The sequence below is a fragment of the Rhinolophus sinicus genome, linkage group LG16, assembly GCF_036562045.2.
Source record: "Rhinolophus sinicus isolate RSC01 linkage group LG16, ASM3656204v1, whole genome shotgun sequence".
In the NCBI taxonomy this organism is placed as follows: Eukaryota; Metazoa; Chordata; class Mammalia; order Chiroptera; family Rhinolophidae; genus Rhinolophus; species Rhinolophus sinicus.
Window position 1 is genome coordinate 24,138,224 of NC_133765.1, and position 213,817 is coordinate 24,352,040.

The 213,817-nt window shown below is 49.7% G+C and overlaps 3 protein-coding genes across 11 annotated transcripts; 1 reads left to right on the top strand and 2 right to left on the bottom strand.

Moving 5' to 3' along the window:
• Positions 1 to 530: 530 nt before the first annotated feature.
• On the bottom strand, positions 531 to 6,116 carry CRYBB3 (crystallin beta B3). 2 transcript variants are annotated; one of them, XM_019755567.2, is made up of 5 exons: positions 5,281 to 6,116; positions 3,719 to 3,837; positions 2,442 to 2,574; positions 1,424 to 1,566; positions 531 to 805 (listed from the first exon to the last, which is right to left on the bottom strand). In XM_019755567.2, the coding sequence occupies exons 1-5, from the start codon at positions 5,353 to 5,355 to the stop codon at positions 640 to 642; spliced, it is 636 nt and encodes a 211-aa protein (XP_019611126.2). In that variant the 5' UTR covers positions 5,356 to 6,116; the 3' UTR covers positions 531 to 639. The 2 variants fall into 2 exon arrangements, with proteins under 2 accessions (XP_019611126.2, XP_074177412.1); XM_074321311.1 differs by lacking the exon at positions 5,281 to 6,116 and having other exon boundaries at positions 3,719 to 4,734.
• A 2,532-nt stretch (positions 6,117 to 8,648) lies between these two features.
• On the bottom strand, positions 8,649 to 194,264 carry KIAA1671 (KIAA1671 ortholog). Of its 8 annotated transcripts, XM_074321516.1 has the most exons (14): positions 194,159 to 194,264; positions 170,135 to 170,220; positions 156,130 to 156,225; positions 139,824 to 141,422; positions 137,775 to 137,856; positions 131,665 to 134,508; positions 123,896 to 124,030; positions 24,161 to 24,279; positions 22,303 to 22,558; positions 20,709 to 20,883; positions 18,756 to 18,880; positions 16,517 to 16,650; positions 15,055 to 15,137; positions 8,649 to 13,781 (listed from the first exon to the last, which is right to left on the bottom strand). In XM_074321516.1, exons 4-13 carry the CDS (start codon positions 141,368 to 141,370, stop codon positions 15,059 to 15,061), a joined length of 5,496 nt encoding a protein of 1,831 aa, XP_074177617.1. In that variant the 5' UTR covers positions 141,371 to 141,422; positions 156,130 to 156,225; positions 170,135 to 170,220; positions 194,159 to 194,264; the 3' UTR covers positions 8,649 to 13,781; positions 15,055 to 15,058. The 8 variants fall into 8 exon arrangements, with proteins under 8 accessions (XP_074177617.1, XP_074177616.1, XP_019611137.2 ...); XM_074321515.1 differs by lacking the exon at positions 156,130 to 156,225; XM_019755578.2 differs by lacking the exons at positions 156,130 to 156,225; positions 170,135 to 170,220; positions 194,159 to 194,264 and adding an exon at positions 143,198 to 143,470.
• Positions 194,265 to 207,380: 13,116 nt separating this feature from the next.
• LHFPL7 (LHFPL tetraspan subfamily member 7) lies at positions 207,381 to 211,050 on the top strand. The gene is made up of 3 exons (XM_074321894.1): positions 207,381 to 207,633; positions 208,415 to 208,553; positions 210,721 to 211,050. The coding sequence occupies exons 1-3, from the start codon at positions 207,430 to 207,432 to the stop codon at positions 210,981 to 210,983; spliced, it is 606 nt and encodes a 201-aa protein (XP_074177995.1). The 5' UTR covers positions 207,381 to 207,429; the 3' UTR covers positions 210,984 to 211,050.
• The last annotated feature ends 2,767 nt before the right edge of the window (positions 211,051 to 213,817 follow it).

Consider the following 213,817-nt stretch of genomic DNA (forward strand, 5'->3'; position numbering starts at 1 on the left):
GAATAAATGAATGAAAACAGAGACTGACAGAGAGCTAGAAGGGGAAATGATGGCTAGACGGATGGATGGGAGAAAGAAAGGATACATAGATGGATGGATGATAGAAGAGAGAGGATGGATGGATCAGTGAAAGAGTGGATGGAAGGAAGAACTGATGGATGAATGGATGGAAGGATGGATAGAAATTTGGGTGGATAAAAGGAAGGATAGATAAATTAATGGAAAGAAGAAAACAGATGGAAGGAGGGAGGGAGGGAGGGATAGAGGGAGGGAAGGAAGGGAGGAAGGGAGGATGATGGACTAACAGACAGGCAGACAGACACAAGATCATGGCAGGGTGTACACGAGGTTCCACCTGGGAGGACTGGAGCCTGGGGTATGAGCACAGCCCACAGCCCTCCCCTGGGGGTCTCAGAACCCTCAAGCCCCAGCCTCCTTCAGCCTGCCTCTCCCAGGCTGGGCCCACTCAGGAAGTGACTGCAGAGGAACATGGCAGGTGGGGGACCGGCCCCAGGCTTTATTGAGCAGGTTCTGGGGAAGGGTGGACAGACAGGCCCTCCCCCCAGTCCTGGAGCCTCTCCTTCTTGCCTCTTGCTGTCTCCCCAGGGCAGGCCTGGGCCACAGGGACCTGGGCGCCCTTCAGCTGCTGAGGAAGCAGCCCCGCTTATGCCACTTCCGGTCGCGGATACGGCGCACTGACTGCAGCTGCGGCTGGTTGGCGTCCCACTCGTTCCAGTGGCGGTACTCGCCCCGCTCGAACACGTACTGGCGCCCTCGGTAGCCAGGAAACTCATAGCCAACCCACCTGCCGGGATACCAAGGTTGGGGTGAGGACGGTCAGCCTCCGGTCTTCCACCTCCAGCCAGACCGAGGCTTTCAAAGCCAGCATCTGACTGTGTGAGCTGTAGTCACCGACAAAGGAAAAGTGATCCTAAGGTTGCATTCACAGAGATCTTAAACCTAGAAGAAGGGAGGTGATGAGCCTGTTCACCCATGTACTATTCAGGCCACACCTAGAGAATCACATACATCCTGGGCTCCCGGGTAAGAAGGATAAGGATTGTGAAAAGGAAAAACAAAAACAAAATCAGTTCAAGGGCCTGGGGTTGTTCAGAAAAGAAATGAAGACTTTCATGGGAACAGGTGAGAGGAACAGATTTCGCTTGAATAAAAAAATGATCAAACTTTCTATAAGTCAAGGCTAGTTGGAAATCCAGTGGTACAAGAGTGCAAGCAATTGGACATTCAACTCCTCGGGACTCTCAAGTGGGGCTCTGAGCAAGGATGGTACAGGAGCAAACTCCTCGTATGAAGGGCCTCCAGATAGGAGAGCAGAAAACACAGCAAACAGATTCTGTGTGGAGCCAGGAGAGTGACCCACCAGAGGATGGGGTGGGGGAAGAGTGGGGCTTGGGTCCCTTACGTCCCATTGATGGCCTGGACGCTTGCCACACGGTCCTGGAAGCCATGAGCCCAGAGGCTGGGCACGTCGTCGTCCACTATCTCCATCTTACGGCCACCAAACGCCGGATTCTCAAACAGATGAAGCTTGTGATCTGGACCGTCCTGGGGGCAAGATTGTGGCATGAACCAGCTGCTCCCGTGCCCAGAACTGGGGTCGGGGAAGCTCCAGGTACAGGAACGAATCAAGACCCTGCAAAATAATGCACCCCGAGACCTCTGCCTGCGGGGAGGGATTCATGAGGCTCTTCTGCCCCCAAACCCACTCCAGGAAGGATGGGGACTCGGGTGGTTCCGCCAGAGCTGGCCTCCTTGGAATCCTTAGAGCCAGAGAGCCATGAAACCAAGGGGGGCCTTTCAGGTCTCATTCAACCTCATCAGTTATCAGACAGAGAAACTGAGGCATGGAGAGGGTGGAAAGAGATCAAAATGATTAATGTAGGAACATTCCCTCTTTACTAAACCAGGCTCTGATTTGGTCTTCCCACTGCCCTCAAAGGGGCATCCATGATTGTGACAAGGAGAAGGGGATGGAGCAGCCACTGAGTATAAGTAAAGTAGGTGGGAGAGTAGAGTGACATTTTAAAGTGTCATGTGGACCAAGTCCCTTTCCGGTGTTTGTCAAATGCAAGCTGTTCCGCGGTTACTTTCTGAAGTATTTTCCAGACTGTATTTCTTTGACCACAGTGCTGATCTGAGACTGGACCCTACGGTCCCAAATTTTAATAGGAATACAGAGGCAAGTGCCAGTACTGTGCAGGCTAATTCAAACCGTGAATCCTGATGTCCCCATCCCCAGCCCAGTGACCATTCGATAGCCAGCTTCTTGTCCCACACAATCAGAAATGATGAGGGCCCTTTCCAGGCCAGGCCCATGCAGGCCAAGCCCTAGGCTGAGCTTGTAAAATGAGCTGGCCTGACCAGCTCCCAGCATGTCCAGCTTCTAGAAGCTTCCTCAAGGGGGCAGGAGCTGTACTTACAACGTGCAGAGGCCGGAGGGACAGGAGGCTGTCACTGTGGTGGCTGTTGGACCAGGCAGCCCAGCGAGGGTAATCCCCCTTCTCCAGGACAAACTGCTCCCCACGGAAGGCCCTGCATTCGAACGCCAGCCACCTGTAGGACAAAAGAGGCCCAGGTCACCTCAGCTGCAGGGGAGGGAGGACCCAAGTCTAGTGACAGAAGGGCCCATAACTGCTGACCTCTGACCTTGCACCCTCCTGCTAACCCTACTACTGGTCTCTGGTCCTGTTATTGAAGGAGTTACTGGGACATACTGGGAGCTGAGGAAAACCTTCCTGGGGAATCGTATTGAGAATCTATTTTTTTTAACTTTTTTTTTTTTTAACTTTTATTTATTTTAAATGTGTTTTTCCAGGACCCATCAGCTCCAAGTCAAGTAGTTGTTTCAATCTGGCTGTGGAGGGCGCAGCTCACGGTGGTCCACGTGGGGATCGAACTGGCAACCTTGTGTAAGAGCACCGGGCTCTAACCAACTGAGCCAACCGGCGCCCTCTGAGAATCTATTTTATGTGCAGCCTCTGTGTAGGGGACTTGGAAAACCCCTTAGCACAATGTCTGGCACACAGTAAGTATTCCATAGATGGCTTATTATTATTATATTATTATTTATTTGAATGATTCCATTCATTTCACAGAAACTCTCTCTGAAGTATGTCCCTTTGTTATCCCCATTTGACAGATGAGAAAACAGAGGCCTGGAGGGTGAGCACCTTGCCCAGAATCACTCAGGTGGTTAGTGCTAGAGACTGGATTTTCCATCCAAAGAACAGAATGCAGAGCCCACCTGGAACATCTGCTTGCCGTGTGTACATGGACCAGACACTTAACCACGTTAGCCTCAGTTTCCTCATCTGTCAAATGGGGATAAGAAGGCACATCTTTCCTAGGGCACTTGTGAGGATTTCGTGATCTAATGCATGTTAAGTTTTAGATGTGATGAATATTATTGAAATTATAATGATTAAATCCCACTTGTCAGACACTGAGCTAGATGCTGGGCTGTCTTCTCTGTTCTCTTTCCACTGCAGTCTGCTATTTGCCACAGAGATCAAGCGCTAGAAGGATTCTAAGAGAATCACACAGTTCAGCTCCCTCATTTTACAGTTGGGAAAACTGAGGTCAGAGAGGGGACAGGAGTTGCCTAAGGCCCCGCAGGACACTTAGAGCTGGAACCTGAACCTCCCAACTCCCAGAAATCTAAGGGCTGTGAGGCGGGGCTGGGGGTCCAGGTACTCACGGCCCGGACTCCACTTGGATGGAGCCCACCTTCTCCAGCAGGCTGTCCGTCAGGTTGGGGCACTCTGCTGAGAGCTCACACCGCTTGCCCTGGAAGTTCTCCATTTCGTACAGGATCACCTGGAAGGGCACTGTCTGAGCGTGTCCCCGGGGAGGGGGCTCCCAGCTCCAGTCCCTATCCTGCGAGGTCCTCCTTGGGGCAATGGAGGGAGGTACCATCCACCCACTCCATCAGCTCGGCCTTGTGCCAGCCTGGGGCCAGCATCGCCGCAGTCTTGCACTGCCCTCTGGTGGCCATCGAAGGGAACTTCTCCAGGAACCTCAAACCAGGCATTTCCACTTGCGTATCTAGAGAGCCAGTCTGGAACCTAATTAGATTGATGACAGGAGGGACGACCGCAGGGAAATGAAGTCGTTTACGGCAGCCAGGAGGGAATGTGGGCTCTGTTCTAAACTTTCCAAGCAAGGCTAGAAATTGATGTTTACCTTAATGTGAAATTTCCCCATTAAAAAAAAACACAAAACCCTGTGCAGGGCAGACGAAACACCATTCTGCAACCTCTGGTGGACATTCATCTGCCTCAGGCCCGGAGAAAAAAAGGGACGCAAAGGCAGAAAAAGGTGTTACCTCTCCCACAGCTAGAAACACACACTGTGTTTTTAGAAGGTCCTCGGGGAAGATCTACTCTGGCCATTTTACAGAAGTCTCAGAAAGGGTGAGTCACTTGTCCCAGGCTGCACAGTAAGTGAAGTGGAGGCACCAGGATTTGTTGTCAGCTGGCTCTTTTCTCCCACTCACTGGTGCGCACAGGGCAAGGCCCATAGATGCCAAAAGGAGACAGGCAGGCCCAGTAGTGGCACCCACCTCTCCGGTGGGCAGCTGCTTCTGGGGATTTGCCAAGGCTCTTAGAGTTCACGAGATAATGCTGCACTCTTTCCAGGAGAAACCTGAGGGTCTGCAGGGCAAGGCTGGCCCGATGGCACCCACGGGTCAGGCCCAGAGCCAGGCAGATCTCTTTGTTGCTCTTCCCTTCCCTGTCTCTCCCACTCTGGTTAAACCACCAGCACATCCTCAGAAATGCCCCGTCCAGTTATCTCCTTAGTGAACTTCTTCTTGGGCTGTCTTGAATTAAAGCCCTCCGGAATACCTTAGAGAGGGCAGAGCCAACAAATTCCAACTGTGTTAGCTGGCCTTGGCAGTGGCATTCAGCTCTCACACCAGCTCTGGGGGTTAAGGAGTGTGGGCATCATTCCCATTTTAAAGATGGGGCTATTGAGGCCCAGAGAGCGAACTGGACTGAGGTCAGCAGGAGAGTCAGAGCCAGTCTCCTGAAACCCCTGGGCCCCCTGGGCCCCACTGAGACAGGCAGGACATATGTGAACAGTTCCATCTCGCAGACAAGGGCGCAGAAGAGGGAAGGTGAATGAAGTGACAAAGCGAGTTTACAGCAGAGGGTGAGGTGTCCTCCCAGCCCAGCCTGGCTCCTTTCTGGAGAGAAGTTGACCCTGAGGCCCAATAGGAGCCCTGAGCCCAGAGCCCCTGGTCCCCTCCCGGCTCAGTACCTTGTAGTTGCCTCCAGGGCCTCCATGGCTCTTGCCAGCCACAGCCTGCTCTGGCGCGCCGTGCCGTTCTGCCATCTTCCCAAGAACACCTCTGGCTTCAACCAAAGGAAACTAGGTCATCAGGTGCACCAGGGCGAAACCAGGTGTTGATGTGATTGGAGCTGTGCTACAGAACTTTGCTGCCTATGGACGTGGTCCTTACTCACAGCCTACATTCAGTCTTTCAGTCATTCAACAAACACCCACTGAGCACCTACTGTGAGCCATAGGGAGTGGGACAGTCAGGAGATCAGAATCCCCATTTTGCAGAGGGAAACCCTGAAGCACAGCAAGGTGAGGCCACTTCTCCGAGGCTGGGATTGGGCCTGGCTCCAAAGCCTGTGCCCTTCCCCCAGACCCAACTGCTTCCCAAAGACAGGGTCCTCGGAGCTCTGTGCACACATAACCTCTGGACCCTGGCCAGAGGGCAGGCTTCCGAGGGGTTCCTCTGCAGGGATCTCTCTCACCTCCACACCCCAGGCTGCAGGCTTTGTTCACATTACTCTGTTCTCCAAAGATTCCACGAGCACCTACTCGGTGCCTGGCCTGTGCTGGGTGACTGGGATGAACAGAAGACCACAGACTGGTGGGAGATGGACAGACAGACAGACATTTAGAGGAAGCATAGTACTGACCAGACCTTGGGACACCTGCTTTAGCCCAGTTTCCATACATTTGGATATTCATTCCATATGCATTTATGGAGCACTTACTGTGTACCAGCCACTTAAAGAGACTCAGACACAGACAGGTACAAACAGCTCCCCTTCATCCCTACGGGGACCGTGACGCACAGTACAGGCCCCGCAGTAGTCATGGGGCAGGGTTCTCCTAATTGTCACACACACACACACACACACACACACACACACACACACACACGGGACTGTTCTCCGTTTATCAGCACACACACGTCTGCACACGCAAACTAACATAAGCTCCCGTGGTCACTGTACATCGTCACGTCCCACCCACTGCACAGAGCCTCTTTCTCACACACACACCCTTAGACTTCCACAGTGGGCCACAGGCACCCACATTTACACCCCACACTCGGCTGCCACCCACCCACAGCTCCCGTCCTCCCACTCCCGCCACACACAGTTGCATGACCCATACACTCAGGACACAGGCCCTGAGGCAGAGCTTGCTGCGAGGGCTGCCCAGACCCCTCCCTCAGTTGTGCTCTGTCTTTGCAGGTTCCCTGCCCTAAGCACACGCCCTGGGGCTCAACCCCGGCCACCGCCCTCTGACACCAGCTGGGCGTGGTGGCTGTCGTGGGTCCTCCCTCTTGGCTCCAACCCTCAAGTGGACCCCCAGCCCGTACAGGGGTCAGCTCTGGACGTCCCATGGAGACCACCAAAGGTCTGGGCCTACTAGGGCAGCTCTCGTCTCCCCGCCCTGCCTAGCCTATTTCAGAATGAACCTGTTGCTGTCGCCTTGGGAAGGACAGAGGGTCCAGCACTGTCTGCAGACAGTCTGCCTTTGCAAGGAGCAGCCTATTTATGCGTGCTTTCTGACAGCCCAGCACATCCCAGCTTGCCGAGCCAGCGGTCTGTCCACGCGATTCTGTTCGGGCTGTTTCACTCCAATAGCAGGCCCGGGGAGCCCCAGGGCCTCGGCGGCCTCAGCCAGGGCCTCCGATGACTTCTCGGGGACAGATGGACCTCATTGGCCTTGTGGGAAGCCTGATAGCACAGGGGGGAGGGGCATGGGAGTTCTCCAGTGACCACCCCCACGCCCTTTGACTTCTTGGTGCCACCATCGTCCTATGGGGGTGCAGGACAGCCTTGGAAAGGCTGCAGTTCTTAAAGTGAGGGACCCCAGAATCTCAAATTTTCTAGGGGCTATGTGGCCTAAATTTTGTCACATCACCTTAAACACACCCTCCAAATTCGGTGTGAATCCATTCATTTCCATGGGATGATGTAACAGACCCATCGAAGACTGATTTTCTTCATGTAAAAGGCATCTGTGTACAACGGCTACCATTTATTGAAGACCTACCATGTGCAGGGCACTGTGTCAGCTTCATGAGCATTACGTTTACTCCTCACCTAGCTGTCTTTTGGGGAGGAATTATGATCCCTATTTTACAGATGGTTTGGAAACTGAGTTCAGAGAAGGTAAGTCACTTACCCAGGTCACACAGCAGAAGGGGTGGTGGGGGCTGACCTGCTCCGGGGCCCAGCTTGTAGCCTTGACAGAAATAAAGAGTCACTGTATTTATGACCAAAAAAACTAGATCCTTGCAGTTTTAAGTATCTAACAAAGTATAATTTTGCCTGTGGTAGGTGTTTAATGATTATCGAATGAATAAAAAGAGAGACAAACGAGTGAAATGTTAAGCAACAGGGTTTTCTTTTGTTGTTTGTTTTTGGCAAAAATCCTCAAGTCATCATAAAACCCAGTTACCTCGCATCGCTGAGGTGCTGGTAGGACAGTGTGGGTGACAGCTGGACTTGGGAAACAAGTGGACCTGTTTGACCGTGTGGGATTTACTGAAGGTCTCAGAGCTAGTCTCCTCATCTGTAAATGGAGAACCCTCTCTCTACGGGAGCCACTGAGAGCTCGTGAAAGCAAAGCACTCCAGTCTATCACTTTCTTACTTTTATTCACCGAGGACCCTGCCTATTAAGGACAGTTCAGACCAAGGGGGTACTTCTGGGGGGTGATTGTGAAGAGTTGGTTTCGACCCTTTAACTTGGGATGCAGCCACTGCCTGCTAGGAATATGAGGGAAAGAGAGAGAAGTGGGGACAGCCTGCAGGCGTGACTCCCTCCCATCAGGACCGTTAGGAGCCCGAGGACCTACTATGCACCCAGCATTTCAGGTGCCACATTTCCTTAACCTGGATTTCTCAACCGCGGCACTACTGCCATGTGGGGCCGGATCATTCTTTGTGGTGGGATCAGACTTCCTGTGCATTGTGGGATGCTGAGCAGCGACCCTGGCCTCTACTTACTAGATGCCAGGAACATCTCCCTCCCCTCCTTATGATAACCAAAAATGTCTCCCGTCATTGTCAGATGTCCTCCTGGGAGCACGATCCACCCATGAGAACCACTGCCTTCAACTCTTGCCCAGTCAGGTTGCTATCACCATCCCCAAGTTGAAGAACCGACGCTAAGAGACATCCCACAGCTAGGAGGGGGCAGAATGAGGATTTCAACTCCACGTTGAATGGAAATGCTGCTTTGTGTCCACAGGGCCCCCCTCTCCCAGGACCCCAGCTACCCGCTCCTGCCGCCGGGCCCCCAGCTCCGCACAGACAAGAGACTGACTCAGCTGCGTGGGAAGGGTCCATTCATTCACACTGACACGCCAACTTCCCCAATGCAACTTGCATCAAAGCTTTATTTGCTATTTTCATAGTCTGAATGCAACACCTTTGTACATGCGAAGGTCATCTTGTTCGAAGGCAGTTGACTCGGTGCCCAACTGCTCTGCATGTGCATATGAAACCTCTTTACAGTTACAAAATAGAAAAGCACTTGTCAACATCCAATACTCTGTGAGGTCCGGGGAGCCCCATGATTTTAACATTAAAAATAGAGGTTTTTCTCGATGAATTCTCAGTCACACGATTAGAGGTTCTTTCTGGGATTGGACAAAGGGCTTCTTGTCCGCCTTCTGTTCAGAACTCCTAGGGCTTGTGAATTCATAAGGCAACGGCAAGAACACCAGTAGGCAGGAGCCCCAACTTTCCTACACGCAGGACTCGAGTTCCTTCCCTACAGTGACTCATAGATCTGATGACGGGACCCAGCAGACAGGTTAGGAAAATATATAGTATATTTATATATATTTCCACTCCCCCCCCCATCTTATGAGGCGTTTTGAGGGTCAAGGTCATCTTGGAAGTGTATGACTTCTAGGATATTAGAACGATTTAGGAAACGCAGTACAAAAAAAACCTTCAATTTGACATAATATATGACTTTCGTAAGCCCCTTATTTACAGGATCGATAAGGCTGTGTGGAATGAGATCATTAAAAAGCTCACATTCTTCTTTAGACAATGGCATGGTTTGTTTGAGCAGGTGGAACGTCACCGGAGATTGTCAGAAAAGCGAGAGAGGCTGAGAGGTTCACTTGCCAGAAACTTCAGGCTGACTTCCCAGAACCTGGCTTGCTGCCCCGCTCCCTGCAGGGACCGACCAAGACAAAAGAAAGAAATCTCTAGAAGGGTGGGGAGCGGGGGCAAAAGGAGACACAGACTGGCCGAGACTTGTTCCTCCTGGCTTTCAACGTGGCTCTACATTCCCAGAACCTCGGCTTGCCCAGAATTCCCACCAGCAGAGCTCGGACGCACCGCTCCCTAAGGGGATGGAGACCAAGGTGGGTCCCCTTCAGGATGTCCAGTGGGTCCTGCCTCCTTCCAGTGCCTCCCTCCACCTGCATACTGTACCTCTGACCCAATGGCGTCACAAGGCCATGGGACTTTTGCTTTTCCGTTTTAACACACGGTGTTAAAGGAGGAAAGGCACCATCTGAAACTATAGCCAGTTTCTCCGTTACTGAAGTGACTTGCCGTGGCCTTCAACTGGGGGAAGGGTATTTCCCACTGCAGAGAGCTTTGCTCCTGCCTCCCCACCTCCCCTCAGGCTCACACTGAAATGCTAGTTTACACAAAGGCAACAGTCATCTGGCTCCTAGATGGAGAGGGCTGCGTGGGTGGGCACCGCAGGGACTGAGGAGAGAAGCTGAAACCCGTGAGGGAGAGGCGGGCTCGAGAGCCCTCTCCTTGGGGGGTCTTCCATGCAGGCCCCAGTCACTTTTCAGAAAGCACTTAGTTTTGCAGGTGATTTGACCGCACACCTGTGGATTTTTAGCTTTGCAATTTTCCCTAGCTCCTGGGGTGATCTGGGGCGTCGTGATGGAAAATGTACAACCGTAAATGGACAAAGCACTCTCAGCACCAGCTGGGAGCAGCTGAGGTTGCCTTCAGGCCATCACACCGAGGGGTTTTCTAAATCCCTTGCGCAGCCTCGAAGGTTCGGGGCCTCAGGCTTCTGTCTGTTTCTCTTCTCGCTCCTTAGAAACCTTGTGGGCCCCACTTCCCGGGATGCACAAAAGAAAACACATGTGTCCAAACATAGGACTTGGCTTGTCCCCCTAGAAAAGATCCCCCCCATCTGATTGTCCTGCCCCCCAATCCTACACAACCTGAGGCTGTCAGGCCAGCGCCACTCAAAACACCCAACACCCCAAACCCCGTGAGGTTCCTCCTGCACCAGAATTTCTCTGGTGGCACTGAGGAGTTCTCCACAACATGGATTCTTGAGGCTTCACCATGAATTTCACAGGCCAAAGGCTTCTGTTTCCTTAGGCGAGAGACCATAAGAAGGGGATCTACTAGAGGAGAAAAATATACAGACTTATCAAAAGACCATCTGTCAAAATGCTGATGTGCAAAGGGTGTGTGTGGAGAGAGAGGGTGGGAGGGAAAGAGGTGGGAGGGAGAGAGAGAGAGATGGAGAGATGGGGGAGAGATTGCACATCCATAGGAATTTGCTTTCTGTGTAAGACTCTCATTTAAGCAGAGGCCAAAGGCCCAGAGGAGGAAGCTAAGTTAGAGAAGGGCAGGTGACCTGACTGCATACAGATATTTAAGGCATATTAAGTTAGTTTAAAAGGAGACAGATTTCCAAAGACGACTCCAGGCTACCTTGAGAAATTAACACACAACCCCTTGCTTAGCCCCCAAGAGCTCACTCACTTTAGAAAGAAGAGAAACACGCCATGGGCTCCGCTGTCTGCAAAGGCTCTGAGCATCGGTCACTTCTAACCTCACTGCTCTGATCTCAGTGGATCCAGAGGTCGTGGGGAGCCTGCATTGAGGGTTGTCCCTGACCCACAGTGACTGTCTGCTCTGCGGTGGAGATGAAGCTGCAAACCACAAAAGGAACCGAGGAGGATGTTCCCAACTTGCTCAAGGCAGTTTAAAGGGGCAGGTTCTGTGTCCTAATCACCAAGGAATTAACTGAATGTTTATTTCCAATCCAGGTGTGGGGAGTCAGGCAAAAGATCTGTAGGTCAGTCTCATTTTCAAGTGGTTTTCTTTCCTTGTGGGCGTACTTGGGCTAAAAGATGACTAATTGAGAACCGAGAGATGTGCATGAACAGGACAGGTCATGTCCTACTGCCTAAGATGGTACCAAAGGGCCCTTCCCACCTCCAGAAAGACAAAGACGAAAGCAGCCCAGACAGGAAGTCAGGGTCAAGAACACAGGAGGAGCGTCTGTCCCTAAAGGGGACTGATTGATCGGGACAGCACTACATTGACATTGTCATAAAATACGAACTGGGCCTTAACAAAAGAACCGATCAACTGAAGGATTTCCTGGAGAACTGAATCCCCAAACGGGCTACAGAGAACTGACAGGCCACTTCCTCCTCAGGGAAGGAAGAGAATGCAGATTATTGTTAAGCAATGCCAACCCTCCAGACATAGATGCATGAGACTTTCAGAGGCGCAAGACTGGGTGGGTGACAGGGCCCAGCAACTGCCCATTAGGAGCCAAAGCCCAGCCAACAGGACTCAGGGAGGGATGGGGACGGGACCCTCCAGCCGTGTCCATGGTGCTGACCCACGACCCCTCTCCAGAGCACAGCCATTTGTCTAAACCTGGAGAAACAGGATTGCTCTCCACCTGCTCCCCGACCCCCAAGAGAGGGAAGAGGTGGTAAAAGGAGATAACGGAGGAAGAATGATGGGCAGACAAATAGAGACTCTTGAAGGGGGAGCTGGGAAGATGAGACACCATTTGCAAATGGATTTATCAAGAAAGATGTTCACCTCTTTTGGGGTGAAGTTGGGGGAGGGGGAGTGCATGTATCCACCACTTCCATATAGAGCCAGTGCTGTGTATGGCTCCATTAGGAAACTCAGCCCCAGGACCCCTCAGCAACCACAGGCTGCCCCATGAACTGCCCAAGCATCTTCTCACCAATGGGCATCTCCCAGGCAAGGTTGGCACAAAGTTTATGGCAACTCCAGGCATGGAAGGTGGCCAGCCAAGCATTTCTGGGATGTTTGCTGGGGCGCTGGGGCTTCATAGGTGGAGGAGGCTGGTATATTGAGGATTTCCAAAGAGAAGAACAGAGTACAGAGTGTCCGGAGCCCCCAGAGGTCTTGGAGATTCCTGGGAATGAACTTAAGAGCTTGCAAGAAAAAAAGAGAAAAAAAGAGGCCAGGCGAACCTTACCCTTTGTCACCTAGCATCCAGCACTTCTGTCCAGACTCCCTGGCCTGGCTCCCCTCCAGAGAAGGGCTTTCCGCAAGCCCCTCCCTTCCTGCATTTGGACCTAAAAAGAGCACTTGGTCAGGTGGAGTTGGTGGGGGAGGGTTGGTAGAAGGAAGAGATGAGAAGAAACACAAGACTCCCTCATTCGTGCATTTGTTCTGAGGCCTGGTTCTTCCATGCCAGCAGCTCAGGTGGTGTTCAAAACAGACTCTGGAGGAAAAGGTTCTCAGGGTGGGTCTGATGTTTGAGTGGGAAAGGCACTGCCCTTTGGGCTGCAGTTCATGGACCCTTGAGGTCAAGGGACAAAGACCACTCCACAGAAATCAGAGCTCAGATGGAAAGGAACCTGGAAACTATACACAAGGGTGACACTTAGAGTTTTTTTTTAAAGCATAGACAGGGATAAGATAACCTGAGATGATCAGATACTTCCAGCAAAGCAGTCACACCTCTTTCCTCCTGTCGCTTAACGTAAAAACATATGTACATATCAAATTTCAAGGAAAATTGGCTGAATTATTGCTTTATCACCTTCTAAAGCAAACGAAAATGACACACAATAAAAGAGGTCCAGTATGTACACAGCCCCATTGGAAGGACCAATACACCAGAAAGGACGAGGGTGGTGATGTTTAAAAACCGAAACTGCTGATCTTCCGAGCGGGCGATGATGGAACGCGCCAGAAAAGCCATCAAAACCCCCAGCCCAGTCGTATTGTCTTCGACCACAGTTACAGCAGGACATGAATGGTTTCTTCTTCCTTGGAAATGTCCTTTGAAAAAGACCTGCCCTGGGGTTGGGGGAAGAGGTGCTTTCACAATTCAGGTGTTTTCCAGAACCTAAGGAGATGGTCCAGTCTCAAACACGCGTATGTGTCTCTGGAGCTGCTGCAGGCATCTGCAGTGGGCAGAAATGCACATTTTTACATAAAAAACGAAACCGCCAGCATGGACATTTTGGGGCAGCCTGACATCTTTCCCAGCCTAAAGTGCTATCTGGGGAGATATGCAAGTGCTTGAGGAGGGTAAGCCTTTCCGCCTTGATCCAGGAAGAGCCTGCAGGGGGACGAGGGGCCCTGGACAGCGTTCTCCACCCGACCAGAAGGGCTCAGGCGGGTAACGATTGCGCAGGAAGGAATGGCAGCAGCGTGGCCTTGTCTTAGGATTCTGACAGTTAAGGCTTCTTCTGTTCATTAGATGTGGCAGTGTCCCCTGTGTGGAGAGGAAGGGACAGTCCTGGTGTCAGTAGCAGGGACAGGTGACCCAATTTCTCTCTACCATCAAGCCTTAAAACCTTTTCTGGTATTCCCCAAGATAGCTATCCCCACAAGCCACAGGCCAGGAAAGATGACGTGGGTATTTTGTTGTTGTTTTGAGGGGTAGGATGAGGAAGGTGGCGGGCAGCCAGATACACTGGAATGAACATGAAATTTAGAGTCAGGTCAGGGTTCCAGCCTCAGCGTCCTCAAATGGATTACTAGAGGCTTAACAGAAATATCACATGTACAGCACTAACCACAAAATAAACACAGGCTCCAACCCCTTATCCGAAACCCTTGAGCATAGATGTGCTGCAGAATTTAGATTCTTTCTTGGAGTTCATGATATACAAATATTCACACACACACACACACACACATATGCATACATACATGTTTATAAATGTTATGTAACATATATGCATATATATTATGCAACACCCTCATAATCAAACATAATATGCCTGCAGTGTAACGTATGGATATTCATATAAAGTGGGGGAAACTGAGTTTAAATGGCATTAAGCATACCCAAGTAGCTCAGGTTTGGTCACTAAGCAATGATGAAAATGCTTTGCTGTCAGAATGTTCTGGATTTCAGGTTTGTGGACAAGGGGCAGTGGATCTCCTGCGCTACTCACCTCAGAGCCACTTTTAGGGAGCATCGCGTGTTCCCATCCCTAGGACTTAGGGGAAGCACTTGAGGTGCATTCTCAGTGAGCCTGGGACCAGTCGGGGGCATGGGCTCTGTTATCCCATTTTACAGATGGGGAAACTGAAGTCTAAGATGTTAAGTCGTCTGGGACCTCCACCAGGGCATATCTAGTCATTTGATTTTTTAATCTTTTTTCTCCCAAATTAATTTTTAATGATACAGGTCGTATATGAATGGAGAGGTGAGGAAACTTTCAGATTAAGCTGATCTCTGATGTCCCGCCCTCTCATTTTTTAAAAAGGGAATGGAGATGCAGTGAGGGCTGGCCAGAACCCCAGCTGTCTAACTCTTTGCCCATGACCTTCTCACCCATCCCAGGCGGTCCAGCTGTGTTTTTCTCCCTAAGAGGAAACCCTCTTTACAGGAATCCAGAACACCCACATCTATGTTTTCCCTTCTCTTTCCCAAGGTACAACATCCCAAATCTCTGAACCTTTGCCTCCCCGCCCAGGTTCCTGACTTCTGGGATTGCAGGCTCTGGCCAGGTCTCCCCACCCGAGCCCATTCATACCTGGTCAAGCTTGATTCTCATACAGGCTTTGCCTCTTCTTAGATTTCAGTTCCTTTAGCCACTGGGGTGAGGGCTCTTCTGATCTGAAAGCACAAAGCCAGGGAGAGTCAGGTGTGAGCCAGACCGAGGGTGCCTTGCAGGCAGGGCTGTGAGGTACCCAACTTTTCACCCACCGTGCCAAGGCAAAATGCCCATGCTAACATGATTAACAAGCAAGAAACAGGAATTAACCAAAGCACCCCACAATGCGAATGTGAAATAAATCACAGTACATCTGTTCGATGAAATCACTTGCAACTATAAAGTCATGCTTACATAAAATTATGTCTATTAATCCATCCATTTTTCACCCAAACATCCATTCATCTTTCTATCTCTCTACCCATGTAAATGCCTGTGATGGTTAATTTTATGTGTCAACTTGGCCAGGCCATGGTACTCACAGATATGGTCAAACATTATTCTAGATGTTTCTGTGAAGGTATTTTTAAGATGAGATTAATGTTGAAATCAGTAGGCTTTGAGTCAAGCAGATTACGCTCCATGGATAAGGGTGGGCCTTATCCAATCAGTTGAAGGCCTTAAAAGAAAAAAAATTCCCTCCACTGAAGAGGGAATTCTGCCAACAGATGGCCTTTGGGGCTCAACTCCATCATCAGTTCGCTGGGTCTCCAGCCTGCCCTCCTACTTTGCAGGTTTTATGACTTGCGAACCTTCACAATCTTGTGAGCCAGTCCTTAAAATAAACATCTCTCTCTCTCTCTCTCTCTCTCTCTCTCTCTCTCTGTCTCTCTCTCATCCTACACACACACACACACACACACACACACACACACACACACACACTTACTCACTCACACCCCACTGGTCCTGTTTCTTTGGAGAACCCTGACTAGTACTTCTTAATTACTTCTTAAGCTCTTACTTCTGCTCTTAACTTCCACCCCCAGCTGCGGCAGTGCCTGGGTCTGGAGGCCCTGCGGGCGGGAGCTGCGCTGCGCTCATGTCTGCGGGGAGCAGACCTAGTCTAGGAATGGGACAGCTGCTCCACCAAGGGTGGCAGAATGGAGTTAAGTTTCTCTTGATTAACATGGCTGTGCCCTTCGGTCTGTCTTCCCAGGTCTCCCCTATTCTGAGACAAAGCACCTCCCTGGAAGGTAAATGCTTGTTTCTCCATCAGTCTGGAGAGGGCTGGACTAGATCAGTTTTCCACCAACGGAGCCCTGGATTTCCGCATAGGAAGTAAAGGGAGGAGGGAAGTGAGACCAGTTGCCTGATTCCTGGCCCTCTTTCCACCTCTGTTTTGCAGCTATCAGAGTGCCGAGTGCATGGAAACAAAAGTGCTGCTGCTGGAGAAAGGACAGCTGGAGAGTTCCCTCCATTCAGCTCTAAAACCCAGGCAAGCACCTCCCCAGAAGTGCATCCTGAATCTAGGGGGGGCCCTCACCCCAAGACCACTCACCTCTCGTCCTTCTCCACACTTGAGGGCAGCACGCGACTCCCCAGCTGGAAGGGGGACTTGGGGCTCTTGGGCTGGGGGGCCCAGCCGGGGGTCTCGCTGGGACTGTCCGCCTCTGGCCTCTTGTGCAGCTGAGCCTGGGGACAGAAGAGAGCTGAGTCTGTAACTGCTTGTGGTCTGGGGAAGGGTCCCATCCAATGGCACTGTCACTGCATGGTGACAACAGGGGCAGGGCGCGATGCTGACTGACTTTGGAGGCTAAGAAAAATCAGACGTCAGGCTTGTAGCCCAGGCAGCCAGCCTTGACCGCTGGGATCAAAGAACCACCGCCAAAAAGCCACACAAAGGATCTTTGGCTGCCGAGCCACCATTTGTAGCGTCCTCAGCACAGAACATTCCTTTAAGTTCCTGAGAATCCTGAGGTGGAGACAACAGTCCATGTTGCAGGTGAGGCTCAGCCCTATTACACTCCTTGCTCCTGTACCCATTTGAGTTTCTGACTATCAGATCCCCACAGGAAAACGGCAGGGTGGATTTTCACCCGTTTTTGGAGGGCACGTCAGGAATAGAATAACTTAGACGCACAGAATTCCTTTGGGGGACCCGGTGTGTGTGATGGTGGCAGGTGACCTTTGTCCCTGACACAATGCTGGGAGGGCCTCCGATAACGGTGGTCATCATCCTCGTCCTCCTGACAGCTCTGTGCCCTGAGCAGCCATCGTTTGGGCTTACCGGGTGTAAGTCACATGACCTAGGTTTCCCCATTGTACGGTGGAGAAGCCTGAAGGTCAAAGGTCAAGCAATTTGCCCAAAGTTGCACAGTTTTCAAGAACTGGTCTGCCCGACTCCGACTTCAGGGCTCTTTCCAGAAGGAGCCTGGCAGCCTCCTCCAATTGTTAACGAATGCTGCCCGTGGCTGAGTGGCCAGAGCAGATGTGGCTGCCACCAGGCCCAGGGAGCTTGCATGAACACTCATCTTCCCAGAATGCAGTGGGTCTGAGCTGTGGTCAGGGCGCGAGTCCACATGGGAGCCCCCTCCTGTAAGCAGGGCCTTCCGCTGCCACCTGTTAGGCTGCCTTATAAATAGCGTTTGTTCTGATGCCCCCCCCCACCCCAAAAAAAAGGCTAGAACACCTCTGGCCGACTGCAGTAGCTACCAGACATTCACATTTTGACGGGCCGTAAAATCAATTATAGGGACAAGCATGTGTATCTGCTGTGTATTGACTTTCCCTTCTTGCAAGACAGGACATGAAAAGTGAAACTGCCGTCCAGTGACGGAGGGGCAACTCACGGCCCTCCCATAGGAGGCTTCGTGGCCGCATGGGGTACCCAGTGGAGAAATTCCATAAACAACTCAGCCTTCTTCACTCTCATTCCTTTTTCAACACAATGGGAGCAACGAGCCACGTTGTGCAGTGTTGCTGGGGGCATGGAGAGAGTTTGCAAGTGCCTGGCCCAGAACGGGGGGGGGGGGCAAGAGGGTCCCCTCCCTCAACTGAATTCAGTCCAGTTGCTCCCAGGATTGTGAGAGATGCATGAGGGGGTTGGGGAAGGGAGGAAGGACACGGCCCAGCCCTGCCCTGGGGATTCCACAATCTAGCCGGGATTGGGGTGTCATTCAAGAGAGCCTAATGTGGGTCTAGGGCTGGCTTCCCATGTCCTTTCATATCGAAATGATCACGGCATATGCCTACCATCCCTCGCACACTGGATTTCTCAAGGGCAGCAGGCTGGGTTTGTTCATTCCTATTTTCTGGAAATCCAGCACTGGGCCTGATGCCTATGGGGGACTGTCAGCCCACTTTACAGATGAGTACATCGAGGCTTAGCTATGAGAGCAAACTGAGCAACGTGTTTGGGGGATGAAGAAACACAGGGTCACTGGTGAGATCCACGTAAGTTAGTAGTATTGTTCATAGCATGGGGTGGCAGCCACGGTCCTGGTTTTGATCACATACTATGGTCATGGGAGGTATTATCATTGTGAGAAGCTGGCTGAGGGGTACATGCGAACAATCTGTACTATTTTACACCTTCTTGTGAGTCTTACACTATTTCAAAAATGAGAGAAAAGAAAGGAAGAAAGGGAGGGAGGGAGGGAAAAGGAATGAGGGAGAGAGAGAGGGAGAGAGGGAGGGAGGAAGGAAGGGCTGCAGGGAGGGAGGGTAAGAAACACGGGGCCTGGTTTTTTTTTTTTGCTGCTGTGGTTGAGAGTAGCTCTGGGCATGAGCTTTGGTACCTTCAGCACTGCCGGGTCCACACCGGGAAACACGGGCATCCTCTGGGGGTGGCTGACGGGGGTCCTCTCGGTCCTGGAGGGCTTCTCCTCCTCATCTGACTCTTCCCTCCTGGGGGATTTCTCTTCTGTTGCAAAGAAAAGGGCACAGACATCACTGGCACCACCACTCATTGAGGTCGACGTGCCAGGTCCTTTGTACATACTCCCTCATGTCACCCTCACAATAGCCCTGCACAGAAGGTATTACTGGCCCATTTTACAGATGGGGACAAACTCAGAGGCTTGCTTTCCTGATCTCACTTTTTCACAGCTTCACCTCTTGCTGGAAGCTGTTGATAATAAGGCAGCATGGGTTTTCTCCTGGGACTAGGCACAGACAGACCCACCTCCTGGGCTCCTGGCTCATTCCAATTTAGGGAAATAGAATTTCTTCTATTTCTCTTTGTCAGCTGCAGGAAAGGAGAAAGAAGTGCTTTCAGCCAACAACGCACTGAGGTCATGCTCTCAGAAGAGAGCGGGGAGGGCTCCCTGTACCCTGTGGAAGAGCTGCCCAGATTCGGACCAGGAAGCCCCCTTCCTTCATCCCAAGCCCCCCTTTCTGGGACTTAATCCCATTGTTATGCTCCAGCCTCATAGGTGAGCCTATTGGGTGATGGACTGTCTGTCTCCACTCTTCCAGGAATGAGGGTGAGGAGCTCCAACCTCCTGGAGGTTCAGATACAGGCTTGGGCACAGTGAGGTGTCGGGGCCTGGGGACCAGGATGACGGAGGCAAGGCCTGATGCTCTGGGGTCCCCAGCCAAGCAGGGGACTGGGGTGTGTTCAGGAAAGGTATCCCCAGGCATTCCACAGCTCCTGGCTGGTTTCTCAAGGCTGCTGGGAACCAGGAGGCTGCTGCCGTGTTCCAGCTGAGGGGTATTTGTGTTCTTTTGTCCCAACTTTGGTCATTACTTGCTCTAGGCAGCTCCATGGAATTTGGCTCAGAAAACCAAGAGAGTGTGCAGAGAGAAGTCTTCTCAAGGCATTTAAACATTTCCTCTAATAACAGACATGAGATGGGAGAGAGAGAGATAACCCTCCAAGCATTTGTTTAAGGCATCTGGTCAGAAGCTATGCCCCTCACCCAGTTCTGAGCCTGGTCCGACATCCTACTATTCACCACGAACAAATCCCAAATGAACAAAAGCCCCTATAGTAGCTTTTGGGGGACCAAAGGCCGTATATGTATAAAGGCGGGAGGTCACCTGCTATGGTTTCTTTTACAAGAAAAGATTTTGCTTCTTAAAACTCTTCCGTGGCTCTTTATCTACAGATAAAGTCTAACTCCTTGGCAAGAAATCATGACTTTCCATGAGCTGGCCCCTGCTTACTTTTCCAGCATGACTCCTGCTGTTTCTGGCTTGAGTAGCACTGAACTACTTAGAGAGGCCCCTGCCACACATCTCTGCCCCCTTAATCCTGTTGATATTCTGTCTTGAATACCCATCTCTAGCTAATTCCTGTCTGCTCTTTAAGATTCAGCTCAGGTTTTAATACGAAATGCAGCCAAAGAAGTCCTCAGAGGAAAATGTGTAGCCTTAAATAATTCATTAGAAACCAAACAAGACTAATAACAAATTGACCTTTCCACCTGAGAATCTAGAAAAAAGACAACAAACCTAAAGAGAGTATAGGGTGAATTTAATAAGGATAAAAGCAGAAATAGTGAAACCCTATTAAGTGGTGGCTCTGTCCCTCACAACCTGTGGAGCCCCAATTAACATACCATCCCTCCAAATTTTTTTTTTTTTTTACTTAGTTTCTAATAAGCTGTGTAGAATGAGAAATCACAGTTTCCTGTGTAGGATATTACTGTGTTCTAATATCCTACAGCCTTAAAGTCAGGAAGTATTTCCCAGTGTTTAACTTCAGTCCTTCCTATTGTCCCTTGTGGTATCTATGGAGGAGAGTATACCTGTTGAGTCCTTGAACATCCACGTGCTGTCGCCCTCCTCCTCCAGAGGAGACCTGCTGTCCGACTCACTGACTCGGCTCCGCCGGAGGGAGTGGGAGATGGGAGCCCGGCGTCGGCTTCTCTTGCTAAGCTGCACCCGGGTCTTGAGGGCACTTGAGTCGAGGACTGAGGTTTGCTTTGGTAGCAACAGGGAGGAAGAGGAAAAAAAGCAAGGGAACCATTAATTGAGGGTACCACCCAAGAGAGGTGTATGCAGCTTCACTGATGTACGAGATGCTATTTAGGTGGCACATGGGCCAGCAGTTCTGCATTTCAACAGTAACCTAATACTGGAAGCCTGGCACACGGTGGGCATGCAATGGACACACCTTACCCCTCCTGGTGACACTGTATACCATGGAAGCTAGAGCAATGTTCAGTACTGTGCCTGGCACACAGTGGGCATGCAATGGACATTTATGTAGCAGGAGCTCCATAAATGTTTGTTGAATGAAGAACTGAATACATCACTTAACTAAATCCTTACAATCCACACCATGTCCATATTTATACATAGTGGGTTGTCTCTATGGAGACTGAACTTGTATCTTTCCCCATCTCTGCCTTTATCCAGAGGTGCCAATGAGATACCCTGAACATACTTACATAAGAAGCGGAATCCCCTTTGAGGCCCTAGAGGAAGCCCCACCTCCCAAAGCAGTGATATTCCTTCTCTGGGGAGAATCTGGATAGCGGTCCCTAAGAGTGTGGGTATGAGGCATTACTGCCAGGGGAGTGGGTCCTTTTTAGATGTTGCATCATTTAGATGTTGCATCTTCAGGAGGGTGGGAGGGCAGCCCCCTTGTCAGGGAAGAACAATGAGACCTCCTCCATGTCTCAAGGATAGAAAAGGAAAATCCACCTGACACCTGTAGGTGGGGTTCGTGGGGCAGGGGAGGAAGAAGACCGAGCTGGTCTGGAAGAGCTGGAGCAGGAGGCAGCTGGCGTCTCAGAGGGCGCGTCTCCTTGGGACCTGAAGAGCTGAGTTCTAACGGCTGCCCCTGGGGACTCCCACGAGGGCTGCCCCTGCCTGAAGGGTCTCCCCTTCCTAGAACCACTACTAACTATTTACAGAGATTTGGATCCCCTGGCACCAGGGACATGTTCCCCCAGGCAAGAACTTGGTAAGAACACCCGGCAGAATCGGTCTGAGCAAACTCCACTCTGCACACCTGGAATTGAAACCTCAGGCAGAATCCCAGGGGTGAGATCAGACGTCCTGCTTACCGAACAGGTGCAGGCTAGGGTCAGTTTTAATTGGAACACAGGTGACTGTTTTTGAGGCTGTGGAACCCACTGTGCTGGTTACGAGTGGATGAGGAAGCTGAGGCTCAGAAAAGTGAGGACATTTGCCCCAAGACACACAGCTGGTGGATGGCAGGTCCAAGCCACATGCAGACATCAGTTCCAGTTCAGACTGTGTATTATGCACCCACTACAGGGGTGCCTGGCATGCAGATTCTACTCCCCGAAAGGGACAGTTCACTGGGAGATGCAAGAGCATCCCTTTCAAAAGCAATGACTCTTTCCAATGGGCTCCCGGTGACCAACTTACATCGATGAAGGAGAAGTCGTCCACTCTCTTTGCAGAACACGTGTCCGGCGGGGGCGGCCCTTCCGTCCCGTCGGTAGACTCGAGATCAGTGCTGGAGCGGTCCACGCTCGTGCTCCGCTGCTCCCTGGAGAAGTCGTGCTGGTCCCCGGCCGAGGTGGCCTCCGTTTGGGAGGACAGCGAGGACAGGCGGCTGCTGGAGGGCTGTTTCCGCGCCGATGTGGCACTGCTGTCCGGGGACGGTGACTCAGGAGCCAAGCTGAGAGAAAGGAAGGGAGGGAGAGCTGGATGGCCAGTAGAGGAGGTGACAGAAAGTAGGGTACGGGTGTGCTGTGCACACCAGGAAACAGGAGCAAACCATCCCAGTAGGAGAACCATTTTGGACACAGCCAGGTACAGCTCCTGGTGCCGCTAGAACACCTGGGCAGGTGCGGAATGGGAGGAGTCGGTCCCGTCCCACTCGAGACGCTCTAACCCTGCACTGTCCCATATGGGAGCTGCTGGTCACACGTGGCTATCGGGTCCTTGCAGTGTGGTGAGTGAGAGCTGAGACGGGCCGTGAGCATAAAGTACACATTGGATTTCCAACATGTTGAGTAAAAAAAGGAATGTAAAATATCTTGTTAATAACTTTTTATATCGATGACATGGTGAAGTGATTGTATTCCGGGTCTGTTGGGTTCAATAAAGCACATTGTTAAAATTAACTTGTTTCTTTTTACTCTTGATGTGGCTACTAGAACATAAAAAGTACATCTACGTCTCGCATTTGCAGCTTGCGCTGTATTTCTGTTGGACGTCACTGATTCAGACCAAATGATTGCATTATTTCATTCATTCATCCATTCACTCATTCCATCAAGATTTATTGAGCACTTATTAGTGCCAGGCACTGTGCTAAAAACTGCCTTTTAATCCTCTCCATAATCCTATGAGGATTATTTTATAATCCTGTAACCTCCATAGTTTTACAAGGTAGGATTAACTTCACGAAATTAAGTATTAACCTCGCCAGATATGGGGAAACTGGGGCACAGAGGTGTGAAGTAGCTTGCCCAAAGCGGCAGAACTGACTCCAGAATCTGTCCTCAACCCTCTCCTACTTCTGGAATTTTTTCCCCAGGATAATGTATTCAAGTACCACTGGATAATGGGCACCACATAAGATAGAAAATCTATAAATGAATCAAGTCGTTAAATTAAAAAGGCTCTCCCTGCCCATTAAAGAGACACCGAAGTCATGAGCACAGGAAAGCCCAACCCTGAGGAAGGGGAAGCAGGCACACCAGATACCACGTCCCAGAGAGGAAGGTGTATCCTGAAAGACACGCCAAGCTACATCCCCGAGCAAAATCTTCAACCCAGGTGGACTGGTGTTTTACTTCAGGAGCACAGCCATGCTTTTAGTCAACTCTGGGATGGTTTTATTACTTGAAATAGGAAGGATTTGGGGGTAGGGGGTGGGATTGAGCCAAATCCACAAGAAAATGAGGGAAATACCACTAAAAAGGCAGCAGATGGCGCCACTACCCAGGACAGGGAGCACGGCGGCTCCAGGGACGGTCAGAGAGGGGGCGCTGCAGTGCCTCTGGAAGACAGGAGGGGGCGCCCGGCAACCACTAATCTGCTGTCTGCCTCTGGATTTGCCTATTCTGAATATTTCATAGATCACTGTAAAATATTTTTCTGTACTTTCTAAATTTCTTTTTTAGAAGACTGGTTTACTCACATAATTACAGACAAAAGAGGTTCTAGTAGAAATCAGGAGGCAGATGGGCCACACTGAATCCCCGCCCCACAGCCAGAAGCCCCGCCCCAGACGCCCTGCCATGCAGCCAAGAGCCCCGCACACGCTACCTACCTCTCCCCACTCTGGCGCTGGTCCGACCACGTCCCATACTGGCTGTCGGCTTCCTGCACAAGGGTATCGGTGTCCTTGGCCTCAGGGGGCCGCCTGGTGAAACACTGTTTCAGCTGGTCCTGCAAGAACAAGCCAGACAAGAGGTTAGTATCAGGGGAAAAGGCTCAGAACCTCGTCCCAGCTGACGCAAATCGCATCGCATCACCCCAAGCTCCCTCCTGCTCTCAGAGGTGGGTCCAGACGTCTTGGCTGGGCACTGGCGTGACCAATCATCTGGGTTTGCCCGATATCACAGGAGGCAGGGCTGTCAGTGCTACAGCTGGGCAAACTGGGATGAAGAGGTCGCCCTCCCCAGCACGCAAGGTGCCACTGGGCGCCCTCCCCCCCCCCCACCATCCTCAGTGCGCCTCTCTCCACCTCACCCTGTAGCCAGGCTGAACTTCACTCCACCTTCAGAGCTCCCAGAACTTATCAGTCTGGTTAGGGCACGCCCCCACGCGCACCCCGCCCTGGGTTCCCACTGCCACCGTGCTTCCCCCATCAGCGCCATCCCGCACAGCATCCATGGAGCACTGAACTTGGGCCAGGCAGCCACCAAGCTAAAATTTACCAATCACCTCGCTGAACTGCAGTCCCCCGGCAATCCATAGAGGTGGAGCTTATTACATTCTCCATTTTACAGATGAGAACATCGAGGCTTAGAGAGGTGAAGTGACATGCGCTAAATCAAGTAGCCAATAAGTGGCAAAGTGGAACTCAAACCCCGGCAGGGGGCTTGGGCCCCAAGTCCGAATTTGTAACCACTGGGCCCCACACAGCCTGGGTCCCTTCGTTCTGTCACTGCCTGCTCAGTTACATGTCTCTGCCCTCGGCCTGGACTCTTGGAGAGGGTGCCGGTTACCACAGAACTGGCCACAGGGCGAGCCAGTGCCTGGCAGACAGTGAGGAGCCCATAGATCTCCATTAAGTAAATGAACTGCTGGCTTCTCAACTTGTTCACTTGGGAGAAGACGGAGCACTCAAGATGAAACCAAACTCCAACCCTTTGGATGGCCACTGGCACCGGAACGATCCAGATGGCCTTGGCTTCTGAGCTTTGAAGCATGTTCCCAGACACCACCTTTTGATAACTTGAGGTCAGTGGATGAGGAATATGGAAGGAGACAGAGGCGAGGGGGTGACAGCAAACTTGCCCCCTATTCCAGAAACACCAGCAGGGAATGTGTCACTCATTATGACCCATTTGTGGTCAGGAGGAATGTGCCTCAGAGAACTCCCCTCCGGCTCAAAATCGTTGATGGCTCCCTATTGGCCTCCTACTGAAATCCAACACTCCTTGTACTTGAGCCCCAAGTGTCCTGTCTAGTCCCATCTCCCACCCCTACCCCCAAACAACCCTCTATCCTACCGTCCCTGACCTACTCACCATGTCCCACCCACACCTCACACATTCCTGGCCTCTGGCTTTGCCTGTGCTGTTCCCTCTTCCTAGCCATTCTTCCCACCCAAAGCCATTGCAACCCACAGTTCTCTCTTCCTCCTGAACTCTTCCTGCCTACCCTGGATTCATCTTGGTACCAGGAAAAGTTATTTACTCAATAAACATTTCCTGAGCACCTACTGTGTGCCAGGCGTTGGAGTGGGATCACAACACAGACGCAAGTCTCTGAGATTCCATAACCCAGATGACGCACCCTTCAAGGTCAGGGTGCTCCATCATCTGTTCCCCACGCAGAGTCTGCCTGGCACCCAGTAGGCACTTAGTGGAGGTGGGCGACTGTCCCTCCGCAGCTAATGGGGAGCATTCCTCTTCACAGCTATGAAACCATCCTTAGCAGAGCAAGCACCCGTAGTCAAGTAGAACAAGCAAGTGGGTGGGGAAAAGCTTTGCTGTGTGACCTCAGGGCCTTCACCTCCCTCTCTGAGACACAGAGAAGTTATAAGGATTCCGTGAAGAAACGGCACTCACTCTAAGGGCATGCATGCCAATCAGAGGACCCATGTGGCAACTCCTAGCTCAGGGCCTTGCCCAATAAATGTCCACCTCCTTTCCACTGTCTCTGTCACCTTTTGGGGACACTTGTGTACCCCATGATGTTCAAGGGAAGCAAGGATGGGCATTCAGAATAGACCCCTCAGTCACCTCTGGTAAACGGCCTCACTTGCAGACCCTAATAACAGCCACTTTCTGAACCACCCTCATTTCACTGCCTGTAGAAGCCTTGTCTTGTACTAGTTACCAAAATAATACACCTGCGTTGTGAAACGGAAAGATTCTAGGCAAGTGCAGGAAGACCATTTTGAGATAATCTGTGACGCGATGACATCGTCCCATCCACTATCTTCCCTGGGTCCATTGATCTAGGTTATCATCTTTCGTGGCTGAAGACTGTTCCACGGGATGGATGCAGCCGCGTTCATTTACCCAATCTCTAAGTGTCAGGACGTTTAGGTTCCTGATTATTTGTCACCGTGGTAATCGACAATAGGACGAACATCGCTGAGGTTAAAGCGACACATGTCTGTGATCATGCCCACAGGAGAAATCCTTGGGTATACAACCACCAGGTCAAGGGCAAGTTTATTTTGGCACCTGATGAGCCAGCCAGCCTTGGGACAGTCTGCCCGATCTCCAAACCCACGGGTGGCATGAGGGTGGCTGTTAGCACACTTGAGGGATAAAGTCAGTCCCACTTGGGGAAACTTGGATATTTTTGCTTTGAAAGGTCACCTGACCTTCTCAGATGCCCGCCACCCTCGACAGAATTCTCCCTGGGACCGGGAATGGAAGTGGTTATCGGAGCGCGCTCCCAGCTGCTTATACTATTTTCGAAGCTGTGATAGAATCAGCCTAACTTAATCCCCTGCATGAGTCAGATTCAGAGGCCAGCGGTTGAAGACTTAGGGATTGCTGCCGGTATAACTGACATCATTGTCTCGGAGGGTTTGCACATGGTTGCAAGCTGCATGCTAGGCCTGTGCCCTGTATTGCTAAACTCAGCGGAAGGCAGAGGGGTGACCACTCGAGGGACAGCTTACAGCGGGGGGAGCTTACAGCTGTGTGTCCTGGTCAAGTGACTCCACCCATCCAAGCCTCAATTTCCATCCAAAACACAAGAGTTGTTTTGAGGCTTCAAGAAATAACCTCTGCAAAGTGTTAAGTTCCGTGGCCGGCACGTAACAGGTGCTCAGGACAGCAGATGCGGGGATCGGAACTATTTTCATGACTCTCCCCAGAGTCAGGCAGGAGGATGGACCCTTGGTGAAATGTGATTCTTCTCAGGTCCTCAAAACCCTGAGAGACGGGGATCTCTCAGCACCGGGCGACTTGCAGGTGGGGCTTCTGGAAATCAGAATGGCCAGTTCCTCAGGATGCTGAGGGTGGAATCGGGGCAGGGGCAGGGGCCTTGCTTCCTGACCTCCTTTGGGAGGCCCAGGGGATGGCTGGGTCGATGGTGTCCAGCAAACGCACTGGCTTCCATCCATTCCCGTCTGTGGGCGGTCCCACCATCAAGGATGGACGTCTTCTCCCTCCACCGCCTAACGCCAGACTCAGGATTAGAGGGCAGTATCCCGGGATCCTCTGTCACTCTCACTCACGTCCATATCAGTGCTCAAGTCCCTCAAAGTCTCCTTCCAGAACATTCCGTCCAGCCTCGGCCAGATCCAGGGTCTCCCTGCCTCCCTCACCTCTGGCCCCATCCCCTATATTTTCTTTCCCACAGAATACTTTCCCACAGAAATCTGCGCCTGCAGGGGCCCTCGGGGTAAAGCTACAAATACCTTATAAGGATGGCCTATGGGACCTGCATCAGTGGACCCCCATCCGGGGTTCCTCCTAGGCCCTCCCACCAGCTGTGCCAGCCTTTTCTCCCCTCACAACCCTCAGTCCTGGCTCCCTCACCTCCAGAGCTGCTGGAGCAGCCCACCTCCTGACTGTGGTTCAGATTTCAACTTTGATGGTGCTTCTTCCAGGAAGCCTCCCCTGACCTCTGCCCCAACCAAGTCTGGCTCAGGACCTACTCCGTCCTCAGGGTGTCTCCTAGGCCGCAAGTCTATATCTGTGCTAATACAGTACCCTAGCCACATGTGGCTATTTACATTTAATTTAAATTAATTAACATTTTAAAATACTAAGAATTCAGTTCTTCAGTGGCACTAGCCACATTTCAAGGGCTCCGCAGCCACAGGTGGCCACCATATTGAACAACACAGATACAGGACATGACCACAGTTGCAGAAAGTTCTAGTGGACAGCTCTGCGGTAGAACTTTCCACAACATACTCATTACAATGGAACTGTGTTTTTGTTTGTTTGTTTGTTTTTTCACTTTCCCCTGGGACAAGTACTGTTTTTGGAGCTATAATGCCTACATTTGAATCCAGGCTCCATCCCATAGTAGCTGTGTGACCTTGGGCAAGTGACTTGATTTCTCCGTGCCTCAATGTCTAGTCAAAGCAGATGTTAAGTAGTTAGTTGATTGAAGGCCACTGCAGTCACTACTCTTTCTCATAGACCCCCCCAAATTTGGAGTAATGCAGTGGTTAGGATTATTTAAGGGAATTCATCTTATGAATAAGGCTTAAGAAAGCACGCTGTTTATCAGCACTTTTTCCGGTTAATACCCTGGTAACCTTGTGTGGATGGCAAATGATTCACGTCACATCACATTGGCAGACCCTGGCAGCACTTCACGTCAGCAAGGCGTGAACTTGGCTCCCAAGGCTACAATGCTGGGAGATCAACCACAAAAACATGAGCCCCAAACTCTTCTAACCACTTCCTAAAAGTTAGAATTTCTTATTAGCTTTAAGGCAGGATGTCCTCCCAGTTCAGTTTTGCCTCACAGGCTGGTATAAAAACCCTCCTACCTGCAGGCAAATAGGTATCTACCAGGTAGTCTGCAGACACACGATGAGCTAAGGAGCCGTTTGTTGGGGGAACACACGTGTCCAAATAAGTCCACCCCTTGGGTCATGTACTGGTCTTCTGACATGAACCTCTGATGGATACCAGCCACCCCCCCCACCGTCCGTATTTCAGCTGTCACTTGTCAAATGAGGGTCATCAAATCTTATCATCTGGATCTATAAGGAGTCCCTCCTTTTCAGATGAGAAACTGAGGCAGAGACAGGCATTGCTGTATGGTTCTTAGTTCTCGCGATGAGTGAGAAGCAGTACTGGTGGAACTGGAACCCAGTTTTCTGGACTCCTCGCCCACCGTGGCTTCCAGCCTCCCAACCCCCACCTGTCCCCACCTTTTTCAGGGAGCTTCAAGAGGCTCTGATGAGGAAATGAGCACTAAAAGGCCCTAAAAAGCCTCCAGAACTTGGCAGGTTTAAAAACCACTTGCTCGGACTAGCAGCAATTGCAGCCCCAAAGCGCTGGTGGGGGAAGAGCTCTGGGTCCTTGTTTCACGGACCCCAGGACTGCCTCAGCTCACGACCTAGAATGGACAGCTTTGGAACCCCCAGGCTTGGAGACCAGGATAACAGACATGGCTGTGTTTCAACAAGCCGTAACATGTCCCGAAACGTAAAACATGCATATCCTCAACTCAGCAATTTTACTTCCAGAAATTTATCTCAAGAAAATCATCAGACATGCTTGCCAACATCTCCGCACACGGACGCTGCCTGCAGGATTGGTGATCAATGCCAAGATGCTGGAAATGACTTGAAAGTCCAATAAGGTGGGAACTGGTGAAATACAATATGGTATATCCACACAATGGAATAAACACAGCCCTGGGAAATGATGTTCAGAAAGAACATTTACTGTCACAGAAAGATGTCTGCCTTATACTAGCAAATGTTAAAAAAAAAAAAAAAAAAAGGTAACAAAACAGCATGTGTGTTATGACACCAGTTTTGTAACAACAAACACAAATAAAACTATGGGAGGATAAGCAAAGGAAAACTTCTGGAAGGTTCCACAGCGTACTGTTACCAGTGGCGCTGTCTGTGGTCACAGGCTGTCTTTTGATTATTGATGATTTTATGTAGTATCCACACTTGTAATTTTATATCTCAGTATGATCAGATGGTAAAATTAAATAAAATGAACTAAATCTTACCTCCGATGCTATCATATGGACACATCACGAATTAAGAACAAATCAGAAAGGGGTTCTTTATTTGCTAATCTACATCAGAGTCTAGCAAACATTTTCTGTAAAAGTCCAGACAGGAAATATTTTGGGCTCTGGGGGCCTTACAGTCTCTATCCCAATTACTCCCTTCTGCCATTGTTACCAAGAAAGCAGCACAAACAATTTGTCGGTGAGTGGGCATGGCTGTGTTCCAATAAAACTTTATTTACAAACAGGTAGCTGGCTGGATTTGGCCCCCAGGCAGTTTGCTGATTCCTGATCTACAGCCTTTAGACTGTTGGCGGTTTCACTCAATGTTCTAAGTACCCCAGCACTTAGAACAATGCCTGGCCTATAGTAGTTGTGGAATAAATATTTGTTGGAGGAATATGTTTCTGAAAATAACTTTTTTTGCAGTGAGTACATGTGAGCTTCTTAACCAGATAAGGGCATGTAGTCAGCGAGCGGGCAGGGAAAAGGGAAACTATTATGCCTGCATGTATTTTGGGGTGTTTGACACACCTGCCTAAGAAAGAACCCTGAGTCAGGGCAGTGCTGGGTGGCCCACAGCTAACAGAGCAATTCCGAGCAATTCAAGAGGTGTGTCCCATCCCCCTTCCATAACTCTACACTCCCAGCTGTGCAGGGACCAATCCGGTCATGGGCCCAGGCTGGCGTGGGCCTTGCTCGGTCTCCATGCCCCCAGGGCCTGTTGCACCTCCCTGCCCTGTGCCAGGGTCAGACCTACACAACTGAGCGATAATAGTAATGACATCAGAGGCTAAAACTGAGGGCTGACGATGCACCATCCACTTTGCTGTCTAAGGTTCCCCAAAGCCCCGTGCAGTAGGAACCATCATAGACCCATCTTACAAGGGGAGGCGATGGAGGCCCCATGTCCAAAGGCACATAGTTAGAGAGAGGTGAAGCTGGTATTTGAACCTGGTTTTGCCTGATGTGTAGGCCTGACTTCTCCAAAGCCACTGAATCCTCCTGGCTCCACCTTGACAACAGAGAGCTTTCTTGGGTCCTCAATGACCATTTCACAGATGGGAAAACTTAGGGCCAGGGAGGGGGAGGGATGCCTGACCAGGCCTAGAATCCAAGTGTCCTGACACCCTGGCCTGTGCCTGGTCACCGCAATTCATCCGTAGGCACAGCCATTGGTGGGGTCTCAGGTCTAGGAAGGGGACAAGGGGAGGGGGACAGGCCAAGGATAGGCTGAGTCCCCCAGCCTGTCTTACAACCACCCTCTACCCTCCAACCCAGGCTCTTATCTGAAGAGCATTGTGGGTCCTGCTGCAGCCTGCAGGGCCCTGCGCTCCAGCACTCGCTCTCCTTGCCACCTCGTGTCATCTGTTCCCTCTGCCCAGGAGGCCCCTCCACCTGGCTACGTGTTGTATCCTTCAGAGGCCACAGTGAGCGTCGGCTCCTGCTCTGAGTCTGGGTCAAGGTCCTCTCCCTTGGAACCTGACCTCAGGTGCTGGTTCGAAATCACTTGTACGATTCATTGGGTACCTGTCCCTTCCAGTACACATCATTTCCAAGGGGGGAGAGCGGCGTCTGTCACCACTGGATTCCTGGTGCTTAGTTATAGTACCTGCACTTAGTAAGTGCTCAGTAAGGAGGAAGAGAGGGAGGGAGGGAGGGAGGGAAGGAGGGAGGGAGGGAAAAGGAAAATGAGAGGAGAAGAGCGGAACAGGGGAGGGGAGGGGAGGTAAAAGGAGGGGAGGGGAGGAGAGGGGTAAGGAGGGGAGAGGAGAGGAGGGGAGGGGGGGGACAAGGAGGGGAGGGAAGGGAGAGAAAGGGAGGGGAGAGGAAGGGAGGGGAGGGGAGTCAGTCAGGCCAGAAGGAAATGGACATGGACAGGGAATGGAGCTAGGCAGAGCCCTCAGAACCTTCTCCCAAAGCTGCCAGCAAAAACTCGCACAGTATCTCTTCCATGTGGACCTGGTTCCCAACTGGTGGGGGTCGGGGCAGTTGATGGGCGTCTGGGCACCACACTGCCACCTCAAGCTGTAGCACAAGCCAGGCCTTGCCTCTGCCCTAGCCCAACGGGGGTGGTGGTGCTTCCCAGGGAAAGTTGATGGGACACCAGTCACTGACCCCTCTCAAAAGGATCTAAGAACAACAGTGCAGGTATGGCCAGGTGTGGCTGGATGCGGCTGTGTGTGGTGGCTTGGATAGGGGCATGGCTCAGGGTCTAGGCTGGCCCTCGGGCTGGAGTGGTCGCCCATGGACTCAGGACATGCCATGGGCATCCGTGAGTGGAAGATGGGGCAGGGGCCTCCTGAGGTCATCTCTGCGGTTGGTGGCAAGCCTGAGGTGGAGGGGGAAGGGTAGAGAGGGTCAAGGAGAGCCAGAGAGACAGACAGGCAAACAGAGGCAGAGAGAAGCAGCAAGAACAAAGAGCAATTCAGAAACAGAGAATATGACCATGACCGAGAAACACACAGAGCCAGGCAGGGAGGGGCCTCACACTGAGGGGCCACAGGAACACACCTGTTCCTGGACTCCACCCCCTACCCCATCGCGGAAAATCCAGCTCTGCCTTTTTTTTTGCTAACTGGGACCCGACCTCACTAAACATCGATTTTCCCGTTTGTGAAATGGGGGTGAGGAGGCTGCTTGGGGGTGGTGGGAGGACTCTGTAAAATGTCTGGCGAGAGCTGCACATGCCCGGCCTGTGGTTAAGGGCCCCGTAGAGGCCGGCTGACCTGACGATGATGCTGCTGTCTACTGTCTAGTTCCCGAAACACATCGTGTTAACACTAGAACAATGTGCTAACAGGCCCGAATGAGACCCGACAGTCGCAGCACTCTCCTGAGAGAAGGGCCTAAACCCGATCCCCAAGTATCTTCTCCAACCTGTCAGCTGCTCCCCTCCCTCCACAGGGCGCCCAGGGGAAGGTCATGTCACAAAATGAACCGGACCCCAGCTCTGCCCGGTACACCCGTCTCCCTCCAAGTCCGAACCATCCTGATGGCTCTGGCAGAGACATGCTGTCTCCATGGGGACAAGTGCGTCACCCAAAGTGACAGGGACACACGTCTGCAGCTGGTCCTCAGGAGGCGTGTCTGGTTTTGGCAGGGAGTGCCCACAGGCTCCGGAGAAGGGGCTTCCTCACTCTCCCGAGGGCCTCAGAGGCTATAAACGGAAATGACAGCTGGGCTGGGAGCCCAGGCTCCAGTCAGCCTCAGAGGCGGGGTCCCCCAGACTCCAGAAGCCCAGGAGGTGCTCTGTGACCTGTGCTCGGGGTGTCAGAGGTGAGGGAGGAGGCAATAAAAATAGTAATAGCCGTAAACACTTAAGCAACGACTGTGTACGTGCCACCACCTCAATTCCCTCACATGGACCGTCTAGTTTAATTCCCATAGTAGATACTGTTGGTATCAGCTTTTCGCAGATGGGAAAGCTGAGGCTCTGAGGAATTAAACAGCAACAACAACAACAAAAGGCACTTATGTGGCACTCACTGTGCAAAGTTGCCACAGTGGGTCTTCCCAACAACCCTAAGTAGCAGCTACTGTCACTCCCCCCACTTTCCAGATGAGAAGACTGAGGCACAGAAAGGTGAAGGGACTTGCTGAGGGTCTCACAAGTGAGTGAAAAGAGCCTGAGTCGAACCCCAGTAGTTGGGCTCTGAGTCTATGGCCTGTCACCCACCGCCTCCAACTCTAACAACTCCTGTTCGCAATTTCATCCAGAAAACGGCCCATCCGGGACACTTCTTGGTATAGTTTGTCGCGTCAGCCACTGACCAGTGCTGGTCCCAGGTCGGCTTGGACTGTGTCCTTAACCCACAGCTCGGGAAGCACAATTCTTCCAGGAAGCCTCTCCCGACAGCCTCCATGCACAGCAGTGCTAGGTCTCTGCTGGGGAGGCCCCAGAGCCCACTGTGGTCAGAACTTACTTACTGTGCTGGGCTGTGCTCACTGACTGTCTCTTCCAAACTGGGAGCTCTCTGAGGGCAGGCACTAGGGGCTGTTCACCCTCAAACCCCAGCGCCAAGTCAAGGGACAGCCTGTGGTCAGGGAGCAACTGAGACTGGACAGATGGAGCAAGGAAGGAGGAATGAATGACTAACCCAGAAATGGTCCCCTTGCTAATGTCTGTGAATGATACTGCTATGTACTCAAACTCTCTTGATAGATCACAGGACCATCTGTTTTTCTATATACCCTTAAAATTTAATTTTTGTGATTTTTATAACAAACCTTTTTTTCTAAAGGACCCCACGTTCTGTGTGCTGACAATGAAAGTGGAAAGTTACAGTTATTGGTTTTTTTTTTAAGGTGCAAATAAAAGAGATTGATACAAGGACAACCCCTCAAATCATCAGGAACCCTCATGCAGGGGGAGGGGAGGGGCATAGAACATTCTAGAAGTACTGAGCTCCTCTTGTGTGGAAACAAATCCGATTTTCCTTTGAAGTCTAAATCCCTACTAGTAAAAGGTCTACAGTCCTGAGGTTAAGATGAGCCAAGGGAAAAGAGAATTTGGGGTTTTTCAAGAGTATGTTTAACCTAAATTATAGAAAAACATAATGCGGAATACTATTTAATTGTTACAAAGAATTGTTCAAAGGGATGAGGCAGATGTGTATATACTGATATGGAATGGCCTGCAAGGTACACTGTCAAGTGAATAAAGCAAGACATGAAGAAACAGGTAGCATGTGCTGCCATTTGTCTGTGAGGAAACAATATATATGTAAATACTTGAAAAAGCACAATCAGAGAAGGACACAGGAAAACTGTGATAACACTTATCTCTGGGAGAGCAACTGAGGCACTGGGGGAAGAGGAGAGAGGCAGACATATTTTTTATTCTCCCTCTTTTTGTATTTTGTAACATTTGCAGTTAATAATTAAAAAAGTAAACACGTACAATTCTATATTAGTATATAATTCTTTGATGTTTCCCAGCATCTCTTCATGGAATCTGCTCCCACCCAGCCTGACTTGGCTCCTCTTGGAGAGATTCTTAAAACAGTCTAAGCCAAATTTAGCTTCTTTTTTTCAAATCATCACACATCAAAACATCTCTTATGTTTATTTCAGGCAAGGGCCCCACTTGTCAGGAGACAGAAATTGCAGCCTTGACACTTAAGTGTGAAGCTGGGTATGTCTCTCCACTGACCCCAAATCCTCTAGCATCTCCCCCTGGCAGAACACAGCTGCCATCTCCGCCACGATCTGTGGCAACGAGCACATTCCAGTGTCACACACACAAATACGAGTATACAAACATGCAAATATATACAGAAATACATCTGCACAAAACACACACACAAACACAAATATATATACAAATACAAATATACAAAAAACACAGACATACATATAAATACAAATACACAAAACTCATACACACAAATATACACACATACCTACGAGGTCGGACCATTAAGTTTGTGAACTAATCCTAGAAAAAGTGCTACATACCTCATTGCTGAATATCACTACGGTCACCTTCTAAGTCCTCCCCTTGGGAAGCTATGCACCAACGCCAGCGCCTAGTCCACCCTTCAAAGCAATTCTGGAACTCTTTTTCTGGAATGGCCATCAGAGCTGTCTTCGTATTACCCTTGATGTCCCGAATGTCATCAAAATGTCTTCCTTTCAATATTTCCTTTATCTTTGGGTAAAGAAAGAAGTCACTGGGGGCCAGATCAGGTGAGTAAAGAGAGTGTTCCAATACAGTTATTTGTTTACTGGCTAAAAACTCCCTCACAGACAGTGCCCTGTGAGCTGGTGCATTGTCATGATGCAAGAGCCATGAATTGTTGGTGAAAAGTTCAGGTTGTCTAACTTTTTCACACAGCCTTTTCAGCACTTCCAAATAGTAAACTTGGTTAACTGTCCAGTTGGTACAAATTTATAATGAATAAACCCTCTGATAATAAAAAAAGGTTAGCAACATTGTTGCAACAAGTTCATGAACTTAATTGTCAGACCTCGTACATATATACACAAACACACAAATACTCCTATACACAAAACACATACAGACAATAAAGGACATATACAGCTACACACATACGGACAATACACACACACACACACACACACACACACACACACAAACTCACACACCCAGGGATGTTCACAGCAACACAGTTTTGGATAACAGCAAACACACCCAGGTGCCTTTTCAAAGGGCATCTGATGTGTAAACCCTGGTTTATCCCTGCAAATGAATATGGATGCTGCTATTGACAAGAATGAAGGAGGCGGGCCGGCCCGGTGGCTCAGGTGGTAGGAGTGCCAGGCTCCTAACACCAAGGTTGCGGGTTCGATTCCCACATGGGCCAGTGAGCTACGCCCTCTACAGCTAAGATTGTGAACAACAGCTCCTCCTGGAGCTGGGCTGCTGTGAGCAGCCAGAGGTTGGCGGTTGGCGTGAGCTGCCGCGGGCTGCTGTGTGCTGCCCTGGGCTACCGTGTGCTGCCATGAGTGAGCGTGAGTGGCCGGCAGCTGGCGAGAGCTGCCGGGAGCTGCTGTGCGTGGTCGACCGACAACTGTGACCGACTGCCTCAGCCGGGGGGAGCGCAAGACTCATCACACCAGCATGGGCCAGGGAGCTGTGTCCTACACAACTAGACTGAGAAGCAACGGCTTGAATCGGAGTTGTGGGGGGGGGGGGAAGCGGAAGAAGGGGGGGAGAAAAGAATGAAGGAGAATGTTAAGTGCTAATGTGGAAAGATGTCGAAGCCGTTATAGATAAGTTTACAAACAGCAAGGGGCAGAAAGACCCTTGGTTAATAGGTTTCCAATCCCAGGCAACCAAGGTCCTTCTCAGCCTCAGAGCGGGAGGGGAGCGGGCACAGAGGGTGCAGAGGGGTGGGTGACAGAGGGCTTCACGTAGGGCATGTAACATGGCCTTGAAAAGTGGGTCAGACTGGGACAGGTGGGGGAGAACAGAGAAGGCAATGCAGGTGAGGGAACAACCGGGGGAAAGGTGCGAGGAAGTGACACACTAACTTTATTGAGACCCTGCTATGTTGTGGATGGGAGCTCCTGTCCCATCCCCCCTGCAGAGCAGCCTGCAGGGGAGCAGATAAGGCTGGTGCGCAGAGCTGGGGCCTCTAGGCTGCCCTGGCAGGGGCATGAGGAAAGGAGAGCTGAGCGTGAACAGGGTGCCTCTTCCCCTGGAGTGGGGGCCAGGCAGGGGTAGGGGCTGAGCCTGGAAGCTCACTGCCCTCAACGGGCATGGCGGCTCCCTGGTTAAGGAGGAGAACCAGTTGGGCTGACATTCCATTACCTGCGACAGAGCCAAGGGCTCCGTTTCCTCCTGGTGCCCAGCCCAGCCTATGGCTTTGTTCAAAGACTTTGCCCAGGGCCCAGAGCGCCGCTTGTTCTAACTCACAACCCAGCCCTCGGTAAGCCAGAGGCCCTGGAAAAACGCCCACGTGGATGGTATCTTTCTGGCCAACTCTTCACAGCACCCAAATCGGGGCAGAACTGCCTCCTACAGTGTCCCTGCCGGCCCATCACATGGCTCAGTGGGTCACAAGTTGGTGAGGGCACTCTGGAAACCTCAGCCGTGAGCTCCAGGATGCAGGGGCCAGCCCCAGTACCACCTGAAACCAGCTTACCAGCTGGCTGCAGAGACTTGCGCCTGGGCAGAGCCCGGAGACCTGTTCAGGCAGACATCGCACCTTGGTCAAGCCCACCAGTGAAACAACGGAAAGAGCTGAGGACCACGCAGGTTTTCGGGCAGGCCGGAGAAGACCTGGGCATCCCTGAGGCCAGAATTCATTTGGCAGGACTTGGAAGTCAGACTAGTGATTGTGAAAGGCTTCCAAAGGCTGCTGCAATGTGCAGTGGGAGAGTCCGCTGCCAAAGGACCCTGTTCTCGATGTGGGGGCACCATCTAGGTGCTGGGGACTGAGGCACCCGGCACTCAGGCATTTTGGTTCATCCTGGGCCCTGGCCAGGTACCTAGCAATGCATTTGACTGCATCAGCCCCCAAAGGGTCCTCCCACCAGCCTTCTTCTGGTGTCACAGCTCTGGCAGCCTCGATCCCAAACCCAGGAGCCAGGTGCATTTCAAATTCATAACCTATCAGATTTTAGAAAGGCAACAGGTGGGCATATTGTATATGGGGAGATATCCCCCAATACACAATGGGTCTAGGGCAGGGTTTCCCAATCTCAGCATAATGACATGTTGTGGGCGGGGTGGGGGGGCTGTCCTCGCACTATAGGGTATTTAGCAGCATTCCTGCTCTGCACCCACCAATGCGGTAGCACACCTCTCCTCACAGTCGTGACAACCAAGAATATCTCTAGACATTGCCAATTGTCTCCTGAGGGGCAAAGGCAGCCCTGGCTGAGAACTACTGGCCTGGGTCACGCATTTTCCACAGGCGTGATGCTGTCTCCAAGGGAATGAAAATTGGTTCTTGGCGGGAGGGGGGCGGATGTGAAAAAAACCTTTTTTTTTAATGTATAAAATACAGATATGCATACAGTGCATATACAGATATACAATATAGCCATGACGCTAAAATGTTATGGACAGGCAATTAAGAAAAAATGTTTAAGAAGGCCCTTTGGGGAACACTAATGAAAGAAAAAAAACCCAAAAAAGTAAATAAACACTGGTGTAGGGCAACTACCCACAGACAAACGTGTTACTATTTCTGCAGCAACACGTATGAAAAATCACACTATTTGGGATAAACAAATACTATTAATAACCCCACATCAGCGCATTGCTACAGGGCAGTTTTTGCCTCAAGCTTTGGGGATTTCAGAACGGTGGATAATAGACTGCAAACCTGGTGCTCAATTTTATACAGGAGAAAATGGAGGCTCAGAGAAATTATACAACTTGCCTGTATGAGCACATGTTTCCATGTGCACGTGTGTGTGTGCACACACTCATGTTGAGGTCTAGCTGACACCAGACGGATTTAATAACCTCACATGCGGCCTCCAAGGCAACGTAAGTAACTCAGTGATGGAGTTGAACTTGCCTAGCAACAAGCAGCACAGCCTTAAAATTGCACAGGCTCTTTGCTGCTGTCCCAGTTACCCCACTTCTAAAAGTTATTCTGATTCTGTGGGTGTATGAAGATGAACGTCCAACGATATTTAGTGCAGCATTATTTATAAGGCAAAAAGATTGGAAACAACCTAAGTGTCCAAACTCAGTCGGGGCCTGACTATATAAAGGACGCATCACCTGAAAAATGGCATATGGTATAGCCATTGAAAATAAGGTGACAGGTCCCTGTCACTGACATGGGAAGTTAGTCACAGTAGAGAAAATGTAAGAAAACTAGGTACAAAAGAGTTCATGCAGTATAATTCTAGTTTATTGACCTATCTTTTTCACATATACAAAAATACGTATATATATTGCACATATATTTTGCATATATAAGGCATTATATTGTGTGCTATATTGCATTTATATGCAAAATATGCATATATTTATGTGTGTATATATTTATTATATATTCACATACGTGCATATGTATTTTGCATACATATGCAAAGAAATCTTAAAGGATATAGACATGTTACGAAGACTATTTCTAGGGGGTGGGACGCTGAGTACATTTTTTTCTTTTCTTCCTTCTCATCTATGATCGTATTTCTATACAGTGAGCATGTTTTGTCTGTGTAGTTCTTTTAAAAGAGGAAAAGGATCCAGAACACACCCAGGCAGTCCGGCCCAGGGTAAGGACGCAGAATATTGTTCAGCCCCTTGCTGTGTTCTCCCTGACACAGTGAGAGCTGGTGCTGAGTCTCCTGCAGGTGCAGACTGACTCCCATCCTGGTACTGAACTGCGTTAGGGGCTGTATTCTGTCTCCAGGCCTGGATGTTGTATGAGACCAAGAGGCCAGCAGACTAACATCCAGGGGAGGAGCAGGCAGATGAGCCTCAGAGAAGCTGCAGGGGCAACAGCCCAGCATAGAGTAGGCAGTGCCTCCCTAAGAATGTCCAACCCCCCCGTCCTGCTGAGCCTGCCCTGGACCCACATCCATTTCCCTGCCTCAGCACAGAGAAGGGGTCAGGGCTCAGACAGCCCTCAGGTCCCTGGTCATGCTTATTATAAGTGGTGTGACTCAATTGAGTCATTTTCTTGGAGCCTCAGTTTTCCCCTCTGTAAAATGGGGATCACCACTGGGGCTGCCTCACTGGATCAGGATGTTGTCCATGGTTCTGCTGCCAGGCAGAGAGCAGCCAGCCTCTTGGGCCAACTGGTATTACTCCCCATAGAATCCCCTGCTCTACAAGGCCAGTGGATCACGGAGCCCTGACCTAGGGCATGGCTAAGCGATGGAGAAACAGATGCACTTAAAGAAACAGAGGGAGCTAAAACTGGCAAGGTGAGGGAGGAGATCGTGATGAACCCAGACGTCTAGTTTCGGCAATAGGGTAGAAGCTGCCACCACCAACTCGGCTGGAGAACATGGGAAGGGTCCCCAGGGTCTGATCTCGGGAAGGGGTGAAGATGACGGGTGCTGGAGAGGAGCGAGGGGCAGGGCAGGAGGGGCATTTCGGGTCAGGGTTGGGGGAGAGGCAACAGGGTTCAAAGCAGGGATGGTGACCAGCATCCCAGGAAATCGAGGTGCAACGTGCCTCCTCCCTGATGCCTCTCTGAACCTCCAGAGAATTCTTGAAGGAATGAAGAAGTGGAGGGTTGGCGCCTCACCTCTAGGGGCTGGGATATTAGCTGCAGACCATGTAGGTCACACAGATTCAAGGAAGAGAGATGCCAGGTTGGCAGGTGCCTTGGAGCCAGACAGACCTGGGCTCCCATCCTGACTCTCTGGCGCTTAGAAGCTGTGTGGCCTTGGGTACGTCACTCTACCTCTCTGAGCCTCAGTGATAGCAGAGAACAGCTCCAATGTGCAGCGTTGATGCCAGCACTGCCTGGGCTAATGATCTATGTAAAGTGCTGAGTGCTGCGCGTGGCATATGGTAGGTACGTGGGGAATGACTGCCATCATTATAATGCTTGGACGTCAGAATCACCTCTGTGGCTCTGAAACCAGCAGGAGACAGAGCCAAAGAGGCAGCACGATACAAGAAGCTTTTAGAAATTAGGTGTTCTCCAAATTCTTGGTATAGTTCACCGCAAGCGCCACCACCCTTGTACATGCTCCCTTGGAGGAACGGGCAGAATTTATAGGAACTGGAAGAATTCTTGCAGCAATGACTACCCTTGGCTTCCGGAAAGTAAGACCTTAGCTATAAATGCTGTTCTCTGGAGGGTAAACCAGAGCAATTCAAGGAGTGAGACGCAACTGAGACACAGGACAGGTCAGAAAATCCTGGGTGGGGCAGAAACCTCAGCTATGCCCACCCCTCATTACAAGCCTTTGTAAGACTCCAAGGGGCAAACACCCCAGGCGAGCTGGGAAGTCCCGGGCTGACGTCTTTCCTGGGAGCTGGAGAAAGTCCGAGCTACTTGGCTGGGCACTGGCAGCCCCCAGGACACCTCTCAGCTGCGGCTCCTTGCGCATATCCTGCTTCAGCAAGACTTGACTGCATGTGGTTCCACCACAAGCAATGCCATTGCCTGCCGCTGCGACCTCCTGCTTGGAATGCCATCCCTGCCTCTTCTGCTGGGGAACTCCTACCCTACCTTCAAGACCCAGCTATCCGCAGCACAGGGGCGCACAGGGGAGCATGCAGTGCTCGTAACCCCCCTAGAGTTCTGACCACCCCCAGCCTAAGACTGAGTGCCTCTGAGGGCTGGGACCATATTGGGTTCACTTCCCTGTTCCCAGGACCAAACCTAGGGCCCAGAACAATGCAGAAGCCCAGTGAATGTTGGAGGCAGGAGGAAGTTAAGGATGAGGGATGGAGGGATAGAAAGAAGAGGAAGGGAGGAAAGGAGAGAAGGAAGAAGAAAGGGATGGAGGAAGAAAAGGAGGGAGAGGAAGGGAGGGAAGACCAAGCCCCAGGCTGTGGATGATATAAAGAAGGTGCCCAGGTACTAAATTACTAAGGTGCCAAGTTCCAGTGTCCCATCTATAGAAACGGCAACAAGAGAACCCACCTCTCCAGGATGTTACAAAGCACACACAGTTAAGTGCAAAGGCCCTAGCAGGCAGCAAGCCCTTCTTCCTTTCACTTGCTCATTTGAACACCTACTATGTGCAGACACTGTGAGCCACACAGGTTAAGTCCTTGCCCTGGGGGATCTGACGTTCTAGCAGGGAAACAAAATACAGAACAGAGTAGATTACAAACGACGCTGCAAGGTGATCCATGCCCATGCCAGGGAGAGAAATAAAGCAAGGCAGGGGCTGAGGAGTATGGGGGAGGGGCTGCAATTTTAAACAGGATCAAGGCCAGGGGAAGTCTTTCTTTTCGGACATTTGAGCAAAGATCTGAAGGAGGTAAGGGCGATAGCCAAGCAGATACCCAGGAGGAGGGCCTCCCAGGAGGGGGGACAGGCCAGGGCAAAAGGCTGGAGGCCGGCTATTGCTATAAATGCCACCATAGCTACAGACAGCGTATTTGGCCTTGGACGTGCCGATTTCGAAGTGTAGGCTGAATCAAACACCACCTTCCCTCTCCCATTTCCCCAAATCACATTCTAAGTCTAGCATTCCTTCTGCTCACTCTTAAACCTCGAGCTTCCCAAATAAAACACAAATTAAGCCCACAAAGTGGTAGATGATTCCTGCATCCGTGCAGAGGCAGAGGCAGAAGCCTAGGCGGCCTGCAGGTGAGAGGAAGGGGGTTGGAAGCCAGGGCTGAGGTCTGCCCAGTTCATCCAGTTCTTTGATTCCCAAACAACCCCTTGTTGCCTTTTGCTCTCTTTTGTTTTATTTTTAAACACTGATTGGGCAGTGACTGTCTACATGCAAGACCCTTTGCTGGGTGCATTCATAAATCGCATCTCCAAATATGAAAACCAAATTTGGGGACTTCAATATTCTGCTCTCCCTGGGGGAGGAGAGCACATTAAGCCACTGTCAGCACCCCATTTTCCAGGTGGGGAAACAGGTGTAAAGGGAAGTGACCTGCCCAGGGGGCAGACAGGAAGGAGTCAAACCCAGGCAGCCCAGACTCAACGCTGCTTCCTAGGACACCTTCCTCGCCTCCACTTATTCTACACAGTGTTAAAACAGTGGTAAACCCGGCCCTGGGCACTGTTGTTGTCCCTAGATGTTTTCATGATAAATTACATTTCAGTGATCGATTGGTGAGGCCTGGGGGAAAGGTTGGGAGAGAGAAGGTGAATCTTAAGTGCAGGCAAGGGATTTGTTTGAGCAACACATCTTGGAAGGGCTCTGTGATGGCGCTAGTCCAGTGTCCTGGTGAATGTGAGGTTGGACAGACCTGGGTTTGAGTGCTGGCTCTGCCTTGCCCCAGCTGTGTGACCTTGGGTAGCGTGCTTCACCTCTCTGAGCCCATGCCTGGTTGTGGCTACTAGAACTGTTTGCATTATTGTTTATACTATTATTAGATTCTACCAAACACTACTGAGCTAGTCCTACCCACAAAGGATGTTCCTGCCAGTGAGAAGCAGACTTTCTGCAGAGGTAACCTTCTGAGTGTGTCACCGGGTTTGTAAATACACGATTTGTAAAGAGAATAGCACACACACATGCGTACCCTCACGTACACCACCGGCAAAAGATGCCTTCATTCTCCAGCCTGAGTTTTCCACTGAGTGCACTGGACTTGGCTGGGACCTCATTTTAGGGAACCTGAGGCCTGGAGAGGGGGGAGGGGCTGGACAGGAGATACAGCCAGTGGTCAGTGTTCAAAGAGGACACTGGAGGCTGCTTCCACCGCCTCCACCTGGAGGAAGCACAGGTCAGGAGGTGCCAGGGCCAGTCCCTCCCAATCCCAAGAGGTCCTACACCATGTCCACGGGACATGTCAGCAGAGACGAGGTCAGGCTGGGGCCATAGTACTGTGGCCTTGGGGGGACCATGGGCACTGTCACTACCCATGGCGCGGGCCGTTGGAGGACTCATTTTCAAAACCCACTCTGTAGCCTGTGCCGCTGATGGGAATCAAAGCGAGGGACAGCGTGGCCTGCCAGGTCCAGGGCTGCCACTGTCCGGCACCCCGCACGCTTTCCAACACCGTGAGGCCGCTAGTCGAATGGGTTTTTAACTCAACCCACCCCCGCTACAGACAGAGCCAGAGGCATTGTTTTATTCCCTCTCCGGCTCCCTATTTATAGCATGTTGACCAGGGAGGAATGGTTTCCAGCAATAATTAGGGAATCCACACTGAGCCCCAAACCCCAGGTGGGCCCTGCGGCTGTCAGGTGGCTTTGGGGCCATCAGGATCCACTCACTGTCTCTAAAGAGGAGGGATTCCCAGCTGTACCTGGACAAGGTGTGCACAGCCAAGAGGGATTAAAAGCTGGTTAGTCAAGAACTGGGACAACACAAGGGCATTTCCCCCTGCATTTGGAGGTTACAGGCCTCCCATGGGGGACACACCTCTTGCTCCTTCTCTATTTTTGCTCCGAAATATGATCAGATACTAATATTAGCTACATGGGAACCCTGGCAAGGTCGGGGTTAACAGTGCATGAGGCTTGCATGGGGCTTCCCAGGGAAAGAAGGAGGTTCAGAGTGCGAACCCTGAGCGTAGACAGTCCCAGATTTCAAGCCTCACTCTGCTGCTGCCTGGCAGTGGGGCCCGGGGCAATCCCGTGGTCTCAGTGGGTCTCAGTTTCCTCATCTGTACAATGGGGGTAATAACTGTACTCACTTCCCTCAGCTGTGGGGAAGACCACACAAACACTGGTTTTAGGTTTGGCACGTTTGAGTCTCCACACATGGGAGACCACGTGACTCTGAACAGTGTCCCAGCCCAAAGTCCACACTGTTTGGCCAAACTCTAGAACTTGTTTTATGAATTTATCCAATGGCCTTGAGGGTAGGGCAGTGTCATTGCTGAACTGGACCCAATGGAGAGCTGGGGGCCAAGAGTCATATAACATTGACCAAGGAGGACACGAGCCCCTTCAAAGGAACATCAGTAGTTTGCTAGATGTCTGTGCAACTACTAGGGTCCAAGTTATATGTCATGAGGGCAGATTTGTTTGTCACGAGGAAGACAAAGCAGGGAAAGCTACCTGGAAGAGGTGCCATGTAACCTGGGGCTCAGAGAATGGGGACACTGCCAACAAGTAAAGGTGAGGGGGTGGAGGCAAGAGCAGTGCAGGGAGAAGAGTCACTCAGCAAAATGGTAAAGGTGGAAAGACTTGGGGCATTTAAAAAGCTAGTCAATAGCACTAAAAAAGGAAAAAAAAGAAAGAGAGCATGAGTTCTGTTTTTTATACACCAGGCAGACACTTTCACAATGAATCCCCTCAAAAACCCTATGATGTAGGTGCTATTATTATCATTCTCATTTCACAGATAAGGAAACTGCGGTTCAGAGAAGTTAATTCACTTGGCCAAGTTCACACAGTACGTAAGTGGTGGAACCAAGAAAAACTTGATTCAGTCTAATCCCAGATTCAAGTTTCTAGACCACCAGGCTGTCCTGTGTTTTCAGAGCTTTTCTGGGGTTGTGGTGGGGGGATAAGTGGGAGCCCCCATATCTGCCTCGGCTGAGGTGCAGAGAAAAATGGGGTTGGTGACTATCAGTGGTGTGAGATGGTGGCTATGGCTTGGCCCATTCTTGGGCTCAGGAATCACATCTGTCAGATGAGAAGTTGGAACCACATGAGCAGAGACCAGTGTTTCATGTTTCATAGCCCGTGATAATTTATCAAAAGGAAAGAAGGGAGCAAAGGAAGGGTAGATCGACACTGGGGTGCCAGCATTTTTAAATCAAGACCCCCCCCCAAAGAAAAACCACCCAACTTTTCCTTTTATATCAATTCATTTTAAAATGGATTGTTTAATATTTGAACACCCTAAAATAATGACAAAAGTCATTTCCAAATAAACGGCAGTCCTTTCTGAATGTAGTTTTTTCTCTCTTCTTTCTCATTGATTGCCAACACACAGGAGCTTGGCTGGCTTCCCACCGCCGAGGGGGAAACTCCACGAGGGAGGGGTTTATGTCAGTTACCACTATCTCCTCAGTGCCTGGCATAGGGGAGGAGCCTGAAAAATATGTGGTAGGAGGGCGCGAGACCAGTGAAAAGGCCGGCACAGACCTCACCAGCCTGCGGACTGGTGTTCGGAAACCATCTGCCCAGATGAATGGGAGGTGCCAGCCAGCTCTGTCTCTGAAGGGCGGGTCCCCACTCAGTTTCCAGGCAAAGCATGGGGGCACCTTGGGTTCCATCCACCTGGTTTAAAGGGAGCCCAGAAGGGCTGACGGCAACAATATCCCACTCGCCTCTGGCCAGAACACCGTGTCAAAGCCAGACCCACAGGCCAAGATGGCAGCGGGTTCAGTGGGACAGAGCTGAAAACCCATGGGGATCACGTGCTCCCCGAGGTGAAAGAACCAGCTGAGCAACTCTTTTGTGGCCTCTAAAATCTTGCTCGTGGTGTGAGAAGGCTCTGGGAAGGGATTGGATTCTGCAACTGTGGACAGGGTTGTGCACACTGCTGATTTCTTCCTTCTCGTGTAACTGGATATCGGCGCCATCTCAGCGGGTAAAACATTCTGACAAATTAGACTATCTACCTCTACGGGTTTCCGGTTGCTAGGCAACCAGAGGCTGCCGCTACAGTGCACATCCCACCCCCTGTCCCCCGGGACTTGAGTGTGGGATTACGGGGTACTGCAGATGTGAAAGGTCTGCCCACAGAAACGCTTGGTAGAGAATGTGCAGCTCGTTGATTCGCAATCTTGAATAACCGTATTTGTGGTGTTTCATAGATTTTGAGGTGTTCTTACGTGATTACCCCCACTCTGTTTTCCCCTCGTCCGTCCCCTATGAGGTTATCCCCATTTTAAACCGGGGTGGGGGGTGGTGGGGGGGCTGAGGCTTGCAGAGAGAAGGGGGCTTGCCCAAGGCCAGAGCTAGGCTATAATGGAGCCACGGTTCAAAGTCACGTCTACTCAACTCCAGACTTTGGAAGATGCCCAAGAGACCCATGAACACATGGTCTAAATCAGAACCACTAGAACTCAGCTTCAGGAAGTTGGAAAACGAAAATCCACTTTGATGGACCGTCTCTTTAAATAGAACAAATATGGGGAGATCACGCCCCCTCATCGGCTGTACCAAGCATAGTGGGGAGGGGAGTTAGAAAAGGGACATACCACCCAAAAAGCCCTGGCGGTCTGTTTTTTTTCTGATTACAGAAGTTACACATTTCACTACAAAATATAAATATAGATCTAAATACAAAGATAAATTAGCAATAAAACATTATAAGAAAATAAAAACCACCCACAGCCTCACCATTAAAGAGAATCACTGTTAAAATGTGGGTAAATTTATTCCCTGTCAGTTTTCTGATCAGTATTTTACAAAGCTGGGTTCAGACTTTTGGGGTGATTTGCCTGTGCAATGATTTGTTAATGTGTGATTCTCCCACGTAAGCTGAGGAGCTACTATATGCCAAGCCCCATATCTCGTCTATTTTATAGTCTCCTGAGGAATGGAGGCTCAGAGAGGTGAGGGTCTTGTAGAAAGTCACACAGCAACTCCCAGGAAAATCCTGAGAGACATACTTTTGCAACTCCCCCTCACTTTCTCCCTCCTTTGTATGTCTGACCAATGCCCTGGCCACGAGCTGGAGTGACTTAATAACAACAATGACTATTTGTGGAATGCTTACTTTGGAGCATGCACAATTTCTCACGCTGATGCCCTGCTCACAGCTGCCCATCACATGTAGAATAAATACCAAGATGCTCACTGTATCCTACCAGACCCTTACTCACTTTCCCTCACTCCCCACCCTTACAGCATGGAACGCCCCCCATCCCATTGCTCACTGCCTGTGGTAGACAGACTCTAAGGTGCCCCCCCATGATCCCCACCTTGTGTGACCCCCTCCCTTGAGTGTGAACCGAACTTGTGACTTGCTTCTAACCAACAAGTAAGGCAAAGGGGGTGGGATGGTCCCCCATGATTACATTACATTATATAAGACTCTGCTGACTTGCTCTAGAGACTCTCCCGGCTGGCTTGATAAAGTAAGGGGCCATATTGAGAGAGCCCACATGACAAGGAACTGTGGGCAGCCTCAAGCTGACAGTCCTTCACCCTCAAGGACCTGAATTCTGCCAACAACTGGAATGGGCCTGGAAGTGGACCGTTCCCCGGTCATGCTACCAGATGAGAACGCAGCCCAGTTGACACCCTGTTCACGGCCTGGTGACACCCTAAGGAGAGGGCTCAGATAAACTCTGCATGGATTCCTGATCTATAAAAACTGAGCTAATATACACGTAGTTAATAAATTTCAAGCCACTAGGTCTGTGGTAATTTGTTACGTGGCAGTGGTAACCAGTAGTAACTAACCCAGTTCCCTCACTGCACTTCTCAGTCTCCAGCTCTTTCTGCCACTCACTGCCCCCAGCCACAGAGACCTCCCTGTGGTTCCCCGAGCAAGTCAAGTACACCCCCGCCTTACGGCCTTTACACTTACTGCCCCTGCTTCTGGAGTGATCTTCCCCCGGATAACTGCATGGCTCCATCCTTTGTTTACATCTCTGCCTGTATATTTGAGCCCCCTCCTGGAAGAGGGCTCCCTAACTCCCTGTGTGAAGTACACATGTAACCCCCTGCCTCTCTAGCCTCCTGACTTTGTTTTATTTCTCTTCTCAGCATTTACAACCACCAGATATTAGGTACATTTTGCTGGTCTTGTTTATTGTCTGCCTTCCCCACCCCAACAAGCAAGTAAATCTCATGAGTACAGGGACCCTGTCTGGCTTGCTCTGATGTCCCCCGCAGCACATAGGAGGCCCATAATAAGCACTGGCTGAGTAGAGGAATGGTCTCATTAAGTCCATACAACACCTTTGACAACTGGATAGTGTTAATGCCATTTTTAAGGAGGAAAGGAAATTAAGGCTCAGAGAGGCAATGCGATTTACTCATGGTCACACAGCAAGGAGGTGGCAGAGTCAGGATGCAATGTCAAGTCTGTCAGGCCACTATCTATACACCATACAGCCCCCCATCTCCTAGGGTCTCCCCTATAACCAGGGAGGCCTGCTATGTAATTGCCTTTCTGAGCACCCCAGGCAATGAGTGTTTCTTTTATAAATATCTTTGGAGCAGCATCCCCAGAATTTCCAACGAGAAGAGATGAGTACAAATGCTCAGGAGACCACTTAAGACTATTCCTAGACCCCACATTAATTGTTTTTCCACTGCTTTCCAGCCAGGGGATGGTGGTGGGGGTGTGGCTGACTGGGGCTTCTCTCTGCCTAAGACTAAAGTTGGATTTTCCTTTCCCTTGGAGGAAAGAACAGGCAGGGGGTGAATTTCCCAAGCCCCTAGAGACAAAACATCCATCTCCCTGAGCACTCTGGCACCCTCCGGGAGCAGCCTATAACCACAGACCACTCTGATTCAGGCGTAAACGTATCTGGTTCATAGCAGGTGCTTGAGAAATGCTGCCCACCTGGAGTAACCCAGGCCCCAAGGTCTGTTCAGCAACACTTCAGTGGGTTGGAGAGACACTGGCCTGCATTTCTTTAAAGTACTCTGAATTCCTTTGAAGGACGCTGGTATATTAAAGGTTTTTTTCACCACCGCAGATTGGCAGTACATCTCTAGGATGAACCAACAGATGAACAAATGAATGGAAATGTCAGAATCAGAATTGTGCTGTAGTTGAGAATGGGTTGGACTCAAGACTTCTTGATAAATCCAAGAACCAAGGAAAGAGTTAATCCAAAAGGGTGGCTCATGCTATAGAGAAGGAAAAAACAGCCCTGCGCAAACTCATTTCTACAAATGAATCCATAAAGTTCACGCTGAGACTGTGGCAGGCAGACTGTATTATGAAGCTTACATATTTGCTGCCTCTCCCTGCAGAAGGATTATATTCCCTTCTTGAATGCAGGTATGGTCATATGACTTGCTTTAGCCAATGAAATCTGAACAGCAGTGATGTCATTTATTCCCAGGCAGAAATTTTAACAGAACATGGCTGCTCATGTTTACTTTTCCTCAGCCATGTGATTGGTCATGTCCCAGGCAAGCTGCTCCATTTGGATTGACAATGACATGAAACATAGACATAGCCAATATCAGTGGGCATGTAGAGCACTCAAGAAATAAACCTGTTTTCCTGTTTAAGCTGCTGAAGTTTTGGGGGCTGTTTGTTACTGCACATAACCTAGCCTATCCTGACAGATACAAAGACAAACAATTTTTGAGACAAGTACAAGAAAAATGATCCATTATGTATTGAATATCTACTTCAGGACAGCCATTCACTTGACGTATTTAAGAGTCGGAGCTTTTGAAGCAGACAGACTCAGCTCTGTTGCTTTTTGGCTGTGCAACCTTAGGCATCAATGGCTTAACCTTTCTGGGTCTCAGTCTCCCCCACTGTAAATTGTTTACTTGCTGGGAACTTCCCCAGCTATGCGCTGGTCCTGGCAGGAGGACAAATTCTCCCAGGAAGGGATGAGCAACTTATATTTTGCTTTGAAAGGAAATCATTTGATGAAGACATGATAGCTAATAACCATAATTGAGCAGAAAGAGAAAAGGAGACTTAAAGAAGTTGACAAACTGCATTCATCTTGCTTTCCCCAGCACATGTCCAATTCACCTATTAGTCAGTAATAAGCTTTGAAAATTCGGCAGAATATACTATGGTGCTCCAAAAGAAACAGAAGAGATTAATCGCAAATGTTCTTGTTTATTACCTGCTTCTGTTAACCTCATTTACTGGCTACTGTCAAATTCTCCCAGACTGAGGGCGACCAAGGTGACTGACGACCATTCCATGATTCCATGACACTTTCCTAAAGTCTCTGACCTTTACAGAGAGACAGAGAGACTGTGTGGGCCTGGTAATGTATGACAGAGACCTCTGGCTGTGGGAGTTGGTGGCTGCTGCTACCATGGTTGCTGACATCCATTCCCTCCCATCCCCAGATTTAAAAAAAAATACAGTAATAATTTCATGTTGGAAACACAAAGCGTTACTCTTTAGAAAATAGCAAAATACAGTAAGTCAGTAACAGCACCCCTTGCTTGCCCATGGCAGACATTAATAATCAATTACAGAACTGAGTCCAGACAACCCCAGGCAGCCACTGCTAATCATTTAGAGTTAGCAGGTAGCTGGAGACCTATTTGGTACCCTGTTGTAGGCTCACCAGCTGGTTATCTTTTATCAGAATCATGGGATTACAGAGCTGAGAGGTATCTCAGAGGTCATTCTAACTCCACCTCGCATTTAGACATCCAGCTTCTGCTTGCTTTCCTCCAGAGATGGGAGACTCATCATTTCACATTGTGTAAAGTCTGCTGTGGCTGTATAACCCTGAATATCTACAACCTCAAAAATGTACCCCAGTGATGGGACTGCTAGAGAAAACTTTCTCATTTGTTGTTAAGTAAAAATCCATTACTGGTCTAAGTTCTGTCTTGGGAGACACACAAAACAGAGGTGCTTCATTCCCCTACCCCGGGGGCACTCTTTCACAGGTCTGCAGGTCTGCCCTGAGCTTTTTCTCCTCTAGGACACACATTCAGGCATCTTTTGCTATAATCACAATACATGTGAAATGCTGGCATGCAAAAGAGGCTCAGAAATCAGGGCGACGAACTCCTGTGGTACAAATGGGATAATGGAGGCAAAGGCAGGGACAGGATTTTCTCTAGCCCCACAGCAGGGTCCTGTCAGAACCAGGCCTAAGTCCGGGCTTCCTGAGTCCTGGTCTTGGGCTGTCTCCATGATGCCAAGTTCCAGATTCACATGGTCTCTTCTCCTCTGTGGGGACAGGGCCAGAAATGCACCATCTGGGCTCAGTGTGGGAAGAAAGCATGCTCAGAATCACCCAGACCTGTTTTCCACTTCTGATGTTTACTGGCTGTGTGATTGCGGTAAGCCCCTTGATGTCTCTGAAGCTTGATTTCTTCATCCAAAAAGAAGGGATCATAATATTAATGGTGTGTGTGTGTGTGTGTGTGTGTGAGAGAGAGAGAGAGAGAGAGAGAGAGAGAATGAGAATGAGAATGAGAATGAATGAAATGGGAGATACATGTAAAGGACTCATACCATCTGGTACATACTGTCCAGAGTAGCTGCATAAAGACTGCCAGCTCCCTCCACCCCAATTGCTCCACTAAATAGTCAGGGCAGTTTCCAAGTCGGAGCTCCAGTTAGCTGCAGAGTTTGTAGCTCTGGGGTGGCATCACGCTATGCATATGGGCTCAAGTCCAGAGCCGACGTCAAACGTGCATTGTGTAGTCTCCTAGCCGTGTGACGGAGCACAGGTCATTTCACCTCAGTCGCAGTTTCCCAAACTGTAAAGGGGGCTAATAACACCTACCCCACAGGATGTATGTAAGGATTAAAAGCATCAAAGCAAGGAAGCCGTTGGAACAGCCTGGCACATAGTAAGCTCTCAGTAAATGTCAGCTACTATTACTGCTGTACGGCTGCTGTGCAGTTCTCCCCAGGGCCTGGAAAGATGTGTAGGACCCAAGAGGACAGCTGAGCAGGAAATGCTTTCATTGTCCACTCCTGGAGCTGACACCCACCAGACAGCCATGTGAGGGGCAGAATCTACTTCTTTTGGTGGCTGCCATTTTAACAGCATCTAAAAGGTCATATTTCCGTTCTTAAGAGGCGTTAATTAGTTACTCGTCTGGCTTTGATTCTTTAGACTTCAAGAGTGGGAAGGAAGCTGCAAAAGCGTGAGTGCAGAGGGAAAACAAGCAGCTACTACTACGAGAAGCAGCACACAGAACCCGTGCAATGACAGACTTTGGGAGGAACCCAAAGTGCCCAGGTCCCCCAAATCTTTGTATAAGTACAAAGGGAATGGTGAGGGCGGGACAACTGTTACAAACAACTGTCCAATGGGTCACTGCCATGCTCACCCTTTGGCAAGTTAATGAATGTGTCCAGGACTCACACCTATAAAATGGAACGTATATAATGACTATGAGCATTCCTAGCATTTACAGAGTGTTTGCTGGAGACATTCTGCTCACGCTCTACCTGTATTAGTCATTTAATCTTTACATTAAGTCTGTGGCTTGATATATGTATGTGTTATCCCCATCTCACCTAAGAAGAAACAGAGTGAGAGACCTAGTTATGAGTTTGCCCCAGGACAAAGAGCAGGTGAGGGGCTGGTGTGGGATTCGAACTCGGGTCTGTCTGACTTCCAAGGTGCTGCCTGGCAAAGCTGCTCAGGGGCAGTCAGTGCTCAGCATCCGCCTCTCTCTGAGCTCAGCACGCCAAGGTTACCTCAGCTTACGGTCCGCCACAGGCTCCCAACCAGCTTTAATGCACTGGATGACAGAACTCACGGAAAGCTCCTACCTAGCTCTGCATGTATCAGGGACACCTCTATTCTCAAGGTCTCTGAGGGGCGATTTCCTTTGAACACATAAATAAAGAATGCTACGAACAAAATGCTAGCACATGTAAAAATAACAAAATCTTAGTCACACGGCTGTAAAGGGGGTGGGGGAATCAAATTTCAGGTTCTCTCTCTCTCTCTCTCTCTCTCTCTCTCTCTCTCACACACACACACACACACACACACACACACACACACACACTCCACCAGAGGGGAGGCAGGCAGGGTAGGTGGGGAGATGGGCCCCACCTCCCCTGCAGTTCCTTAACTGCGTGCCAGCCAAGCCTGTGGTAAACACAGGAATCCAGCTGCCAAGCCCTCTGGCGCATTCATTAATTAAACTCTATGGATTTGCTTTGTTCCCGGAAACCTCCACTTATTTCAATAATAACTGAAGGCCAACCAGGCTCAGGCTGTAAAAACAGTATGCAAGTTTATTCACGCAAGGTGGACAACAGCAAAAGCCCCAGGGATGAGGTGAGGCTCTGGATTCCAGGCGTACCCCAAAGGTGCTGCAGGACCCTGGCCAAGTCATTTGTATTTCTGGGTTTCAGCCCCTTCCTCTGAACAAAGGTGGGGGGTGGTGCCTAGATCGGAGGGAGAGTCCCTCCTCTGGAATCTCAGGGCCCCGCGAGGCCTGTCCCATCCATGTCAGGATCCATGCCGTGATTTACACATCTGTACATGTATCTTCCTCTCCGCCCAATAAAAAGAGAGGAGGGACTACACTAATGTCGATTTTATAAAGGCACTTTGGAGAACAGTCTTTTAATGGCAGCTCATGTATATAATTCTAGAAGAAGAAAAAAAACAAGACTGGCCCACGTCCCAAAGTGTGTTATGCAAGATACCGATCCAAGCGAAACGCTTTGTGAATTCTGTAGTCAACACGTGCTGCTGAAGTCCTCCATTTAGAGGCACATTTATTTCCTCCCCAGATTGAACATTTCTGAAAGTGGACATCTTACGACTGGAGAGTGCACTCGCTTGCAGCGAGATGTCCCCATTCACGGTTTCATTCAGGTCAGCGAGCAAATCTATTAACACTCCTCCTGATGGAGGGCTCCACAGACAGCGCGCCAAAGACTGTCTCTGGAGGGTCCTAATGTATATTTGCCTAACAAGAGGCTCTGAGAAGTCCTGCATTAAAAACTGTTTAACCAAGTCATTCTTGAATGTACTGCCTCCGGTATTCTTTAGCTGCTGAAGCCCTATCCCCATGTCAGCTGAAGCCCTATCCCCATGTCAAGTATAGCAAAAAAGAATTCTGGGAAACTCCCAGAACAGAAAAGGAAGGAGGGGGGAAACCGGTAATCGGGGTCCTCAGTGGAGACAGGGTGGGAGGGCTGGCTGGACAAGTGTCTAAGGTCCCGGCCCCACCCTGATGCTCAGGGAACACATCTGTGAAATGCCCATGCTTTGACTCACCCACTCGTTTATATCCCTCAGGTCCCTCCCAGCAGCTGCTGGAAATATCTTACAAATGAGGAAACTGAGGCTCTAAGAGGTGTAGGAAGCTGCCCACGGTTGCCCAGGCGCTAAGTGGCAGGCAGATCTGGGCTCTGATCCTGGCTCTGTCTTATTCGGAAGCCATGATCATTCTGTTACGCCGCCTGACCCAGTGGTGCGCAGCCTGGCCGCACCTGTCAGTCACCTGGGCAGCTCTGAACACTCCAGCTTCTGGGACAGCAGCCGACACCAATGACGTCGGGCTCTTGAGAGGTGGGGCCCAGGCACCTGCATTTTTGGAGAACCTCCGTTCTCTAACGGTGGTTTGCAAATTGAAAGGCTGAGAGCTCGGCCAGAGTGAAGCTTTTGGAAATAACTCAAATCTTGCTTCCAGATTCTATGTGTCTGGTTAAATCGCATTGATTTCAAACAAGTGGGGATCCAAGAGGAAGCAAGTGCATCTATTGTTGTTTTCGTTTTTTCAAAGCTTGACTTGAGTCAATTCTGGGAATAATACAAAAAAAAACCACTCGTAACCATCTCTCATACAATAATAAGAACAGTCGTCAGCACCACCGTAAGCCTGACAGTGGCCACAGGTGCTCCCAGGGGCAGGCATTGAGCTCAGCAGCTTTACATGCATCACCTCAGTCATCCTTAGAAAACCTGAGGAGCTGATGCCCCCGTCACCCTTTTTTGAAGAGGAAGAACCTGAGGCACAGAGGGGTAAAGTAACCTGCTAACAGCCCCCCAGCAGGAAGGTGGCAAAGGCGGGATTTGAACCCGAAACCAGTCTGCCCCACAACCTGAGATGCCTCCATAAGGAACAGGATGGCGTCATGCTGTTCTCAGAGGGCAGAGAGAAGACCTTGTCTCCACGAACCTCAGCGCCCTCTCTGAGCCCGCCCCATATAACAAACAAAATAGGACACAGGCGACAGGCGGGCAGGCAGCCAGGGTGAAGGCAGCTCCCAGCACTGAATTGGTTTCCTGGGATGACATCAGCCTGAACCTGTGCAAACGGCCCCTTCACCTGACCAGCCACACAATCCAGGGGCCTGGAGGGTGACTTCATCGCCACCTCCCCAGAGGGAAAGAGCGGCCCCGAGGAGCCCTGTCAGGGCCTGGAGGGAGAAAAGCTGAACCAAAGACCCAAACCACAGCAGATCCCCTTAGAAGCAGCAGGGACCTGCCCAGGCCCAGGAAGCGGGCACCACCTGTGGGCTGACAAGGTACCAGGTGCATGCTGGGGATCCCGTGCATCTAAGATCCCGAAATGGGCATGACATGGGCTGGGCTGCAGGCAGGCCCCCTGGACTCGCTCCCCAGGGCTGGACAAACACCTGGCTGGGGCTGTGGGAAAAGATTCGGAACTCGGAGTGAGAAGTCCAAATTCGAAACAGCCCCTGCCACTGTGTCGCCATGTGTCACTGGCAAGGCACGCACCCAGTTTGAACATCTCCTTGTCTCTGATGGGGGACAATGGATGGCACCACCACACCCACTGTCCTTTTCCTTTGTTAGCTTCAGAAAACTCTCTTTAAGAAAAATCACAGTAGCCCAATATATTATAAAGATTGAGGAGCAAGCCTGGTTTGGGGTGTGGTGGGTAAGGTGCGACTGGGGCCCTGGAATCCATCTCTCTCCTCTTGGTTCCTCCATGACAACTCCATTGCCATGACAACTGCTAGCAGGATGACGCCTCCCCACCTCTCATATTCTACAAGTCTGAGACTCTAAGCTTCTGTTTCCCCAGGAGGGACAGGTTTGGAGGCCAGTGGGGAGAGGGGCTCCCCAGCTTGGAGGAAGGCGTCCCTTGTACTGCAGGTGCCAGGGAGGGCACAGGTGATACCTGAGCTCTGAGTGGAGGTCCAGGCCCAGAGTGTGGGAGTGGAAAGCCCATCTAGATGTCTGTGATTTCTCTCCCCACTCTTGCCCGGTCTCCTCCACTTTGTGTTAATAATTCACCTTTATGGAACCTTTTCAACGTGTTTAAGTTTTGATAGTATGACCACTCTCTTTTTGCACTCCTATTTCATACACTGACATAAAAGCTAGTCAAGTTATTTAACAGGGATTAGAAGCACACAACTAGCATAAAGAGGTTTGGGATTAAACACAAGGGATCTCACTCATCCATTCATTAGTTCAAGTGTTTATTCAACACCAGGTGAGAAGGGCTGATTGGAAAGGGCACGAAGGAATTTTCTGGGGTGATGACAATGTCCTAGATCTTTGGTTTACACGGGTCTGCGTTTGTCAAAACTCATCAAGCTGTTTACGAAAATGCACTTTGCTATGTGTAAATCTATCTCCAAAGTATTTATTCATACTATTTTATGTATGTATTTACATTATTATAACATAGCAGTGATTATAATAATATTAATATCCATATGAAGCATTTTTCAGAGCCAACTCCATGCCAGGCACCGCCCTAGGTGCCTCAGGTATGTCAACAGATGTATTCTTCACAACTCCTTCAAGTACTATTATTACCCTCATTTTAGAGATAAGGAAACCAAGGCACAGAGACGTGAAATAACTTGCCTACATCACACAGCTAGTAAGCTGCAAAGCTGGGATTCGAACAGACACCCTCTGGCTCCAGAGTCTGTGCTTTTAGCCATTAACCAGATTTTTCTGATTCTCCACAAAACAGAGACAGGTCCCTGTCCTCACAGCACTTATGTTCTTGGGGGAGAGACATAATAAAGCTCCTCACAACTCAGCAGAAGGGCAAAGGAGGTGCAGGGAGCCGCCCCCAGCCTCGGTGGGGGAGGGCCCTGGCCACTAAGTGTGCACCCGCCCTCCTCTCAACCACTCGGGGGACAATGAGGGTAAAGTAATGTCAGGTACCTGAATGCACCCAGTACTCTGCCTGGCACACAGCAGGCCCATCGCACAGGTCAGCTGAATAAAATGAGTGGAGGACGGACTCCTAATCGGCTACTGAGAAGCTTCGGGAACCTCCCTTTGGCAATGCCTTGTACTAGTTCAGAAAGGATTCCACATTAGCTCTTGGGAGGGCTGCCTGACTCTGGCCCCATGCAGCCACATAAACAGAGACCTACTAGCCCAGCAGAGCTGTGAGAGTCTTGGGATCCAGAAAAATATGGCTTTAGTCGGGGATAGAGACGCGGCGGGGGAACCCAGGGAAAACCCAAATGGCCTCGAGAATGATAAAAAAGCTGGTTTTTCTCTTGCTGGTCAAGACGAGGAGCGACTGTCAAGTTTTTGAGACTTGAGGACAGTGGCCTCTCGTCCTCTGCGGTCCTCAGAGAGGACAGCCATGCCCCCATGGGGACAGTTTGCTGTTGAACAGGGAACTCTGGATTTCCAGTCTAGAGCCTCTCCACACCAAGCTCCCAGCAGGCAAGCCCAGCTCCACGGAGCCCTGGTCATCCACCCAGGCGCTCAGAGTCCATTCATGCATTCATCTATACAGTCAATCACTCATTCATCCGTCAGGTATTTACTGAGTGTCACGGATGTGCCAGGCGTAGCGCTGGGCTCGGAGGACATGTAAGTGCGAACACTTCTCAACATTGCTTTGTGGTCTAGCAAGAATTGGTAGAAAGAATTTGGAAGAAGGTGCTGAGACATCTCTGTGAGCAGAAAAGGTGTGTTAATAATTCACGCAGCCATTCATTTGCTCATCCATCCATCCATCCATCCATCCATCCATCCATCCATCCATCCATCCATTCATTCAAACATAAGATGTTCGTTTGAGCAAACTTGCAGCAAGCCCTCTGTAAGGACATACTGTCCGCGAGGGCTGGGACCATCTCTGTCTTGTCCCCTGATGGATCCCCAGGTCCTTCAACTGTGCCTGGCACACAGTAGGTGCTCACTAAATGTTTCCAGACTGAGGGAACTGCTTTCAGGAACTGTTTCTCAAAGGGTGGTGCCCACATGATGGTTTCCACCTGGAGCCCATGTGGGGCTCTTGCTACACAGGCAGATTCTGGGGCCCACCCCAGACCCATCAGACCCCCACTTGGGACTCTGCTCCCCGAACCAGTATCCAAGATGCCCACCAAAGCTTGAGTTCAACCCTCATAATTTAGCCCCCTTTTGCACCTAAAGATACAACAGGTCGAAGTGGTCAAGATCTTTGGCCAAAGTTCCTGAAACAGGAAGCGGCAGAGCCAGGACTCAAACCCAGGACCCCCAAATCTACCACTCCTGCTGTTTCCTCCGCCCCCCCCCCACCTTAGCAGTCAGAGGACACTGAAGCAGTACAGACTCTCTCCCACAATTCAGCTCAGAAACTTGGAAGGATTACATTTTCCACCGGTGGCACTGAGTTGTTGAAAATCTACGGGGCTCCACATTATATGAGAGATTAGGAAACTCATTAAGCAGAGCTCTCACAGCCTCTGTTCTCTTTCTCATCCCTCCCCCAGAAGGGCTTGTATTTATACATGAGAAAAGAAAAAGCATCCAAGGTAGGCTACGAAAAATCTCCAGCTGTTCTGTCCAACAGTTCTGCCCTCGGTCATGTATCAGAATGGCTCTTGCTTAACTCTGCACTGGCGCTTCCTTCCTAATTAGATGTGGCTGTTAATGACCCCAATATGCTTTCATTATCAAGTAGCAACTCGGGGTGGGATGGGGGCGGGAGGGCTCAGAGTGGTGTCCTGCAGGGAGAACGGGGAACACCAGTGGGAGCAAGGAGGCTGGGAGGGGCCAGGGAGCCACTGGCTCTGTCACTGTAGGCCAGGCCCACCTACTGTTCTTCTTGTTTCCCTGACAACTGAAATACCAGCAGGGGGTGGGGGGCGGTAGTGGAGGTGGGGGGCACATTCTGGCTTCAGCAAAGTTTTAAGGGGAGGCTTAGCGTTCTTAAAACTCCAAGGGTGCCCTGGGCCACTGTTCCATCATCCCAGGTGGAGGGAAAAGCTTGTGCAAAGGCAGGGAGGACGGACTCTTATCCCAGGACTGTGAGCAGCCCCAGGTGGTTGGAAAGGGAGGCCAGGCAGAGCGAAGCAACTATGAGTGCTAACCACTAGCTACTGAGTGCTCCCCACATGCCAGGCACTCTAAGTGCTTTACTCGTTACCACAGGAAATTCTCAACACTGTGAGATAAGTCTTATGAGTCCATTTTTCCAGATGGGGAAACGGAGGCTGACTCAAAGTCTTGCTGAAAGTCATACAGCTGGTAGACAGAGAACCAGGGGTTAGAATCCAGGCCGATTCCAGCGGGAAGGCACTAAAAGGTCGCACCAGAGCCTCCACCTACAGATGGGGAAACTGGGGTGCACGCCAGAGCTATAGAGAAGAGGTTGGCTCAGAGCTGCACAACTAGCTGGGATGAGAATCCTAACCACTTTCTGAAAACTTCCCAAAGGCAGGAGTTGTATCTCACTATTTTAAATGCTTCACACAACTGACTGCAGAGTTGTGTAAACAGCAGGAGCTCAATAAATGTCTCCTGTTCAACACGGAAGGATATCAGGGTTGAGAATCGCATGGCCTCTGAATGTCCCAACTTAGAATTTAGAAACCCAACTTCCAGTCTTGGGTCTGTGACGCTGTGTGATGTTGTGTAGGTCTCTTTCCCTCTCTGGGCCTTGGCATCCCAAGCTGTAATAGGAAAGGGGTGGACTGGAATGATGTGCTGACAATCAAGGCTCAGGAGCAGCTTCCAGAAGAGTAACTCCATGCCAACGTCCTGCCCCTCACGACCTGTTTGTACTTGCACCTAGGGTTCATACAAAAACTTTCACGGGTAATGAAGCTCTGTTTACCCATCACCCATCAGGGCGGCTACCTTGGTCTGCTCTTCAAACCCAGCACCAGAGGTTCCAGAACCTTTGGGTACTTCCTGTCAAGATGTCTGCAGGGGGTGGGAGAGGCAGCTGCCACAACACAGCCACCACATCCATCCTTCACCCTCCTCAGAGCAGAAGGTAATTACCAAGAAGAAAAGAAAAGACTCCTAGCTACCTACTAACCAAGAAATTACAGATCTCAAATTGTAGGTGTGTCTGGGGAAGGGCCACTTCTAGAAATCAAGCTGGTGAGTGACAGGAAGAGAAATTCAACTGACCATGAAAAGTATCTTCAAATTCCAGGGAAGACGCCCCTGCCCCTCCCCTCTGACAGGTCCTAACTAGAATGACAATAAAGCACTGACTATGTGCTCAGTGCCGTGTCAGGGCACCTAAAAGTATCTCATGTCACTCCATCAGTAGACATTATTTGCTCCATTTTGAAGCCGGAAAAAAAAATGTTTTATCAGTGTGGAAAGACTTGCCTAAAATTACACCAGGAATCAAAGGATATTCTACCTAAATGTTAGGGAATTCCAAAACCCTATATACTAACATTTTGGCTTCACTCAGTGTGTCAGCTATGGCCACACGGTCACCCAGGCCGGGCAGGGACCTCAACCCACACCTCTTGGCTCCCACGTGAGACTCCTACCACCACATCACAGGTTTTCAACTGAGGAACATTTGGCAAAGTCTGGAAACGCTGAACAGAGGCTACGGATGCTGGTCAACATCCTACAATGAACAAAACAGGCCCCATAACAACAAATAATGGGCCCCAAGTGACAATGCTGCGTGGTGTGAAAACTTCATCCACACCAGGGTCCTCTCAGCAAAGGCATGCCAGGTCCTTCGGCCCATTGCCCCGATTGGAAGGGATAGAGATGAGGCACTAGCAGACTTGGGCTGGAGCACAGGCTGTGAAAGAGGAGACTTTGAGCAAATCACGTCTTCTCCCTGGGCCTCAGTTTTATCATTTGTAAAACAGGGATAACAAAGATAATAACTCATGGGGTTTCTGCAAGGAAGCAATTAAATAATGTGCTTTGCTCAGGGTCTAGCCCATGGTAAGTGCTCAAGACATTACTCTTTAAGCCTTAATTTCCCCACCTGTGAAATGGGACAATAGCCTCTGCTTTGGTGCAGCCTTCAAGGTCTTTTCCTCTGACACTGTCATGTAGAAATCACGTTTTCCCAGGCGGCCTCGCTACAAGTTGCAAACTGCCCAGAGGTGGTGGCTGTAAAGAGCCACTGGGTCAGCAGTGGACTTTGGGACTTTGTGTGAGCAAGACATAAACATTTTGGGGGATGGAGGGTGGGATAAATGGGTGAAAGTAGGGAAAAGGTACAAATTTCCAATTATAAGAGAAGTTAAGTCCTAGGCATATAATGTACAGCATGGTGACTATAGCTAAAAACACTATCTTGTATATGTGAAAGTTGCTAAGAGTAGATCTTAAAAGTTCTCATCACAAAAAAAAATGTGTAACTACATGAGGTGATGAATTGCAACTAAACTTTTTGCAGGGATCATTTCCCAACTTATACATAAGTCAAATCATATGGTGTATACTTTAAACTAATACAATATGTCAATTGTATCTCAATAAAAGGGGGGGGAATCCAGATTGGGAAGAAAAAAAAAAAAAGAAACATTTTGTGTTCAGCTACTGGACTTGCGGTTGGCTACTGCCCCATAACATACCCTAATCTGACTAATGTATCAAGGTTATACAGAGAACGACAGCAGCTAACATTTATTCTGTACCTTCTAGGCTCTAGGCACGACGCTAAGTACTTCACAGGGAAACTGAGGCTCACGGAAGTCAAGTCACTTGTCTGATGTCCCATAGCTAGTTAGTGACAAAGTTGGGATTCAACACTCAGATCTGTCAGAAGGGAACTCTTAACCGGAGCAACCTACTTCAGCCTTGTATCCTTTTGTTTCTCATTGTTTTGTTTCTCAGGCTAGGACAGGGAATGATACCAAATCTATGTTTAAAAAACAATGGTAAGAACTGTTCACCAACTTTGCAATGTTTCATTCTTGGTTCTAACTTATGTTTGAGGATCCTCCTTTGAATGGAGCGGGACAACCTGAAAAGGTTTCTCTGGCCTGGAAATTGACGTTGGGGGAAAGCCAGTCTTGCAGGCCATGCCCTCAGGTCCGCGCACGGACTTCACTGCTCTTTACGTCCCGACACGATGAATGTTTGATGAGGTAAATGAGGTGATCAGCTCTTAGGATTCAAGTAATGGATTCCAACCCATGCCGGGAGAGTCACGCCAACTCCTAAAAGGGTGAGTTGCTCAAAGGTCCCCTGAGACCTGGCTTGGCTGAGCAGCCTCCTTTACGAGCAAGAAGCCCTGACACGAGAAAAGCATCCGATGAGAACACCGAGGGTTACCGCAGTACAGACCTTGCACGGGTCACCTGAGTTCTTCCCATCTCAATTTACTCATCTGTGAGGTGAGGGATTGAAAATACACCCTGGTCATTCTCAGACTGTTGTGGTACGTATGATTGAGAAGAAACTTGCATCCTTTATCTAGTGCTGCATTAACAAACAGGCCCAAACCTCAGTGGCCCGCAACAACAAACATGTAGTATCTTTCTCGGTTTCTGGAAGTCAGGGATCCAGGAAGGGCTTAGCTGAGCGGTGCAAGCTCACTCACATGGTTGTTGGCAGGTTTTACTTCCTGGCTGGCAGCTGACTGGAGGCGTTCGTTCCTTGCCACATGGGGCTCTCTACCAAGCTGCTCGAGTGTCCTCAAGACATGGCAGTTGGTTTCTCCCAGACAGGATGCTCCAAGAAAGAGCCCAACCTGGAGGCCGCCTGTCACCGTGTGACGGTGCCTTGCCAACTATTAAACGCCAACCTAATAACGACGACGATGATGATGATAGAAACCATTTATTGAGATCCTACTCTACGCCAAGCATTTTGCCAATTGTTCCCTGTGCGTTAACCTCAATATGCGAGCGAGGTCTGACGACTGAGTTTGCAAACGTGTTGCAACGCTGTTGCTAACCTTTTTTGTTATGAGAAGGATTACTCATTATGAATTTGTACCAACTGGACAAACAGTTCACCAAGTTTACTATTTGGAAGTGCTGAAAAGGCTGCATGAAAAAGTTACACGACCTGAACTTTTCACCAACAATTCATGGCTCTTGCATCACGACAGTGCACCAGCTCACAGGACACTGTCTGTGAGGGAGTTTTTAGCCAGTAAACAAATAACTGTATTGGAACACCCTCCCTCCTCACCTGATCTGGCCCCCAGTGACTTCTTTCTTTACCTGAAGATAAAGGAAATATTGAAAGGAAGACATTTTGATGACATTCAAGACATCAAGGGTAATACGACGACAGCTCTGGTGGCCATTCCAGAGAAAGAGTTCCAAAATTGCTTTGAAGGGTGGACTAGGCGCTGGCATCGGTGCATAGCTTCCCCACGGGAGTCCTTCGAAGGTGACTGTAGTGATATTTAGCAATGAGGTACGTAGTACTTTTTCTAGGATAGGTTCGCAAACTTAATTGTTTGACCTTGTACATCTCTACCACAGCCGTGGAGGGATATAACATTACCGGCCCCATTTTACAGAAGAAATAGAAGCAGAAAGAGACCAAGTAGCAGACCCAAAGTCACATAGCAAGTGAGAGGCGGAAGCAGGATTCAAACCCACAGATCTTAGACTCCACACCTCACTCCCGTAACCAACAGTGTTGTGCTGCAGCTGGCTGGTCATCTACGTACATACTGCATCTGTCTGGTGCAAATACTATTTAATAATGACAAACTGCACATCTTTTCCCAGCTCGGTGTACAGTGATAGCTACTTGGTAGCTTGCAATTTGGCCCTGGTGGGAGTATTTTCACCAAAGAAATAGGCAAATGCGATAAATCATGGCTTTTCCTCCCAAAGACCCAGTTGCTAAACATTTATCTGCAGACCACTATAACTGACCCAATATATCATTTCTTCTAGTAAGGAATTATCTTGACTCCTCGCTAACGACCCCATTCTTTATGAAATCCCAAAATATAACATTCCCTGTGATATGTCTCAATCCAGATTTCCTTCCTGAAGTTTCTGACATCCTGATGGGGAAGCAAGAGGCATTTGTCTGAACAAAACATCTGAGACTTAAAAACGCTGAAAGAGGGAGAGAAAGTGAGAGTAACAGAGTCAGGTCACAAAGCCGGAAAGGAGCTTGTTTAAGCCTAATGGACCTCTCAGAAATCAGACAAGGACGTGCACACTCAGGTCCTCCCCTGGAGGCATTCCTGAAAGCCAAAAATGCCAAGAACCCAAATATCCAGCCAGGGGGGTTAATAAGTTATGGAGCACACACACAGCAGCATGTGGCATGGGCAATAAAAATGACCAAAGACCTATAAAACTTACTTTTTTTTAAAGGACGGAAAAAGAGGGCTGGTGATTTTGTTCAAAAGAGGGAGGGAAAAAAGACAGGAAGGAAACACATTTGAATGCCAAGAGTCATTGTCATCGCTGTTAGAATAATAGCTGGATGTTGTTTTCATTCAGTTTGTACGTTCCAAATAAGAAACAAGCCCACTCCACTTTCTTAGTTGAGAGGAGTGGAGACGAGATCACCATTGTGTCACACAAGCAGAGCCCCGCGGAGTGGCCAAGCTTTGTCCTGCCTTGTGTGTCACTCTAGGTCTCTCCCAGAGGACTGACTCTGGGCCCAGCCTTTGGCCCCAGGCTTTGGCCTCGGCTGGATTCATGAAAGGTCCATTGTTCTCCAGGTGACATCATTCTGATGCCTGGAAGGTGAAAAGGAGACCTGCAATTGGGTGCGGCCAGCCCCAAAAGAAAGCAGCCCATCCTGCCTGCCCATCCCAACTGCTGCAGAGGGTGCAGTTGCTTCACGCCAGCCTTTGGGGCTGCCTTGGAGTCCAACACCCCAGTTCCACACTCTGAGGGGCAGCCTGAGTCGACGGCACCTGGCAGGGCTCTGAACGAGCAGTGGCAGGCAGTATTTGGCACAGACAGCAAGAGATGGAGGAGAGGGCCGCTGAACCCTCCTGCTCTGAAGCCCAGGTCTCCAGGAGAAATGTGACAACCTGTGTCTGGCATACAGTAGGCGCTCAATAAGTGGTAGCTGCAGTTGTTAATTCCACTCTTGGTATATCACTCCCTTGCTCATAACCTTCCAGCACTAAAATCTAACATCCTTCCCAGAACCCCTAGGCCCTGCACAGCCCGGTCCCCACCCATGGCCCCACTCATCTTCTACCCTCTCCCACTTACTCACTTTGCTACAGACACCCTGGCCTCCCAGCTGTTCCTCACACACACCAGGCAAAGCCTGCCTCAGGGCCTTTGCACTTGCTTTTTCCACTGCCAGGATGTTCTTCCTCCAAACCATCTTCAAGTTCATTCCCTCACTTCATTCAGCTCTCTCCTGGGAAGACTTCCCTGACCCCTGACAACTCTTCCTAAAACACACTCCCACTTCGTGCCCTGTGACATTTTTCTTCAGCGCCCTAAGAATTACGAGAATATCTTGTGCGTTGATGAACTGACTTATCTGTTTCCTGTGTCCTTGTTTCATGTGAGCCCCATGAGGGCAGAGACCTTCTCCTCCACCTAGGACAGCATAGGTACTTGATTAAAAGAAAAGTCTCAGTAAATGGATGAATGGTTTCTCCTACCATCTCATGTCAGATTTTCCCATCTGGCCCCCTACGAGTAAAGAACCCCAGGTCACCCTGGGCTGGAATCTTGGTGTCAACTCTTAGTAGGTGTGTAGTAGGCCCAACTCACTGACCCTGTCCGAGCCTCAGTTTACCCATCTGTGGTATGGGGATGGTGCCACAGGTGGACACAAGAATAAAGGAGAGTGGTTTTCAGGAAGGAGGATGTCACATGAAGCCCTAGACGTGCCGAACACTATTCCAGGCACAGGTGATACGACAGTGCACCAGGCCGACCAAATCCCCAGCCCTCAGAGGCCTTTCATTCCAGTGGAGAAGACAGAAGAAACGAGTGAAGGGAAGTAAGTACAGCCTGAGCTAAGTGCCCAGAAGACATTAACAGGGGTGGGTGGTGGGAAACATGGCGGGGATTCACCCCAGTCTCAGCTGTCAGCAGCCTCTCAGCGGAAAGGGACAGAGAGGAGCATTTTGGGCAGAGGGAACTGGGGGAGCAAAGGGAACTGGGGGGGCAACGGCTCCTGGGCCAGAAGGAGCCTGCGTCGACTGACAAAGAGCAGGAGGTCAGAATGGCAGGAGTGCAGTGAGCGTGGAGGGCGGCAGTGAGAGCTGAGGTCAAGAGGGAGGCAGGGCCGGAGCCCACAGGACCTTGCAGGCCGCAGGAAGAAACTGGGGCTTTCTAAGTCTGGGGTGAGGCCGGGGAATGACTTGCCACCTTAGGTTGCTGTGCGGAGAATGGGCTGGAGGGGAGGGGGCCACAGTGGAAGCAGGGAGGAGGGAGCGGTGAGTTAAACAGTTGCCTCCTATAAGCGATGTCCACATCCTAACCCCTGGCCCTTGCGAATGTGACTTTACATGGAAAAGAGGGTCTTTGCAGCCGTAATTAAGTGAAGGATCTCAAGATGGGATCATGCTGCATGATTCGGTGGGCCCTCAATGACAAGTGTCCTCAAAAGAGACAGAGAGAAGCCAGGTGAAGACAGAGGCAGAGACTGGAGGGGTGCGGCCACAAGCCAAGGAGTGCACGGAGCTGGCAGAAGCTGGAAGGGGCAAACCGGACACTCCCCGAGAGTCCCAGGGTGGCAGCGCGGCCTGACAACACCTGGATTTTGGACTTCGGGCCTCCAAGACCTGCAGAGAGAAACTTCTATTGTTTCCAGCTCCCAAGTTTGTGGTCATTGATTGTGGCAGCCTTAAGAAATTAATACGGACGAGGTATTGACTGAAGAGGAGGCTTCTGAATATGAAGAGTGATAAACATCCGTTTCTTTTCCAATTCTCTCCCACTTGCTGAAATAAAGGGGGGGTGTTGTGCATGTGTCTGGGGGTAGGGGGAGGCGCTGAGCCCTGCTGAATATTTTAGGTATCTGTTTCACTTCATAATCAGCACAGAAGCAAATACTCCCACTCGACCTGCGGCTGGAAGGCTGAACACTCTGCATGGGCGCCATTGCTTACACAGTGCATGCCCCGTGCACGGAGGGTTGTGGGCCCAGCGAGGCTGACACACACTGGAGTATGGGAGCCCCAGCCTCACCAATCCCAGCTGTGTGACCCCCGGCCTGCGACTTCACCTCTCTGTGCTTTAGATTTCTCATCCACGAAATACGGAGCTATACCCCATCTTCCTCGGGGGCAGCAGAACCGATTTTGATGAGATCGGTTCCTGGCAAGTAGGTACTCCACGTGCAGAAACCCCCACACCCCCACCCCCAGTCCCTCTTCCCCCAACTCAGGTCACAGGGAGAATATTGTAGCTACAATTACAGTCTCCCAAGCCAAATTATATACAGCAGTGGTTCTCAACTGGGGGGAGGCAGGAGGTGATTTTGCCCCTAGGAGACACTTGCCAATGTCTGCAGACATTTTTTGTTGTCATGACTTGAGGGTACTACTGGCATCTATGAGGGAGCGTCCAGGGGTGCTCCTACAATACATGGGATTGTAGGATCCCCCACCTCCAAAGCATTATCTGCCCCAAGATATCAATAGTGTTGAGGTTAAGAAACTGACGTAGGGCGATGGTTTGATGTTATAGACAGGCCTTTGATATTTCATATTTATATTTTATATTTATATTACATCTTTATGTGCTGCCATGTTTTATTATCAGCCCCCCTTGAAGACAGCGTGATGAAGGCAGGGGTTGTGTCTGTTTTGTTCACAACCATTTCCCCAGTGCCAGCACCCTGGTAGGTGCTCAGTAAACACTGGTGGGATGAAATAGTGAGCGAATGAGTGACGCTATACAAGTAATACACGCAGCATGCTTAGTGCAGGGCCCAGCACAGAGAAGTGCCCACAAAAAGTCAGCCAGGTTCTTACCCTCTTTCCTAGGCAGGCGGGACTCACATCTACAGAGCCCGCACCCCATCCCACTCAACCCCTGAAAGTGACCGTGAAATGTACACTCGTTAAGCACTTTCCGTATGTCAGGTGTTTAACAGGTTCCAGGGCTGTGCTGGTTCTTCCTTACTCCACCCCATGGGACGACCCACCAGATAAGTCCCAGGTAAATCCCATTTTACAGATGAGGACACTGAGGCTGACATAGCTGATTTAACTTGTCCAAGGTCACTCGGCCAGCACATGGTGAAGCTGAGACTCGATCCCAAGTCCGTCCGATTCTAAAGCCCTCTTTGTAGAAGGATGTTCTACATTCCTGGAGACCCCCGTTCCCATTTTCATTCTGGCCTTGGTCTCTGTGGCATTGTTCCTGGGTTCTGGAACTTTCTGCCCTGCTTCTATGTGGAGTCCACCTAGTCTGCTGGGCTTGTTCACAGGCTCACCCTGGGCAGGCACAAATGTGCCTCTTCCTGCCTTTGTGGCTCAGAGACAATGCGTTTGTTTTCCTTCGTTCCCCCCTTTTTCTTTCTTGGAGGCAGGCCATTAGCAAATTACTTTAAGGCAGCTTTAGAAAACATTTCAGGGCAGGCCTTTGAGGGTTACTTTACGCCTGCCATAGATTTTTCTACACAGCTCTGAGTAAATATGAGCCTCAGGCAGGATTTGGAACTGAATGGATTATTTAGATAAATCCGGTACAAGTCCAAGTCGTAAAGACTGAAATCCTGCCCCCCTCCCAACCCCAGCTCCAGGTACTGCCATGGTCCCCCAACTCTTAAGTAATCCTCTGTGGATTTAAAACTTTCCTCCCATAAAACAAATATTTAAGTCAAGTCCCCAGGTAAAAGGGGCGTGTGTGGATGTTCCAGTTCACTGAGAAGCTTTGAAAAAAATAAGTTTGAGAGAAAAGGTTTGGTTGTTGCAATTGCTGACTTTTAAGGCACAGGTACCACACACTAAGCCACATGCATCACAGTTACAGGCACATTACTGCCCCAAAATGAGAATAATGGGAAATGGGAATGTGAAATGATAACAATCCCATTTCACAGATGAGGAAACCGAGGCACAGAGAGGGGCGGAGTCCACCCAAGATTGCACAGCTAGGAAGTGGAAGAGCCAGGATTTGAACCTGGACCCTCTACAGCAGAGCATGTGTTCCCATCCCAACTCTGCCCTCATCACGCCGAGTCAGAACATTGCAGCACCCAACAGAGAAGGCATTTACAAGTGCCCGGCAGGCACAGTGACGGGTACTCATTTGAACCTCATAACAACCCTGAGTTCTCCCCATTTAACAGAGGAGGAAACTGAGGCTTGAGAACGGGTCAAGTCCCCTCAGCATGGACATGGCAGAGTCTGATTCAAGATCTCAACCTAGTGCCAGCTGGTGCCCACCACTCAGTAGATGCCAAATGCTAAAAGGGCAGGAACCCAAAGCCCAGATGGATCTAGCATGCATTCCCTTTGCTGGAAGCAATGCAAGAACAGTGAACAGAGAAGGCAGTAGCCCTGCACGGCCTAACTTCATGCATTCAGGGAGCAACATCGACGGATCACATTGGGTGACGAGGCCTGGGGGGATCCCGGCCATTGCTCAGGGTTCCATGGCTCCCAGAGTGGGAGAGCTGAATGCTACCAACCCCCACACCCTTACCTGCACTGCCAGAGAGGGACCAAGAGTGAAAGAGAGACAGACAGAGAGGCAGAGAGACACTCACAGAGACAGAGAGACAGAAAGAATGAACAAGAGGCCTTCTTTTCCTGGGCCAAGGTCACATCTTCTAGTAGTTGGGTTGGAGGCTCTGTTGCATAAGTTCAGGCCTCACTGGTTTGTCCAGGGCCACAAAGCAGCACTGACCCATGAGAGAAGATGTCATATTCATGAGACACCTGTTGGCACCTAACTGTACTGGTTGCTGTGTGACCTCAGGAGAGTTACCACACCTCTCTGGGTCAGCTGACGGGACGCCAGGTCTCTGCACCTTGAAGGCCAGTGTGAGCGTTTGCGACCTCAATTGTGCAGAGGGCTGGCTCTGAGCCTGGTGCACCCCAGGGCTCCATCCCTAAATGCTGGGTCCTGTAATGACCACCGGAACTCATTACGAGGCTGAACCTAGGGAATGAGCTGGCTTAGCCCTTTGTCCGCCTTCAGCCTCTTGCGAACCAGGCCAACACAGTCAGGTGGCATAAGTCTCCGATGTGAGACTTATGCCTCTCTTTGAGTTTAGTTCTGATCACTGATATGGGCTGCCCTGAAGTTATCAGGGAGATCTGGAGAAATCCTTATGCCAGAACTTGGCTGGAAAGAGCCCTGAGTTGGGAGTCAGAACCTGGGGTTCTGGTCCTGGCTTTGCCACTCACTTGCTGTGCTACCTCAGGCAGGTGCCTTTCCCTCTCTGGGCCCGTTCCCTTCTCTCCAAATCATCAGTAAGCTCCTTGAGATTGATTCTGCATCATCCCCTAGTGGGACGCAGGCCAAGTTTTTAATCATTAGGTGTCATTCCACCCTGTCTCTCAAGCCCCATCAAGCATGCCTGAATGAGAGATGGGGGAGCCTCAGGACCCAGTCTGGGGCCCCCATCCTGGTCCACTCACACCAAGGCCCAGGTTCACAGGCCAGTGGGTAAACCACCCACCACGTCGGGTCTCCTTGGGTAATCAGAGGCAACCTCACAATTTTGCTTGACAACAAGATAATAAGAGCCATAATTCAACATACACATGACATGGATACTCGGCCACCTTCGGAGGGTGAGAGGAGATGAAGCAGGTGCCAGCTAATCCTTCCTAAAAATAGGATAGGATGAGCATTTGTGTCAGGGGCTGGAGTGTCGGCACTTACAAGATAAATCAACTGGCAGAGCTAGCCCGACTCACGTGCCAGCCCTGTCCACACAGACGTTGAATCCAGTATAAATTTCCCGACCACTTCGGGGCAGAGAATAACTGCACTGTCAGGGGCTCACCACCACATGCCTCTTTCCCAGGCGTGGGGAGCAGGAACTGGTGGGGGCCTGATGGACAAATGTTCCCAAGAGGAAGAGGCAACTTCCCTGGTGTGACTATGGGACACCCTTCCCCACCGAGGAGTGCAGGAGGGGAGGAGTTTTGACTGCTGCTTTAATATTTTAAAAAGACATAATAAACTTACAAAATCAGGTGGCTCCGAATCGGGCTGCCTCTTTCTTAGGGAAGAAAACCTCTGTTGGCTGCGAGCGGAGAAGCGGCGGAAAGATTCCCGACTCCGGGAGGCGAGGTGCCGGAAGGACGAGGTGCGCTTGAAGGGGGTCCGGCTGCTGGTCTCCCCGCTGGCCCGCTCGTGGCCCACCGTGGTGGTCACTAAGTTGAGGGCATCCTGGAAGGACCTCCTCACGGTCCCCATCCACTGGGTCATGTGGGTTTGGGCCACAGTGAGTTTGTCTCCCAGGTAATCCATGGGGCCGGGAGGCGAGGGGAAAGGAGGAGAGAGAGGGAGAAAAGCAATCGAAATGCCAGGGTTCTCTCCCCTCTTTCTACTCGTGGCTCAGGGAAGTTCTGGGCTTGCTTGGAGAGAAAAGCCAGCAGCCTTCTTCAGCCAAACCACGAGTGAATCAACATTGCTGAGCCAGCAGCCGGCTGCATCCACGGGGCTCACTCAGAATTGGGAGAGAGTTCAGGGTCAGGCTGGGAGTCCACCCACCGGCACGAGTCAACACGCTGGCAGGTCCAATATCCAGTCCCCAGCGATCACCCCCACGGAATCGGCCGTGACCAGGAGCTTGGAGAAACCAGCGGCACTTGCTTCAGGGTGTGACAGTCCCTCGAGGTGGGGGGAGGAAGAGGAGGTGGCTGGCCTTGGGCACCCTCGTTCTCACTTTCCCTCAGGTAGGCGGCCCCGGGCGGGCAGGCACACACTGGAAGGACCCGGTAGGCAGGCTGTTGCCTGCCGCTGCCCTCTGCCCAGCTGCCCACAGCTGGGCCCCGCTCACCTGACCCATGCAGGTTTTCTGTCCTCTGGCCAGAGATTCCAAACCTGTCGGCAGGCAGCTAGCTCATTTCCGGAGGCAGCCACCAGGGCCCCCGGGGCCCCTGGCTGAGCAGCCCCGGATGACATCAGTCCCTGTCTTAGCGAGGGGCTTCACTGCCCAGGAATGCAGGAGGGGCCTTGGGGAGGCAGCCGCCCAGGGAGCTGACGTCCGCCCCCATTTTTTTCCCCCAAGTCTCAACTCGCTCACCGCCGCGGGGCCGATGGTGTCTTCACGTGCCCGGCAGCCTACCCACCCTGTGCCCTCACCACTGGTGCAGGGGGAGAAGCGGCTGCACGTGTGTACACTCCGGCGCGTGTATGCATGTATGTCGGAGAGCTGGCAGCCCAGGAAGGTTGGAACAGTTGGGAAACTGCCTCGAGGGTGGCAGGCCAGCGTCTCGGGACCTCTGGAGAGCTATCAGTCTGTCTCCCTCTGGTGGTCTGTTTCTCTATCAGGTTCTCTCTTCTCCCAGTGTCTCAATTTCCACTTGTTTGTTTCTAAAAGTCTCTCTCTCTCTCTGTCTCGCTCTCATCTTTCCAGCCTTCTCTCCCTGCCTCCTTGGAAGCCAACACCGAGCCAGGTGAAACAGCCCCCGAGGTTTCCCAAGGAAGGAACTGGGCTGGGCTGTATTTCAGTACAGGCAGGGTTGTCATGGCAACCCTGGGGCACAGCATCTGCCCCATCCTGGGCGGGCAGACTCTCAGCACAGGGAGCAATGGGAATGATTCATGGTTTACACTGGGTCACATGAGCGCCTGGGTTTTAACCCTTGTGGAGCTGGAGTCAGAATGAGAGGTGGGGTGGGGGGGGGACAAGAGAGCAGCATTTGAGATCAGAGGGGGTGCTCATCGAGGGTTGTCAGGAAGGCTCAGCTGGATCCCAGAGGGGAGGCCCACTTGTTACTTTCTCCTTCATACCTTCATGTTGCAGATCAGGAAATGCAGACTCAGAGACATAGGTTCACTTGCCCAAGGTCACACAGCAAAAGTACCACCAGGGCACGTACCAACTGTTTTCCGGGTCTGACAGGGCACCTGGCCCAGAGCTGGAGCTCAGTAAATATTTTCCTTGATCGAACGCCGAGTCCAAGATAGAGCTGACTGAATCCCAAGTGGTTTCCCATCACCAGCGTCATCTCGGTTTTGAACAAATATTTGCTCCCTAGGCACTGATCAAAGGGCCTCACTTGAAAGAGTTTTTCACGAAGGCATCTCTGGCAATGCAGATGGCATGAATGTCTTTCTTCTCTAGCCTCCTAGTCCTTACGGCTGTTCCTTCACTCATTCATTCTTTCACACAGTCACTTAAACACTCAGAGAGTGCCTACTGTGGGCCAGACACGGGACACTGAGACTAAGAACGGTTCCTGCAGAACACTAAGTGGTGGCTAGTATTTACTGGAGTATAACTGAGTCCCCAATGCCATTCCAAGTGGTCCCAGGAATTAACTCATGAATCTTCGCATGAACCCATTTGACAGAGGAAGAGACTGAGGCCCAGAGAGGTGAAGTCATCTGCCAAGGCCATCCAATGTGGTAGGCAGCCTTCAAGATGGCCCCCGATAATCCTTGTCCCCTGTTATTCACACCCCAGTATGGTCCCCTCCGGTGATGAATCAAGGTTGGTTTGCGCGCCCAAAAGAAGAAGGTAGAAGTGACACTGTGTTACTTCCAACGCTAGGTCATAAAAGGCATCATAGCTTCCACCTTGCTCTCTGAGATCACACTGGGGGTGCCAGCCACCACGTTGTGAGGACGCTCGCAAAGCCCAATGTAGAGACTCACATGAAGAGAGTCAGAGGCCCCCAGCTAACAGACAGCATGAAGGTGCCAGCCACCTGAGAAAGCCACCTTCAAAGTAGACCCTGCATCCCAGGTCTATACCTCAGATGACAACTGCCCTGGCTGATATCTTGACTGCAGCCTCCTGAGAGACCCTGAGCCAAAGCCACCCAGCCAAACTGCTCCCAAATTCCTGACCCACAGAAATCACAAGAGATACAAATACCCAGAGGTAGGACAGTGTCTGCCCATCATGAAAGCAACGGTTGGAGCAGAATATGGAGGATAGGGGAACAGGGGGTGACGACAGGGGCTCTCATGGCAGCCTGTAGGTCCTGTGTGTTAGAAAGCATTAACCCATCACACAGATGAGGAAACAGGCATGGGGTCCCATGTCCCACCTGCATACATGTATCTGGCCCCACCCATCACTATACAACATGTCCTGGGTCCCAGGGTTTCTGGCCTCCAAGGTCACTCCTCACATGGAGTGTCCATGGTCAGCTTCCTGCAGCAGACAGGCCACTTCATAGCTTGGCTTATTCACCTGGCAGGCCAGGAACTTCCAGGTAGGAGCAGACATGAGAAAGAGCTGAGTCCTTCCCCCCTGGACTCAGGAAAGCCACATCAGAGATAACCAAAGAGCTGGAAAGGAACATAGCTTTTTAATAGACCATCTGGACACAGAAGTGAGAAATCTACTGGGAAGCTTCAAGAAGAAAAAACTTCAATCAAAGCGGTAATTAAAACACCTTTAAAATACTACTACCTAGTGTTGGGCAGGCTGTGGTGAAAGACACACATATCCACAGCAGATGGAAACGGAAATCGGTATATATTTCCTGAAGGGAATTTAATATCCCAGATCAAAAGTCATAAAAATAATGGCCTGCCAATTCATGGCATGCATGCTGAAGTGCAGGGATGAAGGGTACTGATAGCTGTAACGTACTTTGAAATGCAGTGAAAAAGAAAACAAAATGTACTAAGAAATGGATGGGTGGCTGGATTTTTATAAAGCAAATATAGCAAAACGTTGGCAATTATAGAACCTAGCTGGTGGGTATATGTGTGCTCCCTGTACAGTTTTTCTGTATTTTGAAATCTTTCATAATAAAGGGTGGGGGGTGGGAGGAGATGCCTGAAGTTCATGATCTGATTCCACATCCCGCAGTCTGCCTTTGGAAATGAGAATGATCTATATAAACATTTCGCTACAAGGATGTTTATCATATGCATGACATAGGATGTGAAAAATTAGTCAGAACCAATTGTCCAACAAAAAGAGAATTGCTCAGCACAGTGACCTCAGAGGCAAAATGAAACACATCAGGAATACCAATCCTGTCTTTATGATGATAGTTTGTTCATCGTGGATTTTTGCATTCATTTTCATTTTTTAAGATGCTGCACGACAATATTATTTATCTGATTACTGGTTGCTTTTTTTTGGTGCCCCCTTAAATTTTGCACCGTTAGGTGAGTGCCTCAGTCACCTCACCCTAATGCCAGCCCTGGATTTGCTAAATCAATATAGTATCGTGGTTCAGAGTTTGGAGACCTGCCTCTAGCTCGATTAGCTGTGTTACCCCAAGGAAGTTACTTAACCTCTCTGATTTTCAGAGATGAAATCATCAAACTCATCATTGTCACTGATGGTATCAGTAACATTGTCTGCCAGGCATTGTATTACATTAACATTACATCATCTGTTTCTCCCAACAATGAAATTAAGTATGTACTATGATTATTACCCCCATTTTACAGATGAAAAACTGAGGCAAAGGGAAGTTCAGTGACCAGCCCAAGGACACACAGCTATCACGTGGTGGAGTTTGCTACCTCCAGCCTCACACCCAGGACCAGAGGATGTCCTGGCCCTTGCCAAATCAGTCTTAATGGAAGAAGAGTGTCTGGAAAAGCAGAGGAGACTACGTGGCAGGCAGGATCACACAGTTCCAGCTCCTTCCACAAGCAGGGAGAAGGGTACAGAAGGGAGCTGAAAAGCCAGATTGCTTGCTTATTCCCTCATGGCTCTCTTTAGGTACAATGTGGTCTGACAGTGTGGCTATAAAAAGCGTTGCTCCCTGAAAACTGGGGCAGCGCAAGCACTTTCCCCCCCAGAGGACTTTTTCTGCAAACTCTTCTGTTCTCTCCAGGAAACTCTTGGGATGTTGCTGCGTATCGAAAGGAAGGAAAGCCATCTCCTTACATAATTAATCTAAAAAAATGCTGGAGGAGCTGCTGAGATCCAGGAAATAAATGGGAATTTTATATATAACGTGAGGCAGGGCCTAGAGGACACCATTTCCAGACAAGCGTGTGCAGCTACAAAAATCTGAATGTTGGTCATTCATTCATTCAACAAACATTACTTTGTGTGAGCTCTGTGCTGGCCCTGAGGGCATCTGTAAGTGACTGAGGAGCCCACAGTGGTTCTCTAATCCTTAGCTATTAGGAGGGGAGGGTGTCCCAACAAACCTCCTCAAACCTGAGGCTACCATTTTCTCCAAAAAATCTGATACAAATATGCACACTCTAGAGAATTCCTGGTCAGATGGAAGAAAAAGGCAGAAGGGGAAAAAAAGAACAATTGCAATATGTGTGCAAAGGGTTATGATGGACAAGTGAACTACATGCTATGGGAACATAACAGGGGGAGGTGAAACCCAACCCAGAAAGTGGCAAGCTGAGAAAGAAGAGCAAAGGGAGGATGGTCATTTATTGAGGATCTGCAATTGGAAGAGGAGTATCTGGCTGGGGTTTTGAAGGATGATTAGGAGTATTTCAAGACGGCTGAAAGAGAACAGCCTGTGCAAAGGCCAGGGGGCATGGCCATAATCAATCTTGCCTCTGAGCTTTTGCACATGCTGTATCCTGCCTAAGACTTCTTTTCCTATTTTCCCACTTCTACTGGCCCTCTGCCCACCCCAATACTACTTTTTAGCAATTTCAGCCTTTTATAAATCTTCCCATGAAGTATCACTTATATAACCCTTTCCACACCCTGCTTCCCAAAAGTTTTGACATTCTAGAAGTGTTCATCCTGGGCATAGAAATATACTAATATTATGCTGATGAAGAAGGTGGTGCAGTGGAAATAATAATAACCATTAATTGAGGATTGACCATGTGCCAAGAACTGGTTACCCATACATCTCACCTCATTTAATCCTCTCAATAATCTATTATACAGAGGAGGCCAGTGCGCTTTAAAGAGCTGAAGGGACTTGCTCAAGGTCACTGAGCTGGCAAGTGGGGCTCTGAGACTTGAACCCAGGCCTATCTGATTCCAAAGCCTTCTCCCTTCCAGGGCAGAAGCCAGACTCTACCCACACCTCTAAGATCCCTTAGAATTGTCAACGCTGCCCGAAACCCCATTCATGAGGACAGTGACTATTCTACACACTTCTCTGGGTTGTCCTCAGACCTCCTGGGGTCAGGAAATAACTGCAGAAGGGCTTGTCTGGTTGTAAATCAACCAGCTTCCTTTCTTGCCAGCTGGTCTGGAGACTAATTCCTGAGACCATGTGTGGGAAGGGCAGAGCTGTGGACCCAGCTAAAATCTGTTTTCTCTCCCCCCTCGGAGGGCCGGCTGAGGGCTCAGGGTCTCCCTCTAAGGCCTGCATCCTTTATTCCCAAGTCACCGTTTTCTTATTGTAAACAGATCAGAAAGCCTTCCAACCTCAAAAGGTGGTGGTAAAGAAACAACTGAGCTCCTTCTTACCCAGCACATAGTAAATACTCAATAAATGGTAGCCACAAGGGATGATAATTATTCTAATTTGTATAATCTTATTGTCCAAATCATAGGATCCTAGACAGTCAGAACTAGCACGGCCAACAGAGAGACCTAGGTCAAACTTCTCATTTCATCCAAGGAACTGGTCCAGGCTGTCCCAGGCCCCACAGTAAATCTGTGGCAAGAACCCTCTGATTTCCCATAGGAGTCATTCATGACCTAGACTTTGCAGGGTCTCTGGCCTCATGTCTCACCTATTTCCCCAGCTTCTCTCCACCCCAGAGAAACTGGACAAATTACCATCCTGGGATGCAGCACGCTACCTTTTGTTCAGCCCTTTGCACATGCTGTGCTCTCTGGCTAGGACACCCTTCCACCCCTTCCTCACTTGGTCGGCATCTATTGTCCTTCATAGCTCAGCTTAGGTATACCCTCCTCCAAGAAGCCTGCCCTGATTCTTCATGTGGGCCACCTCTGGGCTCCCACCCTGCCATGTTACCCCCACTGTATCATTAACACACTGGGCGGGGACTTGATTTACCCATCAATCTCCCCACTGGACTCGGAGCCCATGGGTGTCTGGAACGTGTCCCATTCACCCTTGAGTCTCACCGTGCAGGGCTCAGCAGGCCCTTGCCATGCCTACCGTGTGCAATGAAGGAACCACTGAGGCTTGAACCCGAGTCACACAACCCCCAACATTCCTCTCCCTAGGCTTGTTTCCAAGGCAACAGGGAAAAGAATTCTGATATGGAGGAAAAAAAACCCAAAAAACCAGAAATGACTCGCTCTCACAAGTCAATCCCAGATTATTTATAAACCAAGCCCAAGACTATTTCCTTGTGTTCATTTATCACATTTCTTATTCAAACAGTCAGTTTAATGACCTAAGATGCCCTTTATTAACCTTGGGAGGGGAGGGGAAAAAATCATCTGGAAAGGAAATCTTTCTAGAAATGGCCAGGAACTCATCTCCTGTCTTCATCAGGTCCCATCCTGAGCTCAAGTGGAAAGTGACATTTTCCATGCTGGGGAGAGTCCGCTGTGTGGCCCCACCTGGCATGGCCAGGCCAGTCTGTAATTTCAACCCCTGCTGGAAGAGCTGGGCATCTAATAAAGATGGGTGCCCAGGGCCTCCTCTAAAATGGAAACGGGGTGGGCCGAGGGCACTGTCTCACTCATCCCACTGGGCTGCCCAGTGGCTCTGGGGCCAGGGCCCCCCCGGGATGCTGCCACCCTCTCCTTGGGCATCCTGGGAAGGAGAGAGGGGGGCGCCCACTGGGTTCTCTGTCAGATTGCCCTGCCCGGGGCTGGTCAACACATTTCTTTCCACCATAGCAGCTGAATTTCCACATTTTTGGATCAATGAATGAAAGACCAAGATGTTTTTGGGGAACAACAATTAGAACTGGGACGAGGAACGCATGACATCGCCTAAAAAACGTGTTTCTGAGCTGTGAGCTTGCTATACTCGGCCGAACTGCTGCCTAAGCAACACCCCAAGATTTAACGATCTCCGTGAGGATAATAAGAGATCGGAAGAATGAGTAGAAGGCCTTCCTTTCCTGGCTTCCTTCCCTCCCTTCCTCCTGACAGCATTTGATTGAGCATCTACTATGTACTCAGCACCTACCAGAAATAAAAGAGCTAATCCCTGGCTGCCGGCACAGTTTCATGTGGCTTTGCACTAAGCACAATAACAAATCACAGTAGTTCTCGCTTGCTGAAGGCCTACTGTGCACCCGGCCACCTCCTGGACCTGTATCGCCTAGTAAAACTGTAATCGCCATCGTACAGATCAGGAAACGGAGACTCGGAATGACAAAGTCACTAGCCCATGTCACGCAGCTACTATGTGCAGAGCCATGGCTCGAACCCAGGTCTGGCTGAGCCCAAAGCCTGTGCTTTTTCTTACCCGCCAGGCTACTCTGCCCGTGAGCGCGTCTGTTCATGTCAAACGGAGGCTGGATTGTGGGGTACAGAAAATGCGGTTCCAAGAGCAAAGGCCTTGCGCCAGGCCCCCCTTTCCTCCTCTCCAATTTCACCTCCTCATACTTGAAGCAGCCGAGAATGCACGGAAAGCCTGACTGTGACACATGTAAGGTTCCCTGAGATAGCCTCAGCCTTGGGGACCCCCTCCTGCCCTCAGTTCCCACAAGGGCTCATTCGCATGGGCAGTGCCAGAGACGAGCAGGTCCGGGCAGCCTCAGAGGGGGAGTAGGTGGGTCTGAGGCCTTCAGGACTCTGCCCCCAAATACTGGGGGACCCCAGGCAATGCTTCCCTCCTCTTTGGGTGTTGATCCCCCAAGAGGACTGCACTAGAAGATCACAGGAAATTCCAGCTCAAAATCCCAGGCCCCCTAGGCCAGCTGACCCGGCCTGGAGAGAGTACAACAGACCTGGGTTCAAATACTATGAGTCCTTGCCCACTCACGTGACTGCCTCTTGCCTGAGTTGCCTCATCTCACAATTGGAAATCGTGACCCCTGCTTCCCAGGTAAAGTGCAAGTGGTGTGCACACAGTAGGCCCCCAGCAAAGGTAGGCAGGATGGTACCAGATTCCTTCAGGGGATGCCCAGGGCTGGGGTGCTCATATTTTGAAAACAAACTTATGAAGCAAACTGGCTTCCCAAAGGTCAAATCAACATCTATTCAAACGCTGCTAGGACCCCGTTGATATTTCCTAAGCACTGATCGTGTGCCAGGCTCTATGCTACCTCATGTCATCCACGCAGACATTTAAAAGCAGAGCTCCCAAAACTAACTCCTCGCTGTGTGACCCTGGGCAAGTGGCTTGCCTTCTCTGAGTCTCTCCTTCCTGGTCTTTAAAGCGGAACAAAAATGGGCCCCTCCTCCCAGGTGGTGCTGAAGTTTACATGATGTGTGCTCTGACCATCTCATGAGAGCAGAACCAGTATTCCCACTGTACAGATGAGGAAACAGAGGCAGAGAGTAAAGCCTGAAGTGTGCAGAGCAACTTAGTGGCCAACTCGGGCTTGGAGGCCTGTGCTACACACACACACACCCCTCTTAGCAGCTGTGGCTCGGTGGGCAAGGAGACAGTGGGCATTTGGGAGTCGGTGCCTCTGGCCTGTCATGCCTGCCACTGTCATTCCCACCACTCAGCTCGCCAGCCCTCAGCTGTCCTCTCATCTCGAAGCTGCGGTGAGTAATGGTCCTGTCGCCAACACCTCCCCACAGGAGCGGCTTTCTCTCGATCCACCTGGAGCTCTATTCTCTTGTGCCTTCATTCTCTGCACGCAGAGAGCCCTCCTCTGTGCCACACACGCTGTTCCAGGAGCCACACTGCTGGGCAAGGAGCGGGGTGGCCAGGCAGCCTTGGCACAAAGGTGTGTCGCCCCCTAGGTCCCCACCACAGCTCACCTCGTGGGCACAAGGCACATTCCAGCAGCCTCGGAGTCCGGGACCTTGCGCTGCCCTGGACTCAAAGCCCCCAGAGCCCTCCAGCACCAAGTGTGATCAAGGCAAGACCCCTGGCTCCCTCCGTGTGGCTGCTTCCTGATGCACAGGTTACTTCCCAGCACCTCAGCACCATGACGCTTCTTGTTTCTGAGTCTTGGCTCCTCAAGAATCTCTCTCTGACCGCCAACACGCAGGAGCAGCCCAGGTCCTCTCCACCCTCTCTCTTACACCTTCCCCCGGTACCTTCCTGGTCATTGCCTCACTATTCTCTCTCGAAGGAAGGCTCGTGAGAGCAGAAACCTTGGATGTCTCATTCCCTGCTCTGACTCCTGGGCCTGGCACACTGGAGGCTCTCAGGATTTGTTGAATGAACAGATAAATGAATGAAATGAAGAAGGGAAAGACAGAGGGGAGGAGAGGAAAGAGGAGGGAAGAAGCACTAGTCTATTTGTACGGCAATCCCATCCCCTATTCTCCCCTTTCCCTGGCCAAGTCCCACCCAGCTTTTAAAATTTCACGATGATGTCCCCACCACCAGGAAGCCTTCCCTGCTACCCTCCTCCCTCAGTTCAGTGTCTCCTCTGGGCTCCCCTACCCCTGGGCTTCACCGTCACAGTATTCTCTTCACCACACACTATAAGGACCAATTTCTCAGTCTGCTCACAGGCTGCAGATGCTGTCATGGTCAGTGCTGTGTCAATTTCTAGGGCCCATCCCGAGGTCTGACACACAGTAGGCAGATCAGCAATACAGTGGAGCGGGAAGGGGGCAACGTTTATTGAGTACCGACCATGTGCCACACATTAGGAACTTTACAAACGTTCTCATTCAGTCTTCACCATCCCTTAAAGGAGACAGCACTGTCCCCAAATCTCAGTGGAAAGAACTAAAGCCCAGGACGTACAGGGTGACTTAGTACCTAGTTCAAACTCACTCAAAACAATTGAGCACCGGGAAACTAAATCAAAGAACTGGCCTAGAAAAATACAGCCATGAGCAGCATTCTTCCTTCCTGGCCAAGCCCTGAAAATGGTGGCCCCCACGACCCACCGTCCCTTGTAGCAATGGCACGGCATGGGACCAAATCCTGGCCAATAGACCTGAGGGGAAGTCTGCCAGGTGGACTCTAGGGAGAAGCCTTCCTCCTAGTCCTCTCCCACCTTGGCTGGATGTTGTCAAGTCTACCTGGGATGGCCGAAACGGTGGCAGTCACTTTGGGACCATGAGGAGATAAGACGCTAAAGAGAAAGTAGGAAGATGGAAAGAACCTGGGTTGACCCAGGACTTGGCAAACTCTTTGTAAAGAGCCAGATAGTAAATATTTCAGGTTTTGTGGGCCACGTGTGGTCTCTGCCACATACATTTTGTTTGTTTTTTGGATTTTTTTTTTTTACCACCTTTACAAAATGTAACATTCTTAGCTCGTAGACCACCATTTGATAAACAGGTCCTTACTGCTCGACCCATCTTTAGGGGCTTTGTTGTTACTTTCAGCCTCATCACTGGTAAAATGACAGCAGCATACCGGGTGTTGATGAGAATGGAGAACAACTGGAACCCTCAGGAGATGAGACGCAAAGGGATACCACCACGTTGGGAAACAGTTCAGCGGTTTCTCACAAAACTTGAACAGGCTGACCCTACGATCCAGCCACTTCGTGCCTTGGTATTTTAACCAGCAGAAATTAAAGCCTGTGTCCATACAGAGACCTGCACAGAAATGTTCACAGCAGCTTCCTTCAGAAGAGCCCCAAACTGGAATCAACCCAAATGTCTATCCACAGGTGAATGGTATGCAAACTGGTCCACCCATGCAATGGGATGGTCCTCAGCCATAAAAATATATACCACATAACCTGCTGCATCTCAAAGACAAAATTCTGGGGAGTGAAAGAAACCAGATAAAGAAGAGCACGTGAGTATGATGCCATTAATATAAAAGTCTAGAACACGCCAACAACCCATAGTGACAGAGAGCAGACCCGCGGTTGCTTGAGGGCAGGGATGGAGGGAGAGACAGATTGCAGAGGGGCACATGGAAACTTCGGCGGGTGATGATATGTGCATTATTTTAACTGTGGTGATGGTTCCACGGGAATATACTGATGTCAAAACTTGTCAAATTATATACTTCAAATGTCTACAATGTATTGTAGGTCAATTATACCTCAATAAAGCTGTTAAAAAATTAACAGCGGTGGCTCTTATAATAAGCAGAAGGCTGAGGGTCAGGGGCATGGGGTGGGTAAGTCTTGGCCAAATGGGACCAGCACAAAAGCAGGGGAGTGGGGGAGGAAGGGGAAAGCCTGAGAAACCAGAGGCCCCACCAGACCTTGGGTGTCTTGGGTGACAGTTAAGACCAGCTCTGCCAGCTCCACAATGTAGCTGAGGGCAACTGAAGCGGAGCCTCTGAAACGTTCTTAACTTGGTAAACAGGGCCCCCAGTGGCAGCCCTTGGCGATGGCTCAGGGATCAAGGACAAGTGGCCTTAACTGCTACTCCAGGCTCAATGACCCATGTGGGCTGTGCCGAGTGCCCACGCAGCCGGAGTCAGGGAGTGGGGTGCCAGGTTCACAAGCAATCTACAGCTGGTCTCTTCGCATCTGATGAGACCTGGAGCACACAGCAGAAGTCCCCGGAAGCGCAAGCGGTTTTTTGTTTTTTTTTTCATTCATCCCAGAAAGAACAGGAAGAACTCCCAGCTCAGTTCTACCATCTGCAACAGGCAGGGAACACGTCTGGCTCTGCAGCTTTGAATCCTCTTTCTCCATCTGATCCCAGGGACAGTCTGGTTGCCAGCAGGCCCAGCAGAAACCTGGCCTTCCTCTGTCAGGTGCTGTACCTTTAAAGGAGATTTCTGTCCTGGCCGGAGAAAGACAGGCCTGGAGACAGGGGACAGGAAGCCAAGGGCTAACCAGAGAGTGTAGGTCCACTTACATCACAAAGGCCCAGGGAAGAACGGACCCCGAAAAGGAAACACGGTTTTACAGATTGGGTGTGCAGGGACGAGTCTGGGGCGATTTATGTCACCAATTTTACGGCGGCTTCCTATTGACCTGTTCTTTAATGTCCTTTGAGAGACACACATCAACATTCCAATGTTTTATTTTCAGTTTTCTGGATGCTGGAATGCGATTCAATGCAGAGACTGAACCAAAGGGAGCCCGACCTTTTGTAAGAACCACACATACCTTTTCTCACACAATCTCCAAAACCACACCGTGCGATGGACAGTATTACAGAGGCACAGAGGGGGAAACTGAGGCATGGCGGTGTTCAGTGTGGTGCCCAAGGTCGCTCAGCTAGGAAGTGGCAGAGCGAGGCCTGGAACCCGGGTCTGTCTGGTTTGCAGGCTGACGTCCTTTGTACACATATTCCGGAGTGAGCCTTGAGCAACCCCACACAATACCTGGCACGCTCATCCCAGTACCCCAGCCCCTGGGACCCACCATAAATAGCTGCTGAACGAATGAGTGGATCTAGCAGGGGGTGAGCTGTATGCTCGGTCAGCGTCTGAAGGAAGCGGGAGGGAGAGAAGGAAGGAAGGGCTGGATTCCCGGTACTTCCAGACCCACGCAGGACACGGACCGTGGTCATTAAAACACAGACTCAGAATGCAGGACACGTCACTCGTCAAGGCATCTTCTCAAGTGTCCATTTTCACAGTCATCTTTTTCAAGCCACGTGACATATTTCTAATAACACTGCCCTGAGCTTTAACCCTACCTGCCTGTCCTTCCAGAAAGAGGCTTGTGTTGCTAGAATGAGCTGTCACTGGGTCCTCCTTCTAACGGCTCCCTTGAGGTGTGTCCTGACCATTCTTACCTTTCACTGCCCACCTGTGCGCTAAAGGCAGGAGGGCTCCTCCACTAACCTGACATCTTGAGCGACTAACCTGACACGTGGCCTTGGGCAGGCCTGGGGGCAGCTGGCCTGTGTCCACCCAACCCAGGGGATGCTCCTGACAATCTATAAGCCTTCCGGTCAGTGAACCAGTCATTGACTCCACAAAACCACCCTAGGGGTCTGCATGTGCCAGCTGTGGGCCCCTCCGGAAAGCTTAGGGCTCTGGGCAGCTTGAGCCACGCCTGTGTTTCACCGGTGAACACGTCTGGTCCTGTTTAACCAACTCCATCCGCTGTCCCGCCAGGGCCACAGGAAACGTCCTATGGGCTTTGACAGAGCCATTCCTTTCTCAGGGAGGGCTGAGCTGATGGCTTGCTTTCCTCAAAAATAGAACTGAGATTATATAACAAGAAAACTGTTACCATGTTCAGATGTAAAGCCCACAATGGGGGTTCTTGGGGGTGACCCAATGTGGAAACTACTGGGGGGCGAGGCAGAGGTGCCTGCAAACCCATGTCCCTGTGCGAAGGAGAAAGGAGTGGGGACAGTGAGAGGGTGGGGGTGGGGGGCTAGAGAGTATCAGGGAGGATCCCCGTACCTCTCCGTTCTTACCCAAACAAGTCATTTTCAGAGCATAATAATAACTATGATAACTGCCTTCTCTTCCCTCGTCAAGTATTTTCATTTCAAATGGACTTAACGAGATCCCTTAGAGGAAGGACTTCTCGAAGCAAGTGAAAACAGTGTGTAGTAATGAGATGCCAGAAAGTGTCACTTAATGGAAACCAAGTAAGCAGAAGCAGATCAGAGGAGGGGATGGTCATCACTTATGAACCTTCTGTGGGCCGAGCACAGGGTTAGGCACACGACAGGTGCCACCTTCTCTTTTATGTCCCTGACACTCTGCCAATAGCCCCCCGAGGTCCCATCTCCCTTAAAAGATGAGAAACCTGGCCCCCAAATCTGCTTCCTCCACTCTCTTCGCTGTTCCAGCAAGAAGCTCCCCCACCCACCCCGCTGTGCTGGCCAGAAGCCCAGCACTTCCCTTAGTGCTTCTTCTCCCCTCTCCCCCACCCCAAAACGATAGCCTGAGCCAGATCACTTCTTCCCCCATTTAAAAAAAATGTGGGTCGAATTCTGAGAACAGGAACTAAGTAAGTCATCATCATAATACCTACTATTACAAGCAAACAGTTTAGTGTAATGGGAGCGACCAGTACTTTAACCTTCACTCGTCCACTTAGCCCCACCTCGGCACCAGAGCTAGGCGCCCATGGCCTCTGGCCGCTCCACATTACCTCCTGCCCCTCTAGTCCACCCCTCCTCCCCACAGCAGCCTAGACGAGCTCTATAATCCTCCATTCCATCATGTTAGCCTCCACCAAAAGTGTTCCCTCAGCCCTCCACTACAACCAGAACCAACCCCCAAATGCTCTGCCCTGGCCCTGCAGGCCCCCACGTGCTTCCCCCTGCCGTTGCTCACTGCTAGGCCAGCCATGTTGGCCTTAACCCCTCCCATGTGGTTCCTACCTCAGGGCCTTTGCACGTGCTGTTCCCATTGTCTGAAACACTCTTCCCCCAGATCCCCACCCACATGGTGGGCGCCTTTCCGATCTTCTCACATGCCACATCCTCTTAGGGCCTTTCCAACCATACCTCCTCCCAGGCACTCTCTGCCACATCACTCTATTTGATTGTCCCCATGCATTCATCAGTATTGATTGTCCGTATATATTATCTGTCTCTCCCACTGGTACACACGCTCTGCCAGGGCAGGGACAGTGCTTCTTATTCCACACGGATGCTCAGTGCCTAGACCAGCATCTGGCACAGAGAAGGGGCTCAATAAGTGCTTGCAGAGTGGGTACACAAAGGGATGAATGAATGAACTAATAAAGGAAAGAGGGGAATGAATACACAAGTGCACTATTCAAACTCTATGGGGCTCAGTTTGCTCATCTCTAAAATAGAGGTGGCAATTGCAACACCCACAGGATGGTGATGAAGACGAACCCTGATGGACATGGGCCCAGGAGATACTTAACAAATACTTGCTGATTAAAGCACTTCAGCCAGCAGAGACAGCAGAAGGAGTCTCTTCTCGACCCCTCACTGCATAAAACGCACTTATTATAGAAGCCAACGTTCTATAACTGAGACACGGCGGCTGAAGGTAGAGTGGAGACCATATGTAAGAAGACGATTCACTGTATTACCCGGTAGCCATGGCAACTGAAATCTTCAAGTACAGTTCAGTCTTGCTTTAACTTTTGAGGCAGACATTTCTACAGGAAATGTTCAGATTCCTTTCTCTGGTGACATTCTACAGAATAGACATCTTCATCTGGCTCCCAGAGGAGAACATGCAAAATGTCAGAGTCCTATGAGATAAACTGGTTTGCAAAGAAAGACGAGTTTCATTTTTTAAAATGTTGAGTCTAATTCTGAGGAGGAACCAAGTTATCCTAATAACAAGTACTATTATAAGCAAACAAAGGTTTTGTTGGTTATAGAAGGGACCAGTACTTTACCTTCTAGTTCACTTAGTCACTCAACAAACATTCATTCAATGCCTACTGTGTGCCAGGATCAGTGCTGGACTCTGGGGACATAGCAGCAGTTGAGAGAGATTAAGATCTCTGCCTTCGTGGAGCTTGTGGTCCAATGGGATAGACATGCAGTGGAAGAGCATCCTCAGCCAGGAACTCCCGGCAATGATTGGCAGGGAGCAACAGGGTAGAAGAAAAAGGACCCACCCATGGGATCAAGCAGATCCAATATTCATTGGCTGTGTGACCTTGAGAAAGTCACTGTACCTCTCTGAGCCTGTGATAAAATGGTGATAACAATACTGTTTGATGAAGGTGCTATGTGAACCCAATTAGATGACAGAAAATGTGACTTGCATGGTGTCTGATATACAGCAAGCACTCAGTAACTACTAGTAATTCCTTTTGCCTTACAGAGAAAGAGGGAGCCAGCCCCTGGCTCTCTCTCCCACAGGGATCTTGGCAAAGTTCTGTGCGTGTGAAATTTTCCCAAAGGAAGACTGTGTTCTAAAGGACCGAAGACGTTAGGGGGACATCCAAGATTTCAACTTTTAAAACAAACGTGGGGAAAAGAGTGGGGAAAGAGAAAACAGGGTTTAGCCAAGCCATTAGCTAACTAGCTTCACAGCTACCCAGGAACCCAACTGGGGCTGGAGTCCTGAGACTGTTTCAGAGGTAGGGAGCGAGGCTGAACTGGCCAAAAACTGAGAGCAAGAGCATGCTAAGAGAGCCCACCACTGTGGGCTTCTCGCCAAACTAGCCACGTGTGTGGTGAGGCCTGTGCCTTAGAGACTAAAGAGAAAAGTCATGATCTCTCGATTGGGACAGCATTGAAGTTGAAGGCTCCCAGAGCCCATCTAGCCCAGATGCAAACCCTGAGGCCTGAGAGTGGGAAGAGGTCACTGGGAGCTGCCTGCACCCCTAGAGGTCCCCTTAGGAGCTGCCTGCACCCCTAGATTCCCACAGCTGGTGTAGAACTCTGGCAGATGATGTGGCATTTGTGTATCAGGCCTATAGCCCAGGCATGAGGGGTCAGACTGCATTTGTGCTTGAGAGCAGGTGGCCCTGTTCTCAGTGTCCAGCTCCTGTGTATATCCAGGCTGTTCTTCATGCAGCAACATTTCCCCACCCGCTCTTTCCCACCCTGCCTGCCCCAACCCACCTGGAAAACCCTGTGCAACCTTCCGACGACCCGGCAAGTCCATGGTCATGGATAGATGTTTCTCCTGCAGGTGCAACACACAAAGGCACCAAGACGTTTGCACACAGATGTTCACTGCGGCGTTGTTTACGGTGCACAAAACTGTAAACAACCTAAGTGTCCATTGAGAGGGGACTGGTTCAATAAATTACAGTGCAAGGAAAAATACAAAGCCATCAGAAGGAGTGAGATAGACCTCTTCTGCTGATAAGGAAAGATCTCATCATTGTGAGAGAAAGAAAAATTGGGGCATCGAACACTACGAGAGCAAGGTCAGATTTGAGTTAAAACATATATGTGTGTATATGAAAGAATACAGATATAGAAGCACAGATGTAGTCTTACGTGTGCAGAGAATATGTCTGAAAGGAAACACATGAAACTGTCACCAGTTTCTGGGGACGGAATCGCAGGTTGGAGGTGGCAGGGAGACTAGTTTTTTTTTTAGAATACTGTTTTGTATTGTTGGAAATGTTTACCATGACTGTGCATTGCTTTTCCAATTAAAAAAAATAAATTACTTATTTTTAATGTTTGGACATCACCTGTGTTAAATTTCTTCCTCCTAAAAGGAGACCTAATCTCCCCTCCAGGGTTCGGAGACATTCCAGGTGTTGTACCATTGAACGTGTACCCATTTATGTGGGTGTCACCCCTCCATGGGGGCCAGGAATGTGGGGGCATATCTCTGCATCCACTCTGAGAGCCTGGCACCTCGTGGGCACTCAGTAAGTGCTAGAGGAACAGATGACATCATTAACACCCATATGGCTACTCCCGTCTTTAAGAACTTTCCATTTTTACCAAGTTACTAATTTTTAAAAACTTTTTTATTTTCAATGATAGTTGACATTCAATATTATTTTATACTAGTTTCAGGTGTATTGTGGTGGTTAGACATTTATATAATTTGTGAAGTAATCCTCCTCATAAGTCTAGTACCCACCTGGCACTATACACAGTTATTACAATATTATTGACTATATTCCCTATACTGTACTATACATCCTCGTGACTGTTTCGTAACTGCCAGCTCGGACTTCTTAATCCCACCTTTTTCACCCTGTCCTCCAACCCCCTCCCCTCTGGCAACCATCAGTTTTTTATGCTATGTATCTATGAGTCTGTTTCTGGTTTTGTTTGTTTGTTTTGTTCTCTGGATTTCACATATAAATGAGATCATATGGTAGTTGTCTTTCTTAGTCTGGCTTATTTCACTTAGCATAATACCCTCTTGGTCCATCCATGTTGCCGCAAATGGTAAGTTTCATTCCTTTTTATGGCTCAGTAATATTCCATTGTATATATGTACCCTCCTCTTCTTAATCCAATCACCTATCGATGGGCATTTCAGTTGCTTCCATATCTTTGCTACTGTAAACAGTGCTGCAGTGAACACAGGGCGCGTACCAAGGTCCTGTCTATTAAGCACCGACTGCTCCATGCTAGCCAATTTCCACCCGGCATCTCACTGGACTGTGCCAACAACCCTCCAGACTGACTGACCACAGTTGATGCTGTTGGTGCCCTGCCTAGGTCCCCTGTACTGGCTGGGGCACCCATCCCCTAGGTTTTGGGGTGCTGGTTGCTACAGCTCACAGCCTACTCATCTCCAACAACAGACCTTGGCCAGTGGAGGAAAAGCTGCCCGGTTGCTCCAAGGTGGGACTTATTTTGTGGTTTACCCTCTGAACTGCTCCAGGATCAGGTTGATTAAAGTTCTCTGTCACTGAATCATGTATACACGAACCCCCATCTGAGGCTCTGCTTCTAAGGGACCCAGCCTGAGACGCTGCCTCTCAAGTCAACTGCGGCGTACAGTTCTGTAAACACACTGGCTGAGAATCTACTGCAATCATACTTCTGGGAGGGGGCAGCCCCAGCAGAGGCGTTTGGAAAAACAACAGACATGTAGTCAAGATTGGGACACAGGATCCCGGGGGGGAAGGCTTATGAACACCCATTTTACAGATGAGAGAAACTGAGGCTCCACTTAAAGTCACAGAGGGAGATTTGAACCCTCCTCTCTCAGGCCCCAAAGCCTTGACTCTTTGCTCTGTGCCTGTTGCTTAGCTTTGAGGGTGTTAACAGGCCTGGCCAGCATCAAAACAAAGTGACTTTAGGGGCTAGCTCTGGGTAGAACACCTTCCCAAGCTTCACTTGCCTGGTGCAGGCTGCTCAGCCGGTTCTAAAATAGAGCTGCTAACATGATCAGGAAGAAGGGTCCCTGGGGGTTACTGTTCCACGGCCAGACAGCTCGGCGTGGCGCCTGGGTTCCACTCAAGGCCAGCCAGCATGAAAAAAATATGGGAAGCAGCTCTGCCCAGGCCTTCGGGGTTTTCCTGTCCACCTGTGCAGAGCGGAACAACAGGAAAAGTCTGCAGTGGGGCCCCGGCAGGCGAGGCGGGGGGCAAATCAAGATGGGCGAGGTCCTCCCAGCCTGGCTTCCCTTCCCAATCCATTCTCAGAGACGGACACTCTTACAAAGACTCCAAGGCAGTGCAGGAAGCACGTGTTAGGCACCTGCTGTATGCCTGGCCCTGTATTATGACCGGAGGAAAGAAATGAACACGATACAGGCCCTACCCTCCAGAAGTTTCATCTATTCACTCATTCATTCATGCATTCAGTTCAACATACATTTATTGAGCACCTACTGTGTGCCAATCGCTGTTTTAGGAAATGGAGACACAAGTAAACAAGAAATGACCCTACTCTCAAAAACTTTCACCTTCCATTCATGTATTCCTTCATTCACTCATTCATTCATTCGTTCATTCATCCATTCAGTTTAACATTTAATGAGTACTTACTGTGTGTAAGACCTTACGTTAGGAGATAGAGAGACCGAGATGAACAAGACAAGGTCCCTGATGGTAATAAGTTTTATTTATTTGGTTATTCTTTTCACTCACTCTTTCATTCAGTTCTATAAATAATTATTAAGTACTTGCTGTGTGCCTGGCCCTCGGCTAAGCACTGTGGATACAGTTGTGAAATAAGACACATAGGGTGAAGAGTTGCCTTTAGTGGCTCCTTCATTCACTCAGCTTAACATTCATGGACAGAATGAATGGGTGGCCAAGCACTGTTAAGTCACGGGGATACAAATGTATGGCACAGTTGCTCTCAGTCTCACCCATTCATTCATTCGTTACAATGAACATTTATTGTAATGTTCAAAGACACAGATGTGCATAAGAGAGAATCTCTGCCCTTGAACAGACATCCTTCCTTCATCATTTATGGGCTCATTTCACCAGACATATAAGAGGCACCTCTTGTATGTCAGCCCCTAGGGAAGTAGATGAATGAACCCCAGACCTGGCTCTAGCGGAACAGAAAACCCAGCCCACCCAAGGGTGTACAATGGCTTGGTTCTCTGTTAGGATCATGAGGCCCTACCTGATGGTTCCTCAAAAGCTTGGAGAGAGGCAGGTAATTGGGAAGTTTGCAACACGCCCTTCCCAGAGAAATGCACAGCGGAGAAGGGGTTATGAGGGCGGGAGGACTCTCAGCACACAGGGAGAGAAACTGCTCACAATAGCACCAAAGGCAAGAACTGGTGAGTGAGGAGGAGATGAATCAGACATCTAAGTGAGAATTTTCAAGAACTCAAGGAATATTCTAAGTTTAGAGGAGAAAGGGGAAAAAAACCCAGCCCACAACTTCCGACTGTGGCATGTTCAACAACAAAATGCCAAGAGTCCCATTGATTTCACTCGGCTCCTCTCTCTCGGGCCAAATGCTTGTAGGAAAACAAGGGGCTTTGAATCCATCATCTCCTGGGGCTGTGGGGAGGATTATAGAGGTTCATCTATGTACGTGTAAGTCCCTTGGCACAGTGCCTGGCAAACAGTCGGTGCTCAATAAATGTCACCCAGTGTCATTTTCTTTTACGTCTAGCTGTAGTGGTTTCCCAACATGGCTGCGCCCTTGTTGACACTCCTCCCATTGAGAGGTGGGGCCCATGTCCCCTCCCCTTGATTCTGGACGGCTGTGACTGCTTCGATCAACAGAGAACAGCAGAAATGACACTCTGTGACTTCTGAGGCTGCGTCCATCATAAAGGGAGATGCAGCATCTGCCTTCTCGGACACAATGCTCGCTCAGGGAGCCTGGAGGCGCCACGCTGTGGGGAAGCTCAAGCTACAGCAGTGAGCACGTTTAGGTGTCTGATCGTCAGCCTCAGAGAAGACTGGCCTTGAAGTCATCACAGGTACCAGACAGGTAAGTGAAGAAGCCTCTGGATGATTCCAGCACCCAACCATTCAGGACTCCCAGCTGAAACCCCCACTATCACAGAGCAGCCGCCCCACTGAGCCCTGCTCCATTTCCTGACCCACCGAATATTATGAGCATAATAAAAGGGATTAGTTTACACCCGTATGTTCTGGAGTGGTTTCTTGCAACAACAGATACCTGTCTCCCCGAGTCTCTGACCTGCTCACCTCGTACAATCTGGGAGGATCTGCTAACCTGGCAAGCTTGGAACAACTTTATAAACAGTAAAGTCTGTGCACATAGGAGCCCCCGGCATCGTCCCTCAGGACGCAGGCGGGCTCTGCTGCCTTCCTGACCCCACCTGATGCTGTGGCCCTGTCACCAAGGCCGCCTCCCTCCCTGGTTAGCCTGGGAGACTGCAGGCTACTGGAGTTGACCTGAACTCATGTGGCTGGTCGCCCCTTTGTTCCCAAGATGGGACTTAGGTCATCCCTCCCGGAGGAATGAACTGGAGGACAAAGGCTGCTTTCACGGGACCCAGGCTGCTCGGCAAACATGGGAGGTCAGGGGCAGAGCGGGCAGCAGGCGGCCCTCTGCCACGCCCCCCTGGGGAGGTGGCCAACAGGCTGGGTGGGGCCCAGGCAAGCTGGGGCAGCAATGGGGTCCGGCCACGGCCTTCCCTCCCACTCTGGGTCTTTTCCAATCACACCTAAAACAGGGACAGGTCAGAGTACAGAGAGGCAATGGGGAAATATTTCGTAAACTCAACAGAACATGTTTTAAAAAAAGGTTTTTTTTAAAGGCATCCTTAGGATTAAAGTCAAACGATAACTAAACAAACTAACAAAGTGCAGGTGTCAAGGCAAGACAGCATGGGAGCAAATCTCAGCTCCACTGCTGACCAGCTGTGGGACCTTCTGCAAGTGACTTAACTCTGAGCCTCGGTTTTGCCATCTGTAAAATGGGGGTGATAATAGCATCTCCCTCCCGGGACTGTTGTGAGGATAAAATGAAACAATGTAAAGTACTCTGCCTAGTGTCTGGCTGAACTGTTTTCCCCAAAAATTTATACGTTGAACCCTAATCCCAGTACCTCAAAATGAGTCTGTATTTGGAGAGAGGCCCTTTAAAGAGACCATTTAGGTAAAATGAGGCCATTAGGGTGGGCCCTGATCCAGTCTAACTGGTGTCCTTACAAGAAGAGGAAATTTGGACACACAGAGACACCCAGGTGCGTGCACAGAGGCAAGGCCATGTGAGGACACAGCGAGAAGGCAGCCCTCTGCAAGCCAAGGAGAGAGGCCTCAGGAGAAACCAAACCCGACGACACCTTGATCTTGGACTTCAAGCTGCCAGAACTGTGAGAAAATTAATGTCTGTTGTTTAAGCTACTCCATCTGTGGCATTTTGCTGTGGCCGCTCTAGGAAATACCTATATTGGCACATGGGAAGAGGTAACTAAACATCTCCAGTTACTATATTAGATTTATAACCATGAAATCATATGATAACATGAATGTGCTTACATTTTATCAGTATAAATACGTTTAACACAAAATGTTAACATAACATGAAATAGAATGCAGCTGCAAACAAGTCGTCCCTCCCTACCTCAGAATTTCTACATAAATAAGACATCAGGTTTTCTTAGAAAGACAGCAAAGAATTTTCTTAAACTAATAATTCAGACCAAATTCCTCAACAACCTTCTCATCCATTCTTGACTTCACCCTTGAGGAAATACTTACATTGTGCCCAGTAGGCTCCAAACAAAGACACCCTCCATTCTCCCACCTCTTCCAGGACTGCCAGTCCTTTGCCCAGGCTGGTCCTGCCACCTGAACACCCTTCCCCTCTGGTCCTCCTCAGGCTTTAAGACCCAGCTCAGGGCCCAAGCCAGTGACTGCATTTCAAAGATGAAGACGCTGGGTCCAGAGACGGACAGTGACTGGCACAAGGTCACACAGCCAATACCAGGTCTCAGTCTCCCAGCTCCCGAGTCAGTGATGCTCTCCTGCTAGCCCCGGCGGCCTTATCAGTTCTCCCTCAAACATGAAAACCGAGTGTCCACTCAGCCTGAAACCCCCCAGTCCAAGCCCCTGTTCAGCTTTGGAAAATCCCTTTGCCCACCAGGGACAAAAGTGGGTGGCAGGACGGGCATCGGCCTGCATCAAGCTTTTCATTCCTCCACTGCCAATGGTCTGAAGCCACATTTGCTACCAAAAGAACAGGTGCAGCTTTTCTCCAAGCACAAGCATCCTAGGATTTAGCAAAAATTAGCAAAACTCCTTCCATCACTTACACTCAGTATCACACCCCTACAGATGCTGGATTTTCCAGCTGAAATAACTGGAGGCCAGGGGCTGGCCTGACTTGTCCCATCAAGACTTGGTGATGACACAGCTTTCGTGACTCCTCAGCCTTCACTGGCCTTAGAACTCAGGTGGCAGGGGACCTGAGGGGCAGAAAGAAACCATGAGCTCCCATATAAAAAAAAAGCCCTGCCCCAGAAACCCGGTTCTCACATCACCCGCTGTGTGACTTTGGGCAATTCAGGTTTCCTTCAGGGTCCCCATCTGTAAAAGGGGGATAATGAGAGCGCCTGCCTCGCTGGAGAGGGCTACACGTGCTCAGGTGTGTAAGGGGTGTAACATAAGCCTGCGCCGGCTTAAAAAGGCAGCCGCAGATCAAGGAGATTTGTTAGAACAGGAGCGCCCTCTAGCGTCTGGATCTGGAAATCACTCTGCCAGTCAACATGTACCATGTCCCTTCTACAGGTCTCCACAATGAGATGCTGACATAGTCTCTGTAAGACATGGTAAGGGGAGGGGAAGGCAGGGGAGGGGAGGGGAGAGGAGAGGAAGGAAGGGAAGGGGAAGAGAATGGAAGGGGAAGGAAAAGAGAAGGGGAAGGAAAAGGAAAAGGAAAGAGGGTTGTCTCATTGCCAGATAAGAAAACAGGCCCAGAGACATGAAGCCAGTTGTTCAAGGTCACAAAGCAGGGAAGGCTGGATTTGAACCCAGGTCTGTCTGACCCCAAAGCTCCATTCTTTACTGGAGCTCCAGAATTGGGAGATTATACACAGAAAAAAGAAAAAAAAAAAAAAACCTTAAGGAGAATCCAATACTTTATTATACCAATAGAGAAACTGAGGCAAGCAACTAAGCAACTGCCTCAGGGTCATACAGCAATTACACCCCAGACTCCTGGCTCTCAGAAGTGTTTTGCCCACATGCCCACTCTTAAAGAGCTTCTACCCTGCGTTTATCATTCCTTTCAGCAGTCACAGGATTGGCATGTCCCTTCTAATTGCTTTAAGCCCTGGAATGTCTGAAACTCAGCAATAGCTCCTTTGGGACAGCGAGGGCTGCCAGCCTGAAAGACCTCCGTCTGAGAGCAGGGTTCATTTTGGCCCCAACATGACATCCCCAATTGCCTGGGTGAACAGCCAAGGCCTACCGAGGACCAGGGAGTGGCTTTCCAGGCCTATGGAGTCATCAGCATCACACAATTCTCCTTTCATTTTTATGTCAAGGATCGTGCAGACTAATGGGGGCAGTGGTCCTGCCAGAAGAGGCCATAACAGGTGGAAAGAGTCAGACATTGTCACATTAAGGGACATGCCAACGGGAGCTGGCCTTGGTCCAGCTGAATTCTCAGAAACCCTACAGAGGAAGTTAGCAGAGCCTGTCCTTAAAAGGCTCTGAGTGTCTCTTCCTGGGGGCTCAGAAACGCTGGGAAATATCTAAGGGGGTAAAGAAGCTCACGATAGGGTCTTGGTGTTTTAGTCCTCATGGGCAGTCCTTAAAAATTCCCACCCAAACATCTCAACCTTAAGATTGGGCAGAGCAGGAATTATCTTCCCATTGCACAGACAGGGTAAGTGAGGCTGGGAAAGGATGGGGAATGTGTGATGATACAGGTGTCTGATGGACATTTCAAACTCGACAAGTCCAAAGCCAAATCCTGATAGCCCCCAAGACACACAGTTTTCCTAACGGAAGTCAGTGGCAGCTCCATCTTTCCCACTATCAGGCCCAGAACCCTCAGTGTCTTCATGGTTCTCTCTCTTCCACCCCGCATCCAATCCATCAGCAAATCCTGTGGCTCAGCCTTCAGAACAGATCCCGAATCCACCCACTTCTCGCCACCACTCTGCTGCCCCTGGTCTGAGCCACTGCAATCTCCACCTGGGCAGCTGCAGTGTTTCCTCGCTGGTCTCCCTGATTCTGCCTTTGTCCTGCTTTAGTTTGTTCCCTGCGTGATAACCAGTGGGATCCATTCAAAACTCAAGTCAGACTGTGTCACCCCTACTCAAAGCAGTACCCCTCCATGGCTCCATCGGATTCAGAACATAAGGCAAAACCCTTCGAGTGGCCTCAGGCCCTGAGTAATTTTGCTGCCGACTCCCCTCCCCTTGCTCACTCTTGCTGCAGCCACCCTGGCCTCCTTCCAGTTCCACAAAGGTGCCTGTGCACACTCAGACCTCAGGGCCTTTGCACTGGCTGCTACCTGTTCCCCCCGCTCCCCTGGCCTATTCCCTCTCCTTTTCCAAAGCCTCTGTTCAAATGTCACCTTCTCAGGGAGGCCCCCGGCCCAGTCCATCAAAACCAGGGGTGTCCAAACTTTTTTCAACGTTTTTTACCAAGGGCCATATGCGGTAAAATACACAAACAGCCGGGCCACTCATTCGAGGTTAAGTACGTATTGCCTCACCGGGTTTATTTAAGTAAACTAAATATATTTTTGGAATTTGCTGCGGGCCAATTAACAATGGATTGCGGGCCGCGGTTGGCCTGCGGGCCGCAGTTTGGACACCCCTGATCTAAACCCTCCTGAGCCTTTGTACCTGCTTCCTTCCTTCCTTCCACAGCATACCCCGCCTCCTGACATACTATACAATCTTCTTATGTATCACACCCATTGCTGATGGCCTGAACCCCCACTAGAATGTTAGTCCCTGAGGCAAGAATCTTTGACCCTCTTGTTCATTGATGTGTCCCAAGCACTTAGAACAGGGCCTGGCACATGTGTTTAACTGAACCGAACTGAGGGGCCATGACATATCTATACTGGCATCAACTGCTAACACTTATTCAGGGCCTACTATGTGCTGGCTTTGTTTGCACTGCTTCATTGAGTCCTCAGGACATCCCACGAGGGAGATGCTATCTTTACTCCCATTCTACAGATGGCAAAACTGACTTTCTAAGAGGTTAAGAGATTTGCATGAGGCCCAATGCTTCTTTACTAAAGTGGCTCGGTGGGGATTAGAAGCCAGCCGAGCCTGACTCCAAGACCCTGTTCTCCACTCTGCAACTGGGTTTTAAACGACCCATGGCTCGAGTCAGATGCAAACGTCTCAGGATGCAAGCTGTCCTATGGCCCAAACCTCAGGCCCAACTAAACAGCACAAAAATAGCCAGTTCTTCTACTGTAGCCACAAACACTGCAGAGCCAAACCAGGCCCTCTGCACTAACTAAAGGCGCCAAGATCTGAGAATCAGGAGCTCGAAATAAAAATAACAACAGTAGCAATCGCAGCACACTAAAGCTCACAGCTATTTAATCCCCACAACGCTTTTGATACACTGGGCCCGTCCAGTAGTCCATCAGTCTGCATCTGCTGAGCACCTACTATGTGCCAGGCACCGTCAGGGGCTGAGGACAGGGCAGTGAACAGGACAGACAACCTTCCCGCCTGGGGGGAAGTTGTATGCCATACCCAAGCAGAACCAAGCACATTAGCTTCGGCACCAGAATTCCCAAGTTCGAATCCCAGCTCTGCCCCTTATCAGCGGTTCAATATCAGGTGGGCACGCAACCTCTTGGAATTTCGGTTTTCTCACCTGTAAAATCATAATAATAACACCCACCTCTCGGGGTTGTGGTGAGGATTAACCATGACACCACATTTGGCAGTGCTTGGAAGGAAAGAGACACGCATGACGAATATTATTATTCCTGGAGCTGGTGACAGGCTGAGCAAGGGCGATAGCTAAGTAAACAAGTAGCAAGACAGCCTGAGGGACAGAACAGCCAATCTAACCATATTTAGATAGTTGGACATTTTTCCACCAAAAAAAAAAATCTGGTCATGGAGTCGAGCATGGCGAGATGAAGCTTACCAACCACACTGGAAAACAAAGTGGTTTTCCCATCATCCCATGGAGACCGAGACATTGAACCACAGACCCTGGCAAGGAGGCATCTGAAAGGCAGCAGGCGAGGGACCCGCAGCCAGTAGCACAGGGGACCATCCTTGCTGTCGGTCTCCACGGCACATAGCATTTTCCTGAAGCTGTCAGAAGTGACAGACACTCTGGCAAACTCCTTAGCTGTGGGTGACAGAGTGGAGGGAGGTGGCCAGCCACAAATTAGCCTCCCGGGCTCAGCGGACCTGGGAAAGGCTGGAGCGGGGCTGGGGCCGTGGGGAAGGGTCTCTGCCATTGGATCAGAGCCCTCCCCAACCCCACCCCCCAAAATAGCTAGATACTGAGTGACCACTGTAAGTCTAGCCCTGTGTCAAGGACACCAATACTCCTTATCTAAGCACAGTCCTGCAAGGAGGGGCTGACCACCCCCACTGACAGACGGAAACTGAGGCTCAGAGCCATGACGTGATTTGCTTTTGACGGAGCTGGGATTCTAAGCCAGGGCTCTCTCCCTCCAGAGCCCAGCTTGGCCCAGGGCAACATCCTTCTAGAATCCTCCGCCTTGCAAAGCGTGACGTGATGAAAAAGCTTTCCTGTAGGCTGGCAAGTCGCCTCCACGCCACAGGCCTTGGTTTCCGCATATGAGGGACCAGCAGATCCGACTCAATGAAGTGGTTAACATGACACAGAGAGAGACCCGTGCTCAAACGCAGTCTCCGACACCTCCTGGCTGGAGGACCTTAAAGGAGCTGCTTCACCTCTCTGGGCCTCAGTTCCCTAACTGCAAAATGGGGCTGGTCATGAGACCTACCCTCAGGGTTCTTGTGAGGATATCACGAGACACCCACCAAAGGCACTTAGCACAGGCCCAGGAATTTCTGTGTGCTCAGTAGGAATGGTGGTAGTGACGGCAGCTATTCTTATTATGATTACTACTATCGTTGTAATTGACAACCACGAGCAAACAGCTCGATGCCAATGTCCCGACGAGGCCACCAGCCTTGGGACCATCTGGCTAGGTTATCTAGCAACACAGGAGATTAAGTAACTCAAAACAGCCACGGCAGCGGTCGCCATCAGCTACGATTACTAATGATTTGAAAAAGAAATTTAATCTTCCTCCCCCACTTCCCAGATGATGCTGGGCCAGTGACAGGCCCTGACGACGGGGCAGGCGGTTCTCCCCCCCCCCAATAGAACTGCAGCCTCACGGTGGACGCGAGCCTCTAACAGGAAGCCACCAACATCCCACCAGCAAGTGACAACTTTGCAGAAACCTGCTGTAGCCCACACTAGGCCCACTTCTAGGAAGGAGGCTTGGGGAATAATGAGAAAGACGAATAAAGATTTAAGATTGAGAAGTATCACCCTTAAGTTGTGCGTATGGTGAATGCCTGGGAGCAACCCAAGTGTCCGACCGCAGGACCATGGCTAAGAAATGAAGGCTGACGGCGGGTGGGACTATTAAGCTGCTATTACACATCATGTTTACAAAGTGTTTTTAAATAACATGGGCAAGTGTTGGCGTGACCAGTGGGCACACACAAGGAGAGGTGCATACCCAGTGTCACTGATTTCCTTGCAAGCAGTTACTGAGGCCCTGCTAAGGGATGAAACTTACAGAGGCAAAATATTTACAGAGGACCCGGTTGGATCCTGGCCCAGGAAAAGGACCTTAGAGGAAAATCTGGTGAAATCTGGTGAAATCTGGATCAAGCAGTGTTTCTCAACCTCGGCACTACTGACATTTTGGGCAAGATCATTTTTTTTGGGGGGGGTGGTTGGAGTGTGGGGGACCGTCCTGTGCACGGTAGGATGTTTAGGGGCACCCCTGGCCTCTACCCACTGTTTCCATGCTGGCAGCATACCCCAGCCCCGGTTGTGACAATCAAAGAAGGTCAGCAGACATTGCCAAATGTCCTCTGCAGGTCGCCCCTAGGTGAGAACCACTGGAATAAAGCCTGGAGTTTAGTTAACTGTATTGCACCCAAGGTAATGTCGTGGTTACAATAAGATGCTAACACGAGGGGAGGCTGGGTGAAGGGTATAAAGGAACTCCCTCTACTGCCTTTGCAACTTTTTGATAAATCTAAAACATTCCCAAAAAAAAAGGTTTTATTTAAGCAACTGGGGTAATGGGACAGTGAATGTTTTAGGCAGACGGGACAGGGAAGACCTCAGTAAAGAAGTGACATTGAGCAGAAACCTGAGAGCAGTGAGGAGGGGCCAAGGCTGAAGGACTGACAGGTGAATGCACGTTCCACACCAGGCAAAGCTACGGCCGGGGTGGGGAAAGCCGGCCACCCCACACTGGACCTGTGCACTAGTTCCTGGTCAGCTGGTCACGCTCAGTCTGATGGAGGACGAGTTAAATTTGCTGGGGAGCAGCTTCCAGGTTTCGCAGGAATGGTCCCAACCCACAAAGGAGGAAGACGGCATGTCCCCACTTTGCAGATAAAGAAGCTGAGGCCCAGGGAGGTAAAGTGGCCTGCCCGAGGCCACCTGGCTTCACTACGATCTGAAGCCTGTGGATTTTCCACATTCCCAAGCTTCTTCGGGAGCTCAACAAGCAAGAGTTGCCAGCTTAACATTCCAGACATGGGGCTAATCTTGTCGCACGCACGTGTGCTGGGTTATCTTCAGTGATATGGAGGGATAGGGAAATTGCAAATTGCACGTAAGTTGCAAAACCAGTGGCATGTGCCTCCACACTCCAGGACCTGGCCACCCACGGGAGGCAGGTGACCGAGTGGAAGTCTCTCCCAGCTTGACACCTCAGAAAGACCTGGCCAGTCAGGCTGAGGGTTCCTGGGACCCACCACAAGCATGCCGATGGGTCTTGCTCTTTCTCACAGCCAGCCCAGCCAGCCCTTAGCACCTGCTGTTCCATCTGCCTGGCACATCCTTCCCCGTCCTACTGTAGCACCACCTGCCAGTCCTCCAAAGCTTCCTTGGGAGGCTCTCCCGGACCCCCAACCCCGGATGCAACCATGTCCTCACGGCTCCATGCACGACCCATCCTAACACACATGTGGTCTTTGTTCCTTGCGAAGGGTCCATGTGAAGGGTCCATATCAACATCAGACAGTAAATTCCACAATGGCAGGGACCAGGTCTGTCTTGCTCACTCCTGTGTCCTGAGTATCTGACCCCAGCTCCGAACTGCTGCTGGTAAGTGTGTGTCGAGTGACTATACGACGGCAGCCATCTGGTGACGTGCCCAGAGGCCACAGCGAACTCTAAGCTCCTGGGGGCGGCAGGCTGCCTCTCAGTCATCTCTGCATGATGTGTCCAGCAGGGTGTCCTGCAGTTTAATTCAATTCTACCACTACCTACCTGGAGCCAGTGTCGGATCCCACAGGTGAAGGGCTCAGTCCTACGACACTGCCTCCCAACACACACACACTTCAGACGCTAGTGGCAAGTTCAGGTTGGCACCTGTGCTTCTGACCAACTGGCAAGAAATCAAAGGTTCCCAGGTCCCTCACCTTGGGTTCGATTAATTTGCTAGAGTGGCTCAGAGAAACATTTTACTGACTAGATCACTGATTTATAACGAAAGGATGTGACTCAGGAACAGCCAGATGGAAGAGAGGCAGAGGGCAAGGTCTGTGGGAAGGGGTGGGGCTTCCATGCTTTCTGAGTGCATACCTCTCCCTGAATCTCCAGGTGTTCATCAACCTGGAAGCTCCTTGAACCCCATCCTTTTGGGTTTTTAAGGAGGCTCATTACATTGGCATGAGTGAGAGAATCACTGGGCATTGATTGACTGGCCAGTCACTGGCGATTGATTCAACTTCCAACACTTCTCTCACACCTGGAGGTCAACGGGCTGGAACTGAAAGGTCCTACCCTCTAATCCTATGGTTGGTTTCCCTGGCAACAGCTCCCATCCTCAGGTGCTGTAACTCAGGAAGAGTTGAAAGGGGTTTGTTATGAATATCAAGACATCTTTACTGCTCTTATTACTTAGGAAATTCCAAGGCTTTTAGTGGCTCCCAGGGTTTTCAGGCACAAAGACCTCTGTGCCTGAGAGAGGGGACAAAGACAAAATACACACTTCTTACTGTTTCCCGAAAATAAGACCCAGCCAGACCATCCGCTCTAATGTGTCTTTTGGAGCAAAAATATAAGACCCAGTATATTATATTATATTATATTATATTATATTATATTATATTATATTATATTATATTATACCCAGTATTATATTATGTTACATTATATTATATTATAATTATATTATATTATACCCGGTCTTCTAGTAAAATAAGACCGGGTCTTATATTAAGTTTTGCTCCGAAAGACGCATTAGAGCTGATGGCCGGCTAGGTCTTATTTTCGGGGAAACACGGTATTATAAATCACACTATCACAGCCTCCCTAACACCGAGCCCAGAGCCTGACACACAGCCGAGCACATCAAGGTCATCTGGACCCTGTGAACGGCAGAATTCAAAACCACCGACGAATATGGGCGACTTACTTTTTTCCTCATGCTCTTCAGGGTTTTCTAAGTTTTCTACAACATTCTTTTTTGTAATAAAAAACAAAACTAAGGTAAGTCAACAAATGTCACCTTACAGGCATAATATGACAATAGTTAAATGTCAATAATCAAAGGATATGGACGCCAAGGGGCTTCTGTTTTCCAACTGCTCCAGAGGGTTTGGGAGGGAGGGCCGACTCTAGGGGAGAGGTAGCTAAAGGACAATGTTTTCTAAACTCGTATTTTTAGGAGCTCCGGAAAATTCCCTGGGTGAGAAGGCATCTGAAGCATTTGCAGACACTCAGCAGGGGAAAAATAATATTTCCCAAGTCTTTTCCTTTTCGGCTTCTCAACCCAGTGGCAAACGTTCTGGAAAACTCCGAGACCCACCCGTGACGATTCCCTCCATTCACAGAGTCATGATGAATGTCACATAACCCACCATAACCTACTGCCAATGAGGAAATAGAGGCTCAGAGAGGGGAAGCAACTTGCCCAAAGATACACAGCAGGTCAGTCTCAGAGTCTAAACAAGATGTGAAAATCACTTTATTCCCCAAAAAGCACTTCCGCATGGGTCCCCTGACTTTGGTATTTTGCCAGAAAAAGTTTCAGGGGCTTTTTTTTTTTTTTTCTGTTATATAGTAAGACAGAACACAAAGCAAATGTTTCAATTTTTTACTTCTGCTTAGTAAGTTCACCAAAAGAAAAACGAAATCTATTCTTTTCATCTCATAAAAGACGGCATTTTCACATGCACACAAAGGCAAGAAGGATATAATTTCAGAATGAAGAATAGCCCTTTAAATCAAAGAAATGTCGCTTTCTGGAAAACTCACTAATACTGTCCTTGTTTTTCTCGTTTTTCTGAGGCCACTTGTGACCACTCTTGAACCACCAATCCCCACATAGTCTGGACTCTATGCTCTTCTACAAGCCCCCATCCCTTTCCCCAACACCCCCCCCTCCTCCTCAAAACGACCACCATTGCTGAAAGAAAACAGAGACGCTGCTAGTCTGGCAGAGCCGAAAAGCAAACTTGGCAGGAGGAGAAGAAAAAGAAGACACCAGTCTGGCCGGCCACACTCACCCAGAGGTACCGTAAGAACTTCAGCAAGCCGGGGCAGTAATAATACTCCATCTCTGGTGCCTGACTTATGCCGCGAGCATTGCACGAGCTTCCAGTTTTCCTCTGGAGGGGGCGGCTCTTCCCGCTGGGTTTTGTCACACTGGAGTCAAGTTCAAGGCGGCATGAATCATTCAGAGGCCGGCTGGCAGCCAGAGGACCAGCCGGATGCCCCGCTAATGGCCACGGCTGCCTCTGGGGCAGTGAAGCCACTGCTCAGGTCCCGTGAGCCCTGCCTGGAGCACCTCTGGTGGCTGGGCTGTCCGGCAGGGCGGGTCCAGGAGTGGCTCCTCCCAAAACCAGCAGAGTGGTCTGGACCTTCAGGCCTCTCCGTGGGGAGGTGGGTGCTCTGGGTGTGTGTGTGGTGGGGGGGGGTCAGCTGTGTGGCAGGAAGAGGGAGGGGATGTGTGTGCATGCACTTCTATATGTGTGACAGTGTGATTGTCAATGTGTGTTTTATACTTTTGTGTGTGAATGTGTGTGCTAGTGTGTGTGTGTGTGTGTGTGTGCACGCACGCGCATGCAAGCGTGGTATGAGTGAGTGAATGTGTGAGTACAAGTATGGTGGCTCCTCCCCCAAACCACACACAGAGAAGGAGCCCCCCCCCCCCACTTCTTACACGGAAACAAAATAAATCAACTTGGGATCTTTTTGGTTCACACAATCCCTCCCAGCTTCAGCCAAGTTCCTTCTGACTCAGCTAAGCTTCCGAGCAGCCTTGGCAGGAGGGCTTGGTTGTCCCCATTTTACAGAAGGAGAAAACCGAGGCCCCAGAGAGAACTAAGGACTTGGTGAGGCCACAGGGCAAGCTGGAAACTGAGCCAAGGCTGGAATGCAGGCCTCCCCACCATGAGTCCTGGGTTCTGTCCACTCCTATTGGGGAGGGGGGTGCTGAGGAAGGGAGACCAGCTGCATGACGCGGGGGTGGGGGCGCATCCATTTTCAGAGATTAAGAATTCAAATTATAGCACACCTAAGGCTGACCCAAGGCAGCCTTTCTTGGATGTTTCCTTTAAAAAAGTGTGATCTTGGCAAGTGACTTCACCCTCTGAGCCTCACTTACCCCTTCTGTACAATGGGATGGAGTACCCCCATGGTTCAAGGTTTTAGGGATCAGATAAAGTGGTATAATGCACAAAGTTTAGTCCCCACAGTGCTTCCCTTGGGAAATGTTAACATCTCCACTGGCCAGAGGAGGAAGCTGCAGCTCAGAGAGGCAGAGGGCTGAGTAGTGGGGCAGCTCCAAGCCCCCCGCCCCCCCCCGCCCCCCGGTCAAGGCCGCCTCCCCGAGCCCTGGTTGGAACCAGAGGTATCACACTGAGGCAGCAACAGGAACCTCCCTTCCAAGGAGGAAGAGAAGGAGGGGTGCAGACACTTAGCAGAGGTGCCAGCTCCCACCCCCGAGCCCCTGGGCCCATCTGGGCCCCACAACCCAGGGCCTGCAGAGCAGCTGACAGGAAACTCCCTGGAACACCAGCGGTGAGAGCTGAGCTCAGCAGTTAAGGAAAACATGGGTGAACTTCAAAGCTCTTAAACGCAGGCCTGTGGCTTCCTCTATTCTCAGCACCCACATCCGGCAGACGATGGGGCCCAGCCACTCACTGCTTGACTGACAGTCCACTGAGGACACAGCTGGAGGTCCAGCTGAAGGTACCCTGCTCGCTGACTAGCTGATGGTCCAACTGGGAGTCCAGGCCCTATTTGCGGACTGGTTGACACTGCGGTCAGAGGGGCGTCCCGGCTGATGGAACAGGCAGAGGCTGGGTCCTAAAAGCACAACCAAAGGGTTGGGCCCCACGTGCTGGCTGATGTACAGTTGAAGGGCTGATCCCTGCTGGCTGACTGTACAGCTGGTGTGTGGGGGGTGGGATGGGGGAGGATATTGACTCAACAACAGAAAAGTCTGGGAGGTGGGCCCTGCTAACTGAGGAGCTGACGGAACAGCGGCAAAGGTGGTCCTTGCAGACTGATGTATTAAGTAACTGCCCACCGCCACTGTGAGCAAGGAGGCTGCTGAGGACCAATATTCAGTCTCCCAGTGGTCTGCCAAGGAGAAGCACTGAGAGAGAAAAGGGCTGGAAGGGGCGGAGGGGATGAGAGAGACAGGAGGACAGCAGAGGAGGGGAGCAGAGTCACTGAGAGTGAAACCCACCTGGTGACAAAGAGCCAAGATAGAGAGAGACACAGACAGGAAACGGGACGAACTCAAAGAAAGTCTGAGGAAGCAAGGAAACAGATGGGCCGAGAAGCAGTCAGGGACACAGAGAACAGAACACAGCTGGGGAGAGAGCTGGAGAGCAGGGAAGAGGGGTGGGGGAGGAGACAGAGACAACCTGGCAAGATGGAGACGGCCAAACCCAGATGAGGTGGGTGGGAGTGGGCAGGCGACAATGATGGAGATGCCCCCAAACTCCTACTCTCCAGCCTGGAGATGGTGCAAGTCACAGGGACATGCCTCCAGAAGCAGTGCCACCCCTTGCCACACCCCTCACTCCAGGCCAGAAGTCACCCCTACCTAGTCTGGGTTCTCTCACTCTGGACAGCTCAGCCGCCCTACTGTGCCCTGGGGGACCGTTCTCCACCTGGCCCTGAGAACCACCTGCATGCACAAATGTGACAAAGGTACCCCCCCACACACACACACACACACGTTGAAAGCCTTACCTGGCTCCCCTTCACTCCTGGGAGAAAATCCAAACTGCTCCTTCCCACCCCAGGCCCCTGCCCACCTTTCACCACCAGACACCACACCACCTCCTTTCCCCACCAGCCATGTGCCCCCAGGACCTTTGCTCATGCTGTTCCTTGAATGGTGCCCCCCCACCCCCCGAAATGTATGTCTACCCAGAACCTGTAAATGTGACCTTATTTGGGAAAAGGTCTTAGCAGGTGTAACTAAGTTAAGGATCTTGAAATGCGATCATCCTGGATTACCCAGGGAGACCCTAAACGCAATGTGTCCTTACACGGGACAGAGGGCAGACTCGGGCACACAGAATGCCATGTGAGGGCTGTGGCAGGCCCTGGAGGGATGCAGCCACCAGCCAAGGAACACCTGGAGCCACCAGAAGCTGGAAGAGGCAGGGAGGAGCCTCCCCTGGAATCTTAGGAGGGGAGCACGGGCCTGCTGACACCTTCGTTTCGGACTTGGCCCCCAGAACTGGGAGAGAATAAACATCGGTTGTTTTAAGTGTGTAGCAATTCGTTGTGACAGCCCTGAACAACAATACGCTCCCCTTTCCTCTTCACCTGGTCTGTCCCTATTCACGGGGAGGTCTCCAGCTTACGGTCTAACCCTCCCGCCTCCTCCAGCAGCCTCCAAGCCCAGGGTCCCATAACACCTCTTCTGGGGGAACATTCTGCCTCTTTGTAATTCCTCCTTCAATCCCCTTCCCCAAGGGCCCACCTCTGGTCAGTCTGGCTCCCCCAATCCTCATCCGGACATAACACCTGGCCACAGCAGGTCCTCCAGCAATTCTTATTAATGTCATTCATTCATTCATTCATTCATTCATTCCACAAAAAGACTGGATGTCCAAATATTTGTGTGAATCAACTCAGAGCGCTTAGCCTTGAGCAGACACTCCTGTCTATAAAAAAGATGGGACGTTGTGCTGACATCAGCCTTCAGGAAGGAAAACAGACTGAACACTAGCCACCCCCCCAGGCAGGATTTTGTTTGGGTGTTGTTTTTTGTTTTTGTGTTGTTTTGTGTTGAGGTGAGCAGAGAAGGTAGGCGTCTTTTGTTTTTCTATTCAGTGGCCCACATTTCAGCATCAGAACTACGGGTAGTGGTGCAGATGTCTGGCTTCCCTAGAAATGCGGGATGGCCTGGCCTGGCCCACAGGCTGCATTCCTGTGTGGGGAGCGGAGCTGCCGCATTCCTCCCGCTCCCCACAGCCCTGGCGGACCGCACAGGCCTCTGCATGTGACCCCCTAGGCGCCCAGGCAGCCCGCTCGTGTGCCGCACACTCCCTGTGTACCGACTGTGTCCAGGCCCCGCGCCAGCCGCTGGGGAGAGAAGGCGCCGACATGGCCCCCGCCCGAGAACACTGCAGGGGCCTGCTTGACACCACGCGCCTATCCTCCATCAGGGTGCACCTTGCTTCTTGGCTCGGCCCTCGATGCCCTTTGCCATGCGGCCTCCACGAACTGCCCAGCCATGCCCATTCCTCAGCCACGTGTGGACCCTCAGACTGCCAACCTTTGCTCGGGCAAAGCCCTCTGCCAGGAATGCCCTTTCCATCCGAGGAAATTCAACCATCTTTCAGGCTCAACGCAAACAGCACATCCCCAAGAAGCCCTCTGAACAAGCATGAGTCGCTGAGCCCCTGTTCGGGTATATTAGGGTGCTTGTGAGATGAGGGCTTGCCTTTCCCACAAGGCTGTGAGCTCCCCATGGGCAGGGCCTGCCTGGGTCACCTCAAAGGTCCCAGGGCCTGGCATGCAGCCCAGCAGTTAGTAGGTGCCCTGTAACCGTTTCCTGAAGAGCATAAAGTTCTCAGTTCTCCCCGCTGACGAGGAAACCACATTTGGATCTGTGCATCCATAACACACTGAGGGCAGACCTACTGTGTGCATGGCACAGCGAGGCGAGCATCAACCACCAAAAGGGGCCCACAGAAGCCATTCACATGCCCCTGTCCTCTAGCAGTTGACAACCCCTTGCAGATTCAGGGCACAGAGAATTCAGAGCAGAAGGCTGTCCAAGGGGGAAACTGAGACCCAGGGAGAGTTTGGCATGTCTCGTAGAGGCAGCCCAGGGCCCTAGCGAAGGGTGTGGACGCTAAAGGCAGACTGCCTGGGTTCAAATCCTCATCCCAGCACGTAGCTAGCTGTGTGATATGGGGTTGGTGCTTTAACCTCTCTGGCAAGCACTCAAAACATCTTGGCCATGACTGTTCAGGATCATATCGGTGCAGCCACCCTGGCTGGCAGGGAAACAAGGCAAGAGGCCCACGCTGGGGTCAGCCTACCAGGACACCAGGACAGGGCATTATCTACCCCAAACAAGGCACCTTTGAGCTCATCCCACAAGGGCAGAGCCAACCCACAGGGTGTTATCAACTGCAGAATGTTTGAAATCACTTAAAACACACAGATGGGGGGGAAAAACAGAAAAGAAAAAAAAGAGGACCATTTTTCATCCCCCCCTGCCCGGCCTGACCCAGGAGCTGCCCCTCAGGCCCCAGTCGGTTCTCTCAAATGTGTGGAGGGGCAGACAGGGCAGACGGGGGCAGGGAAGTGACCCAAGGACGAGGAGGAGCCAGTTCCATAGAGAAGACGAAAGCACTGACGCATGCTTCGCTGTGGCTGCACCAAAAATATTGTGCTCAGGGAACGAAGCCAGACATGAGGACCTCGTGCTGTGTGAGTCCAGGGATAGGAAATGTCCAGAAAAGGCAAAACCATACCGAGAGGAGATCAGAGGTTGCCAGGGGCTGGGGGCAGGGGGGTGGGCAATGAATGCTAATGGGTACCAGGCTTCTTTCTGGGGTGACCAAACGGTCTGGAATTGGACAGGGGTGACGGTTGTGCAACTTCGTGTTTATGGGAAAAATCATGAAACTGTACACTTAAAATGACTGAATGTTATGGTATGTAAATGATAAATGTGCAAGCTTTTGGAGAAGGAAGAAGAAAGAGGAAAAGAAGGAGGGGGAAAGAGGAAGCAGAAGAGGAGGAGGGAAGAGGATGCTGGAAGAGGAAGGGGTGACATCCGTGAAGACAAATGTGGGGAGGTGGCCCGGGCTGTGCAGGCTGCAGAAGAACGTCCCCACCTCAGCCTGGAGGCTCTGATGTCAGGCTTGTAAAATGGACAAGGCACAAGATGTGTCACAGACACACGAGTTGGGTGACACGTGGGCCAAAAATCAATGGCATGCATTGAGAAAATCAAAAGGGTCGTGGAAAATATGGCTTTTTCAGGTTTAGAATGAAGGCCCTCAGGCAGAAGGGGTTAAAAACTAATAATAAAATGTGGCGTTGACAATAGATCACCTCCATCGTGTCCCCTGGTGGTCACGTTTGAACACTGCACAAGGAGACTGGTGCCTTCCGACATGTGGAAGGATGGGGGGGTGGGGGAGGGAGACGCTGCAGCTAACGGCAGCTGGACGGCTCCCTGGAGGACACTCAGGTCATTTCTGATGCCCCCAGAAGGTGGAGGCTTCCGTAAGAATCCTGCCTGTGGCCCCCGCCCCCCCGTACGAGCCTAGGCCAAGTTGTTTCACTTCCTTAAGCCTCAGTTTCCCCATAAGGGGTGGCAAGGATTCAGAGTGGGAAGAAAAAACAAGTGGGAAGCAAGACTGCCAGTACCCCATGTGTTGGTTGAAGGCAGCTGGGTGTGGCTAAATTGGAAAAAAAAAATGTTTTTGCTCCAACATATAAAAATGGTGAGATTTTACATAGAGATCAAGATGGTCGGTTTTGCTTGCCACACGGGACGGTCCAGTTACCCTGGGCAGGGACAGGCTGGAATGCAAGAGCAGCGCCGCCCACCTTCCTCCCCGTTTGTCACAAAATCCTCGTCCCTGCCTGGCCTGGCTTCTGCCTGTCGCTCCTGACGCCGAATCTCAAGGGAAAGTACCTGCAACTCTGGACTCAGAAGCCGTGAGATGACCCAGGGGCATGTACCTGAGACCAGCCATTTAGGAATCACCAAGTTGGGGATTTCGGAGGCGAACAGGGTGGAACTTGGTCCTTGGAACTCTGTCCCCCTTCCAGCCCCCCACCCCCGCCGGCTAAATTCTCCATTTTCCTCTAAACCTTCCTCTCTGCTCAGTGACAAGGGGCCACCCGGAGAACACAGGGGTCGCCCCCCAGGAACTATGTGTCAAGGACAACGAATCACTGGGGCAACACAAGCTATCATGCCTCCTGGCCTTGCTCAGGCTGAGCCCTCCGCCAGGGTGGCCCTTCCTGACTCTCTCTACCTGGCCAACTCCTACTCACCCGTCAAGACCCAACTCTGCTTGTCCCTGGAGCCTTTCTGGCTTCCCCACAGCCAAGGCAAGGGAGAGCACTCACTCGCTCCTTCATCAGGTTACTTAGTTGTGCACAGGTCTGTGTGTCCTCCTGGCTGTTGACTCACCCACTCACTCACTCACTCCCTCACTCACTCATTCAACAAACATTGAAGGAGCATCAGCTCTGTACTGACAACACCACGGTAAACAAGGGAGTCCAGAACCCTGCAATCCTGCCATTCTTGTTTGGGGCAGGGAGACAAGAATCAGAAAATAAAAAATTCCTAAGGGGTGCACACAGAGGTTAGACTTGTGAAGACATTAAACCAGTACAGAGGGACATAAAAATGATGGCCGTGTTCACGAGAACCAAAAAGTGGGAAGGAAAGACAAACGTCTGTCAACCTACCAACCAACAAATACATAACCAAAACATGGAATGTTCATGGAAGAGAATCTTATTCGTCCACTAAAAGGAAGGCAATACTGACACTCTGCAGCATGGAGGAACCTTGAAAACACTACACTAAATGAAAGGAGCCAGACACAAAAGGCCAAATATTACGATTCCATTCATATGAGGCACCTCGACTAGACAAATTCATAGAGACACGAAGTCGAATGGAGCTTGCCTAGGACTGGAAGGAGGTAGGATTGGGGGTGGCAGCCAACGGGAACAGCTTTCCTTTGGGGAGGAAAATATTCTAAAGGGGATTGTGGTGATGGTGACGCAACTCTATGAACACACTACAAGCCACTGAATTGCACTCTTTAAATGAGTGAATTCTACGATCTGTGAATTACACCTCAATAAAACTGTTATATTTTAAAAAGTGAGTCAAGTGCAAGAAAGATGTTAACTGAAATGTAAGTCCACGAGGTTTATGTGTATGAAAGGTTCTCAAGGTGATACGAGAATGACTGGCATTTGGGAGACGTCAGTTCATGTGTTAGATCCTCCGGGCACAAGTTCCACTGGGTTCAAATCCCAGGTCCACCACCTCCCAGCTGAGCGATGTGGGCAAGGGACTTCACTCCCTGGGCCTCAGCTTTGTCAGCTGGAAAATGACAAGAACACTCTCTGGGAACAATAGTCTCTGCCTTGTAGGGTCACCATGAGCATGAACCCAGCGCGTGCCTGGCACATGTTGGGGGTCCATAAATGGTCGCGTTATTGAGGAGGGGACTGGGGGCTGGCTGCTAAGGGGCACTTGGTTTATTTGGGAGTTCATGAAAAGCTTCTAAATCGGACTGTCTGATGGGTACACAACTCTGTGAGTACACTAAACGCCGCTGAATTGTATACTTAAAAAACTGATAGGGTACAAAACTACACATACTCTAACCATACGGTCCGGCCGTCATGCTCCTTGGTGTTTTACCCAAAGGAGCTGAGAACTTAGATTCACACAAGAACCTGCACACAGATGTTTATGGCGCGTTATTTATAACCAACACCTGGAAGAAACCAAGCGGGCTTTCAGTAGGTGAATGGATAAACTGTGGTACATCCAGACAATGGAATATCATCCAGCACTAAAAAGAAATGAGCTCTCAAGCTATGGAAAGACACGGAGGGACCTTAAATGCTTATCACAAGTGAAAGAAGCCCATCTGAAAAGGCTACACACTGCGTGATTCCAACTGTATGACATTCTGGAAAAGGCAAAACTATGGAGACAGCACAAAGATCAGTGGTGGCCAGGGGTTTGGGGGTGGGATGAACAGCCATCCCGTTTTCACTATTAGCAGCTGAACGCGTATATGTTTGTTAACGATTTTGCTTTCTACAAAATAATAATAATAATAATAATAATAATAATAATGAGTCAAGTGAAGATGACCCCAGTATCAGCATCATTCGCATACAGCGGCGTTCCAACATACTTTCTCAGGGAGGAGAAACAAAAGGAACGGGTCGTCTTCACCCCTTTGGGCCTCTACTCCTCACCTGTGTAATGGCGGCAGTGTCTTGTGAGACTGAATGGGTTATACACGGAGAAGGTTATGGTGCTCCAGGATCTCCTCCCAGCTGCGAAAGGACCCCCCAGTGCTAACATCAGGCTGCTCACCCCGCCCCTGTAGGGGGGCTCTGCAAGGGGAGCAGGGGTCCCTGTCATTCATGGGCCAGTCAGCCCCCCACGGGAGGTCCTCCCTGGCCTCAGGCCCTCAGTCCCCGGGAGCTCCAGGGGCACCACTGAAACAGAATCCAGTGCACAGCGTTCTTCCACATGGGGGTCCTGGCCCCAACAGACACCCCCTACCCCTCATCAGCTGTAAGGTATGAGTCCACAGGCCAGGATTCAACCCAGGTGTTGTTTCTTCACTGTGTATCTTTGGGCCAGTCATTTTTCCTCTCTGAGCCTCAGGTTCAAAATCTCTAAAATGGGCATCTTCCTAGCACCTCAGGATATAATGAGGTCACTTACCGTGTTTCCCTGAAAATAAGACCGGTCTTATATTAATTTTTGCTCCAAAAGATGCATTAGGGCTTATGTTCAGAGAATGCCTTATTTTTTCATGTACAACAACCTGCATTTATTCAAATATGTCATCTTCTTCTGGAACATCATCATAACGTACTAAATGTGTCTGTCTGGCTGACGATCTTATCTGGGGCTTCTTTTTGGGGTAGGTCTTATTTTTGGGGAAACATGGTAGGGGACAAGTGCCAGGAAATGATACTGGACAAGCCTCATAAAGGTCCAGGCCTCAGTTTCCTCATCTACAACATGGGGACAATGAACACCCACCTCTTGGGGGTTGTGAGGATAAAAATGGGATGATGGAATGTGCGTACAGCGCTTAACGCAGTGTCTGCCATGCAGACACTCGATGTATAACATATGGTCATAGCAATAACAGCTAACACTTAATAAAGTATTTGTCACTTATAAAGTGACACCTACTGGTGACACCTACTGTTCACAGTGCCTTACATACATTCATTCATCGAACCGCACTGCATCTCTAACAAGCAGGCTCTATTATTATTCCCGTTACAGAGATAGGGAAACGGGTACAGAGATGTGAAGCCACTCCGTCACACAGCCGGGAAGTAGCAGAACGGGGATTCAAATCCAGGCCACCGGCTTAAGAAGTGTGCTCTTTTCTGAATGTATATTACACTTACATTTTAAAAATGAATTCCAGGCAACAAAAGAGATAGATAAATTGGTCTTCAACAAAATTAAAAATCGTTGTACATCAAAGACCACTATCAAGGGAGTGAAAACTCACAAAATGGGAGAAAATATTTGCCAATCGTATCTCTGATAAGGAATGAGTATTCAGAATATACATATAACACTCCGACAACTCGCCAACAGGAAAAGAAACGACCTAATTCAAAAATGGGCAAAGAAGATACACAACTGGCCAATAAACTTACGAAAAGATGCTCAACATCGTTACTCATTAGGGAAATGCAAGTCAAAACCACAATGAGATACCATTACATAGTCATTAGGATGGTTATTATATATATATATATATAAACAAACAAACAAACAAACACCCAGAAAATAACAAGTATTGACCAGGGTGTGGAGAAACGAGAACCTTTCTGCACTGCTGGCGAGAATGTAACATGGTGACGCCACGTTGGAAACCAGTTTGGTGGTTCCTCAAAAAGTCACACACAGAATTACCGTATTTTTTTAAGCAATTCCACTCCCTGATATAGAGTCAAAATAGCTGACAGCCAAGACTCAGATACTTGCACGCCAACGTTCCTAGTAGCGTTATTCACAATAATCAAAAGGTGGAAACAACCCAAGAGTCCATCCACAGACGGATGGATACACAAAATGTGGGACATGCATACAACGGAATATTATTCAGCCTTAAAAAGGAAAGAGGTACTGACACACGCTACAACATGGATGAGCATGAAAGACACGTTACGTGAAGCAAGCTGGACACCAAAGGACAAATATGGTACGAGTCCATTTACATGAAGTATCTAGAACAGGCACATTCATAGAGGCAGGAAGTAGAATAGCGGTTTCCACGGGCTTTGGGAGGCAATGGGGCGGAGTTAGTGTTTCGTGGTACAGAGTTTCTGTCTGGGAGGATGAAAAAATTCTGGAACTGGAGAATGCTTACGGCTGCACAACACTGTGAATGTACTTAATGACTATGTTTTTTAAACATACTGAATAGTATGGTTAAAACGGTAAATTTTATGTTATGTATATTTAACGACAATAATCTTTTTTTAATGATCTTTTAATGAGATTACTGCCAACTGGATGGGCTCCAGCTTCCAGTTTACCCTCTCCAACCCTTTTCCACAATGTCCACTAGAGGGCGCTCCAAGCCTTACCGCTGGTGCTGCCCTGGCCTTAATTTTCCCTGGTTCCTGGCAGATCCCGTTTTCTGACCCTGAGGGTCTGTCTCATCCTGGGCCTTGTCAACCTTCTCCTGCCTCATCCCCACCAGTTCCCAGGTAACCTCCTCGCAGCTCCTGGAAAAACCCATGTTCTCCTATGCCTCTTCATGTACGCACACGCCATTCCACTCACCAGATTCCCTTCCTCTTGGCAAAGTCCTTCTCCTATAGAGCCTGCTTCCTTCTGACATCGCTCTGGATTCCTCCGGATGCTCTGCTACCTCCCTCCTCTGCACTCACCAAAGCAGGCTGCACTTACCCAAAACCAGCCTCTTTACAGAGGCCAGCAAGGCCTGGTGTAATGTGACCCCTGCCAACTCCCTCACTCCTCATTCTCTCCATTCCAGCCCCAGGGGCACCACCATCATTATTCTTACCATTAGTAGCAGTACTACTAACCACAATAAACCCCAGGACCTTAGCACTTGCTGTTCCCTCTGCCTGATGCTCTCCCTCTGATTCTTCTACATGAGGTCTCAGCTCCAAGGTCACCTCCTCAGAGAAGCCCTCCCTCACCCCCTAATATGAAAAAGCCCCCAACCACCCTCTTCCTTAGTTACTCGATTCCCAACACCCTATTTTGTATTCTTCATATGTAGCACTTGGGACCATCTGAAAAATCTCTTGCTTTTGAGTCTGGCTCCTTGTTTAATGTCTGTCTCCCCACACTAGAGTATAAGCTCCGGGAAGGCAGGAACCATACATATTACTGCACTTGAAAGGCCAAGAATAGCACATGACACATAATAGGTGCTCAGTAAATATCTGAATGAATGGGTGAATAAATGAATGAATGAACAATATTAATCATCGTGGACTATACAATTACTTTGTTTATAGTCTATGAATGTGAGTAATCTGAGGACAGGAAGTAATTTTATTCATCTTTATATCCTGAGAGCTTTATATGTATTAATAACTGGGTAGAGGATGGATGGGTAGGTGGGTGGGTGGGTGGGTGGAGCGATAGCTGGGTAAATGGGTGAATACAAAATCCTCCCAATACAAAATGTCAGTTACAATGGATCCTTTGCATTTTAAGATCAAGGAAATAAAAGCTTTCTGGTCTGGCTAGTTTTTCATCCAGAAAAGGAACTTCAATCAGCTGAAATATATGTTACTTGGTGGGCTTTAGCTCTCAACCCAGCAGTGAAAGACAAGAAGCAATTAACAAATGGAATTAGCCATGTGTCAGAGGATTCCAGGGCCTTCTCAGGGCACTGTCCCGTTTCTCACCACTCAGCTCCACACTCATGCTCCTAAGGCCAGCACGTCATCCTGACTTGTCCAGACAAAGTGAGGGTCACTCTGGCCTCTGAGCCAGCTTCCACCGGGCCTGTCTCTTGAGCCCTGCTCCCCAGAAGGCTAGGGACCGTGGACGGCGAGGATTGAGTCTTCCTATCCCAGAAGCCCAGTGTCCAGCACACACCTCATGTCACACATACAGACACCAGGCAGATTTTCTCTCTTGTCCTGTATCCTGGTTTAGAGGCCCAAGGCTTTCTTGTGAAGGACCCGACAATCCCCATCTCCTTTCAGACTATAATACACACTGCTGTCTGTGGAATGACTAAGGGCCACTTCCAACTCAGCCACTTTCCATGATAGAGGCTAGAAGACTTGAACATTGACTTTCCCAGACTCTCTTGCTGCTAGGAGTTGCCATGTGATCCAGGCCCTTCCCATGATATATACGTGAAGGTCTCCTGGAGGCTGCTCTGGGAAAAGCTTTTGCTTTCTTGATTAAAAGGGCAGATACAACTAACACAGCCCTTCTGGCTCCCCACCTCTTCCTGCCTGAAAGGAAACCTAGTGCCTGCAAGTGGCAGCCACTTTGGGCCCATGAGGCAAGAAGCGTGAGGGAAAGCCCAAGAGACTCTCAGAGATACTGAGCTAAGCCAGCAGCCTCCCCTCTTTGGATATCTTGCTGTATGAGGCATATTAGCTCTTTCAATTAGGCCAGAGAGCCACATTCCTGGTACATGTTGGATTCAACGTGACAGGAACACAGGCCCAACATTGTAATGCCAAACATTCCCACTAGCAGGTGGGAAGGAGGGTCCACATCTAGACAAAGAAGAAAACCATAATATCTTAATTTACAACTTATCTTTCAAGTACAATCTTTGATGAGTTCTTTCTAGCAGTTCCCATGTGGTCTTTCGTTTTGATTTTTTCCTTCCCATTTCAACGCCTAGTCAACCAACCAGTATTCAAAGAGAATCTCTAACCAGAACCAATGATCTATCGTCCATTGGGGGTGACCTCAAGAGTTCCCTCTTATCTCAGGTCGATTGCACTCACAAGAATTTACAAGTCTTGTCATTAGAATCCGAATATTTTCCCCCATTCTCCAATCATAAGAGAGGCACCAGGTCCAAATGCTTTCAAACTTCCAATGGCGGCCGTGGCAGATCCCTGTACAAAGACGGGAGCACGACCACAGAGCTGCCGGGAGGTGGCAACACCCCTCAGAAACAAGGACCCCAATTTCATCAGCAAGAAACGTAGGGGGAAAAAGGTCTGAACTCAGCATTAAAGCACACACCCGGGGTGTCTAGGAAGAATGCATCAAAGCCAAGTTTAAAAGAGACTGCAGGCCGTCTCCTGGACTCTGGAATATATTCAATGTATAGAGTACAGCTTCACGCCCCTAAACCTTTGCCCAGGCGGTTGCCTCCTCTGGAACAAACCACTTCTTCCCAGACCACACCCACCTGTCAAACAGCTGTTCACCCTTCACGACTTACCACAAGTGTCCCTCCTCTGTGAGCCATCGCCCACATGGAGACATGCCCCTCCCAGCCCCGAGGAGGCTTTGAACCTTGAACAAATTAAATGAAGGGATGCAGATAAAGTCCATGACATGGTATCTGGCACACAGTAAGTATGCAGAGAACAGCAGCCATTATCACCCACTGCAATTACCCATCTACCTTCTGATTTATCTATGTCGTATTCATAACCGTAGCCCAATGCCTGACACAGCACCTAGGATATGCAGATAAATATTAATATCTGTCAAAAGGAAGACTGAAACCCGCAAACACTCCATCTCAGCCTAAGTGGGCTATTCACTGTTCCCCCAAACATGCCTCTTGCGTCTCCCCACTCCACACCTTCGCATGCGCTATTCCTCCTCCGTGAACGCCCCCCTCTTCTCCTCCATCACCTAACAAGGCCCTCCCAGGCCACCTTCAGGCACGCCCTGGACTGTGAACCCCAGGGGCCTGGGTGAGAGAATCTCCAGGGTCCCCTCACTCAGGACCTGGTGCACAGTAGGCCCACAAGGAATGAACTTATCACTACATGAACCAGCAAATACTGACTGATGGGTTTGGGGATTTGGGAGAACATTCTCGAGGTTACCAGAGGCCCACCTACCTGCTCCATTGCACGGAACCCCACAGCTGATAAAGCTGTGCCTTCACAGTCATGGGCGGGGCCTCTGGGGCAAACTGTGACCCAGGTTCACGGTCCACAACTGAGTCACCGTGTTTTATGATCTCTGCATGAGTGCAGACCAAAGGCTCACTTTATGGGGAAAAGAGGGTGTGGATGGGGACAGAAGGTTGGCCCAGCATGGGGCTCAGATTTGCTACACAAACCCAAGGACCTAAGGGTATCCCTGAAAGGAACAGGCAGCGGGGGAACAGCGAGCACCGGTCAGGGAGTCAGAAAGGCAGAATTCCCAGTCCCAGCTACTGTGGGATCCTGGACAACACACCTCCCCGCACCAGGCCTCAGTTTCCTCAACTGCGCAAAACTCCTAAGCCTGGGGATGACTTCCTGTCCCATCAGTAGCTCTTCAAGAGAATGTAGACTAACACACTGACAGCAAATAATACTTATCAGTATAATAATAGCAGGTAATATTTATCAGGGAGTTATTCGTAAGCAGGCGCTAAGTACTTTATAAGCATTGTCTCACTTCAGCTCAATCTTCCCACCTACAAAGCAGAGTAGTGGGAAGTTCAGCAGATGGTTAGGAGTATGGACTCCAGACTCAGATCTTGGGAGAGGTACTATGGCTCTTAGCCTCAGTTTTCCCCACCTGTAAAACGGGGATAATATCAGTACCTACACCGCACAGTAAGCACTGCAGTAAGTATTACTATTATTAAGATGCTACATTTTACAGAGGATAAAAAGAGAGGCCCTGAGTGGTAAACTCACTTGTTCACCTCTATGCAGTGATGGGGCCAAACCATAGGACCTCACGCTCAGGGTCTGACCAGCTTGTGGTTCAGCCAGGAGTGGGCGGGGCTATGCAAATCAGCCCTGGCAAGTCCCAGGAGCCCTTCAGAGGATGGCTGCCGCAGAAAAGCTGGAAGCCAACCCTGGGCTGGAAAAATATCACATTCTCAGCCACATGGCCCAGGGTGTCTTGTTTCCTCATGGGCTAATGCACACCAAGCACTGCAGGCTCAAGGGAAGAGAGGGGCTGGCAGGGGTTGGTGAAAGGCCAAAAACACAGTCCCATGGCAGAAAGGGCCCAGGTCTAAGGCTGGAAATGAAACAGGCTCAGTTTCCATTCCAGCTCCCCACTTGCTAACTGTGTGGCCTTGGGCAAACAGCTTAACCTCTCTGAGCCTCAGTTTCCTCCTCTGCAAAATTCATACTACCTAACATGGAGATGGACTGGGGGTTGACAAGGCCTGAGACACAGGCTCAAAAAGGGGTAGAATTTGAACTTAACTAGAAACCAAAAGCACAGTCATTCATCAAAACAGCATGGGAATAACAGCCGACAATATTTATCAGTGAACCCCCTCAAACGCCTCACGAAATACAAAACACAGGTCTGACCAACTTCCAGAGGAGTCGGGGCAGCCAGCAGGGACAAGGGCTCAGGACGGCAGGCCCCATCTGGCGGGTCACTCTGGCTACAAGTCAGGCCTCTCTGTAGGCCTGCTTCCCCATTTATAATGAGAGAGTTGGACAAGGTGAGATAAAAGGGAGAGAAGAGAGGAAAAGGGGGAGCGAGGAGGGGAAAGGCAAAGGAAGGGAGGAGAGGATAAGGAAAGAGAAAGGGGAGGCGTAGAAAGAAGGAAAACCAACCACTGCAGCCAAAGCATTCACTGAGGATTTACTCTTCTGAGTGCTGAGTGATCACATTTACTGCTCACAAAAATACTCGAGACCAGATAGAACAATCCTCATTTTAGAGATGAAAAACGGAGGTTCAAGGAGGTCCATCAAGTCACTTGCCCAAGGAACGTGAACCCACTTCTTTCTTTCAGCCTCCAGAACCCAATGCTAAGGTTCTCCCCAGTTAGGCTGTGGTGCCATCAAGTGAGCGGAACACCACCACCCTCTGGTGGCCACTCCCAGAATTGCAAGCATGAGAAATGAGGTCTTCCACCCCACCTTATCCAGTTTTGGCCTTACTCATTCACCTTTGGAGGAGAGGAAATCAAGCAGGCAGCAATGGGGCAGGGGCCTCAGGGGCCAGAAGGAGAGCGCCAAGGCAAGCCACTCCAAGGACAAAGGCTCCTCAACGACAGAGTGGAAGAGGAGGAGCCAGGAGACCAGGGAGGATGCCAGCGAGCAGACTATAAAAAGACTGGTTTTAAATGCTTTTCTCTCCGTAACCTTTGTCTTTACACACACACAAATTCAAGTACAATCAGATAAGCTGAGGCGGTGCTACCTGAGTGTGAATGGACAAAAGGTAAGAAAGAAATTAGTGGAAGGGAACATTTGACGAAAAAAACCAGGCAGATTTCAAATGTGTGTGAATTTGTGGTTGCGATCTGAACACCTGGGAAAGCTTTCCGGGGCTGCAGAAGATGGGGCATCTTCTTCACCCCATTTTACAAAGGAGAAAACCGAGGTTCAGGGAAGTGAAGTTCTTGCCATAAAGCTAGAAGGAAGAGACCTAGGATTTAAATGCTGGAGGATCCCATGTGTCGGAGACATGAGACCAGGCAGAAATATCACTGAAATGCACGGAGCTGTGCAATCAAAAAGGACTGGTGAGCTGAATTAGTATCACCTCATTCAAGAAACACCTATCTTAGATGTCCCCACGTGGGCCCTGGGACCTGGAAGTGACTTCTTAGCAAGAACTCAGCAGATCTCCAAGTGTCATGGAACTAAAGCCCAAAAGAAGAAAAAGAAAGCACAGAAAATCAGAAGTGGCGAAGCCCTGGAGCCCACTTGGGGACACTGAGGCTCTAGAGAGGGGGGGGGCTTCCCCAAGTTGTGCTGCATCATTTACCCACCTCCTGTCACAAGTGAGGAAACAGGCTGAGAGAGAAGTGCTAATCCAAGGAGACAGAGCTAAGTGACAGCCCAATGGAGACTCAAAAACAAGAATAATAATGGTAAGGATAACACTTATTAAAGTGTTTTTTGTGTCTTTGGGACCGTGTTAAAAACTTTCTGCATTGTCCTATCTGTGCCCCACATCAGCCCTGTGAAGCAGATACTCTTATTATGTCCATTTTACAGATGAGGAAACTGAAGCCAGAGGCCTGTCTTCGTGCAGAGCTAGATTTGAACCCAGGCGATATGGCTGCCTCCCATGCTGACCACAGGATCCGTCCTTGTCCGAATTATTATGTGCTGGGCCCTACAAACAATCTTACACTATCCTCCCAATGGCATGAAAGAGTTAGGAATCATGATCCTGTTTTCCAGGTAAAAAGACTAAAGTGCAGAGAAACGAAGTCAATTGCTCAAAGAAGCTGAGAAGGGACAGTGCTGGGATTCGAACCCAGGGCCTTCAGACCCCAGCACACATTCTCTTAACTGCTCCATGCCAGGCAGCTGGGGTTACCTCTCTGTTGTGGGCCGGAAACCTGAGAGGAAGGAAGGCTTCCTCGGCGGAGCCAACAAACCCTCTCCACCACATCAAGAACCGCAGCAGAGCCAATCAGGCAACAGCAGATTGCCACGCAGGCGCCTGCCTGTCCTCCACCTCTGGCCCCCGGGCCAGACTTGACTCTCCATAGAGCCACATTCCCAGTGGTGGTCAGCCACCAGCGCCGCCGGCGAGCTCCACTCCGGCCATGCCGGTATCACTCACCACAAAGGCTCCGCTCCTCTTGTCCTTGCAGAAGCTGTGGCTTCTCCGGGGGCCCAAGGCCACAGGTGACACCTGCCGGAGTGGCTCCTCGTTGTCCTGGAGGGCACCCTCCCTGCCCGGGTCCCAGGACAGCCCCTGAAACACAGAACACAAGGAAAGGACTTTACTAGGGCTTCATCATTTACAGAAAGAATGTGTCACACCACGCGAGTCCATTCTATACCTAAAAGGGCAAAGAAGAAAAGTGAAGGGCCAGAACCTCCCCCTGCCTCCAACCCCCCCCCCCCCCCACACACACACACACACAGCGGTCTGCCTCCGTGATGAGCGGTAATATGTGGGATCAGAAAGTCTGGGTGCAGCCCAGCCTCAGATACTTAATAACTGTGCCTTAACCTCTCCGAGCCTTGACCATGTGCAAAAAGACCAATAATAATACTACTCAGCTTCTAGCTTCACGGGAGAACCAAATAAGGGACGGCACACAGAAAGTGTATGACGAGTGCTGCCACCAGGGGGCGGACGTGCACGAGTCCTGGGCACCTGGCGGGCCTCACAGTCTCCTTCACGCCACCCAAGTGGGGATCCCTCCAGAAACGTTAGCCAGTCTCATTACTGCCACTGGTAACCTTTGGCAACCTCACTTTAGACATCTCGCCAACGCACACGCACTTATACACAGATATATCGAGAAATGGTACATGAATAGGACATACTCTTACTACATACACTAGTCCGAATCCTGTCTTTTTTCCCCACTCTTACACACGGGGAAAATTCACAATCCAGTAAATACGGGACTCCAGAAGAAGTTGGATTTTACGTGTCTCACACTCTCGCCGCAACGGGGAAAGGGAGGCCCAGCGAGGGAAGGCACCTCCGTAAGAACACACAGCATCAGGGAAGAGCAGGTCTGGGTTCCTGCTCCCTTGCCTCACAGCCTCTTGTTTTGATGCCTTATGAGACTCTCCGGTTCTCCTCCTGCCTCCCTGGCTGGTCCGACTCAGCCTCCCCGCCTCGCAGAGGGACGTCTGAAGGTAGGCGTGTCCCCAGGACAGCCACAGAGCCTTCTCTGCTCCTGCTATCACTCCCTTGGGGACCTCTCATAATGCCTCATGGCTTTAAATAAGTCCCCTCTACACACCGACAACTCCAGACTCTGTCTCTCCGTCTTGGGACTCCAGATTTGTAGATCTCACTGCCCCTGCAACGTCTACACTCACTGTTCACGCTGATCTCAGACTTCACGTGCCCCAAACAGGCCTCGCGATGCCTCCCCTCCAAAGTTGTTCTTCCTCCATCTTGCCTATCACCCAGCCGACCCTGGGGTCGCCCTCTAGTCTCCTCTTTCTCTCCACCTCCTCCACAAAGCTGAGACTCTGCCTTTGAAATATGCTGTGCACCTCATGTCACATACCAAAATCAACTCAAAATAGATCCAAGACCTAAATGTCAGAGCTAAAACTGGGAAACTCTTAGAAGAAAATAGAGGCATAAGTCTTCCTGACCTTGGATTGGGCAAGGGTTTCTTAGATGTGACACCAAAAGCACAAGCAACAAAAGAATAAATTGGACCTCATTAAAGTGAAAAATGTTTATGCTTCAAAGGGCACCATTAAGAAAATAAAAAGACAATCTACAGAATGGGAGAAAATTTCTACAAATCATAAAATCACGTCTGAGAAGGGACTTGTATGCAGAATATAGAATAATTACAACTCAATAATAAAAAGACAAATAACCCGATGGAAAAAAAATGGACAAAGGATCTGAACACGCATTACTCCAAAGAAGGCATACAAGTGGCCAATAAGTACATGAAAAGATGCTCAACAGGAAATGCGAATCAAAACCACAATGCGATACAACTTCACACCTACTAGGATGGCTACCATCCAAACGACAGATGATAACAAGCGGTGGTGAGGATGCGGAGAAATCAGAACCCTCATACACCGCTGGTGGGAATGTAACATGGTGCAGCTGCTTTGGACAACAGTCTGGCAGTTCCTAAAGGTGCACATACTACACCATTTCATATGAGGGACTCGAGCATCCGTGGATTTTGGTATTACAGGGTGTCCTGGAACCAGTCCTCTGCGGAAACCAAGGGATGGCTGTGCACCTCAATAAAGCTGTAACCCCCTCACCCTCCAAATGCCACAGTACCCTCCACGGCCATCACCACTCTGGTCTGAGGACCACGGCAGCCTCCTCGCTGGCCTTCCTACCTCTACCCTCATGGGCTCAGTCCACACCCTGCTCACCTCTCCTTCTCAGCTCCAGCTAGCACCCTCTGTTCCCACTGGGGTGCCTCCAGCATCTGCAAGACCAGCTCACAGGCATGCTGGGGCATCTTCACTTGCTGCTCCTGCCTCCCCCTGCAGGTCCTGACCTGGCTGGATCCCTTCCATCACTCGGATGGCACTTGTCATCCCCTGAAACGAGCCCCTTTAAATTTAAATTCACTTCCCCGTCAACTCCTTTTTTCTATCTCCCCAGGACTTACCACTCTCCAAACAATCCCACCCACTCACTCGCTTGAGCTCTGTTTGCCTCCTAGACCAGCGTCACCCACTGGAACACTCTGTGATTATGGAGAAATCCTCAGTCTGGTCTGTCCAGTACAGGCACCAGGAGCCACCAGTGGCTTTTGAGCACTTGAATGTGGCCAGTGTAACAGAGGACCTGAAGTTTTCAATCTTCCTGAATTTTAACTAATTTAAATTTATAAATAACCACATGCGGCCAGTGGCTGATTGGTTCAGTGGGCTGGTGCCTGTCAGCAGCCCTGTTGTCTAGAGCAGAGCCTGGCCTGGGGTCAGTAGCTTTATTAAATGTAGTAAATGAGGGGAAGAAGGGAGGAAGTGCATCCCTTCATGTCCTCAAGCCTCCTTCACGCCAGGCCGTGGGCCAAGGGCTTGACCACACATTATTTTGTGATACATCCCCAACAAGCCCATGAAGCAGGCAGGATGCCCATTCTGAAGATGAGCAAAGTGAGGCTCAGAGAGGTCTGGCATGGTGCCCGGACTCACACAGCTTGTAAGTCACAAAGCCAGGACCCGATCCCAGGTCTGCCCAATTTGCAGTCCAGGGCTGTTTCAGGGAGAAATCCAATCCTAAAAGTGCAAAGCGTTTGTCTTCCTAATAAAAAACTCCAAGAACTCAATGAGAAAAGGACCGACATCCCAAAAGAAAAGTAGGCAGAACATAAACAAGTGGGTTATAAGGAAATACAAATGGCCTCATCCACAGGACAAGACGATGGACACTTGTTAGGGACATGAGCTTCAGAGTCTGAGGATACACCTAGCTGGCAAGCTGAGAGAAATGGGGCCTGTCATTGGGGATGAGGGTGCAAGCTGGTACAGCTCTGAGGCAGGGTGCACTGGCAGGGTCCTACAAAATGCCAACTGTGTTCACCCCGAGACAGGCGATCGTCATCCTGAACCCACGGATAGGCAGGAAGTCCTCACCTAACGTCATCCGTAGCTTCATGGAAACGGCGACTTTAAGTAAAACCAGGTACAATGAAACCCATTGTACTATAGGCCAATTGATATAAACAAGAGTTACGTTCCTATGGCATATGTATATCCAGTCACAACACAACACCCAGCTTCTAAACAAGGGCCCCAACACACCTAATATTGGGCACTGCAATAAATGTGAACTATATATACATGTAAGAAAGATGAGCCAAAACAAGATAATGATTTTCCAACACGCTTATTCCAATTTGGGGTGGTGGGTGGCCAGAACCTCTTCCGGCAGCGTTTTCTCTCTCTCTCTCTCTCTCTCTCAGATGGGAACAATGTAGGCACCAGTTCACCCAACATGTACATCTTTGGGATGTGGGAGGAAACCCAGGCAGACATGGGGAGAACCTGCAAACTCCACAGACCTTCGCCCCAACCAGGAAGCCATTATTTTCCTCCCATTGACAATTATAACCAAACGACGTTGCATGAAACAATGCTAGGTGATGACCTGCTGTACCTGCGCATGTGCAACATGACGTACGTACGTACATACAAGGTTTGTAAATATTAAAAGATGGGAACTCCCAGCCACGTGTGCTGTGCAGCAATCAGAAGGAACGGGGCCACTCTGGGGGCTGAATCCAACAACTCTTCAAGATGTATTGACGAGAAAAAGGTGGGTGGCAGTTCTGTGGGTTCAGCAGAGACCCTCAACCTGAGAACCTCCACGAGAGCTTTTAAAACTAACAAAGGTGGGCCCCACCCCAGAGGTTCCAACCCAACTGGTCTGGGGTGAGTCCCCTGCATTCCTATCTTTTAGGATTCCCACAGTTCCTCCCATAGACAACCAAGGTTTCAAGCACTCCTACAGAATGCTCTCTTTTATGGAAAAGGGAGACAAAAACATGACTATACATTCCTATTGGCTTGTATTTTCAGGAAGAAACTCGAAAGAATTTGGACAAAAAAGACTATAAGTGATTACTGGATGGGGAGGAAGGGAAGGATGGAGAATGAGAGGTGGGGGGAATTTTTACTCTATACCTTTAAGTATTTTTGGAGCCACGCGAAAATATTCTCTTTTGAAAGTAAAATAAGTAATTTAATTAAATGAAATACGATAATTGGGCTGGGGACAAAGTTTCAGTAAATGTTTGTTGAGAAAGAGAAAGCAAGAGAGAGGGAAGGAGGGAGGGAGGGATTGCTTTAATTACAATCACACCCCATTCCGGGTACATGAGCAGAACTGGCTGCGACTCAAGAAATCTTCACCCAAGGAAGCAGCGTCACATCAAGCAGAGTCACTGACGTCCTGCTTCCAACCACCAAAACTCAAACCCACCTAAATATCCATCAACAAGAGTCCAGATAAAAAAGTTGGGGCTTGGTCAGATAATAAAATACTTCGCAGCCATGCAAAATAACAAGGTGATTTATATACATTCTGTGTGTTTACTATTAGAAAAAAAGCAAATTGTGATTATTTTCTGTAGCATTTGCCACGTTTCATAAAACAGTATATACTTATCTCTCTCTCTCTCTCTCTCATCCAGGGTTCCTCAGCCTTGGAGCTACATATATTTTGGGGCTGGATGATTCTGGACGTCCTGTGCTTTGTAGGGTGTTGAGTAGCACCCCTGGTCCCCACCCACTGATGCCAGGAGCAAACGCTTCCCCAGTATTTCAAACTTAGCCAAATGGGCTCTGGGGGCAAACTGCCGAAGGTTGAGAACCATTAATGGGCCTGGAAGGGTGAGCCCCAGTTTATGTACCAGACACATCATTTTGGGGAGAATTTCTTTCTAAACCAGATGTTTCTATAATATTTTAAATGTTACAGAAGCATTCACTATCATTTGCAATAATGAATATATATGATTGATAAGCAACTCTGTAGTGTAGGAGAGTCCTAAAGGATTAAAAACTGTGACATCTGGGGGATGACAAAGGGAAGGGGTTCAAGGGGGGAGGGGGGTCACTTTTTTACGCAACCTCTTAAGGTTTGAATTTTCAACAACTACCATTTTGTACTTCTGTGTTGCTTTTGTTTATTTTATTTTATTTTTAAGATGAACCAAAGATCTTTGGGCAGGAGAGAACAGAAACGGGGAGCTGGTCCAAGGCCTTTCAATCCTTAGTGAGGAAACAGATCCCCTGACAACAGCAGTCCTGGGGCCCACGCACCCTGGGCGGGTGTCGAAGGCCAGGCTGGGGCCCCCTCCACAATGCCCAGACTCTCCTGCTGCCAGCAGAGCCCCTGAGCGAGGCGCTGGCAAACAGCTGAAGTGTCACATTTCCTTGGCTTCTTCCCTCTCCCATGGTTCCCACAATAACAGCCTGGAGGTGGGGAGAGGTGAATCCCTTCTCGAGGACCCGGTGGGCAGAAGCCACAGGCTGGCCCTGCACTCACACCCCTTGGGTGCCTAGCCCATGTTGTGTGCTTTATCTCCATTCAGCCTAGGACAGTGCTGTGAGGAAGGGATCCCTGGTGACTCCGGTGGGGAAACGGAGGCTCAGGGAGGGCAAGTGACTGCTTATACACAGCTGGTAAGTGGCAGAGTGGAGACGCAAAGGCAATTCTGAATGTGGTGATTGGAAGAGACGTAAGTTCAAAGCCAGACTCCACCACTTACCCACCCTTAACCTTAAGAATAATCCTACTGTTTCATTTCTACGACATCCCTTTCCAAGTCGGACCCCCTCTTCTCTTTTTACAGACGGACTGAGGCTCAGGCCCTCAGTGAAAGCGTTTGCCTTTAACCACTTGGTCCATCAGTGGCAGAGGAAGGATCTGGACCCTGGTTTGCTGACACCACATCCACAGGTGCATAGGGGGTGGCACTAAGTCAGTTTCCACACTGTCCCCAGAAGCATGCCATGTTTTTTCCCAACTCCAAACCTTTGCACGTGCTGTTCTGCCAAGAATGTCTTCACCTCCCCTATTCAGCCCAACCAAATTCATATCCAGCCCTCAGGGGTGGGCTCAAGCCAGCACCTCCTCTCAGAGGCCTTCCTGGGCCTCTTTTTCAGTGCCACACTCTGCACCATATTATTTCCTGGCCGTGGATCACTGTATCCCTTCTCCCTACTGGGCTCCAAAGCTTCCCGAAGATGGGATTCGTGCCTTAGATTTTTTCCCCGCCTTCATGGTTCCTCAACTGTCACCAAGTGGCTTATTTGAAAGCTTGAGTTTCAGGCCAGACTGGGGTTCAAACACTAGCTTTGCCACTTGGTGCTGTGTGACCTGGGCCAATTTACTTAACCTCTCTGAGCCTCCATTTTTTCCATTTGTACACGATGATCAAAACCACAGCAGATGTTGTGGGCCCAACACTCAAGTATACACCAGTGGTGATGGTGTGCTGCTGTGTGATCATTTTCTCTCCACCACTGAGGATGGCACCAGTGAGGAGGGAAGAGTCGGAATGTTAATAGCCCCAGAAACAGCCTCAGGCTAGGACAGAAGCAAACCAGAAAATAAATACTCCAGGTTCCTTGCCCCTTGGACAGGATAGCTCAGAGGTGATCTATGCTGTTCCCCAAGGGTCTCCAGTGAGACTGAGTGTCAGCTGCCCAGAGCGGCACCTGCCTTCCCTTCCATGCCTCAAATCTCCACTCCCCAACCACTCGTCCCGGGATTACTTCCTAAAACTACTACTACTTATAAAGGTCTGCTTCTGTGGAAACCCAATCCACGAAAGAGGGATTGTCATGAAGCTCACATAAGATGGCTCATTCGCACATTCAACAAACATGTCTTGAATGTTCACAGAATGCCAAGCAGCATGCTGAATACTGAGATACAAGCATGAACTTGATACAACACACTGTAATGCAGCAGGTGCTCGATCAACGATACCTTCTATTATCATCATTCTAGGCCAGAGGTTTCAAACTGGTAGCCCATGGGCTAAATGGAGCCAGCAGACATGGGTTTTGTGGGACTGAACAGCATTTTTTAATAAGCTGGCCTCATTTCACAGGAGGGGGATTACACCTAGAAATCTGGATTTTTTTCAGATTCTCTTGATAAATCGGATCTGCCATCTCAGGACCACCATTACTACTTATCAAGAACCAGCCAGAACTGAGCAGCAGTTGCCCCCTTCAGATAAGGCATGAGCTCTCCATTTGCCACAATCCCCACCATTCCCTAGAGTCTCACACCCAGGCTGACTCCACTCATTTACATATCCACCTGGCCCATGTAGGTTCTGAGTTTGAGACCCCTGTCCTACGTATTTAACCAACGTTTGACAGCACTGATCCAGCTTTCATACTCACCTTCTGACTGTCTCGAGTCCCTGACTCCCGGCGACAGGGTCCCATTTTGGTCTCCTCGGCCTCCGAACTCTCCCTGGGAAGGCTGGGCCTCCCTTTGGGCTGCTCTTGTCTCCTCTCTCTGGCTTCCTGCATGATGGACAGGCCCTCTCGGATTTTGGCAGGGGGGCCCTTCTCTGAATAGGCCCTCTTGACATCCAGTGGTGACCTTCCACAGTCTCGTGGGTGGTCACCCCACTGGGCCACACGGCCCTCCTCTCCTTTCCTGATGGATTTCCTTGGAGTCCCTTTTTTCTGGTCCACTGAGGAGGATTTGGGCGACACGCTGGCTCCACTGCCCGGATCCTCCCAGGTGGTGGGCTTTGACTCAGCCAGGTAATTCTGACCCTTTGCACTGTGATGTTTACCAGCAAAGGCCTTTGTTTCATCCTCAGTGATTCCTGAGATTTTCTTCCTGGAACCCCCAGAACCAGAAGAGGCCCCTGGATATTTTTCAGAAGGAACCGAGTGTGGCAGAGCCCACAGAGGAGGGCTGAGTTTGGTGTTCGTGGCTGCCCCCGGGGCCTCTAGTGGCTGCTTTCCTGAGCCAGGACGAGAACTGGGGTTCGTTTCAGCAACACTGGCTGGTTTCCGGAGACCCTCGGCTTCAGGCCCTTCCTTCAGGCTCCTCCTCCTCCGCTCCACCCCGCCTTGCTGGCCTGGCCTCTCCTGAGACAAGCTGCTGGGCTCTGCAGGCGGACCCTCCTTCAGCTCCTGAGAATCCTGCTTCTTGTACTCGGCCATAAGAGCATCAATGTCAAGAACACTGGATCTGTAGACCTCTTTGACTTTCCCTGGGACTGTCTCGCTGACCATCTCAGTCTTCCTTCTGACCAGGAGATCACCGGCTTTCGGGTGACTTTTAAAAGTCGGGGTCGTTGGGGGAGCGCTGCTGGGAGATGTCTTGTTTCCACTGTCCTTCCAATCGTTCTGAAAGCCAGTGCCATCTTCTGGTCGCTGACGAATCCATACAGCGTCAGCATCGATGATTCTTTCAGTAGAAAGATCTAGAATCCGATCCTGAAGAGGTGATGGAGCATCAGATGGCTTTGGAGTTTTTGAAAAGCTTGTACTGTCACGCTCTCTGCCCTGAGCCCAGTTTTTATTGCCCATGGTCTCCGGCGGCTCTTCAGGGTTAAGAGAAACCAAGGTAGATGTTAAAGGATGAGGAGATGGAGGCGGAGCTCTTTTTCTAGAATGTTCCGTCAAGTGTTGGGGCCCCGACTTAACAACACTCTTTGCTTTTTGAGTATCAGGAATCTGATATGTCACTGCAAAAAATGTCGCCTTGGGTTCCACAGGTGACCCTTGCTTGACTGCTGGATGAGCTGGGTCCTGTGAAACATCTGGGTGCTTCTCCTGGGCCTCTGCCCTGTCATGGGATGGCTGAGGTTTCCTTAAGGCACCAGTGGTGGGGCTCAGATAATCCGTGCGTCTCTGCTCCACCTTTGAAGAGTGTTCTGGAGACAGGAAGCTGAACTCATCAAACTTCACGTCGTGGGGTAAAGTCCGTCGCCTCCATTTCTCGAGTCTCTGGTCCGTGGGACTCACCTTCCGCATCCTAGCTTCCGGCTCCCGGGCCTCGGCTGGCCTCAGTTCGCCCTCACTGGCTGTCACAACGAGGGACCCTTTCTGCACTAGCCCATCAGGACGTGGCCATGCGCGGAAGTCAGAGGTCTCATCCTTCACCCCGGAAGGAGGGTCCCGAGGGCAGCCCCGGGGGGGACTCCTTTCTCCTGCTGAAATGCAGCCTCCTGGCTTCTTCCCAGCCCCTTCAGGCCCCTGGTGCTGGGGCTCCCTGGCAGCTGCCTGGACGGTCCTCGTACAGGTGACCTCAGGGCCGCAGGGCCTGGCCGAGCGCACACTGGTGACCTCAGAACCCACCTCCGAGCCTTTCTCGTCACTGACCACCATAGTGGCTTTATGCCAGTTCCCAGACACCCCACCTGTCCACTTGGGCGACAGGCAATTGCCCCCAAATGTGTCCTTTGGCTCTCGGAAGTCAGGCTTGGACCCACTGACCTGCTGCGTCCCTCGAGCTTCCCAAATCAAACTGGCTCTTTGGACGGACCCCGCCTGACTGTCCAGCCTGCCCTCTGGGTCAGCAGGGGTGACCTCAGGGGACAGCTGCCTCCCCTTCAGCGAGAGTCGGGACTTGCCACTTCGGAGCGTCACAGCTTTTTCCTCGGACACTGTGGGGACGGCCTCACTATGTGCGCGCTCCCCCACCGCATGCACAATGTCGTACTTGGGCTCAACCTTCTGTGACATGGGAGGGTTTTCCAAGCATTTCAGTAAGGGGTTTTTACTGCGTTTTTCGCCCAGAGAGTATTTTTCCAAGAGAGGTATGTGATACTGTTTGGGGTCACCATTCAAGAGGGAAGTCTGTCCCAATTTCTCTGTGTCAAGGTTTTCAAACCACCTGGAGTTCTCTTTCTTGAGGATTGTCTTTTCCGGCGTGTCTTTCCCCAGCCTCGAGCCTCTCTCGGGCCTGGGTTTGAGCTCTGAGATGTGGGTCACATCAGCAGGGGATGTGGCCGAGGGACAGTGTCCTGACTGGTCAGCCACAGTGTGTCTCTCCACGTGATGCTCAAACACGGTGGCCCTCACAGTCTGAAAGCCTCCGTCGTCTTCTGGAGTGCTGTCGGACGATCTCAGGGCCCCCACCGAGCTCTCACTGCGACAGCTATCAGGGACTCCATGAGAACTGTTTTTCCGCTCTGTCTGCCTGCATTTCTCCCGGAGCGTCCCGGGCTTCCAGGGGCTTCTTGGAGCACATGCTCCATCCAAACCAGGCTCTTCTTTTTGCTGAAAAAATAAAAAAGAAACAATTCAACTTAACTAAAGGATTCGAAATGGAAAGGAAGAGGTGAGGTCACTGAAATGGCTGCTTTTAAAATCTCAACAGTGAGACGCCATGAAATGTAAAGATGGGACACATCTAGGATGGGTGAAGAGGTGGGGAAATGGACACCTTCGGATATGGTTGGAGGAAACATACATGGTTGTGACTTTCGGACAATTCAGTGTAGCTGTCATGATGTTAAAATGCTCATTTCCTTTAATCCAGCCAGTTTCCTCTCAGGATTCCCTCTTTGCCCACGAGCCCAAGTCTACGTGAACAAAAAAGTTCACACAGCACTGCTTGTGAAAGCAAATGAACACAGACAATGGGAGCGCCCATCTGAAAGGGCACTGGCTAAAGAAATGTTGATATATGCAGACAATGGAATACCACACGGGTACTTAGATCCACAGAAGGGGGTGGGTTCTAATGTTGTGCCATCCACGAACACACAAAATATTGTTGGGTTGATGGGAGATAAGCAGACTGCAGAACAGTATATTTATAATATAAATTTGCAGAACAGTGTATCTATAATATAATACCATTTTTAAAAACTGTGTGCGCGCGTGTGTGTGTGTGTGTGTGTGTAGATGAACAGCAGAGAGAAAATGGAAATCACGCTGTGAGTAAGGGTAGGAAGAAGGAATGAGGATGAGAACATCATCTTTTAATCTTGAACAGAACACTACGGTTCTGTTCAACTTTTATAATATGGGTATTATTATTTAGTAATTAAAATTTTTGTTTCCTGTTAAAAATAAGTCTACCTCAACAAGTTAAAGAATTAACGATAGGACCCACCAATTCCATTCCTGAGTACATACCCAAAAGAATTGAAAACAGGTATTCAGACAAAAACTTGCACACAAATGTCCACAGCAGAACTATTCACAGTATTGAAAAGGTGGAACGGCCCGAACATCCATCAGTAGATGAACAGATAAACAAAAGGAGTATGCATGCAATGGAATGTTATTCAGCCATGAAAAAGACTGAAGTTCTGACACATGCTACAGCATGGATGAACCCTGAAAATATTATGTAAAGTGAAATAAGCCAGTCACAAAAAGCTGTATGTTATATGATTCCACTTATACGGGATATTCAGAATAGGCAAGTGTATAGAGACAGAAAACAGATTCATGGGTGCCAAGGGACAGGAGTTCATCGGGACGGGAAGTGACTTGGCAAGAGGTTTCCATTTAGTGCGATGAAAAATTCTGGAACTAGATAGCAGTGATGGTTGTACAACATTAAGAATACACTTAATGCCACTGAACTGTTCACTTTAAAATAGTTATAAAGCAGGCAGGACCACAGTTTGCTAATCTCTACTCTAGATGATAGAATGCCATTAAAGAATTTTGAAAATATACTGATTTAAAAATTTTTGTTTGTATTTTATTACATAAATGTTGTATAAATAATATACGAATCTATTCTCATTGTAAAGGAATCTAAACAATATAAACAAAGCTCAAGGCCTTTAGTTCCCTCATTCAAATACCAGTCCCCTTCCTGGATAACAATTGTTACCAATGGGGAGTATATCCTGGAAGAACTTTCTAGAACATTCTCCTTGCATTATTGTGTGTATGTACGTATATATGTGTGTGTGTGTTAGTTTTTTAAATTTAAAAATATACCATTATTCTTAAAAAATAGTTAAAATAGTATATTCTGTGTTATGTGTATTTTACCACAATAAAAAAAATCACTAAAAGAAAAGTCTTTTATAGAGATGAAAGCTCATTCCATTTAAAGCAAGGCTTTCTTGATTCACTTTTCAGTTTTTGAAAAATTTCAAGCATATACAAAATTACAAGTAAAATAACAAATTCACCTCAACCCATCCCCTAGATTCAATGGCGATCAACATTTCAGCCAACTTTCTTCACAGGGCCCTTTTTATTCTTTGTTGTTGCCACTATAGGATTGTGATGTGAATACAGAGCACTTTACTTAAAAAGGACCCCCTGTCAACCATTTTTAAAGAAATGATTCAGAAGATCCAATGATAAAAAAAAAAAAGCAGGACAAATCACCAACCCCAAGAGCAGGGGGCACTGTTGTTCAGAGCTAGCTCACCTTTGTGGAGGATTTACGATGGGAATGTACAAATGGGCATGGAACCAAGCTCTGGTGTTTAAAACTCTGCACAAGATTCTTTAAAAATGAAACCTATGCCTACTATACGATCCGGCCATTCCAATCCCAGGTATTAACCCAAGATAAAAGAAAATAGATGTCCCTACGAAACCTTGCCCACAAATGCTCACAGCAGCTTCATTTGCAATGGCCCCAAAACTGGAAACCCAAAATTCCATGAAAGGGTGAATGGATAAACAAACTGTGGTCTACCCGTACAGTGGAATACTACTCAGTAATGAAAAGGAAGGAACTACTGATACACACTGCAATTTGATATGTCTCAGAATAATTATTCTGAATGGAAGAAGGAAGACCAAGATAAAAAAAGCACTGGTTCCATTTACAGAAAAATCTACAAAACACAAACTAATTTAGAGTAACAGAAAGCAGCTCAGATGAGGGGGGTGGGAGGGATTGCAAAGAGGATGCTTGCATGTGCTGATAGGTTCATTATCTTGACAGTGACAATAGATTCACAGGTGTGCACACATATACGTCAAACTTATCAACTTGTTACAATTGAAACGTGCAGTTTACTGCATGTCAATTATGCCTCAACAAAGCCGTTTTTCAAACATTAAAACTCTGCAGAAAGCATCAACCACAAACCAGTTATACCTAGGAGTTATTTAATGACCTTTTTCTTATGAACCGGATAAAATAAAAATACTTTTTGAGCAATTTAATTTCTGGTAATTTCCCTCCTTCTGCTAGGTGACGAGTCAGAGTGGGGAAGGAAGCAGGGACCATAATGAGGGAAACTGAGGGGGTTTCTGGTAACATTTTTAACCTTTATAATTTCTTAATAAAACAGGCATTCTTACAGAGGAAAGCCATGTCCCAATACCTGGCAGTTACATTTGTAAACAGCATTTAACACCAAGGAACAGGGAATCACAACCCATCATGCCAGAAGGAACTTTAAATGTCCTAGCATTAAAGGAAAAACTGTTTTTATTGTTCATGAGAGGCTTTCGATTCTTTCCTAGGTCCTTGCAGATCATAAAAGCTCTTTTTCCAGGAAGTGTGACTACTCACCGGAAAAAAAGATGTGCCAAACACAACAGCTCCTTACCTTTTCTCTCAGTTCCTTAGCAAGCTCGCCACTCAGCTCTGAACACTTCTCATAGTTGACTCCATTGCTTGAACTTGAAAACCTGGTACAGAGATCCACATTACTTGTATGGCCCTGTAGCTATGGCTCCCTCCAGCCCACACCCCGTAACGCTCAGGTATCCAGGGGTGAAATCAGCATTGAGCTCATCAAAGCAGCACTGCCAGGTTTGCTTTGAGAAAAGTCCTTTCTTTTCCGGTCGTCAAACCACTGAGAAGGACCTGGTGGGGAGAGCCTACCTTAAACACAGCGTCATCAGAGTGGCAGGGGCCCCAGGCTTGGGTGAAGAGACCTGGGTGCTGGTGCCAGTTCTATCACCTGTCCCCTACGGCAGCTTGTGACCTCACCTGAGCCTCTGCCTCTTCATCTATAAAATGGGGATAATGAACACCTCCCCATGGCCTTTTGCAGGGCGGATACGAGGCTACCCAAAGCCCTAATAGCTACATGAGGGCATTCAGGGAAGAGTGAGGATGCCCCAGGAGGGATAATTAATGGCTGTTGTTAGCAAACAAATGCACAACAGCAGCCTGCTGCATATGAGACAAGGGACTGGTGGGGGGGGCAGGGGGCTGCCTGGAATGTGGGGGGTGCACGGGCCTGTCTCTGCCTCTCCCCGTGACTTTGGCCAGGTCACTGTCCCTCTCCAGGGGACAGTGTTTTCCCACCTGTGAAAGGGAAGAGAGAGAAACGAGAGTTTGGGGGCTTGAATTTTCCTTCTCTGAAAAGCTCCCTGGAGTGGATGCCTAAAGATTAATTCAGGGCGGGGGGCTTGCCGAGAAAAGGGAGGGGAGAGAAACCAAACCACTTATACTTGACCCATATGCAGGAATCCAGGGTCAGCCTTCTGGGAGGCGTGAGGCCATACATAAGTTGTTTCTAAACTGGGAGCCTCAGTTTCCCCATCTGTCAGATGGGAATAATCCGAGGCACGGTGAGGACGCAGGGAGGAAAAAGCATGTGAGGTCCCTGGCATGGGTGCCCCTTCCTCTGTTATCCGAACTCAGGGGTTCTCGGGCCTGCACATGAGAATCATGTGGGAAGCTTTTAAAAACTACCAAGATTAGGGGCCCCTCCCCAGATCCACTGAATCAGCACCACTGGGGTGGGACCCAGGCATTGGTATTTTTTCCAGGTGATTTTAAATTCTGAGAACCACTGGTCTAATTCTGGCCCAGCTGCTGCCCTACTTCCCAGGGCTGGGAGGGCAGTCGATGCAAAGGTCCTGCTGCCTGGAAGGAAACTCCATCCCCAGCAAAGTATGCCGGTGGCAGGCATGTCATTACTGAGCAGGTGGACACACCTAGTGGCGTCTCCCTATTGTCGCCCAGAAGCCACTTGTGGGAAAACAAAGGAGCAAGAGCTGTCAGAGGCCAGGCAAGCTTAGAAAATCATTATTAACTAACAGGATTGATAATATCATGTAGAGCTACGATGAATTACGGGATTCCCACGGGCAAGGCAATTCCCAGCACTGTGTCTCTGAGTCTTTACCTTAATCCTTCCAGGAAGGTCTTAGTATTGTAAGATGAAGACACAGAGGTTCAAGAGGAAGGCGACCTGCCTCAGTTATCTTGACCCATTTGATTTTATTTTGGGGGCCAGTCATAGAGGTTTCGGCCATACATTAAATGTCCTCAGACTTTAGGAAAGGAAAGCTTGGCTACGGAGACAGGCTGAGCTGGAATGACATAGGGCTCTCGACTTCTTCAAGGCACTTCACTTTTCCTATCGGAATCTGTGAAATCGGCACAATACCACCCCCTATAAAGTACAAAGATGAAAAGAGACAAGGAAACTGAGCTCCTTGGCCTCACTGCTGGCAAACATCTCCCCTGAGAAACGGAACACACCACTACTTCCTCTCAGGGCTGTGGGTAAACCCACAGGGGGTGTAAGATACCCAGCATGGAGCCTGGCACCCTATGGTTCCCTTCCTGGAAGGACCCCGGGTGGGCAGTTTGAGGCAGCTTGGGGACTGAGTGAAGCCCCTGGGACTTTGTCACTTACAGTTTGGTCAGATCTGCTGACAGGGGCCGCGCTGAGACCACCTTCCTCCTGACCTCCGGCTTGGCCTCGGGGTTCTCCGTGGCCCAGCCTTTGATTCGCTCTTGGACGCTCACACCTGCTTTTTCCGTCTCTGGCACAGCGGTGGCCAGCGGAGGCTCAGACCCCACCCCCAAGGCCGAGGTGCTCTCCTCCCCAAACAGGCTGAGGCGCTTCTTGACGCTGCCCCTGGATGTCCACTCTGCCCGGGTCCGGATTTCCCCGTTAGATGCTCGGCTCTTGACCTCAGCAATTTCTTGGCCTTTTCCCAGCCTGGGCGAAGGGGACTCGGGTGCCTTCTCTGGCTCCCCGCCCAGCTTAGCTTTCTCTTCCCCAAGCTTCTGGTCATCTGTGGGGGTGCCCTTGGCTGAACCACCAGCAGTTCTGAGGCTGCTCGGTTCCACCTGCTTAGAAAGCATCTTTTCCTTCCGTTTTCGGCTCATCTTGGCCACATCCAGGAAGTCGGCATCTGGGTCAGGAAGGGGGGCCTCTGCTTTGACCAAACACTCCCCATCCACTCTGGGCTCTGGGTCGGGCCTCTCGGGCCCCCCGCGCTGGGCGGGGGGACCTGCTGCAGCCTCGTCAGCCACCTTCTTCAGCAGAGCCTCTCTGCTCTCAAACGGGGCCGTGAGGTCCATGGACAGAGGCCGGGGCCTCCTCACCCATGTCTTCTCAGGAGGGGTCGGGGGTGCTCTTCCCATCGTAGCTGGTCCACCTGGGCCTGGCTTCTGAGGCTGAATGGATTCTATGAAAATGGCTGACACAGGCCTTCTTTTTGAGCGAGGCCTAGGCTGCACTGTGGGGTCCCCCGTGTCCTCCACACTGCTGGCCTTTGAGAGAAGCTCTTTGGGGCCTGTCTCCTCTTGGGTGGCCGTCTGCCTTGTGTCCTGCGTTAGGGAGGCCGGTCGGGGAAGGGTCCCCCCAGGCTTTCGGGTGGGCAGGGTGGGCTTGGTGGCCACCTCAGGCCGGGAGACGGAAGGGGACTCCTGAGACACGCCTGCGTTGGCCTCCCGAGTCCCCTCACTGACTCCCTTCCCCAGAGCAGGGCCAGCTTTGGTGGTTTCAAAGAGAATCATGGTGTTGGGGCTGGGCCGCAAAAATGCGGGCTTGTTGAACAGAGACGAGCTTCTCTTCAGGTGCTCCCCGCTCCCCGCCTCCTGCCCCACCAAGCTGGGCATCCTGTCACCCAGATCCTTTGCCACCACGTCCTGGGATGGCCCACTGGAAGGAGAAGGCTTGGTTGGGCTGGGCCGCAAGGACACAGGGGAGGATTTCACGTCCGGGGCTTTCTCCTTGAAGAAGGGTTTGGGGGCGAGTCTCGGCAGAGGGAGTAAGCGGGTTGGGCTCCTGAGGGGACTTTTTCCTTCCAAGAGCCGTGCTGAGGGGGCCCCAGAGGTGTCGGCAGCCTGGCGGAAGTAGGTCCGCTTCAGGGTCTCCTCCTTGGTGATCTCCCCGAGGCCAGGGACTCCTGTCAGAGAAGTTATGGAGCCGACCTCGACCCGCGTGGCCATGGTTATGGTTGTGGATCCATGGGGATTAAGAACATCCAAAACGGAGAAGAAACTGCTCAAAAAAAAAGAAAAAAAGGAAATTTAAAATTCACTCAATGTCTGGGTCAAAGCAGACCAGAGCCCCAAGTTCTGGATAGCAGCACCCCACTGATTTCACCAGTCATGCTTGGGCCAACCTCTCCACTTCTCTGAACTCTGGGCCAGGAAAGCAAACTAAATGGCTATTTCTTCAGTTCTTTCCAGAACAAAGGGTGGGGGAAAGGTGCCAATATTCTCTAGGACTTTCCCTGACTCAGCTAATCTCAAGGCCAACTTGCAAGATTAAAAAGTGATTATCTCTGCTGTACAGATAAGGAAATCGGCTCAGAGAGGCCAAGTGACTGGCTGGAAGTAACACAGACAGTTAAGAGGCAAAGTCAGGATTTAAACCCAGTGGGAATCCACACTCACACCAAACGTTCCCAGGATAAGCCCCAGTGACAGCATCCTCGAGTTCCCTCCCTCCTTTCACCCTAAGAATTTATATTTTCCTATTTCAGAGCCTGCCCACATCAGGCATCCCAGCGGATCCTCGTCACGACCTGTGCTAAGCGCCAAGCACAGGAGGGTATGTGACCAGCCCCAGCTCACACAGCCAGCTGAAGCCAAGTCCTTGAGGTCACAAAGTTGGTTGGTGGTACGGGAACCCAAGCCTCAGCCCCCAACCCCACTAGACTATCCCTTATGTTTCCCCTCCCCCACACTTGCAGAGGCCTGTTTTAAAAAAGCCATCTCATTTTTTACTCCACCTGCAGTTGTTACTTGCCTTTGTGTTCTTTTCTGTTGAATGCCTATGTTATGCTGGCTGCTTTCATTGTCTCAGTAAGAGTAGCAGCTAATGAGGGCACACCAGGAGTGAGGCCTCAAGGTAAACCAAGTGCTTCCTGTGTTTTATAAATCACATCCTCCTTACAACCCTATGAGATGGGTACAATTATTATCAGACGCCATTTTGCAGCTCAGGAGTAAGTCCCCTGTACGTCCAGCTTATGTCCTCCTCTCTCAAAGCAGGAGGCCTCCTCTCTCATTAATCGTCCAACAATCCTGAGAAGCAGGGACCATGGGTATCTCCATTATAGAGGTGAAGGGAAAGGGCCCAGAGAGGTCACCCAACTTGCCTACATAACACAGCCGGAACTTGACCTCGAGTCCACAACTCATTCAACTCTGCCTTTTAAAAATATTCTGTCTTATTCCTTTCTGGTCTTAAAAAGTGCCAGACAAGTCACTGCGTTTGATTCCTCCCCCACCCTACCCCTTTTCCCCCTGCAACACTGCCCCCGGCCTGCCCCGATCTAGATGGACTACAAGTAGAAGGTATTTTAGTTCCATGCAAGCCTCCCGCTTCCCTTCCTGAAGCCTGGCACTGCTACCCCCGGCTCTGACTCACTCAGCAGCTTGCAGGAAAGGCAGGCAGCTTTTGATATTTTCTCTTCCTTACACGCTCGATGGTGCTAACTGATTCCTTCTTCTCAAACCGGAGAACACTGTCTAGACGTGTTAGTGGCAGAAGAGACAGAGAGATATGGAGAAACGGGGACTCTGAGATGGGAAAATTCTGTCTGCAACGACGCCGGGCACAGCTCTAAGGCACCCGGGGGTCCTGCCCCAAATCGGGGCTGCTCACCTTCGGAGCCGCTCCCCGTGACCTCTTGAAACCCTGCTCTGGGACACATGTGTAGCCTGGACATGACACACAGGACAGTAACAGGACTCAAAGGACAGAAAGAAAATTCCCTGGCAGAACCCACAGGCCCCCTCCACCCTGGACGCTCCGGCCCCACTTACCAGAGCTGGCAGGCCCTGGCTGGGGCTGTGTGACCACCAGAAAAAGCCAACTGTGTCACATCTCACCGCAAACTGGGCTGCCCCCACACTCCCATGGCAGAAGCTGGCAGGGGAGGGGAGGCTCGTCCCCACAGGCTGAGTTTCGGCAGGTCTGGAAAGACACAGGACCACAGCCTCCGTTCCAGAGTTCCAGCAATATGGGCACAGACGGCGCAAAAGCTTTGGAGCCAATAGCATCCGCTGGCATCTCCCCCAGCTTGTCAAACTCATGCTCCTTTCAGCTTTTCACTATTGCAGCCTTATATATGTGTGTGTGTGTGTGCATAAAGAGAGCTGAGTCCACAGTAGGTGCTCAATAAAACTCTCCCCTGTTCCTCTGATACATGGTTACTGAGCACCTACTATGCGCACAGAGATGAAGAAGAAATGCCCCCTGCATTCAGGGAACTCACGGTCTTGTGTAAGAAACACACACAAGCAATTCTGGGCAATAAACATCACAGTTTATAAAGGGGAGCATGCAACTAGGAGGGTTAACTGCCTAGAATTGGGAGTGATGGTTCCAGAAGACTCGCTCAGCTCAGAGGAGGTGACTTCTGAACACTCAAGGTGGCTGATTTGGGAGCTGCTTCTCTTGGATCTCCTGCTCAGCAGTACTTGGACATGGCATTTGGAGGTGGTCAGACACCTCCTCAGGGCCTGGGCACATGTGAGCCTGCTCTCTGGGACACTCCTCTCACTCACACACAGACACAAGCTACTACCATAGCTCAGACATTTCTGCCCCTCTCCAAACCAGTGCAATCTCCTTCTTACCTGTCCATGGAGCCCCACCGATACCCCACAGATCCTCGGCAGGACTCACCCTAACTACACAGTTACATTTCCTAGTGCACGATCCTTCACTTCACATCAGTCTCTCCCACTCACTGGTAAGACCCTAGACGGCACCCTGAATCCCCAGGAGTCAGCACAGCGGCCTGGCATATCATAGCACCAACGATGTAATCATTGAGTGAACAAGTAAATGAATGAAGAAGCATTCTCCTGGCCCTGCTGCCCACTCTTCTAAGTAGGTGCCACGAGTTTCCTACCAGTAAACACTCGAGGGCATAAGATGAGTTTCTCAGGGTCTGGCCCGCTGTGGAGTGGCCATAGGTCACCTGCTCCGGGACGACGACAGAACCAAAGAGCCGTGAAGAGCGTGGCTGGAAGGGCAACCTGCGTAGCTCACCAAGAGGCCCCACCCGTCTCCCTGGACCACAGGGAGGAGAGCCACTGTCTAGGGCAGGCCACTGTCAGACACGTGCTGTGACCACATTCACCCCGCACTGCCACCGGCTTCTCTGCACAAATGAGGAACAGATGCTCCTCGGTGTGGCTTTTCCGGGGCAGGAGTCATCAAGAACAACCGTTGCTGAATGAGGATCAATGGTACACAGGTCACCCTATTCGGGGATCCTTAAACCCACCTGAGCAGCCAGATGGCAGGAAAGACAAGAGAAAAGACTCCGGGTCTGCACCCCTCTCACCCAGAGCAGCGTCTCTGCTATCTGTCAGCTACTTAACATCTTGGGCTTCCTCTCAAGTTGCCATTTAAAATGCCTGGTATGTAAATATAGTTGCATGAACGAATCCATGAATTAATTAATAAATCAAACGACAAAGGGAAAAATGTGTTTAAACCACCCCCGGTGAACAGCTAAATAATATGTTGAAGTCTTTCCCAGACTTAGAGAACTCCGTGACGCTCAGGTTTTCATGTCACCTGTTGTAAACTGCAACGAAACCTATTGAAACATATGCTTTAAAACCTTACTCTAAAGGCATCACATATGTTATGCTTAATTTAAAAGACGGCAGTCTCTTCCATAACATTTTGGAAGCCCACTCATACAGTGGCCAGGTGCTATGCATTCCTGGGATGGCCCTGCTTGCTCTTTTTAAAAGTATTAGCACCAGAGCCAACGCCAAACAAACAGAGCTCCCTGAAGAAAGAAGGGGCACCGAGTGTGAGTCGTCTGAGGTTTTATCCATATTAATCATTGTGGAGGCTGGCAAAGGGAGCAGATGGGGACCAAGGCTGACATAGGACGTCAGGAGGCTGAAGTGGACCGACGACAAAGGATGTCAGTCTGACCTCAAACAGTGGGTGCAGCAATGAGTGTATCTCTGCTCTTGCTACACCTGCCAGGTCCACAGGCTTATTCTCCCCGAACTGATTTGCAAAGTTTAAAATTCCCAGTTCCCCCAGTTTCATGCAGGGAAAACTGTTCTTCCCGGGAATTGAGTCCCCGAGACAGACAGTTGCTGAAATTAGACAGGTGTCATTCGGGAGCCTTCATTCATTTGTCCATCTGACCTTCCTTCCACAAACCAGACTCTGGGGCTGGATGCTGGCCATGGAGCTCACAGTCTCCCGGGAAGTTCAGGAGAACCACACGGGGATAAGGCAAGAGAAGCACTTCCATTCAAAACCAAACAGGTTGGCAGCTTTTTGCTCGGATTCAGAGGCGTTGATTCATCAGCTGTTCCTGAGCCTCCATAATTACACCCTTAAATCGGATCTGCGAGCTCACCAGTTACTCACTCCAGTCTCAGTGTGCTGTTTCCTGGGAATGCCACCATCTGGCGAGGGGCGCGAGCCAGTCCTGACACCTTCCAGCATCTTCCGGAACGGGACCTGGGCTCCCAAGTCTGCAAATGCGTGAGATGCCCTGTGCGAAGGGCCCAGTGCATGCCAGGCTGCAGGAAATGCGTGCGGTTCATCCACCCACAGGCCCACGATGGAAAGGGCCCAAAGTCTCATGTCACTGGAAGGCAGGCATCCTCTCCGCCCCGCCCCATGGCTGCAGCCCTAGCTCCTTCATTGACTCATTCACCCCAATATGCAACGCCAGGGCGCTCGCTATGTGCCAGGCTCTGGGCCAGGTGCTGGGGACAAAACATCTAGAAAGCCCTGTTCCCGCGGAGCTGACCCTCAAGAAGAGGGGAACCGGCAGTAAACAACATAAATAAGCAATATATATAGAATGTTCAATAAGGGACAGTCAAGGAGGGAGTGGCCAGGGGAAAATTCACTGAGAAGGGACATAGAAAACCCGCCTCCTCGCTGGCATTCCTCTCTGCTGCAGCCTCCACCGATATATTCTCCTAAAAGCAGCCAGAGTGACTCTTTGACATGCAAATGCCACCATGTTGCCCACCAGGCTCCAAGCCCCTGTGTGTCTCCCCACTGCCCTATGAATAAAGATCAAACTCCTTCCCTGAGACCCAGCAGGATCCAGCTCCTCTTCATGGCACCATCTTCAGTCTAATGACTGAAGCCTCCCCATCAGTCTGTCTTGTCCCTTACACACACTCACATACTTTCTTCATCACAATGAACCCCAGACCGGTCACAAGACACACTGTGCTTTTCCTTCACTCCTCAACATGGCCATTTCCTGCAGCCTGGGCTGATCCCTATTCATCCCTCAGTTCTCAGCTCCAAGCTGCCACCTCCTCCAGGAAGCCTTCCCTGATGCCCCAAGGCAGGTTCAGGTACCTCCTCCGTGCTCTGGTATCTAACTCTTGGTGCTTTGCCCCAGCCCAGCACTGGTCACACACCTGGTAACTGCCTATGTTACCTCCCCTAGAATGGGAGCTCCTGTCCAGGAGGGTCCTGGGTCCAGTTCACAGCTGTCACCCCAGGGTTTGACACCATACTGCGGACATAAAGTCAGCCTGCAAAAAATACTTGAAGGGAGAGCATCCCTGAGAGAAGAAAATAATGATATCCTAATGCAGACATGGGTGTGGGAAAATTGATATGCTCATCTCCTCCCAGGGACAATATAAGTTAAAAAAGTAATTCGGCAATATCCACTTTCAGCTAACATTTTTTGAGACTCCATCAAGAGTCAGGCAGGCACCATACCAAGTGACTCTGTGCCTTCTGCCTTCTCCCATTTAATACTCTCCACAACCTTGTGCTTTTCAAATTATCACCACCACTCTACAGTTGAGGAACACATGGTTCAGAAAATGAGCTAGATCATATGCCAGTGAAAAGCAGAGCGAGAGTTGAATACTTCTGACTACCAATCAATTGTTTTTCCCAAATATACCTCACCCCAAAAACATCCATTTATTTTTGACTCAGGAATCTCACTGCTAAAAACTTATCCTGTGGAAGGAATCTAAAAGAAGACAAAGTCATATACATGAAGATGTCCACGGCAGTGTTATCTATCCAAGTGGAGCAAAAACGCATCTTGGCTTTAGGGTGATAACCCTTATTTGTAAAAATCCCAGGACACATAAGCTATTTGAAATGTCACAGAAGTCGCAATGTCAGCAGGCAGACCAGATTTCCAGTGACCAGGTCTCCAGTTCCCAGTCTGCCCGGAATGCTACACGTGATACAGAAATCCCATCATGCCCCATGTCCTGAGTTTGTGATCAGAAAAGATGGTTGCCATGGCTACAGTAGCAAAAACCTAGAAATAATCCACACCCTCCACAAAAGGTGGACCTCAGAGACATGTAAGGGGTTACTCTGCAGCTATTAAAGTGGGGGTTGGGAGGTCAGCCCATTAAAGGGGAAGCACCTATGAAAATCCTGTTGGGAGATGGTGGCAGACCGGATATCTTCTTTTATTCAAGGCTGTGACAATAGCAAAGATTGTTTACATAGTGGTCAAGGTCTGGAAGAGAAAAGGGACAAATAAAAAAACAGTGTTCGGGATCTGGGGTGGAATTGTTAGTAAAGTTTTAAATTCCTTTGTATTTTAAAATTCCTTTTTTCCCCCCCATTAATGTTGTTTGTGCAAATAGATTCCTTCTTTAGCCTCAATACCAGAAGTTTCCCTCTGCATTGTGTTCTCTCCATCGATTCAAAAATCTAGAGGAGCTAAGGCTCGCTCTTGCCCACTTTGAGAACTTTCAAAAGCTAAGAATAAAAATAACTATTTATTTATTAAGCATTATGCCAAGTGCTTTACACAAAATATCTCATTTTGCCCCCTTCACAATCTAAAGAAGTAAGTCCTGTTCTGACCCCACTTTCCAGATGAGTAAACGGAAGCTGGAGGAATGAAGCCACTGGACGGCTGGCAGCTGGAGTCCAGTTTGTTTCCACCCTCCCTCTCTGTCAGATTTCTTCGAAACTTCCCATGGGCTTCACTACAATTGTTTTTTATGATGTTCAAATGTAAAGGATACTTCATACCCATTAAGACGGCTATTATAAAAAAAACAACTATTGGTCAGGATGTGGAAAAATTGGAACCCCTGTGCACCATGGGTGGGAATGTAAAATGGTGCGACCACTGTGGGAAAAAAAAATGACGGATCCTCCAAAAATTAAACACAGATTTACCTATGACCCAGCAATCCTACTCCTGGATACATACCCAGAAGAACTGTAAGCCAGGACTTGAACAGATACTTGTGCACCCATGTTCATAGCAGTTCTAGTCACAATAGCCAAAGGTGGAAAAGACCCAAATGTCTACTGGTGGATGAATAGACGAACAAAATGTGGTCTATCCATACAATGGAATAATATTGTAAAAAGGAAGGAAATTCTGACACATGCTACAACATAGATGCACCTTGAGGACATGTGTTAACTGCAACAAACCAGACACAAAAAGACAAATACTGTATGATTCCACTTATATGAGGTCCCTAGAATAACCAAATCCATAGAGACAGAAAGTAGAACGGTGGTTGCCAGCGGCTAGGGAAATGGGAGTGAGTGCTTAATGAGCACAGAGTTTAGTATGAGATGATGAAAGTTCTGGAGATAAATGGTGGTGATGGTTGAGTAACGATGTACATATACTTAATGCCACTGAACTGTGTATACTTAAAAGTAGTTAAGATGATAAATTTTGTTTTGTATATGTTACCACAATTTTCAAAATGCAAGAAACTAAAATCAAACATAAAAGAAACCTAATGCTTAAGCTCTAATTACCATGTGACTCAGCTCATGCGGACCTGTGTCCTTTAGGCAAATCTTCATGAAAAGCCTCAAGGTCCACTAGGCTACAGCCCCCATCCGCCCCTTGGAATGCAATGGGAATCAAAGGAGACCCCATTCCTGATCACAATAGGTGACACAGTCTAGCGGGAGTGGAGGAAATTAAACACCATAAAATTGGGGGAGAGGTCCCTGATAGAGGTGGAAAGCAGGGCTATAAAAGCCCATATGTGGGATAATCAGGGATGTCTTCCTGGAAGAGGTGACATGTTAACTGAGACTGGTTGGAGTCAGCCAAGCAGAGGAGGAGGTCAGTGCCAACAGAGGAAACAGCACATGCAAAGGCCCAGAGATACGGAAGAAACACAGTCACACAGAGTGAGCCTGTTCCTTTACCCTCTTTGGGGCAACGTAGGGCTGTCTTGGTGAAAGAGGAACACCTTCCCACAAACCATGCTCTGTTGTTAATGAGTCAGAGTTGCACTGGAAAGCACAAAACACTGGTCCGAGAGTCAGGCCTACATGGTTTTAGTCAAGGTGACCACACATCCTGGTTTACCTGGGACAGATCCCTTTCACTCTCAAAAATGCCCAGGTTTGGATGATAAATTATTCCATCATCTTACAGTTTTTTAAACTGTGGTAGAAATCACATAACATAAAATTCATCATTTCAACTATTTCAAAGCATACCACGCAATGACATTTAGCAAACTAACGACAGTGTGGAACCATCACCATTATCCAGCTTCAGGACGTTTTCATCACCCCAAAGTATATCCCATATCCATTAAGCAGTCGCTCCTCATTACCCCCCCTCCCCCGCCCCCCAACTTCCAGCCTCCGGCAACCACTAATCTGTTTTTGGTCTCTACACACTTGCTGTTTCTGGGTATTTCACAAAAATGAAATCACACAAGAGCTCCCTCACCCTCACTTTGGTCTCAATTCCTCCACTAACGTACAATGAGAGCTTGGGCAAGTCCCTCCCTCGTTCTGGGCCTCAGTTTCCCCACTGGTGAAACAAGGTTGAACAGCGGGTCACTAAATTCCTGTGATTTTAAAGAGTCTGGGATCCCGATTCAGTCACCTTAAATACTTCCTTTAGAGGTCTGTCATCATCTAAAAACATCTTGTTTATTTTCTTATTTAATTTTATTGTCTATTGTAGTCACCCCTCTATCACATAGAAGAACGCTTGTCACAGATTAAGTGCTCAATAAATTTTTACTGCCTTTGAAAAATAATTTAAATAAATAAATAAAACAAATAAATAAAGATTCTGAGATCCCGACTTAGCTCAGACTCATCAGGTCTATCCTGCTCACTTCTCTCTGTACTTGGCTCGTTCCCCACGGAACCCAACTTTCTGGATTCTCCAATGTGTGTTCTACATGATTCCTTCTAAACAACTGGGGTTCAATAAAGGATTATGGAGGAACCCCATAAAATTCTCACTCCCCTGTTGACAGAGTAGTGACAGCTAAGCTTCCCACGGAGTGTGCATGATTTCTGTAAGAATTGCCTTAATTAGCATAGTTTTGACTTCTGTGTAAATTTCAAGCTGGAATGAACTGCACTCGAACACAGCTGACATTCCAGATTCTAGAATCCAGAGGAACAGTTTGAGGGGGCTTTCCCGAACTTTCCCTGGACCACTAGATATGAGTAGAACACATTCACACCTACAAAAGGGTTTTGGGGTCTTTTAAAGGGGTTTGGGGAATTCTGGGTTCAATAATGGTAAACTAGTGTCCTCATGGCAAGACTTTTTGGAGGCTTTAATATGCTAATTTGCATTTTAGGCATTCTACAGTATCATCCAAACTGTGTCACCCCAATACTGCTTCCGGGTGCAATTGCTGATCTGGAGAAAGAATGCTAACAACTTATCTTTTGGCCTCTATTTAAACATCTGCCTTTTCAATTTTCATTGGCCTTTTCCTTCCTGCTATTTGTGCTATTTCTGAACTGGCTAAAGCACTGGCTGAAGCCATTAATCAAGCTGCTGTTTTTTTGTTTGTTTATTTTTAACTAGAGCAGAGATGGGCAAGCTGTAGTCTGCAGGCCACATCCGGCCCACTGCCTGTTTTTATAAATAAAGTTTTATTGGAACACAGCCATGCTCATTTATGTACACACATGATCTATGGCTTCTTCCAAGGTATCAAGACAGAGTTAAGTAGTTGCCACAGAGGCTATTTAGCCCAGAAAGACTAAAAGATGTACTACCCAGCCTATTACAGAAAGAGTTTGAGGACACCTGCTCTAGATTATCAAAAATTCAGTCCTCTGAGAAACTGGCCTCTGCCCAGGATGTGAAGTTCCCCTCTTTAAAATATCCAAAGCTCCTACACTACTCTGGCTGTCACCCACCCCATCACTAGATTTCTTTAGGTGTCCCACATGGTAACTAAAGAAAATTCAAAAACATCTGAGCAGAAATGTTTTTAATAACCAGAGCCAACAGCCACTATTAGAATTCAGATGTACGTTGGCCTACACATTTCAAATGTAAATGGGAACTTTGTGTCAAAACGAAAGTGGATTCAGAGCATGTATGTCATGTAGGAACTGGCTTTTTTGTTGCTGTTTAATGTCAAAATACGTCATGAACATCTTTCACATCCAGAGCTGCACACCCTATACAGGAGTTTCTAAAACTTTTGTATATTCTATTACATGGCGATCTCACCATTAGGTAATCCATTCCCCACTACTGGATTGTTAGGTGTCTCCCTGATCATTGACCATTAAAACCTATAATGAGGGGCCGGGCCGGTGGCTCAGGCAGTTGGAGCTCTGTGCTCCTAACGCCAAAGGCTGTTGGTTCGATTCCCACATGGGCCGGTGGGCTCTCAACCACAAGGTTGCCAGTTCAACTCCCGCAAGGGATGGTGGGCTCCGCCCCCTGCAACTAACAACAGCAACTGGACCTGGAGCTGAGCTGTGCCCTCTACAACTAAGATGGAAAAGACAACAACTTGACTTGGAAAAAGTCCTGGAAGTACACACTGTTCCCCAATAAAGTCCTGTTCCCCTTCCCCAATAAAATCTTAAAAAAAAAAAAAAAAATACCTATAATGAACATCCACATGCAATTAATTTCCCAGGATAAAGTTTGCCTGGAAGTGGGCTGCCTGGTTCGAAGGGTATACACCTTTTTTAGAGCTTTTGCTATATGCAGAATGGACCTTCACACAGAAGGGAACTACATCCCCTTGCTGATTTAATTCAAAGCTTCAAAGGTCAGGGTTCTCAACCTCTCCCCTGGAGCACACCCAATAAAGATGTCTAATGAGCCATAAACCAGGGACCCTGGCTGCCGTGCCCTCACTGGAAGCTTTAGTGGTTCTTGTTTATGGCAGAATCATCACCAACTTGACTGTAAGGTTGGCAAAGGGCAGTTAGAACAGCTCCAAGTGTGAGCCAGGCCCAGAGGCCATGTCCGGCCTGGCGCAGAACAAGGGAGCAGGAAGGAAGACCCGGCCCCGGAACTCCTGTTCACAGGAGAGGAAACTCAACCTCAAAGCTCAATTCAACACAACACACAGCACAATGCTGGACTTAGAAAAGAACGGGAGCACAACGCACCCTCTTTGTAGGGAGACTGCGCAGTGTATATTGCACTTCAGGAAAAAAAAGAAAATTCATTCCTTCCAAGTACAAATAGATTTCTGTAGGAATTCGCTTATTTTGGCCCAAGAGCTGCCTTAACACGCAAAGCTCAAATTCTGGGAAGGTCTGATCATGTCGTTGCCACGGTCCATTGCCCAGGGGGAAAGTCAATACCTCCCCCACCACCTCTACCCCCCAGCAAAAACTCACTAACCTCAGTCTACACAGCAGGCCCTGCCTACACTCTCAGATTACTGAATGTGCCCCATGATTTGAATGTCTTTTTCACTTATTCTTTCTCCGTGGAGAGCCCTTTACGCATAGCACAATTTCCATTAGCCCAAATCCCACCCATCCTTTTAGGGCATGTCAAGGGATACCTCTTCCAGGAAGCCTATGCTGATTTCCCAGGCCAAAGTGACTTCCAACCTTCCTTGGCAATTTACCTGATCATCATGCCTTGTATCAGAGATAAGCCTGAGGTTCTCTCCCTTGCAAGATGTACAACCTTCCTCCCCAGCCCACCCAGGGAACAGACCCCTCCAGTCTGGACTCCCCTTCCCAGAACCTACTTGATGCCTGGCACAGAGAAGGCAGAATGCGAGAGTGCTGGATTCCCCAGAGGAGAGAGGCAGCCCGTGTGGGACACAAGATGGTTTTAGGTAACACTCAGGATGCTTTGATGTCCAGGCACAGTGTTAAGCTTGTGAATGATATTCTGTGAAAGCTATTTCCTTTCTGATTATCATGAAGTCCCTGAGACCATCTCTACTTGGTGCCACTATGACTTTAACACCTACATCTCCATTATCTGCTAATCTCCCAATTTAATAATGAGGAAACAACCTCAAGCCCAGACCATCAGCTTTAGCAGGTTTTAAAATATAATTTAATTTTCATTGCATTTAATTTTACTTTTTTTGTTTTAAATTTAAGACAAGTGACACTGGCTTACTATTTACAATAGAGATTTTCATAAAGGTTATTTTAAAAAGTTATTTAACTTTCGAAACAGTGAAGTTTAAATATAAAATAATAGTACAGAGGTTATGTGGACTTGGCCACAAGCTAAGAAATCACCAGTAAAGTGAAAGAATATGGCATCGGAGTCAAAAACTGCTGATGCAGGCTCTCTGGCAGCTTCCCTTCTTAAGGCTAACAAGCCAGTGATGAGCCTTCCTAGACTCCTTTGCAGCTAGGAGGGGCCATGTGATCCAGCTCTGACCAGAGACAGAAGGAGAAATGGCTGGAAGACTTCTAGGCAGGCTTTTCCTTTGCTGATAAAACAGATACAGCGTGTGGTGCTCCCTCCCCTTCTTTCTGCCTGGAACAAAGATGTGATGCCTGGAGCCACGGCAACCATCTTGGGACCATGAGATGACAAGGGCTACTTTAAGGACAGTGGCATGGAAAAGAGCTCAATGACATAGCTGAGCCACTGCGTTAACTTTAAACTGCTCTCCTCTGGATTGTTGTTGTTGTGATGTAAAAAATAATAATATACTGTTTAAGCCATTGTTAGATAAGGCTTGTTACATGAAGGCAAAAGCATTCTGATTGGACACTGGGAGTTTGGGGTAAGTTGATTAGTGGACACATGTCTTCTAGGTAAACATAATGAACATAGTGCCTTTGACAAGACACTTCACCTCTGAACGTTCGGTTTCTTTATGGGTAAATTAAGTTCAGTGATACCTACCTCAAAGGATTCTGAGGATTAAAGGAGATGGTGTATGTGAAACACCTACCAGTAGACTTGGCACATAGTAGGTTTCTGCAAATGCATGCTAAATAAGCGAAGAAACAAAAAGAACATGAAGCCTAAAGGAGGGGTTTGTGAGTTGGTGGGATGTGTGGGGGTGAGGGGACCTAAAGGAATACCTCTCTGATGAAGGAATTCGGGAGAGACAGTGATTCAGGGAGTCTACTTTTGCCCACTCTCAAATTGTACTCCAGTTTCATAGCTGGGAAGAGGGGAAGGAAGAAAGGGCAACTGGTTAAGTGGACACTGTTTGCAAGGCTGGCCTAAGATCCAATACCAGCCTGTCATCTACCTAAGCCTTGATGAAAATTGGGGGGAAGTGCCAATGACTGCAAACACCAAACAGCATCCCCCAAACCAGGGTACAAGAAAAGCCTAGATGATGGTCGAGACTGAACCTGTGTCCCAGAGATGTAAACAATCGCAGGTCCACCCCTGGCTGCAGCACAGCACCCACCCCACCCCCCACCAGCCATTCCCATTTATTTGCACCCCATCCATGACAATCGACCTGCAGTGACAGCTGACATGGTCTCTCCAGGTTTTCCCAGGAAGATAACAGCTTCAAGCAACCAGTTCCTCCTGGACCAGCTTCCTAGCACCCCCATAAACCTGTCAGGGCCTGGCGCTTCCAGCCTCAGGGCACGATAGACAGGCCCCACTTTGGCACAAAACCCAGGCCCCTGCTGAGGAAATATACTTGGCCCAACTACCAAAAAGAGACCCCAGTGAGCCATTCCACGTTTATTCAATTGCTTTGTCCTCTGACCTATTAAGTGCTGGGCCCTGGGAAAGCCTGGTATTAATAATTACCATCATCAAATCACTACCTGAGAACTGATTTTGTGCCAAATGGCATATTAAATGGATTTCCCCATTTAATCCACCCTCTGAGGTGGGTCATAGGATTAGACACACTTGATGGATGAAGACAATTTCCCCAAAGGGTGGAGGCAGGACTTGAAACCAGGCGGCCTCACTCTCCATCCTCCCAGTGTCAACAGTTGCTATGTTATTAGCTGCTACCTATGTGCTAGGCACTGTGCCAAGGGCTCATTTAATTAATTAGATCAATTTAATTTAATTCACTGAAGAGATTAATTTTTTTTAAAGAAATTGTAAAAATTCATTTCTTTTAATCTGTTCAACGAATGCCCTCCTGGAGTTGATTTTAATACTACTAGTATTATTCCCATTTTATAGGTAGGTAAACAGAGGTTTCAAAGGGCAAAGAGATTTGCTGAGGCTAATTGCTTAGTAAGTTAGCAGACCTGGGCTTCCACTCAGGCTGTCTCCTGAGTATACGGGCTTTGCCACTTTGTCATTTATCCCCACTGTCTGGCACAGGGCCAGCCAAGCTCTGAGAGGGTTTTCAGGCAAGTTTTAGGGTAGAACGTGCTTATTCTTGAAGCACAGTGTAGTCGCGGGGAGACAGACATGGCTGCAGACGTGGCCACAGATGGTGACCACAGCAGTGAGGTGAGACAGAGGCTCCTGGGAGAAAGAGTTTATAGTAGACAGGATAATGCCCCCCAAAGATGTCCAGGTCCGAACCCCCCAAACCTGTAACTGTTACCTTACCAGCAAAAGGCCTTTACAGAAGTGATGGAGTGAAGGCTCTTGAGATGGGAAGATTATCCTGGATTATCCACATGGGCCCAGTATCATCACCAAGATCTTTATAAGAGGGAAGCAAGAGGGTCAGTCAGAGAGAGAAAATGAGATGAAAGCACCAGAAACCTGAGTGAGGCAGGGACATAGCCAAGGGATGCAGGCAGCCTCGAGAAGCTGGAAAAGGCCAGGAAATGGGTTTTCTCCTAGTGCTTCCGGAAGGAACGCACCCCTGACAACCCTTATTAGACTTCTGACCTCTAGAACTGTAAGGAGATAAACTTCTATGGTGCCACCATTAAATTGTGGGCCCTTGTTACTGCAGCAAAAGGAAATGCATACAGAGCTCAACTTGGCTGGGGAGAAAGGAACGGGAGGGCTTCGTGAAGGAGGCAGCATGAAGCTGAATGGCTGCCTGAATAACCCCAAAGCTCAGGCCTCTATGAAGTTCTTTGGATGGTGTCCCCCCCATAGCCACCAAAGGCCTCAATCCCCCATTCTCCTGTCCCACTCTTTTGAACATTTATTAGCATCAAATACTGCAAGATAGGTCCTGGGACTGCATTTCCCATGTAGCTCCTACAATCTAAATGTCAATTCATTAAAATGAAATTGAAATTAAAATTCAGTGTCTCAGTCGCACTAGCCCCGTTTTCAGGAGTCAACTGGCTCATGAGGCTAGATACCTTACTGGACAGCGCAGAAAGTTCTACGGGACAGCACTGTACAATCTGAATATACAGACATGTAAACTGAGGCTCGGAGAGACAGTCACATGGGTGGGAAGGGGCAAATGGCACTCGATCCCCGGATCTTCTAACTCCATTCTCAGCTTTGTCAACATGGGAAGGCACAGGCCACAGAGCTGGCTGCCCCGACCCCTGTCCCAACTTGATTTAACTGAACCACAAATTACTCAACCATTGTTAAGGAGTCATGACCTACCGATAGCACCGCTAAGAAGAGTTTATTTTGACCTCCTCGTCCCTCTGCCTTAACCACGGGGCAGGTAGAAGAGAGGCTTTGGTTAATGAAAGGTTCCACTTAAAGGAGCCTCCAGGAAATGAAGCCACTCATTCAGGGCACAGAGAATTCGTGGTTTAGACTGAGGAGTGCCACATGTCCAAGTGATCAACCCTTGCCCCCTCGGCCCCCAAATCCATCGTCACTATTGACTGGCATATAGGGCACTGACAAAAATCTCCTTCTACAGGGGCCAGAATTCTGTGATAAGTATGTTGGGGCAACACGGTTCAATTTCTAACGTAATCTTCGCCACTTATAAGGAATTCTCATAGGATTCGCTGAGTGATATATAAAGGGTACAATCAAATCTTTTACACTGTTAGCTAAAGGCAGTTACAAAGTGTTTCGGGGAGGATACCATTAAAAATAAGTTTAAAATTCATTTCTTGGGGGCGGGGAAATGGGTGGATGGGGGATAGAGATGAGAAGGAGATTTCTCACTGTCTACACTTTGGTAACTTTCCATTCTGACTCTTGCGAAAGTATTTTATTACCTAGCCACATAAATAAGTGTTAAAATTTAAAACATTTAGATGCAAAATGGACCATTAAGATCCCATTTTTTATTTTATATAGATGCACACGGATGGGTATATAAATATGAATATATAGATACTTAGAGAAAGCATTAGAAGAATATACAGGAAATGTTCACAGAGGTTAACTCTTAAGTATGTAAAGATGAGACTATAGGTGATTTTAATCTTTTCGCTGAGTTATAATTTCTAAATTTTATACAACAATAACAACAAAAGTAGTTCCTATTTATTGAATGTATAACTGGTTTCAGGTGAAACATTTCAAAGGCAAAAACTCATTTCTCCCAGCAACTTTTGAGGCAGCGAATATTTTACCCCCATTTGACAGATGAGAAAACTGAGGCTCAGCGACACCAAGATCATGAAGCCCACCCTCTTGATGCCTTTGCTGTGCTGCTTTCTAATAAAATGAATGTGTCTGCAATAAATGAAAGTTTAAAAATGCTAAGTGAAAGCACAAAGTGAAACAGACTGAATTTCTGAATATAATGTGCAAGGCATAGCATCCAAGCCTTTCTCAAGGCGGGTGCCGGAGACACTTTCAGTGTCCTGCCCTGCATCCTCATTCCTCACCCCTAGATGCAGAAGGCTGCCTCATGAGGATACCTGCGATTCTCCGGCTGCAGGCTTGGTTTCTGGCTGGGGGAGCACACTCCGCCAGCATGCCACACGGGCCGAAAATGCCAGCGGGTCAATGCCCTGAGGGCAGCTCTCCACCAAAGACTGACTGCTGGGAACAGGAGTATCAATACCCCAGCTCCCTCCCTCCCTGGGGGAAAACGCTGAGGTGGCGTTCTGCACCTGCTGGATAATTCGCCCTGTATTAGCTCCCTGCCTTCCCGTCTCACCTGCACACTTGCCCAACATGCTTCCTGGGGTCACCTCCCCAAGGAACCCTTCATGCTCACATCCTAGCCTCAGGGCCCCCTGCTGGGGGAGCCTGACTGAAAGCACTTGGGGGTGCTCAGTGTCTCTGCCTCTTCCTAGGAACCGGTTACCAATGGTAACCAGGAGCAGCCCCCACCCCTCTCAGGTCACGGTGACAGTCAAGCTCTCCCTAGGTGTTGGGAAAAAACCCAAAGTGATTTTCTTCTTGCATCATTAAACCATGGCACCTCCATGACAAATGCTGAGTCCACAAATGAGATGAGCCTGCCTGGTTTTTAGGGCAGGACACGGGGAAAGAGGAGATCCCAGGTGTATCTGTGTCAGAGAGAACGTGTTTCCTAACCCATAGGCGGGACACAAGCCAGTGAGAATGACAACTAGAACCTGGAGTTCCTCATTCATAATGCAACACACACATACATACATATATGTGTTTATATATATATATATATAAATAAAAATATATATATACATATGCATTATATGTATTTATATATTATATATTTTGTATATTTATATAACATAATACTTTGTATATACTTATAACATATATTTATTTATATAAATATATACTTATTTATACAAAATAAAGATTGCTTTTGCCCAAGGGTTCTATAAATACAGGTTCTCCCAGCCACAGGAATCCTGTATTAGCTGCCAACACAACCACACAGCAAACATCATCTGAAAGCTATCAGCCACTCGTGCCTGCCCAGCTCAGGAGAAAGGCCAGACAGGCTTGGCAAGATGGTCTAGTCCAGGGACTCATGGGTTAGCACTTTTTAAAATAGAGAGTGCCTTAAGGATTCTAAGAGATCCTGCTCCATATCTAACCCGGTTCAATCTGCCTCTTCCATCTCTCTCGCTAGCCCCCACTTCTCTCCATTCTGGGGCCCATCTTCTTTTCCCCAGTCCAGACCACCACCCTCTCTTGCCTAGAGGACCCCACCAGCCTCTTTCCTGGCCTCCCCTACACTGAAGCAGGCACGACGTTTCCAAAAGGCCAACTAAACGTTTCATCCCCTACACAAAAACCTTTCAGTGAAGTAAAACAATAAAGCTTCTAGAAGAAAACATGGGATAAAATGATCTTAAATAAAATGAAGAAAAACTTCTGTTCATCAGAAGACACCATGAAGAGAATGAAAAGTCAACACATGGACTGGGATAAAGTATTATGCACATAAATTATATAATATATAGTATTTTATTGGTATGTTTATAAATATAATTTATAACATGTAAAATAATCTTACATATACACATATATGTGCACATGCGTATACACACACACACAGAGAAAAAAATCTCCAGAGGATCAATAAACACATGAAAAGATGCTCGACTTCACTGGTCGTCAGGGAAACACACATTAAGATGACAATGAGTAACTAACTACCCCACATCTACCATAACGGCCAAAATTATAAAGACTGACATTTGCAAGAGCTTACAAGGAAGCGGAAGTGGAACTAGTTTTAAATTGGCACAAACGCTTCGGAAAGCTGTTTGGCAGAACCTACTGAAGCTGACTTACAGCTCAGCCACGACCCAGCAATTCTACTGTTGAATATTTACCCAACAGAAATGAGTACTTGGATCCACAGGAGACGTGTACATTGCAGCTTCGTTCGTAATAGCCAAAGCCTGGGAACCACCTAACTGCCCATCAACAAGTAGACAAGATAAATTGTGGCATATTCATACGATGGAATATAAGACAGCAATGAAAAAAAAAATACCAAAAAAAAACCCAAAGTACTGTGACACACAGAAACATGGCTAAATATCACAGACATTATGGTGAGCAAAACAAGGAGGACCCAAACAAGTACGTCCTGTAAAACTGCGCTTATACAAAGTTCAGGAAACTGGCAAAACTCCTCTATGGTGATAGAAGGTAGAGCAGGTCAATTTGGGGATTACTGGCTAGGAAAGCAACAAGGAAGCTTTCGGGGCTCTAGACATCTTCTGTATCTCGATATGGGTGGTGGTTACACACTGTGTATGTATGCAAACATGGATCTACTTTACACTTGAGGCTTGTGTACTTAACTACACGTAAGCCATACCTAAGAAAACAAAGACCTAAAATTTCCAGGGGCCTCCAGGTGGTTATGAAATAAAGCCACACTGCTCAGCCTCACAGAGCCCCCCATGATGCACTCCTGCCCACCCCCAGGACCGCATCTCTTGCCAAATCCTGCCCCCCTTTTCTCCTGGCTCCCCGCATTCTGGAGCTCTCAGTTCGCTGTAACATGGAGGGAGTCAGGATCTGTACAAATTCCACCCTCGGATGGGAAAGAGACCTGCCAATCGCCTTCTCTTTTTCCTGAGTGCTGTCAGTACCCATGTGTGCTAATGCAGCAAAGGTGCCATGATTAGATGTCTCTTCCTCCAGGAAGCCTTCCCAGACCCTTCCCCCAGCTGCTATGATGTTTGTCTGCTAACAGTTCACAGGTACACCCTTTTCCAGGAGAGCTGTCCTCCAACAGTCTAGCTCAAGACCCCCACCCCTCCATGCAAACCCCCTACAAACCAGGGCACCCATAACCAAGGACTGACTTATATGGGACACAAACGGCTGTTTACACTTGACTCAGGCAGGATTTATTCTGTGGCTCCAGAGCTGCCTCTTCCACCTTGGGCTCTGGCTGAAGCTAAACTCAGTTGAGACCACATCCCCTCCCCTCTCCCCTCCTGCTTCCCTCACTCCCCCACTCCTAAGAGCATACCCCAATCAATCACTTCCACAGAACGCCTACTCAAAATCTGGTTCTGGGGAACCCAACCTGAGACAGGACAGAACCCAAAGCTCTTGACTACTCGCCTGGACACGAGGGGGATGTACTGCCTCCGGAATGTGAGTCTCAAACGAATGACAATGATAGTGATGAACTCCAGGGAAGCCAGGAGCCCACCCCTAAGGTGAGATATTGCCCATAAGTCTATGTAGTGCTAGGGAAGTGTTTACCCTCTGCTCCGAAATCCTTTTACTTTTATCTCTGAAAGATGCACAGAAGGACCCCACCAAAATATTCTTGCTTTTCAGTCACCAGCACTGAAGCTCTAAAACGTCCCTCTGAGACCGGAGACCGCCCTCCACGGAGACATCTGCCCACTCATCAGCTCTCAGAATAGCCACCTAGGCAGACAGGGGTCAGTTCCCATGAGTCATTTTAAGCCCCTCCCCTGAAGGCAACTTCCCCGGCCAGGTTACAGAAAACACTGTACAATCTCCTCAATTCAGATAAACACCCCCTGCGCTCAGCGCGCCCAGACCCTAATTTTGCCCAGTGTAATCACCAGTTATTAAGAGCTCAGAGGATGCAGTGTTTGGGGGATAGTGTACAGGACTGGTGGCCAGCACCCCCCCTAACCCCCCGCCCCTGTCTCCTGGCCCTGTGTCCCTCTGTGTGACCTTGCAGAGCGCAGACATCCAGAGTCAACCAGCAGGGCGCCCAATCCCATCTAGCCCTCTACCAGCTGTGTGACCTTAGGCAAGTCACTCCACCTCTCTGACCCTCGGCTTCTTCATCTATGAGGGTATGTAGTCATGTGCTTTTGTGAGGACTACAGATTTTATATACGCGAAGTTGCCACACGCATCAATTCCTGTTTTCATCCACGGTATTATTATTAATCATTTAGAGAGACTGGGATGAGGTGGGAGCCTGTGGAGTCAGACTGGTCAGCTTCTGCACGTGTGCAGGAAAAAGGAACCAAACGGGAGGAGGGGCAGGCTACGTCTGGCATCCCAAACAACACAAGGAACCAAAGACGCCCGGAAAGTGTATACAGCAGGCACTCAGTATATAGGAGCTCTGCTTATTATAAAAATTCCTCCTCAGAAGATTCAGCCAAGAAAATAACCCTTCTGGTTCCAAAGATCCTTTTATGCCCAAGGAGGCAATTTTGTGCAAACAGCCCCAGATCCCAGGCAAAAGCAGGAACAGGTCACCCCTCCCTGGTCACAGCCTCTGAGCTCCAGTTCATCTGAGCCACCGTCGCCCTCTGCCTGTTGGAGGCAGTAAGTCCTCCCCAGAGCTGGCCACCTGTCAGCCACCAGAGAAAGAGCCTGCCCCGTTTCAGCGAACACCGTCAGAGCCTCACCCAAACCCTCTCGGCACAGGTGGACAACTTTCTACTGCTCGTGGGACAATTTAGAGGCGTGTCCTCGTCTCCCCGAGGTTCCCAGCACACTTACGCCCCAGCTACTCCCAGAGGTTCCCTGCTCATCAGCATTCCCTAAGGGTACATCGTCACCCAGATACACCACTTGTTCTCACACCACTGTCTCAGGCTGTGCTTCTGGGGGAGCCCCACCTAAGACATCCCTCCTTCCTAGAATCACTGACTCATAAGAGATGGACTTGCTCAGAACACCCATTCTCCCCTAGAGCGTCACGACACAATGGTGAGACACACGCCACTGGGAAATGGGTCCGCAACACTCACTACAAGCCGATGGGAGGGTCCGACATTTGCACCGGCTGACTTTTTTTCAGTTGCTCTTTGACCAATTTATTCAAAAGATTTATTGAGCCACTATGTGTTGGTGATGGGCAGATGCTGATAACCTCAGACGCTGGGGTCCCTGTTGACACAGAATTTAGAGTTGGGGAGTAGAAAAGACAGGCAAGTAGAAACGGATCAGGCAACATCTGGGGCAAAGATGGTGGCGTGTGGCAAGGGAGGTGAAGGGAACTGGTTTGTGATGTGAATCATGGCTGGGCCCCACGGATTGGGTGATCAAGGAAGGCTTCCTGAAGGAGGTGAAATGCAGCTGCATGACCTGAGTGATCAAAGGGAGTCAGCGACAGGACGACCATGAGGTCCAGAGTTAGAAAAGAGCTCAGGGCATTGAAGAACCAGAAATTTCTGCTAGCGTGGCTGGAGTGGAATGCAGGAAAGTGGCATGGGCTGAGTCTGGAGAGGGGGCGATGGGCAGATCTTGTGGGGTTCTGAGGCCACCTATGAGAGTGTATTTGGGGCTCTCCCAGAGTCACTGTCCTCCCCCTGCCTCCCTTGCATTACGATCTGCTTTCCTGAGTGGGAGAGGGTGGAGTTACCACCCGTCTGCCAGGAGCCTCGCTGAGTCCCCCAGTCCCAGGGGAGGGCGTCTCACATGTCAGCATCCTCCATCCTGTGCGTCCAGGTGAGAACTGCTGGCTTCAAGGCAGATGGAAGGAGAGGCACAAAAAGATGCTTTGAGATCGCACCTGGCAAGTGGGCATCTGAGTTGGAAGAGAGCTGTGGGTAGCGGCTCGCAGCGCTCAGACTCGAATTCAAATTCTGTCTTTATGAGTGAGTGTATGCAAGTTCCTTAATCTTCCTCAGCCTCCACTGTCTCACCTGTTAAATGGGTTAATAATCCTATCTACCTTCAAAAACAGCCAAGAGATTTGCTAAAAACACACAGTCCACTTAAAAGCACTTGGCACTGTTTACCGATTGACTGGATTTGTACTAGACTCCTACAGGGCCAGCAGGGGATGTAGCAGGGAAGACATACGATGCATATACAAGTCAGTAATCACAAAGACAAGCGTTTACGAGCACATAGTAAGTGTGTTGCCTCAATCTGAGACCCCGTTCCCCACTAAAAGTCCAGGGCCTACAGCCACCACTGAACCCTGCAGATTTAAGACTCTTGTCTCCTGGAACCCTTAAGAAATCCAGCTCTTTGTGGAACATTGTCAGCTCCGGCAGGGTCCCAGCCCCTACCCCGACCCCCAGTGGCCACATCCCTAAACCCCACAGACAGCCTCTCAGGAGATTAGCAGTAGGTGTGGTCACTTATGTCCAGGGCGGAGTCCCCCAGCACAGAGGCATGAATCACGTCCTGTCCTTTCTGTAGAGGATGGGGAGGGGTCCACCAGACCCACGTCTGAAAATGCTGGTGTGAGGTGGCCGTGCGAAGGAGGGGACCGGTGGCAATAGGAGCAGAGAAGAGTGGACAGGGCAAACCTAGGTCTGACCTCCCACACTGACGGAAATAACAACCCCAAACACAAAGCTTTCTAATGGTGTCGCCGGCTCTACAATAAACTCTGGACAGAGATTATTTCCTTGATTCTTCACAATTACCCTGTCACTGCAGGTACTATTGTTTTTCCCACTTTGAGAGAGGAGGAAACTGAGGCTTAAGGAGATTAACTGCCTTATCCAAGATCATTTGTCTTGTCAAATTCCAGAGGTCAAAGGGCTGAGTCACTCTGCTCAAGGGCAGGAATGAAGAGAAGGGACAATCCTAAAATTATGGAGGGTGGGTCCCCAAAGCAGGCCTGAGTGACAGGTGCTGCCTGGGCCAGGTCCTGCTGCAAGGTGGTACGGTGGAGAGAACAAGGGGAGGCTGGGCATCCTGAGCCTCAGTTTCCCCAGTTGAGAACAGTGCCTGGCCCACCCACCAGCCCCGACCCCCTCCCACAGACGAGGAAGCAAGCCCGGGCATGCGGGCTACCGCTGGAGTCTGAGGCCAGCAGTCTTGAAACTGCAGCCGCAAGGCCGGGACCACAGGCCCCAGGACTCTACCTGTCAAGGAAGGGCAAGGCCAGGGTGCAGGCCGGGCCTGCTGTGCCACACCTGTTGACACCCAGAGGTGGCCTTTTCACGCTGGGGCCAGGTTGGAGGTGGCGGTTCTGCAGCCCAAACCCAAAACCATGACCCAGGATGGCTGCCGGTGGGCACACACAGTTGGCACAGGTGTGTGTACACAAATATGCCCAGGACCAGGGGACAGGATTCCAAGTGGTAGGACAGGTACAAGATGTGTGTGTATATTTGGGGGTGTCGGCTGTGCATGGGGGATGTCGGGGGACAAGCACAGGTATAAACATTCGCTGGGTAGCTCTGCCTGTGACAGTGGGGAGTGGCTGCAGAGTAGCTGTGGAGCAGGGTGTCCTGGTGCTGTGAAAGGGGGACAGAAGGAGGCAGGGTGTAACCATGAGGAGGATGGGGGGCAGTGTGGGGGCTTGTCAGCAGGAGTGCAGCTGTGGGTCTGAATGGATGTTTGCACAGAGGTGTAGGCGGGAGTGGGGGAACAGGTCTGTAGTTAAGAGTTCGTATTCTGGAACCATCCTGCCTGCGTTCATGTCCTGCTTCAGCCACTGAAAGTCAGTGAGTCTGTCCAGGCCTCAGTTTCCTCATCTGTAAAATGGGGATAATAACAGCATCTCTCAGGGGCTGGCTGTGAGGATTAAATGAATAAAGGCATGGAAAGCACTAGCACAGTGCCTGGCATATAGAAAGGGCTCAATAAAGAGCAGCTCTTATTAGTATCATGGTGATGACAACATTTGTGGATCTCCATGGTAACTGCCATCATTACGTGGGTCCGTGTGTGTGCAATATGTCAATGGAGGAACTGGATGTACTGTCATGTGTCTGTGAGGGTCATTTTTGTCTTCTCCTCATACTTTGGGACTAAAATAAATATTTATTTCCCACCCCATCAAAAAATGTATTCCCTCCCTACTCTGCCACTTAGAACATAGAGGAAGCCGAGGCCCCATATTCACGACTCAAGAATGAACATCTATGATTCATGAAACTTAACCGTCCCCTGACCCCTCCAGACACCTCGTGCTGGACCCTGGGGCTACAGCAATGAATGGCAGGCAGGTAACACCCCATTCTCAGGCAGCTCACAATCTGGAATAAGAGGAGATGGGGCAGAACTCAAAGAGAAACCCAAGAAAGGTTTCAAAAAAAACTGTGATGAGAGTCAAGGGGGCACATTAACAAGGTACAACAGAGGAACATGCAGCAGGAACAATCTCTGCAAAGGTCCTGAGGAAAGGAGCCCCTTCTGCGGGGGGCAGGGAGGCTGAAAGCGCACAGCACCCCAGGGGAAAGGGACACCAGGGCCACAAAGCTGGAGAGATGGACCCAGAAATGTGAAACAATCTAAATGTCCAAGGACTGGGGATTGGTTAAACAGACCGCAGTATTCTACACTGGCAACTTTACGCACTTGTCCCAAATGAAGTCTATAAACACCGATGATGGGAGAACCTGTCAATGGTATGACGTGAAGTGAAAACAAAAAACAAAAAACAAAAAAACTGAAAAGCTGCATACATCCAGAGTTTTGCCCCCACAAAAAGAAACAAATGGAATCGGCATAATCTATCTACAGGAAAAACAAATGCCTCCCGCCCCAAACACAAAAACCCCCCTGCCAACATTTTCACAGCATTTGTCCAATGGTGCTGGGCTCCTGGGTGGTATTTCTTCTTCCTGCTGTGTGGCATTTATAATGTTCTATTAAGATTTGTTTTTAATGTTTAACAAAGAGTGAGAAAAGTTCCCTGCCATCTTCTGTCCAGATCCCCACACCCGAATGAGTTTTCTGGAGCTGTGTTTTTAAGAAGACAGGCCTTTTTTTTTTCTTTTTTGTTCAAATCTCAAATAAACAAAAGCCCATTTGGCAGGGGTCCCCAGTGGGGGGACGATGTTCACCCTGCATACCCTCCTGGCACTAACACTGCAGCTAAGACAACAGCGAGTGTTTTCTCGGGGGGCCCTGGGGAGGGGGGCTCTGGAGCTCTTGCTAAGCCTCGGGAACTCATCCCAAATACTTGCTTCCCCACCCAGGGACCCTCCCTTTTCTGTGGCTCAGGGTTTGCTCTCCTCCCACACTCTTGCCTTGGGCCAGAGCGTCCCCCCAGAGCCCTGACCAGCCCTGAATTCCTGGGGCCTGGAAGCCCAGAATCTTCCATCTTAAAGACCACGTATCCCAAGCTCCCTGGTTACATTGGCGAGGAGTCTGAGCCCCAAGAGGGGACGTGAGTGTCCAGGGACGTCCAGAAACCTGGGGCAAGGTCCACAATTGAACCTGGGTATCCTCACCAGGACCATTCACTCAACAAATATGCATTAATGAAGCACCTACTATGTGCCAGCACTGCTCTAAGCATCGGGTATGCAGCCACAAAACAAACTGATGGGGTCTCTTCTCTAGAAGGCAGAGCTGTCAGTATACCAACTGGACAAAATCATTTCTGAGCCAACCAGGACTCTGGAGGCAGTGAGGCAGGGTTATGTAATAAGAGTCAGGACCGGAAGGGTGCTCTGAGGAGGTGACACCCGAGCTGAGACCTAAATGAAGACGAGGAGCCTGCCATGCAAACGGCCAGGGAAAGAGTGTTCCAGAACGAAGGCCTGGGAGGCAGAGCCAGGTGGGGAAAGGGATAAGGTAGTTTGAGGAGGCAGGTGGGAGCTGTGTCAGGCAGAGCAGAGCTTCTGCAGAAAGGATCCACTCCTACTGGAGGGTTTTAGCAGGGCTGGGATCCGTCTGGAAGTTCATTCCAGGCAATCACTGGAGACCACGCTGTGGAGGGTAGAGTGGAGGCCGAGAGCCAGTGAGGAAGCCCCTGCCGCCTCCCCAGTGGGAGACAGGGATGACCTGGACCCATTAAGTGACACTCGGGATGGAGAGGAGAGACGTGGCTTTAGGCACAGGTGACAGGACTGGCTGAAGGACTAAGTACGAGGGTAAGAAGAAAAGTGAGAACCCCTCCACCCCATGAGGCCAGGGGAAATCGAAGCCAGTGACAAGCGAAGGGACTCCAAAAACGACCAATTCCAAATACCCACCATGCAGAAGCGGCGAGAGTGCAGGGCCTGCTAACTCAACACCAATGCAAAGTGCAGGCATTCAGAGAGACCTGGGTTCAAATCCCGGCTCCACCACTTACTGGCTGCATGACCTTGGACAAGTCCTGCAAATCCTCCTCCCCAGCCTCAGTTTCCTGGCCTGTGAAATGGGGCTGCTGCTGCCCAGCCCAGATGGCCATGGAAGGCCCCAGCGCAGTACCTGGTGCAGAGTCTCCCTTCCTCTTTCCTTCCCTGTCTTCAGGCTTGATGCTCGATGACCATTCTCAGATGAGTTAAATCACCCCAAAGCCCATTTCAGAAGAACTAATATAAATAGTGACTTTCTTCCAGAAATGGGAATCCTTCCCACCGAGGGAGGTCAGAACAGAGACACCTTAAAAATAACAAGCACACTCCCAGTTCCCGGGCTGGGGCTGCCAGCGCAGGAGATGCTATAGTCCTGTGAGCTGCAGGTGGAGCTTGGCAGGACAGGGAGAGCCTGGGACACCTGCCTGGAGCTGCAGAACGTCCCCACCTCCCAAGACAGTGTAGAGTGAAGGCAAACACAACTCAGGGTTCAGAGGCTGCGAGGCTCAAATCCAACCCTGGCTTCAGAAATCACTCTCCCTCCCTGTGCCTCGCTTTCCCCACTTGTAAAGCAGCAAAAACAAGCCCATCCTTGTAGGAGGCTATAGGGTGAGCTGTCGGGGAGGGCCTGCACAGGCTGGGGGCTCAGCAGATGTGTTCTCAGGACCAACAGCATGGCGCTGAACAGTGGCTCCCAAAAATATCCAGTTCCTAATCGCTGGACGCGAGATCGCTGTTACCTTACATGGAAAAGGGGTCTTTGCAGATGTACTTAAATTAAGGATCTTGAGAAGGGGGGATCATCCTTGACGATCCTGCTGGGCCCTAAATGAAATCACGTGTCCTTGTAAGAGGCAGGCAGAAGGACACTTGACTAAAGAAGAAAAAAGGCAATGTGACAAACTCAGCAGAGAGACACCTGAAGATGCTAAGCTGGCTTTGAAGATGGAGGAAAGGGGCCTGGCATGCGCCAGCCTCTGGAAGCTGGAAAAGGCAAGACATGGGTCCTCCCCTAGAGCCTCTGGAGGGACCCAACACCTTGGTTTGTGGCAATGTGCTACAGCAGCCTCAGGAAACGAATACAGAGGCCTTCACCATCCCAAGCCAGGACAACTGGATCAATATTTATAGCCAGATGCAGGTGGAGCCCAGACACAGGTATTTTCCAAGAGCTCCCAGAATGGTGCCAGGGATCGTGCCGGGGTGAGGAGCACGGGTCTGGGAGCTGGAGGGGCTCGAAGGCACAGCCACTTTTACACAGCCTCCCAGCACTCATCTCCTGCCCCTCCCCCCAGGACTCTGAGTGTCCCACCTGATTGCCCTTACTGAACTCACGGTTACCAGGTTTTGCCCCAGCGCCCACTACGCATCACGCCACGAGGATACAGATGTGAACAAGACATGGCCCCCACCCAGACCCAGGAGGAATTACAGCATCGCGCCCGAAAGCACTAGGAGGGGGGTTGGCCTGGGGGCGGCAGGAGACTGGAGAAAGGAGGACCAGTGGCTCCCGGAGGAACGTGGGGAGGGTTCCAGCACGGGAGACATCTGAGCTAAGTGAAGATAGCACAAACTCCCAGTGCAGCGGGCGCTGTCGGCGCCCCATCTGCCGCTGCGTACACTCCAACAGTTGCTCAAATACCCCATCGCTCAGAGAGAAAACTCGGTGCATGTTCTACACCATCCCCGGAGGTCCCCGGGGGGCGGAGCCTCTGCTGCCCACAGAGGTAGTCTGTTTACAACACACCCAGCAGTGGCCTCCTTCGCTCCCTCCTCCCCCTGGCCCATTCCCCAAGCAGTCTTTCCTGGGACCACCTCCCACACGAACTACTTACACTCAAAACATTGTCTCAGTTTGTTCGGGAGCCCGCAGCCGACCAGGTGACATATTCCATGCAGAAGGCACAACGTGAGGAGAGGCCTGTGACACAAGAGAAAGATATCAACATGATCTGATCATCCACATCATTTATCACCGCCACCTCCACCATGCGTCAGACGCTGCCTTAAACACGTCTGTGTGTTATCTCCTGCTGCCATTAATGGGGGAAGGTGCTATTATCACCCTCTTTTACACATGGCGAAACTGAGGCTGGGAGAGGGGAAGTCTTCATAAAAATTGAGAATGGCTTACGTTATCTCTGGGACCGTACCACCCATCTCTCTCCTCTTCACTTATTATGCTTCAGCCAAGTAAACTTTTCTGCTCCTTGCACGTGCCACCATCTTTCCTCCACCACCAGTAACTTCCTACCTCAGGACTCTTGCCCATGCTGTTCCCACTACGTGGAAAGAGGGGCTGCTGCCTCTTCTACATTCAGTTCTCTGCGTTAATGTCATTTCCTCAAAGAGGCTTCCTCTCAACACCAAACAGGAGTGCCCCTGTCTCACCACCCTATTTTATCCTCTGGACAACCCTTTTCACAGACTGAAATTATCTTCTTTATTGGTTTACTTAGTTTATTATCTGTCTGGAACAGAGGTTGACCAACTTTGGGCCATGGGCCAAATCTGGCCTGTGGGTTAAGGATGACTTCTGCATTTTTAAATCATTGGGAGGAAAAAAAATGAAAGAGTAATGTTTCATGACACATAAAACTTGTGTGAAAATCAAACTTCAGTGTCCATACATAAAATGTGATGGGGGCACCAACACATCCCCTCGGTTATGGATGGTCTCTGGCTATTTGTGTCGTAAAAGGAGGTCAGCAGTTGTGATGGGTGTCATATGTTCCAAAAAGCCAAAAACATTTACTGGGGAGGGGGTCCTTTGTGGCTGACCCCTGCCCTAGGGAGCCGAACCTTGTCCTGTCTCTTCCATGAGTGAGTCCTGGGGCCTGAAGGGGGCCAGGCCCAAGGCAGGCGATCAAACAACAAAGGGTTGATGATTAACACAAAGACCCACTCCCTGTGGGGGGCTGAGCATCACCTAGGCTGGCAAAGGCTGCATGAACCAGTGAATGAATGAATATCTACATCTCAAAGGGATGCCACAGGTGGCATCCCTTAGGATCCCTCCAGAATCCTCCACAGAGCGGCATCCCTCCAACTGCACCAGCCTGGCCTGGACATTCATTTTGTGAGCCCAGAACTAAAGAGAGGACGTGATTCATTCCACAGGACCTTTCACCAGAAGAGAAAGGAAACCAGCCCTCAGAACCAGAACCAAATTTAACTCCAATTCTCCACACACACCCCTCCCCCACGGAATACACACACACACACACACACACACACAAAGCATCTCTCCACCTCAATGGGTAAGAAGTCCAGCCCAGCAGCCCGGGTGGGGGAGGCAGTTCCTGGCTCAGCTTTCTCCCTGAGGAGCACCCACAATTCTCTCAAAACACAGAAAAATCCTCAGCGCAAAGGCAGTATTCCAGAGCAATTCCTCCCTCTCCCTCTTCCTCTCATTCTTTCCCTTTCTCTCTCTCTCCCTCCCTCTCTCAGCATGGAGACAAAGAGGGAACTAAAGAAACAAGAGACAGAGCAGGAAATAAGGAGCTTGCACTACACTGGGAATTTCAGATCCAGCAAATAAGCGGGTCTCTTAGGAGGCTATTAGCATCCTTGAGTCCTGGGAGACAGCACCTAATTTACGGTCTAAGTCCCAACAGGGGGACTTAACACATTGATTTGTTCACACTTTGGAATGTTTCATCTACATCGAGAGGTATATTTATTTCCCAAGAAGAAACTTCTTTTCCCTGTGGATAGGTATCCCCAAAGTCAGAGAAACAGCAGGTTAAAGGTTCTGGAACCGTGGTAATTATCTTGCCCTTTCTTCCAGGTCTTGGCCCAAGGTTTTATCACAACCCTCCAAAAGACTCTTGGGTAGACAGGGCAGTGTTTACTGCTCTTTCTCCTCTGAGCTCTGTTCAGAAAGGGCAGGATCACAGCAGCTCACACATATAAGATATAAGGCAATGAATTCCACACTCACTGAGTTGCTGAAGCTACTGGATGCCTGCCCCACAACTGAACCTTCCTTGGCTGGGCAAACAACCCCATAGGGATAAAGTCAGGTGTAAAGTCAATGCTCCCTGTTCAGCTGTCTTTGAAGACAGACCTTCAAGGTTTCAAGGCCCTTCACCTCCAGGTGCGTTGAGTGTTCACAAGACAGAAGACAATGGCAAGCGTGCTCATCTCCCAGCTGTGTGATCCCGGAAAAACTGCTTACCCTCTCTGGGCCACCATTTCTTCAGGGGATATTAGTACTGCCCTACCTGCATGCCAGGGTTCTGAAGATTAAACCACTCAAGGGAAGTAAATGTGCTTGGGGGTAAACCTGAAAGCATGTGCTCTGTTAGTCCCTGCCATGCCCCTTCCCAGTCTATAGTTAGAATGATCTTTTTCCAAAAGAGACTCCTGCCCCGGCTTGAATCCCCCAGAGGCACTTAGAATGAAAGCCATGCCCTTTCCATGGATCTGTGTCCCAGGGCCCCAGTCTCTCCTCCCTCAACCACACACTGCTCCCCTTGCCTACTCTGCTCCAGTCACACTGGCCTCTGCTGCGCTCCCACAGCAAAGCCTTTGCACGCACTGTTCCCTCTGCCTGGAACAACCCTCCCCCACCTTCCTTCCCCCCACACACACACACACCCTGTAGGTATCAGTTTTAATGGCCCTTCTTCAGTGTAGTGGGTTGAATAGTATTCCCCTAAAATTCATGGCCACCTGGAATCTCGGAATGGACCTAATTTGGTCTTTGCACATGTAATTAACTAGGTCTCAATAAGGTCATACTGGATCAGGATGGGCCCTAATCCAAGGACTGGTGTCCTTATAAGAAAAGGAGAAGATGTGGGATATACTCAGAAAAGCCTGAGTTGGCCTTTCAGCTAAAGTATGTCCCCCAGACTTTCTTCAAAGCATCCTGCTCTTCTTCCCTTCATTGCAATGTCTTTCTCCCCTCCCTGCCCATAAACTCCAAGAGAGAAGGGGTCTTGCTGCCGGGCTCTCTGCAGCAATCAGCTCAGAGACTGGCCTAGAACAGGCATTGAATATTATTTGCTAAATAAATTAACCTGACAGAAGCACCAAGGGAAGCTCAGAGAGGTCACACCCCAGGAAGAAGCAGGAACCAACCCCCAGACTATTGGCCTCCATGAGGGTGATCTGGGGAGCCAGGATGCTGATGCCCACCCCACAAGCATGGGAGGCCCTGCAGGGGAGCCTCCTTCTCCCTCCTGACTCCCAGCTGCCATGCCGGTGCCCTCTGGGCTCTACACGCGACCAAGAGCCTGACCTTGGCAGGGACCCGTCTTACTTAGCTCAATGAACCCATAGATGAAGTCTCTTCACTCCTCGGAGATTCTGGGACCGCTGTGGGGCAAGGGGTGCCCTGGACTCGGGTTACGCTGACACCCGCAGGGCAGTTCCAGCCATGGCGATGCAAGAAAGTGGGCCTCGCCCACTGGGACCCACTCTTCCTCTCACTCCCACCCCCCACCCCTGGCTCCTCCCTCAAACACCCTCATTGCTTAATTGCATTTAGAAAGGCACACAGTCCAAGGGGTGGACGTGAAATAGCACTGAGTCATGGAGACAAGCAGTTCCAGGGAAGAGAAAGTCTCCAGTGGGTGCTAGCGTGCTCTTCACTCTGCCACGCTTAATAATCACCCTGGTGTAACAGTGACAGTGAGGGCTCTGGCTCAAAACCTGCAGAGACAGCAGGATTTATTTAGTTGGAACTTGATGACATTGCTTGGTTTCCTTAGTTTGTATTTGTAAAGTAAACTTCTATTTATGGCCAGAGATGCTGGTTTTTTCAATTTACAGGAATGATCCACAGATTTGTATTAAAATATTAGGTGAGTAATAACATAGGAGATACAGAGACATGGCAAAAATCAGGAAATTGGCATATTCATTCATTCATTCACACCCACTCATTGACTCACCCATTCACTCCTTCGCTCACTCTAGCACAGGTAGGCACACACCATATCCCTCGGGTAGCTCTGTGATAAATTCCTCAACTTTAGCCAGAGCTGAATAATATGTTCTACAGCCATGCCTCTCTGGCCAGGGTCCCACAAGAACCACCTGGGGAAATTTCTTTTTTAATACAGATGCCCAGGTCCCACTCTAGACCCACTGAGTCTGATCCTCCCGATGGTGGCCTGTCATGCAGGGTGTCATGCGTGGTCTCTGGTCCCGCTCCCCGCACAAGAACGCAGGATATGGCGAGGTCAAAAACGAACACCCACGGAGCCATGGATGGGGGGTTCATACCACTATAGTCTCAGTGGCGGCTGGGTTGGAGACACAGGAAGCAGGATCCACACGATCCGCAGCCTGCCTTCAGCTTCTCTGCCAACCAACCCCACTTGCTAACTGCAATCCGCCATGCTAACAGCAAACCCCGCTTGCTAGCTCAGCCACAGCAGTTATATCAGTGGCTAATGGCTAACCGGTAACAGCTGATGGCCAACTAGTCACAGCTGATGGCCATCTACTACCCGAGCCAGCACCTTCCCACGTGAGGCCGAGAGCCTGGAAACCGGTCTCTGGAACTCTGTCCCCACATGGTCCCAACACCTGTATTTCTTTTTTAAAGCTCCCAGAGGGGTTTCTCCTGAGCAGCCAAGGCTGGGGTACTCAGCTGCTGCTTCTTCCCCAGTGAGCGGGCAGCTAGGTTTGTGGTGTCCAGACAGCTTCCTGGAAGCATTACATCCAGGCCTTAACGGTTTCTCCCAAAAAGGACACAGGCCAGCGCGTGCCCTGAGTTAGTGAGAAATGGTTCTTTACTATTTCCTCAGGATCTAACTCAGGCCAGCACTCTGCAGGGCTCTGGGGTACACCCTGAGAAAGGTCGCACAGTCAGGTGTGGGGGGGAGGCCGAAATAGTCCCGGAAGACATATTGTGATGCAACAGCTGCTCTAACAGGAACCGAGGCCCACCAAACACAGATCCTAAGAATCTCCCACAAAAATTAGGTGCCAGTCACACCTATGAGGATGGCTGGTAGCAAAAAAAAAAAACCCACAGAAAATAACAAGTGTTGGTGGGGAGGTAGAAAAACTGGAGGCCTTGTGCTTTACTAATGAGAATATAAAATGGGGCAGCTCCTGTAGAAAATAGTATGGCGGTTCCCCAAATAATTAAACATAGAATTATCATCTCATCCTGCAATTGTAGTTCTGGGTAGCTACCCAAAAGAACTGAAAGCTGGGTCTTGAAGAGAGATTTGTACACCCGCCATATGCAGCAGCATTACTCACAGTAGCCAAAACGTGAAAGCAAGTCAAGTGTCCATTGACAAACAAATGGATAAACAAAATGTGATCTATCCATACAATGAAATAATATTATTTCGCCTTTAAAAAGCAAGGAAATATTGATACACGCTACCACTTGGATGAACTTTGAGGACATTATGCTGAGTGAAATAAGCCAGTCACAAAAGGATAAATGCTGTATGATTCCACTTATATGAGGTACATAAAATAGTTAAATTTATAGAGACAGAAAGTAGAATGGTGGTTCCCAGGGGCTGGGGGAGAGAGAATGAGGAGCTAGTGTTTCATGGATACAGAGTTTCAATTTTGCAAGAGGAAAAATTTTGGGAGGTGAATGGTGGTGATGATAGCCCAACAATGTGAATGTATGCGACATCACTTTTACACTTAAAAATAGTTAAGATGGTAAATGTATGTTACGTATCGTTCACAATTTAAAAATAAATCATTTTTATTTTAAATCTAGTGCCAGGGCATGGGCTTGGACCCAACTGTCTGGGTTCAAATCCCAGTTCTATCATGTGTTAGCTAGGTAGCCTTGGTCAAGTTACTTTGCCTCTCTGCACCTCAGTTTTCTCATCTGCAAAATGGGTATAAATTTAATAACACCCACCTCATGGGGCCATGAGAGGATGAAATGAGTTAAAAGGGTGAAGTAAGTGCTAGCAGAGTGCCCAGTTTATTATGTGTTCATTATGTCAACAGCTATATATTATTGGGGTTATTATTACCATCCTTCTCCATACCCTGCTAGAGTGCTAAGATTGTGGACACCCACATGGAGAATATGTGGGCCCACAGGGGTGGACTTTGGCCTTGTGGTTTGTTTAATACCAGGTGCCACTTATGAGTAAGGAATAAAGACTTTCCCACACGTGGGGAAGTGGAGAAATGTAACTCAGTGAAGACAGAGGCCAATCCAGTAATCACTCAGATGGCCCTGCCCAGAGCCAGGACCAAAGCATCTGCCCTTGGCTTGCTGGTTGAAGCAGGCCAAGACCCTGCCCTCTCTGGGCTTCAGCAACCCCTGCTTCCCCTCCCCACCCGCCCTGTAAATCAAAGAGCTAGTCTGTGGCCTACCTGTTAGTACAGCAGACCCCTGGGCCTCACAGGAAGTCCAGGGGTGGGGTGAGGGAAGGCAGATGCCCCCAGGTGGCCACAGGATCAGAGGGTCTCCAGCGCTTAGGGCTTTCTCCTCCTGACCCACAGGCTCCATGATGCCAAACTTGGGCACTGCTCCCCAGGAGGAAGCTGGGGGTGCAACTCGCCTATATCATCTACCCACTAGCCTCACCCAGGCTACCAGGTCCATTTATTAAGTGCCCAGAGGGGCAGAACAGAGTCCCTGGCCTTGGACCAAACATTTTCTACAGAGTCCCTGGACAGGAAGGGCCCCTAAAATGTCACATTGTCCATCCCCCAGTCTCCAATGCCCTGTTGGTTTCCCAGTGTTTAAAGAAACCCATCCCCAATGTTGCAAAGTCATCCACTAAACATACATGGATGTGTCTGATGCTGACACTGTGGAAATATTATTATTATTATTACATTAATAGTAATCACAATAACAGCTGCCAAAGACATGCCCAGCACTGAATAAGAACTTCAGCATCTCAGTTAGTCCTCACGACAGTCAACTATGTGGTGGTTCTACTATCACTCCCATTGTACAGACAGTGAAACTGAGGCTGAGGACTGAACTTGCCCAGAGTCACACAAGCAGCAAGTAATGAAGCCAACAACTTGAACCTAGGTTTCTGGGGTGGTGAAAGCTGACCTGCTTGGCTCTATCCTCTCCCCCATAACATGGCCATTTATTGAGCACCTACTACTACATGCCAAACCCTAAACAGTCCCTTGAAACGGGTGTCACAATCACAACCCTTTTGCGGATAAGGAAACTGAACTAGGAGGTGACATGATTTGTCTAGAGGCAACATTAGAACTCGGGTCTGTCTCTTTGTGGGGCCCTGGTCATCCTCACTGGGCTGTTACTCCAAGTCCAGTTGTCACTCTGCCTTCCCCCTCCCCGCCCCGACTTGCAGGGTCCCCATAAGGATTTGTCCACCTGGGGCAGGGAAGGACAAGGTGACATTTCTCCTGCAAAGCCCAGCAGACTCAAGTCCGGCCAAAGGCAGGTGGCCCATGGGCTGAGCCGGGGGTGGACCCCAGGATTCGGGAACGGGCAGGGAAAGGGCCCAAACCCGTTTCTCCACCCGTCAGGGTGCAGCGTGCTGGAGCGTCTTCATGTCACGACCTGCCCTGTGGGCTCTCTGCATCACCCATGGGAGTGCCCAAACCTGGCAAGGGGCCAGCGGGTACGTGAGCTCCACCCAGACAGCTACGGAGCTCCAGCACTGCTGAGCTAGCTGACACCTGCTGCAGGTGGGGAGGTGGGCAGCAAGGATAGGTCCCTCCGACAACGGGGCACAGAGAGGATGTCAGGTGGAAAGAAGCAGGAATTAAGAAGCAGGAATCCTGACATCTTGTCCCTGCTCAGCTCCAGGCTAGCTGCGTGACCTTGAACACTTATCCTCTCCAAGCCTTTTGTTCCCTCTCCTAGAAAGGAAAGTTTCCAAAGGAAAGGTACAAAAAATCCAGACAGGACCAGGATGCAATGCCCGCCCCTGGGGATTCTGCAGGCCTGCTCCACAGACTGGGAACTGCCGAATGTGAGGCAATCCTCCCCAGGGGCACGCATCCGGTTCAGCGTCCCCAGCTGCAGCAGAGCCAAGAGCCTCAAGTCCTGGCTCAGGTCAGGGAGAGAGGACCAGGCTGTCGGGAGCCCTGCAGACCAGGGATCAGTGACCTTGCTCAGGCCCCAGCCAGCTCTTTCCCACAGGGCACACCACGCAGAGAGCCCACTGCGACTCCAGGGGAGCATGTGGGGTGCAGTGGAAGCATCTTCACTGCTGACAAATGAGCCAGAGCTCCCAACCCCTGCCAGTGAATCAGCAGTGCCATCGCCACTGGGAGGCCAGGGGAGGCCAAGAAGGCAGGTGAAACGAGCGGGGACCTTGCCCAGCTCTGGCCGTCCTGGCTATGCTTCCTGACCCCCCTCTCTTTCTCATCTGGAAAAGGGACCCATGATGCCTACGCGGTGGGGTCATCCTAAGGTTGTACCAGATGAAATTACAACATTCCACCATTGTGGACCTACAAAGACGGCACTTTGACATGTTTCAACCCAACAGGTAGATGGGGGCGGCATCCAGCATGAGGGCAAGATGCGCTGGCCAAAAGTGAGCACAACAGCAAAATGACTGCTCTAAAGAGGCAGCGGGAGCAGAAACAAGGACACTGAACTTTCTTCTCTGTTCTAGCAGAAGGACGTGTTTCTCATTCATGGGACAAAATGTAAAACCTATTGTTGCACACACCCCTAAACATAACAGCCACACAACAAAACAGCTCACCGGTAGGTGGCCCGTTAGGGTTTATGAGGTTAAGATTCCCGGTACTCCAGAGCCCAGGGTGCGATGGAACATGGCGATATGCTCATCATTACGCTGTATTTTAAGTGCTGTATTTCCGTGCGTATTAGCTCAAACATAATTAGCCCACTGAACATCTTGTAAGATGGTTTTTATTTAAGTTTTTAAAAGTGAGTCAAAATGTGGTCTATCTGTATCATGGAATATTATTCAGCCGTGAACAGGAACAAAGTCCTGATACACATTACAACGTGGGTGAAGCTTGAAAACATTATGCTGAATGAAAGAGTCAGTCACAAAAAAAACCCCACATATTGTATGATTCCATTTGTATGAAATGCCCAGAACAGACAAATCCAGAGACAGAAATCACATTAGTGGTTACCTAGACTGGTGTAATTGCAGAGAAATGGGGAATGGGTACGGAACTTCTTTTTGTGGTCATAAAAACGTTCTTCAGCTGATCATGGTAAAGGGTGCAGAAATCTGACTATACTAAAAACCACTGAATTGGACACTTTTTAAAAAATTCTTCTTTTCATTTTTTTATTGAAGTATAATTGACATATAACATTATATTATTTTTTTTTTACGTTGCAAAATGAGCATCGCAATAAGTCTAGTTAACATCCATCACGTTACAGTTACAAAAAAATTTTTTTTGTTGTGATGAGAACTGTTAAGATTTATTGTCTTAGCAACTTTCAAATACACAATGGAGTACTGTTAACAACTGTCGCCATGCTGTACATTACATCCCCAAGACTTACTGAGTTTATAACTGGAAGTTTGTATCTTCTGACTTTCTTCACCCATTTCTTCCCCTCCCTCCCACTTCTTGCAACCACCAATCTGTTCTCTGTATCTATGAGCTTGGTTTTTGTGTGTGTTTTTGTTTTTGTTCTTTTTTAGAGTCTACATACAAGTGAGATCATATGGTATTTGCCCTTCTCTGACCTGTCATGTAGCATAATGCCCTCTAGGTCCATCCATGTTGCAAATGGCAACATTTCATTGTTTTTATGGCTGAATAATATTCTGTTGGATAAATATATATCACAATTTCTTTAATATTCATCCATCAATGGACGCTTAGGTTGTTTCCATATTTTGGTTGTTGTGAATAATGCTGCAATGAACATGGGGTGCAGATACCTTTCCAAGTTAGTGTTTTCATTTTCTTCAGATAAATACCCAGAGGTGGAATTGCTGGATCCTATGATAGTTTTATTTTTCATTGTAATTTGAATTGTAGAGTTTAAATGGATGATCGTATGGTATGTAAATTATATCTTAATAAAACTGTTATTTAAAAAAAAAAGTAAGTCAAGTTTAAGAAAAAGGTTCACTGAATAACAGTCCAGGTAGTTCATGAATATGAAAAATTTTCAAGATGATACAAGAATAACTAGAGTCTGGGAAACACCAAATTGATGTGTTAGGTCCTCAAAGCACAGGCTCTGTGTGGATTCAGATCCCACTTCCTGAGTGACCACGACCCAGTGACTTCCCCTCTTTGGACCTCAGTTTCTTCATCTGAAAAATGGGAACAAGAAGAGTTCCTACCTCATGAAGTCACCAAGAGAACTAAATAAGTTACCATAGGGTCTGGCACATCCTAGGAGGTTGATAAACAGTAGCATTGCTACTTGTCACCATTATCGTTTTGCCAGTAAACTGAGGCTCATGGAGGGGATGAGACCTGCCCAAGTTCACAGGCTGGGAAAAGGGCTCGAAATCAGAACATGTCTTCAAGCGTACAGAAGTCCTACCTCTTACCCAGTGGAGAGGGCTCACCCAGGCTTGCCCTACCCAGACCCAAGACCAGCTGGCAAGTCCTTTACTGAAAGTGGGCACAACCTGAAAACCAGCTAGGGATTTGCTGATGGCCTGCCAGGTGACAGGCCTCCCAGAGCTGCCCAAACTCCCACAGTACAACCCAGCAAAGGAAGTGCAGGTGGGCAGAGGACAGCTGAAGGGCCCAGCAGGGGTCTACCACGGCACACTCGACACAGGCTTGCGATTAAGACCGTTGGTCTTTACTAGTATTCGTTCTCATTATTTTCACCCCGATTTTCTTTGGGATTCACCAGTCATTGGCTTTTATTCATTCATTTATTGAGTGTGCCTACTATGTGCCAGGCACCGTACTGGGAATGCAACAGTGAACAGAAGCAAGTCCCTGACCTCCTGGAGCTTACCATCCCATCAGGGAGACACAGAGAAGAGAAATAAACACAAAATCATATGATTACGATTTGGGGTACGTACTGCGGGCCAGGAGTAGGGCAGGGGAAGGTCCTCCACTCCGTGCCACCATCCTCTCCCACCTGCAGCCTCCTCACTCGCCTTCCAAGCTTCTACTCCGGCCCCTGACCTCGACCCCAAACTCTGCTCAGCAACCAGAAGGATATTTTTTAAAACCCAAACCAGACTCTGTCACAAAGGGCCACCGTAATTACCATAAACCCCACTGTGCCCTGCCCTTGCCCACAGGCCCCAAACAGTCCTCCTGTCCCTCCCCCTCGCCCTCTCAGCCCCTTCCGTCCTTCCAGGGGTCCCATTGCTCCTGCCTCAGGGCCTTTGCACTTAAGCATCTTTCTAGCATGATCTTGGATTTCAAACAGAAGGGAAACCCGGTGACCAGCTGGGCTCCTGGCCTGTTCCAGCCGCCTACGCTACCCCCACCCTCACACGAGACACACTCTGGAAGCTGAAATCCTCCAGGATGGTTCTCCCTTGGGAAACACTGTTAAAGAAACCCCTGTAGAAACAGTGGCATGTGAAGAGTCCAGCCTGGTCAAGGAGATACCCAGGCCACAGACCAAGCCAGCAGCTCTCTGCCAAACTCCTTCCTCCATGATCCATGCCCCCAAAAATGCAGTTTCTGGGTGCAACATCCTACAACATCAGCCAGATCGGTCACCCTGAACTTTGGGAGAGACATTTGGGATGTACCACATTGTGGGTACAACATTCAATCTGGAGGACCCCAAGATTTAGCAGGCATCCTTCAGAGCAGCTAAAATGGATGAATAGGGCCTGGGGACCCCTAATGGGGGGGCAATGAGGTGTGACGGACAAGTGGTGGTTTGTAAGGTCAGCCGTAGAAGAATAACGCTCCAAATAACAGGCATTGGATGGGCGAGAGCTGCTTCTCGTGCAAACCGCTCTGGGGAGCACCACCAAAAATACTAGTAGTAAGCACTTCCGCTGCCTTTTTGATCACCTACTGTGTGCCAAGTGTTTCATCACACACTCAAGTGTGAAGTCAGGGTTCGACACACTCGCAACGTGGAGTCAGACAGCAAGACAGGAGTACTACTAACAGGAACCACAACTTATTATGAGGGTTCAATGAGAGGACGCACAGCCGGCACTCACATAGGGGCATAGGGTCTGCCGGGTCAGTGTTACTAGTACAAAGGGAATGAGAGGGGAGGACGAGGCACCACCTACCAGGAGCCCTTACATATCGTGGCCCAACTTTAGAAGGTGAAACCTACTGTTAGTCCCATTTCACAGACGAGGAAACTGAGGGTGGATGAGGTTGTATAACTTACCCATGGTCACAGAGCTAGTACAGGGCAGCAACACTCCCTGCATGGATGTCACCAAACCCAAATTCACTTCTGAAAACTAGGCTCCATTAACCCCTTCCTCTCTCTGGTCCTCTGAGTCCCCACTGGTGTCCAGGTGACTTTCTAGTTTACAGAGCTTCTTAGAGGTGGCCGGCTGACCCCATCCCTCTTCCCAGGTGTGGCTGAGCCTGTCCTCCTGAAGCCACTGCTGCAGCCAGGGGAGGAAGAGGCTCATCTTACACGGGCCACCTCCAGCCCGCTGGGACCGTCCAGCGGCTTTAAGTTGGACAACTCCCAGGCCTCGGCGGGGACAGGAAACATCCCTGGGCGATAAGGATCAGGACCAGCTTGTGAGCACTCACAGTGCTCGGTGCTGGCCAAACCGCCTGACCCACCCCGTGCTCAGCAGCCCCCACCTCGGAAACGAAACAGAGCATCTCTGGGCCCTGCCCGGGGGAGGTGGTCTGGAGGTGTCCCCCAGCCCAATGACCAAATCCAGCAGTTGTAGATCACACCATTCCTAGAAAGGGACTCATCGCTCAAAACAAGAAAAAATACACATACCTGTAAACCACTCGTAAGAATTGTCTGCTGTGTGTCAGGCACCTCCTGGAGCATTTCACAGACATTAACTCATTGAACCCTGACAGCCACCTCATTTTCCAGAGGAGAAACAGGCTCAGAGAGGGGAAGTGACCTGCCCAAGGTCACACAGCTAGGAGGTGACCGAACCAGGATGTGAATCCAAGTCACCTGAGAATAACGCCCATGTTCTAAACCCCAAGACGCAGTACTAACCTCTGTCAATCATATGCATGGTGTGATTGACAGGTCTAAAAGTCATGCCCCACAATACTAGCACTGGGAATCTTTAGAACGTGAGAACATCAGAGTTGTAGCTCCTCATTTTTGTTTATCTGTATTTCTAAATCTTCAACAACAGAAATGTATTAGAATGTAAATGTATTGCAATAAGGATAAAAAGAGAATAAAAATGATTAACTAGGAAAATGCAATGAGTCATCTGTTAGTTCCCTTAACAAATAGTCATCTCATGTCACCAAATGCCAGGTGTGGAGTGACAGCCGAGAAAGGCCTTAGAAGGGCCCGCCAAGTGTCAACAATGAGACATGAGGCCCCCACAGTGCTCCAGAGAGGTGCCTGCACACAGTGGGGATTTTACCCAACATTGCTCCCCCATCCCAGTAGAAGAGCATTCACCCCAACATTCACCCATGTGACCTCAGTGAGGGCTCCTAGCCAGGCTGAAAGGCAGGCATGGGCACCCCCATTCCATGGGTGTGGACACCCAGGCAGAGGGGAAGCCACTCCCATGGCTGGTGAGAAAGAGGCAGGATGTGACCCCTGGACTGTGCTGCTCTAAACCCAGGCAGTGTCTTCAATGGCAGCAGCGACTGCAGCCCGCGGAAGAGCCACCTTCCTGGGGGTGACTCAGGACTCCAAACAGGAACTGAGTGATACTCAGAGAGCCCTGCAGGACAGCCAGCTGACCCCAACTAAGGCCAGGGCAGATGGCTCACACTTGCTCTGCTGGGTCAGCCAGCAGACTTGACATTCCAGAAATTCCTCCAAAGCTTTTTGCTGCCTCCAAACCCCCTTTTCCTTTTAATGAACGACAAGAAGGAAAGGCAGGAGGGCTGTGATTAGGCATCTGGATAAAGCCCGGCTTGGAAGCATTATCACTTCCTTTCTGGAGTTAAATCCAACAGTAACGAGGCACATCCCACCTCCCCAAGAAGAAGGTGGTCTGCTGTTTGCCAGAGCTGCCTGTTTCATCCAAGTCCTGAGTGCATCAAGGGAAACAGTTTGCTTCCAGGCTGACAGACGGCAGGACCAGGAGAACATGGTCCCTACCCCAGGCCCCTCACCACAGTGCTGGCACGCAGCTCTCTAATCCCTCATCTCTCTCCTCCCTGAGGGCAGGCGCTGTGTCCCAGGCAGCGAGGAGACCCAGGGTCCGGCTCAAGCCCTGGCACACAGTAGGTACTTAAACATTAACAAAAATGAAAATGATCAACTAACCCAAGAGAGGAAAGGACACACCGCACCAGAAGCTCCGAGGGGAGAGACTATTTCAGGGCGAGCTGGGAACCAACTGTGTTGAGTTATTATAGGGAGGTCTAGGTTTGTAGGAAGCAGACCTGAGTTCAAATCTAGCCTCCACCCCTTCTTACCTCAAGCTCAGTGACATGAAGAGGCCTTTATACCTCTGAGCCTCAGTTTACTCATCTGTAAAAGGGGTTAGGAACACCAACTGAGTAACTCTGAGAATTGATGAGAAGACGCATATGCGATACCTCCCTAGCAAAGGATGAGGCACACAGCAGGCCCTCCGCAAATGGTGGTTTTCTAGGCCCTATCTTTGAAAGTGTGGATTTTGATTCTTCCCAGAAGGTGTAGCAGGAATAAGAGGCTCTGGGATCTACTCATCCAGTTCCTCCTCCCTCTGTGAAAAGGGTCCAGAGAGGGGAAGGGGCTTACCCCAGGACACACAGCAGAGAAGCAAGCACTAGCACTCAGGAGTCGTGACCTCTGGCCCAGAACTCATTCTGATACACCCTTCGTTCTCTCCCATGGCCTAGGACCCCTTCATGCCCCAAGCACAGTCCCTGGCATGTAGGTATCAGTTGTAGAAACAAAGACAAGAGGTTTCCAGTGCTAGGGCCCAAAATGAAAGGGAGAGACAAACCTGGACAGCTTCCTAGGCCAAAGGGCCCTGGGAGTTCCCCAATCGAGTCACTTCCCAGCCTGGCCTAGGGCACTGGGCAGGCCTGGTGGGCACAGTGCCTATGAAGGCCCAGGCTTCATGTCCAGGCAGGCGGAGTGGGGTGAGTTCACAGAGCGACCTCAGTGTACCCAACGCACCCGCTGCCCTCCCCTTCTGCCAAGAGGCCCCACACACCCTGCATTTCCTTCCCCCGGCAGGGCCTCACCACGCCACCAGTAAACAGGACGGTCCCCAGAAAGGGCTTTCGTCACTGAGGAAGCCAAACAAAAAAGAAAAGAAATATCAACACAGAGTCGGCTGGGAGCTGCGGACCTGACCTGGAGCCTTTGAAAACACAGCTGCGTCTCCAACAAGTACGACTCATGCAGAAGGGCTCCAGGGCTCCCTGCCTGCCACGCTGGTAAGCTGGGCAAAGCGTTTCACTTCTCCAAGACTTAGTTTCCTCATCTGTAAAGTGGGAACAACACTAGCACCTCTCTTTATAGGATGAAGAAAGGATCTGATAAAGGATTTGATAAAATAATGCACAAACCCACGTGTCAGAGGAACTGGAATATAAGAAGCAGTCCATCAATGATAATTGTTTTTTTATGACTGCCACTATGTCTGCTCGTAGTACAAACAAGAAAGATTTACATTGTGATTCATAAAGCAATTCCTCGCCATAATTTCACGCATTTTTTAAAAGCCCTAAGCTGATCTTTTTACTAGGAAGGGCTCCCATTTTTAAAGTGCCTACTATGTACAGGGGGCTTTACATGTAGTTACGTCACCTAATCCCACAATGACCGCACAAGGAAAATCTTAGCAGATGCAGACTGAGGCTCAGAGAGGGCAAGTCACTTCCTAAAGTCACACAGTAATGGCATTGTGGAGATGGGACAGAATCCAAGGATTGTCCAGCTCTGTCCTGCTTTACCACCAAGAAGAGATTCAGGGCCCAGGGGCTGCAGTCAGGCTGCAAGGATCCACATTCCCCCTTCCCATTAGTGGCCCTGGGCATGTGACTCCCTCCTCGGAGCCTAGGTTTTCTCATCTGTAAAATGGGGACATGAGAATCAAGTGAAACGATAATGAGCACAGTACCTAGGACAAAAGGAATGCTCTCTACTCATTTTTATTTTACTATGAAGAACATTTAGTGTTCTCAAAAGCCGGGTCCCAGCAGATAGAGGAAAGGCCACCTCGGTCATCTCCCTCAAACTTCTGAAGGCACAGGGCCAAGGCAGAAACCACCAGCCCCACACAGGTCCAAGGCTGTCCTCTCTCACCTCCAAGGGCACCTTGGCCCATCTGAGACTCACTTCATAGATCAGGAAATGCTCAGAGAGGCGAAGCGATGTGCCCATGGCCACACAGGAATCCCATGCCTCTGCCACCCTACACTCTGGCCCTCCCCACCAAGCTTCCTCCAGAAACCCACCCCTGACCTCCAACAGAATCCCGTTTTCCCTGTAACTAGCATAGGATTTGCCACGTGACTGATGCAAGTTAAGTTTTTGTGAAATGAATGAAGGAGGGCGGGAATGACCTCTAGCCTTGTACCTAGCTCAGGTGGCCTCCAGTGGAACTCATAACCATGGGCTCCCTGAAGCCTGCTGTGGCTTAGGCCTGCCCTGGGGAGAGAATTAGGTAGACAGTGACCCATTAACAGATGGCCCTCCAGCTACAGCAGAAGGGGAAAAGCACCTGCTCTAAAATCATCTGCCTCATCATTCCTTTCCCCAAGGCCCCGGTGGCTCCTAGGACCAGAAGCAACTTCCCTGGGCCTTTACAGACTGATAATAACAGCGGTAATAATGACAATAATAGCTAACATACATTCATTAGCAGGCACCGTGTATTAACCCACTTGATGCGAATCAACCTCATGAAGCAGGCACTATTATTACTCCCATTTTACAGATGAGGAAACTAAGTCACAGAGAGGTTACCTGCCTAGCTCAAGGTCACATAGACGGAAAGTGGTGGAGCTGGGATTTGAACTTAGGCAGTCTGGATCCAGATTCCCTATAATAGTCCCAAGGGATACTGGGAATATCCAACTCTGCAACCAGTTCTGCAGAACCAATATCCAATTTTGCAGAATTCCTCATTCCACCCCAATCAGGACCCCCCTCGTTCCACAGGCACCATTTATTTATCATCTACCTTGTGCCAAGTGTTTCATGTATGCCAAGTCCTTTTAACTAATGGGCACGAGCACCCTGTGTCCATTTTACAAATAGGCAAACTGAGGCTGAGAGGTTATGAGACTGGTTGAAGACCATGTGACCCATAAAGATCTGTCTCCTCTACAGCTTCCCCTTGGCCTCACCGTGTTCCCCTACTCCACTGGCTACAGGTACCATAGCTTGAGGAATTGTAAAGCACATCAGAGCAAAAATCATCACCAAGACGATCATCCCTCACCTTCCCACCTCACATCATAGGTGCAAAGCACCTCCTTACCCGATACCATGTTTGAGCTTAATAACAGCTCTACCAGAAAGGATGCAATATTCCCATGTTCCAGGTGAGCAAACTGAGGCTCAGAGAGGTGAGCTGCCTGTTCCAGGTTATAGACTCAGAGGTCTCCTTACCCAGAGTCCGCCCTACTCTGATGTGCCCTACACAAATCATGAGCCACAATTCTCACCGCCACCTCTAGGCAAACCTTTCACGCCTGCAAGGACCCGTCCTCCTCCATCAGAAACATGGCTGTGGCAGGTTGTAACACTGCTCAGAAAATACATACATACTTGTTCCCTCTCTGTCTCATCAATGTGAGGCTTGGCTATGTGACTTGCTTTGGCCGATAGAATGAGGGCAGCAGTGACACCTTCCAGTTCCAAGGGGGGGCGTTCAGAGGCACTGCAGGCTCCCAATGGGCTCCTGAGCGCCTGCTGTCCACCACAGAAGAGCGTGCCCTAGCCAGCTGCTGCCCGTCAGCCTGGGTATCAAGATGAAGATACACAGGGCAGACATGACCCCTACCCAAAGTCTGGAGAGTCCAGGCTGCCGTCCGAGCCCAGCCAAGATCAGCTGAGCCACCTGCAGACCCACAACCGTGAAACCAATGTTTGTTGTTAAAGGCCACTGTGATTTGGGAGATATTTGTTACACAGCGTCATCATAGAAAAACCTAACTAATACAAGGACCACATATTTCCAGAAGGAAGCAGGTAGACTTGTGGGTACATGGGCACACACCTTCCAAGACATAGTACCCAGCAGGCTGGATTAAAAGCCAAGGGCCACAAAATGTGCTGCCTGCAAGAACTATCACCTTCCCTACTGTCATGCCAGAGGCTATATCCCATGGCCACTGATAAGCCAGAGTCATCCACTGTTCCCTGTCTGAAATATCCAAACAGGCTGTCTGTCGCACAACCTTGGTGGGAGTATGAAAGGTACAACCTCTCTGGAGGCTAGATCAACATTCTAAACAGCCGTCATCCCAAGCTGGGGTAAAACTCCCCATCCTAAAGTCTGTCCTTCAATCAACCACAATGAGTGTGCAAAGATGCGTGAACAGGGATGCTTATTGCAGCATTGCGTGTCATAGAAAAAAACCAAATAATTCAATGCCTTTCATTGGGATCTGTTCAATAATTAACAGCACCTTCATGCATTGGAGTACTATTCAGCTTTTTAAAGGAGTGGGGATAAGTCAACACACTCTGAAATGGGAAAGTTTCCAAATCTGTTTTTAACTTATGTGCAAAATTCTATTTTATGATTATTATTAAAAGATTACGTCTACAGATGTTGATTAACTTGTTTATTCCATGACTCTTTACTGAGGAAACAGCAATATAGACAGATAGGGTTTCTGCCTTCTTGGAGCATAAAGTGTAGAGAGAGAGGAGGAAACTATAACAACTCCACTGCGACCACAAGTAACAAGAAGGAAAATAACAAAAATCCACAAATACTGAGCACTGACCATGTGCCAAGCCCTTCTCATTTACTCCTCACAGCAACCCTCAGAGGTAGGACTCCTTGTAATACCTTTACTGACAAGGAGACTGGGGCTCAGAGAGGTTAAGCCACCTGCACCAAGTCACACAGCCGATAAGTGCTAGAACCAAGATTCAACTCCTTCCGTCTGGCTCCAGAGCGGGTGCAAAAATAATTTATATAATTAGCAGAGTGTTATAAGGACTGAGATGAGAGACTTACTTTTCACTTAATACAATATCATTTTGCCATCTTTGAAGTGTTTGGTGTATTACCTGTTATTTTCAATATATATATAATTATATATATATATATATATATTGTGTGTGTGTGTGTGTGTGTGTGTCACTTCCGACTTAGTGGTGTAAACATCCAAAGATCGTGCTCTTTGGGGACATAGTACATGCTATTTTCACAATACTAGAGAGATAGAGAGAGAGAGAGAGAGAGAGAGAGAGAGACAAAGACAGAGACAGAGATACTGTGTGTGTGTGTGTGTGTGTGTGTGTGTGTGTGTGTGTGTCACTTCTGTCATGTAAACATCCAAAGATCACACTTCAGGATGTATTTCATATTCTAAATAAAGATGAGGTCATAGAACATTTCAAAGGTCGCTTAACTGAGCAATTAACAAAGGTAGCTGAGATAACTACTTCTCTATATGTCAATCCATATCATTTGCATACTTGTCTCACTTTGCCTTTCCCTCCCTTCCTCCCATCCAATTGACCAGATTCCTGAGGAACGGATTCTTGAAAACAGGGGCTCTTGAACTGCCCAGGTAAGATACACAGTAAAATATTCATCATATTGAAGGAAAAAGAATATGTGTGCATGTGTATCCCCCAATTCAAAGTTTGTTAGCTTCCTTTTAAATGACAGGAGTTTGGGTAGTGGAAGTGGGCAGGAGGACGGCTCCAAGCCTCAGTTTCATAAACTACAAATTCAGGGGTCCCAAAAGCAGGCATCAGCTGAATTTGTTGTGATGAATGAAAACGAATAAAATTTAACAAATAAACAAAATTTAAAAAGAGCTTGACCCAGAGCCTGGCACCTAGAAAGGGTTCAGTGAGAAGCACCTATTCTGATGTGTTATGTGCTTTACCCACATTCTCTCCAGTCTTCCCATTTTACAGATGAAGAAACTGAGGTTCCAAGAGGGAAATGGCTTGTGGGGGGGAGGGGGTCACACTACTGTAATCTGGATGGGGGAGTGTGGGAAGGAACGTGATCTCCTGGACTGGGACCCTCCTGCCATCTTCTCTATCCCAAACCTGCCCAAGTCTTCCTGTTTGGGCATTTAGGGAGGGGCAGGGAGGTGTAAAGAGAATTTTTGTTGCCCATGGTCTAACTTTTATTCATTTAACATATGCTGCATTCTGAGTATATCAATTAGCACACAACTGTCCAAATGATCGAGGCCTCTGCCTGTGCTGCTCCTTCTACCTGGCATGTCTCCTCTCCTTGCCTCCTCATTTAAGACTCAGCTCAAGTGTCACCTGTGTTCACCCCCCCCCGCCCCCGATACACACACACACACACACACACACACACCCCAGGTTGGGAGAGGCACCACCTGCCTGAAACACATCCTGATGACAGACTATAATGATAATAATCACACCCACCACTAGTGAGCAGATACGGTGCTGGGCCCTTTCTCTGCACTGCTTCACTCAACTCACATAACAAACCTTTGAGGGAAAGGAGTATCCTATCATGACCCCATTTCACAGATGAGGAAGGTGAGCCTCAAAATAAGTACCATGCCGCCCAAGACCACAACCAGGAAGGGGCAAGGCCTGGGTTTGCCCCCAAGTCTCTCTGGCTGGCTCCCTCCTTTCCATCTCTGCCTCCTCCTGGAAGGCCCCCTGGGTTTACGCCTACTGTTCCCCTTTTGTGGCTTCTCTACTAGACCTCACTGAGTCCAAACATCGGCAAGCTGGAAGCAAGTTCAAATCCCTGCTCTGCCGCTGCTGGCTAGCAAAGACCTTGCCATACCACTGAGTCCTGTATCTGTGAAATGGGCATGAGCACCATCCCCTGACACAGGAAGGTGGTGAGGGTTCAAGTGTGAAGTCCCTGAGGACCTGGATTTTATGACCATCCCTGGGAAGGCAGACCAAGAGTGCTCAGCAAGATTTACTGAATCTAACGGAATACTGACACAATATTTATGTCATCTCCCCTGGGGGGGGGGGTTCCTTCTCTAGATTGAAGGTTATGCCTCAAAGGGGTGTTCAACTGAGTGGGTCTCTAAACATAACACTAACATCTCTATCCAAATCCAATTGACCATCACCTTTCACCTGGATTTCTCTAGCAGTCTCCTCACTGGCCTCACAGCCTCCTTGCGTACCCTCTCCAATCCAGCCTTCCCACAACAGCACAAGCTTCCCAAAACACACATCTGACCCCATCCCCCTCCCTCAGAAAAAATTCCACAACACCCACCACACTGCCCTGGAATAAAGTCTAAACCTCTGAGAATGGCTGACCTGGTCCCCATCAACATTTGCCAACACCCCATGCTCCTTCGTATATCCAGGCCGTTCTGTTCCCTCTTTCCAGCCCAGAACACCAACCTCTTCCCACTGCAAACTCTCCAAGAAACTAAACCCCTTGACCCCCATCCCTCACCAGCCAGAAGGCATCAGCCCCTCCTCCCATTATCACAGCTCTCTCCCCTTTTAGACAATTGCCTCTTTCCAGTAACCCTTCCCTTAAGTGTGTGATTGCCAGCTTCCTTCTTTGACAGTGTCTTGAAATACTTAAGAATGAATGAATGAATGAATGAATGAATGAATGAATGAATGAATATTTAAAATATTCTTCTGGGTTTCTTTATGGTCGAGGTGTATTCTGGTGATGCTGAGCAGGGAGAAATTCTCAGGGCCAGACAGTGGGCTGCTCTATTCTCCTGCCAAGGTCAGTCCTGAATAAAAGCCAGCCCCCAGGACCTCAAAGGGAGTGAGGCCCCTCCAGCCTCAGAATCTGGGGTGAGGGCTGCACCCCCAACATCAAGAACCAGCACAGTTGCCTCACTGGACTGTAGGGCAAGCTGATCCCTCCATAGCTGGAATGTAATGCCAGAAGGACAGGTCCTATACTGCCCTGGGCCATACCATTTCTATAGTGTTTGCCACATAGTAGGTGCTCAACACACACACTGGGTGGCTGAATGAGCTGGCTCCTGTGCCCAGCTGAAACATGTGCCCAGACACTGTACTGAAATCCTGCACTTCTCTGGGGTAACTACACCCTTGTCCAGCACGCAAATCCTTTAAAAAGGATTCCCCCAAAACCACCAAGACCAGGGCTGATGGCTGCACAGGTCCCTTGGGAATCCCAGCGCTGACACACCAGTGTCTGGGGGTGAATGCACGTTTGTCCAGGGGCCTCCGTGGATTAACAAAGGAAAAGCTGGGCCAAGGAAGAAGCCTCGTCCAAACGCCCTGGTTACTGATTAGCCAAACCCGAGAGCTTCTCTCTGCAAGGAGGATCAGAGGGGCAATTAACCTCTTTGTAAGAAAGACCAATTTAAACATGTCTCTAATCCTGCAGTTTAAAAAGTCAGCAAGTTGGGTTTCTAGAACTTTCCCTCAGATACCGTAGGGGAAGCTCAGGGGATGTGATGCGGGAAAGGAGGGGCAACAAACGAGGACCCACTAATATTTACAGAGCCCTTACCTGTTTCATACCTATCATACCTACTAATTTTGCCAACCAAAGAAGCGAGAAGGTTGTGATCCCCACCCTCACCCCATTTTGCCCAGAGAGGAGACCCGGGCTCACAGAGGTTAAGTGTTTTGTCCAAGGTTACAAATAAGCTGCAAAGAAAAAACTCTTTCTTTGTGCAACAGGTACAGCCCTTTCCCTTCCAAAAGGTAATGGCTGCTCCGGGCTAGAGAAAGTTCAGTCCTGCGGCAGGAAGCCCTGACAACCTGGGAGGTGCGCAGGGGTCCCGGACTCAAAGCAGGGTTTCAGGGCGCGGCGCCCCGACTCCGAGGCGACTGTGTGCCAGGAGGGTGTGGAAAGGTCAGCCTTGGGTGGGGGTCAATGGGCCGCTTCCCTTCCCAAGTGCCACGCCTGTAGCCCCTGGCGGCGCCACCAGCGGGGTGGGGACCAACCGAACCCGCCTGGGAGCAGGGGAGATTGAGCCCTAATTCTATCAGGGTGCCTCTGCCCTGGGAAGGCGTGCGGAGGGGAGCGCAGGCCGGGCGGGGAGGGCGCATCGGGATCCCCGGCGCCCGGGGGCCCGGAGCGCTGCTCTCTCTCCACCGCCCCCGCTGCCCGCAGGATCCCTTCACCCGGGCTCCGCCTCGCTCGGCGCTTCCCAGTGTCCACCTCTGGGGCCTCCAACCCGCACGGACGTCCAGATCCTAGCAGCTCCAGGCTGGGTACCCCGGATCTCCAGCGATCCACCAGTTCCCAGCCACCAGATCTACTCTTGGAATCCACTCCCAAGGCTTGGACCAGCATCGGGGGAGAAGAATCAACTAGCTCCCAGTCTCCAATCACCGTCCACCGTCACCCCGGCTGGGGACCGAATGGGACCCCAGGCCGCTGGCGCCCGACCCCCTCCTGGGATCTACTCCCAAGTCTTCTGCCGAGTAGCACGGGATCCATTGGCTGCCCTGTGCGGGATCTTCCTGCGGGATCCACTCCCAAGTCTCGGGATCTCCCGGTTCCCAAATCAAGATTTCCCCTCCCCACAGACCCGGAGCCCGGGCAGATCCACTGAGTCCCAGCCTCTTCCCCCGCCAACTTTGCCAACTTTTCTCCTGGGGCCTCAGCCGAGCAGAAACTTGGCGGCCATCGTCGGTCGCCGCCTCCCCAGCCTCCTCGCGGGCCGGGGACAGGGACAGATGGCCGGCCCCCACCCCTCGCGGCCGCCGCGCAACCTACCCTGGAGCCGCCGCCGCCGCCGCCGGCCCGCGCCGCGCCGCCACCTGCCCGCAGCCCGCGGCACCTGCCCTCGCCGCCGGCGGCCCAGTGCAGCCTACCCTGCTGGGGGCGGGGCCTCGGGCGGGGAAGCGCCCCTGTCTCCGTGGCAACCGCGGCCGGCGGCGCCTGCGCGGAGGGCCCCGGGGCGGAGCGCGGACGGTCGGACCGGCGCTTGCCCGCTGGCTCAGGGGCCAGGGACAGTGCGGCGGGTCAGAGGTTGCGAGGCAGCCCAGGACATTCCTCCCGGAAGCGCCCCCAACCCCAGAGCTCCGATCTCTCTGCGCCCGGTTCGAAAAGTTGTTCATGGTCCCGCCCGCGTTCCCGGGGCGCCCCCCAGACCCCGGCCGGGATTCCCCACAACGGACAACTTCCCGCCGCCCGGTCTGCGCCCCCGAGAGCCTAATGCAGCCCGGGACCTCAAGAGACGCTTGGTCAAGTCTCGCCCATTGAACCGCTTAGGCTGCGGGCGCCCGCCCGTGAGCGAGTCGGATCTGCGCGAAGCGCTGGCGCCTCCTCGCGGCGGGAGGGGGAAGTCTGCACCTGGCCGGATCATGTTCACCTCTCCGCGGAGCCTACTGTCCGGCACGCCTGCTGCCATTGTGTTGACGTGGGGGCTGAGGGATGAGGCCTTAAACTGAGAGAATCGTAGGGAGTCGCTCCTGAGCAAGAAAAACGCCTGTTTTGCTAGCTTTCACTTATTTCAGTCCCTAGATCTTTATTAAGCATCTGCGGTATGCTACGCAGGTGCTGGGGACACAGTGGGGAAGCAGCTGGCAAGATCCAGGCTCTTGTGGAGCTTACAGACATTGTAAACAATAATCGTGCGAGTAAATGTAATTGTACTTGTGATATGTGCTCCTAAGGAAACGTAGGGAGCATAAATAACAAGGACCGAAAATCATATGTGCATTTATTGTAAGTCAGACCTCAATAAAGTTATACAGAGAGGGGGGGAAAAGAACATCCGACTGTATGGCTTCAGGAGAATTGTCAGGGGGCTCTCCTACTTTGTCTTTCTCTCCATTTGTGTGTGTGTGTGGAAAGGGCACTCCTGTTACCGCATATACACATGGTATCCATTGTTTGTTTTGATCTGCACAGCAATCCTTTTGAAGTTACAATCACCAACCCCCGACCCCTTACCAAGGAGCAGTCAGTCTTCCTAGGAGACTTGCCCACAGTGAGAACCCAGAAATGGTGAGCTTGACGCCCCATGAGGATTTATGTCTTAGGCAACTGTCCTTTCTCATCCGGATGTCCTGAGCATACTGTAGGATCCAACTCAGTGGCTTTTAAATACGATTTACACTCCCAGGAAGTCTGTGTGGTAGAATCTCTCAAAAGCCACCTGTAAGCTGGGCTCTTCCAAGACATGTTACTCAAGCAAAGAAAAGTCATTGTTTATTGTTTGCTGCCCTCTCTAGAGCTGCTGGATTCGCAGTGCCTAGAGCACGGCTTTGCACATAGTAAGCACTCAGTAAATAGTGAACTCAGAAAATATTGGGTTAAATGCATGCATGACCAACAGCTGATGGAGTACCATCTGCTACCTCTCCTCCCTAACCTTATGGGAACTTTCTGTCTCTCCTGGGCAAAATTCGACCAACTAGAATGTGTGTGGGCTGACGGTTCTGTTTAACTGAAGGTTCCGTATCTCTCAACTCCACATTCCAACTGAAGTCCTTCACCTTGGCATCTCCTCTACCCCAGAATTTAAGCATCCGAGGGGAGAAGGTAGCCCCCTTCTGCCATTTTCTGCAAAAACCCTAAACCCAGATATGTCCCCAGCCCTGACCAGCCCCACCCCTGCAACTCTATGCCCCCAAAGATGCCCAGCCCAGGCCCAGTTTCAACTCTTCTACCCTGCTTAAGCTTTGAGGGGGGCCAAACTACAACTCCCAGAATCCTCCTGGCCCCAGAAGAGGTGGAGCTTCCTGGTTCAGCCCCACCTTAGCTGATTCCCCCTGCATTCCCGTGTTGTCCCTCCCAGGTGACAGGCTGCCAGCCAGCACATACCCAGATTATACCCTGAGCACAGAAGTGTCAGGTTGTACACCGTTTCCAGAGCCAAACCCCACCCCCACTCCTAGCCCTGGCTTTTCTCTTCCTAAGGATAGAGGACAGTGCCATCCAGGGACTTCCCCAGAACCCCTTCTCTGCCATCTTCTGCCCCTTCCTCCAAGAAGTCTGTCCTGATTTGGCTGCCTGTTCTCAGACTCTCTGGCAGCTCTGTCCAATGGAACTTTCTGCAATGATGGAGATGTTTTATATCTGCACTGTAACATTAGCCACAGATGACTATGGAGTATTTGAAATGTGGCCAGTATGACTGAGGAACTGAATTTTATATTTAATTTAATTTTAATCAATTTAAATCTAAATAGCTATATGTGCTACGGCAACCATATTAAACAGTATAGCTCTAGAACCTGCACGCTCCTTTGGCAAAGACCATACTTGTGCATTTTGGTCAGTGCATATTTATCCATTTAGTTTCCTTGTAATTTACCTGCTTCTTGATGGTGAGAGCCAATATGATCTTGGAAATGTTTTCCCTCAATACCAGGTCTTTGCCCACTCCTCTGTCTTAACACTTCGCTCTCCACCTGCCCATCATCTGAAACAACTACAGGTCTTAGCTTTAAGGTCAGCTCCCCTGAGAAGCCACCCGTGACTACCATTCCTGACCACCATGCCGCAGCCTCTGAATCTTCTACCTGCCTCTAACGCACTGATAACTCTGTAGTATAATTGTCCAACTGCTTCTCTGTCTCACTTTCTACACTGTGAGCTCCTGGGGAGCAGAGAGTAGCATAGAAGCTGAAACAGAGTTGACACTCAATAAATATCCACGGACTTCAACGCTGAATGCATGTTTTCACATGATACACTCCAGCACCAGTTTCACAGTAATGGCACTAATGAAAGCTATCATTTATTGAGCCAAGGACTTTGCCTGTGCTGTCTAATTAAATGCCACAAGAATCGTATGAGAGATGCTGTATTATTATCTCCCTTTTCCATATGAGGGATCTGAAGCTCAGAGAGGTTAAGTAAATTCCCCAAGGCCACACAGCTAGTATCTCAGGCTGGGTTCCCTAGAAAACAGACCCTGAGGCAAAACTTCCATGTTAATGCTTCACTGGGGCTGTAATCAAGCCCAGCCAAAGCGAAGAAAAGGGACGAGGAGGCAGGGAAGGAGGGAGAGCAAATACAAGGCATGCTCTACTGGGTTGGCCACGGTGTCTCAGAAAAACAGCTGGGAGTTCCGTCACTCAGGGTGTCTCCACAAAAGCCACAAGAAACATTGCAGGGACGAAGGGCAAGAACTTCATCTGCTGGCACATCCACCTCCAGTCTGCTGTTAGTCACAATTGGGCTCAACTACTCACTTCTGGGTTGTGTTACCTGTGCCTCCAGGCATCTACGAGAGAAGGCAGTTCTACAAACAGTTTCACCTGAATCTGGAAGAGGAGGCACCAGAGGCCTTCCCTCCCCTGCCAAGGGTCAGGTCAGGTTGACTTGGACGACAGCTGGGGATATGGGAAGACTGGGCCACAACTCAGGCCGTCACTGCAGGCTGAGCTGGCCGAGTGACTGCAGCAACTGACCCAGGCTGCCTGCAGGGGAAGGCGAGCAGGGGCTGGATCGTGTCCAGTGCCACTGGGTGGCCGAGAAGGACTGAGCTGAGCACACCTGAGAAGGTGCACCAGTCAAGCCTGATAAAGCTGGTAAATATCAGAACTGGGATTCTCATCCAGTTCAGACGAACTCCAAAGCCCCTCAACAAATATTAATTGAAAGATAAAAATGAATGATTGAATGAGTGGGGGAAAAAACTCTGGCAATCATCTATTCCAGACACCCTCATTTTACAGAGGGAGAAATTGAGGCCCAAAGAAGCAGAGATGGTCACACTGAGTGTAGGTGGCAGGGTTGAGACTTGAGCCTCTGTCCCAGGTTTCACCAATCCTCCTGATTCCAACAGCACCAGCTGTATGTGCTCATTTGTCATGCCAACATTGATAGTATTATAGTGACATCCCTTTTTCTTACCTGCCCAGCCTCCATCTCCCATCTTCTGGTAACAGCCCCTCAGTTTTCATCCTAGAAACCACCCCATTCCCCACCTTCACTCCATGTAGTTCCAGTGGGGTGACCCTGTGACATCCCTACCCTACCCTAATCTCCAACCTCAACCCCCAATCCCAGGTCACAGGACCCACAATGATTGGCTCATGGGTGGGCACATGACCCAACTTTGTCCAATGAGAATTCATCACATTTGTAGCAACTATATGCAAAGAGGAGCTTTTTTTGTTCTCCCTGTGGGGTTCCTAAGCCTCAGAAGTTCAACTGGGAGCCACTAACCACCAGCACTGTGAGAGAAAATGTGCCAAATAGTGAAGCCAACCCAGCAGAAAACAGCTGAGAGATAGAAATTGGTCCTGAAGACACTTCTTGTTCACCTGCTCCAGCTGTGCCTAAAGCCTTACCACAGAATTTTCAGTTATGTAAGCCAATGCATTGCTCATTTCTCCTTGAGCCAGTGGCAGTTGTACTTCCAACACACACAGCAAAAGACCAGACAAGCACCTACTATGTGCCAAGCCTTATACTGAATGCTGGGAATAAAGATTTATCTCAGATCCAGCACCCATAACTTTCTGCAAGTTCACAGTCTGCTGGGAAGATCTTCAGGTCCCAGACAACTATGTAAATCTGTTCCCAGGACTAGAATTACCAAGAGAGAAAGGTAGAGAGCACAGTGGCCAGAATTTCAACACCTGGTGTTTCATTGTGGATCCGGTTAATCCCTATTCATGCCTTCCCCTACCCAGGAAACACCACACCCTTACCCCATCTTGATTTGGGGCTGGCTTTTGCCTCTTTGCCCAACTCACCCAGCAGCCTGGAGTGAAAGGCTGTTGACTTATGGAACTGGGAAGGCACACACACACACACACACACACACACACACACACCCTCAGACCAGCGTATCACCCACCTGGGCTTTGTTTGCCAACCTGAATGTTTCCTTCAAAGGGAACGAGACATCTTACAAGGTCACAGATTTATGTCTAACACCGGAGCCTGAGCAGAAGAGGCCACGTTAGAGGGTCTTGACCTGAAGTGTGGTGAGTCTGGAAGGAAGATTGATCTGAGATCAGGAGGGGGGAGAGAGGAAAGTATGAACCGGGGCCCATAATGGGCTTCAGGGATCCGTGAGGCTCTGAAATTACATACGCTTGCGTGTGTGTGTGTGTGTGTGTGTGTGTGTGTGTGTGTGTGTGTACGCAAGCCTGTATGGGGAAATGCACCCATAGTTTTAAATCACATTGTCAAAGGACTCTGTCACCGTCAAGGGGTTAGTCCCACGGGTGCAGACACGGCCATCCTCTTGCAGGTGGGTGTCTTCGTCTGTTCAGCCTGCTATTAACAATGTACCATAGACGGAGTGGCTTATAAACAACACAAATGTACTTTTCACAGTTCCAGAGGCTGGGGAGTCTAAAATTGAGATGGAGGCAGATTTGGTGTCTGGTGAGAGCCCACTTCCTGGTTCATAAATGGCCATTTTCTCACTGTGTCCGCACATGGCAGAAGGGCTGAGGGAGCTCTTTGAGGTCTCTTTCATAAGGGCACTGATACCCCATTCATGAGGCTCCACCCTAATGACTTCATCACCTCCCAAAGGCCCTACCTTCTAATACCATCACTTTGAGGGTTAGGATTTCAACATAGGAATTTTGGGGGGGACACAACCATTTGTTCTATTGCAATGGGGAAACTGAAGCTCAGAGCCATTGCGTTACGTCGTTTGGCTCAGCTCACAAGCCAACTTGTAACGGCCTGGAATAGAACCAGAAATCCAGCTTACCTGGCTGTGCTACTGGAGAACAAGACAAGGGAAGCAAGTCCAAGTCTTCCCCGGTCCCGACTTGCCCATCTTCACATCTCAGCCTGGGTATCAGCTGGCCCTCAGGCTGGATCAGGCGCCCCACCTCTGTACTTGCCCCAGACGTTGCTCTGGGCTTTCTCTTGGTGTGGAGCCGTGCCTTTACGCACCTGTGAACTGATAGGTTGGTGAAATACACATCTCCAACTTCACTCAGGCTACAACACACTCAGGGACCTGCCCCTCTCCTAGCAAACCTGCACCCCACAGCTTCCCCAACTCAGTGATGACAGTTCCCCCATTGCAGGTGCCAAGGGCAAAAGCACTGGAGGCGCCGTTGCCCCATGGGCTCCTCTCATTCTCCAAGGCCACTCCATCGGCAAATCTGATTGCTTGACCTTTGACCTTCAACATAGCTCCAGAATCCCTCTGCTCCTTGCCCCTGCGTCCCATCCAGCATTGTCTCTCTCACCTGACCGACTGAAGATGCCTCCCGGCTGCTTCTCCCTTGCCCTCCCTTGCACCTGTTCTCCACCCAGCAGCCAGAGTGATCTTTTTCAAACACAAGGCAGGTCATGTCACAGCCCTGCTTAAGACCATCCACAGACTCCCCATCTCACTCACAAATCAAAAGTCAGAGACCTTCATTGCCTACAAAGCCCTCCACTCGCCCTTTACTCATTCCTCGTGGTCACCTGGGCCTCTTTGCTTCTTCCAACATGCCAAATATACGCTCACCTCAGGGCCTTTACACCTGCCCCTTCCTCTACCTGGAATATTCCTCCCCCCACAAATCCACATAACTGCTTCCCTCAATCTTGTGCAAAGGTCACCTTTGAGGCTTTTCCAATCACTCACCACCCCCCTTCCCTGCTTCATTTTTCTCTCTGGCACTTAACATCTGGCATCTTATATATGGATTTATTTATCTTCTTTCTGTCTCTTCCATGAGAGTGTAAGGTCCATGAGGACAGCACTTCCACCAGGTTTCCTTGCTACTAAATTACCAGTACCTAGAACAGTTCCTGGAACATAGTAGCTACTCAATAAATATTTGTTGGATGGCTAGTTGGATGGCTGGACCATACTGTTCGATCATGTTGGTCGGTCTGGCCCATAGAGCTCTAAAGTGCTTGAAGATAGGGACTATTTTCTATTCGCCACCGTGTCTATGAGGGTCACACAGGACTGGACACATAAAAGTACTTGACTTTTAAACCCCTTAATATCGCTTCAGGCTGAGGGCCCAGAGTCAGGAGCCTGACACCCGAGTTTTAGTCCCTGGTCCACCACCCATTCTGGCAGGTATAAAATTAGCTCTCATTTGGTCATCTGTAAAATGGAAACCATGCTAACAGTATTTACCATCCAGCAGCCATGAGGCTTAAATGAAACAAGGCACTGCAAGTGTTTCGCAGGGGGCTTGGTGAGCGCTCAAGAATTGTCAACCGCCATTAACAGCTAAATGCTGAGTTGGAGGATAAAATATTCAGTCCCTTGCAAGCTTCCCTTAGCTGGATTCCAGCTAATTGGAGCCTCGCCGGATGTGGTTTCGGGTTAAAATGCCTCATTTAGCTTTCTGGGCACCTGGACAGTCGGCGTGATTTTCCCAGGTGACATTGAGCACATTATCTGGAGAACAAAACTCCTTTCAAGGTCAGAAACGCCAGGAGAGCCACTGGGGCAGCCAGAAAGAGGCAAAATCACGGTCCTGGGTTGGCTCTGGGCTCCCCAGCTTCCTGGCTGGAATTACACTCCCTGGGTTCCTGCCAACCCCCAAGGAGAGGCTGATTCGGGTGTATGAAAAAAAATCCATGTTCCCTCCCTCCAGGGGCCACATCTTACTTGCTGGCTAGCAGCCACGAGGTGTTTCTAATCCTGGGAATAAAAAGTCTATGCAATGTAACCCTGACCTACCTACCCAGGTTTATCTCTCCCTCCCGCTGCAACATACACATGATTTTATCCCCTTGAACCTTCACAACAACCCCAGCCCCATTTTTCAGAGAGGTGAGGCAACCCCACTCAGGTCATAATACTGGGAAGGAGAAGATGGGGTCCTTATGCTTCTTGTTACCACATCACCCTGCTCAGGGATTGCACCCAATACCGCCTACCCCCTGGGATTTCTAATCTGCATTCACAGATGGAGAAACTGAGGCCCAGAGGAATGGGGTAACCTGCCCCAGGTCACACAGCTGGAAAATGGTAGCGTGATTGGCCAGCCATCCCCAGATTCCTGCCATATTTAAAGTGCTGGCCCCGCTGAGTGTTCCAAAGTGAAACCAAGGTTGAAGAGGGCTGGCTCTGGGAAGTCTGTGTAGATGCCCTTGGCTTGGCTGGCAGCTCAGCTGCTTTTGACCTTGGGTAGGCTCAACTTTCTGGGCTCACTTTTGGCCATCAATGACAGCAATGACCGTTAGCATGCCACCTTCCGGCTTCCTCTATTATTACACAGGTAAGGCTTGACTTTGGATTGACTCACTTTTTCATTAAAATCAATTTTCATTGTAAATGGACAACCAGTATCACACCAAAAATTAGCACAAAACTACAAGACATACAAGGAAAATCCAACTGCATCCCCAGATTGTCAATTAATTCTCCTTGGCTCAAGGCTCCCTGTCTTTTTGACAAATGCTGGAGAGGTGTTTAAGACCTATGAGCTCCAACAGAGACTTTCTCTTTGATGTAAAGAAAGGGACTGAGGGAGAATTGAAAACTATTAATAAATAACTAAATAACTCCGGAATGTTATGATTTAGTGACATTTCGGGCTGAGTCCAGGTGCCACCTGAATGTCCCCCTCCAGGATGGCCTGAGGAATCGTAGCCTCCACATTCTTCATTTAGAAAACTCTAGAGGAGTTATTCTGAAAGGACTTCACAGTGCTGGGCTGTGTCATAAGCTCTCTTTGTATTTGTTGATGTGCGTGTTGAAAGGGGGCTGGGGTACGTGTGTGGAGGGAAAGGTGTCACCCCCACCCTTTCAGGGAGGGGCTGAGGGGACTCTGAGGAAGTAGTAATGAGTGTTTGCTGGTTAGTGGTCAAGCAGGGTCTCACCTTCCCTTTGGAGAGGTTTGCACTCCTCACCATGATCACCATCATCACCATCATCATCACCATCATCATCATCACCATCATCATCATCATCATCACCATCATCATCTCACTCTCCCTGTCCCCTTGGTTCATTCTCAGCTCTCCATCCATTGCTGGAGTCCTTCCCTTTCTTTCCCACTTTCTTCCCCACCCTTCAGCTCCCCCTCCTTCTCGAGGAGCAAGCCAAGGGGACAGAAACTTGGGGAAGAGGAGTTGTAGGGATATGGCTGGGGTTTCTTCCCATCAATTTGAGGGACAGGAGTCTTGGGCTTTCATTCCAGTTTTCCCTGATTTGCCAGGGGATCTTGGGCAAGTCACGTAACCTCTCTGGGTCTCCATTTGGTTTTCATCTGTTTGGGGTATCTGCTAATCCCAGTTGGCATAAGGAAGCAAAATAATAGGTGTGTATAACACTACTTCAAATAATCACCACCATCATCATCATCACCACCGTCATCATCATCACCATCATCACCACCATCATCACCACCATCACCATCATCATCACCATCATCACCACCATCACCATCACCATCACCACCACCATCACCACCATCACCATCATCATCACCATCATCACCACCATCACCATCACCATCACCACCATCATCACTATCATCATCACCATCACCATCACCACCATCATCACCACCATCATCACCACCATCATTATCATCATCACCACCACCATCATCACCACCATCATCATCATCATCACCACCACCATCATCATCACCACCACCATCATCACCACCATCATCACCATCACCACCATCATCATCACCACCATCATCATCACCATCATCACCACCATCATCATCACCACCATCATCATCATCATCATCATCACCACCATCATCATCACCACCATCATCATCACCATCATCACCATCATCATCACCACCATCATCACCACCATCATCACCACCACCATCATCACCACCACCATCATCACCACCATCATCATCATCATCACCACCACCATCATCATCACCACCACCATCATCACCACCATCATCATCACCACCATCATCATCACCACCATCATCACCACCATCATCATCACCACCATCATCATCACCACCATCATCATCATCACCACCATCATCACCACCACCATCATCACCACCACCATCATCACCACCATCATCATCATCATCACCACCACCATCATCATCACCACCACCACCATCATCACCACCATCATCATCACCACCATCATCATCACCACCATCATCACCACCACCATCATCATCACCACCATCATCATCATCATCACCACCACCATCATCATCACCATCATCATCATCATCATCATCACCACCATCATCACCCTTGTCATCATTTACGGAGGACCTACAATGTGCAGGGCACGCCACAAAGCACCTTCTACACATTTTCTCATTTAATCCTTGCAACAAGCCGTGAGACAGGTACTAGTGAGTACAAGCCTTGTTTTACAGGTAAAGGAACTGAGGCTCTGAAGGCAAGTGACCTGCCCAAGGTCACGCAGCCAATAGGAGAGCCAGAAATTAAATCTCACTGGTCTTGAAGCCTGTATGCCTTCCCAGAGTGAAAACATCTCATTGAAAGGTCAACAGTTGTGACATTGGTTTGTATCTAGAACTTTCAGAGACAGGCTGAGCGTGGTCTCTGGGCAAGAGAAATGAAGATCTTTGGCGTGAGCTCTGAGGGCGATGGCATCGCCAGGCCAGAGGAGGCTGCTTGGCCTCACGGGGGAGCAGCCAGCCCTGATCAGAGAGGGACAGAAACACAGCTCTGCCTCAGAAGAAAGCCAAGAGCTGGGGAGAGGAAGACGGGGGCTCTGGGCTGAATGAAACTGAAGAAGGAGATAGGAAAGTGGCATGGCTAAGAGCATGGGTTTAAGTATCGCAAGATTTGGGTTCGAGTACTGGTGTCCCACATCTTAGCTGTAGGACCCTGGGCAAGTCCCTTCGCTTCCCTAAGGAGTCACCTAGAACTCCTGGGCCACCGTAGCTGGACAATGCACAGTAAGCATTAGGACCATCACCGTGGGGCACTTAAGAAAGGATCTTGAGAGAGTAATGCTGAGCAAAACAAGTCAGACAGAAAAAGCAGAGAACCATGCGATTTCACTGATATGTGGTATATAAACCAAAAACAACAAAAGAACAAGACAAACAAATGAGAAACAGAAACTCATAGACACAGACAATAGTTTAGTGGTTGCCAGAGGGTAAGGGCGGCAGGAGGTGGGGGGTGGGAGATGAGGGTAAGGGGGATCGAATATATGGTGATGGAAGGAGAACTGACTCTGGGTGATGAACACACAATGGGATTTATAGATGATGTAATACAGAATTGTACACCTGAAATCTATGTAATTTTACTAACAATTGTCACCCCAATAAATTTAATTAAAAAAAAAAAAAAAAAAAAAAAAAAGAAAGGACAGCTGCCGAGTATGAATCCCGGGCCCACACCTTCTGACTGTGTCCTTGGGCCAAGACACCCACACCTCTCTGAGCCTGTGTCCTCCTTCATGAAGCAGAAAGTCATAGCCCCCACCTTGCTGGGTGATTGTGTGGCCTGGCAGACACACAGGCCGAGTGGCCTCCTCCACCCAACGATGAGCTCGCTTTAGTTCTCTGGGCTTGCATCTGAGGAGTCAGTACGCGTATGAGATGTGTGTTAATTACCTGGCATGTGACGGTGTCTGGGGGCAGTGGCTGTTATTAATAGAAAGGCCCCACCCACTCACCCACATTGGCTTCCTGGTCAGTGGGGGGCAGTGTGATACCGTCTCTGAGCTTTGACTTACCCATCTGAGAAGTGGGAGGAGGTTGAGTATAATGTCTGGGCATGTAGGTCCATAGGATCCTTCCAGCACTGAGGGAGAGAATGTGGAATGGTGCAGCCATCCCAGAGAGGGAGCTGGGATTTCTCACTCAGAATAGACAGAGACATGCCGTCTGAGACAAGAAGAAGTTCCTAAGTGTATCCCCCAAGTAGATTCTTGCATCAGTCCATGCACACAGATAGCTATTCAGAGCAGAGCTACTCCTGATAGAGGGAACAGGAGGCCCCCTGAGTTCCGGAGCTGAAATGTGGAGGGTGTGTGTCGTGGAATACCACACAGCAGTTGGAAATGACAGTAGCAGATTTGGTCAGGGTCCTGCTCAGTATCCCTCGTCCTTATCATGTTGCTACACATCAGTAGACTTCCATCTGCCAGCTCTGTTGTATTGCCCGTGGATTTTCTATTCCCGTGGAGACTATTTTGTCACCTACATGTTGCCACCACCCACTGCCAGGGACAGCTCAACCAATGGCTGGCAGGAGTTGGTGTATAAAGACTACAGATCCTTCAGCTCTCTGGAGGGATAACTCCGAGGTGCTGGTTGTACCCCATCTCTCAAAGCTCCCGGTGCCCCCGGGACAGCTGGCTTCATAACACACCCTTAACTGGCGGCCTTCTCCTCCCGTCTCACTTTCTCCTCCCAACTAAACTACTTACAACCAAACCCCCGACTCAGGACCCGCCTCTAGGGAACTCAAATAGGACAAACGGAATAGACATATACACCGCCACAGGGATCAACCCTAAAAACATTATGCTTAATGCCCAAAGTAGTAGGAGGCAGAATGCAATGTAGAAAATAATGCCATTAACACAAATGAAAAATACACACATACCGAACAATATCCATTTTGCAAAACTACCTGCGGACAAAAAGATACACATTAAATAATTAAAATGGTCACTGAGTGGGAAGAGTTAGTTAATAGGCAGAATGGTTGCTAGAAAGACAGCATCTGTGTATGATTTAGAAAAAGGTGACCCCTCTGGTTTGAAGCAGCCCTTTTGGATAGTGTAAGGATTGATGGGCAGAGAGAATGAATGAATGAATGAATGAATGAATGAATGAATGAATGAATGAATGACAAAATATGAGAGGTGCCTTGCATGGAGCAGTGATAATGATATGATATGCAGAGTGGGAGTATTCAAAGGTCTGCTTAAGCATTAACATTTATTCTAAGATTTGGGGTTTCTACTTCCAGAACTTGTTAGGGTACCCCCCACCCCCGCCTTGCCAGTTGTTAGCATCTCCTGCTGCATCCCCAGGTCAAAGGGATGCTGATGGCCTGGGGTCCCTGGCTGGGGGCACCTTCCCAGCCGCTGCTCTCCTTGCCCCGCAGTCTCCACCGATCATCTTGCCCATTGATCCCCAGGGCACTGACGCTCCATGATGGTGAGCAGCGTGTGGGCAGCTCTGGAACTCTCCCTTACCTGCATCTCAGCCCTCAGCCTCATCTCCCCTGCCTGGTTCCAGACTGCCACGTTCTCCTTTGGCGTCCTCACCTACTGCTCCTGGCCTCAGAGTGACCGCTGGAACCAGAGCTGTCGGACCTTCAGGTCCTTGGATGATATTCCTGACTTAGCCTGGAAGGTGAGACCTAGGCTCATCAATTCCCTGGGGCCTTGGGGAAGGGGAGGGCACTGTCAAACCCATGAAAGCAAACAATAAACCAAGTTCTGTGTCCCAACCCCACCCTGAGCCTCTGACGCTGGAGGTGTGGGATGGGCTCTGGCTATTTGTATTTTAGCAAACACCCAGGATAATTCTGAAGGTAGCTGTGAATCCATATACCTTAGTGCCTCTATGCAAATTAAAAAGAGGTGCCCCTTCTTTAGGACTCTATACTGCCATCTGCTGGAAAATTACTGTAATTAATATGCAAATTTATGATGACCTCAACGCACCTCTTAGAGTTGTGCAGTGTACAACCCGTACACACCTACCTGGCCACCCTCGAAGTACTGCTAGGCTGAAAAACCACAGCTAAGGTGTTGGAAGTCTCTGTCATGAAGCACACTACCAAATTCAACAATGGGGACAGTGGGTCAGGACTCCCAATCCAGTACCTCTAAGGAAGATGATACACCCTTCAAACCTGATTATTACAAAGGTGCCTGTCCTGCCTTCCCGCCGTCTAGCAGGTACTCAATACTGTAGGGTAGGGTGGTGCTACTACTTAATTAGCTGTATGCCCTGAGGCAAATGACTCCCTCCCTGAACCTCAGTTTGTTTACATGTAAAATGGGAACAGGCCTGTAAAACAGCACAGACCTTGTGGGGGTTCCAGGACTCAGTAGCTGGTCTGGAAGCAGAGGGAGCCCCTCCTGCCCCCGCCCCAGTCAACACTCTCTCTCCTCTCTCTTCCTGGCAGGTGTCAGCTGCATTTCTTCTTGGAGGCTGGCTCCTGTTGGCCTTTAATGCAATTTTCTTCCTGTCCTGGGCCCTGGTTCCAAAGGGGCTGTGCCCAGGGAGGGGCAGTGGCAAAATGCCGAGCATGCAGGCAGCTGCAGGTAAATCCAGTGTCACATAATAAGCATTCCAGACATGTTTGTGGAATGACTGAATGAACAAACCTGTGAGAAGGTTCTGGCCTCCTGGGTCCAATCTCTCAGAGATAAACTCTAGGATTATACATTATTCCTGGTCCTTTGGCAAGCCAGAAATGGAAGGGAGGAAATGGCATCCTCAACATCACCCTCTCCTGCCGTTGGCTAAGAGTCTGTCCACCTTTATTTCTCTCTTATCCATCCACTTTGCATCATCTTTGCCTGGCACACTATACACAGTTGGGCAGGTTGTGCACTGCACAAGCGTGCTGAGAGATGCTGAAATCTACCCTATCCTCCACGTGCTAAGCTGTGAAACTGCAGGGTTGTATCTGCTCAGAAGGGTTGCTTTTTGCTAATTCACACAGTCTCTGGATGGTGTGGCACAGGCCTTGATGGCAATCATCATCCAATGAATTCTCCACCACCTCTCACCTGGATTAGAGTAATACACACCTCATGGGTCTCCCTGCTGCCACCTTTGTCCCTTAGAATCTGCCACACACTGGCCAATGCGTCCTGTTAAAACTGAAATCAGATCATGCCACGCAGACTGACCTATCCATCCTCCAGTGACTTCCTGTCACACTCAGAGAAAAATCCAACTTTTGGAGCTGTTGAGGTTCGTTCCGATCAAGACCAATTCTGTCATGGACCTTATCTCTTGCCGCCTCTGCCAGGCTCAACGAGCTCCAGCCACCCTGGCTCGCTTTCTTGGCTCATGTACACCAGCTTGTTCCCTCTGCCGGGAATTCTCTTCTCAGATCTGGACACATCTGGCTTCCCCACTTCATTAAAGGCTCTGCTCAAAGTATCTCTGCCTCCGTGAGGTGCTCCATGGCCTCGAGCTAAGAGAGCTTTCCTCTCCTTAGTCTCCTTCCTCTTACCTTGCTTTGTATTCTCCACAGCACTTACTACCTGAAATCTCGTCTGCTTTCCCGATTACTGTCCTCTCTCCACTAGGTCAGCTCCATGGGGGCTGCCTGCCTTGCTATCATCAGCCCCTACGTGCTTTGCACATAACAGATGCTCACTAAGTATCTGTTGACCCAATGGAAGGAGATACAGTCCTTGTCCTAGGCTGGCCCGGTGTCTAGTGGGGATCGAGTATGTCAGGCAGTTACAGCTCAGCGGACAGTTGACACAATGGGGATGAGCAAGAAAAAACTCCAGGAGGGTGTAGGGTGTGAAGGAAGGCTTCCTAGAGGAGGCATCACCTGAGCTGAGTCTGGAAGGACAGGTGGGAGTTAGCCAAATGTACTCGTAGAACGGCATTTCAGGTAGTGGGAACACCAGGGAAAGGCATGGGCACGGGACGGCAAGGCGCGTGCAGGGAACGGCAAGAGTGGCTGAAGGGCAGCAAGGGAGGCTGAGGGTTCATCTGATTCTCCTGCACTGGAAGCGCCGACGGTGAGGCGTCCGGTCCATTCCTTAGTGTCACCCGGGCCCACCACAGCACCTCTAACAGTTTTGATGAACGAATGCATGATGAATGGATGGGTTGGTGAATGAATGAATGAATGAATGAGTGGATGGCTGAGTGGGTGGATGTACTGGTGGGTGGATGATGGATGGATGGGTAAGGAAAATGGGTAGGTTGGAATATGGTTGGATGAATGAAGGATGGAGATGGATTGATGGATGGATGGATGGATGGATGGATGGATGGATGGGGGGCAGTGGTTAAGTGGGCAGGTGGATAGACGGATGGATAAGTGAATGGATAGGTGGATAGAGGGGTGGAGAGAATGAGTGGATTAGAATAAGGTTGAATGGATGAATGACTAGATGGGAGGAAAGGTAATTGAGTGACGGGTGGATAAAAGATGACTGCATGTGACAGACGGTTATTAGACTTACTGTGATTACATCGTAAGGTATATAAAAGTCAAATCATTGTTACACCCCTAACACTAATATTGTATGCCAACTGTAGTTTAATAAAATTTTTTTTAAAGGATAGACGGGCTGACCAATAAGCGAATGAATGGATAGATAGAAGGGTAGATGGCGGGGTGAGTGGATGGATGGGTGGGTGCACAGGAGGGTGGATGGGGGGTGAGTCCCAAGATAGAAGGTGAGCCCCGAGCCTCCTGACCGACACATCGGTTTTCCTTCCTGCTGTCTCCAGCCACCACCAGCATTGTGGGCCTGCTGTTTTTCCCCATCAGCCTGGCCTCCCCATTCGCCAAGGAAGCCTGTGGAGCCTCCTCTGTGTACCGCCGTGGACAGTGCCAGCTGGGCTGGGGCTACGTGACTGCCATCCTCAGTGCGGTCCTGGCCAGTGTCCTGCTCATCATCAGGCGGCCCCGCGTGACCAAAGTCCAGGGGCCGACCGTCCTTTTCTCCAGCGACACTGAGAAAATCATCCTCGTCCCAGAAATGAGCAAATAAAACTTTCCCAGGAGCAAAAAGAGCCCGTGGTACAGCTATATGAAATCACCAAGTACCCAAGTTCAAATCCCACCTCTGCTGCTTCCCTGCTGTGTGACCTCAGGCGAGTCGCTTCACCTGTCTTCACCTCAGAGTATTCTTCTGTAAAATGGGGGGTGAAATACTGCCGACCTCATACAGTTGTTACGAGATTTAACTGGATGTGATGTATGTAAATAAAGCATTTAGCACAATGCTAGGCACATAGTATTCGATAGACTTTAGCTAATGTTATTATAATTCTGACCGCACAGGACTATGGTGAGAAATCTCTTCCTGAAAAGCGCCTCAGGTAATTCGGAGTCCGTGGTTGTCACTCAGATACTATGTCTTTGAATGGGCACGAGCACGTTCTCTCTTTCTTCCCTTTCTCTAACTCCCCCTCTCTTGGAGAACTTGAGAATGACTCATTTTCCCATCAAATATCTAGTAGTGAGTGCCCCTTATACACAAGTTTGTCCAGTGTGAGGGTGGGGATGGGGAGACAGGAGTTAAGGACCTATCTCACCCTTCTATGCAAATAACCCCACTGATGTGAAAACGTCACTGGGACTTGGGGCACTTCACGTGCTTGTCCCAGCGGCTTTCTCCAGCCTCTTTCTTGTCACCCACCCAACCCGCACCTCTCCCTCCAGCCACACTACATCCTGAGCCCACAAAAGGCCTCTTCACACCTCTCCCCCTTTGTCTGCTAGGGCTGCTGGAATCAAATCTGCTGCTTTTGCCTATCACAACCCCAGGGCCCTACTTCAGGAGCAGCAGCCTAATATTCCCTTGGCAACTCATGAGCTCGGCAACTCGCAGACCACTCCAGGCTTTAAGATGGACATATGAGCCCTTCTAGCCAATCAAGCCTGGTTGGAATGATTGGTTCAGAGCTGCGCAGGGGACCAGTAGAAGCCAGCACGGAGGAGAGAAGAACCATGAGATGGACAGAGGTGGAGCGCTAAGAACTGCATTTGAACACCTGGATCCAACCATGCCTGTTCTCCTACCTTCAGGTGACATGGTCACAGGCAGCTCCAGGCTGGCATCCCCCTATCTTGGCTGCCCCAGAGGAAAGAGTGAACTTCTCCTTCCTCTCTTGGCACATATAAATTCCAGGGAAGGAAGCTGATTGGCCAGGACTGGCTCATGTGTCCACCTCTTGGGAAAGGGGCAGGTCAGCAGTTTCACTAGAGGGCCACGGCTATAGTGAAGGAGATACAGTTCACTGGAAGATGGGAGAAGGTACTGGTACTAGAATGGGGGAGGATACCTGGCAGGCAAAAACATTCAATGCCCAACTCTCTCTTTAAGGGAGGTTTATTATCCCCATTTCACAGAAGTGAAAACTGAGGCCCCGAGAGGTAAAGTCACTTGTCCAAGGCCACACAGCCAATCAGGGCAGAGCTGGGATTTGAACGCAGGGCTGTCAGACTCTATGGTGGAAGCAAAGTCACACCTGGATTTGCTCCCTCTGCTTCCACCCAGCTCATTTTGATCAAACTCTTCTGGCTTTAAATGTTCACCCAAAAATATTCATAAAAATCCTCAGGAGCAGTTCCATTATTTTGAAAACACAAAGACCACGGAAAATGCAGTTTGAATTCATTTTTCAGACAGAACAATAAGGACAACATAACAGCTTCTTTTATTTTTTTTTAAAGTAATAGAATAATGGAATAAATAGAAAACCAAGGAAGCTACTGCAAGGTGTTCAAATGGACTGGAGATGTTGCGAGTGTCCGCACAAGCACTTTTATGCAAGTTGGTCTCGCTGGGAAGATTCCCTGAGCCCCAAGCAGCATCTCAGTGCCAAGAGCGGCCAGTGGAGGCCACGCACTAGAAGCCTACACTCAGCCCACATCACCCATGTACACATGGGATGTGCCATCTCCTCTTTGTCATAACCTCATACTGGCCCCCTCGTTACTTCATTTTTCCCTTTGAACTCTTTTAGCAATGCCAAAGGGAGCGATTCTGCAGCCCATAAAGTAGAACCATTTACAGATTCTGTCTTTATTTCACAAGAGGCAGAGGAATCGCTCTCTCTGTCTTATTTCCTCTTCCTCAAAACAAAAGGTACCCGTTGTTTGCAAGGAGCCCTGCACTTTCAAAGCCTAGAAATCACTGTGCCCACAAGTCTGAATAAACAGAGCCAGGAAGATACTGGAAGATGACTGGAAAGTCCCCTGGGCACTGCATAGTCTGTGGGACTTGTGCAATCGGCTAGGGTTTGGCTTAGCAATGAACTGGTGAGCGGGTACTTCAAAAAGGATCAAATTGTGTTCCTCTGGAGTCTATACCTGTCCAGGGCTCAAGTTCTCAATGTACATAGCGGCTTCAAAGCCAGAAGCACAGAGACCTGTGAGATCTTTCCTGACTCAACAGCGTCAGATGCAAACTGCAGCGTCAGCGTGGGTTTTGCTCCTGCCAGGAATTGATGGCTCACCATGCCTAACGCCAGGGTTGCTTTATCACAGCCTGCGAGGGCTCGCAGCTCACCCCTTCCCGTGTTCTCCTCCAGGCGCCATCTTCTCAGGCTTCAAACTCCCATGAGGACTTGAGCAAGGAGAATGATGGGAACACAGGGAGACTGAGATCCCAACCAGGAAATCGTCCCCACCTGGGGACCCCTTTTGTGTATGGACCTTGGGGTACACGGTACACTGTTTGTAAAATGGCCTCAAAGATTTCCCTGCCTGTACCCACACCCCTTTTCAATGTCACTTTTCAAAGCCTCCTGTCAAGTGAGTCTATTTCCCCATCCGCTGAATCTGAGCTCAGCCATGTGATTTACTCTGACCAAGAGA

Excerpts from the sequence above, each read along its gene's own strand:
- CRYBB3 (XM_074321311.1), bottom strand. The coding sequence starts at position 3,936 with ATGGTACCTCCCTCCATTGCCCCAAGGAGGACCTCGCAGGATAGGGAC. Across the intron at positions 1,567-2,441 it reads CCCTCCGGCCTCTGCACGTT|GACGGTCCAGATCACAAGCT; the intron begins GTAAGTACAGCT and ends TCTTGCCCCCAG. Across the intron at positions 806-1,423 it reads GTCCAGGCCATCAATGGGAC|GTGGGTTGGCTATGAGTTTC; the intron begins GTAAGGGACCCA and ends GTATCCCGGCAG.
- LHFPL7 (XM_074321894.1), top strand. The coding sequence starts at position 207,430 with ATGATGGTGAGCAGCGTGTGGGCAGCTCTGGAACTCTCCCTTACCTGC. Across the intron at positions 207,634-208,414 it reads TTCCTGACTTAGCCTGGAAG|GTGTCAGCTGCATTTCTTCT; the intron begins GTGAGACCTAGG and ends TCTTCCTGGCAG. Across the intron at positions 208,554-210,720 it reads GAGCATGCAGGCAGCTGCAG|CCACCACCAGCATTGTGGGC; the intron begins GTAAATCCAGTG and ends TGCTGTCTCCAG.
- KIAA1671 (XM_074321515.1), bottom strand. The coding sequence starts at position 141,370 with ATGGCCACGCGGGTCGAGGTCGGCTCCATAACTTCTCTGACAGGAGTC. Across the intron at positions 137,857-139,823 it reads TCAGCAGATCTGACCAAACT|GTTTTCAAGTTCAAGCAATG; the intron begins GTAAGTGACAAA and ends TCTCTGTACCAG. Across the intron at positions 22,559-24,160 it reads CAGCGCCAGAGTGGGGAGAG|CTTGGCTCCTGAGTCACCGT; the intron begins GTAGGTAGCGTG and ends CCTTTCTCTCAG.